General features: G+C 37.2%; 8 protein-coding genes across 24 annotated transcripts in view; 5 read left to right on the top strand and 3 right to left on the bottom strand.

Annotated features, from left to right (window-relative positions):
- Positions 1 to 16,365, bottom strand: part of LOC112047609 (juvenile hormone esterase) — a 41,665-nt gene extending 25,300 nt beyond the window's left edge. Inside the window, exon 1 of one of the 2 annotated variants that reach the window (XM_052882838.1) lies at positions 16,221 to 16,365. The gene's annotated coding sequence lies outside the window, so the exon portion shown is untranslated. Of the gene's footprint in view, positions 1 to 16,080; positions 16,153 to 16,220 lie in introns of those variants that run through there. The other variant, XM_052882839.1, reaches the window with a different exon arrangement.
- Positions 16,366 to 16,630: 265 nt separating this feature from the next.
- LOC112050906 (uncharacterized) lies at positions 16,631 to 31,455 on the top strand. The gene is made up of 7 exons (XM_024089318.2): positions 16,631 to 16,792; positions 18,412 to 18,499; positions 21,504 to 22,944; positions 24,032 to 24,210; positions 25,034 to 25,204; positions 26,659 to 26,825; positions 29,280 to 31,455. The coding sequence occupies exons 2-7, from the start codon at positions 18,425 to 18,427 to the stop codon at positions 29,440 to 29,442; spliced, it is 2,196 nt and encodes a 731-aa protein (XP_023945086.1). The 5' UTR covers positions 16,631 to 16,792; positions 18,412 to 18,424; the 3' UTR covers positions 29,443 to 31,455.
- Positions 31,456 to 32,711: 1,256 nt separating this feature from the next.
- On the top strand, positions 32,712 to 94,092 carry LOC112050905 (probable multidrug resistance-associated protein lethal(2)03659). The gene is made up of 33 exons (XM_024089317.2): positions 32,712 to 32,931; positions 58,528 to 58,699; positions 59,100 to 59,162; positions 59,782 to 59,858; positions 61,602 to 61,704; positions 63,128 to 63,232; positions 63,545 to 63,647; positions 64,465 to 64,696; positions 65,500 to 65,656; positions 66,083 to 66,445; positions 66,821 to 66,968; positions 67,627 to 67,788; positions 69,065 to 69,194; positions 69,543 to 69,652; positions 70,300 to 70,425; positions 70,986 to 71,120; positions 73,382 to 73,481; positions 74,817 to 74,967; positions 75,530 to 75,603; positions 75,743 to 75,911; positions 76,462 to 76,588; positions 77,305 to 77,455; positions 78,064 to 78,300; positions 78,879 to 78,988; positions 79,064 to 79,178; positions 80,043 to 80,244; positions 80,973 to 81,159; positions 81,760 to 81,932; positions 82,664 to 82,780; positions 83,496 to 83,601; positions 89,123 to 89,235; positions 90,127 to 90,223; positions 90,938 to 94,092. Exons 2-33 carry the CDS (start codon positions 58,620 to 58,622, stop codon positions 90,971 to 90,973), a joined length of 4,359 nt encoding a protein of 1,452 aa, XP_023945085.1. The 5' UTR covers positions 32,712 to 32,931; positions 58,528 to 58,619; the 3' UTR covers positions 90,974 to 94,092.
- A 7,900-nt stretch (positions 94,093 to 101,992) lies between these two features.
- On the bottom strand, positions 101,993 to 133,486 carry LOC112050909 (RNA-binding protein 26). 8 transcript variants are annotated; one of them, XM_024089321.2, is made up of 24 exons: positions 133,259 to 133,486; positions 130,370 to 130,488; positions 129,560 to 129,709; positions 128,858 to 128,991; positions 127,861 to 127,929; positions 127,206 to 127,312; positions 124,232 to 124,324; positions 123,026 to 123,169; positions 122,603 to 122,697; positions 121,353 to 121,466; positions 119,820 to 119,946; positions 118,512 to 118,609; positions 117,530 to 117,663; positions 116,391 to 116,522; positions 115,473 to 115,631; positions 114,598 to 114,757; positions 113,653 to 113,771; positions 112,842 to 112,886; positions 107,537 to 107,620; positions 106,423 to 106,526; positions 104,488 to 104,641; positions 103,956 to 104,084; positions 102,994 to 103,086; positions 101,993 to 102,689 (listed from the first exon to the last, which is right to left on the bottom strand). In XM_024089321.2, the coding sequence occupies exons 1-24, from the start codon at positions 133,315 to 133,317 to the stop codon at positions 102,603 to 102,605; spliced, it is 2,709 nt and encodes a 902-aa protein (XP_023945089.1). In that variant the 5' UTR covers positions 133,318 to 133,486; the 3' UTR covers positions 101,993 to 102,602. The 8 variants fall into 8 exon arrangements, with proteins under 8 accessions (XP_023945089.1, XP_052738791.1, XP_052738794.1 ...); XM_052882831.1 differs by having other exon boundaries at positions 101,993 to 102,686; XM_052882834.1 differs by having other exon boundaries at positions 115,473 to 115,613.
- Positions 133,487 to 137,184: 3,698 nt separating this feature from the next.
- Positions 137,185 to 219,712, top strand: LOC112050375 (acetyl-CoA carboxylase). 9 transcript variants are annotated; one of them, XM_052883201.1, is made up of 54 exons: positions 137,185 to 137,230; positions 144,312 to 144,412; positions 145,142 to 145,317; positions 172,117 to 172,234; positions 173,142 to 173,249; positions 173,923 to 174,063; positions 174,523 to 174,703; positions 175,811 to 175,918; positions 176,690 to 176,784; positions 182,928 to 183,021; positions 184,336 to 184,451; positions 184,915 to 185,088; positions 185,535 to 185,697; positions 185,902 to 186,064; positions 186,702 to 186,846; positions 187,230 to 187,339; positions 187,900 to 188,066; positions 188,668 to 188,879; positions 189,478 to 189,583; positions 189,960 to 190,097; positions 190,952 to 191,058; positions 191,472 to 191,608; positions 192,205 to 192,291; positions 192,838 to 192,920; positions 193,827 to 193,936; positions 194,081 to 194,209; positions 194,559 to 194,741; positions 195,667 to 195,806; positions 196,332 to 196,542; positions 197,045 to 197,137; positions 198,026 to 198,183; positions 198,956 to 199,136; positions 199,502 to 199,617; positions 200,153 to 200,273; positions 202,004 to 202,100; positions 203,426 to 203,532; positions 203,926 to 204,027; positions 204,254 to 204,356; positions 204,988 to 205,088; positions 205,744 to 205,914; positions 206,507 to 206,726; positions 207,115 to 207,253; positions 207,735 to 207,948; positions 208,350 to 208,536; positions 208,863 to 208,990; positions 209,420 to 209,534; positions 211,479 to 211,656; positions 212,131 to 212,246; positions 212,432 to 212,524; positions 212,824 to 212,918; positions 213,073 to 213,138; positions 213,495 to 213,677; positions 215,321 to 215,461; positions 216,574 to 219,712. In XM_052883201.1, the coding sequence occupies exons 2-54, from the start codon at positions 144,317 to 144,319 to the stop codon at positions 216,649 to 216,651; spliced, it is 7,101 nt and encodes a 2,366-aa protein (XP_052739161.1). In that variant the 5' UTR covers positions 137,185 to 137,230; positions 144,312 to 144,316; the 3' UTR covers positions 216,652 to 219,712. The 9 variants fall into 9 exon arrangements, with proteins under 9 accessions (XP_052739161.1, XP_052739156.1, XP_052739162.1 ...); XM_052883196.1 differs by lacking the exon at positions 137,185 to 137,230 and adding an exon at positions 137,311 to 137,602; XM_052883197.1 differs by lacking the exons at positions 137,185 to 137,230; positions 144,312 to 144,412; positions 145,142 to 145,317 and adding exons at positions 146,770 to 146,917; positions 161,036 to 161,438.
- A 156-nt stretch (positions 219,713 to 219,868) lies between these two features.
- LOC112050376 (lysosomal alpha-mannosidase) lies at positions 219,869 to 245,140 on the bottom strand. Its single transcript, XM_052883204.1, has 28 exons — positions 245,031 to 245,140; positions 244,158 to 244,260; positions 243,452 to 243,533; positions 242,684 to 242,869; positions 242,005 to 242,129; positions 241,328 to 241,408; positions 240,750 to 240,886; positions 239,609 to 239,742; positions 238,022 to 238,142; positions 237,688 to 237,795; positions 236,237 to 236,339; positions 235,676 to 235,766; positions 235,073 to 235,163; positions 233,740 to 233,857; positions 232,691 to 232,848; positions 230,801 to 230,875; positions 230,152 to 230,319; positions 229,415 to 229,566; positions 228,672 to 228,793; positions 227,971 to 228,122; positions 225,180 to 225,306; positions 224,595 to 224,722; positions 223,805 to 223,919; positions 223,217 to 223,388; positions 222,495 to 222,604; positions 221,804 to 222,304; positions 221,021 to 221,489; positions 219,869 to 220,466 (listed from the first exon to the last, which is right to left on the bottom strand). The coding sequence occupies exons 2-28, from the start codon at positions 244,201 to 244,203 to the stop codon at positions 220,337 to 220,339; spliced, it is 4,002 nt and encodes a 1,333-aa protein (XP_052739164.1). The 5' UTR covers positions 244,204 to 244,260; positions 245,031 to 245,140; the 3' UTR covers positions 219,869 to 220,336.
- Positions 245,054 to 245,668, top strand: LOC112050377 (uncharacterized). The gene has a single exon (XM_024088630.2). It carries the CDS (start codon positions 245,054 to 245,056, stop codon positions 245,666 to 245,668), a length of 615 nt encoding a protein of 204 aa, XP_023944398.1.
- Positions 245,669 to 259,879: 14,211 nt separating this feature from the next.
- LOC112050365 (organic cation transporter protein) overlaps positions 259,880 to 288,358 on the top strand; it is a 49,540-nt gene continuing 21,061 nt past the window's right edge. The window contains exons 1-2 of the mRNA XM_024088618.2: positions 259,880 to 260,069; positions 281,844 to 282,282. Of these exons, the coding sequence (XP_023944386.1) occupies positions 281,900 to 282,282 (383 nt within the window). The 5' untranslated portion in view covers positions 259,880 to 260,069; positions 281,844 to 281,899. The remainder of the gene's footprint in view (positions 260,070 to 281,843; positions 282,283 to 288,358) is intronic.

Raw genomic sequence — 288,358 nt, 5'->3', positions numbered from 1 at the left:
AAAATAACGTACACCATTTATCTATATATATAAAAATGAATTGCTGTTCGTTAGTCTCGCTAAAACTCGAAAACGGCTTAACGGATTTATCTTATCTTGGTCTTGAAATGTTCGTGGAGGTATAGGGAAGGTTTAAAAGGTGAGAAAAAATCAAATAATTTCCGAGAAAACCCTAAAAACTGCCCTTTTCTATTTCCCACACAAAAGTTTAAGAGTCAAGCGGTAGTATATAAATAAATAACTTTATTATAAAACGCATTATCATTACAGACTTTTTACGGATATTTTTTCTCGGTGACCTTACACGGATTATAAAGGCTTTGAATAACTTATTCGTTGACGCCTCATAATAATTAATTATTATTTTTTATTACGAGTAGGTACATCCATAATCTTACTTATAATAAATCTGTAGAGTAGTCAATTCTGTACATGAAAATATGTATTTCCAAAATAACTATCGATCGATACTGATACCATAAGTGCAATCAGTAAAATTTTTGTTTGTCTATCTCTCCATATGTTCGTAATAGAAACAAAAATCGACGGATTTTAACGAAACTTGGTACAATTATTCTTTATACTCCTGGGCAGGATATAGTATACTTTTCATCACGCTACAATCAATAGGAGCAGAGCAGTGATGGAAAATGTTGGAAAAACGGGAGAAGTTAGGTACTCCAATTTTACAGCGATACTACTGTAAAGACTGGATTAAAGAGGTCTAAGGGCGGACGAAGTTGCGGGCATCCGCTAGTAATGCTATAAATGGGAAAGTACGTACATAAGTAATGTTTGTCTGTTACCTTTTAACGGCTGAAACGATTATGATGATTTTTGATTGAAAGATTAAATAAAAAGTGAATGTTTGTACTAGTTCTTTAACTTACAAGTTTTGAAAATTGATGAATACGAGTAAATCATCAAATTTTAAAAATTGTTTAAAATATACGTGGCTAGTAGTGAGACCGCCCTATCGACAAACTTAGAGGAATTAGATATGGAGATGCATCGGACCCAAATTCTGCAACAAAATTGTCTGTCGTTTCTTAAGGGGAACGAGGTAAACTCTAATCGAAAATATTGAACACCAATAAATACATTCCGTGACCTTACACACAACTATAAATTTCATTCGCTGTGGACTGTACGAGTGGACTGTATCGTTAGTCTGTATAAAAATTACGTGTGTGTATTACACACACGTAATTTTTATACAGACTAACGATACAGTCCACTCGTTACACAGAATATTTGATTACTATCGATATTTTCCTGTTCCGTCAGAAAATCGATTCTTTTTAATTTTTAAATATTGTTTTTATTACAAATTTGATATAATTAAGTTAGAAATACAAATGAAGCGTAACTTCATGTATTTATGCCATTCAAGTACACAAACCGACATTTTTAGGGCATGTTTACACGACGAAAACTATTACAAAAATGAAACATCGATTCTATAGAAACAGTTTTTATAATCGCGTTAGATCATTGATTCTTGACCTTTGACAGAGGGGTATCATCTAGCGAGTCAGGTCCTTTAGTAATTGGTCCGAGACCCCAAAGCGATTAAGCTTAACACCGCGTAGAAACCGACATATGTATGTACCCATACCACAGAAAACATATGTATGGTACATACCTCTTTCAAAATAAGCTCGATTGCGTCTTATGCTACCCACAAACTGCTATGCTAGTCAATTATTCTCACGTTTCTGTAGCACCCACGACTATAATTGATCGTGTGTTGGTCACTGCACACATGAGTTGTATAGTATGCCGCGTGGATACTGCCGTTTGCTTTTCAGAAACGTGAGAATAATTGACCGTCAATGGCGACCTTAATGACTAAATTCCAGAGTAAAAATTTGCTTGGAAGAAAAAGGCCGATAACTTATTTAAGTAAAAGTAAACAAAGTGAACATTTAAATGGTCTTATCACGAGTGTACAATGTACAGTGAGTCAGGAGTCGAGGCGTAGGTAACTTCGATACGAATGATTTGTTATGCACATTATGTTGACTTATCATAATATTATGTACGAGTGGATGGACTAAAAGCAACCGTTTAAACATTTCGTTATAGTATAAATTCTACAAATAATATTAATTATGAACATTTTTTTGACGTGACAATGTCTTATAATTCGATGAATCCAGATGCAAACTCGAAAAAAGATGACGACATGCGTCGTTCCCTCGCTCTAGGGTTGCCAACTTTTATTACAAGAAATAAAGTATATCTCGCTCTTTCTTTTGAAAAATGCTACCATTCCATCAATATTTTCTGACGTTGTCACGTTCAACTATCGTCAGTAAACCGACTTTTCAGACAACCTATTTTTTAATTAAGTGTCGGCAAAAGCTTAAAAAATATCTATCTATACAAATATTATGAAGCTGAAGAGTTCGTTTGCTTGTTTGTTTGAACGAGCTAATCTCCGGAACTACTAGTCCGGAGAAAAATTATTTCAGTGTTAGATAGCCAATTTATCGAGGAAGGCTATAGGCTATTTTATCTTTGTATTCCTACGGGAACGGGAACCACGCGAGTGAAACTGCGCGGCGTCAGCTAGTAAATGATAAAATTTAATTTTCAGTTTATCGCATATTTGCTTCAATAACGTAATACCTAAAGTGACTATTTTAACGTGACATTCTGTGTGCCTAGTGGGAGTTTTCAATATTGTCATACTGTTACTATCGCGCTAACGTAAACGCGAATTTATATGGAATTGAAACAGTGGTGCAGTAGTAGCACTAGATAGATAGATGGCGCTGTTTCAATTCCATAGGAATTTGCGTTTACGTCGACGCGATAGTAACAGTATCAAAATACCACTAGGCCCTCTGTCCACCTACCTTTTGAGCTACAGAAAGCAAAGGCGATTGCTTTGTGATGAATTCGTCATTCAAAGTCATTAAGAGCACGCAACGCGTCGGTACGATATGGATAAAATTCGAAGCGCGAACGAGACGCCGAATTATGACTTTCACGTGAGTGAAAAGCACGGAGCGATTGACGCGCGACGCAAATTTTATGACGTGAGCGCCAAAACCATTTTTACCTAATTGCAAGTAAATTAAACAACATAACGAAAAACAAAATGGCCATGTTCAAGATATATTATACCTAATTTTCTATACAAAACAAAAATTTAAGAAAATAACTCTGCTTTTCCTGAGATTGAAAGCAAAATGTAAGCAAAACATGTATTTTTCAAAAAAATAAACTATCGAGAAAAGTTTTACAAATGTGTATTTTGTATAGTCATAACGAAGCTAACACTTTGAAATATCATTTACCCAAATATCAGGCTCCTAACTTTTCCAGAATCTGAGATCCAGAACCATTTGTAACCACCAAATTACATATTGCACACTCTTGATTTTATTTTGGCCGGTGCTAAACGTGGTGTTAGACCAAAAGTCCATTTTGGAATTATTTAATTAAATAGGTATCAAATATCATCTGAGTCATCACTTACCATCAAACGATATTTCTGTAAACCGCGAACCTGTCATCGATAAATAAATAAATCAGCATAAAGCACATCCGACGCTTGCTGACTAAGAATTTACGCAAGAAATCACTAATATTCATGCGTGTAGTATTTTATGAGTCACGAACTGAATTTTTAGTAGGCGTTTCCTTTTGTCTTAGTATATAGTTAGTTATAGCGTTCGCCCTCGGCTTGGCTTGCATCTTGTGATAAATGATGAATGATCAAATCAATTAATCAATCAATCAATCAAATCATTTATTTATTCTAGAATGTGGTACATGTGATGTTGTATATAGAGATATATAAAGAGGTAAGACTTGATTTTACTTCTGTTTGTTTGTGCCTGATTAAATTCAAAAACTATTCAATCATTAACTGTATTATATAATGGAAGATACCACACAGGTTTACCCGCGTAGTTTTGATTCCTGTGGGAGTAATATATAAATAACAAAAATAAAATTAAAAAAGTTTTTTATTTCCTAAATAAATTTAAGAATATGGTACGTTATTTTAAATAATCAAAAGATTTTTTTGTTAAACAAAGAAAGAAAAATATTTACAATGTACCATTTATAACATACTAGCGGACGCCCGCGACTTCGTCCGCGTGAAACTCGATGTAAACTTTCAACTTCCCCTACCCAACTCTACCCCTACCCTAACCCTACCCTACCCCTACCCTACCCCCTACCCTACCCGACCCAACTCCACCCCTACCCTGCCCCTACCCTGCCCCTACCCTACCCCTACCCTACACCTACCCCTACCCTATCCCTACCATACCCATACCCTACCCCTACCCTACCCTACCCCTTCCCTACCCCTTCCCTACCCCTACCTTTTCCTGATTTTTTTTTGCTCTAAACCTCACGGAGCCCGAGACCTTTCCAACGAATGCAAAACCGTGGAAATCGGTTCGTGCGTTCTGGAGTTATAGCGTCAGGAAGGAAAACCCAACTTATTTTTATATAACAAATATTTATACTATTAGGAACCCCTCTCGTGGGAATACGGGGATAAATTAGGCCTTTGTTCATCAAGGATAAAGTAGGATTCTAATGGTAAAATGGTTAATCGTTGCATTGTTTGTTTTCTTTTAAAATTCCACCACCACCACCTCCCATATATTTTTACCAGCAACTTTGTAACTACAGAGTAGTCACAAGTTTTATATTAATTTAGAAACCTCGATAAGTGTATTAAGTAAATAAAAATTTTAATGAAAAAAATTCAACCGACTTCCAAGTCAAAAAATAACTTTAACTAAAAAGCAAAAAATAACATCCTACCTATGTGCTACCTTCTGATCAGTTTGAAGGCGGTGCCAAGCCAGTGATGTTTTAATTAAACACGTTTTAACTACAAAATTTCTGTGGTTCTTTCAGAAACAGCTTTAATTAAAACACGACACTGGCTTGGCACCGCCTTCAAACTGATCAGAAGGTAGCACATAGGTAGGATGTTATTTTTTGCTTTTTAGTTAAAGTTATTTTTTGACTTGGAAGTCGGTTGAATTTTTTTCATTAAAATTTTTATTTTTTTATTTTTAGTGTTAGCATACCTACTGCGTCTGTACAGTCACAACCTATCTAAGTGGAAAGTTCTTATCAATACAAAATTATCAAGTCCAAACACAAGGTAGCTACTGTGAGCCGTCGAGGAGTTCTCTTCACTGTGCGTCGTCTTCATCACCAGACCCTTAATACAGTCACAATCCATCTAGGTGGAAAGTTCTCATCAATACAAATTTATCAAGTCCAAACACAAGGTAGCTACTGTGAACCGTCGAGGAGTTCTCTTCACTGTCCCTCGTCTTCATCACCAGACTCTTAATACAGTCACAATCCATCTAGGTGGAAAGTTCTCATCAACACAAATTTATCAAGTCCAAACACAAGGTAGCTACTGTGAACCGTCGAGGAGTTCTCTTCACTGTCCCTCGTCTTCATCACCAGACCCTTAATACAGTCACAATCCATCTAGGTGGAAAGTTCTCATCAGTACAAATTTATCAAGTCCAAACACGAGGTAGCTACTGCGAACCGTCGAGGATTTCTCTTCACTGTCCCTCGTCTTCATCACCAGACCCTTAATACAGTCACAACCCATATAGGTGGAAAGTACTCATCAATACAAATTAATCAAGCCCAAACAAAAGGTGACTGCTGTAAATCGTTGACGAGTTCCATCGTCTGTGTTTCGGCTCCATCATCAGACCAACTCCAAACCTTCATAAAGTTGTAGTAGTTTAAAATACCTTATGGAAACACTAACAAACGCACTAGCCGTCTCTATAACTTTCGAAAGTTCCCCTCTATTTCTCCAGGATGCCATCATCAGATCCTGACATGAAAAAAATGGGACCACTCTGGAAGTAAACCCTTCAAAATAAAAAAAGAATTTTCAAAATCGGTCCATAATTGACGGAATTATCGCTGGACATACATAAAAAAAAAAAAAAACATACATACAGCCGAACGTAGAACCTCCTCCTTTTTGGAAGTCGGTTAATTATGGTACACTTCAGCTTGTTTCTTATTTTAACGGTTTAAGGGTAATTCAAGTTAGTATCTTTTAAAAAATCAGAAAAAAAAATAACATGGTCACCCTAAGGATTTTTGGAAAACCATTCAAATTAGTTTTAGATAATTAGGTGGTGTATCCACCATTTGCGTATTATCCATTAATTGCGGGACATCCAGACACTGGAAGACGTTCATGTTCATCACACACATTTTACACTTGTTGTTGTGGGAATCGAACTCACTGACTTGGATGCAGAACACTAGCCACTGCGCTACTCGGTCATCAGAAGAATCCACTGCACGCAACTAATTAGACAATAGGCAACATTTGAATAGACTTTTTTTTTTTTTTTTTTTTTTTTTTTTTTTTTTTTTTTTTTTTTTTTTTTTATCGTGGGGAAATCCTCATGGATACCTTCTCGCCACGGGGAGGCAAGAAGGTTATGTCGGACTTCAACCGACTAAAACCCCACGGTGTTCCGACTCACCGCCTGATGACTGAGCCGCGGGAACATTTCATAAACTACCGCAACTCAGCCAGCGGCACTCGTAATCAAGCTCTCCTGTTGTGTCATTCAAATCGCTTCGGGAACACTAAAAACGTCCACAACTCGAGGATTTATATCCAGCGGGCGACAGATTCCCCGTATCTGTCACCCGGACGTCCTCGTCAAGGAGGCAAATGACGGTCGTGAGCGAGCCGCCTTCATCCTGCTCTTCTACGGCGGATAGGATGACACGCCAAGTCAACCTCTCTTAACCTTTCCGCCGCCTCCTTCTGTGACATTACAATTTCACAGAATGAGGCTACAGCTTCCCAGGATTTGTCATTATTTGTCATGGCTTTTATGACGCCTGACAGAGATAAATCTTGACCGATTACAGCCACGAGTGCCTCGCGTGGCTCTATCCAATTGGGACATTCAGCCAGAGTATGCTGTGCGGTATCAGAGGCACAGCCACACTCATGACACTCCTCGGTAGGCTCTCTACCGGCCACCCTCCACAGGTATCTACCGAAGCAGCCGTGCCCCGAAAGAACCTGTGTAAGGTGGAAGGTGACAATTCCGTGCCTTCTTTGTACCCACTGTTGGAGTACAGGTCGAATAGCGTAATAGCACTTGGCGACATTAACCTTTCTTGCCACTGCTGAATAATTTTGGCGTGCGCTGTGCGCCTCCAATTGGTAACTGTTTGCGGGGAAACGTGTTCACCTCGTGATCGGGCATCCACCCTGAGAAGGTGTATCGACGCCAACGCACCTGCATCCAGATCCCACGGTGGCGTGCCAGCCAAAACGCAGGCAGCCTCGTAAGAAAACATTTGAATAGACTACGCTAACTCTTTACCCACCAATGACCCATCAACTTTTCCCACACTGTCAATGGGATTCTGTTCTTACCTTTTCCCATCATCGTGTGAACTATGGACTGTTAACCTTCGATTATTCATTAATTATTATTTAACGATCGATGAAGCACTCTTAAATTAAGCAGCGACTGTCGCCTTAACATTTTCCAGGGAATGCACTATTTTAACCAACATAGAAAACAGAGTATTTGGAATTTACGAAATGAAGAGAACAAACATGAAATATAATGTTTGTACCCTTCGTTTATTGACCGTATTTTAATTGGTTCAGCAGGAAGATATGTTGGTTTTTTAACTCGAAATAACTGATGGATGTCATCTAAGTAAACGAAATGGGGTATTTTTGCTTTCTATGTTTTTGATAGTGGCATTTTTGGTCAACAGAATAGTCAAACTTTTACCAGCTTCATCATCATCCAAAGCTGGAAGGTATGAGAGAAAAATTTAGATATTTTGTAGAAACTTCTTAGCAGGACAAAACAATTTGGGACAAATTAAAAACAGTAAAATATAAAAAAAAAATTCGACCGAATTCGAGGTTACACTAAAAAGCGAAAAATTACTAAAACAGATGTGACTTTTATCTCGAAATACTTTCCATCAATAAAACACAGATAAGACTCTGCATTCGCAATCAACAAATAACTTTTACTAGTATAATAAAAAAGAAATTATGTCTAATGCTTACAGCTTACCCTATTCAAGTCTTTGTGCACCCCACGGACTATTAATGTAGGTCATTGTGACCTTGAGATCCCAGCAGTGGGCTATTGGGCTACCTCAACAATTAATTAAACGTAATGAGTCTACCTTTCAGTGAGGAAGTAAAAGTAGTTGGTATCTAAAAAACACCTATCGCTAAAGGAAAGTCGACAGAGCGACGAAAAACTCCCAAGGTTTCACGAACACTTACATTGTAATTGTATTAATGATTAATTTACCGCCTGCGAATTCGTACGCTCACAACGTCGAACACAGTGGCGTGCACAAGGATTTTAATAGGGTATGCATTAGGTATACATACAATTTCTTTTTTCGTCCTTTTTTATTCTTTACAAGTTAGCCCTTGAGTAGAATCTCACCTGATGGTAAAAGTTGATGCAATCTAAGATGGAAGCGGGCCAACTTGTTAGGAGGAGGATGAAAATCCACACCCCTTTCGGTTTCTACACGACATTGTGCCAGAACGCTAAATCAGTTGGCGGTACGTCTTTGCCGGTAGGGTGGTAACGTAACCACGGCCGAAGCCTCCCACCAGCCAGACCTGGACTAATTCAGAAAATCTCAATCGGCCCAGCCGGGGATCGAACGCAGGACCTCCGTCTTGTAAATCCACCGCATTCCACTGCGCCACGGAGGCCGTCATACAAATTATACAAAATAAAAATTTTCTTCTGCAATTCTGTAAGCCCAGCAAGCGACCAATGACGTATCTCATAAAGAGAAATAGACAAATGTTAACCAATAGCGGCGCAACCAGAAATCTACAGGTTTATAATATAATCTTTAGGATTAGCAGTGCATTTCGGCTCTATGAAGTGCACGCGAATTTAATCGAATTTATCTTGTCGAACTTCGAAAACTATTTTGTCGACTGTCGGCTCCTTTAGTTTATATTTGAAAATATCTATTTTTACAAGCATCTGAAATAACCAAATACCCGATTAATAAATCTAGATTATTTATTGTTACTCTTAAAATATTTAATTGAAATTTTTAAGTACGCAAATAATATGCTAGATTGCCTCAAGGATACTTCTTGCACCAAAAAAATCCTCACTTTGGAGACAGGGGTTGATATTACCCCACCCCTCTTCCCAGATTGAGCCCTGAGTTCTCCAATTCCGTGTAAGGTAGTATAGGAGAGAAACAGGACAAGTTTTAAGCGCAAATACCTGTACTATAGCCTTTCTTGATGAGTACGGTTTACCAACAAAGAAATTAGAAATGAAGGTAGAAAACACATGTCATTTCATAACTTATTTATTTTAAATTATGTATGGTTTGTTTATAAAAGGTTATATAAAATATGTAAACCACATCTAATTGTTTTAAGCTTATTAGTCAAATTTATTTTCATTAATTTAAGGACAAGTTAGTTATAATTATTATTAGGTGTGAAACGACCAGTGATTTATACCCTCATTTTTAAATTGTTTGTTTATAAACAGTACTTATCAAGAAAGGCTGTAGTATAGCCAAAAATGTCTACCAGCTCTCGGATAATTACGCAAGCAATATTATAAGCTCACGTCTTTATCATATACTGCATGACTACTGCAGTGTTCCAGACTTCCAGTGTGTGCCAAAGTCGGGATATTGCTCGCATATACCTATATAGAGCTTGCATCTCGAGAGTAATAGTTGAAATTGTTGTGACCACAGACTTGATTTTAAATTTTTGCCCTGTGCTATATTTTATCGGGTGAACCGTGGATCGTCGGCTAGTGTTTACTATTTGTAAAACACTTTTTTTGATTGATTGTAGTTTGTTTTGTTTAATTAATTTACCTGGGTAGGTACGTTAATAAATTAAAAATCCATTAACGTACCCAGAAAACAAAAGGGAAAAATAACATTATAATATTTTCCATCTATTGATCATTTTGAAAGAGGTGCTTAATTATTTTCCAATCAAAATCAGACTACTCAGTAAAAAGAACACGTGTTCATACATAAAAAAATATATACGTCCAATTGTTAACCTTCTTGTTGTTTTTCGTCGGTTGAAAATACGGTCCAGCCCTTTTAAAGATTAGTCCGAACAAAATGACAGACTCAAAAACAATTTGCATCTTGTAAATGATTATTGAGAAAACACAATTATTTTGAAATTACAGATGATTTCAATATTTATATTTATTTATGGGTATGTATAGTTTTAACGATAACTGTGTTGTTGTAGATTAGTAATGGTAATGAGAACAGCTAACAAGAACAGAGTCCAAAATGTGTTTTGACATTAACTAATTGATGTTTGCATTGTCGTAACTTATATACACCCGAATGAAGGCAATTCTTTTTGAGTTCCTGTTCTTAGTATTTTCCCGTTGGAATGCATGTACAGAGCCGTGATAGCCCAGTGGAAATGACCTCTGCCTCAGATTCGTGTCTCAAACGGTGAAGGAAAAACATTGTGAGGAAACCTGCATCCCTGAGAATTTTCTTAATTCTCTACGTGTGTGAAGTCTGCCAATCCACATTGGGCCAGCGTGGTGGACTATTGGCCTAACCCCTCTAATTCTGAGAGGAGCCTTGTGCTCAGCAATGAGATGATTATGGGTTGATAATAATGATGATGATGATACATGTACAGAATAGCCTATGTCACTCCCTGATAATGTAGCTTTCCATTGGTGAAGGAATTGAAAACAGAGCATATCAGACTACAAGCCCTTGAACAAAAATTACATGTGAAATGAACCAACATGAATAACGCTTAGAAGGCTGTTACTATATCAGAAAATAGCTCTGAGCACTATGCCGTCATTTCTGAGCGGTACAGGTGAGTACGCGAGTGTAATGTAGTAATTTTTGTTCAAGGGATTGTAGTATATATTGAATGCAAACAAACAAATAATCAAATCGCTCAAGTTTTAGGGTGACTACAACGCGAACAGCACTGAACCGATTATAATCCTATAAGAAAGATGCAGACAAAAATGACCTTATTTATTTACCAATATCCTTATAGACGCGCTCACGATAAACAAGCGAAATTATGGACAAAAACTAGTGCAAGTGCACGCACAAACAACTTGTACCAATTATCAGCTATATTAAGCAATGTCGTATTAAAGTAAGTTTTTGTGCAGTACGATATTCTACCTATTTATTAATTCTTTATGTGTACTATAGTCAAAGAGTCAATGACTATTTTTATGAAAGAAATAGGTATTTAAATTCAATACTATGCATGCAGCATGCACTTAATGCTTATTTTTACATATTTTTATGACCTTATTACTTACACGCGGTTTTACTCACAAACTTCCCATTCCCGTTAATAATTTTTATTCGTAGTTCAATACATAAGCCTGCGACCACTTATTGGAGAAGTGCAGAATTGGATTTGCGACCATTTATTAGAGTAGTGCAGACTTGGATTTGCGACCATTTATTGGAGTAGTAAAGACTTAGATTTGCGATCACTTATTGGAGTAGTGCACACTTGGATTTGCGACCACTTATTGGAGTAGTGCAGACTTGGTTTGATCAAACTCCTGAGATTGACGTTTTAAATTTAGGAGGACATCGTTTAATCAGATGCTGGTGATGACTGAGTACCAGGTCGGTTTTAGACAGAGACGGCTAATCAAATAGAGCATAGCGTGTATAGTATGCAAACATAACATTTTTCTGGCCATGTTACTCGTAGGATAAAATTACTTGTGTCAATTCTTCTGTTGTAAGATAAAAACAAATTTAGTATATTTTATACAGTTCTAAAAAAATATATTTTTATACTACTTATCCCACATTTTTTTTTAAAGGAACCTAGGTACAAATGCTGTGAACAAATCGTGCATCATACTCCGAGACTATATTCTTTATAAATGAGTTTTTAAGCTGCAAGGTCGACCGCATGAACGTAATTTATTGGACGGTTAAAATGTGTGATAAGTTTCAAGTATACCTAGTTGTACAGTTTTACAAGTCGCAAACGAAGAAACTCAAAGGTTACTCGCCATGTCATATTTATTTCTGCTGCGAAACAGCATAGCTGTTTCTGCCATATTAATTTCATTCATTCAAAATCCTAAAATCGCGATTAACAATATGTGTGTGGGTTCGTTCTGACGACCTTTGGCTTTTAATAAAAACTTCTTTTTTTTTGGACCCGGTCAAATTGCGCTTTGACTTAAGTGTACTTCTTTTGTAGCCCTATCCTACCCTTAATCCCACCCTACACCTACCCTACTGCTACTCTATTCTTATCTCTACCTCATCCTACCACTACCCTACCTTGAAGTCACTCAATTGGTTTGCCTTCCCGGAACCTTTCCACTAACAGTAAGTATTATTACGAATCGTTTGTACGGGGGTATAAAAAAGTTTTTGTTTATTCGAAGATTTTTTTTAAATTTTCTCTCTGTAATTCGAATATTCTAAAAAAAGAATTAGCAAAATCGGTTCAGCCGTTTTCAGATTTGCGCTTAGGAACACATTCAACATTATAGATTAGATGCTAATATTATTAGTCCTGATTAGTACACTACCAGCAGGATACAGCAGCTAACCGGGATGAAACGTATGCCCGGTAACCAACTGTATTAAAATCCGTTGAATACGAATAGTTTACGAAGATCTGATCGAACATAAAGCGGGAGCAAATTCATTTTATACCATGTAATGATTATAAGTAATGACGAAGGTATTAAGGACATCACAGGCTTAATTCAAAGATTTCGTGTCACAGAGAAACGTTACATTTTGCCTGTTTGAAATAACGATCGGGGAAAGTAGGCCGATTTGGGTTGGTACTCGTATGTACTTACATATTTTATGAATGTTTTGTTTTAAGTCAACTGATTATAAAGGGTCCACTTGTAAATAGGGGCCAAGGGTCGGCGTCGAGAGTGGGCTTTTCGCATGTTTGATGGAAGGTTTTGTTATAAATATTATATTAGTGGACGAAAATAGAGGGTTGGTCACTGGTGCGTAAGGGTCAAATTAGCCGCATCGTTTATAATAAGTTAAAGTCGAAAGTTTTTTTTTTTTTCGAGAATGATATTTTAGATATTATATTCAATATTCCCTTTTCCTTTCGTCGTTATCCACCCATATTCGGCTGCTGAGCTCGAGTCTCCTCTCAAAATGAGAGGGGTTAGATCAATAGTCCACCACGCTGGCCCAATGCGGATTGGCAGACTTCACACACGCAGAGAATTGAGAAGATTCTCTGGTATACAGGCTTCCTCACGATGTTTTCTTTCACCGTTTGAGACATGTGATATTTAATTTCTTAAAATGCACATAACTGAAAAGTTGGAGGTGCATGCCACGGACTGGATTAGAACCCACACCCTCTGGAATCGGAGGCAGAGGTCATATCCACTGGGCTATCACGCCTTCCCTTTCAATTAGTCGGGAAACTGAAAAGATTGTTAGAATTGGGAACGAGTCCAGCGGAAAGGAACCCACGACCTCTCGGTATTGGTTGGTATGATCGGATTTCGTCTTCAAATTTCCATAAAATTTTCAGATCGCAAGTTTTCAGTAAAAAATGTGCAGATACATACAAACTCACTTTCACATTCATAAGTATGTGTTTATGTAGTTATCTTTCAATCCAAAGATATTTAACACTAGCTGACGTCACGCGGTTTCGCCCGCGTGGTTCCAGTTTCTGTAGGAATACAGGGATATACCTAATATAGCCTTCCTCGATAAATGGGCTACCTAACACTCAAAGAATTTTTCAAATCGGACCAGTAATTCCTGAGATTAGCGCGTTCAAACAAACAAACTCTTCAGCTTTAAAATATTACTATAGATACAATGTAGTTTATGGTAGTGATAAATTAATTATTAAACATTGTGAATGTCACAGCAGAGGGACGAAAGTTTAGGCAATGAGATGTTCAATAATTCACTTAAGTCCTGGGTACCAACTACCAAACAAGCTTCAAGCTTGTTATAAATATCTCAATTATGATAAGTGAATGTGCTTGCGTGGGTACATTAAACTTAATTGGCGCAGAATGACGCTATTAATTTATATTATAGTATAACTTATATTGACAGCGAGTGAAAGTATTATGTTTTAATTATGTAAGGTGTTAAGCATGAGAAATTGAGTGCATATTTCATTTCATGCAGTTTTTGTTCATGTGGAATTGGCAAGGTTTAACATAAACATGATATTAAAATAAAAGAATTCAAACCTGGGAGTTTTCATTGAAAACACAATGCATCATGGGCTATTCCACTTTCATAGTCCAATTGGACAAAGTTGCAGGTGTTTGCTAGGTGGATTATAAATTGAATATGTTATACCTGAAAATCTACACTAATATTATAAAGAGGCAAAGTTTGTAATGGGTAATTTCTGTACTGGTTCAGTACACCCAGATATTACCTTATCACTAAGCCCTTATTTGGGATTGGATTGATTCTGGAAATAATTTTAACACTAAGCCCTTATTTGGGAGTGCCTTAGGCTACATTTTATCCCAGTAATCTCACAGGAATAGCCCAGCGGATGTGATCTCTGACTTCGATTTTAGAGTGTAGATCCGAATCCAATCCAGAGCATGCACCTCCAACTTTTCAGTTATGTGTATGTTAAGAAATAAATATCACTTGTCTCATACGGTGCAGGAAAAACATTGTGAAGAAACCTGCATACCTGAAAATTTACTTAATTCTCTATGTGTGTGAAATCTACCAATCTGCATTGGGCCAGTGTGGTGGACCAAGGCATGGAAAACATAATGTACAAGGCCTAACTCCTCTCATTCTGATAGGAGACTTGAGCTCAATCGTAAGCCGAATATGGGTTGTTTAGTATATATTATATAAATTTAATTTGTATGTATTTAATAACAATATTATTAAGTTCATACAGACATTAAGGATATTTGCACGTAACAAAGCTATAAATAACAAAATAAATGTTTGCATTGAGAGATAATTTTGAAACTATTTAACATCATGTTATATAAACTGGTTTTGTGGTTTACATTAATAATATTATATTACATATATTATTTTTGAGTTAATTTATCATGCAATGGTTATATATAACATTATCCTTCCTGTTCTAAATACTTAAGTAATTAAGTTTTATTTATCCACATTAAATTAATTCTATAATTTAAATACTATTGAAGTATATTCTTCCTAACTTACTGAAACTGGAGGATTTGTTTCTCAGATTTAGATTGGTTACATACAATGATGATATTTTTAAAAAACACATTTCAATTATATTTATTATATAGAAGAAGGTAGGTCCTCACTTCCTATGAGCATATCATTAAGCAAAATTTATGGAGATTTCTTTACAATAATTTTGCACATTTAGGAAATTAAATGAAGGGTTTTAGGATATACTTGGCGCCTATGGGGCACATATTTGCTAAGAATAAGTATAAAATTTCCAAGTTTCTAAGAGAATATCTACTTGATCAGAATTTAAAGATGAATCACGCAAACTGCAAAGATAAGTAGCTGAAAACAGGGTTTCAGCTACTTTAGCAATTTTTTCAGTATGATAATTAATTATAATAACAGTCTGGCCACTAAATATGAGATCCTTTGAATTAATCAAAATTGAATCTATTTTTCTCATGTACATAATTGAAGAAAATTGATTTTTGCAGCAACTTTTGTCTTTTTTTCACACTGCAAATAAAACGCGCAAGTTTAATTTGGATGAATAAATAAATATGATTAAAGGAGTGGCTTAATTATTATATTTATTTACTTTACATTACACGGTGTTGCTGTTAAATGTGATATACTCTAGAATTTATTAAATCATTTATTTATTGAAATTTTATTTTTATTAAAAACATCGACACGAAAAATAATACGGGTAGATTTTTTAATCGAAGGTAATGATAATTTAGGCTGAACGACCGTCTGTTGTAGGTAAAATAGGATAATATGACTAAATAATGCGGACGGAGTGCATTAAAAAGTCGAAAAACAAAACCCATAGCAAACCTGTTTGCAAAAATATTGCGAATCCTCGAGACCGGGCCGGCCAAAGCGACTTTTTTTTACACAAAACACTTAGAACAGCACACGTAACGCCTTCCGACACGTAAATTATGTATAAAAGAATAATACAATGTGACACTCACCTGGTGGTTTCAATGACACAATTATTTATCCGTAATTTATTTCACTTGGGCACGAAAATAAAAATTCGCAGCACACTCGTGACCAGCGGGCATTAACACTCGCAAGTCGCAATGCCGCCAACATGACACAATGACGTAATCATTAATCGTGTATGTTGGAAGCAATGCTTTAGGTGTTGCTTGTTAATAAAAGTAGTTTTCTACCATTTTGTTTTAATATTTTTAATTTTTAATTAATTTTCAATAAAGAGATAATTCATCATTGGGTTCTTTTCATCAACATTATTATGATTATAACCAAAGAAATTATTTGAAAGTAGCTTGAAAAACTTTGCTTTACTTTTCATTCTAGCCTTCTATTCTTGAACGCTAACAAAAGTGACAGCGGTTTGGAAAACCAACCGTCAAAGATTTGAACTGTGTTTGAAAATTGAAATTCAAATAAAACTGACTTGAACAGCGGTCAGCGTCCTTGTTTTATTGAATTTTGCACATCGTACTGCGTACAACTAGACACAAGTAATAAAACTTTAACTGCTAATCTGTAACTCATGTGGTGTACATTGTTAATCGTGAGTATTCCGCCCTTTTATTAAAATTTATCATCAGCCCAAGCGATATTGAGATTGTAATGTTTGACTATGGTTTATAATTGTAACTTTTCTTTAAAAGGTAATGTTTTCATACATTTATCCATAATTTTAAAAACATTTATTAGTGTTTTTTCACATCTGCAATTTCACAACAACTGAAGCGAAGAAAGTAGATATATGTAACAAATTCTTATTTGAAATTTAACTTTACAAACAGCTTAATTGGTTTGCATAATGTACATTGTAATATCAAACATTTCTGGCAATCAAATGATTGTAGTTAAGTACCTACTAACTTGTAATGATTAAAAAAAATTCAACTAAAATTCTCTTGACCAGCTTTTCACAAAGAGATCAACGGCTCCTACAGCCTATAAGCTACCAGTGTTTTATTCAGATTTTAGTGATGGCAGGAATTTAAGTTACATTATGCTGTTTCAGACACATTTCTCAAATGATTTATTTAATTTCATAGTGTAATAAGCTTCAGACTTACAAAAGTAATGTTCTACAGTTTGTTTTGTATAGCATGGTCTTCCTTTTTTCTCGGCCTTTTCCGCACTTGGCCACTAGTGTATAGCATGGTGAGGATGACAGTTTGTTTCACTCTTGAAACTTGAAAGTAGAATGATATATGACTTCTTACTTAACAAAATCAGTAGGCCTGGTAGAGTAGGATGTGAATTACAAAATTTGTGTTTTGCAGTGATAGAAGTCTAGTTTTGAAATGAAATAAATTTGTGCTTTCTGAGACTTGAAACAAACTTCTTCTGATTTCTCTTTTGACGCAATGAAGTTTTATCATAAGCCAATTTTGAAAAGGCCATCGCGACCTTTCTCCTATCTCCTTATAAGATTGGCGATTTAAAGCTCTGGCACACCATACTGTTTCCATTCCCCTCAAACTAGCTGGGAAAGACTGTGCTTGGAGTGGGTATGACAATAGACCTACGGGGCGGGGATCGAACGACCACCCCTTGGTGAGGAGTCTGACTGCAATCAATCAATTTATTTCTTTATTTATTTCTTTCTTATTTCATTTCTGCTCTTACTGTTGAGCTATTGAGGCTTCTAAATATAGTATAATGATAGTAAAGTTTAACTAAACATTCATCATCACCATCATATCAACCAATGGGTGTCACTGTTACACAAAGGCCCTTTTGTAGGGACTTCTACAAGCAACTCTGTGAAACATCTTTAATGTGTGTGTCCACTTGCTGGTCTATTCACTTTTTTGGTCTTTGTTATCAACCTATTAAAAAAAACATCAAATCAATTGAGAAATGTTGGCACCGGATGACATTTGTTACATGGAATCTCAATTTTATATATGTCAACTACCATACATCAAACTGAATTAGCCTGCATGCAGGTCTGACAAACACAATAATTACTATCAAGTTATAATGAAAATTACCACTTCTACCTCAATGAACTTTCCCACTCAGTGCTGCTACAGAGAAATTATGGAAAAATAAAACCTGCATATTTCATAACCTAATCAAGACCCTTAATAGCTGGCACACCCTATCTTATAGACCAACAAGACGGTTCCAATGGGTTACAAATTTATATAAATTTTGGTATTCTTTTAGAAAACTACATAAAATGGCTTCCATGGCCGACCATATCCAGAAGATGAGGGAGGAGAGGATTGCCAGAGAGAAGGCCAGACTTGATAAGGTAAGGTGAAATGTTTTGTTTTTGCCTATTTAGATACTAGCAGACATAGTTAAGCATCATTTTGACTTATTCAACTTGATGATATCATCCCATTGGCTTGTACAGTTAAGCAAGTAATCTTTAGCCGCTTTTAATAGGATGTTTCATAAATATGTAACTAATTAAAAAAACACATTAAATATGATGCAGGGTTAAGTAAGGTTAAGTTCAAAGGTACAGAAATAAAAGACTAAAAAAACTGTTTAATTAGAGTTTACAATTAACATTTAGCCTATCATGACAGAGCTCCCTTGGAGATTTATGAGCTCAGACCTACAACTGCTCCTATACTGGTTGAAAGGCTTTAGTATGATAATTAAACATTAGAGTATATGCATATGCATATATTATCTGAATACTATACTTAAATATTACTATATTATAATTAAATAACAAGAACTGAGCTTGATGCTCAGTTCTTGTTATTTAATTATAGTTAAGTTATACAGCGTCTTTCTTCCATAGTCCAATGTTGCATACTGACTTTCTTTGGTCATATTACGCGAAGAGATGACACGTCCATAGAGAGACTTGTGGTGCAAGCAAAGGTGGAGGGCACAAGGGCATGTAGCAGGTCACCAATGCGCTTTACTGACCAAGTAAAAACCACTCTCCATGAATCTCTCCATGAATGTGCTAGGAGAGCCACACTACGGGAGGAATGGCGATGGATAGTGATGCTTGCCACCGCACCCAAATGACGACCACAACCACTCTGTCAAGAGTGTAACGCCAAAGAAGAAGAATAATTAAATATTATACTTATTATTTATTTTAATTGTCAAAGCAAAGACAAGGGTTTAAATAAATTTTCCTTGTTTAGTCACTTTTAGAAGGTTCTTTAATTCTGATTGATATTTAGCTGTGGCATTAACAATCTGCCTTTTAAAAAGAAGACTTCTCTCTAAAGATGGATCAATTTTCACAAAGAAATCGCATAGCTTATTTGCCATTTGTAAGCCTTTAGTTAAGTTTTTCAAATTGAAGGACACCTTTTCAATGTTTATTGAAGTTTGTTCTTCATTGCAATGTGAATCTGACATTTCCTCCATGTCTGATTCCATAAAATCTTCTTGATATTCAAATAATTCTTGAATGTCACTTATTTCTATTTCTTCAAAGCCATCTTTTCCTATTTTGTTTGCAGTCTGAACAATGTCTACACTTAAAATTTGGATTTCCATGCATTCTTCCTCATTTTCTACCATTAGAACAGGCCAGAGATTTTTCCAGCATGATTTTAATGTGTGTGGTTTCAGTTCTTCCAATGATTCTACAACTGTAACAATAGCCTTTGCTATGTCAAAATTTTTCCAACATTGCATAATATCTATTTCAGGGTCACATTCTATGGAATCCAGTATCATTTGAAAGGTTTGTTTAATGTAATAGAGCTTAAAGATTTGTATAATTCCTTGGTCCATGGGTTGCAGGAAAGCTGTTGTTTTAGAGGGTAAAAATATCACCTTTATATTTGGATGCATACTTTGAAGCTCATGAGGGTGACTTGGTGCATCATCCAAGACTAGAAGGGCCTTAAAGTCTAGACTTTTCTTTTTCAAATAAGTTTCTAGTTCAGGTATAAAACAATTCCGAAACCAGTCACAGAATATAGCACTCGTAACCCACAAATTCTTGTTTGCTCGCCAAAGTACTGGCAGGTTGTCTTTGCTTTGATTTTTCAAAGCGTGTGGATTTAAAGATTTGTATACCATTACTGGTTTCATAACACAGTCGCCAGATGCGTTTGAACAGAGTAGCAACGTGACTCTATCTTTTGCGGGTTTGAAACCAGGAGCAGAGTTTTCGCATTTGGAAATTAGAGTTTTGCTTGGCATTCTCTTCCAATAGAGGACAGTTTCGTCTGCGTTAAACACTTGTTCGGGCTTGTAACCACCATCAGCGATTATGTTTGCAAAATCTTCAGTAACTGATTTTGCTGCAGCTTCTGCCGATGCAGATTCTTCAGCAAATTTAATGCAATGCAATGATTGCCGTACCTTGAATTTGTTGAACCAACCCTCCGATGCTTGGAATCCTCCACCAGGCCGTTCGTCACCAGGTTCTTTAAAGTGTGCGTAAAGACTCCTCGCCTTCTCACGAATCAATGGACCGCTGAGGGGCTCTTTCGGATTCCTGTCCTCAATCCACAATGATAGCGCAACTTCCATTTTCTCAATCGCTGGATCGCGAACAATCTTTGCTGATAGCGAATTTGAAGCTATGGAGTTCCTTATTTTGCTTTCGCATTTCTTAATGTATCGCACAGTTGATTCGTTAACATTGAAAGAGCGTGATATTGATGCGAACGATTCGCCAACACGTAAACGGTCAAGAATATCTATTTTAACTTTAAGAGGCAACACTACTTTATTTCGCGTAGGAATGAACTTTACTTTCTTTTTACTGGACATTATAATTAACGAACTACCTAATTACTAAACAAACAGAAGAGACACAATCCCCATATATAATTTACTCTTTGGATACAATCCATCTCATTTCTCATTTAATCATATAAAAACCAAAACTGACATTTGACAATGAAAATCGAAAACAATAACACACATAGTGTTGCCCGTTCAATACAGAGAGATAGTACACTTTCAGTGTAAATATTAAAAAAATATGGTTTTTTAATAAAAAACTGAAAGGCAAAAACCAATAGACAGAACTTGCTTGACAAAATAGCACAGATAACCTATAGTACCTATACACCATCACAGCGGGCAGCGTTGTCGCCTGTTTATTCAAAAGTAAAAATAAAATTCGGAAGTATTCAAGCCTTTAAAAAATGACGATTATTTTTTTAGGATCTAATATACAAAAAGAGCTTTTAAAAAAGTTGTCAACTAGCACAGTAAAAGTAAAATCGTAAGCAAATTTAAAATGGTTGACAAGTTTTTGTACCTATTCTTAAAAATTCAGGCTTAAAAGGTCATAAGCATTATTTTTTTGTTTGCAGTTGCGAGAACTTAATCTAAAGAAATATAGCAACAATGAATTGCAACAGCTGAAAAAAGTTCCTTCAGCTGTGTCTGTCTCTGCCAAAATCAAACCAAATGTTGCTACAGTAGAGACCACCACAACCACGTCTGACACAAAATATAGCAACAATGGAGTCCAACATCTGAAAAAAGTTCCTTCAGCTGTGTCTGTCTCTGCCAAAACCAAAGTAGATCTTGCTCCAGGACAGGCTACCACATCCAGATCCGACACTATCACAGTTGTCAAAAAACCAACTGTACCAAATACAAGTAATAATAAAAAATCTACAGCACCTAAAACCCTTTTAAACAAAGATGGAAAAAATAAGTCACATAATGATAAGAAGTTAAAGCCTGCACTTGAAGCTCCTAGAAGCGCTGTTGTTAAAATAACTAAGGAAAGCGATTTGGTAGAAAAACCAAAATTTGTGAAGAATGTTGAAAATGAAACTAATCATGAAGAAGAATCTAATATAAACTTAAACGTCCACGAATCTAAAACAGTAGATGATGCAAATGATGAAACTTTGACACAAAATAGTAATGGTACAAATAATCAAGTAATTGCAAGTAGTTCAAAAAACACTAACCCTCGATCAGAAAATGAAGTCAAGAAAAGTAGTTTAAAACCTACTGTAATAACACACAATGTGAATCAGGCAAAACTTGTGAAAAGTGCAATTCACAAAATCGATTCTCGAAAAAGTATTGCTGTAATACCAAAAGTTAACAGTAAACCTAAAACAGTTGATAGAAGAAAGACTATGATTCCTGAGCCAACAGCAAAAAGTGCTTCTACAATAAATACTAAAGAGTCTGTTTTTGATAGACTATATAAACCAAGAGTTGTGCATAAACAGCCACCAGTGGATAATGTTTCGAGATTGAAATGTGACCCAGAATTCTTTAAAAAAGTTGTGAAACAATCTGAATTTATCACAGGTAGAGTCAAAATGAACGTAGAACCCAAAGTTAGACGATCTATATCTGCTGTACATTTAAAAAGAGTTCCCAAAAGTGAGTTGAACAATTGCATGCACAAATGGGCATCAATTGGTAACAATATGAACAAGGAAGACGTTCAAAACATTCATGAAGGTGAAAATTTGAAGGAAGAAACAATTGTTTCCGCTGTGAGAAGTGAGAAGAAGCGAGTCGAATTTAAAACACCTCTTCCATTGAACTTTAATGCTTCTAAACAGGAAGAACTCCATGCAAAGTTGCAGAACTGGTGTAAAGCAAAAGGAAAATCCATAGACTCCTACCACCATTTGCAATGTTTTGGACTTCATCATTTATCAAATGGCTTAAAGCCACTGGACGCGCCACTGTTTGATGATGCTGATGAAAATAAAGAAAACATTGCATTAGAACATGACAGCGACAATGAGTCGTTCAATGAAAATAACAATAAAAATGGTATGTTCTTTGTTTTATTCTTCATTTTAAGTACCTATTAGATCGCGTATAACTAAACTTAGGCCGCCCACAACTTTTTATATTTGTTAATTAATTTTAGCCCAAAATTAATACGTTTATTGTAGGTTGGTATAATTATTAAATTTTTCATGATAATCGTTAGTAAACAATATATAAATATCTCATTGACATTGACAGGTGTCAGAAACGCAATCTCTGAGCGGCCGACCTTAAATATCGAATTGAAACAGCGCCACCTACTGATGGAATAGAGATTGTGTTACGTCTTGGACGAAATAGATGGCGCAGTTTATTTACCATAAAAATTCACCTAACCTAACCTAACCTGTTCAATAAGATAAAATATGTTTTGGAGGGAATTTTATAGTCTGGCATATTCGTTGATGACACTCCCATGATATGCGAGCAACGGGGGGAATGACTGCGTGGGTGTGAAATCGTGCGTGCGGGGAAGTGGTTTGCATCAGTCATGGGATTTTCATTCGTACACGCACCCCGGTCCGCGCGGACCATGGGGTGGAACGAAGTTGCCAAGCTATAGTGAATAATACTCAAATAATAGGGATGATGACAGTTTTTTAAATTGTATATAAATTAAGAGTATACTAATAGCAAAGCAATTTTGTAAAGGTAACAGGGTATCTGCGATCATTACTTTCGGAGCTACAGGGATTTAAAGGATCAGATTTGCGGCGCTGCCGCGGAACTCTGAAAAACGCTCCATACAAAATGGCACGATTTAGTGACGTCGTTGGCTCGCTGATCGTTAGATTTGTATGGGCGTTCAAACAAAATTACTAATATCTTTGTTATTTGTGCGTTTATGTTTATAGTTCATTTATAGAAAAATGTCACATTTAATGTAAGGAAGCTAAAACTGTATGAATTTTCATCTAATTACGATAAAAAATGTTAAATAGATTTTGAAATTTTATAATCTTATTTATTTTGCAAATATCCAGACAATCTTTGCTTTTTATAAATCAGTTAACATTGACCTTATTTATCCGAATGTATCATAAAATTCAATATATTCAAACCTAGTCATCATCCCCATTGTTTTCAGGTAACCTGGATGATGAGAAGGCTCGGGTCTCTGAGCATGAGTGGCGTATGGGCGCCAGCATGTTAGACTCCAGCGACTACAACGACAGCTGCGCGTCAGTGATGACGTGCAGCGAGAACGCTCAGAATGACGAGTTGTTTCTAGGAGCTTTGAATGATTTGACAAATCTTGTGCGTGAGGTAAATTCAAAATCATTTTATTTAATGTACCTACTTTGAATGTTTTTTTTTTTTAATCTATACAAGTTAGCCATGGACTACAATCTCACCTGATGGTAAGTGATGGTGGAAGCGGGCTGACTTGTTAAGAGGAGAATGAAAATCTACACCCCTTTCAGTTTCTACACGATATCGTATCGGGACACTTAATTTCGTGGCGGTACGTCTTTGCCGATAGGGTGGTAACTAGCCACTAGCTAAATTATCACATATGTACGATGATAACACACATTCAAAAGTACCCAGTCAATAATTCCAATAAAAGAAAATTTATAGAATTGAATAGAATATCTTTATTTGTCCACACACAAGTAATAAAATAAAATAAACAAACAGAACATAGAAAAATCTTTGTCTATTTCTATTCTACGAGTACACTTACAAAGAGGTAAAATCTGTGGTGGGAAATCTCTGGGTTTAATGAACCGATTTTGAATTATTTTACCAATACAAAGCAACATTATTTGTGAGTGTCATAAGCATTGTTTTATCCCCGTATTACAATGGGAACGGGAACTACGCGGGATATCTGAATCGGTTCAAAAGTTTATTTATCAATAGAAAGCCGTATTATTTAATAATAATAATAATAAAGGTTTTATTTAGCTGAGTACACAAAAAACAAAAATTCAGGATAAATAAAATAAATACTTAAATTTACAAGTGAGTATATTAAAATTTGTTATATGTACTCGTATTCCCACAGGAGGAGGAGCTACGCGGGCATAACCGCGGGGCATCTGTTATAATTTTTTTTTTTTAATTTTGATAATTGGTTTTTCAGGGTTACGATTGGGAGCAGTGCGATTACTGGCGGCGGGCGATACGCCAGAAGTTCAAAGAGGCGGCCAACTCGGCGCAGTACTGGGAGTGCCGCGCGGCGCTGGAGGAGATGCGCGAGGACCTGCACGCCACCGTGGAGTGTCTGGAAAAGGCCCTCGCTATGGGCACTAAGGTGTGAATTTAATATTTTTTTTTTACTCCCATTTTGTAATCTACTCAATATAAAACTCTATCTATAAAACTGTCTTTTGTCGTAAAAATGACTCGTGCTACAATGACCCCACCAAGACATGAATAGAAAATGATTTTGATCCTTGTGACCTGTTTTGACATCGGGAATTGGGTTTATTAACCATTCCAGTTAGACGTAAGTTCTTAGAACAATGTTTTTAAGTCAGTATATATTAATAAGTTTAGAAAAATGTGCATATTTTTCTATTTGGGTTTTTTGCCTGTCAATAAAATATTATTATTATTAATAATAATAATAACTATTTTCTACTCCCATTTCGAAATGTACTCAATATAAAACTATCTATAAAACTTGTACTGTCTATTGTCGTAAAATTGACTAGTGCTACAATAGTATTCTGCTAGTCTATATATATATATATATATATATATATATATATATATATATATATATATACATAGCTGGGCACCGTTAATCAAATAGTTAACTTCGTTAATCGTTAATCCGCTACAAAAAAAGTTAGCTTCGTTAAATGTTAAAGAGTTACATTCCGGAAGAATTAACGCAAGTTAACGTTAATCGTTAATCCGTTAATATGACTGGTTAATATTGCATTTCTATATCATTGTGTGAGATCCCCATTGGAAAAATAAAGGTGAGCACTGGGGAAAAGTGCCATAATTTGCTTTAACTTGATTTTATCTATAAATTTAACATAAATATACAATTTGTTGATTTCTTTGAAAAAAAAATCTTTCATAATTTCTTACTTGTCTAAACCATCAAACGTGTTAATCACGTGTTAATAACGTCGCACGGTAAATAGTAGGCATTAGATTAACGATTAACGGACTTATGCATATTAACGGAAGTTAACGGGTCCGTTAACATTTTTAAAAGTTAACTTAAAAGTTAATCCGTTAATCAAAATGTTAACTTCGTTAATTAACGATTAACGGATTAACGAGTTAATGCCCAGCTATGTATATATATATATATATATGAATTGCTTTTCTTTAGTCTCGCTAAAACTTGAGAATGGCTGAACGGATTTATCTTATCTTGGTCTTGAAATGTTCGTAGAGGTCTAAAGTCTATTTTAATTTTTCTCACCTTTTAGAGGTGAGAAAAATTAAAATAATTGCCGGAAAACCATAAAAACTACCCTTTTCTATTTCCCATACTAACATTTAAGAGGCCAGGGGTAGTAGGGTCCTAAAGAAACTCTTCTATACTCCCGTATAAACGATTTGTAATAATACTTACTGTTAGTGATGAGGTTCAGAGAAGTCAAACCAATTGAGTGACTTTAGGGTAGGGTAGCAGTAGGGTAGGTATAAGGTGGGAGTAGGGTAGGGGTAGGGAAGAAGTGCACATAAGTCAAAGTGAAGCTTGACCGGGTCCGCTAGTAATTTATAATTTCCTTATTCCAGCAATCTGTTGTGGAGGCAAACCTGGACAGCTTGCTCAATAAATTTATAAAGCTGAAAATAAGTCCCAGCAATGGAAAGAAACAGGCTGAGATTGAACCCAAGCTGGTTGATATCAAGAATGTCTTCAAGAGCACCATCATACGCTTTGCCGTTAAGCAGGCTAAGTTGTGAGTAATTGTTCCTATTATGTTACAACCCTTAGTCGGCTCACTGTTGAGCACGAGTGTCCTCTCAGAATGAGAGGGGTTAGGCACACAGAGAATTGAGAAAATTCTCAGTTATGGAGGTTTTCTCAGTTTGTTTTCTTCACCATTTGAGACGATGTTTAATTTCTTAAAATATACAATAACTGAAAAGTTTGAGATGCATGCCCCGGACAGGAATCGAACCTACGCCCTCCGAATCGAAGGCAGAGGTCATATCCACTGGGCTATCACGTCTCTTGCTATGTTAGCAGTATATAATGTGTACATATTTGCAAGAAACATTGCATTTTGTCATACATAGGCATTGATCTCCTATTAAAAAGTGGATGTACAATCAGCGACCAAAAAATTCAAGTAGTCGCATTTGCAAATTCAACTTTAAATTTAACTTAAACAATCCTTAAGGTTAACTTGCTCTGAATTTGGGATTTTATTGAATATTAGACTATATTTGAAGGCCTTAAGGCATAGTTTTCTTTACTTAATTAAAAACATTAATACTAAAACTGTTAAAGCAAAATTGGCCAGTTTTTAAGTGACATTTTGTAAATGATTGTGCGTCCTATTTTAATAAGAGTCAATGTAAATATGGAAGAATATTTGTCTCAGCATTAGCGTTAGCATTCCATGGATTCTATTCGCGTGGTAGAAAGAAAACCTTCGAGCAGATCCCCGGACTAGTGACCAATGGGCGTAGGGTTAAGGAATTCCGTGAAAATCGATTAGCACTCCCCTTCTCCGCTCGTGTTGTTCTTCCTGCCTAGTCAAATTTGGTAAGATCCTACTGGAGCAGCTTTTGATACTCTAACATGCGACCAACGAGACAATCTCGTGAAGAGAAATAGACAAAATTCTCGGAGGCAGAGGGAAGGAAGGGAAGGACTGCGCGGGTATGAAGTCGTGCGCGCGGGGCAATGCTACCCCCCTTCCGGCCCACGCGGACCATCGGGATTGTTACGAACGAATTTGCAAAGCTATAGATTTTATCAAATAAACATTTAAAAAATTCTCTAATCCTTTTTTGCAGATGTGTCAAAATATTTTTCAAAATATCTCTGAAAATAATTATTCAATTAATTCAGTGCCTTGGATATCTTATTAGAAGGCTTACCCAATCAAGTGAGAGTGTCGAATTATTAGTTTTTAGCTAATATACTCAATGAATAAAGGCTGCTCTACATTCTCGTCCGAATTTACGATACTAATCATGCCACGTATCTCGACGCGACTCATGACTGAAATTGTCATTTGTTATAGTGCGACAAAAAAGTAGAAGTTAATAAAAATGGAACTAATAAACTCGCTGTGTGGCAAAACCACATTTACTGTCATTATCACAAAGATCTATCAATACAGAGAAACCAATAATTGGTAGTTTTATTAGATTATAAAATTCATAGTGGTAATTTGAATATTTACCAGACGAATTTAATACATCATTTATTTAGATGACATTTATTTTCTTTAAAATTTAATAAATGTAAATCATGAATAAGCTATCTTAGAGCATAACATGATGCTTGGAGATAAATAGTGGTGTAAGTGTTTTCCAAATATATTTATTAATTAATATATTTATTAAATAGAAATATAGTTTTCAACAGATCATCTTATTTAAAATAGGTACATAATATTACCTACATATAGAACTAAACATCAATTATAATATCAAGTAACTCTTTTTTGTCGCACTGTACTTGTAACTTTTCTCGTCTGTTCCACACACTATTCGCGAAAGCTTTGTCGCAAAAAAAACCGACAAAGTTAGGGAAAAAAAATGAGTTTAAACAAAGGATACTTGATGGAGGTCTACAATTTTTTTTGTGGCGTGTTTATGGATTAGCACACAATTCATCGCGAGAATGTAGAAGCACCTTAATAATATACGTTCTGGTATACCACGTAAACTTTCTTCCTCATTGTAATTTTTTTGAAGGCCTGCGTAACGCAGTGGTATGCACAGTGGATTTAGACGGAGGTCATGGATTCGATCCCCGGCTGGGCCGTATGAGGTTTTCTTGATTGCTCCTGATTTGGCTGGTGCCAGGTGAGTGGAGCGGAGTTCCCAGAGACCCTCCCATAACTTCTTAGGGGAGGGTAACTCCGTGTACCAAAATGTACGACAGAAAAAATGTCTTAATCAAAGTCTGCAGTAATGTTGGGCATTTTTTCTTAGATGCTTACTCCTTCGAAAGCAGTGGTAGTTTATCTTATATTTAGATACTTTAGTTGTCAGGTTGTTTTATAGGATTAGGCTACGAAACTACTAGATCGATTTTAAAATGGGCGCTCGGCTAGTGAATCATCGTCATGTCTTTGACCTTTGTAGGGACATCACTTTATTTGTATGTATTTTACGGCCCTGGATACCAGTCCTTAAAGGTCATCGCAAATAATGATATTGTTTCTCCACAGACACCAATCAAATGGCACTCCAAAGTACACAGTGACGCCGGTCCGTCGCAGCCACCGGCTCAGCCGCGCGCACACTCCCCTCCGCGTGTGCGCCACGATTCAGCAGGCGAAGGAGTTTGGTGCTGAGTTCAGGCCCAATAGAGCACTTCACGACAGCCCTTAGAATATATATCCAAATGTTTCCCCCCGCTCATACCCTTATAGTCTGGCAAGTTCGTTGATGACACTCCCATGATATGCGGGCGACGGGGGGGAAAGACTGCGCGGGTGTGAAATCGTGCGTGCGAGGAAGTGCGGTGCATCAGTCGAGAGTTTTTCAGTGTTACGAACGAAGTTGCCAAGCTATACGCACATATCAGAACGTTGCCAGACCCTGTTTTAGGGAGAGGGACAATATATAGACATAAAATATAACATTCAAGGTACACGAAATCTATTTTGCTGCTACCTTTTGCGAACTGAGTTCATTTCGACGCACTGTTAAATTGTCGCTTTTTCATTTCTGTATACAGGGTGCTCGGGAGTATTTCCCATAACTCCAGGGTTATATTCTTTTACAAAAATTGATTCGAATTGTTCAAGGAACAAGACTTGTTCTAAAATGAATATTTTCGGAGTAAATAATATTTCTTTTGTAAATAGATTTTAAAATGAATCCCTTAAACGCATCCTTATAATAATGACGTTTTATTGTTTTACGTATTTTAAAATGCAAGGATACATTAAGGCGCGTGTTACATGGATCGTTGGAATTATTTGAATTACTTTGTATGATAACATAAAAAGATTTTATTTTTTTGTTACTGCATAACTAGTAAAAAAGTACTAGTTATGCAGTTCGGCTCCTATAAGTGGACTCGTCAACACCTTGAAGTTGTGGGAAATACTCCCGAGCACCCTGTATAAAACGTCAGAAGCGCGGGAACGCTTTTGACATTTGTGTGTTTGGACTGTCCTTTTGAATTTACCTTTTTGATTGAATTGTCCCAAGGCACACTCGTCCTAATTGTAACTTAGTTCGCAAAAGCGATTCTAAAATGTCTTAAGTTTTGTTTTTTTTAATTTATATCTATTATCGTTAATACACAAAAAAAAATTAATACTTTATCTATAGTTTTTTTACTGTGTAAATGACTGGCTTCATCTAACAGGGGCATACCTAATTTTGCCCTATTTACTTTCAAATGCAGTCTATTTTATAGGTTTATGTAAGTGTTTCTTATTGCATATTTCTATATGTTGACTTCTTTGTTGTCTGACATGTAAAAACCCTGTAATATTTTATTTTTAGAAGTTTTGCATTGCAGGTTTGTTTGTATTAATGTCCATTGACCTTGGAGGTTGAGTTTTACCCACTAGTGTGGCCATAATGACGTTTTTAAAAGCTACTTTTTTCCATTACCTTCTACTAAGATATTTCTTTATGTTCACTTAATACTTAATCTGATAAATTATTACTATTTATTTAATAATAACTTCTACTCGTTACTGTGACTTGTAATGAATGATATAGATATTTTTTTATCAGGTGCATATTCAAGTTAATCATGTGGAACAAATCATTTCTATTATTATTATACGAGTGCCTTTAAAGGAGCAAGTCTTGTATGCATTCATTGTATGTATATAATATTTAATCATCTCTAAAACGGCTCCAACGACTTTCAATAAATTTTGGTATGCAGAGGGTTTCGGAGGCAATAAATCTATTTTGCTAAGTTTAATTTTTATAAAACATACAAAAAAAAAACTGAACAAAGGTCATGCAGGTATTTATTATTAGCTATATGCATTAGGGACTTTTTTTAATCAAATTGATGACTCGTTCTACGTGATAATGGACCCTCGGGAAGCCTACTTGGAACGTGACAACAATTAACATTCTCGCATTCGCACACGATTCTCGCATTTCAATATCAAAGTCGTTTTTCATGTAAGCTTAATTTACAATTTGTATCGCTACAAATGCGCATATGTAGCGATTTTAACGATTAATAAAAATGCGCGTCGTCATCTCCTTTCAATAACGTCGTGTGCCTTTCAATAACGTCGTGTGCGAAAGCTCTAACCTCCGAATGCTCTCTTAAAAAGAAGGAGGCCTGGACCTGTTGTGTGCCTTCAAATAAGCAAATACATTAATTGCTGTTTTCTGTCTAATATATTAATTATAAAAATATTGTTTCGTTTCATTTCCTATTTTCTTCAATTTATTGTTTACTAGTGAACCCGGTGAAGCTTCGCTTTGACTTATGTACATTTCTTCCCTACCCCTACACTACTCCTACCCTACCCTAAAATATCGTACTGGTTATGACAATTTTTTTAATTTTTAAAAATAGATTACTGTAGGTACATGTGGACGTTTAGGACTTGTGTAAATTTAGATTTTAGAAGTTAAACTGGATGAGAGATATCTGTAATAGTTTATTGTATACCTACTAGCCGACGCCCCGCGGTTTCACCCGCGTAGTACCGTTCTCGTGAGAATACAGGGATAAAATATAGCCTATGACGCTCACAAACAACGTGACTTGTGGTAAAAGACTTTTCAAAATCGCTTTAGTAGATTCAGGGATTACCCCTACAATACCACAAACTATACCTACTTCTGTAAGATTAGTATAGATTCTACTGTAGTACGTACTTACAAAAACGGTACCCTTATTTCAATATAATATGATATACAACAAATTGAACTCTTTATTCCGCCAATAATATTTAATTAAAAAGTTAGTTAATCTCTAATACACATTCTTTACAATAGAATACCAAGTTATGTTGTGTAAGATATTCAGACATATCTAAAGACTTATTCGTAACGTAGTACGTTATGTGTAGCGGTCAACTTTTTGCTGTCAACGCTCCCCAGCCAGCACCCGCAGTGGTTCAGGAAATCAGGAGTGTTACGAACGAACTTGCCAAGCAATAATAGAATTGACATGAAATATAGCAAAACTCATTCAACAAAAATCACAATGTTATCTACGTCTCAATCATCATCTCAATTTAAGATATTCACGATAGTTTTTCAGTAGACATCACATTTATTTTGCCAACAATCTCCATTTTGATTAGTCAGCATTAAATAAAATAGTGAATACGAAATCATTTAATTACTAGCAATAGCTAGTTGGTTTTCTTATATATCTACTAAAAAATTCACAGTTAGTTAACTGACTTGCAGTTAGGTTTGATAGAGTTGAAAATCGCTTACAAACAGAGTTAGGTACTTTGTTTATCAAGGACCACGAGAAAATCATTCGCATTCATTTATTCGTAGGTAAATTATAATGGATTGCAATTACATATTATTATATTTAACGTGACATTTGTTACTAAAATGGTAGTTTTAGTATAATACTGGCAACCCTACAACAAAGTTCAATTTCAATGACAATTGACGTTTGCTCCCAAAGTTCGCAAATCATAGAGTACATTGAATATTCGCAAATTTTCATTTGACGTCTGCGGACTGCGATATCCTTTTAGAAAATTGACACATTTGTCAAGTTGAATTTTCATGGTGTAAACGAAATTGGTAAATAAATTTTCCGCGAGTTTTAAACTAAAATAAAACTTGTTGTTGAAAAGTGTTTATCGTAAGAACATTATATATAGACAATCAGTGTGGAAACAGCTGATTTTGATTATGGTAAGTTTATCTTTACAAAGATTTACTTTCACTATCGGGATAAGGTTTTCTAAACTTTGTTGGTAAGAACTAAGAAATACAAAGATTTACGAACTTTTTAGATAAAACCGTCTTGTAGAGTGTATGTAGTACCCATTGATAAAAGTGTAAATCGCTTTGTATTTATAAATCTCTGTTCGTTTTGTTTGCATAAAGGTTATTCAATAATTACCATTCAATTACATGATATACTATAACTATACTTAACCGGTTTTCATAAAACCTTCAAGTTGAATGCTTTTTTTTACATTTTTTGTTACCAGTCCTTTTCTTTCTCTGTTAATTCAATTTGATTTTTGTTGCACAATGTTTTAAAAATACCTTGTGCAACCTTAGGTTGGTGAAAAGCTTATTTGAGAATGATCCTTAAATAATTTTTAGACTAACTATAATCTATAAAAATATTCTAAGTAGATAAATTGTTTAATTACTTATTAATTTTGTTTGTTTCTATATTCTTGTCATTGTGAAGTTATTTCAACAAGTTTTGTTTTGTTTCAAGTGGTTAAAAGTTCATCAACCAGAATTTAAATTTAGCTTTTATAGAATTGGGGCCCAGTAACAAAATATATAAATGAAAAAAATATATATTTAAAACGATTTTAAAAATTAAATTTGAATCACACTACCTATAGTTTTTCATTAACTAAACTTAATTAATTATTTAAATATTGTAGTTATTATTATTTACTTTTTATTAATTTCACTGTAGATTAGTAGAATTATGTAACAAAACACTTAATCAAAAACTTAAAAGTTATAAGGCTTATAGGACATTACTTTCATATAATTTGATAATTATTAATATATATACAACATCACTGAACAGTGTTTTAATTTCTCTAATACTTTTTAGGATTCTGTAGTCAACAAGGAATCCTTGTACTTTCGCCATGACTATCTTTTTTTTTTTTTTTTTTTTTTTTTTTTTTTCGTAGGGGGGAAAATCCTCATGGACACCCGTTTGGGTAGTGCCGGACTCCTACCGGCTAAAAACCCTCCTACCTCCAAAAACGCTAGTGTACCTGCCATTAAGCCTACCACCAGCGTCACTGCCTCTCACTTTCCCAGTTCCCTTTCATCCTTCTCCTTTGTTTTCATTACGCTTTCTAAATACATCTTAATTGCGTCCCATTTGTCACTCGCTTGCAACATTATATTTATTAGGTTTTCAACCGTGATTTCCTGTCCTACCTCCTTTGTCACCTCCTCTCTTTCGGTTTTAAACCGGGGACAATAAAACATGGTGTGTTCGGCATCGTCGTTTGGGTGTATGCAGTAGATACATTTAGCGCAGTTCCTTTTTTTAATGCGTGTTATATAGTCCATAAAAACACCGTGCCCCGAGAAACACTGAGTCATCCGGAACGTGATAGTGCCATGTTTCCTCTCTATCCAGGTCTTAATATTTTTAATCAGTCTATGGGTCCAGCGTCCTTTCCCAGATTGGTCCCATTCCTGTTGCCATGCCTCCAGAGTCCTCTCTCTGACTGAACTTCTTTCCCCAGGCATTTTTAGCTCATAAGTGTTAGATCTTTCTTGTGCCAGAAGATGGGCTGGAATGAGACTTGCCAGTACGAGAGCTGCGTCAGTGGATGTAGTTCTGTATGCGCAACATGTCCTTAAGGCCATTGTTCTTTGTGCGCTCAGTACTGTTCTTTTATATATATCTTTATCCAAGGCTGTAACCCATACCGGCGCCGCATACATTACTACAGACTCCATAGCCAGAGCTAGTGTTCTCCGTTTTCTAGAGCTCGGTCCACGCGTATTGGGTAGCATTGTGCACAATGCCCTAACAGTTGTTTTGTTGTTGGCTTTTTTACATGCCGAGTTTATATGCTTGCCAAAGTTCAGGCTTGAATCCAGGGTCATACCTAGGTAAGTCACAGAGGAAGAGGGTATTACCGGTGTATTCCCGCAAGTGAATATAATATCGGAATAGAGCCGCCTATTAAATATAATGGCCACAGTTTTTTCCGGGGCGATTTCTAGATGATTATGCCCCATCCACAGCATTATATTATGTAAGGTCTCGTTACCTTTCCTCACTAGGTCTTCTTTATCCTTAGCCGACACCGATACTGCAAGATCATCTGCATAGCAGACCAACTTGACCCCTACTGGTAGTTCTATTGACATGACATCGTCATATAAGACGTTCCAAAGAGTTGGTCCGAGGACGGATCCTTGTGGTACACCACCTTGGATTTCTACTCTGACTCCCTTGTTGACCTGAATAGCCCTGCCCTCAAGATAACCAATCACACTGTTTATGATGTATTTATTAACTTTCCTTAGTTTGAGTTTACTGATTATTTTTGCCCATGATGCATTATTGAATGCATTGCGCACATCTATCAGGATAAGACCATTCCATTTTTTCTCTTCTTTAGCGAGTCTTGCAGATGTTATCACTTCCTTAATAGCGTCTATAGTCGTTCTACCCTTTCTAAAACCAAACTGGTTGTTATGAAAACCACCGTTTCTGTCAATCTCTTGTAAAAGTCTATTATTGAGAAGAGTTTCATAAACCTTGGCCAAAACATTGATGAGGCAGATCGGTCGGTATTTAGTTGGTTCTGTGGGATTCTTTTTCGGCTTGTCGATTAATATAAGCTTAGCGAGCTTCCAGGACTCTGGAAACTGCCCGCTACTTAGGAGCCCATTAAATAATGCTACAAAGTACATGGGATATTCAAGAATCACTTGTCTTACAACTTCTGGTGGCAAAGAGTCAGGGCCGGGGGCTTTTCGCGTCTTAATTTTACTAGCAGCATTTCTAATATCCTCTTCTGAAAAACTCATTTCTTTTAGATCTTCTTCCCTATGGTCTATTTCCTCTCTTACCAACCTCTTGTCCTTTGATACTATAAAGAGATCATGAAATACTTTGATTTTTTCCTCAAGAGGAAGAGTTCTTTTAGGATTAGGTAGCTGAAGTTGATTTTTAACTATTTTATAAGCCCCCCCAAAAATGTCTTCCTCTAGGTTATCACATAGCTTGACCCACATCCGTACCTTTGCATTAATAATTGTCATTTTTAAATCATTTTTATAGCTCTTATACTCAAGCTTTAGCTCTTCCCTCTTCTGTTCATCCTTGCATTTCTGGAACTTTCTTCTTATCTTACATCCTTTATTTTTCCCTGTATAGTTTCTGTCCACCAGTAAGGTAACTTATAGTTAACATCGCATCTGATCAGTGGAGTGCTGGCCCTGAAAGCTGTTTTAAGTGCAAAATCACAGTCTATATGGTTTACTTCTTTGTCCTTAATTATGTTTTCAAAAATTGCGTTAAAAGTATCCATGTTAGTCTTTCCAAAGACATACCTAGGCGCATCGTTTACCTTGTCATCTATGTTAGTGATAACTATTCTGTGATCGCTCATGGATACCTCCCGTTCTAAGACTGTCCATGTCGTTTTATTTGTGGGTACATTATCACTGACAAATGTCATGTCGATGTACGATACTCCGTTTGGACGCACGCAGGTTGGAATAATTCCATCGTTAAGAATGTTAAATTCCAGGGAGTGGACCCATTCAAGTAGTTCTATTCCCCTTCTAGTTGTAGTATTTCCTCCCTAGCAAGCGTGTTTGGCATTGAAGTCACCAGTTATAATAACTTTGTTCGAAGGTTTTGCGAGTGTTTTAACATCATATTGAACTTTTTCCAAGTATTCTAAGAATCCTTCCGGTGTACATTTATTAGGGCTAATATATAAACTATATAATGAAAAATCTTTAGTTTCCACGCAGATAAAACAGCCAGATGAGCGGTACTTTATTACACTATGCCTGTTGCTGAAATTAAAGATCATGGCGTTTAGGTCTTCACTGATGTATTGATGCCTGTTGTTGGTTTTGCATTTACCAACATTGGGCTCGCTAAAAGCAATGAAGTCGCATTTCTGTTCTGACGCCACTATCAGGGCCATATCATGGGCGCTAATACTTCTATTCGCATTTAATTGAAGAACCTTGAATTTCATTGCTTGAATATTTCCGGCAAACTTTCTCTCTTGTCCTTCCTCTCTCTATTTAGAGCTTGTTTGAAGAACTTGCATCTACCGCTGCCCGAAGGGTGGCCACTTGTATTACAGAGTGGACAGAACGCTTCATTTGTGCAGTTATTGGCCTTATGCCCATCTTGAGCACAATAATGACATTTTTGGCTTCTATCCACGCCTGTGCATTTTGCTGCTAAGTGGTCGTAGGCCCAGCATCGATAGCATTTAGTGACATCAACTCTTTTCTGGGCTCTGCAAATACTCAGTCCTATCCTGATTTTATCGACTTCTAAGATTTTTTCAGCATCTTTTTCATCAAGCACTACTGTAGCTATCTGATTTCCGTTTTTCATTGGTCTTAGTGATCTGACTTCTAATTGTTCTACTGACTGAACTACATTTGCATCTCGTATTGCTGCTTTAACTTCTTCTATATCTGCAATACTGTCAATATCTCTTATGTGCAATGTGGTTTTTTGATTTTTGGTTAGCATCTTTACTTTTTTGTTTTGTACTATGTCTTTGATGACTTTGGATATCTCCTCTGCATTTTCTTTAACTTTTACTAAAACATCTCCTTTGTTTGTTTTCCTCACGCCTTTAATCTGTTCTAGAGCATCGCTTTCTTTTAGACCAAGTTTAAGTTTCTTTAAAACATGCGCATAAGATTCTGTATCTCCTTTTATTACTATTATTTCTTCTGCCTTCTTATCAATATGCTTACCTCTGTCTCTTTTCATTTTATTCTTCTGCGTTCTCATGAATACCGCGATTTCTGAATTTTTGAATACTGTTTCAAGGATCTTCCGCATGATATGTATTTCTACACCTTGCGGAGCAACAATCGAAATTTCAGTCATGCTTAAGTTTTTCGCAACTTCTTTTATTTCTTCGCATAATTTATAAACGTCCCGTTGGCTTCTACCATCTTGCTTAAATGGGTCATAAAAAGCAACAATTACCTTGTTTGTCTTGGTCCGGCTATGTTCTTTAGATAGGAATGTTACAGATTGTTCTATAATATTATAGCTTCCCCCTTCACAGACTGTTCTTTCTCCTTCTAGTATTTCTGGATATCTGTTGAATACTCTTCTTCCAATTCTTGATTGTGACTTTGTCTTCTCTTCACAAAAGTATACAACGTTGCTGCGAACATCTTTAAAAATATCTCCGTGGTCTATATTTACGTTTTTAAAACTATCTATGGTCCACTCTAGGTTAAGTTTCGGAAGTAGTTCGTCATAATCCTTTATTTCCTCACCATTTAAGTTGAATTTATTGTCTGGTATTTTCTGATTATCCACTTCTTTATTTCTTAGCTCTTCAAATCTTTGTTCATAGCTCTCTTTGATATTTTTCATTTGTATTTCGAGTTCTGACACACGTTGTTCTTGAGTACTCGTATACGTATTAAAATCATGTTGCAGTTCGTAGAACTTTGCCATGTCATATTTATATTTGGTTACCGTTTGTCTGACTAGGCTTGTAAGGTCCAGTGCAAATTTTTTAACTTCATGATGGACTTTCTTATTATCTCTTGTAAACTTAGCTAATTCTTCTACTTTTGTCTTCATTTGCTTCAGTTCTTCTGAGAGTTCTATTTGATTTGGTTGTAGCATTGTTGGACTAGACACCTTCTTTCGTTTCTTTGGACGTCTTTCTTCTTCAGTCTTTCTGTCTTTAGTGGGTGTATTTTCTACTGATTTTTCAGAATCATCACTATCTATGTTCGTAATGCATTCAGGCGCGTTTGTACTTCCTGGCGGTGTACCCTGTCTACCCTGCATGCTCCCTTCATGTCCCTTCGATACTCCATCTTCTACTTCAGTCCGTGACCATGATTGTGTCGTTGTCTTAGGTGGCGTGCGTTGCAGCAGACCAGACCTAGCAAATATCTTGTCACACTTTGGCAAAACGTTGCCCCCCCCAGAATACGAGGGGCAGCCCCTATCAGCCGAAGCCTCCAGGGGACGGGATTCTCCGACGCGAGAATTCTCAGCGCCGGTACCCGCCTGGGGTATATGTTTTTTTTGTTGTGCTTCCATGTTAAGAAAAGACTACTCCTCTACATCATCTGAAGTAAACAGCCGCCCAATGTGGGACAGACGCTGACCAGGCAGCCGCTCGCTCCGAGTACAGACGCTGCCTGGATTTGTGTTGCGTGCTTTTGGTCCGCGCCGGGTATTTTATTTCCCCGGTACCCGCCAGATAAAATCTGGTGAGGGAATACCCCTATCCGCCACCCGGGGACGCGCTCAATAGGAGAGCAGCCAACTCCACAAGAGTCGCCATGACTATCTGTCTGTGGTTTTGATATCCATACATGCCAAGTGAGAATAATTTTTTGTGCATTATAAGGGTTTAAAGTGCTAATTTAATTTATGGAACCCTATACTGTGTGTCGCCTGACACTCACTTGGCCGGTTTTTTAAAAAATAATATTTATTAATTATGTTATAAAACTCATACAACACAGGAAAACCCAATGTAATTAGTGAAGTGATTGCCAAGTGTTAAAGAAAACAGCTGACTCATTGAGTATTTTTCACACATACATATTAGGCATACAAGACTTTACACACACATCCATACATTAATAAAATTGTAAACTAAAGACCTTTACATTGAATTATTTTTTAAGTATGTAATTTCTATTGTAGGTTGCTAAGTCCAATAAATACCTATTATTCGAAGATCAATGGAAAACTTACATACTTAATTAATTTTCTCAATAAATCCCAATGTATTTATGGAAAAAAAAAATATTTATCGTAAACATTACTATGCCATAAAATTAATTCTGTGGTGATGTGGTATCCAAGAGAATTTCCACACTACAAAAAGGCTTGGAAAATTCAGACACAAATACACATACAATAAGTCAGATAATGAACCCAAAAAAGCTTATAACTCATGCAAATTACCTACCTACTGTAAACAGTTTGCACTTTGCGTTTTGTTTTCTTATACTGTATATCACTTCATCATATTGTGAATGATAAACATTTTCCTGCAACTCGGTAAATGTGAATGAATGATCAATTAACTTAGTACCAACTGGTAGACATTGTTGTATGCGCCAAGGTCTTACACATTTTTATCTTGTCTTATCTTTACGTCATTTGGAAAATATTAAAAACAATGAATGAAAACGTAGGTAACGTGAGGTAATCCATCAAAATCATTCTAGCCGTTTCACGTCAAAAATATCTTCACTGATTATTTACGTTGGGCTGACTATATCTAGGACATTATTAGGTACTATATCTACCTACGTGAGTCGCGACAGTCATTAGCATTAATATACGATAAAGGTCCTTAATTTAACATTATTAGTTATTACCCTAAAGCCGCAGCGTGGTGGTATAAGCTCTATATACCCTCTCCCATAAAAATGGAGGGAAACGTTCAAAAAAACAATATGATATCAGTTGTCAGTGATATCAAAGATGACATCAATTTGATTTTTTTATTTTTTTTTTATTCTTTACCTTGACTACAATCTCACCTGATGGTAAGTGATTATGCAATCTAAGATGGAAGCGGGCTAACTTGTTAGGAGGAGGATGAAAATCCACACTCCTTTCGGTTTCTACACGGCATCTTTTTGCATCGAATAGATGCCAGCCACCTTCCGGAGATCGTCGTTCTACTTAGTGGGGGGGCACCCCAAACTCCGCTTACCGAGACGCGGTCTTCACTCAAGAATGTTACGATTCCAACCATTGCTCGTCCGACAGACATGATCCAGCCCACTTCCAATTCAATTCGAATCGATTTCGAATCACTTCGTTTTGCATTTTATACCTCAAAGAGATTGCAAGCATAGCGCTCTTCATAACACGCTGAGCGACTTGCTCACTGTCTGTGTCCACTTTTCGGCAACGTTAGGACAGGAAGAACGCTCTGGTCAAAAATTTACGTCTTTAAACATTGTGGTAGAGGCGACGAGACGGAAGCCTCAAATGAGACTTCAATTTATCAAACCCAAGTTTATTTTCGTCAATACATGTCGTAACGGACCTCATATCTTGTCTCAGTCGCGACAATTAAAATAAATTGTTTCCAATTAGGTACGACTGTCTATCGTTTATGTATATATGACGAGTGTAATAATAACTGGCTTTTGCTGTTGGTCTCGCTTGTCCCGTCTGTCTGTCAAGATCAAGACCCTTTATTTCGGGAATATTGAAAACCGTATACTCAAGTCTATAGTCTCAGGAAGTTGTGAAAAATCTATCTTCCAAGTTTCCGTAAAACATCGTTTATTCAGCAAAAAGCACATATTTCGACACTTAAGGAAACCAAAACTCATAGGAGACTTCCCGTTAACCTAGAACTATAAAATTAGGCGAGTACCTATGGGAAATCGAGACCACAAACCGTCAAAATGCTCAGGTCAAAAGTCACAGGAAGTTGTAAAAATCAAACTTCCAAGTTTACGTAAAACCTGAAATGTTGTTTATTCAGCAAAAGCACATATTTCGACACTTAAGGAAACCAAAACTCATAGGAGACTTCCCGTTAACCTAGAACTATGAAATTAGGCGAGTACCTATGGGAAATCGAGACCACAAGTACCTACAAGAAAAAAAAAACCGGTTGTCTGTAAAGTCGGTTTACTGACGATAGTTGAACGTGACAACATCATAAGAAAGGTTGCATTTTTCAAAAGAAAATGTATTTTTTCTAAAATGCTGTTTATTAATCTTCATAGACTTCCAGAATGTACTTTATTTATTGTAAAAAAAAGTTGGCAACCCTAGAGCGAAGGAACGACGCATGACGTCATCTTTTTTCGAGTGTGCAGCCGGCTCCATCGAATTATAAGACCTTGTCACGTCAAAAACATTTTGTAATTTAAATCTTAAAAAAGGGGGTCTAAAATTCGGGAATAGATCGGCAAAAACTGCGCAATTTGATACTTGAACTATAATGATTCGTGCGTGGGTACAGAACCCTCGGTGGGCGAGTCCGACTCGAACTTGTCCGTTGTTTTAAACACAAAGTTTGATTAAGACAAGCAAGACATAAGCAAGTCAGTAGTAAAAAAAAATTCCTAGTGTTTAAGTAATTTTCTACATAATCGTGACAAATGCTGATTATAATTGACAATGGGCAATCAACACTAACTACTTCGCCGAAGTAACATAAATAAACAAGCGACTCAAGCGAGTATCCCGCGACATCGCTTGTGTATAATTCTCAACTCCATGATGATTACATAAGGAATTCATAAACATGAAATGGGACCAATCTGGAATACCTACTCTTTCAAACAAAAAAAGAATTTCCTAAATTGTTTAATAACTGAGGTACTTAACAAACCTCCCTAACCTCCTCCTTATTCGGTTGAAGTCGGTTGAAAATATTTTTCTCTCGGCAACAAATATTTTTTCTGCATAAAATTACTCTTCTTCGTAACCTTGACAACGAGTACTACAATATTTTATTATGAAATTTTCAATTGCCGACTAAAGGCTCAGATCTCCTTGTTGGCTTGGGGATTTGGATCTTACCCACCACGCTGCTGCGGCATTGGTTGGTGGGCGGGGATTTTTGATGAAAGGTGTGAATACGAGTAGTAATAAACAAACAAACAGGCGATCTTATAATATTAGTTAGGATGTAGGTCAACGTGTCTGTGCGGACCATTAGCCCGTCCCTCGGCAGATATCGATCATTTGCCATTTGTTTGGCTACCTGTGATAGTTGAAGGCTGTTTTTAGATACTTACCTTCATTCTGTACGCTATAGACCCTCAAAGTTTGATCTTTATCGATGTTTTCCAAAGGATTGCCGCAAAGTTAAGTGACTGGAGGCATCGATATAAATCTTTAGATGGACCCCTCCATATTAAAGAACGCACAATGTTATGTCATTACTCAAAGACGTGCACGCACATCTTAACTTAGTATGTAACAAGCGCATGCTGCGACTTAAATAATATTTTACTGTTTTTTTTCTTGTTGAATCCCTAAATTATGCCTTCGTGATCATTTTGGAAGTGTAAAAACACAAGCCGCAACACGAAAATAATGAGAAAGTTGTTACTTTTCATTTGTAAGTATTTGCGAAACCTATGACATCTTCGGGGCCCATCTAACGATAATGATCGATGACTGGAGATATGATGCATCGCACTAATACTACTATAATGACGTAATAAAAAATTCGCTTATTTACTTGGACGGTGTGAACCCTTGAAACCTGCAGTCAGCCGTCTGCCGTACAAAACACTGTATCTAAAAATATTCACAGAAATATTTTCTTGTTTCGTCTTTTTTAGACCACTTTTTTACGTAGTCGGGTTACAGTTTTATATTTTTTTTACTATCGATTGTCACGTAAACGTAATTTCAACTCAAATAAAAAGATTCAAAAATGTTTGATTATAATTTTTTTTTACGCTTCAACAAGTTCCTAAATCCCGACTTGGCAAAAAGAAAATCAGGTACGCTGGTAGGAGCATTAGCTGACAAACAGTTTTCATAAAATGTGGTATGTGTGGCTATTGCAGGCTCTTAACCCATTATGAGTAAGTACCAAATCTAAACATTGGTATTTATAGACGCGCCAAGCGGTCGGCGGTTCTTCTGACTCCGAGGCATACGTAGTATTGCGCAACTGTACACAACACTCATTACTCAATACTGAGTATTTCGCTACTAGCTGCCGCCGCGCAGTTTTACTCGCGTGATTCCCGTTCCCTTAGGAATACTGGGATAATATATAGCCTATAGCGTTATTTGATAAATGGGCTATCTAACACTGAAAGAATTTTTCAAATCGGACCAGTAGTTCCTGAGATTAGCGCGTTCAATCAAACAAACACACTCTTCAGCTTTATAATATTAGTATAGATACCTACTATGCATGTATACAGTGATAGCTAAGTGGATATTACCTCCGCCTTCCATTCGGAGGGTGTAGATTCGAATCCGGTCATAATCAGCTCCAACTTTTCAGTTATGTGCATTGTAAGAAATTATACTGGTGTCTCAAAAGGCGAAGGAATAAACATCGCGAGGAAACCTGCATTTTCTTTATTCTCTACGTATGTGAAGTCTGCCAATCCGCATTGGGCCAGCGTTATGGACTATTGGCCTAACCCCTCTCATTTTTGAGAGGAGACTCGTGCTCAACAGTGAGCCGAACATGGGTTGCTAATGATGACGATGACGTAATAAACATCCCTTGAACGCGTATTAAGTGATTTGGTTTCTCATTTCTAAAGCAAAGATATGGAATGTCTTCCAGCTTCCGTTTTATCTACCACATACAACGTGGGTAATTTTATGTCGAGAGTGAATAGGCATCTTCTAGACAAGCGCATTTTACCATAGGCTGCTTACCACCAGGTGTCTTTGCTGTCAAACGCTTGTTTTTATTATTTAGCCCGTATTCGCACGAGAGTTTTTTAACGGGCGTTAAAAAGCTCGCTTACCAAATCTGCGCTAAAAACTTTTACTGAAAAGCTCAGTACTTAATATCCCGAGTCAGGAGTCGAATCCATAGGCTTACGGTTTTCGTGGCGCAGTGGTATGCGCGGTGGATTTACTAGACGGAGGTCCTGGGTTCGATCCCCGGCTGGGCACATTGAGGTTTTCTTAATTGGTCCTGGTCTGGCTGGTGGGAGGCTTCATCCGTGGCTTGTAACCACCATACCGACAAAGACGTACCGCCAAGCGATTGAGCGTTCCGGTACAATGTCATATAGAAAACGAAAGGGGTGTAGATTTTCATCCTCCTCCTAAACAGTTAACCCGCTTCCATCTTAGATTGCATCAATCACTTACCATCAGGTGAGATTGTCATCTAGGTCAAACTTGTAAAGAATAAAAAAAAGAACCACTGGACGTACGAGGCAGTTGTTAAACCGATGGATCCGATGGCGCGGTTAGCACCCTCGTAACTTTAATTTTAAGTTTTCGACTTTAATAATCACCATTGAATCATGCCTTGTTAACTAAGCTTAAATGAAATAAATTTGACTTTGACTTTGACTTTTGATTCGCCATAAAACACTTCACGGTATACCAGTCCTTGCCTTGTATCGATCTGATGCCGCGGCCAAAACTGGACGCGAGGCCGTGACGTCAAACTATTACGATTTACGAGTATAGTATTAATGAAACTATTGGAGGGTTGTTACCGACTTCAAAAAAGGAGGAGGTTTTCAATTTGACGCGTGTTTTTTTTTCTGTTTGTTACCTCATACATTCGTCATTTATTAACCAATTTTGAACTCTTTTGGTTGCACTTTTAAAATCGGTTTAATAATTTTGTGTTAAAAATACGTCATTAAAGTTGGTTCCATTTTTATGATGATGGTAAGTGACAACTGAAAATGCAATCTAAGATGAAGAACTCTTTCGGCACTTACACAACATCGTACCGGAACGTTATATCGCTTGGCGGTACGTCTTTGCCGGTAGGGATCTTGTCTCTGTAGGGTAGGTATAACTAAACCTTATAAGCAAAAAATCGCGTCTACGGGACTTGTTTTGTGGCGCGGAGTGTAGAGTGGTATACTTATTTTAGTAAATTCTGTTATGAGGCCCCTGAATTTGATCCTAAACAATAAAATTGAGATGCCTTTCAGATAATAAGGATATAAAAATAATCATTTAAAAGATTTAAATTAATTAATTAAGTATATTTTTTATCATAATTAATAGTTATTAATTATTATGATTTGTGATTCTTAGAATACTTAACGTGTTATATATTTATAATATTGACTCAACCGATTTAGGTAATTATACATGTCATGCTGACATGGCAGTAAGCTTAGGAAACAAACAATGGATACGTACCCAAATCATCCATTTTGGCTGGCTTCGGCCGTTGCTAGTTACCACCCTACCGACAAAGACGTACCGCCAAGCGATTTAGCGTTCCGGTACGATGTCGTGTAGAAACCGAAAAGGGGTGTGGATTTTCATCCTCCTCCTAACAAGTTAGCCCGCTTCCATCTTAGACTTGTGATTGTAGTCAAGGGCTAACTTGTAAAAAATTTAAAAAAAAAATCCAAATCAGTGAAATTTCGGACAAGTACATAAAAAACTCGATAAGCATTCGGATAATGCTTACGCACTATTCCGTTCTTCCAAATTCAAGTTATTCAGAGGACATCTTTGGTATCCGTATCTTCTTCTTCTTCTTCTTTATTCTGGGCCGTTTCCGCACTTAGCCATTTGATTGGCCGTTGTGCGTGGGTCCCTCCGGTGTAGGTTCCCGCTGGATTTATTCCATCCAGCCGAGCTCGCTCCAGAAGCTTAGCAGGCCGCCCAGGTCGCCGATAGCCTCATGGAGTGTCGCTGAGGAGCCAATGTAGGTTGCTCGTTGTTCCGTTACGCCTCTGCAACTGAGCATAACGTGTAGCGGTGTCTCGTCCTCCTCCATGCAGGCTCTGCACAGAGGACTGTCTGTCATACCTAGAATTGAAAGGTGTTTGTTTAGTGGGCAATGACCTGTTACGATCCGTATCTATCATCTATGGAACCGCGCAGACATGTCCTATTTGAATCCGAGGCACATTCGACTCAGGGGAGTAGTTACCACTGTATCAGCCGTATCAATGATACGGGGCCCCCAGACTATAGGGGCCCCTTACATGTGAAAGTGAAAGAAAGAAAGAAATAATAAAATGTTATCCACAATCTCACTGAAAAGAACTGCATATAGAGTTTCATTTTAGAAATGACCAAATAAAAAAAGTTAAAAAAGAACGATCTCTAGTTTTTCCGGGATGAGCGTGCGCCCAAAAGTTGAAAACATCATACATAAGTATATAGTAAGTCACTGTCATAATTTACCTATTTTATGCAAGCATTCTTTTGTACCCTTCATGGACTACAACTAATTGAGACTGAGACTACTTGAGACTCCACGTTTGAGACACGTGATATTTAATTTCTTACACACGCAGAGAATTAAGAGAATTCTCTGGTATGCCGGTTTCCTCACGATGTTTTCCTTTACCGTTCGAGACACGTGATATTTAATTTCCTAAAATGCACACAACTGAAAAGTTGGAGGTGCATGCCCCGGACCTGTTTCGAACCCACACCCTCCGGAATCGGACGCAGAGGTCATATCCACTGGTCTATCACTACCTGTTATTGACTAATGTTATCTTTTCTCGAGTCACTCTGAATGTGCACTAAATAGTGCGATTTCAGAGTGACTTGCGACTTCCAAAATTAAACCTAATTAATTACGTCATAACATATTTATTTTGAAAGGACTTAGGGAAGTAATTTAACGAGTTTGCACAAAATATGATAGGTAAAAAACAAAAATTACTTACAAGGCGTCGTGGTACGACTCCTTTTGCGATCGCCCAAACAGGCTTGGGCAAATACCTTAACAATTAGAAAAAAGCTCTTAATTACTTTATTGAATAAAGTTAAGTAGAATTATTCGCAACTATTCGTCCGAAATTCCTCAGTGCCTGAAGACGAAAGTCTTCGAACAGTATGTGATGACAGTCTTCAGATCTGAAACTTTATGGTCGCTAACTATGGGCCTTATAAGAAGGTTCAGAATCACTCAGCGCACGTTGTAAGGAGCTATGCTCGGAGTATCTCTGCGTGATCCAATCAGAAATGAGAAGATCCGCCAAAGAAACAAACGGACATAGCTCAATGAATAGCATAGCTAAAGTTGCAATATATGGGGCATTTAGTTCAAAAAGCTGATGGACGTTGGGGTCCCAAGGTGCTGGTATAGTGTCCTGCACCGGAACAGAGGATATCAAGCTGGTTGTAGGTAGTCGCTGGATGCTGGCTGCTCAAAATAGTGTTGTTTGGAAGTGCTTATGGCGGAGGTATACGTGAATTCGGCGTCAATATGGGTACATCATTCGCATTTTTCTCTGTAAACTTAATCCAAAAGAATTTGCAAAATATATAATATATGTAGATCTACACAATACGCATGTCCTTGTGGTTTACAACAATGTTTATTTAATTTTTAAATATCCTAAATGAATACGCAAAGTAGCCTCTGTTTTTGTAACTTGTATCAGTTGTACTTCCAAAGTATGACTCTTGAGTATTTTTTTGTTTCTTTTATCATAATTATGTAAGAACACAAACTAATGGATTCGTGCTATTATTAATGTTTTTTAATAATATATAATGATTTTATTTCATTGATAAAACTATCAAAACGCCTGGGTAACCCCGCGCCTTGTGTTGTGAAGTCAGTGCAGGACGAGACACTGTGCAGTGCAGTGACTGCACTCAATGGACGTGTGTGTGAAAGGAGATGCGAGATATTTTACCGTTCTGATCAATCGATCAAGGTCGTTTGCGTATATCTCAACATAGGCCTCTTAAGAGAGGCTTGAGAGGCCTATGTTGAACCGTTTACTCTATTGGCTGGTAATGATGATGATTTCCAGCTGTAAATGAAGCTTTTCCGACCCATTGAGCTAAAATATTGTGATTGCTAGGATGAATTCAACGGTATGACCTTCTGTTATCACAAGTCCATGGTAACTTGAGACGCGTGACGATACTTCACTAGTTTTTGTTATTTTTCTTATTGGATCGAAGTTTTTGTGGCAGCTTTTTATCGTTTTAAAGTAGGTATTTAAATGTTTATTTTTAAACTGGCTTTTTCTCGCGGAGAGTAGGTAGGTAGATACCTACGGCACAGCAAAATTTAGCCATGTGTTAATAACGAGAGTGTAACTCGTTCGCGTAAAGCTGACGCCTGGTTCGAAACTTGACCCTCCTCCCGATTCCTCGCGCTGAGTAGCGTTGGCATCACAGTTATGCTCAATGATGTTAAATACTGTTAGACGTGTTACTAGCGCATGAAAAATTAGCCGCTCAATAGGAAATTTATAGTCAACTCAATGTTAGTTGTGGTCAACAATGAACGTTCTCGTTATCAACCCATATTCGGCTCACTGCTGAGCTCGAGTCTCCTCTCAGAATGAAAGGGGTTAGGCCAATAGTCCACCACGCTGGCCCAATGCGGATTGGCTGACTTCACACACGCAAAGAATTAAAAAAATTCTCTGGTGTGCAGGTTTCCTCACTATGTTTTCCTTCACCGTTTGAGACACGTGATATTTCTTAAAATGCACACAACTGAAAAGTTGGAGGTGCATGCCCCGGACCGGATTCGAACCCACACCCTCCGGAATCGGAGGCAGAGGTCATATCCACTGAGCTATCACGTCAATGAACGTTATAAAACCTAAATATCGTCGTATAATACAATGTCGAGTTGTCTATGCAGGAAGTGTAAAAACTATATATTCATAAATATAATGGAATTAAAGACAAAATTGTGCATGTGTGCGCTCAGTGTTGTAGTCTATTATTCGGATCACTTTTTGCGGTGATTTTGTAGGGACGTAACCGATCTATAGTATAAAATTATCATTGGTTATGCTACATTACCGGTAACATATAAATACGTCTGCACGGCTGAAACCGAAACTTCCACATAATGTGGTATTTTTTTCGTACGAAAGAAATTCACAGAATACAGATAAGTTTAAAAGGACTTAGCTACAAGCTATTAGATAGGTATAATATATTTGGAAATGCAAATATATGGAGACAGCGATTGCGATGAACCAAAAGTAAACACAAAACAAGACAGTGTCCGTTGACTTTAGCAACACATTTGAACTGGGTAATAGGACGCGCTGTTTGGGTTACAGTTCTATGAAGAAAATTGTTTTCATTTTCACCTTCACTTTGTATTCATTTGGTACAGGAAGAATAATTGTTACTCACCATTACTAGTACACCGTTTCCTTGAACATTGATCCTACTCTGGTATTCTGGTGAGTTATTGTTCGAGTCCTGAGTCCATAGAATATTGGGCTTAGAATTCCGGAGTTAGGAAATTCGTGATGTAAAGACAGTCATTCACGATCAAGTTTATCGTCAAATCTCCAGGACGCTTACGGATTTGCAGACTTGACGGTAAACTTGTTCGTGAGTGACTGGCGTAACACCCCCTGCTTATGTGGTGTCGATTTGAAGTAACGATCGTTACAGAGTCGAAACCCGCTCCAATTATGTATTCTGTGTCTAAGGCTGCATTTAAGCGTGGTGGGTCTAAGCTCCAAATCTACCTCTACTGTAGGAGAGTGCAAAATCTATCTAAATCAATATTTATAAAGAGTTTGTGGTGTTGTAGGGGTAATCTCTAGATCAAATGAAATTATTTTACTACTAGAAAGAGTCACGTTTTTTAAATTATTTGTGAGTGTCATAGGCTATATTTTAACCTCTTATTCTCACGGGAATGGGAAATACGCGGGTGAAACCGCGTTGCGTCGGCTAGTACTAAATAAAATAGGCCACTAATGATGAATTATTATTTAACACGAGAAGATAATGGTATTGATATGTAATAATGTGGGCTAGCACACATGTTTGTGAGTCACTTTATTATACCTATTGAACTTTATCTTGTTGCCGATTGCCACATACATAACATCTATTGATTGTGTTATCATTTACCTAGAATGAGGTTTTAGGTGATTCATTGCAGCTGAGTTTTATCTTCGAAAAAATATTATCTTAAGTTGAATTGATCAGTTAAATCTTACTTGTGTTGTGTGGTGTCCCTTAGTTAAGTGTACGGTTTTTCTGATGATTTTGACTGAAATGTCGATCAGTTAAAACTAAACGTCTGTAGCAAGTTTAAACGTCCGTTTATACTATATTACATACTAGCTGACGCCGCGCGGTTTTACCCGTGTGGTTCCCGTTCCCGTAGGAATACGGGGATAATATATTGCCTATAGCCTTCCTCGATGAATGGCCTATCTGACACAGAAAGAATTTTTCAAATCGGACCAGTTGTTCCTGAGATTAACGCGTTCAATCAAACAAACAAACAAACGAACCCTTCAGCATTATAATATTGGTAAAGATACAGTGCGTCACAGACAAGTAGCGTAGCAGACACCGTCTATTCACACTGCCTAGAAGGTACCTAGAGACACAAGTCCTATTCATGAAAGAAGTCCCCCCAGACGCGGCGCTAATGTCTTAATGGCGTTCATTGTCATTTGTTAATGGCGGTCTTATTGTCATTTGTGTAAGGCGCTGTCAATTCTATTTCAGGTTTCATGAAAAGGACTTTACAGACATGAACCGCACAATCAAAATATTCTTTCCGCGAATACTGGCCAGGCGTGGCTCGTGTCTGTCAACGTCTGCGCGGTTTCGATAGATATAAATACGTTAATAAACACTGTTTATAAGAATATTATTTTGTCTGTCCCGGCACGTGTCTGGCACGCTAAATGTCTGTAGATATAAACGGACCTTTGGTGCCAGATTTCATAACATTATTTACGAGAGTTAGATGAGTGTACAATAAATCTTTATCGTGCGTTATCCTTATGGACAGGGAGACTGTGATAGCCTGACCTACCTCATTTTATGATTGTCTAGCGGACGCCCGCGACTTTGTCCTCGTGAAATTTAGTTTTTCACCGATCCCTCGGGAACCTCCGGGATAAAAAACAGTCTATGTGTTAATCCAGGCTATATATCTTATTACCAAATTTCAGCTAATTCGGTTCAGTAGTTGAGGCGTGAAAGAGTAACAAACATTCATATCATCAAAATCATCATTTTTTGCAAATCTCGGGAATCCATGGATTTTTTCGGGATAAAAAGTAGCCTATGTGGTAATCCAGAGTAAAATCTATTTTCATTCCAAATTTCAGCTAAATCGCTTCAGTAGTAGCGGCGTTATAGAGTAACAAACATCCAAACATCCATACAAACTTTCGCGTTTATAATATTAAGTAGGATAGTAGGTAAATATGATAGCCAATTATGGATTTTGGATTGTGGTGGCTTTGGAAGATAGCTAGTTTTAAGGGTTCAGACTCAACCGACCAAGTATATTTTTTAATTTATTTTTTTTTTTAATTTATTCCTCGGCATATCAATGACCTCAGTCGCCAGTCCCTTCCTTCGTCATACCCTCGGCTTCGCGGAAAACCGTATAAAAACACCGTTAAAGAATATTTATGAGAACTTTAAGGGTCTTTAGCGAAGGGTTGCCACGAAGCTAAGGTTGTAGCAACTTCTGACACGATTTGTCATGATATACCGTGCATACTTAATATCACAAAACTTACCTTTTATACTTGGGCAGTTGAAGATCTGGACACTTGGAATATGCAAGTTTCCAACCTCTATAATAGGCTACCGTGCCTACCTACGGTAGTAGCAGAATTATAGGCTGGCATTTTCAGTATTCAGAAAATGAAGTATGTCTGGCCATAGCAGGCTTTCGTTGTATAGTATTACCTAAAATAACTATGAAATCTTTTACATCTATACTAATATTATAAAGCTGAAGAGTTTGTTTGGTTGAACGCGTTAATCTCAGTTTTTTTCAGTGTTAGATAACCCATTTATCGAGGCATACAGGCTATATATTATCTCCGTATTCCTATGGGAACGAGAACCACGCGAGTAAACCGCGCGGCGTCAGCTTGTATACATATAGGTACTTTGCAAAAATCCATCTATTTCGCTTCGTTGTAGATAATGTCTATTAGATAATCCTATACAGACTATAGTATGAATGACAATCTATCTATTTATCCGATCGATAGTGATAGTGCTTATCCGTTTGATAGCTGGGCGAGGTCGACGTTACGAGAGATGACAGGAGTTACATTCACAACGAATCTCATAGTATAAGATTACTATGAGATTCGTGATGTATAAGCTAAGCTTGCGTGGGGAATACGGAGATAAAGACCAGCAACATCGTTATAAACATTTGTAACCAGCGACTTCTTCCGCCCTTAGACCTCCTTAATCCGGCCCTCTCGCAAAATCCGCTCTTAGTGGACCTCAAATACCTATGAACTACCTCCCTGCCAAATTTAAACTTTATACGTCAAGCGGTTTTATAGATATCGTGAGGAATGACCTTTCGCATTTATATTTATTAGATTACATTTTTAAAAACCGGGGGTCTGAAATTCAGGTAAAGCTCGTCAAAACAGCGCAATTTGGTTCCTGAACTGTTTAATAATGATCCTACGTACGGAACCATTGGTCGGTGAGTCTGACTCGCTCTTGCCCAGTTTTTTGTATTGTATTTATTAATGTGTTATTGTCAGTTGTCGGCAAAAATTGCGCCATTCGGTTCTTGAACTATTTATAATGATCCGACGAATAGAACCTTCGATGGGTTCAACCATTGACGGCCTCAGTGGCGCAGTGGTATGCGCGGTGGATTTACATGACGGAGGTCCTGGGTTCGATCACCGGCTGGGCCGATTGAGGTTTTCTTAATTGGTCCAGGTCGGGCTGGTGAGAGGCTTCGGCTGTGTTACCACCCTACCGACAAAAACGTACCGCCAAGCGATTTAACGTTTACGATGTGTAGGAACCGATGGGAGTGTGGATTTTCATCCTCCGCCTAACAAGTTAGCCCGCTTCCATCTTAGACTGCATCATCACTTAGCATAAAAAATAAAAAAGGGCGAGTCTGCTCACACTTGTCCGGTTTTTGTATTATATTTATTAATGTGTCGGTTGGTTGACGTGGGTGCGGTGCTGTTGTCCACTATACCTGTAATTCGAGACAGGCTAAGGGCCGTATTAATTTAGGGTACACGCGGATCTAAAAGATTCTCTACCCTCCCTTTAATAGAGATCACTTTGCTATTTTCACGAATCAAGTTGATTTTATGCTTGAATTTGTAAAAAATCACTTTAGCGTGAAGGTCGTCTATGACGTCTGTCTATGGTAATGACAATATTTATGGGATTCAGTGACTTTACGACTCAGTTATGCTCACTTAGTTGCGCCCCGTTTGATTCATCTGTACTTATCTCTGACTAGCCATGTAACGCGGTTTCACTCGCGTTATTTACGTTGATAAAATAGGTCAAAATCAAAATTATTTGCAAGAAACATTAGGTACGTTTAATTATACAAAGATGTTCTTATGTAATAAGTAACCATGTTTCACTATTAACAGGTCTACAAATATTTAATTACAATAAAATAAAATTACAAAAGTTAATATGTCGAAAAAAATTTAACCGCTTAACAATTTTCACCAAAAACATTTCTCCATTCTATTCAATCCTATTCAGATATAACAAACGATGCATGATAGGATATTCCGCTTTTATAGAGGGTTACACACAGGGGAACTCGTCTATACTGATATTATAAAGAGGTACAGTTTGTGGTATTTTAGGGGGTAATCTCTGGATCTATTGAGCCAATTTTTTTTTTTACCAATAGAAAGCCACTTTATTTGTGAGTGTCATAGGCTTTTTCATTTTATCCCATAATTCCCACAGAAAAGCAAAGTACGCGCGTGAAACCGTGGGGAAATATATACTTTCTTGTCATTTCACTCTCAATAGCTATGAGTATATACCGTTAAGCCGAAAGGTATATGGTTCATAATATTGTCATGTTCCCTCTACTTAATCTAAAGGCAAAGGTAGTTGTATGACGATAAACCAAAGCGCGGGGATCACAGTCAAAGTCAAAGTCAAAATTCATTTATTTCAAATAGGCTTAGTTTGTAAGCTCTTTTGAAACGTCAGGTCAATAATATTAAACTTAAGATAATGGTGATAATAATCATTCGAAATCTTAAAATTAAAGTTACGAGGGTTCCCAACGCACCTTGGTCCGAGAAGAGATCAAACCTAATACCTCTCATAGTCCGGTAACTGAAAGCTATCTAACGAGTAATACGTCTTATAGTCCGGTGCCTGAAGCTATTGATGTTATGACTAAAGATAAATTTACAACATACACAAAGAAAAGTTTCCATCTCGTCTGAAAATAAGTGGCGATAATGACACATGTAGTGTACACTTTTGTCTCGTGTTTACTTTGTCTGGTGGCTAGGGAGATAATATACCTACATAGGGCTAACGAAACTAAGCCACGGGTCGTAACTCTCAAAGAACTTTCGCTCTAATTCACAAGCGTCTTTGTTGAGCGTTTAAGTATTACATACATAATAAAATACATTACATATACATACATATACATAATAAAATAAAATCATTTTATTTCAGGTCAGATACCAATACACAGCAGATTAAAATTAAAATCATAAATCTCAAAAACTATTGAATTAATTTCATGCTGTTTTCATCAATAGATAAATTAATGATGAAGGCTTAGGTTTCTTAAACTTACGCACACTGATTTTCTTACGGGCATTCGCTAGTATTATTATAAAAACATCGCATTTGCACATTGTAGAGACAGCATTTTATCCTTAAAATACGAGATATTTGTGAAAAAATGGTAAAATGGTTTAGTGATAAAGTGTAGTGTGTTTACGCCGGCTTTCCATCACGCTAGACCAGCAGCTTTTCCGGAAGCCAGAAACCGGGCGAAGGTGTTTACATTACACCGGATCCTATAAGAAAATCGGTCGTATAACCCCGTCCTGGTATGTAGAAATGGTACATCTTTTGACTGACAACGGTACGCAGCTCAGAATACAAAAAACACCAGAAGCCACGTTCAGCTGTCATTATAAAGCACGCATTGTGTCCAAAAATTGTACCTGTATAGCACGTCACACAACACGGCAAGCACAGAATCGCTTGTTCGTGAAATTACACCAAAAAAGAGTAGTTTAAAGGGCTTCATTCCTACGCCTTCTGGAGTTTTCTGTTTTCTGAGGCTAACTGTAGTTGTCTATTTAGTTCTCTGTCTACGAGCAAACAAGTAGAGTGGCGCGTGTGTGATATTGTGACTAATGAGCTAATGCCAATGACATGATATTATTCATAGCACGTGTTAAACTGGACGCATTCTCGTATCTATACACGTGTTACTGGATCCGGACACGCTTTTGACCTTTTTACTCGACTGCAAGAAGGGTTATGTTTTTCGCCCGTATCTTGTACGTATGTATGTATGTATGTAATATTCTTTATTACCTCATATCTTCCAAACCGCTGAATGAATTTACGTATTTAAGATATCGTTAGATTCGTCTTGTTTACCCAAGTGTTCTTAGATAGGTGAAATTAAAAAAAAAAACCAACACGACGACTGTGAGATGCTATAGAGTCGAGGCGAAAAAAAAAATTGTTTTTGAATATTGCAATATGGGTATCAAATTCAAGGGCTAATCAAGAGGATTTCAAAATGGTATATCATGGCCATATTTAAAAAAACCTGCAATTAGAAAAACGTTATTTATTAATCGCTATACAATATACGCGAGGCGGATGACTAGATGCGAGCAGGTTAGGTAGTCGGGTTTTTAATTTTTTTAATTATTGACTTGTTGCCGCTGTTGTGTATACGAGAAAGGTTCCAGATTCGATTCCGTTCACGGGTCTATTTGGGAATATACTTATGTATTATCAGTTTGTATACTTGCGAAAGCCTTGTGCCAAAGAGCTGGTCGTTGCGTCAGCGTCTGTCCGCTAAATTGGAGCAGCATATTGGGCCTAAGCGCCATATCCCCTATCTCTAGTCCTGGATTAGGCTATAATCTATTAAAGCGTCGTCTGGTTACTAATCCGGCACTGCCTCTCTTATAAGGAAGAAGGCCTGGTCCTGTGGCAGGCTGTAAAAAGGCTGATAATAACGAATGTCGCCATTTACACATTACATAACGAAAAGTAATTTCCCAAAATTAACTTAGTCCAACAGTTTTCCTGTACCTACATTTTTCCTCATTGCTCGCTATCCGAGCAGTGATGTAGTTTGAATATTTTTAGCATAAATACCTAATGTTGTGCAATACCATATTATCAGATAGCGTTGTACATATTATTTGTAAGGTTTATGACGTAGTGTTTGTATTTTAGGATATATTCGCGTGTTTTCTAATATTATCTTTAATTAGTTTCGGTCTGTACGCAAAGAAAGGTGTGTTATGCTTTGATTGTTACAGTGAAATTCGGGGAAATATATTTAAATATCTCGTATTCTAAGACACTAGTTTTTTTTTTTAACGGATTGCCTATGTTTTCGATGGTATGTACTATGCATGTGCTATGTGTATACATACTGTCGGTGCATTTACACTCAAGGTTCAAAGTAATATGAGGTATCCTTAGATTTACTCAGAAGTGGGATAGACATAGGGACATATATCTCCCGAATAGTCCATTACTTTTACTCATTTTTTTTATATTAATTTAATTTTTACCAACCTATTTTATTATTTTATTCGTAACCTAAAAAATCGACTTGACTTCTCTTTCTTTGACTTGCGTTTTATTATAGAAAAATATTATTAAAAGTAATATAAGTTATCCCTTAACTGCGTAGTCCACAAGGGAAAATAAAGCAGAATTTATTCTACCCAAATTTTACCTGTGATCAGTTTCTACGCGGCATCACACTACGTGTAAATTAAAAGAATAAACATTTGGGTTTAAGTCTTTATTAGAGCTGTTACAACCTCACAAATTTTGTGAAAGTGATCATAATTAGGTCGTTAGGACATTTTTACCACCCGGGGTGATTGCAGAAACTGCTATTAAACGTATAGCTAAAAAGAATAATATAAAAAAACTATATAACAGCTCATTAAATCTGCTTAATACCCAATTACCTAGCGTAACTGCATTAGTTATAATACTATTACAATGGTGTTATAGCATATAAACTATTTTTATTAATTGTGAGTGCTGATAATAAAGTAGTTAATCAATTTTCATGATTATTATGTACTTTATTTTTTTTATGATTTATTATAGGTACTTAATATTTTTAACTACTACACACATGATACCACTAAACGTACGGGGCGGGGATCTTTTTTTTTTAATTTTTTTATTCTTTACAAGTTAGCCCTTGACTACAATCTCACCTGATGGTAAGTGATGATGCAGTCTAAGATGAAAGCAGACTAACTTGTTAGGAGGAGGATGAAAATCCACACCCCTTTTCGGTTTCTACACGACATCGTACCGGAACGTTAAATCGCTTGGCGGTACGTCTTTGCCGGTAGGGTGGTAACTAGCCACGGCCGCAGCCTCCCACCAGCCAGACCTGGACCAATTAAGAAAATCTCAATCGGCCCAGCCGGGGATCGAACCCAGGACCTCAGTCTTGTTAATCCACCGCGCATACCACTGCGCCACGGAGGTCGTCAAAATCGAAACACCATCGATGGTGATGAGTCCTACCGCTCTTACCCTTGAGCTATTGAGACTGGTATATACTTTGAAATAAAAAGATCTATCGACATTTTTTCTCCTCTCAAAACCAATACTTGCCTACTAGAAGTACCTACCAATTAAAACCGGCTATTTACCTTGGATTAGTAACGTGAAAACGCATTTCCTTGAACGATTTCACGTCTCATTGTTTTTCATTTAATTAAATAAAGTAAATTGGTTAATTCTTTATTTATTTTTTCTTAAAACTTAACCCGTTGCCTTCGACCTACAACCATTTTTTTTCTAATTTCTATTCTTTCATACTAGATACAGGCGGTACAAAAATATCGGTTTGCGATTTTATAAATAAAGTTAATTTTTATAAATATTTTTTTTTCTTTTTCCAGATAATAATTACGATGACAAGGACTTCGAAAAAGTGAATTGGTGAAGTGAGTGTTTAAAGTGCAAGTGAAGTGTGAAGTGAACCCAGTGCAATATGGATCCCGGATACTTCGATATCGAGAGGAAACAGAATCCACGTGAGAGGGCAAATTGGATCTCGAAAATATGTTTTTGGTAAGTGTTTAGGTTTTTATTTGGAGCCGTATAGCTCACTATCTGACGCCGCGCGGTTTCACCTGCGTGGTTCTCGTTCCCGTATGAATACGGGGATAACATATACCCTATAGCCTTCCTTGATAAATGGGCTATCTAACACTAAAAGTATTTTTCAAATCGGACCAGTAGTCCCTGAGATTAGCGCGTTTAATCAATCAAACAAAGAAACAAACTCTTCAGCTTTATAATATTAGTAGACCAGACCCATTGCACCCAGGACTTCAATATCCAAAATCAAATAGGCTAACCACTGAGCCCAATGAGCAAATTGAGAAAAAATGTATGTTGTTATTAGCACCTTGATTTTTTTTTCAGTTTCTTATTATAATACTTAATGTATTTTTAATGCTAATTCCAGGTACACACGACCGATTTTTGTGAAAGGGCGGAAAGGACAGCTAAACATATCAGATATGTACAGGTAAATTACTTTGTTATTTTGATTGTCCTTGTAAGCGTTGGCGCGTGACTTTGCATGCGCGTGACGATTTTAAACGGCAGCGTGGTTCCGTAGGTAGTGACGCTGCCTTTCACGACCCTGGGTTCGAATCCCACAACTGGACAATATCACCCATGCTATTACGGAATAATGAATTCTCTGGAATTCGATTTTTTTTAGATTTTTCTTTCACAAGGATTTTAGGGTAGAAACTGAGTTAAAGTTTCACTAAATGGAAAATTTCTTCTCTAATATGCTCGTAATGAGTAAGCAGTTAGTATCAATGAAATGCACGCCATTGGGTGAGACGCCACACAGTCAAAGTATGATATTATTATGTCTTTAATATGTATAAAAAAACTAGCGGACGCTCGCGACTACGTCCGCGTGGAATTTATTTTTTCACAAATCCCGCGGGAACCATGGATTTTTCCGGGATGAAAAGTAGCCTATGTGTTAATCCAGAGTAAAATCTATTTCCATTCCAAATTTCAGCCAAATCGCTTCAGTATTAGCGGCGTTAATGAGTAACATTCAAACATCCATACAAACTTTCGCGTTTATATTATTAGTAGGATATATTTGTCCATATTGATTTCAGATGTACACCGGGTCATCGAGCAGCGCCGCGGGGCGACGTTATGGGCGAACAGTGGAAGAAAGAATTAGGGAAACAAGGTATCATCATTATCAACCTATTTGAATACTTTGGATTTGATGCTTAGCCATGCTACTGCATACGTACATTGGTACATTGGAGCAGCATGGCTATGGTGGCCTAAGACTTTGACACATGGATGAGAGCTCGATAGTAAATCAAATCAAAATTCATTTCTTTCAAGTATTCTTAGTTTATAAGCACTTTTGCAACGTCAAGTTTGACTATTTGTAAAGACTTAACAACTGGTTCGGAAGGCAGGTTCTGTTGACAAGAACCGCCAAGTAATTCAACAGTTGCTCTTTTAAAAACTCGTTCTTAAAAAAAATCATTCATCGTACATTATTGTAATCTATATACAGGATGCTCGGAAGTATTTCATCAACTTTTTATGTTTTCATACAAAGTAATTCAAATAATTTCGACTATCCATGTAACACGCGTCTTTATCTTAAAATACGCCTTGCATTTTAAAATATGTAAAACTTGACTACGTGTTAATTATGGGGATGCGCATTAGGGGCCCTTTTTAAGATCTTTCAAAAGAAATTATTATTTACCCCGAAAATATTAATATTAGAACACATTTTACTTGAACATTTTTAATTACTTTCGGTAAATAATATAGCCCCAGAGTTATGGAAAATTTAGTGTTAGTTACACTATTTATAACTCAAGAACGGCTGTACCGATCTAGCTGAAAATTGGTGGATAGGTAGCTTAGAACCAGGAGACTGACATAGGATACTTAGGGGTAGGGTTTCACGTGGACGAAGTCGCGGGCGTCCGCTAGTTTACAATAGTCAATATCGTTACAATTTCCGCTGGAAGCTGGTCCAACGGCCTCATATTATCTTTATCATTAAGATATTCATCAATTATGTAGTCCTCGAACTCTACCTAATAAATGTAACAAAATTACAGCCTTAATTTAGAGCCATTTATAGCCTCAATAGCTTATCGGTAAGAGCGTTCGGACTCATCACCGAGAGGTGGTGGTTCGATCCACGCCATGTTGGTCTATTAACATAACCTAATACCAGCTAATACAGTCTTTCCCGACTAGTTCGAAGGGGTCAGGTTTAAAATATATGGCAAATATTATTTTATTTAAAAAAACCCTTCAAAAAGGGACCGAGGGGCAGCATTGCTAGACATACCTATGTCTAGCAATGCTGTCCCAATGTTGGTCTAACAAGGAACGTTTTTACTTGCGAAAAGTGCAACTAAACTTTTGCAGGTGCCAAGTTAGTATAAGTTATGTTAACGATTGTTTTAAAAATCAATGCCAACGTATAAAGATTACGTTATCAATATTTCGCGGCTTATCAAAAGTTTATATTTCCTTACTCTTTATTGACATTGTATAGGCTTATCTGTTTCGTGTATTTCACACTTCCTATTTACATAAATATTTATAGTTTTTCTATTGTCGGAACGCGGCTTTGCTTTTGATTATAAAGACTCCGTTTTTGACGGCCTCCGTGGCGCAGTGGTATGCGCGGTGGATTTACAAAACAGAGGTCCTGGGTTCGATCCCCGGCTGGGCCGATTGAGATTTTCTTAATTGGTCCAGGTCTGACTGGTGGGAGGCTTCAGCCGTGGCTAGTTACCACCCTACCGACAAAGACGTACCGCCAAGCGATATAGCGTTCCGGTACGATGTCGTGTAGAAACCGAAAAGAGGTTTTCGAGATTTCGTGATGAGTGTCTTTTCGCTTTTAAATACATATTTAAATTTGTGTTCTTTATTTATGTTTCAGACAAAGACAAGAAGCCTTCATTACTAAGAACAATAATAAATATATACGGATTCAAGTTTTTGACATTTAATTTAGTGTTTTCAATTATTGACTGTGTTATTAGGTAAGTTGTCGCTATTTTTTATGGCAGGCGTCCACTGATACGCATCGTACGTATCGTATGCATCGCATCAAACGGATTTTTGGATTTTTAATTTTACGGTAGATAAAATCTTCCGATTACCTAGATATAGATTTTGACGGCCTCCGTGGCGCAGTGGTATTCGCGGTGGATTTACAAAACAGAGATCCTGAGTTCGATCCCCGACTGGGATGGGTGGGAGGCTTCGGTACCTGTAGAAACCAAAAGTTGTGTGGATTTTTATCCTCCGCCTAACAAGTTAGCCCGCTTCCATCTTAGACTGCATCATCACTTACCATCACGTGAGATAGTCAAGGGCTAACTTGTAAAGAATAAAAAAAAGCCGTACGATGCGGATCAGTGGACGAAACTGTATGATTTTTAATACAAAGAATAGGTACTAAAACCGTTTGATGCGATGCATACGACGCTGACCTGTGAAATTTTATAATCTCATTTATTTTGCAAATATCCAGACAATCTTTGCTTTTTATGTATAAATTTGTTAACATTGACCCTATTTACTCGAATTTATCATAAAAATCAATATATTCAAACCTAGTCATCATCCCCATTACGACACAACAAGTAAGCCCAGCGCCGAATACATAGTATTTTACCTGTGTGATTGTGAACTAACTAGTAGGAGCTCGCTTGTTTTAGTGGACTCAAAAGTGATTACAAATATAAGAAAACTGATTTCTGACAACTTAATTAACAAATCAAACTGTAACCAAAATAAGAGCCTAGAATGGCAGAGAATGACCTTGAGTGGAGTCACGTACTTGTGAACGATGTGTGTAGGGTTAAAAGATCTTTTGACTGATATCAAACACTCCACTTTTGCACTCAAGTCACTCTCCCCACCTATCTCAAGTAACCCATAAAGAATTACACAACAAGAGATGTGGACGAGCACACTGAAGCCGTTCGTACCGCAAGTCATACGGCGATAATACTTGCTTGAGTAAAGCAACCGGGGGATCTAATTCCCCCACGTCTTACTCGGGAGACCAAGCCTCCAGGCCCGTAACCACCCGACTTAAAAAAAAAGTAAAGCAAATCAAGTGATGGTTTACTTCAATCTTTTATGGTGGCTTTTATTGTTTTTCTTTTTTAATAGGATTTTTTACATATATAATGATATTCCAATAACGTTTATTTTAATGATTGTTTGATATTTTGTGTCACTTTGTTCCTGTTATCTTTATGGCAGCACTTAACACTAGTCACTACAATAAACTAAACATAACTTTTTAATAAAAAAACTTTATTACATATTGTCACATTTTAAATTTTAAATCCCTGCTTTCTATGGCTTTTGAGTGTAATAAATGCAAATATTAATTAGTAATTAATATTTTAAATTTATAAATAAAAATATAAGGAAGCAATTTTGTTTTAGGTTATCAATACCATTGTGCCTTGAAGGTTTGATAAATTATTTCTCACCTTCCCACGCGGGTATGGACAAGTACCATGCGTACCTGTACGCTGCAGGAGTCGTAGGGTAAGTGTTACTATACTGACCACATTAATTTTCATTTTGCTTTTGATTATTAGACTTCGTAAACAAAATATTAGAAAGGCAGGAATATTAAGAAGAGTGGAAGATTTTAATAAATTAGCAGAGTATCTTACATTTTACAGAGCACGTAAAACTCTTATAGATTAATTTTGTATATTGCAAATGGTTAAAACTACTCTAGAACTTTAAAATAATCTTTCGTAGTTTTCGGCGATACGAATGGTTTATGCTTATAAATGGTATATTGCGGCGATAGAAAAATATCTAGACATCGTGTTTTTCCATCTATTTCAGACTCATGTTAATCAATGCGGCGATGATGCATCCCATGTTACTGTTTCTGCTGGACATGAGTATGAAGATACGGGTAGCTTGCTGCTCTCTCGTGTACAGGAAGGTATGCTCGACATAATTTACTCTTCTTCCCTGCTAAAATCATGGAGAAATCTGTGATATCTGAAAAAGAAATCGTCTTAAATGTGACGTATAATCTTTATGTCGCCTTGGATATTATGACGGAACTATGGTGAGTGTGTCTTATGTGACATCTTGATAAGTATTTCATATATGGCAGCGACGTTCTAATAACTTTGGCTATAAACAAAATGGCATTATTTCAGCCAGTTTCCCTTACAGTGGTGAAATAGTGGCCAGACTATCATCATTTAAATAGTGTTTATGATTATTTGGAGGCAATCGGGAATATAAGTCATATTTGTCATATTTAAAATGGGGTTGCATATGGATATTATCCGGAACCGAAGAACTTATTAAACGAGACGAAACTAGATGCGGTTACGTCGTTTCATCACAGAGATCCCATGGCCACCTACCAGCTCCATCAGATCCTACAAACCATCTTAAGTCAAAGTACATGTTAAGACAAATCAAACGAGTCCAAACTCGATGTGATTGTGCCGTTTTATTACGGACTTCCTATGGCCACCTTTAGACCCTGGATATCATATAGAAACGATGTTTGACTTGTACGAGTCATACAAATTCAAAATCGGCAAGATTATGTCGTTTTATTATGGATAAAGGAGTTCTTATGGTCATCTCCCAACTCCATTATCAGATCCTGGATACCATATAAAGACATAGTACTCCTCAAGACGAATATAGCTCAAACTCGATTTCTTCAGGAACCTTCCAGGTTCTTGTCAACATAATATTGTATTGGCGTGGGATTTGAAAACGACAGTTTATTCCAGCTGCTCCGACTGGACCTGAATGCGGGCGGCAAAGCCTCCGAGGGGCTGGCGGGGCACGTGGTGAACCTGCTGACGACGGACGCGCAGCGCTTCGACATGGCCAGCCTGTTCATGGTGGACCTGGTGCGCACGCCCATCGAGAGCGTCATCATCGTGTGGCTCATGTACCGCCAGATCGGCGTCGCCACGCTCATCGGCGTCGCCTTCCTGCTCATGTTCATCCCGCTTCAAGGTGAGCGGCCCAGTAATACGTTACATAATAATAATAATAATAATAATATTTATTTCAAGCTTCAATAGGCTCATAGTTATGTTAGTAAAAATAAAAATAGAATGTGTTAGTAACTTATAAACTATAGTAATATAACTTATTTTTTTTTTTTAAATAAGTCATACTAGTAATATGTGTGTCACTGCCGCTCCAATCCATTTGACATGGAACAGCAGTGATTTACATATTTACAGTCCAACCTGCTCGCAATCATTGCAAGAATGCTGTTGGTGCCGCCCCGCACCCTGCGCACCAAGGATCCACAACGTTTGCGCATTGTGGCGTAAAAACAGTCAACACGCGCATCCGCGAACATCCCCGATGCGCTACAAAAGCGGGGAAACCCCATCAGCACCCTGAATGCGTTGTTATATTGTACACGGAGAGCGTTATAAGATTTTTGAGAGTATTTGGCCCACAGGCTGCACGTGTAGAAACTAGTGCAGTATGCTCTGAACAACGTAATTTTAACGGCATAAGAACATTACGCAAACCTGCGAGCCAGCATATTTGCTCTTACTGATAACGCTCTCCGTTCTCTCAAGAAATCAAACAAATCTATTTGACGGCAAGTCTACAGGTATACCATAATTAGTGGACGTCCTCAATCCAGCCCTCTCGCAAAATCCGTTCTTAGCGAACGTCTTAACTGCTCCCAAATTTAACCTTCTACGTCAAGAGGTTTTCTATATACATCATGATTAGTGACCTTTCGCTTGGATTTTTCCAAAAAACAAACTATCCATAACATTTTCGTTTGTCAGGCTATCTGGGCAAAGTGTCAAGCCGATTCCGCCGGCAGACCGCCGTGCGCACCGACAACAGGATACGGCTCATGAATGAGGTCATTCAGAGCATAGAGGCCATCAAGATGTACGCATGGGAGAACGCCTTCGCCGGCATCATCGGCCACGCCAGAAGGTGGGTAAAGAACACTTTAAAAGCCATAAAACATAAAATGATATACATCCATGTTTCTAATTCGCACATCAAAAGTGTGGTATGGAAAAGAATGACAGACGCCAGAAGGGTATTCTACGCTTAAGCTGATTTTTTCGGATTAGAAGCATTGTTCTGAAATGCTTAGTACAGATACACTTAGGGACGCCACTTCGTCTTGCTGTAATGTTGTAGAGAAGGGCAAAGAAGTTTCTGGGTACACTCTTCAAAGTATTTGCAGTATACAAAGGACAAACATACGACGTTGCCACGGTGCTGCATTAAATTTAGACTGTGTCATCGGCTTATCACTAATTTATTCTAGTTAGCTATAATCACATCAATTCAATCCTAGCGCGGTGATCTATTTGGATTGATCTTGATTAAAGTTGGCTTTAATGTTTCCAGAAAAGAAATGAACGTCATCAAGAAAATGTCATGGCTGCGAGCGGTGATGATATCGTGCGTCAAGCTCAACACGAAAGTAGCCATCTTCCTCAGTATTATCTCGTTCATCTCCTTCGGGAACGATCTCACTGCCGCCAAAGTTTTCGTCATCTTCTCGTATTACGACATTTTGAAATATTCCCTGGTGGACTTCTTGCCATTGGCCATAACATTCACACTGGAAGCCTATGTGAGCATACAGAGGATACAAGAGTTCCTGCTACTGAAGGAGGTCAACAACCAGGATGGCGTCGACTTGGTTACAATAGATAAGGTTAAGACCCCCGGCGGGGTGAATGGAGTTTTCGAGAAGATTGGCAACGGGTGAGTTTTCTTGTACATACGTCATGTTTTTTATATACCTAATATGTTTGCAGCTTTTGTCGCCATCCGATGTTGAACGAGAAACCTATATCAGAGCAAAGCTTCAGTCTGAGGCAAACCTCATGTGCCTGTAATATGTCCAGCAACCAATTCCTTCAACCCATATACCAGTGATATCTCAATTTGTTTTGGATGCGACTATTAAACTGGTATCTGCGGATTTTCACAAGCATATCACTTCAATCAATTTCAATATCTTTATTTGGAGCTATGTGTATTATTTTTCTTTCTGTCAGTGATATTAATTCTGAATATTTTAAGAAAATTGTCGGGCGTAATAAATTATATAAACAAACAAGTTAAATTATCTTTCAGTCAACAAGCATACATAAAGTCAGAAACAAATCTGGAGCAGCTAAAGCCGACCGTGCTCGTCAGTTTCAAAGACTACACGGCGCACTGGCCCAGCGCGGACGAGGACTCTAAAGAGAAACTTGTCGCCTTGAGCGATATCAATTTGAACGTGAGTATTGCTTACACTTGACTGCCTCGTTGACTCAGCGGATTACCAGGTCCTGCGTCCTCGTCTACGTTTGTATTTCTTAACCTCTCTGACTTCTTGTCACGAGATATGTCATTGACACGATGCTGGAATGGGCTATGAAAATGAAATTTTTAGGAAGTACTAAAAATGTGTTAAATCGAACTGTAATCACAAAAATAAATGGTCTTTTTTGCAACCACAAAAAGGCCTACTTGATTTCAAATTAAAAAAAATTAAACGAGTATTTTTGACTTGACTTAGAGAGTAAGCTGGTAACGCGTTATCATTATCATCAGGTGCCTTCTTCAAATTAAAGTTTGACGGTCAGACGGAGGAAACTTTTCCGATCACTAGAAATATTTTTCAGCTGGCTGTAATTACTCTTGGTCCGACTCCTCCGACTATCTTTCCTTCTAGAATCATCCTTGGAAACTCGTAGAAGGGTCCCCTTTACAGAGGTCCGAAAATGCAACCTTCTGCCTCATTACATTTGTCATATAAGCTGCAACCTTTAAACCACGTAGATATATTTTGGGAAGTTAAGTTTTAAAACCGCAAGCTTAGCCGTGCTGAACTCTTTTTTAACCGACTCTAAAAAAAGCTGGAGGTTTCTCAATTCGGCCGTATATTTTTACAGATAAAACCGGAATCTCTAACGACCATAGTGGGCACGGTGGGGTCGGGCAAGACGACGCTGCTGCAGGCGATGCTGCGCGAGCTGGTGCCCAGCGCCGGCCAGCTGACGGTGCGCGGGGTGCTGGCCTACGCCGCGCAGGACCCCTGGCTATTTGAGGCTTCAGTGAGTTTCATTTTTCAATCGATGAACGCCGGCTGCACGCACGAAAAAGTGTCCTGTTTCGCCTTAGTAGGGGGAAATTAAAAATACTAAGAGAGCTAGTTATTTAAGTAATTATACTACCTTACAATTATTATTTTGAAATATATTAACAAAAAGCTAGGGTTTTAAAATAATTTTAATTTTTACCTTCTATGTGGGTATTATTTGATATGTGCAATGCAAATGCTTATTCATGTGCAATGCAAATCAATCCAAAGGTGAAAGTTTTGTTCCGTAAAAGACTTTGCTGCAGACACTAACCTGAATCGAGTGGAGTGTCCCGTGGAGCCAGGCCTGGTCCGTCGTCTTCTCGGCAGAAGTAGGTCGCTGATATATTGGTTTTCTTCACAATATGTCACCTCACAATAGATAAGTTGATAGCACAACGAAGATTAGTAATAGTATGTCCTTTTATCGCGATATGGTTATTTTAACGGGAATGCGTTGATAACCGCTCGACTGGTTGCGGGTAACTGAATATATTGTTCAAATGGAACGCTTCCTTTACTAGGTCGTGACCACAGCAATAAGTCATATAAGAATTATAAAAAATAATGACATTTGAAACTTCCTCAAGGTTGGTTATAGATGATACTTTATTTTTATTGTGTTCCAGTACGGAACAAGTTTCATCGTGGCGCATTAACATTTTTTCTGGGGCAAATGATGTATGGAAAGTGGATCATCTCGTATCCATCGATGTTTTCTTATGACGTCTTATCGACGCTAAAAGTCTTCTGGCGTCTGTTTTTCATTTCCATACCACACTTTTGATGTGCGAATTAGAAACATGGTACAACCATTTTATGTTTTATGACTTCTAAAGTGTTGTTTACTCACCTTCTGGCGTAGCCGATGATGTGCGAATTAGAAACATGGATGTTAACCATTTTATGTAAAAGGATTGCAGACAACCAATTTTTATTTTCAATTATTTTTTGATCTTGAATCACATTTCAGCCATGTGAGAACTCGCGATAAATGACCTAACTCCATGAAAAGCAAAACGAAATGTCTTATGGCAAATTCAAAGAAAAAAAGTCCGTAATCTTACTTAATTTTACTTTAGTACACGAATTTGATTCTCGTCTGTCATATTTTTTATAGCAATAGTTGACAAATGCTAAAAAGAATCCCGCCATCAACAGATCAACACTCCACAGGGAATGCAAGAAACACGTCTAACTATTTTGTAACTGTTTAGCGTCCTATAACGTGATTTGTTGTTATTGTTCAGGTCCGACAAAACATCCTGTTCGGCCAAGAGTTGGACCTGCGGAGGTACAAGCAAGTAATCAAGTGCTGCCAGCTCAAGAGCGACCTCGACATCTTGCCCCACGGAGACAAAACTGTTGTTGGGGAGAGAGGTATACCAAGAATTGTTATTGTTACCTATATGCTCTGGTTAATTTCGTAGAGAATGTCAAACCACCCCACATGTGAGAATGTTTAAAGCTGCCCTTACTGCGTTTATGCATGCAGGTTTTTCAGTTAAAATTCTTCTTTAGAAAAAAATTTAATGAAATTAATAAAATCGCATTTATCATTAGCAGGCCTAAGATGCGCATCTCTCATCAATACTCTTTTGTCACATTGGAACGATAAAGAGATATTTCAACTGCGCCGCTATTGGTCGATAGTAAATGTATTTTCACGAGATACTCGTATGACGTTAATGTATGCTGCATAGGCATTTAAGTAAATGTTGTGTGCAGGGACGTCTCTGTCAGGCGGACAGCGCGCGCGCATATCGCTGGCTCGCTGCGTGTACCAACACGCGGACGTGTATCTGTTGGACGACCCGCTGGCGGCCGTCGATGCGAAGGTCAGTGTATACCTTTCTATATCTCTAATAGCTGGAGAGCTAGATGACATTTTTGGGTAGGTATTTCAGACAGGCTGATAATTTATCCTGCACCTCTCCTATATTAATTTTATTTGTTCTAGTTGACAATATGTAAATAATAAAAAAATACAACCGACTTCAAAACCTAAAAACATACCCACTAAACTAAAAAGCGAAAAATAACATCATAATATGTTCTACCTGCTGATCAGTATGAAGGCGGTGCTAAGCCGGTGATGTATTAATTCAAGCCATGTGAGAATATCTTATAGATTTAGATTTTGCAGACAGTGTTGTTTCATGTAGTCCTGTCAGAAATGGCTTAAATTCAAATACTGATAAATACTGATCAGCAGGTAGAACATATTATGATGTTATTTTTCGCTTTTTATTTTTGAAAGTTCTCCTCAATCCCTCCAGGATTCCATCACCAGATCTTGACATAATGGCAATGGGACCAAATGGGGACTATACCGTTTCAAAAAAGTAAAGAATTTTTGAAATCGGTCCAGGCGTCTTTGAGTAATCGGTGTACATACATAAAAAAAAAAAAAAATACCGACCGAATTGAGAACCTCCTCCTTTTTGAAGTCGGTTAAAAATTGTATGCTATATGTTTGTTGCAGGTGGCGCAAGCTATCTACGAGGAGTGCATCCGCGGCTTCCTGCGAGACAAAGCCACCGTGCTGGTGACGCACCACGTGCACTACGCCGCGCACGCGTCCAACGTTTGCGTCATGCGCTCGGGCAAGGTGTGCGAGCTCTCACCCCCTTCGCTATCTCTACTTTCTTTCCCTCCTCTCGATCTCCCTCTCCGTCACTCCCTTTAGAGCGTGAGAGATCCCCCTCTTTCTCTGTCTCCTCCTCTAACTCTTCATCTGTTTTTCCCTCTTTCCCCCTTTGTATCTCTCCATTCAGTATCTTTTTCTTTCCCACTCCCTTCCCTTGTTCTCCCTCTCTTTTTCCGCTTTTGCACTTCTTTTCCTTCATTATCCCTATTATAAAGAAAGGAAGAGGGGGGCTCTTCCTTTTTTTTTCCTCTTGCCTTTTGGCAGTAGGCACTAAAAACAGATAAACTTGACGTTCCAAAAATGCTTATTTGTTTGAAACTAAAATATAAGCCTAAATAGTTGAAACATATTTCATGTTTAATTTTTTTAATACAATACTTATTATTAGTGTATGTGTATGATATGTATATCGGTGGTAATATTAACTTTAAACATATTAAAATAACGGATATATTGTTGCAGTAGGTAGGTAGATAAATTAAAACCTATTTGTTGTTGACACTTTGTATATTTAATTGCAGATAGTTGCCCAAGGCACGTACCACGAACTGAAGAACGGAGTGGCAGAGTTCGAGAAGTTGATAGAGATGGGAGTGAAGGGAGAGGAGGAGAAACAGAAACAGAAAACCGCTTACGAGAAACAGGACAGCCTTGTTGTACGTATTATTTACTGTATTCATGAGTTAATCAAATTATCTATTTAAATAAAAAAGTAGAAACTAAATAACTATTTATTTTTAATAAAAGTACCAAGAGCAGCAGGACTAAGAAGAAACGAATTTGTTTTTGTCTTTCTATTCGTGCTAATCTCTAGAACTACTCGAAAGATTTTCAAGCGGTTTTAGGAGTTACATTTGTTTGAGATCGATATATTTTTAATAAAATGTACCAAAAAATTCGGTGGTTAAAAGAAGGGCTGCAAAAGTAAAAAAAGGCACTGTCTTTTTGGTGCTAATCTCTTGTACTTCTCAATAGATTTAAAACTGTTTTAGAAGTTTTCATGAAATCACTTAGTATATTAGAGAAAAACCTTTAATAATTCCATTCTTTGGTTTTTGAGTTTGTCTCTTTCAGACAGACGTGGTGAAGGGATTTACTAACATGTTGTGGAACTTTGTGGAAAGGTTTTTAACAACTATCATTTGTTATACTAACTCTTGGATTAAAAATTTAATGCCATGCCTACTATACTAATACTACGACAGACTAGAAGCAAAATGTACACAAGTTTATCTTCGGAGGAACTTTTTTATGCTGATTGTCGTTAACCGACTTCGTCGTTACTTTACACAAGTGGCGACCAAGGAGGTCGTATACTCGAGGATGTGACTTCCTTGGTCATCACAACGGAGAAAAAAAAGAGTTTACATAAAAGGCCCCCAAGCCCAAGCCCAAAATATAGCCCATGACAGTCACAAATAACGTCGCTTTCTAGCGGAAAAGAACTTTCAAAATCAGTTCAGTAGATTCAGAGATTACTCGTTACAATATCACCAAATTTTCCTCTTTGTATTTGTAATATTAATATAAATATACATTCATGATTTATTTCCTAACTATTAAAGGTTAAATAGAGGTCAAAGATAAACAATATTACCCAATTTTGCTTTTTTTGAGTATATAGTTAACTTTAAATATATAAATAATAAAGCAACGTCCGTTTGGTTCAGGTGTGTAACGTGAACGTCATAACAGATGGTCTCAGAGCAGACGCCAAGCGAAGTGTTAGTTGCACCTGATTATATGTTGTTGATATCGTGTTGTTTTGTGCTACATTGATATGTTGTTGATATCGTGTTGTTGTGTGCTACATTGATATGTTGTTGATATCGTGTTGTTTTGTGCTACATTGATATGTTGTTGATATCGTGTTATTTTGTGCTACATTGGTGTTCATTCGGTTGTTAATCTCTTACACCCATTCATTCATTCATCCACCCATTTACAAATATTAGCCTAGACTCCGCGCCACAAAACAAGTAGCGTAGACGAGGCGCTTATGACGCGCATTGTCATTTGATAATGGCGGCCTTATTGTTTTTTGTGTAAGGCTTCTTTCGTGGCGTGGAGTTTATTTTAAATGCCCACTACTCATCTGTACTCTTGCTCTGTATTTCTATAGAGCGTAGACACCGCCTCCTCCCCTCCATATTGATGTTGGTGATGTTGGTTAATGTAAAAATCCTTATTAGATGTTAATGGTACTGAAGAGGACCGACGGCTTAACGCACTCTCTGAGGCACCGAGGTTGTACAATACTGACTACCCAACTCTTGAGAATTTTACTGAGAAATTCTTTATTGTTTCTCTTAAACCACTTAAAGGATTTTTGCTTGTAAAACAATACTAAAAGTAAGCATACATTTAATTTAAGTTCATTAAAAAAAGGTGTTTTCGAGCAAGTTCATCAAATGACATTATTGAGATAATTTCAAACGCATCTATCCATTTATGAATTTAGAATTGAAGCTCTCAACTTTTGAATTTGAGTGTAACATGGATGGGCACAGATGTCGATTATTTTTGGTAGCTTTTATTGTTAACAAGTATTATATGCAATTATCAAAATTTCATGTTAAGCTAATTTATAAGTAAAGCTCTGTTCTTCCGAGCAAATATCTCGGTCAACTCAAAAGCTTTGCACACAGAGTGCTGATTAAGATGCATTCGATGTTGTCACCATTTGTCAATGTCAAGTGTAAATGTATAGTTGTTGTCATGTGTAAACATTGTTGTTCATTGTATTTATGTGTGTATTTATTAATAATCTGTTGTAATCGCTAGTATTTTCCAAGTGTTTAGACACTAATGTATGTATGCATACAAATTGCTATAGTAAAGAATCATACACGTGTCATGAAGGTATTTGTAAGTACCCAAATTGAATGAGTTTGTAATTTTTATTATTTTCATATAGGAGCACAGTCATAAGCTTCGCTCGCAACGATCTATGTCGGAAGCCTCCCAACTTTCGTTCAATATGGATTTGGACAACAACAAAGACCCGGCGTACGAAGGTAAGTAATACTAAAATAAATGAAAACTTTAAATAAAAATGCCTTCTTTTTTGTATAGTGAACCCTTCTCCTAAAAAATTGTCCTGAAGTGTTAATTTAAAACAAATATGTAGTTGGATATAGGTATCGGTATAAAAGTATCGATCCATAAATTACAATAAAAATCAGTTTCCTTTATTTTAGCACGAATATGGCTGTAATTTTAAATATATTTGGCACAATATTTTCAGGGGGAGATAAGCCTTTATTGATAACAACATTGATAGTTATTGGAACTTCTTATGTATGCTCACTGTAGTATTTGGCACGTTCTAACACTCAAGTTTGGCCGCTCAGAGATTTCTTTTATGAAGAAAAGTCACTTTTTTATAACTGTTAATTAATTGTTAATATTTTTAGCCCAAAGTTAATACGTTTATTCTAAGTTGGCATAATTATTAAATTTTTAATATTATTACTCGTTTTTAAGGTTAATAAAAGAGATGTTAATGAGATTAACTCATTGACATTGACAGGTGTCAGAAGCGCGATATTTGAGCGGCCCGATTTTATCTGTGACTAGCTGCCGCCGCGCGGTTTCACCCGCATGGTTCCCTTTCCCGTAGGAATATGGGGATAATATATAGCCTATAGCCTTCCTCGATAAATGGGCTATCTAACACTGAAAGAATTTTTCAAATCGGACCAGTAGTTCCAGAGATTAGCGCGTTCAATCAAACAAACAAACAAACAAACAAACTCTTCAGCTTTATAATATTAGTATAGATTGAAATGAAATGAACTTAATTTGCCATAATACACTTAAATATACAAGGTGGTCATACAAATATAAAATCGCAGTGTACTACTATACAAATGACGCGCAAATTTTACATTTTTTTATAATTAGAACATACTAATTTCAAATAGAGGCGCAAATCGATTTGTGCGTCTATTTCGTCTACATATATACGAGTTTGGACACCACGGTGTAGAGCTGCAAGCATCCAACCCTGTTACCAGCTTGATCCATATGACCACCAAATCTGGTATAAATATTTCTTGTGTACGTTAAAGCTTGTTGTTGTGTACGTTGTCGGACGCGTACTAAGCGGTTTAGTTCCTCTTTCCTTATACTGCAAAGATGTGGAATGCTCTCCAAGCTTCAGTTTCCCCCACCACCTACAATATGGGTATTTTCAAGTCAAGAGTGAATAGGCAAGCGCGTTCCACCATAGGCTGCATCATCGCTTACCATTAGGCATGATTGCAGCTAAGCGTTTGCTTATTCAAGAAAAAAAAGCTTTGTCTCTCCTGTGTAAGTTTGTAAGTGTAACACATAGGTTATGTTTGCAGGAGAGAGTCAGAAGGAGGGCTCCGTCGACTTCGGCGTGTACTTGAGCTACATCCGCAGCGGCGGCGGCAAGTTCACCCTGATACTGCTGTGCTCGCTGTTCATGCTGGCGCAGATATTCTACTCCTCCACCGACATTTGGCTGAAGGACTGGTAAGAAACATTGTTGACATATAAATCGTACCCTAGGATGTTTATTGACAGGCAAACTCATACAGAAGTTGTCTCTTCCTACAAATTATTCAATGATATGCCAGCCTTTAACTGCGGTTTCTTCGCGGCATTTCAGTAATTAAGTACTACATCAGAATTTTCGGAATGTCCATTACAATCAGCTTTTTTTTATTTGTTACAAATTAACTTTTGACCACAATCTCAGCTGAGGGTAAGTGATGATGCAATCTAAGATTGTAGCGGATTAAATTGTTAGGAGTAGGATGAAAAACCACACCCCTTTTGGTTGCTACACGGCATCGCACCGGAACGCTAAATCGATTGGCAGTATGTCTTTGTCGGCCACTGCACCAGCCAAAGCATGGTCATTTTCTTTGACAAAAACTTGTGACAACAGTTGAGTCGACTCTGCTTGACGACATAATTGTAGATCTGTAAAGTGTTTTACTTATTGTCCACTCTTCTCGGTCGTAACTAACTCTAATATTGTATCTATAGAAATTTTTGTAACAAAATTAAGAACAATCGTTATGGTTTTTAGGGTTAATCTGGAAGAAGCGAACAGCGCTCATCTGTCCGAGAGACGGAATGCGTCCAGTAACGACACCCCGCCATGTAAGTGTTAACATTAACATTATAAATAAATATTGTGGGATTGCATATTAGTAGTCATTTAGGCTAAACTACACAAACGAGGCTCCCAAAAATTTTAAAAGCCTTTTCTATTGTATTTTCTTTTTAATTTCCATTGTAGTGCTCTTCCAAGAGCTGCCCATGAACCGTTTCCACCTGACGCGCGAGCAATGCGTGTACATCTACGCGGCGCTCATCGTCATCTGCATGTTCTTCACGTGGAACAAGCTGCTGGTGTTCTACAACACCTGCATCAAGGCCTCCACCGTCTTCCACGACACTATGTTCAGGTGACATCTTTGATCTTTTGATTCGTCTGGTGTAGGTACAATCAATCGGTAAAGGTTAATTCTTACTAAACAAAGACTGGCGCCCCCAAAGTGCTCCCAAGTGCTCGCTTAATTTTTTATTGTATAGAAAGTTGGAGAGAAAAACAAACATGAAATGGAATGATTGGCACTACCTCTTCGAGCGTCTGCGTATAACAATTCCTTGTCTTAAACATCTTTTTTTAAATTGGCGATGATTACTTTGCAAAAGGATTTGTCAGTTCATGACCGATTCCGCAAATTACCTACTAGTTAGTTAGAGATATTGGCACAGATATAAGTTAAATTTCAGTGGTTTTACTGTAGGGCGGCTTTAGATTCAAGGTAATTTGTTAATAATTACCTGCTGCTAAGAAACACCTAAAACAAAAGAGATTCTCTCTTCTTTGGAATTTGTTATCGGCAACCAATCTATAAAAAGGGAGACGAGTATATTCGTCTTATACTACGGCAACCAATCTATTGAAAGGGAGACAAGTATTCGTCTTCTGACATTGTTGTTCTTCATCAGAGGGGTGACGAACGCTCCGATGTGGTTCTTCCACCACAACCCGTCAGGGCGGATCCTCAACCGGTTCTCCAAAGATATGGGGCAGTTGGACACGTTACTGCCGGTTGCGCTCGTCGATTGTCTCGGAGTAAGTACTGGAAATACGTCTATGTACTTAGTATGTATTGCCATTGTTTATGATTGTGTAATTTTTATGCTTTCGTCGCATCATTACGGACTTCGAACGTCGTCTGGAATGTTTATATAGGTTTGTCTCATTCCAATAGATATTTTGAATTAGAATTATCGAATAGAATAAGATACGATACGTCGCCGATAGTGAGTTTATTCATGATTCCTGAAAATTTTGTTATATTTCTGGGGATATTCTTTTCTAAAAATTTCAATGTATTACAACTAAAGTTACTTGACAGTTCTATACTTTAAATGTACAGGATAGATTAAATGGAATTGAAGCTTTTGCTTTAAAATGATTTTTCGTTGATATTTTTTGTTTACAACAAATCACACTGAAAAACAATATCAATTTTAAAATTGCTCAATTTTTGATATTTGCATTTTTGATATTTGCATCCTTGATTAATTTTTGAAAGTTGACTGGACATAAAACGTAATCTTTTCTTTTTTACTCTGTAAAGGCCAGCGGCCAGCGCTTGGAAGTTATAATGACTGAACCTTTTTAAACTAAAAAGTGCCTATTCACTGTTGACTTGAAGATATTCATATTGTAGGTAGGGAAAACAGAAGGAAAGGCTTCTCGTAACTTCGCTGTGGATATACCTATACTTGTCCAAGAAATTGTATTCTAAAATGAGGAAAATGTTCAGTATCCTTTGTTTGCAGTTCTTTCTAGAAGTGATAGCGATCCTCGTGGTGGTCTGCCTGGTGAACTGGTGGCTACTGCTGCCCACTGCGGTGGTGGCCTTCATGCTGCATCTGCTGCGGCTGCTCTTCTTGAGCACCAGTCGGGAACTGAAGCGAATTGAGGCGATTGGTAAGATGTATTTATATATAATTAAGAATAATGACAGAATCAAGATCGGGAGACGCAACAGAAAAAGCTAAATGGTGCAAGTATGCCTCTCTGACTGAAAATTATTAAAGGAACAAATATGTTCAATAGAGTTTCTTGTTCCTGTTGCAATATAGACCTTTCGGTCATGGCGTCGCAGCGCGAAAAAAATTTCCGAATTATTTTACCTCGGCTAGTGACAAAAGGGCTGGTTAATTTTTTGCACAAAGCATCAGCCTGGCTGACCAACGTGGAAATGCAGCCTTTATTCTTGCCACCATTCCACATGGACATGATTTGTATAGTTATTAGGATAAGTTAGCTTAAGTTCCCTATTGTAGTCTTTGTTAATAAAAAAAAAACTATTGTGTAATTTTGTGTGCCTGTGTAATATTAACTTGTTGTGGGATTTTAGGCTGAAGTGAGAAAAAAATCATGCATTTTAATCGCCCCTTAGCGCGCCACTTAGGCTCCTGGATTGGCCGCTCCTTTCGCCGTTCAGTGGGGCCGGCTCTATATGACTACGCAAAATGTCGCCACTTGCCTGATAATTCTCGAATGGAAGTTTGATTACATTTAATACCCAACAGCTCGCAGTCAGAGCCTCAACCACGCAGCGGCGACTGTGTCAGGACTGAGCACGATCCGCTCGGCGCGCGAGCAGCAGCGCACGCTGGCGCAGGAGTTCGACAAGCTGCAGGACCTGCACAGCTCGGCGTGGAGCCTCGTGCTGAGCACCAACCGCGCGTTCGGCTTCTGGATGGACATGGTGTGCTGCCTGTACCTCGCCACCGTCACCTTCAGCTTCTTCCTCTTCGTCGGACAAGGTAACTTCATCACGCTCAGCGATATAGGATACTTGCAGTGGGTATTAGCATTTCTGACAGCACTTTAATGTGGATACTGATTGATGATGTTTTAGACTCTCTCTCTTACAGTTTTCCCGATTTTGTATACGTCACGTAGAGGTATATTTCAATCACCAATCAAAGATCAATATGCCATCTATATCGGTTACAACGCTCCCTCACAGGGTTCTATTGTAATAATTATATATTGACATTTAATTTATAACATGTAATTTTTTATATAATGCAAATGTAACTTAAAATAATTAATAAATAAACGAAGTCATCAGGTCTAAATCAGACCACAAACCCTATCGGATTCAACATCCCGCTAAGCTGAGATCCGAAGACATGTGAGACACCCTTAGAAACACGTTCTGCCCCATTAAGTTTCCCTAGTTTTAGAGTTCAACTTTGACAAAGCTTCAGCGCTCGCCTCAATTTTTTAGTAAATACTCTAGCAGAAAAAAATGAATTTGCGCAAACTGAGAAGCAATAATGGTGGGTCCTTAGACTTAGGTGTGCAACAATATTTAAATGTAAGTGTTTTATTTCAGACTCAATGGGTGGCAATGTCGGTCTCGCCATTACACAAGTCATCGGTCTGGTTGGAATGTGCCAATTCGGCATGCGACAAACCGCTGAAGTGGAGAACCAGATGACTTCGGTAAGCTAGACTATACGCATAAAAGAGATGCCTTTTTGGGAAACTCACAAATATTACAATATTTTTCTTGAACAGGTGGAGAGAATTTTGGAATACACAAATCTACCTCCCGAGAAACCCGTTGAGCCGGACATGAAGGCGCTGAAAGCTGCACACCCTAAACTAGATTTTGAAAGCTGGCCCAATCAAGGTACGGGTTACCTTGAATTTTTTGATTTTGTTATTGTTATTGAGTTATTTTGTTTTAAGCACTCAATTCTTTGCAACTTCCCTAAAAATTTGGTCTAATGTGTTCAGTTGCATTCAAAATGTTATATATCTGTATTAATATTAATGATTTGAAACTTATTTCGTGGTTGATCATTACGAATATTATTTAAACGGGTAAATACCACGATAAAACGACGACATTTTTAATGTCGATATTTCGATCCAGTTGCATGGATCGTGGTCACAACGGGACTGAAGTTGCGAGATGCAAAGTTGATAGCAGCTCCTATTGGTCGTAGCTTGATGTTATGTAGAGTAGTATAAAGCCTTACTCGATATATGGGTAAAAAAAAATCAATTTTAACCATTAGTTCGTCAGTACGTAAGGCAGAAGTACGAATTTGCCTATAACAGGTGAACAAATGTGTGATGACGTACAATATCGCGACCGTTAGCGGGAGTCGATATTTATGCGAATTTTGAATGCATGTAAAATCATAATTATTTGGTATTTGGAAATAAAACAAAAACTAGTGTATCTGCATATATAAAAGCTCTAATGTAACATATCAAATGATTTTGCGTACCTAGTAACATTATCCATTCTACCACCGGATTCCACTCATCCCCACTCGTGACCACGATCCATGCAACTGGGTCGAAATATCGACATTAATAATCTCGTCGTTTTATCGTGGTATGTACCCGTTTAAATAATATTTGTATTAATATATAAAAGACATATTGCGTCTTTTAATAAGTGCTCACAATCGAAAATTAAACATGCAAACTTCTCTTAGAGTGTTAGAAATATTGATGTGACAATCATATTTTTCCATTCCAGGTGAAATAATTTTCGAAGATGTATCCTTACAATATGAGAAGCAACCCAAAAAGGAGGAGCTGAAGTCTGAGTCCGGCATCAACCTGGAGGAGCCCGCGTACGCCATCCGCGGCGTGAACCTCGTCATCCGGCCCGGGGAGAAGGTGGCGGTGGTGGGGCGGACCGGGGCGGGGAAGAGCTCGCTCATTGCGGCTCTGTTCAGGTATTATTTGTGTGTAGAAACTCTGTGCAAATTGGGTAATTTGTGCCCCTGTTAAAGTATTTGTACTTAAATTGCTTTTTCCGACCTGATTAAAAAATTTAGGTGTCAGACTGAAGTTTGCACGTCGTCCAGGTGGTGGTTTTTTCCAGTTCCATTTGAGAAGCTATATTAGCATGTCAAATTGGCAGCCCTTCACCTGATTTATCTCCGATCGTTACATGCATTCTCGCGCAAATCGCGCAAGTGTGAAAATTTAGAGTACAAATATCACCTGCGTCAATAGTCACATGATAAGGTTAACCAAATATATGATACTAGCCTACCCTTACCTTACCCCTACCTTACCCTACAAATGCTCTTTACAAACTTCCACCACCATTGTAGGGAAGTGGGGGGTTAAAATGAGACAAAAGTAGTCCATCCTTTCAACTATCTCCACTCAAAAAATCACGTCAATTTGTCGCTCCGTTTTACCGTGAAAGACGGACAAACAAACAGACAGACCCATACTTTCACATCTATAATTCTATACTCTATACTGAAAAGCTGAAAAGTTGTTTGTTTGAACGCGCTAATCTCAGGAACTGCTGGTCCGATTTGAAAAAATCTTTCAGTATTAGATAGCCCATTTATCGAGGAAGGCTTTGGACTATATTATCCCCGTATTCTTACGGGAACAAGAAACCGCGCGGCGTCAGCTAGTGTATGATAAAGTATGGACGTGGCAGGCTCAGCAAGATCTCGGGCAAGGTGACGGTGGACGGCGTGTGCGCGGAGCAGGCGGGGCTGCGGCGCTGGCGCGCGCGGCTGTGCGCGCTGCCGCAGCGGCCCGCGCTGTTCGCCGCCACGCTGCGCGACAACCTCGACCCCGAGCAGAAGTACAGCGACGCGCAGCTGCACGCCGCTCTACACGAGGTTCATCTTCAATTATAGTCTATTTTTTAATATAAAAACTAGCTATAACCACGCCTTTTGGCTTATCTTGTAGTTGTCGCATCCTATGCCTGATGTAAGTGAAGTAAATAAAGCTTATTGCGAATCTTGCTTTGCTTGCGAAAAATTATCTTAACCTGAAGTGTTTGGGGAGGAGAAAACGTCTAACGGTCTTTAGCCGATTGGAAGAGCATGCACACACGCACTAAGCTTAATATAAGCTAACCTTGAAGTTGAAGGTCATCTAACACTACTCTTTGATCAACATGCAACTGCTGGTTTAATTTACATGTTATTTCAAATAATTTTAAAAGTAAAATGGACCGATCCATCGTTTGCCTGTATAAGTCGGCGGGTAAACAAAAGGTTTACTTTAAGAGTTCCAAGAAATCGTTGCAAGCATAATTCATACCTGTAGTGTTTGTGTATATACACACCGGTAGTGGGAAAAAGCAGGCAGTTTGTCTCTGGCATCGAGAGAAGGCGGACGTGTGCCGCTTCCAATACCTAAAATCGATTATTTAATTTTTAACAAGCAATTGTGTACTTTAACGAGCTAGTAATAAGCTTCATCGTGATCAGGTGGAACTGGACGAGCTGGTGAGCTCGCTGCCGGGCGGGCTGTCGTCCAAGGTGGGCGACGGCGGCGGCAACCTGTCCAGCGGCCAGCGCCAGCTGCTGTGCCTGGCGCGCGCGGCGTTGGCACGCAGAGCCGTGCTCATCCTGGACGAGGCCACCGCCAACGTTGACACTGAGTGAGTCAGCTTTACTTTTCAAGTCATATCTATCTGCAGAAAAAGTTTGCCTTCTTGTGGATTGTACTTTTTTTAAACTGTATCTAGGTATTGAAAATGAAGAATCAAGACCGGGAACCGCAGCGGAAAATTCTGAAACCGATAAATGACATAAGTATGCCTCTCTGATCAAGAGTTACTCTTTAGTCGTGGAGACCCTTAGCTCTCATTCGCACGAGAGTTTTTTTAACGGACGTTAAAAAAGCGTTCTAATATACTATGAAGTTAAATGAATGTCCAACACCCAAAATTGAAAATGCAACACTGCTAAAGAAAGCGTCATCTTTTAAAAACGCTGTCGTGTGTGTGTGTGATGCTAGGAAATACTTTTGTTGTATTTGAACGCTTTTTTAACGTCCGTTAAAGCTCTCGTGCGAATGGCTGCTTAGACCATGGAGTCACAGTGCCAAAAAAGTCTCCGAATCATTTCATTGAGGTTAGTTGCCTCGACTGGTAACAAAAGGGCTGGCTTATTTTTTGTGCAAAGGATCAGTCAGCTTGGCCGTTCAATGCGGAAATGCAGCCAGTATTCTTGCCACCATCTCTTGACCATTTGTATAGTTACGAGTATAACGATAAGCTAGTTAGATGTCCTATCTCAATAAAATAAAAGGTTAGTGAAGATTGAGATAGATAATTCAGTCAGCTCTTTAACAGTTGTGTGTTATTGCTCATGTGGCTGAATGTTTCAGGACGGACAAGCACATCCAGACGACGATCCGGACCAAGTTCGCGGAGTCCACCGTGCTCACCATCGCGCACCGACTCAACACCGTCATGGACTACGACAGAGTCATCGTCATGGACAAGTTAGTACAGTATACAGGCAGTGACTTCTAATATTCTTTTCAGGACTCCGTACTTCAAAAGAAATAAAACAGGACAGGACCCTTATAAGTTCCCTTATGCGTAGAGGTATCAAGTTGAAATTTAAACTGTATACTGTTAAAAATCAAACTTCTTAATTTACGCAAACGGCCGTTTATACAGCAAAATCGACGACTCTCTCTCCCTGTCGACACCCAAGAGAATTAAAATCCTATTTCGTTTCTGAGGCGCGTTGATTTGTAAAAGTTAAAGAGCATCAGCGATGTAAAAACATGTTGTCAAATTATCACGATAGATGCTAAATAACGGTTTTTTGTTAAACAGGTTTCGATATCTCCTTTTGTCTCACTCTAAGCCTAAATGATTAGCGCGTTTCTGTGTTGACATTTTTTTACATTACACACACAACGTATTACATTATTACAACGGATTACAACAGTAATCATTCATTATCATCATCATTATGGAGTCCCGAACCGCCAGCATCCAAGGACTCCTTGAAATCCGCTTGATGTCCTCGTTCAACTTGGTGAGGGATCGACCAACCCTGCACTTTCTGGTGTGGGGTCGTCATTCCAGCACCTTGGGACTCCAAGGTCTATAAGCATTTCGAAGTACTGCTGCCCAATGGCACTTCAACTTCGCGGCACTTCAACGTCTTTGACCTATACCTATATCTACTGCATGTTTCCCCAGGGGTCGCGTGGTGGAGACGGGTCACCCATTCGAGCTGCTGACTATGACGGGCCAACAAACGAAGCCGGAGGCGCAGCCTAGGCGACCTATACTTACCAAGACTCAGGTATGACACACGAAGTGTTAACTGCATTGTTAGTCCATTGGTTATGTGGATTCCTGGTTAGGGTTATGTAACCTTCAGCTTTACTGTCTTCCGACAAAACATCAGCCTGTAGGTGGAGAGTTAGCAGCGAACCAACTTCTGTGAGCAAGATAAGCCATTGTACAAGTTGGCTTTACTAATTACTCGTATTTGTGATGGATTTCTACGGCGCTGTGCCAGAGTTGTTAAAGCGATTAAGGAGTTTATAATCTGTAATTTAGGTGCTTATGGTGGCTCCACCGTTTTCTTTTTCGGAGGATGTGGCTCTGTAGTGTAGTTATAATAATAATAATAATAAAGACTTATTACAGATTAAAGGTATTTTATTCAGAGGATTTACAAGATAATTCTCGTAATTTATCAGCCGTCCACGTCTGCGGACACTGCCGACACTGCCGCTAGCGCGGGTTAAAACACTAGTAGCGCCATCTAGTATGCGATGCGGGAACTAGTCTTTGCGTTACAGGCTCCCCCTCTGGCTCCGATGACGACCCGACGAGAGAGCCAGTGCTTATGTGGTTGGTTGCTTGCGTGGTCGACCTCGTTTTCGTATAGGGTTTGCTGGTTCTGGAAGAACTTCATTATCAGAAGCAATATACATTTGGAGTGCCGAAGAGTGATATACACCCTTTGTTTCATTAGTTGCGCTTGGCAACGCTACTTCAAATGAACTAGGCCCATGTCTTCTTTTAATAATATAGGGTCCATCACGACGTGGTGCTAATTTGGTACTGATTCCTTGTTGAGTATTACTGAGGATGTGAGTTTTCACAAGAACCAAATCTCCTGGCTGGTAATTGGGACAGGGTCGACGCTTCCTGTCAACGTATTCTTTACGTTTTTCCTCATTCCATTCTTGAACTTCCTTTGCTCTTTTCATTGTGTCGGCAAGCATCAAAAGTTTAGGTGTGATTTCGGGAATAAAGGTTTCATGTACCACAATGCTTCTGAGATCTTGTTGTACATCATCGGGAGTTCGTAACTCTCGACCGAATGTTAAATATGCTGGGCTAAATCCAGTAGCAGATGTTCGGGCGGTGTTCATCGCGAACCTGATGGTGGGTAATTTTTCAGCCCATGATCTATGATCATCTCCAACTAAGATGGATAGTTGAGTTTTTAGATCACGATTTTTGCGCTCTACGGGGTTGGTTTCGGGGTGATAGAGTGGTGTTAGTCCGTGGTGAATATTCAGACAAAACGTCAACTTTTGCATGATATTACTGACAAATTGGACACCATTATCACTTAGAAAACGGCGAGGAGTTCCGTACCGTAGAATGATTTCTTCAAGCAGTACCCGTGAGCATTCCTCCGCAGTTGCATGTTTTAGCGCAAATAGCTCAACCCATTTTGAGGCTAAATCTTCAATAATAAAAATCCATCGTTCATTATTTGGTGTCTCAGGCAACGGTCCAAATAAGTCGAAGGCTACAATTTCAAATCGTTGTCTAGTAGCAGTGGTTTGTAATAATCCTGCAGGTTTAGAATTCAAAGGCTTATAACGCTGGCATTGCAAACATTTTCGAACATAATCTTCAATCTGAGCTCTCATTCCTTTCCATACGTAACGTTTAGCTATGCGTTCAAATGTTTTCTCAGCTCCATAATGTCCGGCCAAAGGATCATCATGGTATGTGGATATAACCTTTAGCTGTTCGTGTTTGGGAACTACTAATTGACATTCTTCTGTGTTAATATCTTGGTCCATACGATACAACAGGCCTTGGTCCATGATATAGCCTTTACGTGACCAGTAGGTTGCATTTTCAACATTGTCTCCTTCTAAGGCAGTCATAATAGATTCTATATCCCTATCTTTAATTTGTTCCACTCTAATTTCTCCTACACTCTTCCGAGGCATATCAACAATTACACTACAGATTCCGCATTCACTTGTATTTTCGGGATCACAAGCAGGTCTTGATAATGTGTCTGCCACAACATTGGTTCTGCCGGTAATGTATTTTATGTTTATGTCATAAGGCTGTAATAGTAATGCCCATCTGGCTAAGCGACCTGTCGGTGATTTAAGTGAGAGAAGCCATTTTAAGGATTGGTGATCAGTGTAAACAGTTACAGTTGCTCCCTCAATGTAACCACGAAACTTATCTATTGCCCAAATTACAGCAAGGGCTTCGCGCTCTGTGGTTGAGTAGTTCCTTTCCGCGGGCTTTAAGAGGCGGCTAGCATACTCCACAGGATGCTCTTCTTCTTTCTCCCCCTGGACTAAAACAGCTCCTATGGCATAATTGCTTGCATCAGTTTTAATGATGAATGGGCGACTGCCATCTGCTTGAGCCAACACTGGTGCTGTTACCAACGACTGGCGTAATTTATTGAACGCTGTTGTTTGATCATCACACCAGTTCCAGATCTTTCCTTTTCTAGTTAGCCGGGTAAGGGGTTCGGAGATCCCTGCAAAATTGGGAACAAAGCGACGATACCATGAGCACATTTGTAGAAACGATTGTAGATGTTTCAGATTTGTTGGTGTAGCCATATTAGTTATTGCTTGGACCTTTTCTGGATCCATTTTTAAGCCTTCCGCTGTAATCAAATGTCCAAGATATTTAATGCTTTCACGGCAAAATTTACATTTTTTCTTGTTAGCTACCAAGTTGTACTCTCGTAGACGCGCAAACACATCTTTCAAATCTTCGAGGTGCTGTTCAAAGGTCGGCGATCGTACAATCAAATCATCAAGGTAGACCAAGAGTTCGATATGGCTTAGCGATACTCGAAATCCATCCATCAGACGTTGGAATGTAGCAGGCGCATTTTTCAGGCCGAACGGCATACGGAGAAACATGTACATTCCAAATGGGGTGATAAAGCAAGTCTTTGGCTGGTCCTGATCTCGTACTTTGATCTGCCAATAACCTGAACGAAGATCGATTGTACTCATAAATGGCGTTTGCTTAGCGCTATGCAGTAGATCGTCCATCCTTGGAAGAGGATATTTATCAGCGACTGTTATGGAATTCAGTTGTCTGTAGTCGATGCACACTCTTGTTCCTCCATCCTTCTTAGGGACAAGTACTACTGGAGATGACCATGGCGAGGTGCATGGCTCAATAATATTCTCAGCAATCATCTTATTAATTTCCACCTTTAAAATATTTGTCTTTTGAGGCGAGAGTCGGTAAGGCGGAACCGAGACTGGGCTATGGTCTCCGCAGTCTATTCGATGCTCTATCTGAGTTGTTGGTTTACCATTAGGGGTAAATATATCTTGGTTATCTATTAATAAGGCTTGGAGTCGCTCATCGTTACTGACCACATCTATCGAAGCCAACTCTACATCTGGGAACAGAGAAGCAGATTTTGGAGATAGCTCTACTTCAGCTTCTTCTATCGACTTTCTCGCATCCCTGTATAGTGCATCCATTATAGGCGAATATCCGTCAAATAATGTTCTTTTTCTCTTAAAAGTGATGGGTATCAGCGGTCCATATGCTCTGTACTCGGTAGAACTTGATTCAGGTAGACTCGCTTGATTATTAGTCAAAGGTTGTGGAATGCTTGGAAAGTTGACGAAATCTTCCTTATATAGCTCGAAGTTTTGCTCGCTGTCAACGAATTTCCAAGTGTACTGTGGTAAGTTGATTACTATTCCTGCGTCTTGGATGAAGCCTACACCTAAAAGGGTACGGTTTTCCTTTTTATCGGGCATCACAAGGAAGGTTGTTTTAATGGCTTTGTTGCACAGCGTAACCATAGCTTTAGTAGTCAGTACTAGTTCTTGTTTTCTGACTCCATCTGCTAAGACTAAAGTCATAAAATCTGATTTGAATTGATAGCCTTTTCCTTTCAGTAGCATGTATAGACTATAAGAAGCGATGCTAGATTTCGCACAAGTATCTATATAAGCAGTCCCTTGAATACCTTCGACGTTAATATATACTACAGGTCGGGACCTTGCATCAGTATTAACGTTTAAGGAGCAAAATCCAATTTCTGCTGATCCGGAAACTTTATTTTTATGGCAGTTTGGACAGTTACTGCGGACTACGTTAGGAGTTCCACAACCGTAACACGAATACTTTGGTGCTGATGGTGATGGTGCTTGAGTCACTGCCTCCATTTTAACAATTGTGGGTCGTGTATCTCCTTCTTTACGTTTCAGCTTTCGACACTGTTCAGCACTGTGGCCCATAACCCTACAAAAGGAGCACCGTGGCTTTTTGTGTGTTCCGGTCATCGTAGTTGGAGTTATTTGTTCTGTTTTTTCAACAGTTAGTAATTTCTTTTCCGCTAATGTACGTTCAACACCTCTAGCAGCTTTCAAGAGATCTTCAAAGCTTTTAATGGAGTCTCGAGGTATCTTTTCACGGATATTGATGTGAAGAAGTCCAAACAACATGTCGATCTGTTGTGTTTCAGAGTGCTTCGGTTCTGGCAACAGCGCAAAGAGTAAGCGTTTTTTACTTAGGAAAATTTCTGTTGCCATACTTGCTTCTTGTTTGTTATTCATGATTTCTTGGTAAATTAAATAAGCAGGCTTCAACGGCGCAAATGCATGGCGAAGTTGTGCTTCAAAATCTTCCCATGAACGAACGTTGGATTTTATGCCCTGCCACCAAGTGCAAGCTTCGCTTTTCAATAATAACGGTAATCCATCGAGAGCGTGTTCGTCATTTATCTTTTCTATATTTTTGAACACTCTAGCGGATGTCAAAAAGCTTTCAACCGCTTCTGTGCTTCTTGTTCCATCGTACGACGCTGTGCAAGAAGCAAAAGAGCGTCGCTGTTGGTTTGAAAGTGCGCTAATTAATGACGTGAACTGCTCCTCCGTAAATGAAACGGCCATCTTCTTCGCTGGGGGCGTACGTCTTGACGATGTTTTGACTTTATACGAGGGTCCAGAGCTTCGACGTCTAGTTTGGGTATTTTCGTTTTTCACTTCGATGTCGTTGCTTGATAAGGACATTACGCAGAGTCTCGGGCGAAAGGAAATCGGGCCGCGAGTTGGGCGCCAATATTACAGATTAAAGGTATTTTATTCAGAGGATTTACAAGATAATTCTCGTAATTTATCAGCCGTCCACGTCTGCGGACACTGCCGACACTGCCGCTAGCGCGGGTTAAAACACTAGTAGCGCCATCTAGTATGCGATGCGGGAACTAGTCTTTGCGTTACAGACTTTTATTTTTTCTTATACTCTAGTGTTACAATAGTTTTCTTAAATCTAGTGTTAGTACATTTAATGTTTCTTTTATTTAGTTTGTTAGTTTTAGAAATACATTGTTTTATTTATTTATTTTTCTTTGTAGTATTAGATTAAGTTCTTTTAAAATTATATGGATCCCTCATAGGGTATAGGCCTCCCCTTTCTTCCACTTATTTCTGTCCTTTGCCGTGAACCTCCACTGTTTTCCAGCTATATGTATAAGGTCGTCACACCAACGGGATTTTAGACGTTTACACTTCGTTTTCCTCCTGTAGTGAGTTAATACATAATAATCATGTTTCCCACAGGCGCCTCTGGCTATCCCGGAGAACTTCGCATACGAGAGCGCGCCCGAGCGACTCGACGAGCCCGCGGAGACGCTCGTCGTGTCGCGCGACCGGATCAGGACTTACTCTAACAGGTAAGCTTACTACTGGAATAAGTAAAATAATCCTATAAGTGTACGGTTCCTAATTTGTACGTCTCCTTTTGCAGTATGGTGTTTTTTGTTACTATTAATGTGTTTCAAAGAAATTCGTGCGAAATTTTCCTTCTCCGAAAAGATTTCAAAAATTGTCTGACTATCTTTGTATGATCAATTGTATGATCAATTAATTATTCGTTTTATTCTCCGCGAAAAACCACCGACGCAATCAGCCTCTGTAAAGACCCTATTTCGTACTATTAAGTCCGAAACCTAAGGCATTTTCAATGTTTATTATAACAAACGAAACGCAAAACGTCACGAAATGTCAAAAACCTCATAACGTACAAACAATGTTGCCAACCCTACTGTTTTAACAGTAGATTTGCTGTTTTCACATTGATGTCCATGTTTTCTGTTTCATTCCTATTTTTTACTGTTTTTCAACTAGCGTTCAGCACCTATATATATACTATGCAACCATATTTTGATAAACACTACGTAATTAAACGCAATGACACTAGATGGAAGTATCTTCTCTTGTCAGGATTCAACAAAAATATGTAAGATTAAAAAAAAATGTAAATACTGAACTCTGAAGATGAGGCAAAAACTAAAAATATTTCATTTTGATTTTTATTTTTTTTTTGTTATTGTGATAATCAATACATATATCAATGTATGTGAGTTCTAGCGACTAAGAAAATTGTAATTGAAACTTTACCTACTGCTTTGTACTGTTTGTTTATTGGTGAATTAGTGTTTTTTAGTTTTTTGAGGTTGGTAACACTGCGTACATTGGTTATAGTTAGTAGACGTTCGCTAAGAACTTTTGAGAGAGGGCCGGATTAAAGAGGTAGTGAAGTATACACGGTGTTACTGTGACAGGTCGGAGGTGAGCGAGGCGGAGGGCGGCATCTTCAAGTCTTTGGTGGAGCAGACGGGCCCCGGTACTGCGGCCATGCTGCACCAGATGGCGGAGGAGGTAACATACTTTTACTTGTAGTGGAGACTGGAGACTTCGGACCAATTATTGTATGGACCTGCCTCGCTAGACGTTACTTTTCTGTCAACGATCTTATGCGATTATAAAAACTGTCTATAAAGTAATCGATGTTTCATAGTTTTAATCGTGTTCGTCGGTTAAAGAGCTCGCTAAAAATACCTTTTTATGTAGTTGAATAGTGTAAAAAATGGTCAAAATCTTCTAGTTTAGTAAAAAATATATACCAAATCTAAGCTCATTTTCTGAGGAAAATGACAGATAATTTTGTTCGTAAATTTGGGTGCGATACTGGTCCTTCTCTAATTAGTCTGAGCTGGAGACACACTCAACCTGAAACACTTTATGATAATTAAATCAACTGAAATAAACTAAAGAATAAGTGTCTTACATAATTTCGCTCACCCAACCAAAATAAATTTGGGTTTATGCAAGAACCGGGTCAAGGTACAACTGGATTATCTCTTTGCGTGAACTGTGAGAAATACAGGAATGCACAAAAGAACTGCATTGTCCATATGGTGTTTGTTAGACATGGGAGAAAGTGATAGATAGGTAAGTATAAAAGGATATAAGAGGGGTTTGAAATTTTAAACGTGTATTTTACACGTTTAAAATTTCAAACCGACTAGATTCCCCACATCTTTACTGCCTGCCGTGCCCCTAATAAAAATAACTCTTTCATTTCTTTTTCAGAGTTACAAGAAGTGGTTAGCGAAGAAAAATTCCTAAACTGAATTGAAGACATCAAGAAGGGCGATTTTATGAAGTAGCCAATTGTCAATTAACCTACTTGCCTTGCGTACAACAATTATGCTTAAAAAACTTAACAGGTCGTACTTAGAAAATATACTTAATAAAGGATACTTATTGTAGGAGAAAACAATATGTTCAAATATTTGCATTTAATCAATTTTGTGATTAATGGTGAACTTTTTAGGGTGTCGAATCGTATGGCATATTTATTTATATTACTGTTAGCGAGCTATGATTTATCATATAATATGTAACTGTAATAGACTATTTTTACCTCACGTATAGTAACGCAAATTTTCTTAATTCTATTTCAAGGGAAAACGAACCGCCTTAAAATTATAATCTACATTTTTCCCTGAAATGTGCATTTATATAATGAATATGTCATCTAGAATCAGTAGTTACTCATTCATACAGGTTGAATACATGGCTTCCTTTTTTGCTGCAGTCACTTAATAAAATCTATGGTACATTGTACTTAATTATGGTACATGTTACTTGAATATATAAATATATTCAAGTAACGTGTTACATATGGATATAATATAACGATATATAACTTTTATATTTGTTTATAATTTATTACGACGCTTTTTTATCGAGCAGTGTTGCATTTTCAATTTTGTGCTTTGGGAATAGACCTTCATTTAACTTCATACTATATTTGAACGGTTTTTTGTTTCATTTAATATTATACTATCAGTTTGTTATTTTTATATAAATTCAAACTCTTCAGTTAAAGAAAGTGAGATGTTGAAGTATGTATAATACTATCGTTTCATATATAATTTTATTGATGACTAGCGGACCCGGTCAAGCTTCGTTTTGACATAAGTGCACTTATTCTCTATCCCTACTCTACCCTTCTATACCTCTACCCCTACCCTACCCCTTTCTGTATATATAATTATTGATAGTTCCGTTTTATCAACGTGGTGCTAGAAGTGCTGTTTCGACAGCGTCAGTTCCTGCCTGGCCTTTAACTTGTTATACCTCAACAGCTATAACATTTGTAATAGCTTATTGTGTAATATAAGGTGCTTTTTAACCAAATACACTTGAATAATATTTATATAACATTACATTCGAAATTTGAAAACTGTGATCCTGTTGTAAAATTCTGATAACCGTTATCGCGATAACGTCACTACTGCCAGTTTTATATCGGTTATTTTAAAAACCGTTACTAATTATTGTTACATATATTGTAGGTACAGCTTTGTAATGATTTAACAATGTTGAAAATAGTTATTGTGATATTATCTGTTTCGTGTCCGTGATATTCTGATTGAATTTTTGTGTCGATTTATTACACCAGTGAGATTGAATTGGATACATGAACAAATGTTTTAACATTACAAATAAAAAAAGTGATTTTACTTTATTGGTGCTTTTTACATTATAAATAAATCTAAATTGATTCAAGTATTGAAATTAACCAAATTACTTTTTACGTTATAATTAGAATGGTTTCTTAATTTGTCTAACAGACTAAACTTTTTCGAATTTGTGTACATGGCACAGCCAAAGGTCCTTACACAGTTCACTTCAGTCTTCAGTTTATGTATATGTTATATTTGCTAACATACAGTTATACTCAGTCTGTCGTTTCGGTTCAAAATATCTTATTCGCTTTTCATATAACAGATTATTACACCATAATCGATTTGAAAAATCTACAAGTCAATAGAAGTTGATTTTAGTGGCTTAGAAAAGTTGGAACGTGGCCACATGAAGTTCTTAGTAAGATAGAAATCGGATTGTAGACTTATTAAAATTAAATTTCTTTAATTTTGTCATTCGATATTTATTGAGTTGCGGACATTATTCGTTCGTATGGGAACGTATTCCTACCTAATTAAAATATTTTATTAAATACATATATTATGTGTCTAAAAATAATTTAGAATTTAAAAATAGTGCTACGTTAAGAATTTATACCAGTATTGTACTCCAATTAAGATTTTATATCCGAATTTTATTTAGTTATTTATGTCCTAAAATAGGTATTAGTTACCTACATACTTAATCGCAATTCTAGAAGAAAATATTTGCAAATGTATGCCATATCGTTAATTTTTTACAATTTTATTCATTTAGATAATATCTCAAACGTTTGTGATCACATAGCCATAGAAGATTATTTTTATATGCTAAGTACTTACTTTGTTTAATTTAATATCGATGTACTTACTTTTAATTGGCCCAGTGTTATGTACTTGCAGTGGAACTCAAAGACGTTGCAGGGGCACCCCCAGGGGACCATTCACCCGCTGAGTGTCGAATACTCAAACACATGGTTTAAATTCGACACTCAGTGGGTGAACGATCCCCTGAGGAGATCCCCCACATCATCTATGAACTCCATTGTTACAATGCCACAAACTTTTCTGACCCTGTGGTCAAAACTGGAAATGGCGTCGCGATTTTATAAAACATTCTAAAAGCGACAACTTCACCAGGCCAGATAAGTTTGTTGTACTATAAATTATGTGAAAACTAAAACAAGTGATTGATAATTTAATTACAGAAGTTATCTTAGGTATAAACAATACAAACATGATCAAGTCTGAATTTTCTATCAAATTCTTTAGTACCTGTACTTGTAGTGTATCTGCATTATGCTTTTTGCATTTATTTTACAGATGTGTATTATGGTAATTGTATTGTTTAATCTGCAAATGTCATGTCAGATAGCATGGGTACGGTGACAGTCGCATCTATGACGTTCATCATACGTACTATTATCGTGAATCGTGAATATCGGCAATGTTTCAAGAGTGAAAGGAACTATCACCCGCACCATCCTACATTAAGCGGACTGTACTTTTCCATTGTGTTTCGCGTCACAAGCAACGTGTGAAAGTGTCGAAATGCCAACCATAGATATTGATCATCGATAGATTTGAACATTGTAATAAAAAAGGGGATTTCAATAACTGATATATGTCTATTATTATTATGTAGGTACAAAGTACTGTGAAAGTTTGTTATGATTATATTTTTATGACTCGAACAGCCTATTTTAATTTATTCGTGACCTATTGTGATACGTTATGTGAAATATTGAACAGAAATAAATATTTTTTATTCGTCTCCTGCATTTTTAATGTTTGTACATTATGATTAAGTTTAGTGAGGAAAGATTTGATAGTTTGAATTGAGCCGGCTCTGAAACTACTAGACTGATTCGAAAAATTATTTCATCATTAGAATTCTTATTATTTCATTATCCCTGATAAATATAGGCTATAATGTATCCCCGTATTCCCGTGGGAACGGGAATTGTTGTATGAAATATATAATTCTTTGAATCCTTTAGTATATTTTGAAATCCAGTTTTGTACCTATATAAAGGTCGGTCTAGATTTCTTTACATCATTCACTAGATTTTTTAACATCTTGGATGTTATCTTAAAACGGTAAAAATATTGTTGAAAAGTGAAACAATTTTTCATCCTGTATTTTCTGCAGTTCAATCGGTTTTTAAATGAGAGCATTTTTGTTAAAGTATTTTTAAATATGCGTATTTTAAAAATAAACTTCTTTACGCACGCTTGAATTACGAAGTGCGTAAACTGACGAATGCGTAACTAAAAGTAAAAAAAAAAAAGTAAAAGGTCGATAGAGGTGAACGGGGGAGAGCTAAACAATTCGTGTGGTCTAATGAGTTTGGGATAAGTTATACATCAATTCATTCAATAACAACCCATATTCGGCTCACTGTTGAGCACAAGTCTCCTCTCAGGATGAGAGGGGTGAGTCATAGACGAGCTAGAAGTCGATGAGTTTTGAGTTTGGTCCATAAACTAAAAACTTATCAACTCCCTAGCTTGAGGATTAAAAAAATAATTTATAAAAAAAATCACCAGACTTCAAAAACATAAAACTGAAAAGCGAAAAATAACACTATTGTTTTACCTGCTGATGAATTTAAAGGCGCGGTGGTAACACCAGGTGATGTGGTGATTTAAGCCATATTCGAATACTAGCGGACGCCCGCGATTCGTCGTCGTGAAAGTTGATGTAAACTTTCAACTACCCCTATCCTACCCTACTCATTAAGGTTGCACTTCTTTATTTATTCCCCCCCCCCCCGCGAGTCGCGTCGAGCGCGGCAACCGTTACACAAAAATAATCCATATAGTAATTTAATTATTTTCATTTTGTAATTAGTATTCACGCGCGATGGCTTACCGTATTTTTTGTATAACTTTGGTATTTCTTTACCGATTTTTATGATTCTTTTTTTATTGAATAGGTAATAATGTTAACTTTTTTAGGGATGAGTGATGAGTGTTATAAACATAAGAGTAGACAAATATAATTAGAAAGCTCCGAACTGCTACTCTATCGGGAGTTACACGTTTTATTGTGAGTCAACCATAAAAGATAGACATATATATATGCTGTAAAGTATTTATAGATAATTTTAAGGAGAACATTTCCGTCATACATGATTTCTATGTAGCTTTAACCATTAAGGCTGTACACGCGACGGAAGCTTAAAAAATCGAGTAACTTCTTCCGTTTTCTCAACATTTCTCTTCACTGCTCTGCTCCTATTGATCGTAGCGTAATGAAAAGTATACTATAACCTGCCCAGGAGTATGTAGAATAATTGTACCAAGTTTCGTTAATATCCGTCCAGTAGTTTTGGTTTCTATAAAGAACATACAGACAGACAAAAATTTTACTAATTGCATTTTTGGCATCAGTATCGATCACTAATCACCCCCTGATAGTTATTTTGGAAATATATTTCATGTACAGAATTGACCTCTCTACAGATTTATTATAAGTATAGATTATGAAAATTTAGGTTTTTCATTGTTCTTTTGTAGCGTTTTCAAAAACGGCTTATATTATCACAACACCGTCTTAGGATCGTCTTTTTATAATCAAACATGAACCTCTTCCCTATAGCTAGGACAAACTTTGGTACGACCATTTTGTTCCTTAGGTTTGGGGCTGGTAGGGGAAAATAAAATAAGAAAAAGTTTTTATTTTTTCCTCGCAGACCGTTGAATCTTCTGTAAATCTTCTTCGCAAGTCGGTTTTTTTTTTCATTCGTAGTAGCTTTCTTCATTATAATAATAAGTTTGCTGAAAAAAAATAGGCAGCCGAAGCCGCCGGGTAGACGTTTCGCTGAGAAAAACCTTGGACAGATTTATTGTGGCGGTCGCATTTTTTTTTTATCAACAGCCATTTTTTTTACAAAAGAAAACAAAATACCCACAAGCCACTCTTTTCTTGTGTTACAACTATTGTCAAAACAAGCAACCGCCATTAAAAATTACATGTACTGACTTTGTCGAAAAATATTCTTTTGGACGCCATATTGCATTTTTTTGGCGGTTAGGTGTAATTCTTTTTTTTCATCGTGAACATAAAGTTTTACAATAGTTTTTTAACCTAAGTCAGCAACATATGAAGCTAATTACAATCTAATTACGGATATATAAATCTTAACTAGAAAACAAAGAACAAGCAAAACTATATACAATTGGGTACTGAAAACTGCAAAATACAAAAATGAAGGTATTCTTTAAAGTGCTATATTATAATTTGCCAATGTGCCACCATTTCCCACAGATTTGCCTCATAACGGACGTTCTAAACTTATATCCAAAATGTCACCAAAAGTTCAATTATTTTGCATACATAATATATTACTCGTATGAGTATTAATACTAGTATCAGGTCAAGAACCAAACGTCCTTGAACCAAAGGGTTATTCGTTATGCATTCTCACTCAGTAGGCAGTTAACTTTGTGTAAACACACGTTTTACAAATTTTTCAAAAACGAGAATTGTTAAAGTCTTAATTGAATATATTATTATTTCAATTGAATAAATTGGAAATTTTGATAATTGCGTATAACTTTACTCTATAAAAATTATATTGAATAAATCAACAAAACTTTACTACAAACTGAATCAAAGCTAAAAAAAAAGACTACCCCCATTGAATCACAATGTAGCAATGCAAGTAACAATGTTAGCATTCTTGGTGATATAATAATAAAAGTCTTTCATATAATACACCCTTTCCATTATTATTTATCTTGCAAACAATTTACAACCGTATTCAAACACGATAAGCACTTTTTTTTTCTTAATAATCGTGGGATACCATCGCGAGTATCAAGTTCATTAATTTATAATATATGAAAAAATAAATTTAACTAATAAGAAATAATTGAGTATTAAGTTTAATATTACCTCAATTCAAATCAAAACTATAAAATTCGGACAATAAGTAATTAAAAAAATATTTATAAAAAAAAAGAACCTCAAACGCGGGACGGGTCATTTTAATGTCAATTGTAATTGTAAATAATAATAATTATAATAATAACAATAAAACAGTGAACCTACACTTAAGTCATTTTGATTATATAATGATTTATTTATTTTGCTATCATCCGCGAAAATTCGGCGAACCCATGCGACAACGTCACCCAGGTCCGTGCAATTGCACGTTGTAGAGTCAACATCTCCTGAGGATGCTCCGGTTTCGGGGTGAAACGTACGTAGAGAGTATTTTGTCGGACCTGGGTGACGTTGTCGCATGGGTTCGCCGAATTTTCGCGGATGATAGCAAAATAAATAAATCATTATATAATCATGATGAACTTCCGCAAAGTAACGCCTGCTTCTATCCAATATTTAAGTCATTTTGTTTTAGTGCAGTTGTATTTACCCAATGTTTACATTAAAATATCTATAATACAAATCTATATAAAGGAAAAAAATCTAATTACTTAGTATTATTTATTTTATGATAAAAACACACGGCAAAAAAAATAACGAAAATCCTTTTTAGGAAAAAAAACGACGTGTCTGAGAATAAAGTGGATTTATGTTACTTTAAAAATATTTTTTCTACAGTAGGTTTATACAATGGCAAAATCATTGTAACAAGTAACCACGAAAGTGTTTATTTTTCGAAAAATGTTATCTATTATTAAAAAAAAACATCTATTATTAAATAATTATTATCAGTATTAATAATACTAATACTAATATCTAATTATAAAATCTGCATGTGCCATAACATCCACTTTACTGCTCATGTAAAATATACAAATAATTAAAAACTATAAAAACAATATTTAACATACACAAAGTGTACTATAGACAAGTGGCGTTTATATCGTATAACTCATAAAAGCCTTTCCTACCTCATTATTAATGTTGCCATGCTTTGTGATGATATTTTCTCATAATCGGTATAGTTTTATAAAAACACAGATTAAAGAAAAATATTCAGATAGAGCGCACGGAACACGGCAGCGATGCAGCCATTCCAAATACAAACGAAGCGTCGCATCAGTAATTTCCAATTTTATTAAAGAAAAATGTCGTCTTAAATTTTTAAATATTGTGAAAAAGTACACAAAAACATGCATAATAATATTTAAGATCATTCGAAAATTTTCAAACTTCATAAATATTTGTATGTAAATTATGAAAATGTAAATAGCAACATTACGCGAATGTCAAGGAGACGCGCGCGAGACGTTTGCATTGTTTATGGGTTTCACAGGCTTCACCGCGCGGCTTGTAAAGACTCATTCTGAATCATTCTCAATTATGTGTTTAAATATTATAATATTTATAACTGCTTCTGATTTAATTCATGTACTTTTATATATTATTACATGTAAGTTTATTTACTTGAATGTAACTTTTAAATCCCTGAACAGATGTGTATATGTAATCCTACTCCTACTAATATTATAAACGCGAAAGTTTGTTTGGATGTTTGTTCCTCTTTCATGCCGCAACTACTGAACCGATTAAGCTGAAATTTGGAATGGAAATAGATTTTACTCTGGATTAACACATACTCTTCAACCCGGAAAAATGCATGGCTCCCGAGGGATTTGTGAAAAATAAATATCACGCAGACGAAGTCACGGGCGTCTGCTAGTTGTATATATTATGTAAGTTTATTTGTTTCAATGTAACTTCGAAATCCCTAAACAGATTGACCTGGAGACCGGGTTACAAGTTTATTACATACAGGCTTCAAAAAACGAGGAATCATGTCCGGGAGTTTTCAAAAATTACTGTAAAGAGCTGTAAGAGATGCTGTCAAATAATGAGTATCCCATCCAAATAGGATTAATTGGATGGGATACTCATTATTTAACAGCATATTTATATTTATAGTGCAGGTATATCTATTTACTATAAGGCATTTCATTTATACTCGAAAAAAAAACCCTTAATATATTCAAAAACTAAGACGTAGAAAGGAAGCGCCCATTTTCTTCAGACATGAAAAAAATAAGTATTTATCTGATTTTTATTGCATTGCGAGCTGCGTCTGCAAAAAGATTTTTATTATTGAATACTGTACTGATTTTTTTTCATTTTCTCGCAATGGTAGTGAAAAGTATAGTGAACACGCGGGGCTAAACCCACTATAACCTCGGTTTCTATTTGCCAGCCCTCGCCTGCCCTAAAAATACCTCGTATAGGTCTTTTTAGCCCCTAGTATAATAATCTACTATTAATTGCTGTCATCACAATGGATGATATCAGAGATACAGTAGATTAAAAATAATGTTTTTTTTTTTAATTTATCACAACTTTCGGTATAATAAATGAATAAAAAAATAATTAACTAATAAATCTCATATAAGTAATTCTCACGTAGTTTTGGTTTAACAACATTTAACTTTGCTCTAACATTTAAGCACATAAAACATTTGCTACTTATTTTGTAGCCCTATACTCTATGTAATGTAGGAAACGATTATTTTACTACTCGTATGGTCTAAGAGCCGGTATTAGAAATATATACTCTGATCTGTTATTAATTATTGATAAGAAATAAATGACCTAATATTCAGTGGCAAATTGCAAATAGGTTCAAAAGTTAAATTAAGCCCAAACCCATTATTCATACAAAATCTAAGAAACCATGAACTAGATCAAAGGCAACCTAATACAGTTAAATTAAGTTGAAATTAAGCTTTCATTTGACATATTAGACTTGACATATTATTATTAAATAACTAATGAGGGTATATAAATATCATGAGTTTATATCTGGCAACCCCAAAGTTGCAGTGTGAAAGCAACCTTCACTTTTTTCAATCCTTTTGGGTATATTCTATTAACTAGTGCACGCTTTTTTGTAATTAATGAATGAGGCAAAGAGATTAAATAAATAATAATTTAATACTCTGGACGCAATTTAATTAAGGCAACCTATGTGCAATGTGTCAATATGAATGTTTTCTATCATTCATTTCTTATCCCAAATAAATAACAGATGACGGTATATATTTCTTCTGCCGGCTCTTGTACTAATACATATGTGTAGACACTATGCTACGAACGAATGGAGTCGCATCTATCAGGTACATACACACATTTTATAAATGTATTACTTAATTATTGCTTCCTTGAAGTTAATACATTTGATAACTTGAATGTTACTTATACTTGAGTTCACTGATACGAAATTCAAAGATTGCTTATTTTATTATTTTATTTAAAACTTAGTTTAAAATAATCTACTAAAATGTGTGAATTGTCAATTATTGCTTGTTTTTTAAACAAATATCTAGTGGCGTGTTATAACGTCGGTAATATTACTTATAATAATAATGAATTTTGTTACTTATACTTGATTTCACTGATACGAAATTCAAAGATTGCTTATTTTATTATTTTGTTTAAAACTCAGTTTAAAATAATCTACTAAAATGTGTGAATTGTCAATTATTGCTTGATTTAGTGTGTTTTTTTTAACAAATATCTAGTGGCGTGTTGTAACGTCGGTAATATTACTTATAATATTAATGAATTTTGGTATATACTAATTTATTTTGATAGTTTTCTGATTCATTATTTTCGATTTCTGAAAAAAAAATTACGTTATCACTGTACTCACTATGATAATTACTTTGTTAAAAAATGTTAATTCACGTACTCAAATAAGCACCCAATTGTCATAAAACGATCTTTAACATTAATTTATATTTTAATTTTTATATATACCTTATCATTCTTGTCTAGTCATTTGCTTAGTTTATAGCAGCAACATTTATTGCGATACAACTTACGATATTGCAGACGTCGATAAGTCCACTAAAAAGACTTATTTATTTATTATTAAATTGCATTTATGGTAAAAAATAGTAAATGTTAAATGAGACATTGTTGTGAATTAAAATAATTCTTATTCGTTATTTACTATAAAACACCAACTTCGCACAAATATCATACGCATTATATACTTATGTATGTTCATAAAACAGACAATCTTAGGGTTCTTTCTAATTATTATTACTCATCTTTATAACCAGTCTTAATCGGTGTGGTAAGTCAAAGTACGATCCGGTAAGTAGAATGCTTAGCAGTTTATTTAATCAAATAGAATTCAGTATCAAAAGTAACGTGAAGTTTAATTTTTTAGTCACGACAACCGACGATTGAAATTATTTAAATTGATCATTATATTCAGATACAATTATCCGCCCACTTTAATATGACGCGAGTATATTAAAGTGGGCGGACAATTGTGCCTCTGAGTATATTTATCACCAAACATAATTATTTGCAACAGGACTGTAATTGCTATTGTAATTAATCGTGGTGTGAGAATGTAAAAATAATAAAAAAACATTATGAATCAATTATTCATGAGTATGCTACTTACTTAATACACACAGGTATTAGGTAGCTTTATCTAGAACGGCAGAACTTTATAACAAGACGATCAGTAATTGGGCTATTTGACAGTTGCAAAGAAAAAATATGAAATGTGTTAATATTAATTTATACAATATTTTTTGCATTAAAATAATTAACTGTACGTAATTAATTTATTTTTGCAAAATTAATTTCTCAGGATAAGTAACACACATGAGGGTTAGAGCGCTATAACAATTAAGGGTAGTAAATTTAGTTTATTTATTAGAATGTGACGTCATAGCTTACGCATGTCACGTGACCAGCTATTATAGGGCGAACGTTAAAATTAATGGATAAAAATCATTTTACTTTTCAATAAAAAATATTCTTATTCAAAAAAAAGATTATTTGAATATGAAATAGGTGCAAATTTTAAAATATTTTTTTAAACTGTCAAGTAGCCATTTACGTAAGGTATACTCCGCGCCACTAAACAAGTCCCCCAGACGCGGCGCTAATGTCCTAATGGTAATGGCGGTCATAACGCCATTTGTGTAAGCCGCTGTCAATTTTAGTTCAAGTTTTAGCCGCGAGACTTTCGTGGCGCGGTTTCTATACTCAGAGGCACAATTATCCGCCCATTTTTGTGTACACACGCATATTAAAGTGGGTGGATAATAGTGCCTCTGCGTATGGTAGCCAATAATATTAATAGAAGTAGTCAAGGCCCAACGTATCGCTAAGCGTAAGCGTAAATCCGTAATTAACTATCCTTCGCTATCCGAGCTATTAAATATATTAACGATATAATTTTCAAAAGATTTGTAATGGTTATTGCGCAACTAATGTCCACATTAGTAATGTCGAGAGCCACGTTGAAGGTGAGGTAGCTCCCGACACGAGCAGCAAGGATGGTGTCGCCAGCGTCGCCAGCGCTCGCCGAGGGTCAACGTCTCCACGAGCGGTCCTCCTCGTCCTCCTCTTCCTCGTCGAAGCGGAGAAGCGCGTCCTCTGACAACTCCTGCGGCGGCTGCTGGAATAGATAAATAGTAAATTGTTATACAAGGGGCTAAAAAGACCTATTATATACGAGGTATTTTTAGGGCACGAGCCGTAAGACGAGGGCAGCTAAATAGAAACCGAGTTCATAATGGTTTTAGCCCCGCGTGTTACACTATAGTATTCAATACGATTACGAGAAAATAAAGCAATATAAAGGATGTTATGTTCACAATTGGTTAAGAAATGACGAAGTTTTGAGGTAACAAACATTAACAAAAAATTGAGAGCCTCCTTTTTTGAAGTCAGTTAAAAATAAAGTGTGTTGTATAGTGTACCTGCACTTCCTTGTTGTCGGGCGCCGAGTTGTTGGCCGCGCCGTTGAGTACGGGCGCGGCGCTCAGCACCTTGTTGTTGGTCACCCACGTTATCTGTCAACAACAAAATTACATTTGGCAATTGTGTTTGTGGCGGCACCTGTTCAACGGTTCCAACTGAAAACCAGCACTGCATGTTCTTTTTATTTAAAGAGTATGTAGCATTATGCTGAGTTGGGGGCCATTATTGGGTTATGGCTATATTATTATTCCTGTGTTCCTACAGAAACGGGGATATATATAATAATATAGCCTTCTTGATAAATGGGCTATCTAACACTGAAAGAAATTTTCAAATCGGACCAGCAGTTCCTGAGATTAGCGCGTTCAATCAAACAAACAAACAAACTCTTCAGCTTTATAATATTAGTATAGATAATATAGATAACAATATTATATGATAATAAGAGCAAATTGTGTTGTGTGGCATAATGCTGTAATAAAGATTTTTCTTTTTAATTTTTGGAATTTTAATTTTTAATTTTCATTCAAAGGAAAAAGGAAATCAAATTCGCTTTTCTAACACTACATCTTCGGTAAATCTCCGTGTGTGTCCGTGGTCCGTGTGATTATATCAGTAAGCGTGTAGGTAGATGCCTGAGTGTGTATCAGTGCGTGCGCTAGATGCGTGCGCTAGATGCGTGCGTACGTGTGTGTGTATCAGTGCATGCGCGAGATGCGTGCGTGCGTGTGTATCAGTGCGTGCGCGAGATGTGTGCGTGCGTGTGTATCAGTGCGTGCGCGAGATGCGTGCGTGCGTGTGTATCAGTGCGTGCGCGAGATGCGTGCGTGCATATGTGTGTGTATCAATGCGTGCGCGCGCGAGATGCGTTCGTGCGTGCGTGCGTGCGTGTCGTGTGTATCAGTGCGTGCGCGAGATGCGTGCGTGCGTGTGTATCAGTGCGTGCGTGTGCGCGACTCACGGAGAGCGTGCGGTCGTTGTAGTGGCGCGCCCGCAGCAGCGCCTGCTCGGCGTGCGCGCGCGCGCGGTACTGCACCACCAGCTCGGGCACCGAAAGGTTCACCTCCTTGCCGGTGATCTCGCCGAATTGCTGCAACGCACACATTACATTATTACATGTAACGGGCTAATCAGAAATAGAATAGATATTTTTCACAAAATCTGGCATGAAATTACATTGTAACTTTAAATACAGTAACATTCATAACTGAAAAATGGACTGCATTTCCGATTATCTTGTACCTCCAATTATCTATTAGTTTTTGTTCCACAAGTAAATACATAAAATATTTAATATGTATAAATCAGTGATCTCCACACTAAGATTCCATGTACTATAGTTGTTTCCAATTTAATATGATATTTAGTGGCGGACAACAAATGATTGCATATCAAAGTGTAAAAGCACCTAACCGTGCGGTTAGTCACAGCTAGTTCGATATAGCACTTGGCCTATAGAACGCACCAAAGAGGCGGCAATGAAAGGGTCTCACCGCAAAGTGCGCCTGTAAAGCCTCCAGCTCCTCAGGCTCGAAGCCGGAGACCAGCAGCGCCTTGGGCCGGTGGTCCACCGACTGGTTGACGCTGAATCCCTTGGCGGCCACGCCTCCCCGGATGTAGCGCATCGCTGAGTTGAAGCGCCCGCCCCTGGAAGTTATCATATGATAACAAACCATGCAAAATCTAGAAACGTATAGCTTAGTAGTTCGTTGATGACACTCCCATGATATGCGGGCGACGGGGAAAGGACTACGCGGGTGTGAGATCGTGCGCGCGGGGTATCGCTACCCCCCTCCCGTTCCGCGCGGACCATCGGGAGTGTTACGAACGAATTTGCCAAGCTTATAACCTTATCGTAATGTACTAAAGCCAAACTCGATGTAAAATGTTTATCAACAAACAGATTAAAAATGAAAGTAGAAAGCGCATGTCATGCATGCAATTTTTTGACTGATTTATTTAAAATTAAGTATTGTTGTTTTATAAAATGTTATACTTACAAAATATTTTAACTATGATTTAAATGATGATTTTGAACTCGATTTTGTTTTTTAAATAAATTTAGGAACGAGTTAATTAAACTTATTATTAGGTGTAAAATTACTAGCGATTTTACTTTTTTGTTTGATGAAAGACATTCAATGTCGAGTTTTGCTTTAGTATCGACAACTAAAATTGAGTAGCTTTGGCCGAATGACAAATAAACGTATTCTAAGCCCGCATTAGCACGCGAGTTTTTTAACGGACGTTAAAAAAGCGTTCAAATATAGTATGAAGTAAAATAAAGATCTATTTCCAACGCCCAAAATTGAAAATGCAACACCGCTCGATACACTCGATGCACTGTGTTGTGTTTTAAAAACGATGTCGTGTAAACATATAATTGGGAATGCATTTGTTGTACTTGAACGCTTTCAACGTCTTTTAAAAAACTCTCGTCCGAATGGGTGGTTATATATTTTTTATATTTTGGTAACTCTTTTCTCCTATCGCAATATTTTCGATTTCGTCAACAGAGTATCTGTTTCTCGTTAACGAGATAGTTATATCGTGGGTTAGCGTTCTAATTATTAATTTATAGTGCACTTTGATACCAATTTCAAATACGAGTAAGATTAAATCTTAATTAAAATATATGCTTAACTTAAATTAAATTGGAGTCAAAAAGGCATACTTTTGTTGACCTCTCTTTACACCAATTTCGACTTTGTAGTGGATACAAACTTATAATGAATTTCTTACTATCCTTATTAAAGAAAGAGGACATATCACATAACAAGTACAGCGAAAAATGTCTTACCTAAACTTCCTTCTCACTATACGATAGCTTGAAAACAGAAAACTTCAACGGACATTAAACATATTTTTACTCAATTTCATCAATAAATATTACAATATCTGATAACATATTCATATAAAAATCGTTTATTTCATATAGTCATACTAAAAAAATTAACATCTGAAAAGTGATGTATGTCTGTTTGTATTGATTCTACCTGTTGACTATGTTAATATTGGGTTTAATTTCTCGAACCCTGAGTGAGAGCCGTGATAGTCCAGTGAATATGACCTCTGCCTCAGATTCCGGAGGGTGTGAGTTTGAATCCGGTCCGGGGTACGCACCTCCTTTCAGTTGTGTGCATTTTAAGAAATTAAATATCACGTGTCTCAAACGGTGGAGGAAAAACATCGTGAGGAAACCAGCATACTAAAGAATTATTTTAATTCTCTGCGTGTGTAAAGTCTGTCGAAGTACGAAGTCAAATGCGCATTGGGCCAGCGTGGTGGATTATTGGCCTAACCCCTCTCAGTCTGAGAGGAGAGTAGTTAAGCAGTGAGAATATGGTGGGTTGATGATGATGATGAAATTAGTTGAAAGTGTCACAAAAATCAAAACATCAAATGTATGTGCACATGGGAGCACGTACCTGGAGTGCACCCTGCGCACGCCGACGTGCGTGGGGAACTGCAGCGCCATCTGCCTCCTCATCTCCACTATCTTCTTGGCCAGCTCGGTCACGTCTTGGCCCTCCTGTTGAGTAACGTATACACATGACAACCGGACCCAATTTTTTTTTGACATGAGATTTTGAATGATCTAATTTTTTTCATTTATTTATTAATAAGATTACAATAATTTACAAAAATTAAATAATGCAGCCTTAAATATATTACATTATTTAAAACCTATCATATAAACACATCTTTTAGGCTGGCACGCCTTTTAAAAATATTTAAGCGATGTATGCAAACTAGATAATTATACAAATAGTCAACTGACGTGTCAAAAGTGCTTGTAAACTGAGCCTACTTGAAATAAATGATTTTTGATTTTGATTTGATTTGATTTTATATTTATGCAATGAATAAGAATAACTATTTATTCTACCACAAGCACAGAATTCATAATAGTACAGGTACACAAGTAAAATACCTAATAAAGATCACTTGAATGACATTTATTGTGAGTGATCTCATTGATGCACCAGAGCTGCTTGAACAGGTTCACAGTACCTCACAGAGAAAGCCATCTACATAACTGTAAAATGCTTTGTTTGTTTGTCTGGAATCCGTAGAACAATTTGTACAACTGATTACTAACTATCAAGTTAATTTTTCGTCAGTAGCTTCATCTCGATGAGACAATCAACTTTTTTATTTACGAAAATTCTTGATTCTGGTAGCTAGCTGAGTTACCAGGAATAAAAAAATTCTGAGAGTCAGAACGAGAGAATGTACCACGCAATTTCCAGGACATTGTGACTATTAAGTTGTATAACTATTAATTAATCAACAGTAAAAAAAAATATCTGGTTAGTAACAACTTTTGATAAACTATCCTCCTCCCAACTTGTATCAATAAGGAGGTTATTAAAAGTTGTTTTTTTACTGTTGCTTGTTATAAAAAAGAACATGCACTTGTTTGTAAGTTAGTTGAAAAAAATCTCCACAACGAATGTGTTACCAGTACCCCTGACAATCAGAACGTCCGACGCAAGACTCCTGGCAACACAAACAAGTGTACATCATAAACAAACTCACCTGTTGTTTCGTTATAATATCCAGCTCTGCGTCCAGTATTTCCTTCTGCGCCTCCTGGGGCGTTTTCGGTTTCTTTGCATTCAGCTACGAACAAAAAATGGAAATTGAGTACTGTATTTTTCTATGTGCGTCGGTTAGTACACAGTTTTGTTAGACATGTACACAACAACCATATGCGAAATGTACAGGCCGGTACCCATATTATATGACAAGATGGATATGTGACATTATTTACCTAGTACCTATTATTTAGCATTCGTTGCATATTATTATTATTTATCGCAGACAAATTATATAGGAACATGCCTTGCTAGACGTTACCCCCTCGTCAAACTATACCAACGATCTTAACGATATCATACAAACGTTAACAACGATCTTTTTGTTTGACGTGACAACGTCCTATAATTCGATGGAGCCGGCTGCACACTCGAAAAAAGATGACGTCGTGCGTCGTTACCTCGCTCTAGGGTTGCCAAATTATTTTACAACAAATAAAGTATGTTCTAGTCTATAAAGATTATTAAACAGTGTTTTAGAAAAACGAACATTTTCTTTTGAAAAATGCAACCATTCCATCAGTATTTTCTTATAACGTTGTCACGTTCAACTATCGTCAGTAAACCGACATACAACCGATTTTTTTATCTGTTTCTATAGAATAGATTTATTATTGTTGGTAAACAGAAAATATTGTTGTTGAATATGGGTGCGATACAAGTCCATATGTATTTGGTCTGAGTTATTTGTACAGTTTCTATGAATATATTATTATAATGGTTATAATAAATTAAACGCAAACCTCATAATTGAGTCCTCGACTGCGCGTTACAAGGGTGCGGGGGTTATAATGACAGAGGAATGCAAGAGGAGCGGGCGACAACAATTATCATCAATCATTTATTTAAATTATGTGTCCACACATATCCCGTACATATGTTGCTCTTCTCTGTCGCTATAGCTCGCATCTGTGAGTCGCGAGGGCGAGGATTTAAGGCGGATTTACATTTGTCTGACGTGTCGTGACGTGACACATCAGAACAGAATCGGTGTCATACATTGTGTGCAACGTTTACACTTCTGTTGTGACATGTGATGACTTCTGAAGCGTCGCATACAATATGTATGAAACCGATTCTGTTCTGATGCGTCACAACACAACACGTCAGACAAATATAAATCCGGCTTCACTTTGCGGTTTGTCTCATTTCCGTTTAGTTTATTCCTAAAAGGATGTGAGTATTATGCATTTTATGATTTACAAACGTAAAAAGTTATTTCATTTTAATGATTTTCGTGATTCATTATATTTCTTGTGTTCCGGAGAGTTCCGAAAAAAATATGCTTAACTTGAACATTTCGTGTTTTATTTTTTCTTAATGCAATATATTATGTACAAACCAGCTTTCATAGAATATTTACATTCAGAGGATTATTTTAGTGTATTAACAGGAACATTTTTAACAGGAACTAAACTTAAAAAAAATATATTAAAATGTAGGACAAATAAAAAATTATATAAATTGTAGGTGTTTCAAGTCACGTTCGATGTCGTAAATTTCAAACTTACTTTGGCTCAAATAATACTGCATCTATTTTTAATCGTACATATTTACAAAAAGCATTTAATCTAGAGTAGTATACAAACTGTGGACCGACTGACGAGACGCGGAGTGCGTTCGTCACTGTATACCTTGGACGTTGTTGAGTACCCCCACGAAGTATGAGCCCTTAATATTGGTGGGTACGTTTATGGCAACCAAAAAAAAACTAACTTCAGGATTAAGATAAGGTAGGTGAGTTGATAGCTAAAAGGTTTGTATTTCGAAAATCTGACGATTTGAGCGTAACGTAAAGAAATGGGAGGGTTACAAAATAAAACCCTTATATTAATTACTGTTATCGAGCCACGAGCGTGGTTAATTTTTCTCTCCTGAATCGCTCATGTTTTCTGATGATTTCTGTAAGCCAAAGTAATAAAAATTGCTCAAACATCCAGATACAGAAAGTAATATTTTGATATTACTTTTGAGGTAGTAAAAAAACACAATAAAACATTAAACTTTACGGCTATCTAGCGAAGGGTTGCCACAAAGATGGCGATTGATCGATGGCGTCGATCAGGGGACTGACAAGTTGACTTTCTTATATTGTATAGAAAATAATTGTTTAATTTTTTATACTGAAACATGATTAAGGGTTTGGAGCTTTGAAACCAGATGCAACATAATTTCTTTTGTTAAAAAAAAAAGAATATTTGCCATATCTTTTAAATGTTACCAATATTCCCATTCCCCTCTAATTAGTCAGGAAAAACTGTATTAGTGGGTATGACAATAAACCAACGGGGCGGGGATCAAACCACCACCCCGCGGAGTTGAGTCCCGACCGTTTTTACCGTTCAGCTATTGAGATCACAGTTGTTTATTTTAGTAACATTTGGTGGGTAAAAGCAAGATCACAACTCCATAGTCATCATAGACTCTTGCATAGTTTCACAAAGACAAATGACAATTCGCCGCACCTCGTCAGTTGATCCCCTGATCGCTAATTCAATTAACTAATTAATTGTTACGCTAATTCAATCTACTCTAGTGATAATACTTTTATTTGGTTAAAGCTAGACGATTACAGTCTACGAGTATGTATACAAATGAAGATGTAGCGATAGCGAAGGTAATAAAGATGAACGTTGCGCTGCGCATGCGTCGTACGATATCGCGATCATTATAGATTACGTCAGTTTTATGCTCGCTTATGTTAAACGGATATGAGATTACAGATTATGTCAGTTCCATACTCTCGAGAGTTGTGTATACATAATTATGAAAATTAAACCATAATTACGTCAGTTTTATGCTCGCTCATGTTATACGAATAATGATATTACAGATTATGTCAGTTCTATGCTCTCGAGAGTTGAGTATTCTTAAATTGAATACGAGATCAGACGTCAGTTTTATGCTCGCTTATGTTATACGAATATGAGATTACAGGATATGTCAGTTATATGCTCTCGAGAGTTGAGTATACATAATTATGAATATGAGATCATAATTACGTCAGTCTTATGGTCGCTTATGTTATACGAATATGAGATTACAGATTGTGTCAGTTCAATGCTTTAGAGAGTTAAGTATACATAATTATGAATATGAGATCATAATTACGTCACTTTTATGCTCGCTTATGTTATACGAATATGAGATTACAAATTTTGTCAGTTCTATGTTCACGAGAGTTAAGTATACATAATTATGAATATGAGATCATAATTACGTCAGTTTTATGCTCGCTTATGTTATACGAATAATGAGATTACAGATTGTGTCAGTTCTATGCTCTTAAGAGTTAAGTATACATAATTATGAATATGAGAATATAATTACGTCCGTTTTATGCTCGCTTAAGTTATGCGAATATGAGATTACAGATTGTGTCAGTTCTACGCTCACGAGAGTTAAGTATACATAATTATGAATATGAGAACATAATTACGTCAGTTTTATGCTCGCTTATGTTATACGAATAATGAGATTACAGATTGTGTCAGTTCTATGCTCTCGAGAGTTATGAATAAATAATTATGAATATGAGATCATAATTACGTTAGTTTTATGGTCGCTTATGTTATATGAATGAGATTACAGATTATGTCAGTTCTATGCTCTCGAGAGTTGAGTATTCATAATTATGAATACGAGATCAGACGTCAGTTTTATGCTCGCTTATGTTATACGAATATGAGATTACAGATTATGTCAGTTCTATGCTCTCGAGAGTTGAGTATTCATAATTATGAATACGAGATCAGACGTCAGTTTTATGCTCGCTTATGTTATACGAATATGAGATTACAGATTATGTCAGTTATATGCTCTCGAGAGTTAAGTATACATAATTATGAATATGAGACCATAATTACGTCAGTTTTATGCTCGATTAAGTTATGCGAATATGAGATTACAGATTGTGTCAGTTCTATGCTCTCGAGAGTTAAGTATACATAATTATGAATATGAGATTATAATTACGTCAGTTTTGTGTTTTCCGTTTTGTCTTCTGCGGAGATTGATTATATTATTGATAAAATTGAAAAATTACGGAGGGTGAAGCACTGAGTTCAGTGTGTGTTTCTGTTGTGAAAGGTGTCTGCGAATACGTGCGTCCAGTGTGCGTTAGATCAGAAAGTAAGATGGTATGCAAAACGAATCTACAAGTAAAAAAATATAAAAAAGTTGTCTTCCATAAAGCGCTCTTAAATTACAATTAAAAGTAAGCGGAAACTATTGGCATTATGCATAATATATGATATTAAGAAAACAAAACAAGATCACATAAATACAAAATAACGTATGACAAGCAAGAATTAATTATAAATAAACAAACACATGCCTTTAAATAGTTTGAATGAAGAGTGAAACACCATGATGGTGTTGTTTGCATATATTTAAACATACATGATTATGGTTTCGCATAGTGAATGTTTATTAAACACCATGATTTTAAAAAAGTGTGCGAAAGAATTACTCGTTCCCATATTTAATTACAATGCGTGTGACGAGTCTTTTTATGTTTTTTATTAATATTTATTATTATAGCAACACCTGAATAGTTAATTTGTGAAAATTACAACTGTCTTATGAAAATGGATTTAAAGTTAATCCTGTAAAAAGAGGATATCAATAAATCCTCCAATAATAACCAATTCTATCACGGTTTATGAGGTACGGCCTGGTGACAGACAGACAGACAGAAGTCTCAGTTATATGGTCCCGTATTATACATGGATATGGAACACTACAAATGAAACGATGTTACTGCCACCGTTTGGCCTGTAGCCATTTGGCACATCGATTCTATCGATCGATGATCGATCTACAAACGCTTCGAAAATCAGAAAAAATCGACAGGTCACGTGATCAAGTTGTCGATCGGATCTGTCATTCTCAAACATTTTGTTCGTTTTCGAAGCGTTAGCGTTTGTAGAAAGAGATTCGACCTGCCACATGGCTAGAGGTCAAAGTGCTTTTGAAGATATATATTTTGGTCCAATTTACGATTTTTTTATTATTTGACTATAACAAATGCCGCTTCATATAAGTTGCCAACCCTTAGTCTGTTTTATGAAATGTGCAAAACGAGTGTACGACACAATGTCACGTGCACCAAAACATGTACATAACATAACATGACACGTGCGCAACGCGTACGTCGCGCACCGAAGTGCACACGCACACGCACACGCACACGCACACGCATGCGCATGCCGCAACGCAACGCAACACAACGCAACGCTCTGTACCTGGCCGAGCTGCAGGCGAGACATCGATCTTGATACGGACTCGTCCTGTCATTTGTAACATCATGTTTTTATTTGTTTCATATTGCTTTTGCAGTGGGAATTACAAAAAAGAAAAAAAATTAATCTTTGTAGGTACTAAAAATAATTGAGATATCTATACTTATGATAAAACTGTAACAGTTATCAAATTTAAGATATTTTTTGTTGGAACTGTTATTTTTACTAAATAAAGTAAATTAAAATTATTATTGGTAGTGAATTGACTAACAATATAATACCTTAATTTTTAATTTGTTTCTTGATAAACGTTGCACATCGACTCACTCTTAATAAAACATTTTCGACTATAGTCCGGCCGCTCAGAGATTGCGTTTGTGACAGGTTGTGATCGAATGGGCGATTTAACACGAGAGAGAGAGAGAGAGAGAAAGTGTGTGTCACCTCCGACGCACGAATGGAATTTACTCTTTCAGATCGACTGTCTAAATAGGTGTATGTTGCCTTGCAGCATACACTATGTACGTCTCAATACTACACCTGAAAAGTGAAAGGTGCGCAACCGAGGAGAAGCAGGCCGTTCATCGAATTTTTCTGCCCATATATTTTTCATACCGGGGGCTATATCTGAAAAATCGATTTTTAAGGAGTAAACTCCAAAAAAGTAGGCAATTGTAATTGAATATGTTTGTTCCATTCGCATGGCCTCTCAGAAACGCAATCTGAGTGTAACAAGGAACAAGAATATAAGTCATATTTATAAGATATGGCAAATATTCTTTAAAAAAAGTGGAAAAAAGAAACCAGTACTGACCTGCATCTGTCTCGCCATGCCGTTATAGGCGACGAGCTCTTTCCTCAGCTTCTCGATGCCTTCCTGTGACGCGTTGATGGCTTCCATCAGCGCAGCTTTCTGTTGCTCTGTGCCGTTGCCTGTGGATCAATATTTTTAAGTATTTACACAATTTTAACAAAACAGCTGTGATAGCTTAGTGGATATCACCTCTGCCTCATATTCCGGATGGCGTATCCGGTCCGGGGGGGTCCGACTTCGTCCGCGTGAAACTCGATGTAAACTTTTAACTACCTCTACCCTACCCCTACTCGTAAAAAAGTATTAAAAAAAAGTAAAAAGTATCCTATGTCCTTCTCCTGGCTCTAAACTACCTCCCTGCCAATTTTCAGCTAAATCGGTTCAGCCGTTCTTGAGTTATAAGTGGAGTAACTAACATGACTTACTTTTATACATATAGAATTTAAACAATAAAGAAAAAACATCGTAAGGAATCTGCATATACCTGTGAATTTTAATAATTCTCTTTATTCTCTAAGTCTGTCCATTCGCAGTGGCCCAGCTTGGTGGCCTAGTCCCTCATTCTGAGAAGAGACTCGTACTCAGCAGTAAGCCGAATATGGGTTGATGATGATGATAGTTGTGAACCAAAGAGATTTTGAAGACCCATGTGAACACTCCAAGTCTGCACACAGCTGTTGTAGTACTTCCCCAGACAAGCTATCACAAAAAGCTCTACAACTTCTTTAACTGTTCTCTACATCAATCTCCATCAGTATTTCATTATAAGCCCGGAGAAGGTATAACTTCTCATCCAATAAACTGCTACTGGCGGCAACCAGTATTGGAAGGAAGCTGTCAAAGTGAACCTCTTGAAGACCTGCAGAGTGAATGTGATCAAGAACCTGTCAAAGTGAACCTCTCGAAGACCTGCAGAGCTGGTACATCAAGATGAAGTGCACTCACCGGTCTCCAGACGCTCGATGAGCAGCTTTTGCTGCCGTAACTGCGTCTGCAGCAGCGCCTGCGCGCGCCGGTGCATCTCTTGCACCTGCTTGCTCGTCGTGTCCACCTTCTTCACTGGCTCCTTCGCCGGCTCCTGCCCGTTGCTGGCCTCTTTGGCTAGCTGCAATTATAAGTGGATGATTAATAGCCGATATACATAAAACTTCATCTAGAAGTCCTCTGTGCCTGTAGAAGACTCTTCGAACAATGCGTGTTACCAGTGATTACTTACCGATTCAAAACTTGCTCGTTAACTTCGGCTTAGAGTCACCCAGAGCTTGAGAAAACTAGCTAAGGTGTTTTTCAGATATCATGGGTACGGTGGCAGTCGCCTGAATGACGTTCGTAATACTTCCTATTATCGTGAATCGCCGCAAACTTTCAAGAGTGAAACGAACTGTCACCGTACCCATGCAATCTTAAACGAACTGTAAGCTCAGTTTCTGCGTGATCGAATCAATAAATTGAAAAATAAAATGAAATGAATAAAATCGATTGTACAGAGCACTTGTACTTCTATTTTTAGATGGTAATTATGTAAAAACTGTAACAGTCACTAGTGGACCAAATAAATAAATAAATATGACGAGATCCGCAGAAGGTAGCATATAGATCAAAGAGCTTATGGATATTGAGGTCGCAAGGTGCTGGCTATGAGTGGACCAAGGACATCGAGCGGGTTGCAGGGAGCCACTGGATGCTGGCTTCTTGAGACTGTGGTGTTTAGAAGACCGTACTAATATATATCAGCCGTGGTTGTTCATCAGCTGTTAACATTGATGAAATTCGTTGACACGGTAAAAGTTATGACAGTGACAAGAAGCCCACAACGTCACCTTGTCGGCGTTCTGCTTGTTGTCGGCGGTGGCCTTGATGTTGTCCCTGTTGATGAGCACCTTGTTGTGCGACAGGTGCGGCGCGCGCTCCGCCGGCTTGCCGCCCGCCTGCCCGCCCGGCGCCGTGTTCTCCTGCTTGTTCTGACCACGACACACAAACTGACACACGTACATTTAAATACAACTATATGTAAAGACAATAAAGTAGTGTACTTTAAGAGATTATTTTTCCAATTGTGTTTGTAGTCCATTGAGAAGTCTATACTGAACCAAAGTTGTAGAGAATTTAATTAGCTAAAAAAAAATTTTTTTTCATCAGATAAATAGTTTACGAGATATATCGTAAAAACTATTTCAACCCTTATTTTCAAGATGGCGGCCGCGGGACAAGGGTGGCGATCCCACAAACTTGGGTTTTAGCTTTATACTGACTCCCCCTGACTTAGGTAAGGCCTACAAAATGTAACATTTCAATGGACTATTGGTTTTATCATGTATTTTTTAAAATTTTCCAAACGTCAAAAACGCTGTCGTCCATTTTGTGATGTCACAATGTTACTTGATTAACGTCACACTAATTATTAACTAAAATTTTTGTCATACGCTAAATTCTGGTAAAGGATTAGTTAACGTGACGTCTCATTTAACAGTTGAAATATATATCATCATGGTCGACAGCGTTTTGGCTTGTATTGTCAAATAATACAAAACAATTTTTAAGACCATTTTTAAAAAAATGTCAGCTAGATAAACGGCTATTTATATATAAATAATGGTTAAAAATTAATATAAGGTGAACCATTAACTTTTAAAAATTTTATAAATTTCATGATTATGAAGAAATGAAATTAACTATAATTTAACTTTATACTAAATAATTTTTCAAATAAAAATATATTAAGATAAAGAGTTGCTCACCTCTGGATTGTGCCAGAAGACCTTGATGAACCGATTGTTGAGCACCGCCTCCGTGCTCTTGTACGCCACGTTCGCTTCCGTCGGGTTGGAGAAAGTAATCAGAGCCGCCTCCGCGTCGCCCTCGTAGCAAACCTTTGGTACAATTAATCAAATTATGTATTACTTTAGAGATTGTCATTACTTAATCATGTAATCTATTAACTTAATTAATTGCAAATTAGTTTGATTAACTAATGACTTGTTCCAATAATTTAACTGATGAATAATTTTTAACAAAAACAATAGGCATGAAAATGATGTTTTAATAATAAAATACTATAATATTGATTATTAATATCAGAATTCGATTGTCTGGACCTCTGTTATATAGGTAAACAACTATTATTCATATGATCAACCATTATCATACGTGAATATTAAACTAATAAATACTATTACAATGGCTTCAAAATAGGAAAAATCTACTTGTATTAATGGTTTTATTAAAGTGATAACTTCCTACGGTAGGGTAAACCGTTTTGTAACGTAACGCGTTACTGCACTCTGTCTGCCTTCCTTTTCTCTCACTCATACAGTATCAGGTTTATGTTTTTAAGTAAGATTTTGGAAAATTTCTACTTCCGTTTGCAGGAGCAGGAAAATTTTAATGACATAATTTTGTTCTTCAAAGGCATATAAATAAAAATCTTATTGAATTTCAGCTAAATAATATGTAAATATACATTGAGCACAAGTACATTTTCTACAAACACTTTTTTACAATAATATATCCTTGATGAGAATGCCTAATGGTAACAATTAGTCAGGCTGAAAGAGTTTCTTATTATTATCATCAGCCGATGGATGTCCAGGACATAAGCCTATTGTAATGGATGAATGTAATCCTAACCCACTTTATGTCATTCGTCAATCTTGGACTATCTGGTGTCACAGCTTATTATTTGGGAAATGATAAAGGATAAACAGAGGTCTGGTCATAGACATATCTTTGCTCAAGAACTTTTACCAGTGGTTAAGATTAATACTCTAGATCACTATTTCGGGTAGCAGTGAACAAACAGAACAAACAGCAGTGAATCATCATCAATTGTTGCTGACCTCTGATGGGAGATGACACTAAGTATGTGAGCGAATGCTACCTGGATGTTGACAATCTTGCCGAACTTGCAGAAGTGGTTGTTGAGGTGCGTGATGTCGTTGAGGCCGGGCGGCACCTTCTTCACCTCCAGTGAGCAGTTCGCCGGGTTGTGGTGGAGCGTCGGCCGAGACGGACCTGTGAATAGTGACCGGTTAGCAATACTTTGACGACAGATCTTACTTTAAACTTTTGATTATTTAGACCTGTTTCGCACCCAAATTCACCAACAAAAAAGTCTGTCGTTTTTTGTGGAGGAAGAGTAGAAGTAAACTCACCGATAATCGAAAATATTTAACATTATCATCATATTAAATATATTCTGTGTCCATACACTACACACAACCATAAATTTGACTCGCAATACACAGACGCGTAATTTTACACAGACTAACAAACACATCGCTTAGACTATTCACAGAATATATACATATAATATTCCATTACTTGATTGATTTTTCGCTGTTCCGTCAAAAGAATCGATTCTTTAGTACAAGTTTGAGGGGTAACGGTTAGCGAGGCAGGTCCTGTTATTAGTGGTTGAAGTCCTCAGACCGACTACAATATAGGACCAGTATCACACACAAATTCACAAAAATGAAAAAGAGCTGAGGAAAAAGAGCTTTGTTCTGGTATATATCTTATACTAAACAAGGTTTTGCCTGTTTATTACACCATTTAACTACACAAAAAGGTATTTTTACAGAGCTCTTTAACCGACGAATATGATAACAACTATAAAACATTGATACTATAGAGACAGTTTTTATAATCGCATTAGATCGTTGATCATATACTTTGACAAAAAAGTAAAGTCTAGCGAGGCAAGTCCTATACAATAATTGGTCTGAATCTTTATCAGTCTCAGAGTTATTTTAAAAACCCTCTACAGGATAATACGTTCTGAAGATCCTGTGACTTTTTGTTATATTTTTTATTTATAAATTATATTATATATATATTTATAATATTGAAAGTCTCATTACCCTTACCCAGCCGATTGTAGTCGAAATTCTTCTTCATGGGCGCGGGGTGTCTGGGCGCGGGCGGCATCACTGCCCCCATCGGCGGCTCGTGGCGCACCCTGTATAAATAAGAAATATTATTATTGAATAGAACCAGAGAAGTAACCGGATAGTAGGCCATAAGAACAGAACAGGCGCGGACTATGAAAGTGGGCGAATCATCATTATCATTATCAACCCATTCGGCTCACTGCTGAGATCAAGTCTCCTCTCAGAATGAGAGAGGTTAGGCCAATAGTCCACCACGCTGGCCCAATGCGGATTGGCAGAATTCACACACGCACGTCAAACAGTCGCAGGACAATGAAAGCGGCCGGATAGGTTAGAACAGGGTAGGCGAACCAATGGCACGCGTGCCATTGATGGCACGCGACACAATATTTCGACGTCGTCGATCATAAAACATGTGTAAAGTAGGTATTTGACATAAATTATTTGTCATCTAACCTGCAGCAACAGAAGTCACACTAATTTTACAATAATTTAATTTATGCGTGTAATAAAAACATTCCAAAATGTACCTCTTTTGTTTACTTTATTTCATAGTTTTGATAGTATTTATTATTGTTATTCTCCAAATAATCAGAAAGTCAAAATTATTTGATGGCACGCCAATGACCCCATTAAACATTTTTTAGAAAAAATGGCACGTTGATGCATAAAGGTTCGCCTACCCTGGGTTAGAAAGTTCGTTGATGACACTCCCATGATATGCGGCGATGGAGAGGAAAGGACTTTTTTTTTTAATCTTTACAAGTTAGCCCTTGACTACAATCTCACCTGATGGTAAGTGATGATGCAGTCTAAGATGGAAGCGGACTAACTTATTAAGACGAGGATGAAAATCCACACCCCTTTCGGTTTCTACACGGCATCGTACCGGAACGCTAAATCGCTTGGCGGTACGTCTTAGCCGGTAGGGTGGTAACTAGCCACGGCCGAAGCCTCCCACCAGCCAGACCTGGACAAATTAAGAAAATCTCAATCTGCTCAGCCGGGGATCGAACCCAGGACCTCCGTCTTGTATATCCACCGTGAATACTACTGCGCCACGGAGGCCGTCACTGCGCGGGTGTGAAGTCGTGCGCGCGGGGAAGAAGCTGGAAGTGGGGTACATCAATTGTGGGTTTATCTGTCATCGGTACCCCCTCCCAGCCTCCGCGGACCATCGGGAGTGTTACGAACAAATTTGCTACGCTACAGTTTCGCTGAACAGTCGCGGACATGACACCTGGTGGTGAAATATCTAGTTAGTTATGTGGTACTTACCTAGGTATTGGGACGAGTTCTCTAGGTGCTAAGTGGTGAGGCATGTGCGGCAGATGCGGGATGGAGGGCGGCGCGAATCCCCCCACCAATCCACCGCCCCAAATGTCAGGCGCGGCCGGGTTGTACTCTGTAAACAATTTACAATATTTGCTACCTCTTAAAGCCAAAATAAACAAAATAATGGGAAAAGCATAATTAATTTTTTTTTTAAATATATTTGTCGGCGCGAGGCCGGTAAGCGGGGAAAATAATTCGATCATTCAAAGTGAAAATTGACGTTTGTCGTAAAGATTACCCTTAAACCTGCACACAGTCACAAAGCTCAGGCACAAATCGAAATTATTTTAAGTGACATAGAATAATTTTGAGAAGTGGCTCAAAATTATTATGCGAAGGATTATTTGGGTACATTCATGGTGCGACTTAATAGGTTTTCATTTAATTGTGTTTTGCACATTAAATCCTACTGTAACTCTAATCTTATAACTTGACAACAAGCCTCAATAGCTCAACGGTAAGAGCGATCAGACTCATCACCGAGAGGTGGTGGTTCGGTATCCGCCCCGTTGGACTATTGTCGCACTCACTCCTAATACAGTCTTTCCCGACTAGTTGGAGGGGAGTGGAAACATTGATCACATTTAAAAATATGGCAAATCTTTCTTTAAAAAAAAACAGTACAAACTTCATTCGAGCCAGGCGTTAAGTTAATCCGCACGAGCTGTACTAAGTATTTATGGTCTTATATAATATAATTGACTCTTCTCCAAAGGGCTAGAGTGTAATATCGCTAATTGTTATAACTCAAGCATGGAAATTTTTACTAAGAAATTCTTAAAAGAATATACAAGTCACCCAAAGCCACATAGGCTAGACCATTGATTTCCAAAGTGGTCCAGGTGGACCCCCAGGGATCTACGGAAGACTCGGCGAGGGTCTACGCTGAGATGACATAAAAATGAGGGTTCACGATTCATAAGCGTCTACGAATACGGGTCTACAAAAATTTGGTTTCATAACGAATGGGGATTTTTTTAAATAAAAACATGTATGAATTGATTGCTAACAAAAATTAAAATTGGCTGAAATAACTTTTCCATGGACAATTTAACTTTTTGTCATCCACTCATAATTTCTTTTTAACTGTTATTTCGTGGTGGCTATTGATTCTGCAATGAAAATTTCTGTAGGCGACAGTCACATTTTTTGTTAAGTTTTGGATAGAAATTTACGAGGGGGTCCACAGGAACCAGTTAAATTAGAAGAATAAGAATAAGAATCATTTATTTGCAAGAAACATTACATTTAGTTATACAAAGATGTTCTTATGTATTAGGTAACAATGTTTCACCATTAATAGGTATACAAATGTTTATTGTTTAATTAATTAAATAAAAATTTAATGACACTAAGTTTAAAAGAAATATAATTAATACTATTTTTTTGAAGCATAAGTGGGCTATAAGAAAAAAAAGTTTGGAAACCTCTGGGCTAGACTGTGCCAAGGAAGCAATGAACCAATGGATACAGTACCTGGCACGGGCGGCGGAATGGCCAGCACCCTGGTGAGCGTGGCGTCCTCCAGCACCACGGGGTCCGCGCCGTGGTCCCACTCGCACAGGTCGCCGCGCATGCAGTAGCCCTTCACTGTTGACAACCACATATAGTTGAAGATTTTTTTTTTATTCTCTACAACTTAGCCCTTGACTACAATCTCACCCTCAGACCAATTATTGTATAGGAACTGCCTCGCTACACGTTACTTTTCTGTCAAAGTATATGATCAACGATCTAATGCGATTATTGAAACTGTCTCTATATAATCGATGTTAAACAGTTGTAATCGTGTTCGTCGGTTAAAGAGCTCCGTAAAAATACCTTTTTGTGTAATTGAATTGTGTAAAAAACGGGCACAAACTTCTAGTTTAGTTTAAGATATATACCTCTTATCTAAGCTTGTTTTCTTCAGAAAATGACAGACTATTTTGTTCGTGACCATGAGTGTGATACAGGTCCTTCTATAATTGGTCTGAGATCTCACCTGGTATTAAGTAATGATGCAATCTAAGATGGAAGCAGGCTGACTTGTTAGGAGTAGTGTGAAACCCACACTCCTTTCGGTTTCTACACGACATCATACCGGAACGCTAAATCGCTTGGCGGTACGTCTTTATCGGTAGGGTGGTAACTAGCCACAGCCGAAGCCTCCCACCAGAAAAAGTTCCGTATCAGACTTTCACCCTTCTGTTTATTGGAAGAAAAATACCAAACTAACCATTATTAACCATGATAACCATTATTAACGAAGGTTTGAGGCAACCTACTGACAATATTAACATACTAAATTTAATATAAAATACTTTTATCCATTAAACAGATGGGTAAAGGTAGTTTCTTATCTACGACAATTAAAAACGGGCTTCACCGGTTCGCTAGTTCGTCGGTGTACCAAAGCGGCGAAGTAACATTTGAAGCTGTATTATTTTTTTCTATTACAACAAGCTTAACAAACTAGAAAACGAACAAACAAACCAATTATAAGTCTTCAAAAAATATTGTGAATCTCAGGTTGAATGATCAACGATCATTGCTTCTCTCCATTGGGGACAAATGATAGATAAATTATTAAAAATGTCGTTAAATGTTGTAGCTAATTTTTTTTATAGAGTAATGATTTCATTATTAAAGTAGAATCATCATCATTAGATATAAGTAAATTACCAGATGGTTAGGGTAGGCCAGGTCCGGAGTAGGGTTCCCTTTCATTAATATAGTACACTTACCATCAAAATCTCTACACCTCCTCTTGTAGGGGTCCGTGTGCAGGCGTGTCTCTTCGTGCGGCGACATGGAGCGGTCGCGCGACCGGTCACGTGACCTGCGACAGAACTACTGTTTGAAGAGCGACCGTGAACACCGTCACGCTGCTAGTTGCGTGTGTGATATTGTGCAATAAAGTTTTGTGTAAAGTTGTAATTATTAATAATGTTTTGTGTTGTAATTATTGATCATAAATTAAGTGAGATCATTGAGAACATATCAGGCAGGGATTGTGAGTGTTAAGGCATTAAAGGAATCCCTTAAACCTACACCCAAGGTCTCGAGTCCTGGAACCTCGAACCTATTTCCTTTTATCACAAAATGATGGTACGTAAGTATGATCACTGTCACTGCCACCATTAGCGCATATTGAGCATAATTCTCACCGATCTCTGTCCCTGGAGCGAGAGATTCTATCTCTATGCTCTCTGTCGCGCGACATTCTGTCCCTCTCTATCTCACGCTGTGGCCGCAGTCTGTCCCTTTCGCGCTCCGGGTCACGGTCGCGGACTAGTCCTGGGGATCTCGATCTGGAAAACAAAGTTCATTTGTATATTTGAAGCAGCATTTTCGTGTACAAAATATCAATTTAGACAGCGGACAAAGATTAGCCTTAGCTTAGAAGATAATGAGTATCATAGGTCATATCATATTAAGAAACATAGGTCTGCTGTAGGCCGAAGATGCGTGCCAAAAGTTATTTCGTCCGCGTCTGCTAATAGGATATATTTCATCCCTGTATTACCACGGGAACTGGAACTAAGCAGTTGATAACGCAGGGCGTTTGCTAGTCCACACTAATATTATAAATGTAAAAGTGTGTAGGTCTGTTTGTTTGTCCGTCTTTCACGGCAAAACGGAGCGACGAAACGACGTGTTTTTTTAAGTGGCGATAGTTAAAAGGATGGAGAGTGACATAGGCTACTTTTGGTCTTTTTCTGACCCCCCACTTTCCTAAAATGGGGGGTAGAAGTTTGTATGGAGCATTTCACAATTTCCAAGGTAGAAAGCTAAAAATTGGTAAGACTATTTGTGACTAACAATAAAACGGTGCATCATTTTTTTTGAAAAATCCCCCCACCCCCTCCAAACATTTAAAAGAGGGAGTGTTTTCCAGTTAGGAACCTAAAAATCTAGGTTAGATGCTATGCAATTCAAAGGAAGAATGGTCAAAATACTCTTAAATAAAGGATATTACACAATAGGAGAGTTCCTTAATGACAAATTATTTTATATCAATAAAATGTAAATGTTTTGACAATATTACTGTGGTTTAATTTTGTTTTATTATGTTTGTTATATGACTTTAATTTATGAAATGACATTATAAATAATTGAAAATTATAATATTAGTAAATAAAAATTATAATAATGTACTCGGCTTGCACGCCTATGAGGCAGATTGTGTATGAACATTAAAATGTAACAATATCTGGCAATAAATGATTTATGATTTATGGTCGTCACACAGAGATAGGGTAGAGGTAGGGTAGGGGCAGGATGGGAGTAGGAATGGATAGAGAAGAAGCGTACATTAGTCAAGCGAACCTTGACGGGGTCCTTTAGTTTACAATATTAGTATTGTTGCGTACCTAGAGCGACTGGGATGTCTGTCTGCGACGAGCGGCGGCGGGCTCCTGTTGCGGTAGCGACCGCGCGGCGACGGCGAGCGCGACGTGGGCCTCCTGTCGCATGCGCCATAATATAATATTTTGAATTACAACAAAATTGTTATTACGTGTTGAAAGAAAAATACACAGCGTCGCAGGAATTTAGATATCCCCGTCATTGCAAGAAACGTAAAACATTTCATATCCCTTTCGCTGGAACACATCTCGGAAACCAAGCCCCCGTTGCTCGTATATGCGCAAGATATAATGAACTATCTCGTTCTATAATAATAATAATAATATTAATTTATTTATTCATGAGAAAGTACAGAAAGTTTACAGAACTTGCTATATCATACATACTTTCTACCTTGACAGGTGTATGAATATTAAAAATAATATTATACTAACTAATAATTCCATAATTCCAATAATTAAATATTCAATCGGTGAACATGGTCTAAATAAAAAAAAAAAACAAGTACAATTAGCATAATTTGACAAAGCATTCTTAACATCAATTAAAAATAATTAATATACCTGGCATCAACATATTTTTCAATTCTTATAGTGTCTTTAAAAAAAAACTCACCGATCATCTGTCGGTGAGTTCTTCCCCATAATAATTAAGTTAAGTTATACCTGTTCTTTTGTTCCTTGTGTGATATTTGACTGTTTACATGTTTTTTAGTTTTTAGTGAATGTTGTGTGCACTTGTCATAGATGTACGTATAAGTCAATGTGAGCTAGTTATATATTATTTGTGTATGTCTCTATATGTATATTGTAAGTGTACGTAAATAAATAAATAAATAAATTTCTTCCTGGTGAAGACTATGACATTAGGAAGGGCTTGCCCACAGATGCAATAAACACCCTCGCAGGTGACAGATAGGTGAAATACCAATTTAGCAGGAAAATTAGGATGAGTACACATAACAATATAAGGTTTGGTACACACCGCACAGAACCATCTTCAAAGCGACTCTGTGTATTTTTAGTAAACACATAATAAAGTCAGTGAAGATACTTAGATAGAGGGAATCAACATAATTAGGATAAATAGGATACTCATTTTTTTTTTTTGAATTTTGAAATTTTAGTTAATAATTTAGTTATTTTAATTTGAACATGATTTTCTATTTACCTATATATATTTATGTACTATAAAATATATATTATGCATTAATAAATACATACACTTCATAATATTATATATGTATATATATAAATTGCATTGTCGTTTTCCATTACATACTAGTATCACATTATATCTGTAGTTTAATTAGTAATTATATATTTTTAAAATGTACCACATATTTGCTGCTTATTTTAATTTAATTTAGTTAATGTCAATTTATTTGTACAATAATAAGCTGTGACGTCACACGGGTATCAGCTGAAAATCAGCGCCGTGTGTTATGCTTGTATGTAGTGCACGGCATAAGCTGAGCTGTACACCCTTTCTTTTTAAGGGTTACAGACAGACATGCTGTCATAAGGATAGGGTACTGACTGTCTGTAACTTTTAGATTTGAATAAATTTATTTTCTTTCTTTCTTTCTTTCTTTACTTTAAATATCTTCATAACAAAGTTGGTTAAATTTTGACGGCCTCCGTGGCGCAGTGGTATGCGCGGTGGATTTACAAAAAGGAGGTCCTGGGTTCGATCCCCGGCTGGGCCGATTGAGTTTTTCTTAATTGGTCCTGGTCTGGCTGGTGGGAGGCTTCGGCCGTGGCTAGTTACCACCCTACCGACAAAGACGTACCGCCAAGCGATTTAGCGTTCCGGTACGATGTCGTGTAGAAACCGAAAAGGGGTGTGGATTTTCTTCCTCCTCCTAACAAGTTAGCCCGCTTCCATGTTAGACTGCATCATCACTTACCATCAGGTGAGATTGTAGTCAAGGGCTAACTTGTAAAGAATAAAAAAAAAACGGTTTAAACAGGAAAACAAAAAAAATCGCAAATGAAAATTATTCATAATAATAATGATGATGAATTAATGAGTTTTCAGTGTTAGTCTGAAGTAATTGTACTGCTGGTTGTATGAAGATTTGCGCACTATTCTAGATATTGGATAATAATACATACATTCCCTTATCCTGTACTTCATGTACAAGACGAGCTAATTTGTATGTCGAGACAAGCAGAGCGTAACCTTCATCACCAAACAGCACTTGTATAGTGGTAGTCAAGGATCCAGACAACATTTTTACAATCAATTACTAGCAAGCAATTTTTTTTGTTTTTGAATATACTCGATTCTGGGTAGCTACCAGCTAGAATAATTTTTATTACTTCATTACTGATACAAATTGGGAGGAGGGGAGGTTATCAAAATTCATAGTAACCAGCTGGTTTTCTTACTATTGCTTAAATAATAATTTTATAATTAACAAAAAAATATATATTTTTACATTGTCATCGTTCGTCGTTATCAACCCATATTCGGCTCACTGCTGAGCTCGAGTCTCCTCTCAGAATGAGAGGGTTTAGGCCTTAGTCCACCACTTCTTCGGAGGACTTCACGCACAGAAAATTGAGAAAATTCTCTGGAATGCAGGTTTCCTCACGACGTTTTCCTTCACCGTTTTTCTTCTTACTACTATTTTTGATAAATTTTTATTTGATTTTCTTACTATCGCTTAATTAATAGTTTTATATTTAACAACAAAAAAAAAGCTACATTGTCCTCGTAATTATTCTGAAAAATTTCTATTCCCCAGTACCACTGTACGGAACGAGTGTAATGGAATCGATAATTTTAGTAAATAAATAAGCTGAGCATCAATATTAAGCTACTCTTCTTCTTTCCTGGGCCTTTTCCACACTTGGCCATTTGTGGTTGGTCGGTGTACGTAATTAAGGTACTCATGGAATATTATCGTGGTAGTAATGAATTGTAAAAACAGTTCGCCGTCTCCTGGACTACCGTGTTAGTGGGACGCGTTACCTGGCGCACCTCCGCTCGTGGTCCAGGTCGCGCGGCGCTCGGCGCGGGCGCGCGCGGCGCTCCCACGAGCGCGAGCGGCGGCGGCGGCGCTCCTCTTTGTCGCGAAGCTGCAACAACACGCATATAATGTGTATTGCTTGGACTACACATGAGTTACGAGTTTCTCGAGTATCGAGGGTATTTGATGACTTCAGTTCAGTTGTTTGTTAGGCAGCGTAGACATCGTAACGCTGTTAGTCGCGTTGGTGATTATTTGTGTTGTAATTATTGATAATGTTTTATGATGTAATTATTGACCATAAATTGTTAATTGATCATAAAGTGTGGGCATGAAGAACATGTGGGCAGGGGAGGTGCGTGTTTATGCATTCTAAAGGGATCCTCAAACCTACCCCAAATGTCACAAGACACAACAAAATGATCTCATAAGAGTTTCTGTTTTTTTCCTATTAAGGTATGGAACCCTAAAGACAAGTGCTTTTTCTTTGTCAAATGTTTATTCATAAAAGTTCTCCCTTCATGTTTTTTATGTTCGTCAAAAGTTTTTTATGTAAAGACTGACATTGAGTTATTTATCGAACTATTGTTTGCATCATAGATTGAAGGTAAACCTAGACTGCAGACTGATGAAGAGGTGTAAACATAAAGGACTTACGGAATCAGTCCTACGTTCTCTTCGTCTAGGAGGTTCCATTGGCTCTTCTAAAAGTTCTGTTGGTAGAAGCTGCAAAAAAGAAATAATTACTAAGCTGAGAATTTTAAACTTCAATAGGCATCTATAAAATCTTGTATCATGATTTTTTTATACTAGTTACTAGTTACGAAGCAGAAGATATAGCAGGGTCAGTTACCCTAACCAAGGTTGGCTTGTGTATGTAGCACGAGCGCGTGGATGTCAATCTGATAGACTACAAGCCCTTGAACAAAAATTACCTGTGAAATGAACCAACTTGAATAATGCTACTATAGAAAATAACTCTGAACACTATGCCGTCATTTCTGAGTGGTACAGTGGTGAGTACGCGAGTGAATGGAATTTCTAAGGTACAAATGATAATTTACGACTAATTATTAATAATATATCTTTGGCTTTGTTATAGTGTTAAAAATTATTAAAAATAAATGTCGAAAATCCTAGTGCCGAACTAAAATGGTGGTGCCGGAAATCAGAACAAACTGTTGTCGACAATTGTAGAAAATAGATCATTTATTACTATACGGCATATATGCAATTCGTTTTGTACACATATAAAGATACTTTATCCGTAAACGCCGTACATTTTTCCAGCGCAGGAGTCAAAAGATAAGAATCGCAAGCCTTACTCTTCACTCGCGTACTCACCTGTACTGCTCAGAAATGAGCACTACAGGTGAATATATCAGTTATTTTCTGATTTAGTAACAGCCTTCTAAGCGTTATTCATGTTGGTTCATTTCACATGTAATTTTTGTTCAAGGGCTTGTAGTCTATGACTATCAGTAAGATGCAGGATCTTGTTCGGATGGGTGGCTTGTTTGCAGGAACTGTACCTAAACTAAGGTCTGCTCGTGGTGAGGGTGTGGTCTCGAGCACGGCACCACCACGCGGTGCGCCATGCTGCCGTTGTCGATACGTGGGCGTGGGATGGGTGGCTTGTCTGCAGATACTGTACCTTAACTAAGGTCTGCTCGTGATGAGGGTGTGGTCTCGAGCGCGGCACCACCACTCGGTGCGCCATGCTGCCGTTGTCGATACGTGGGCGAGGGATGGGTGGCTTGTCTGCAGGTGGCAGTGGTGGTGCTGGAACTGAGGAAGAAACAAGTAAAAAAGCAATCCAACTACAAATAAAAAGTACAATATTAATAATGTTACGATCAAATTTAAATGCTATACATTCATTGTGGGTATTGTAATTCATCTTTCAAGACCAATCAATTATTATTGAATTTAATGGCTTGTAGTCAGTCGGATACAGAAGGAAATTATTCTTGAGACGGCGTGTATTGTGAGGAGGTTCCTAACTCCGAAATCCTGACCACCACTGACGGTTGCTTGGGTACTCAAATGTCCCGCAGCGGTAGGGTTGAAAATAAATTTTTAATAGTGTTTTGTATTTTAGCAACATTAAAAAAAAGGATACATAAATAAATAAGAGAATTAAAAAATCTATACTAATATTATAAAAAGACTGATTAATCGGTTTGTGGAATTTTACGAGGTATAAATCTCACTAAGTCGATTTTCAATGATTTTACATAGGGTATATTTTATCCCTGTACTACAGGAATGGGAACAGTGTGAGGAAACCGCAAGGCTACACATATATGTATAAAAATTTTACCACCAGGGAAAGACAAATAAAAAAAAATGTTACCATGGTTTTCATTTTCAGGCTCTTTCTCGGGCTCCTCCTGTGGAGGCTGATCCGGTGGTGGTGACGGCTGCTTCTTCTCCACAGGAGTGTGCTTCAGGTAGTCATGTGTCTCCAGCGACTTGAACAGCATGTCTACGAAAGGTCTGGTTTCTGAAAAAGTGAATAAAGTTTATATAAACATATATATATTAATAGAGGGGATGTTTGACGAGGCCAGATGGGTGATCAGTCGTAACTGTGTGTGCTTTAGCTCTGTACCACTTTATAAGCTAACCTTTATATTATGTCAGTCAGGCATTTTAATAGTATTCTTTATAACTTAACTGTTTTTAAAAACTCCATGGAACTTGTTTGATATTTAATGATTTTCTATAGAAGATATACATATCATTAATATCTGAGAGGGATTGTCATTATTAATCATTATCAGCCTAACCCCCAACAAGCATGGTCTAAGCTCCATAACTTCTCTTCTGTAAGTAATGAGGCTTGGTCCCATAGGCTAATAATAGTGCAGGATGATCTTGAAAATAGACAATAGACTATTTAGCCTTTGTGATTTTAGATGAAGAGATCCTGCAGTCATATCCTCAGTCAGGCTGTAGGAGATATTTTATGAAATTTGTTTTAAATTTTCAGCCCAGAGTTGGTCTCAGACTGTACCTCAGAGAGTATGTTAAGCAACTGGCCCTGGTCATTATCATTAATATCTGTTCTGTAATTTATTCTATCACTATAATCCTGCCAATTTGCATTGGAGTGTAATAACCATCTAAGGCAATAGAGGCAAGTCAGGCAAAAGCTCAATACCCTGCTGCAGGAACACGTCAAGCTGGTCCAGCATGCCTTCCCGCAGCTCCTCCAAAGGCTTGTCCTTCTTCACCAATGCGTACACATACTTAGCGAGCGCGGCCGGGTCTGCGTCGCAACTGGAACAAACACATTGGATTGCTTGCATCACTTATAAAGCAATGGATGACAAAATAACTTATCATATGCTGTAACAACACAGTGCACAAGATAACACAATATTTATTTAGAAATGGTGATAATGTGAATAAAAGATATAATGAATATCATTTCATAGAGCTGAGTAAAAACTTTAAATAACATTTACCTAATTAATGTCACATCAAGTTTTAATATCAGGATGAAAAGTAGATCATGTGCTTCTCTGAGTAATAATCTATTTGTGTCTCAAATTTTATCATTATCCATCTATCCATCTTGTCATACATTTCCTAATCATATAGGTAACACTGTAGCTAAGTTAATACTGTTTACCCTGGTCTAAAAGTTTGTGCATACCACTTCTAATGACACATATACTTATTTAATTAATGATCATTTACTTATTTTATGTACTCTACACCAACATACTTGTTTCAAATGATTGATGCAATGAACAATGGAAGAAACAAGAGATTGTAGTAAGTGGCAAAATGTGGTATGTGTCTGCCGCGGTAGGAAAGAAGAGTTGATATGTATGTACTAGCTAATTAAAAGGAATCATATGAAATCTCCAAATGAAACCTTTGATTTGTTTTTGTATGAGCTTTGTTAAAAGCTATAAATAACTATTGACTCACAGGTTGACTATTAATGTACAGAATTACAGCATCTATTTCTGGATGAATCTCCACTGTTACCTCACACTTGGAATAAATATAGATCATACACCGAGTTGGTAATTTTTCAAATATAAATCAGTAAACAAACAAGTAGGCAGTGGCTTGCTCAAGGTTATCAACTAAGGTAGGCAGTATTCATAAAAATTTTACAAAACAGAAAATCTCCAATACAAGTTTCTAATGATTTCTCAGGGTAGGCTTTGCAATTTTGAATTTAGGAAGACACCAGATAGGATATATGAGACCCTTTGCAGATTATAAATTTGTTCAGATTGTAGTAAACATTATTTTAATAGAAATAAAATACATATTACGTATTTATACCAACAAAATAATGCTTCAGCATAAAACTAAGGCTACCATTTATCTGTATGCACGTTTAAGTGTCCGCTAATAATATATTTTTAACTAGCGGACGCCCGCGACTTCGTCCGCGTGAAAGTCGATGTAAACTTTCAACTACCTCTATCCTACCTCTACCCTACCCCTACCCTACCCTATCCCTACCCTACCACTACCCTACCCCTACCCTAGAAACCCCCTATAAACATAAGAGTAGACAAATATAATTAGAAAGCATCGAACTGCTAAGCTATCGGGAGCTACACGTGTTATTGTGAGTCAACCATAAAAGATAGACATATATATGCTGTTGTGTTTTTTTTACATAATTTTAAGGAGAACATTTCCGTCATACATAATTTCCATGTAGCCTTAACCATTAAGGATGTACACGCGACAGAAGCTTAAAAAATGGAGTCACTTCTCCCGTTTTCTCAACATTTCTCTTCACTGCTCTGCTCCTATTGATTGTAGCGTGATGAAAAGTATACTATAACCTCCCAAGGAGTATGTAGAATAATTGTACCAAGTTTCGTTAAAATCCGTCCAGTAGTTTTCGTTTCTATAAAGAACATACAGACAGACAGACAGACAAAAATTTTATTGATTGCATTTTTGGCGTCAGTATCGATCACTAATCACCCACTGATAGTTATTTCGGAAATATATTTCATGTACAGAATTGACCTCTCTACAGATTTATTATAAGTATAGATTTTATTTTAGTTTAGATTAGACATTAGTTGTATGGCCCTCAGGAATATCAATATAGGCCCTACTTCTATAGTAAATTAAAGGTGTTTGACAAACTTTTAGTCCACTCTGTAGACAAGAAAATAAGGTTCATCATCATCATTAACATTCCATATTCAGCGGTGGATGAGCACAAGTCTCCTCTCAGAATGAGTGGGGTTAGCCTTATAGTCCACCACGCTGGCCCAATGCAGATTGGAGGACTTCACGCTTGCAGAGAATTAAGAAAATCCTCAGGTATGCAGGATTTTTCACAATGTTTTTTTTCACCGTTTGAGACATGTGATATTTGATTTCTTAAAATGCACATAACTGAAAAGTTGGAGATACATGCCACAGACCAGATTCGAACCTACACCTTCTGAATTGAAGGCAGATGTCTTATCCACTGGGCTATCATGGGTCTGCTAGTAATAAATAAATATAAATATTTATTGATACATTACATACATGTCACAATACCAAAAATTTTACTTACAACTATATTCAAGAAACAATACTTTATGCTAACTATTTAAATTATAATAAACTGAAACTATTTTATTCTACGCCTGAGAATATTATTTAACACAAAAAATATATATGTATATCAAACACATTTATCTCATAACCATAGAAGACTGAAGTACATGAAAAACAGATAAGGTTATGATGGGTAAAACCTAAATAAAAAAAAAAGACTGATTTAACTACCAAATTTTAAAAAAAATGCTAAATTCTCAATAAATAATACTGAAGATGGAGTTACTTTTTCAAATATTTACCAAATGAAAACAAAGTTTCCAAAAACAACTATTACGAAATTTGTAACTTGACACCTGGACACATTATTTTCTGCATGAACAGTTTCAAATTATTATCATCCTATAAAAATTTCGTTGTAAATATCTTCGAATAACGATGACTTATGTGCAATTTTATTCTTGAAACCGTCTTTATTAAGGCCCAAAAATAAATATGGCTGAAAACTTACAGAGGTTCCAATATGGACGTCAACCAAGATTTAAAAGCGTCTGGGTTTTCAATAATCATTTTCCAGACACAAATAACACGCTATACTTGAAATGTATATACAAACACTAAAATCGAACACAAAATAAATTAAACACCACAATATTAAGTTATTTACTCTAATATCACTTGCGAATCACTTTTTAAAACTTTATTATTTTTCTCGCTACGTCGAACATCACATCACTTGTCAAACTCAAAAGATTTTTTATGTGAAGGACATAGGGTTGTCAGTTTTTAACTATTTCGGTTTCAATTTTCTAATATGGCAATATAAAGTAAAAAAAAAATTATTAAAGAACTGAAAATATAAATAAATGTGTTCATATCCGTTCCAGATTAAAATTATCGTAACGAAAAATATAAGTTTGCGTGTTGCGCTTTTTAGTACAATACATTCACAGATTAATAGATACATTATATTCTTTGACTCTACCCTACCGGTCACATTTAGGCTTCATTTTTTTCTCTCATTTATTTATTTATGGTTTTTTTTTATTTCTAACAGTGTTATAAATATATAACACTATTAAAAATTTATAAAAAATTAAGAAAATTCTCAGGTATGCAGGATTCCTCACAATGGTTTTTTTTCACTGTTTGAGACATGATTGGTCCTACGCATTCCGAATCGAAGGCTTCACTATTATTAAGGCGGCAGTGGACGTGGTCAAGCTTCGCTTCAAAGAGTATAATAAGTATATGGGAAAAGAGAGCCCTCTTGAAGATTTTCGGTGGCTTAAATTGAAGCGCCAACTGCGGTTTGGAGTAAACTTGTTGGTACTACTAAAACAGCGGCAATTTTATTTAAATGGAGATTTTTTAATCGAGGTTTAATAAAACACAAAAAATATTTAAAAAAACGAATTGAGAAAAACAAATAAAAAAAAACAAAAAAAATATATATTGTGATGTAAATCCGATCCCCACCCGGGCCCGAACCCATGACTATTCTTAATTTTACGTACCTTTATTATTATACTTCGTTCGATCACGTACACCACTGGACCAGATGACAGTTCATGGCCCCGTTGAAATTAATATACGCTTACTTTCTATACCTAATAACTTACAATCGCAACCACCACAATTTAATTCATGATCATACTGTACAAACTGTTTATGTGATATTCACAGGAAATCGGACAAAACTGAGGAGTCAAAACATTTTTATTTAAAAAAATAATTGCAGAATAAATATAGAAAAGTATATGAAGTCGTAACCAATTTGCAGACATTATTTGCTGTCAAACGCATTAAGGAGTGGAAAATGGCTTGGAAGAAAAACGCCACTGCTCCATGTTTTGCCTCCCCATGAATATCACATACTATAAATATTTTGTTTCCGGACATAATAAAAAGTTTATTACTTCATATCATCTTAGCCATTTAGTTAAATTGTTGCCATTTGTTACTTAAAAACTAACCAAACATACAAACTAAAATATGTGACGCATAAGTTAACATAGTAACTTATGCGTCACATATTTTATTAAATGAAGAAGTTTGATTTGCAAAACAATTTAAATATATATGTCATGTAGTGGTCTATGAGATTATTACAGAGTTATTATTTTTTTCATTATCGTTAAAATTATTAAATATTACGAAATGTTTGCAAATATTGATACTGGGCACACTAAGATTAGCGATGGAATTGCTGCCATCTGTTGAGATATTTTTACCAACTTAGTCGAAAAGTTGTTTCACTACTAGATCTAGATGGCCTGTAAGTCAACAAATTGCTTAGAATGTATGGAACTGTCCCCCCCCTGCTTCGCTTTGACGTATGTGCGCTTCTTTCCTACCCCTACCCTTTTTTATTATTGTAATAATATTCACGTAATTGTTGTTAGTGTTAAATTTTGAAATACAAATTATAAAAAAAGTTTGTTTAAGCGGATGTCAAGGAGATGCGTGAAGATTTTTTTATGGGTTTCACCGGCTTCACCACGCTATTTGTAAAGACATTCTGTGTGATCTTTATTCTGTGCTTGTGACGAATAAGTACTTTGCATAGTTGGGTTAGGATCATTATTGTTGTTTATAAAAACACCTCCGCTTAAAATCCATTATTTCAGAAGAAATTTGTTTCTCTAAAAAAGTTTATAATAAATTATCCATAAAAGATAAGATGTATTAAATGATAAGGCTTTAAAAGTTACGATCACGCAGAGCATCGGAAGCTGTTTAAACATATTTTCTCGTTTCTACCATACTTTTTATTAATGCTCCGCCTCTATTAGTGGTAACGTGATGTTTTATAGCCTATGACACTTACAAATAACGTAGCATTCCGTTGGTAGTTTATTAAAATGATTCCTAATCCGAAATCAGTTCAGTAGATCCTGAGATTACAACGTCGCAAACTGACAAACATTATCTCTTTATAATATTAGTTTTTATTTAGTAAGTTTATCAGAATTTTTAATTCTGGTTTACCAGTAAAATAATTTAATGTTTCTAGACTGCTTCTTTTGTAGAATTTAAGATAAGAATGCCTCAGGATTGCGTAAGAGTTGCGTTACATATCCTACGTCCACGTAAACCCCGAGGGATTTGTCAAACCAACCGGGAACCATGGATTTTTCCGGGATGAAAAGTAGCCTACGTGTGTTATTCCAAATAATAATATATTTCCATCCAGCCAAATCGGTTCACTAGTTGCACAGACCACCTACAAAGTAGTTGAGGTGTTACAGAGTAACAAACATCTATACAAACTTTCGCGTTTCTATTATTAGTAGGATACTCAGACCAAGAATAATATTACGTTTGTGGATAAACGACCTCAGTGGAACGTACCGACTCGTAAATCTATGAGTGGAACGTAGCCTTCATGTCCCGCCCGCTGTGGCTGACCGCTCGCGTACTTCTCACTTCTCACCTAAGCTTCTCACCCAATTGCAGTCATGCAGTGGGAATACGGATTATAATAAAAAAAATTAATAAAAAAATTCAACCGACTTCAAAAACATAAAGCATACTGACTAAACTAAAAAGCGAAAAATAACATCTTATTTAGTTCTATATAACATATAATGTTCTAAACTGATGATCAGTTTGAAGGCGGTGTTAGTCCAATGATGTACTAATTCAAGACATGTAAGAATATCATAAAGATTTAGGTTTTTTAGACAGCGTTCTTTAATGTAATTCTTTCAGAAACGGCTTAATATATTAACACAACACAGGTTTAGCACCGCCTCACATAAGCCTTAATTATGTATTACTTGAGAGATACCTACATATGAGGCATAAACGATTATTTAGTTTAGAATAACATTAGGAAGGTACTTACTAACTTAAGAAGTGATTGTACTTCTCGTATGTAGAAATAAGTAGGAATAAGGATCCATTGTTGAAAAATAAAATTATAGTTAATTGGTATTTATATTTATCACAATATTATAGCGATGGATTATATTCTAGTTTTGTTTATTTTTTTCCAGTAAAGGGTTGAATAAATAAATAGGGATGTAATGATCATAAAAATATTATCGATAAAGGTAGGAATAAGTAGGTAGGTACATATAATTAGATTAAATAAACCTAATGTATGTAGGTTTTTATTTTATTTTGAATTTACATCAATTATGTAAATAAAATAATTATTACGAGTAAGAACAGTAAGGGCAAGTTTCACGAGGCTCTTTTTGTTATTTTTAAATGTACCCATATAATGAGTATAAGAGTTCATTGGGATCGTACGATAAATTACTTAACAAATATAGCATAAAGCGCTTAAAGTATCACTAACTGCTACTGTATGTTTAGACACCCGAATTTAAAAGCAAGGCCAATTTCGCTGCTTGTCATCACGCCACATTTTCGTACTTCGTAGAGCTGAGGCTGACATAATGTAATGTACTCTGTGTCCCGCATTTATTGTATCGTATCGCGTGAATGTAGCGTGTAGCAACGCATGTTCAGTGTAAGTGTATTTTGCATATTTACTAAATAAAATTGACGCGCAGTTACTGTAAACGCATTTAATATAATTAACTTTTATAATTCACCGGGTTATAAATGTGACGTAATTCCGCTACAAACAGCATTTTATGGATGGTTAGAGGAATTCTGGTGCGTATCGGTCGATCAAAATTGACATTCGCTACTTAAATAGTTGGCGGGAAGACGTTTTATTTTAGGTTTTTGTTTTTTTTTTGTTTTGACTGTGAGTGATGTGAAGTGTTATGTTTTTGTTAATTATTAATGTTAATAATTGCGTTTTTTGCTGGAGTTCTTTTTATCTGCTACGTTCTTAGATTAATAAAATATAAAGTTATACAAGAAATTTCACAACGTAAGTTTTTATGTCACAAATTTACCATAATACCCTAAGTATTATCTTAAATTGTTTTGAATTTTAAGTACATAACTTTTAATTACTACAGTACCAGCTAAAATAATTTACATAACTAGAATTAGAAACGTCATAATAAATTAAAATATTAATTAATTCAGAACAAAATCATTTTATAAAATAAGTATATTATTTTGTAACAAATAAAAATGATTCCGATCCCTGACTTTATTGAACTTTTTGACGACGGCAGTACCTACATTAGCATTCAATAACGCATACATTAATAATTTTAAACGACTTAGTTACGTAGAGAACTGACGAACATAACACATTTATATTAAGTCCACAAGTAGCCTCGTCATCCACATGTCAATTTTTATCTAACAGCTACCTAATTAAAAAATAATTTGACATGATCTGTCAAATCACGAAGTTTACCCTTCACCATCGTCCATCACCTCATTTGCCTCTGACCATAAATAATTAGTCTGAGTCCATCACCAATGTTCTAGGACAAGTCGTTATGTCCAAGACTCCCTGCCACTCTAGAAATTGTCCTCGTCATGGATAATTATACAGATACCTACTGTATTTTTCACTTGTATATTTGAACAATAAAGAAATATAATCAATTTACAATTTATAAAGGATAAAAAAATATAAAGTAAATAATCAAGTTAGAAGTGCTCACTATATCTAGACTGTGCTATAGACTAGCAGTCGTTCTTGACTTTATTTGACTGAAAATTATGGGGATAACTTGATTTAAGAGATAACTTATTCCTCTCCATCCGATCTTAATAATGCTTCGATTCATCCACCTACCTTCGGAAACATGAAATTTTTTTACACTGTTTAATTATACTTAAGAATGTAAATTGTAACTGCCCCGATTTGATCGATTTGTTTTTAAAGTCTAAGTACCAGAGAAGGATCAAAAGATGAAAAGCAGAAAACATTTGTATTACCCATACTAACAATGGCCTATATTCGTAACTGATGCCAATCTCTTTAAGAGCCCCGACGTTCAAATGTTTAGAGATCTATTGATAAGTGCGAAATCTTATAGGTTCATTTATATACCGTAAATATAAAACCATATATCTACTTAAAGAATATACCCTGCAGAATATACTTATGAGTGCAAGCTATGGATCTTTCAAGTTCGCGGAATCTCCACAAAATAAAAAAAAATCAAGAAGGATACCATAGAACTTAGCAAAGCAGAAGTGCTAAAGTTGGGAAATGTAGTTCATTTTATTTTTTATGTAGTAATTCATACCTGTATCCAGAGGCGGTTAAATGTCAAAATCGCCGTATATAAGTAAATAGTTTAACAGTTGTAAACAGTTGTACACAGTAGAAGTTGGAATTGACTTTTAATTCTTACTGACACAAATACAATTTTATTAAATACAAGAGGACGCCCGCGACTTCATCCACATGAAAGTCGATGTAAACTTTCAACCCCTATTTCATCCCCTTCTGTTATCGTATATTACATTTTCGTATGTTTTATTTATAATAAATAGTCTACTAATCAGTTTATAAAAATACGTATAGTTTAAAATAAGAACGATTTATATTCAATTCAATTCCTTCAGGGGTAGAATTTTGAATAATTTTGAATTACATTATGTTTATTATTTTTCTGGTACCTAATACACCAGTAGTCGCAAAATAAAGGACGTTCCATAAAAACTTTCAACCCCTATTTCACCTCTTTTTGATTTTATTTTTTCGAAAAAAAAGGATCCTATAACCATCTGCGTATTATAATATCAAATCGTGCCAAGTTTAATTTGAATTCATTCAGGAGTTTCAGCAAACTAAATACCCGGTTAGCAAAATAACGGACAGACGGAAAAAAAATCGAAAAAAATTAGCGGTTGTTCTTACCACTTTCTGAAAATTATCATCTTATACTCAAATATCTCAAATTTCCTGTGTGTACAAACGTTAAAATAGTCGCTTAATTTTCAAGATGACCTTAAACGTTAACAATGAGCATTGATGTTAGAATATTCGGGCGTAAAATATTTTCAAGTAAGATAATACCTACTTATTATCTACCTAGTTTCTATAATTGTATGCAATATTTGTAAATTACTTTGGAAAACAAGAACCTTGAGTTGATCCAAAAGACATAACTTTGTCATAATCAGTTGGAAATGATCATGCGTTTCATCAACCATGTAAATAAAATTTACTTAATCCGCGATTTTTTATCTCTATCGTTAAACGCAACGTAACCTTGAGACTGAACCGTGCGTTTCCAAATATGCGAATTGCTTAAAGCGCTTTATTTCATTTTTCGGGAATACTGAAATTTTCCACATGTCGACTTGTGAATGTGAGTGTCCAGTGTGAGTTGTAAAAATGAGAATTTTACGCGAACGAAGTCGTGAGCGTCCGAAAGTTTCTTAATATAGGTATGAAAATTATAAAATAATGTTCAAATACTTTATTTTATTAGATTTAAAAGAATAAAAAATAAAGTTCGTTGCAATGTGTTCGAATGCCCTCTATTTCACTTCCGTTCCGATATGAGTGTCCTATTTCACCTTCAGATCTCCCATCTTGACATATGAACTCAGCAGCTGATAGCTGAAATGATAATAATATTATAATTAGTAATCGCAATATTATCGACATTACCGGTCTTTCTCCAACACTAGTAACCCTATTATAGGTATCCTAATTTTTCAAAATCGTTGCAGCAGTTTCGCAAAATGCTTTTTTTATGTTAGATAAAATATAATAATATAGACCTTATATTCAAATATATATTACCTTTCGCCATTAATTGTTCATTGTAGGATGAGCATTTCGCGTACCACAGTACGTACCTATAAGTTAATTTTTAGATATCTACCAAAACTCAAAATCAAACAAACAACAATCAAATCTTTCCTATTTATATTTAAGTAATATTAAAATTTAAAAGCTATAAGGTTCAGACCCAGAGTCACTGAGTAGACTATGGATATACGCAGAGTAGGTACCTATCTATATCTGCGATTTTGAATCAGAAGTAATAACATCAATAAACAGACGATGGCCACGTGCAAAATGATCCCAAGTATAAAGGTTTCCAGTTTTTCCGTTTTGAGGTACGGAATCTTAAAAACAAAGTTTACTAGTTCACTTATTACCTTCAAGTCACAAATGGCAGACGGAACACATAAACGTTTAAGGAGCCGATGAGAATTGCGGTCCCAACTAATGGAAAGGCTAAGTCATCATATTGACCATATTTCTGACAGACTAACTACATAGACAGGCGACTGTACCTACTATAAAATAAAAAAAAGCAATAAATAATCTTACAAAGTCTGATAAAAATAATGAGCAAGCAGACCTGAACCTTCGACCCTTGACTCATCAGGCAGGTGGATCGTGTTGCGAGACCCCAGACACGCGAGATAACGGATTCGTAACCAAATTCATTAACACAGACTAAATAAAAAATAGACATTCAACAACAACTAATTAATGCCTCATTAGCTCAACGGTAAAGGGACCGAACTCATCACAGAGAGATCGTCATTCAGTCCAAGCCCGCTGGATTATTGTCGTATCCATTCCTAGCACAGTCTTTTCCTACTTGTTGGAAAAAGGAAGACATTTATATGATATGGGAGCCATGTTAGCCCAGTGGAAATTACCTCTGCCTTCGATTCGGAGAGCATAGGTTTGAATCCGGTCCGGGGTATGAGTCTCTAGCTTTTTAGTTAAATGTGGTATTATGTTCATTTTAAGAAATTAAATATCACGTGTCTCAAACGGTGAAGGAAAAACATCGTGAGCCGAACATGGGTTGTCAATGTCTCAATGATGATGATCCATTCATGAATCTTAAAAAACATAAACTTCGTTTCTAGGTGTGTTCCATCTTATACATAATTGCTTACCAACACACGTGATTGTATTCAAGCGCAAGTCTACCAATAAAAAAATAGGTCTCACAAGACAAACAGACTTTAGTCTAGCGCAAGTCTTTACCATAAAAATCAATAAAAATAAAAAAAATTGACGTGAAAAGACAGACAGTCTTATGCATTTTTTATAATATTAGATAATAGTTATTATAGATATGAATTATTTAGTCTGAACTCCCAGTTATCTAACAGCACGTGGGGTCGTGACCTTGACGTTTATCTAGAAATACACACAATACTTTTGCTTGGTTTTCTATTAATACGATTTCTTATTGCTATAGAGAAACTTACGTAAGAATAAAGTCAGGGTTCCCAACTTAGGGGTTTTCCCCCCAGATTTAGGGGGCAAATAAGTGAAATGGGATTTTTTTAGGGGTCTGAAATTTTTAGGGGTATTTTCAGGGATTTTTTGACTCTTTAATATTTTTAAATTGATGATAATTTTAATATTTCTTTCTTGGCCTAGCGACTTATAACGACATATAATACGTTATTCTACAACCACTCTGAGGCAATTGGAGGCAATTTTCATCGAATAAAAAAAATTGGTAAATTTGTTCATTGTCAACATGTATGATTTCAAAAAATCTGAATCTTCAGATAAAGACGTAGTATTTTGTCTGTATTAAATATAGACTTTTAAAACATATGACAGCATATTATTTCTAAATTATTATGAATTTATATTTTTTAGGGGGACAACTCAATAATTAAGGCGATTTTAGGGGTTTTTGACACCAACTTTAGGGATAAATATTTTGGAGAGTTGGTAACACTGAATAAAGTAATGGATTTTTAAAAGACCTGAAGAAATCTAGAAATTGTATTTTTGCTACTGTTACGTTTTGTCTACTAAAAATAGAAAGTCATTGGATTTTACCGTAAGTACATTATCATTCTTTGAGGGATGCAATATTTGTTAAGATTTTTTAAATCCGTATTAAATATGCAGATAATAAGTTAGTTGTTTTCAGTAATCGGACATTATTTACGGTTTGTGTAAATCTATATTAAAACTTGTATACTTTGATTTAAAGGTAGTTTTTACGAGTTTGATTAACTATTATCGATTTGAAAAGCTATGCCATAATTCAATATTTTATTAATAGGATTTACATAAGTGTTCACTCTTTCAGCATTTTGTTTTGTGACGTCAAGCACGCTGTGTCACGGTTGATGAAATACAAGACAATGCGTTGTTTGAATAAGTTCTAGTTCTATATGTGTAATGTAATAGCCAATAGTTTTTCACTTATTATCTGATGAACTATCTCGTTGTTCGGCAAATTATTAGAATAAAAATAATGTCGCTATATTAAGTGATTTATAAGAAAGATTAATTTGAAATAAATTTGTAAGCCCCTAGCAAAAAAGCAATAGCAATTTCTACTCAAATATGGAATGCTATCGACTTCGAATTTCATTATAGAATTCCTTCAGGCAGACGCCACGGCATTTACCGCGTATTCCCGTAATTGGAATTTTCTTCGATAGAAGATAGGTACATAATATGTAGGTATATTATGTACCAAGTTAAATAGTGGTTAGCATGGTAACAGAAATCCTTACAAATAAGAAAATAAACTTTGTCGAGTTAATATTATTGCTTTGGATATTTTTACAGGAGTAAATAGGCCCGGACTCCGGCGTCCTAATTCGTACGTATCGCGTAACATTTTATATACGAGTACATATTTTTTGAATTCGGTTAATAAAAACTTCCAATAACATTACAAAACCATATTATCTACAGATTATTTGGTATCACAATTCAAATGAAACCTACTACTACCGAAATCTACAAGTATCATAAATGGCTCGAATTATAGATCACCGGACTAGCACCACCTTTAAACTGATCAGCAGTTAGAACATGTTATTTTTCGCTTTTTAACCCCCGACGCAAAAAGAGGGTTGTTATAAGTTTGACGTGTCTGTTTGTCAGTCTGTCTGTGGCACCATAGAACGGATGAAGCGTTTTCAATTTAGCATTTTTTGTATTAAAAGTGACTTACGGGCGAGTGTTCTTAAACATGTTTGATGAAAATCGGTTGAGCCGTTTAAAGTTGTGGGGGGTGAAATTGGGAAGAACAATCGAATGTCTGCAAATATACTCGAGTGCGGTCTCAAATGTAAGCGCACTGACAGAATATTGATGACTTGATTGTGAGTGTGTTCATGACATTCGGGGATTTTTCAAAATTTTTACTTACATTTTTGTTTCTTGGAAGTCGGTAGAATTATTTGAAATTATTGTTTAGATGTTAAATATTGCTATTGAAAAAAAAACAGTTACCCGTTTGAGTTATTGCATACACATTTCGTTTGGATAACAATGATTAGTAGAAGATCCGTATTGGAAACAACTTTCATCCATCTGTATAATTGATGAATAGTTGTAGTAGGTTGCCTAAGAGCCATGATAGCCCAATACGACCTCTGCCTCCGATTCCGGAGGGTATGGGTTCGAATCCTATCAGGGGCATGCACCTCCAACTTTTTAATTGTGTGCATTTTAAGAAATTAAGTATCACGAGTCTCAAACGGTGCAGGAAAACATCGTGAGGAAACCTGCATGGCAGAAATCTTTTTAATTATCGGCGTGTGTGAAGTCTGCGTGCCAGCGTGGTAGACTATTGGCCTAACCCCTCTCAATCTGAGAGGAGACTCAAGCCACAGTAGATATAACAAGCTCAAGCTCAGCAGTGAACCGACTATGGGTTGATAATGATTTGAAGGTACTTACTAAAATGAAATTGTTTTAGAAACCATGGCGGAGTCGGAGCAGGAGGCGGTCCGCTGCTCGTCCAGCGACAGCGATAACTTCGAGAAAATCGACTCTGAAGATGTGCAGCGCGAGTCCCACGTAGGTCCACTCCACTTAGCACCATTATTGGCCTATTTAAAAGGTCCACTACAAGACCAGGGACCTTACTACAGAACAGCATGCAGGCTACGTTTATATTCATGCCGTGGGCCTTAGAGACCCCGCTCACTTACAACTTTTAGTTGGCTGACTAAATATGCCGACTAATTTTATGCACACGTAAATGAAAACATTGCTATGTGTAGGTAAAAATATAGCACACGCGTAAGTAGTGTAGTTAATTTTATTTTCGGGATTTTAGCACAAACGTTCATCTATTGGGGTCTGTTCAACTTTTGGTGCCACTACCCTATACAAACTAAATTGTAAGCGTTTGCAATTTAAATGTCCGATAGTCGGCCAACTAAAAATTGTCAGTGAGCAGCCACCCTTTCCACAAGCTCTTAAATTCGTAAACCGTGGAATCGATTGAAGAGACTGTGGTAAGACCCCAGACCTGCCTTCTTAGGAGATTTCGCTCCTACAATGAAAGTTTACTGGCTTAGGATGTAGTACGTCTACTTGTACATATGTACTGACAATACGTAAAATGAGTATTCTGTGCCTACTCCTGCATAGTTAGATTGTCTTGCGATTGAGACTTTGATAAGTATACTGTGCTTTAGCTGAGTTTCCGCCGGTAGTAGTTACATACTCGTTGTTAAATAACAGATAACGCCTAAAGATTTAAATGCCTATTGTAAATACATGTAGGTATCTAATGTTCAGGAGGAGAATGCTCAGTTCACGCTGGGCGACGAGGTGGTCGACGGCGAAGCGCCGGGGGAGGACGGGCCGGCGCACGAGGGCGGCGACAGCTTCCCGTACACGCCGCCGCCCAACATCAGGCCCAAGCTCACCCCCGTGCAGCAGCTGGCGCTCGCCGAGAAGCGCAGCAGGCTCAGGTGAGCACCGTAGATACCTGCTTGACGAGACGGCCGACGGTGACGCGCCGCCCAACATCAGGCCCAAGCTCACCGCCGTGCAGCAGCTGGCGCTCGCCGAGAAGCGCAGCAGGCTCAGGTGACCACCGTAGATACCTGCGCGACGAGACGGCCGACGGTGACGCGCCGTCCAACATCAGGCCCAAGCTCACCGCCGTGCAGCAGCTGGCGCTCGCCGAGAAGCGCAGCAGGCTCAGGTGACCACCGTAGATACCTGCGCGACGAGACGGCCGACGGTGACGCGCCGTCCAACATCAGGCCCAAGCTCACCGCCGTGCAGCAGCTGACGCTCGCCGAGAAGCGCAGCAGGCTCAGGTGACCACCGTAGATACCTGCGCGACGAGACGGCCGACGGTGACGCGCCGTCCAACATCAGGCCCAAGCTCACCGCCGTGCAGCAGCTGGCGCTCGCCGAGAAGCGCAGCAGGCTTAGGTGACCACCGTAGATACCTGCGCGACGAGACGGCCGATGGTGACACGCCGCCCAACATCAGACCCAAGCTCACCGCCGTGCAGCAGCTGGCGCTCGCCGGGAAGCGCAGCAGACTCAGATGAGCGGACCGTAGATAAAGGCTACATTCCACTTAGAGATTAGAACGTACAAGGTTCTGCAGCTGTTCCACATGACGACCGCGAACGTTTTGGTCGCGACGAGAGCTCACAACTACGCATCTCAAGAGGTGGGTCCAGCATGGTCGTTTATCATAGAATAGGTTATAGGCAACTGCACTGCGTGCGTGTGTATTCTATATTTTTTTTAATTGCCGCTCCCTTCCGACTAGTCTGAAAAGGCTGTGTTGGGAATTGGTACGACAATAAACCAGCGGGCGGGGATCGAACCACCACCCTTGCCAAAAAACCGATTCGTATCAATACATTTTGAGAATTTTCAAAAATACAAATTTCAGGAATTTGTTTTTGAACGGGTTTACCAATCGATTCTAAAAACTAACAACCTCTCAACCTTTGGAATCCAGATCGATTGGTGTCGATTTTATTGATCCCTAATCGCTACAGATTTCATCAAAATCCGAAATCTGTAATGGCTCATTGATTTTCGGCTTCGGTTTCAGCCGTAAAAACCAGTTTCTGCCGAAATCGAAATCAAACAATTTAAAATGTCAGATACTCGATTTAAGTAGGTATAGCTGACCCTGAATCCTGGGTACTTTCATGGTTAAACTGCTAGGAATTTAAGTAAACTCAAACTGTTATTATTCTTTCTCAATGTAAAAAACAAGGTAAACGTAGTACGTAAACATTTTCCTATTGAATTTTCCTATCATTGTCCTGCTATAAACTTAGTTTAGTCGGACAAATGCGGTAATGCTGTAAACAGCACCTGTAGCGCCATAAATTATAGACTTCTTTATTCGTACGGGTTATATTAGTCAAAAAGGCGGGAAGTGTCAAAACTTCGAAACAAGTCAACCAGTGCGCCGCGAACATTGGTGGTGTGAGTGTCTCGGATCATCACTTTCGCGCATTTTACGAAATAAATCATTCATTCATTAAATAATTTACGTGCTCAAAGTTTTTTAAATAGTGTGATTAAATTGAGGTATTTTCTTGTGAATTTTAAACTGATCATATAAATTACTAATTACTTTTAACTTTTTACGTGCTATATTTTTTGTCCGGAATGTTGCCAGTTGCATCAAGAGTACTTTGTAAATTTTTTTTTTTTTTTTTTTTTAATCTCTCAATATTCCTGCAATCTGTCTTGAGACATTCAGCGGGATTTTAAGTATTTATATTAAGGCGTGTTAGGTGCAAAATCCAGTGATTTGCCCATATCTAATAATGTAGTGTCTATTTCATGACATCTTGTGGTGCTCGTCTCTTGAGCCTTTTGAAAGTTGTACCAGGTTTCTTCATCATTAGGTTCCTTGCAAGTTGATTTGGATGTTTACGAATACGCATTTGGTATGTTTTCAGTGAGTGTGCAACTTCTGTCTTTATAGTCTTAATTTTTAGTTCACGATGCAGGCGATCATTTTTGAAGTACCAAGGAGCATTGGTAATCATGCGCAGCATTTTTGACTGGAACCGTTGCAGAATTTCTAAATTCGAGTTTGATGCTGTACCCCAAAGTTGCACTCCGTACGTCCATACCGGTTTAAGTATGACTTTGTATAATAAAAGCTTATTTTCCAGCGATAGTTGGGACTTTCGATTTAAAAGCCAATACATCTTTCTCACTTGTTGGCCAAGGGCTTTTCTTTTCGTGAAGATGTGTTTCGTCCAAGTTAGCCGTCTGTCCAGATATATACCTAAGTATCTCACATTCTCTGACTGAGGGATCTTAACTTGATTGAGTTCCACTTCGGGACATGTATCGCGCCTTAGTGTGAAAGTCACATGTACGGACTTCGATTCGTTTGCTTTTATTCTCCAGTCCTTTAACCATTTCGATAGACAGTTCAAAGTTCCTTGGAGTTTAAGAGAAGCTCCAGATGCAGTTGCATCAGCTGCTAAAATGGCTGTGTCGTCGGCATATGTGCCGGTGACCACATTATCTGCATTCGGAAGATCATAGGTGTAGATCAAATACAGTAAGGGGCCCATAATGCATATGCATAATGCATAATTCGTAATTCTCACTCCAATTAGAACACCCGCGTTCGCGCTCACAGTTAAACTGCTGACACAGCGCTACCGTCCGCGTTTCTTACCGGCCTCGCCGCGCGAGTTACGATGGCCTACATTATTTGTTGCGTAAGGCGTAATAAATAAGTGATATAAACAATAATTTATTTACACTAGTATTATTAAATACTAGTAATATACTGAGAATGCGATGTCTTTTAACCCGGCTAACCCCCGGCGCTCCCCGGTTCCCGGACCAGGCAATGTGACCGACGACTCTCCAGGAGAGAGTTCTCAGGACGCTGCCGAAGTTCATGCTACTGGAAACAGAAAATATGTGCAACAAGTCTTACATTCAAGTTTCTTCCAACGTGTACCTAGTTCGGTGAGTAATGTTGAAGAATCTCGTATCGTTGGCGAAAAAGCTGCACAAAATATAAAAACAGACAAATCAAACTACAAAAAACGTCCTATGACCAGCCCTACCAACAATTTCAATGTACAAAAACAGACCAAGTTTAATAGTAACTGGCTAAGTCAACCAATTCAAACCTCCAACTCTTTTGAAGAGTTGGATTTGGACGCTGAAGACAAAGAATCAGCTGTGCCAGCTGAGAAAATACCAAGGCCCCCTCCAATATTTGTGGATGGAGTAGAAAATATCACACCTTTAAAACAGCTTCTAGACCAATATGCAAGTAAAAATTATGAGCTAAAAATATTAAGCGGTAATAGAGTAAAAATTCTATTCAAAACTCAAGAAGTCTACAGGGAAGTAGAGAAACAGCTGGATACGAGAGGTACAGATTACTACACATATAAACCTAAACAAGAACGATCATTTAGGGTAGTCCTAAAGAAGATGCACCCTTCCACTGACTTGGAAGAAATAAAGGCAGCTCTGCTAGATCTTGGACACAAAACAGTTAATATCTGGAATATAAAACAAAGAATATCTAAGAAACCACTTTACATGTTCATAGTGGAACTATCTCCACAACAAAACAATAAAGAAATATACGACGTCAAAAGCCTTCTAAACTGTCGGATAACATTTGAACCTCCAAGACCAACCCGTCACATTCCACAGTGTGCTAACTGTCAAAACTATGGACATACCAAAGCATATTGTCACCGCAAGCCCAAGTGCATAAAATGTGCTGGGAATCACGCCTCAAAAGACTGCTTACGCAAAGAACGATCAGACTCAGTCAAGTGTGTATTATGTGGTGGAAATCACCCGGCAAATTACAAGGGATGCAGTGTCTATAAAGAACTACAGAAGCAGAAATATCCTCCTCTACGCCCTAAAAAACCTGCTACAGAATCAGGGCAGCCTAAAATACCAATCAATCCAATAACGCTGAGACAACAACAGCAAATGCCTGAAACGAGCTACGCAGATATCCTTAAAAACAAATCACAACCAAAAAATTATTCTAATATCCAAGAATCTTCCGATAATCCAAATGATATTAATAATGTAATAAATATGTTCAATCAAATCATGAATCAATTATGCACCGTGACAAATCTACTCACCAATTTAATGACAGTCATGTGTCAAAATTCGAGCAACTCAAAATAGTCTTATGGAACGCAAATGGCCTGTCACACCATTCTTTAGAAGTTAAACTATTTTTAGAAACAAATGGCGTCGATATACTATTAGTATCGGAAACCCACTTCACACAAAAGAGCTACTTTAAAATCCCGAACTACAAGTTATACCATACAATGCACCCAGATGGCACAGCTCACGGTGGTTCCGCTATTTTAATAAAAGATAAAATCAAACACTACGCTACAAACTCGTACAGTACTGAAGAAATACAGGCGACTAGCATAATAATTAGTGACTCTAAGGATCAGCTCAATATAACAGCAGTATACATACCACCAAAACATAATTTAAAGGAAAGAGATTATTCCAATTTTCTTCAAACACTTGGTCACCGATTTATCGCGGGTGGAGATTATAATGCGAAACACACAGATTGGGGCTCAAGACTTACAACATCAAAGGGTAGGGAATTGCTGAAATCGATCAAGAGACTACAACTCGCCTTTTCGTCTACAGGTGAACCAACTTACTGGCCTGCTGATCCAAAAAAGAAACCTGATTTAGTTGACTTCGTAATCACAAAAGGAGTACCTGGCTCTAATGTAAGATGCTTTTCCTGTTACGATTTAACCTCTGACCACTCTCCTGTGATTGTGCTGTTAAGCTGTAAATTTTTACAAAATATAAGAACTTGTAAGCTGCATACGAAACAAACAAACTGGACAAACTTCAGAGAGATAGTAGAAAATTCACTTGATTGCGGAATACCTCTGACCTCTGATTCTGAAGTTATTCAGGCAGTGGAATTATTCAATAACTGCATTCAACAAGCAGCATGGTCATCTACTCCCGACCTCACAACATACACAGAAGACATGTACTTCTATCCAAAGTCCATTCTCGAACTAATAAAGAAGAAGCGCCAGGCTAGAAAAACATGGCAGTCTACAAAGTACCCACCAGATAAATTCAAATTCAATCAGCTCGCTTCACAATTAAAGGACGCACTCGCGGCTTTTGTTAATCGCGATGTTGGTATGTATCTGCGAAACCTTGATGCTACACAAGCTACAGACTATTCCCTCTGGAAAGCAACAAAAAAATTGAAAAGACCAATTGTTCATCAATCTCCTATAAAAAAAGCTGACGGCAGCTGGGCCCAAAGTGACCAAGATAAAAGCGTAACTTTTGCGAAACATTTATCTGGAGTATTTACAGCTCATGAGGGCTTCTGTTCAACTAAAGAAGCAACAGTAACTGAACTCCTGAACACACCCCACCAATTGGATCTGCCTATTAAGAAATTCAAAAAATCAGAAGTAAAGGCGGCTATCATGAGTCTTAAAATCCATAAAGCCCCAGGTTATGACCTCATCACGGCAAAAGCTTTAAGAGAACTACCAACCAAGGGATTAACTTTCTTAACACAGCTCTACAACTCTATCCTTTATAGAAACTTTGTTCCACCACAATGGAAAGTGGCAGAAATAATTCTAGTTCCGAAACCAGGTAAAGATCCCACAGATGTTAAATCTTATCGTCCTATCAGCCTCTTACCTCTTCTCTCTAAAGTCATGGAAAAACTATTCATAAAGAGGTTAATGGTAAAACTGATTGAAATCAATCTTATCCCAGAGCACCAGTTCGGATTCAGGGAAGGACACGGGACAATAGAGCAAGTACACAGACTAGTAGAGCAAATCAATAATGCTCTAGAACAGAAACTGTATATTTCAGCAGTATTTTTGGACATATCACAGGCGTTCGACAGAGTATGGCATGATGGACTCCTTTACAAAGTACACCTAAATCTACCTATCAACTATTTCAAGTTTGTAAAGTCTTACCTTGAGGAAAGGTATTTCTACGTAAAACTTTGTAAATTAAGTAAAAATTAAAAAATAAACGTATTTGGTAGAACACGACGGCTGAGTGTTGTCCCATGATTTATCGATAAATTTTTATCGACGTTCGTGTCAATTTGGTTGTTTTGCGAAAACACTCTTATCGTATGACGGAGAACGATAAAATCAGTTATGATAACAGGTAGTAGGTACGGCGTTGTGTATTTTTATTGATTATTGATAATACTATCGTGTAAATATAACACCGGCAGATTTGATAAAGTTTGTATTGTAGTGGTTGTTACACGTAAATAAGCATATTTGATTTATTTTTTCGTATTTATTATAACAGTAAACAAATATTTACAATGAATTACCATCTTTTTAGAAAACTGAATATGGAGTGAGTGAATTATTATTTTTTATTTCGGAATACGTAGGTACATTGGTCCAGATTAGTTAATATTATAGTTTCATACAGTAGTTAAGTAAATTATAATGTAGTTTGAGCCTCAACATGTAAAATTAATCTCAATACAAGCAAACGACCTTAAAATTTATAACTTCGAATGCGGATGGAACGCATTATTTGGTTATATTTTAATCTTCTTTTAAACATAGTTTATTTTTATGAATGCACTTCAGTTTCGTTCAATACAAGCTCGTTTTACCGGTTCACTTTTATACAGTGTATGCGTAACCCATTAACCTAAAGATAAAAACTAGTTTCAAAAGCCTACACAACGTTGATTTTTTATTTTATTTTATTAGCACTAGTTACTGCTCGCTTTTAAGTCTCTAGTTAAATTTGTCTAAGGTAACATAGTTATATTTCCTTAGACATGTAATCAATACTTTATAAACCAGGCTTACTAATTCATAATTTAAATAATTTCAAAATAATCCTAATCGAAGGATCAAGTATATTTAAATAAACTAAATATTTTAAACGTATTCAAATTATAAAACAAAGTCTTCCACCAGGTCTGTCTGTCTGCTCACGATAAACTCAAATACTAACGGAAACGGAACGGAAAAAAAAAGTATTTCTTAATCCTGAAACCAAGTCTAACTATTAACCAGGTTTTTTAATTACAATTATTCTCTATCTAATGGCTATAATTTTTACCTTTGAAAGGTAATTTTATAAATAGGTGTTTTGAAAGTACACTTTGTGCTTATATTGAACTGTACAATCAAATTTACCCAAAAAAGTCATTGGTCAAATCAGATGTTACCAGTCATGTAGTAATTAAATTCGTGAAATAAATAAGTACGAGCAGATACAAAAATTGTTTCACTGGATTTGTCATTTGTTTACTGAGCAGAAGCACCTCTAAGTGACTCTACAAAAGTTTAAAAAGAAATTATAATGACGCATTAATATTATTATCTAATACCACAGAATTCTTATCAATATTGTAAATAAAAAAGGCAGTCTGTCTGTTACCTTTTCACAGTCACCGAACCGCTGAACTGATTTTGACTAAATTTTATATAGAGACAAACTAGACCTTGGAGTGAAACATAAGCTACTTTGTATTCGTAAATTTTTTTTTGGGATTCGCGGGTATGTAAAAAGTTCAATTTGACGCAGACTAAATGACGGGCGTCCGCTAGTACATAACACACTGACGACTTTTTCACTTTGAATAATAGTAACAAACTAACAGATTTAATATGTAACGTGGATTATTTACCTGTAAACCTTAACATATCCAAGTAAATATTTTATCGTAATATATGCATATGCTAGTTTAACAAGCTGACTAGGTCACTGAGAATACCTTTTGGTCAAAAACCTTGGTAGGTTGCTGACGGAAGGTCAGTTAACTTGATAGTGGCCGACCATGGTGGGAAAATGCATAAAAATTAAGTAATATGGTTACTTAACATGGATTCCAACAAACTACTTAATTGAATAATCAAACTTGGATATTAAGTGAAGTTTTAAGATTGTTTTTAAAACAGCAAACATGTATTTGACGATTATATTTCATTCTAATTGATATGGTCAGTTCATTATCCCACTTCTAAAACCATGATAGAGGAGTATTTTCCTGAGTAATTGATTGCGAACACCAATTAAATATATCAGACTGACGTAATTATAGCTCATGTTACTTTTTGTATGCAATGACTAAAGAATAAGATGTTTTGTATCTATTCTTATGTCTGCGTAAAATGATATTTACTTAAAGAACTACACCGTTACAAGTTACATAAATATGCGCTATGTTTACAGTGTTGTAGGTATATGTATATGCTACTAGCAGATCCTTGTGACTTCGTTTGCATGGAAACCTGTATAAACCATTCAAAGGAGAACATATCTTGTCATATATTATTTTTGCGTATCTCTGAAACCGATTAAAAACCTTAAATTCACACAACGGAAACTCAAAATGAATATTTTTTTCACACATTATATTGATCCTACTAAACGTATCTAATGTTACGAGTCTCGATAAATAGATTTCTTTTCCGAACGTATTTTTTTCCATTTAAACAAGTAGTTCCTGAGAACAGCGCATCTTGTATAAACAATTTTAATTAGAAGTCTTCTGATGATCACAAGTTAATTTCTACAATAATTTTAAAATAATTACATTTTAATTTTCTTAGCTGACAAGTCTGCCACACAAAGTCTATAAGTGTACATTGTATATACTCATAAATTATAATAAAAACACCATAAATTTACCTTATTACATATAGTATGTAGGCATACGGATATAATATATGATTGTCGGACATGACATAATCAGTTTGTTTTGTAATTTGCTTTACCGTCCATATTATGTTCCTTACAACCGGTTTTCGTAATATATCATCGTTTAAATACAGATAAGTCAATAAAATTGAAGTTCGTCTGTGATTTTTAAACAACACGTTTATTGTACAGTTTCAATGAAGTACATTTGTATATATGTTATATATTTGACAAGTTGTTGTCCTTCATTTATGTTGTTATTTAACGAAAATAGGCATCAAGATCGTAGTGCAGTTGTGCACCAACCCAACTATTCGGTTAGCAACCTATTTACTACTACCAAAATAAAGATTAGGTATTTTTTTTTTATTCGTGCTCAATAGTGAGTCAAATATGGGTTGCTAATGAATGAATGATTTTTTTAATGGTGTACAAATAAGTAAGTAACCAAATGCGTAATGTAGAGTCATGCATATTAAAATGTTATAAAAACAATAATAATAATTTATAACACATTTGCTCGTAAAGTATTTGTTATTTCACCAATTTCAATATCGTAAAGTATCTCACTACGCACATGTGCCGTAATGTAATATAAAACCTTTATCATCCGTCTAAAAATAAAACAGTACTTTTTTAAATCAAAGAGTTTTTATGTCAGAAAAGTGCCCAACATTTTATGAATAAAATTAATTTTGTGAGATAAAATATAATAAATCAATATTTAATTCTTTCATTTTAATAATTTTGACAATAAATGACAACCATTTATAATTAACAGAAATACATAAATATTAATATACTTTATGAGTGATACTGGCTGTTTTTAGTGCATTTGGCTAAAAAAACGTATCAAAATGTCATTATACGGAAAACAGGCAAAGATGCATATTCATTTTCAGAAAGTGTGTTTCCTCGCAAATGTGTTATAAAACGTCGTATTACTTATGTGCGCTAGGATAATTACATCCTCTGCTTGCTTACTACGAGTATAGCTCTCGCCTTCGGCTCGAGCTTGCAATATCTCCTCAGCTGTAATTTTCAAATTACCGCACTTATATCATAATGTACTAATTGAATTAAACTATTTATTTACTGCTTTACTTATACTCGTATACCTATATAGAGGAGCTAACATTCTATTATATTTTGGCTTCATCGTCATTTTTAATCCATTTGAATTTGAATGGCCTATTTGAGTGTCTACATCGCTTGGTCTCTCTCCTTTTATGAGAGTTGATTTGTCGCTTAGGCTTACAACGCCTCTCCAATACGGGTTGGCGGAATGATAAAATGTTTGCCTCTATAACGATATAATGACGGACCGACGTAACGGCCTATACAAAGAACTCGAAATCTGGGTCTGTAGCCATGTGGCATGTCGATTCTCTTTCTACAAAAGTTAACTATTCGAAAATTAAAAAATGTATGAGAATGACATTTGCTTTAGACAGGTCACGTGATCAAGTTGTCTATGCTGTCCCATACATTTTGTTAGTTTTCGAATCGATAGCGTTTGTAGAAAGAGAATTGACGTGCCACATGTCTACAGGCCCAGGATTTCAATTTTCATGATCCAAAGCCATGTACCTACTGGCTTGTAAGTTGTACATAATATGTATTCTGTGCTAACAACCAATATATTGTCGCGGTATTAAACGAAATATAATTAAAAACTATGTATGTATGTATATTAAATGTTTTAACATATTGTTGTTTAAAGTATCCATACTGATGCATATATACTATCGAGTAACATAAATTATATTTTATCCCTATACTCTCACGGGAACCAGAACGTTTCGTTTAAGTATTTCCATCATAAACCGCGCCAGATGATTCAGTTTAAAGTCCATCACTTCATAATCACTTCATCGGAAACTTAATCAGCGTATTTTCCTAAACTTATTGAATCCTGGTAGTGTTTGTTTCTTTAGAATAAGGTATTTTACGTACATTGTGGTATTTGACGTATACGTATATTATAGTAAGTATATTATTTTTGTTTATATTATAATCTTTTCTTCTTTCGTCTTCAACATGTTGGACTATCCTAACAATATCTAACAAAAAAAATATTATAAACTAGCCGACACGCCGCAGTTTCACCCGCTTAGTTCCCGTTGCCGTGAAAATATCGGAATAAAATATATTCTATGACACTCACAAATAACGTGACTTTCTATTGGTAAAAGAATTTTCAAAATCGGTTCAGTAGATCCAGTAAATTACCCCCTACAACACCACAACCTTTTCCTCTTTATAATATTAGAATAGAAGTAAGTATATAAACATATTATTTTTAATTTGTAAATAATATTTTTTATAAATATCTTGTAAAATATCCTACCTATAACAACATAAAAAATATATTTTCATGACTGCGTAAGGAAACGGGCGTAATCTAAAAAACGTCGCGAGCGTCTGCTATATATAATAATTACTTATTTATTGAGATTGTAAGTACCAGAGAAGTTAGCCTGTACATAGCAGCCAACGAACACTTAGCATTAACTATATTTTTTATGTTTGACTGTTAATGATAGGTCAAAGGTACATGGCTAAAAGCATTGTCATCAATGATGCAGCTTAACTAAATCTATTTAAATTTTTTCACGCTATGCCCGCCATTACGTTGCTACTATAATAGTGACGTGAGACCATTGGTATCGATAAAAACGAAAGTAACACATTCTCATTCGAATTTTAAAATCACTTAATTGCATTGCTACATAGTACTTATTTTTTGATTTAAAGTTTTCCGTTTAATCTTTTCACTTGTTTATGCAACGTTAAATGTTTCTCCGTGCAACGTAATTTTGTATAACTTCAATTAAGTACCTGCCGTGTGACTTAACTTATGACATTGACATTAATATCGTATAAAATTAAATATATTATTGTCAACAGCATATTTATTATTAGCTTAAGTTAGCTTTTAATACAGCTAATTTTTCAATTATTCAATGAAAACAAAAAATACTTGATAATTTAGTTCAATTTGAAGTGAAGTAAAGTGTATTTTCCAGCACCATGACATTATGTAATTACTTAATATGATGATAGTGATTGATAATAATTTCTGGTTTGATCTTAGTTAGTATCTTTTGGATTAGAAATGTAATTTTGGATAACTTTTTAATAGAAAACGTTCAGTTAATTTATACAATGTTCACTGAGTCAACTATAAAATAAATCTCCATGTGATTGAATTAATTTACGCATGAATAACACTATGTAATGTACGTCACATAAAATGAAAGCATACATAATAACAATACATAATGTAGTACGTTTTTCTTTGTAGTTTTTTGTGAATAGTTAAAATTTTATTTTAGTAGGTATGTCAATAATAAGAGAGCTAAAAAATTTTTTATTTATATTCTTTTATTTTGCCCACCATAAAAAGTCTAATGGTAAGCTAAGCTATTCTGGTTGCTATATAATTTAAATTGTTTTAAATATGCACTATATTACAAACAGTTAAAGATGAGTACATTTTTATTTAATGCTTGCTCCGTCTGAAAAGTTTCGTAAAACTAACATGATGTACAGCAGGTATATTTGTTTCTATGTATTAATTTTCCCAGACTACACAAAATGCAAATAAACAAAAGTATAATTTATTCTGAATATTATTTACGTAACTGTCGTCCTACCAAAGACGTAACGCTTATCTTTTGTGTGGTCGGCAGTCAAGGATAATTCTACCATATGCATGTAAATAAACCAGCACGGGTTTGAGGAAACAAATAAATTATTATAATTTTCTAATTAACATTTTGAAGTTTAAACCTAGCACCTGGTACTGTTTGTCATGAAAATTTTCTTACAAATTACCAAAATCGGTTGTTTCGATTTTCTCACAGTTTCTATGGGATCCCCTAATTGTTTTTATTTTTAAATATACATATTTGTATTAGAGCAATCAATTACTATTAAAATCAATCAATGCTATAGAAATTAAATTATTAAGGTACATCTTTGCACATATGTATTCTGTGGTTTTTAATTATTTCAATTCATAAAACGAGAGATAAAGTTACTAACTTATTTTAAAAAACTTGTTATTTTATAGATACATATTAAATTTTGGGGTAATTTACTTGTATTAAAATACAAAACTAACAAAAAGAATCGAAAGGTCGTCACTTGATACACAGTAAACATAATATTAGGGATGCATATAATTGATTTCTTATTGTTTTAAAATTCCTTGGTTGAGGCATATTACAGACTAAGCCCGTTGTAAAATAGATAATCCACATAATTACGTTTATTTATAATTACGCGTTAAGGAAATAATGATGTTTTTCAAGGAGCGTGATGTTTCCTTGTGTATTACGTACTTAAAAATACCCATCCCGTTTTGATTAAGGACATAAAAATACGACGATAAATCTCTGTAGAACTTAGGTATTTGGTCTGATTTACAGAATACATAATACTACAAAACGGACTAAGGTGTTAATTTAGTACATAAATCTAACAATTCTAAAAATATTCTCTTGGCAATTGAATAACTTTATTGTGTTTCCAAACACATCGATATATTTTATCAGTAGTATACAATTTTTCACTCCAAGTTAAAAGCTTCTGCTTTTGTATAAGATAATGTGGTAAGCTATATTATGTTTGATAATGTAACAACCACCGTCTGAACTTTCAATAGCTTCACGCTAAAGGGACCGGACTTATCACCGATAGGTCGTGGTTTGATTCCCATCCTCCGGTCTATTTCCGTGCCCACAGACTTTTTCGACTAATTTGAGCGAAACGGTAATATTGGTGGTATTAAAGAAAGATGTTGTGGTCACAGCTGGAATCAAAATCATAAAATAAAGTAAAAATAAAAACAAATAAATGTACAAATTGTAATGTAAATAAATACATAACTGTCACATTTTCGACAATTTTTAATGTTCTAATTATATATTCGTAGGTGTATGTAGCGTAGCCCAAGCTTTAAAAAGAACATTGAATGAAATATATCGACACATTTTTTTCCATCCATCATGAAGGAAAATTCTAGAAAACCTGCATCTGCAAAAAATCTTTCTAGATTTCAATGCAGTAGTGATCTTAGTTTGTATCGATAATAATAATTTAAATAATTCCCACAACACTATCCAAGGTCACGAATGTGTACTTGTTAATGTTTGTTTTTGTATTATTACTAATCTTTTTGTGTGTATCGTATGTAAAGACTTATCCGGATACAAGTCTTCCTATAATATTTGATTGTTAAAATAAGTATATATAATTTGTTCAGTTTTGCATTGATAAGGTTTTTATGTTTAATTAATTTTAAAACATACGAAATCATTAATTTTCGTTTTGTAACGTAAGAAGAAACAAAGTACCTACTGAAACTCCAAATTTGATAAAACCAAGCACCAGGTCTCGTTTAAAAATTACCTTCTAAATAAAGTAAAACAATATATTCAAAAAAGTCTTAATCCTAATGTTTTTGTTGTTTTTTGATGTAGTTTTGTTTGATAAAAATAATACAATTACGAGATTATTTTCACAAATAAAAATGTGATTAGAGTTTCTAGGCATCTAAACTGCCTTTATGCAAAAAATCTTCTTAGTTTCGTACAGCAGGCGAGTAGCCTATTTTCAAAAAAATATACAAACAAAAACATTTTACCCATTGATGTAGACTTGGTCGCTGCTCGAGCGGAGAAAGACCTAATAAACTTAACTTAGATTGGTAGGTTCGGACATCAAGGATCATCGTGATAAATGAAATATGATATTATGTATTATCTTCAATCAAACAAATAAAATAGAATACTCCGACTACGCCAGTTATAGTTACTAATACTACACCGCTAATATGTGGTTGAAAATATTAATAATTTATTTTTATTTAATTTGGATGAAGCTCTAACAAGTTTCGATTTTAAAGTACGAGAATGGCAACATTCCTTAAATAGTGATGTGTTAATTATGAAAATGCGTGACGATGTAATTGCGTAAAATATGTGCTTAAATTGGGCATAAGCTAAACGAAATAACACCATTGTGGGTGTCGGTAGCTTTTAGCCTATTAATATTTATAAACCCATATAAATAATCATTTTATTTTTAGTTTTGAGTTCTGAGTTCTGTAAACCTTCAATACGGTAGTTTTGTTTTTACTATGTATTAGATATTTTATTTTGTTTATTATCTTAAGGCAAATCTATACATTGATAACTTTACTCACGTGTTTGTACTTATGACTAATATAGTTTTAAAATTTTGTAGATTATGATAAAACTAAAGATTTATACGATTGTGTCTAAATTTGACATATTGACACTTAGCATATATTATTTTCATTTATCAAATACTTATCCAATGTTAGGGTTCCTATCTTTGGCTTTGAAAGATATTAAAGTAAAGTACTAAGTTACTGTAAGTACTGTTAAAAATCTGCTCATTCATCAAACTAATAAAATACTTAGCTACGCTACATGTATACCTACTTATTTATGTAACTTGCGCTTTTTAACCGACTTCAAAAAAAGGAGTAGGTTATCAGGCTTGCGCTTGACAGGAATAATTAAGCCTGATTTAAAACATTACATAGAAGATGCCTATTTACACTTGCTTCGAAGGTGTTTAAATTATAAGTGTCAGGAAACACAAACGCCGGATAGGCATTTAAAATTATTGAATGAGAAGTATGGATGTAAATCGTTTTGTACGAGTTCGTGATGATCCGTCAACCAGTTGCGAAACCTAAGAATACCTAGTAGTTGTTGTTGTAGTGACAATGTTCACAATGGATACAATTTTGTGACAAATAAATTTAACTTTCTCTTTATTTTAATTTTTTTATTGCTTATACGGAATCTTTCTTACAAAAATGTTATCGTATACAGATAACTTTCTATCAATAACTCATATAATCCTATTATAAATATCCATTTTTATTGCAATACTTCCTCTTATATTCTTTCGTAACTACGTGTAAAGCAAAAACTAGTGTTACAATTTATTGAATATTACAGTCATTTTCAATAACTGTAAATGGTTACCTCATAAATTCGGAACAGTGACAGTGTAGTGATGTGTGGAAACAAAAGTGTTGTATGAACTTTTCGAATTTGGCCGTTCCGTTTGTAGCAATTACGAATTACGTTAGAGAATTCTTCGCAATGCTTAAAAGGAGGACATCGAAACGTTTTGTTTTGGGTGATACATCCGTAGACGATGAAAAATGGGACGAAGAAGCTACGGAGGTCATGCCGTCCAGTTTAGTACAAAAATTCCAAATGACACTAGATGCGGAATCTGATAGAAACGAGACAGAAAATGAAGATCAAATACAGGAGCAAGATGGTAGACATCTTCGGCTTCCTCATTTGGGAAGTTTGACGTGAGTATTCATAAGTTAAGACCACCTAGGTATATATTACAAATAAAAATACTAGTATAACCGAAGAATAAATAAAAATCTGTTAGTGGTGGACGTTAACGATAGTTGGGTGTGCATGGACATTTGTGATACTGCGGGGCAGGCACACACTTTTCCAATACTTTGATATTACCAGTCAACACCCAAGCCGTTAAAGATAAATTGCCTATATTTAAAAAGTAAATTGAGTGCCTACCTAAAAGCGTAATTTAATTTTTATTTAGGCTTTCTACTAATACTTTTATAAAGAATGTGTATTACGTATTCTGAATCTATTACTAGTACTAGTACTCGTAATGTCAGTGACCAAAATAAAAGAAATTGTTGTTGTTCGATATAAAGTAGGTACAATGTTATTGTAAGATATAAAATGGCTATAGGCCAAAAAGGTTTTACCTTGCGAAGTGAAAGAGGTGTGGACTAAAAAGTGTAATCTAAACGTTTCAGAAACGATTACGTACGATAAAAGTTTTAACTTGTTAAGGATAATTAACAAAATATAAAATAGATACTATGAAACTTGTTTATTTGGGCAGGTCTTACCAGGATGATAAACAAGATAGCGATGAATGGTATTATTTAAAAAATCTATGTATCCATATAGACTAGATGTATCCACCTATCTAGACAGTTTGTGCATGAATAATTATTTGTCCTAATTAATGTCGTAACTTTACGTAAAATAGTCTTTTTTATATGTTATAAGACAATTGCCAATTTTATTTTAATGCTGCAGGATTTATTTATTGGTATAATTAACATAACAGCTAATAACTAAATATTTTTTTTTCCAAATGCCGATTCAATAAATCTGAGAAACTTATAAGATTTTACGAATATACACTAAAATTGCTTAGCTTTCTTTTATTGTTGGTCTGCTTGAATATAAAAAAAAATACAACAAAAATCCACTATGATTTATGCACTACTAGCGGACGTCCGCAACTTCGTCCGCGTGGAATTCAGTTTTTCACAAATCATGCGGGAACCATGGATTTTTCCGGGGTGAAAATTAGCCTAAGTGTCAATCCAGAGTAAAATCTATTTCCATTCCTAATTACAGCCGAATTGGTTAAATAGTAGCGGTCCATATCGCAACATTGTAAAGTCAACACCTCTTTGAGGATTTTTTGTCAGATCTGATTGAAGTTGTCGTTGGTTTTGTCAGTTTTTCGCGGATAGTAGTAAAGTAATTAATATTATATTATATAATAAACTTCCGCAAACTTCTATTATACTTCTTTAAACTTGAACATAAATATTCTAATCTTAAACTGATAAAGCATCTATAGCTGTTTTGAATGGATTTTTAGCTATGAACTCTTTTTCACTATTTCAAATCCTACTCAAAATTATAAACGCGAAAGTTTGTACGGATGTTAGTTTGGATGTTTGATACTCTTTAACACCGCTACTATTAAAGAGATTTGGCTGAAATTAGGAATGAATATAGTTTTTACTCTGGATTAACATATAGGCTACTTTTTATCCCGGAAAAATCCATGGTTCTCTCGGGATTGGTGAAAAACTGATTCTACGCCGACGTACTCGTGGGCGTGCGCTACTTTATAATATGATAAGGTTAGAAATCTCTCACCACCTATTAGACCGTGTAGATTTCTTTGAACTAAACTCCGCTTAGATTGGCTAAAAAGGATTTGTTACTATATTGATGTAAGACGATTATGATAGATTAAATATTAACGATTTTTATGGATCTCACTAACATGATCTATTATAATATATTATCTTCTTAAGGTAGTGTTATTATCAACTAAGTATTTTACTGCTCACGTAAAATACCTACACACAATCAATTAAAATACTTTGAGATAATGGTGCTCATGGGATCTACACAGATCGCCAAATGATTAAATAGAGCTTTTTATTATTATTATACATGCATTCTACTCTCACGCCCGGTACAAAATAAATATATATAAAAGCCAAAGGGAAAATAAATAAACTTACTTAAATACACAAAATAAATAAACTTAAATATATATTACATAAATACATATATGCACCGGGCGGAGGATTCACCCCGGCAGGGAGACCAAACGGCCGGGGGTCAGGGCGACAGGTGGAGAAACCGGCGGACTATCCTAGCCGAGTCCAGCAAGACCGCTTTTTGCATCTTGCCTGCGAGCGAACTGCCACGGAACCCCAGCCGCCTCAGATGGTGAGCGAGGCTGACTGGGATCAAACCGTTGGCAGATATAACGATGGGGATGATTTCAGTGGACTCCACATGCCACATGGCGGTAACCTCGTGAGCCAGATCTAGATATTTACGTTTTTTCTCTGTCTCAGCTCTCACAAGGTTCTCGTCATATGGAATTGTGATGTCCACTAAAAACACCCTCGACTGTGCCCGGTCCAACACCACGATGTCAGGCTTATTCGCAAGAATAGTCCTGTCCGTGATAATGGACCGGTCCCAATAGAGCCGGACTCCGTCGCGTTCAAGCACTGGCACCGGTGTGTACTTGTAATAAGGCAACCTCTGGTCCAGGAGACCGTACGTCAGAGCAAGCTCTTGGTGAAGGATTTTGGCTGCTTGGTTGTGTCTGTGCAGATACTCAGTGTTGGCAAGAGCTGAACAACCCGAAAGGACATGTCTGAGTGACTCGCCGGGATGGCGACAGGCTCGACAGATGTCGTGAGTGCCATCCTTCAGAATGTACTTTCGGTAGTTCCGCGTCTTTACCACCTGATCTTGTATCGCAAAGACAAACCCTTCGGTTTCCCCAAAGAGGTCACCGAAGCGCAGCCACTGCACAGACGCTTTATTAGTGACATGGGGCTCATGAAGAGCCTTAAAAAAGCGTCCGTGCAGCTCCTTCCCCTTCCATACGGTCTCCCGGTCAGAGATGCTCTGTACCACTGGTTTTTGCCATTCGCTGTTGGCCAAGGATAGCGGGGTGAGTCCTTTATCACATGCTATGACTTCTGTATGCATCGGGGACTCCCTTTTCGTCTCGAAGTAGGTCCTGAGGCTGCATATCTCCCGATTGTGCATGGTCTTGGCGCTAAGTAGGCCTCGACCACCACACTTTCGGGGGACATACAATCTCATGACAGACGATTTTGGGTGATGCATACGATAGAGAGTCATAGTCGTGCGGACCCTTCTATCCAGGACGTCTAATTCGGTCTGAGTCCATCTGAGCACGCCAAAGGTGTACATGAGAACAGGCATGACCCAGCCGTTATAAGCTCGAATCTTATTGGCGCCCGACAAATAACTTTTACAGATCTTTGTCAGACGTCGATAAAAACCCTCGCAAACAGACTGTTTCATGTCCGCCTCTTGCACCCCTATAGATTGTGACATGCCCAGATACCGGTAAGATTCAGTTTCAGAAAGGGTCTTGATGTTAAGCAGGTCAGGATTGATCCCGACCGTATGAGTGACCTGACCCCTCTCCACATGCAAGACCGCACACTTGTCTAGTCCCAGCTCCATTCTGATGGAATTACTGAATCCCGTGGTGAGATTCAGTAATTCCTGCAGTCGGGTAGCATTGGGCGCTAGCAGTTTGAGGTCGTCCATGTAGAGAAGGTGAGGCACTTTTGTCCCTCCTCTCCGAAACTGAAAGCCTGTTCCCGAACCCTCTAGTAATGTACTGAGAGGATTCAAGGCCAAGCAAAACCATAGTGGACTCAGACAGTCACCCTGGAAGATACCCCGGCGTATCCTAATCCGGTCATCGGCAGCCGCCAACCGCTCGCCATGGAGACAAAGGATCGTGCTCCATTGCCCCATACATGACCGGAGGAAGTCTTGAACTGTACAATCGATTTTGTACAGCTCAAGGACCCTCAAGAGCCACGAATGAGGCACCGAGTCGAATGCCTTTTTATAGTCAATCCAGGCTGCGGCAAAATTCCGGCGGTTGCGCTTGACCAATTGGCCCGCGACGGAGTCGATGAGAAGGAGCTCCTTGGTACCACGACTACCACCCCGACATCCGTTCTGAGCCCCAGACATGATGTTATTATCGTCTACATGACGAGTTATCTTAGAGCTCAGAACGGATGTCAGTGTCTTATAGATGGTAGTAAGACACGTGATGGGGCGGTATTTTGAGGGATCTACGGTGTCGGTGGTCTTTGGAGCTAAATGAGTGATCCCGGTGGTGAAAAGGTTCGGGAGTGTCCCTTGCTCGAGAGCCTCTTGGAATTGGCGAGCCAAGGTGACATGGCAAGTCGAGAACGCCTTCAGCCAGTAGTGATGCAGTCCGTCGGGCCCCGGACTTTTCCAGTTCGCGGCCCGCCTTACTGCACAAACTACATCCTCCGTAGAGATGGCGACTGGGTTCATCGGCCTGATTGCGGCACATGTCTCCTCTATCGCCGAAATCCAAGGACCCTCATCGTGCTCTACCTCTCTTGACCATATGTTTCGCCAAAAAGCGATAAGGTCAGCCGGATTCGGCTGTGGAGAGGTAGAACAGACTGCAGGACACTCCAATCTGTTGTAGAACCTTTTCTGATCACTCGAGAAAAGACGATTTTGCTGAAATCGCTCAACTCTTTCCGAGTATCGTCGTATGCGGTTCCCCCATGCAGCGATTTTCTGCTTCAGGTCGTCGATGCGCTCCGTCAGTTTTAGGGTTATGTCCGGCTGATCCAGCCTAACCCCGAGCCCGTTAAAGGCTATTCTGACGGAGCGCACAATCCTTGGCCTTCTATTGCCCAACCTGAAGCATAGCAGTCTGCCAATGAGGCCTCTGGCAAGGGTGATACGGCGTTCTATCCTTCTCTTCCAGGCTGGTTCTGCTCTGATGTTATTAACAGAACGCCCCGGGCGTCCAGGTTCCTTGGTTTTGATACCAATGAAACGGTGGACGGTTAGGGCTGCCCCGAAAAGGATAGAAGCCGTATCATCCAGACCAGTGCTGCCCGCCAGATGTTGGGGCAGCATTTTGTTGACAGCCTCAATGACATCCCGCGTCGCTATATTTAGCGCAATACGGGAGAGCCGCGGACGATTCTCTAGAGGAGCATTACGGATTTCAGCAATCGTCTCTTCTAGGATCCTTCTCATCCGCTCTAAATCAAGGGAGACGGTTCCCTCAGTGTCCTCCTCCTCTGCATGCAAATCTTGGGACATAGGTTCAGTCTCTTCGCGGACAGGCGCCGCCGGTGAGACGATTTGCTCTGCAGAAGAGGTTGGCACTTCGGGAACAGCCTCACGTCGTAATCGTTCGAGCTCGGTCGCGTTGAAGATGTTAGAACGCTGAATAAACCGAGCTCGATCTGCTAGGTTCTGTTCCGTGACAGTTAAGTGCGGCTCAAGCAGCAAGAACTCGCGGTACATTGCTGCTCGGTAGCCAGTCCGTCCGGTTTCTCCCCCTGTAGCCCTGTAGTACGCGCGCATGACATTTTTATTCATGTCGCATGTCCATTTCATGCGCCGTACGCCACCAGCGGCGGGCTCCGAAGATTGGGCCCTAGGGGACCCTGTCGAAGCCAAGCCCTCTGATGGGGATGATGGAAGTGTCGACCGGTCAGGTGGTAGTGCCGGTCGACTATGTTGGCTGGCGGCTCGCATGCTGCCACGTCCAGCGCCAGCCCCAGACGCGCCCTGGCGGCCCCCAGGTAGCGGCCCTAATCGCGCTCTCTGTTGTTCCATCATCATATTTTTTAGGGGGGGGTGAGTGGAGGTTACATCACCCGGGGTCCACTCAGGTCCCCGAGGAGGCTGTTTTTTTAAGCCAGCTAGCTTGATTTCGGAGAACCAAAAGATACCAAACGGTTCTCCGATGTCCCTTAGTCGCCTCTTACGACACCCTCGGGAAAGATAGGGGTGGCAACATTCTAATCTGCCGGTGCCACACGGCGATTATTATTATTATTATTATTATTCTTTATAAGTTAGCCCTTGACTTCAATCTCACCTGATGGTAAGTGATGATGCAGTCTAAGATGGAAGCGGGCTAACTTGTTAGGAGGAGGATGAAAATCCACACTCCTTTCGGTTTTTACACGACATCGTACCGGAATGCTATATCGCTTGGCGGTACGTCTTTGCCGGTAGGCCTCCCACCAGCCAGACCTGGACTAATTAATAAATCACAATCTGTCCAGCCAGGGATCGAACCCAGGACCTCCGATTTGTAAATCCTCCGCGCATACCACTGCGCCACGGAGGCCGTCAAAATTTTTAAATCTCCATTAATATAGCCCTTAAAATGTATGGTACTCGGGGATATAGATAGTTCCAGACAGCCTATTCAATGTAAGCAAACAAAAAAATATACAATCAAATCATTTATAATCATCGCTTTAAAATATTACTAACTAAATAACCATTTTTTTTAATTCTAATTCGATCGCCGATCGATTCGCCTTTTATACATTTTACAATCATAGGAAAAATACATAAATTATTTCCACGACTTGTTGTGTTGCAGCAGAAATTATCGATAATTATTATCGGGACCTTTCACATTACTACGCAAGTAGGAAAAACATTTTCATACGCAATTTCGCACCCGCTACAATTATATTAATTACTATAGGCAACTCTAAGCTATTAATTATAATTTATAGGCCATCCTTGTCTTTTAATACGTAAATGAGGCGTGCGAAGAAGACGGAAGTATCGTATGATCCGTCATTCAAACATCATTGGCGAACCTAACGTCACTCGAGAGCACTAATGTTGGGTAGGACATGACTTGAAAAAGAGTTTGTAAGTGTTGCCTCTTTTTTGTACCGAGGCAGTACAATGTCCCACTTCAAATGAGGCGAGGCGTACTGAAGCTTGGCACTACATTTGAATTTTGAAGTAACGAATACAAATGTCATATTTGAACTTTGTTTGAAGCAACGTGTACAAATGTCATGTTTGTACTAGTACAATTATATAGCTTAGTAATAGTTTGTCTTACATACTGATATTAAATGCCAAACCTATTTTTAACCTATAAAATAGATCGATTCACCTTATTTCAGTTTTTAAATTATTAAATAATTTTTATTTTTATAAAATGTCAATTGAATAAATCCAAATTCAAAAAATAATATTTCTAAACGCATCGTATACTATTTCCGTCGCGCTATGGAATATAGTACAAAATTATATGACAGGACCACAGAATGACGTCCCATTCGACTTTTGTACTAGTGTCTCGCTTTCTCTCGCGTACGAGTAAAGCAACTACCGCGACAGAAAATGTGAAGTAGTACATTTTTAAATGTTGAGCCGCTCTTACATTGTGACGTCATGTACGGGACAAATGTCCTGCCTCTTGTATGTCCTACTCAACACTAGAGAGCACGAAAACAAAAGCAAAACGGTGTTTCAATTTCGCGAAGAAATGTTTGATTTTTGTTGTTTTTACAATTTATTAATGGTTGTGAATAATTGTGATTTGTAAAACAGTGTTTTTTGCATCGTTTGCTCTGGGAAAATGTATCCTTCGATGAACGGCCTCTACTCAGAGGGCCCCTACAGGTTAGATTGCAAATTCGTGTGTTTTAAATATCTTTTCGGCGATTTCATTGCTATTTTTTTCATTCGAAATGTATTAGTTTAATAATATAAGAGTATTTTACATGAACTTTACACATTTCTTTCTTTGTTTAAGTTTTAATTGAATGAGAAAACCGTGAAGAACTTTGTTATACAAAGAGTAAATTTCTCCTAAAAATTCGCGATTTGCATTAGTATTTGACCGCTTTCTTACGATTTCTAATTAGGATTTTCAAATATGTACACAATGAAAGCAATTATTAATGAACATGTTTTATTAGTACCATTTTTTTCTATTTAAACATCTTATTAATTAAAAAATCGGTCTAATTAATTACTTTTTAATTAATATAAAAAAAAAATCTTAAATGTACGACTTATAATTAGAATGGTATTAAATTTATACAATTCTATAATATTTAACTTATGATTCAATCGAGCAGTATTTGAAAAAGTACAAATAATGGTGCACAGAAAAAAAATATGAAATATTTAAAACCTAATCATTATGCTAACTTCTAGTCATAGTCTCATACAATAGTACAGTGCCTGTTATTTAACAATTTAGCGTTGGTGGTCAGCCTATGTGGCTTGAGGCCTGCCTACTTCTGCCTACCATGGTCCCACTATATGGGATAACGTGCCTACTTTGGCTGATCATGGGCACCTGGCATCTTGGGATTTATAGAACTGTGTCTGTAAACTATTGTGTTCTGCTTGTAAGAAATTCTCAGTACCAGCCTATTGTTAATGATTTTGGCAGAGAAGAGGGCAGTGGTAAGACACTGGCATGATGTGAACTGTTGTTAGGTACTAGTTTTTTTTTTTATTCTTTACAAATTAGACTACAGTCTCACCTGATGGTAAGTGACGATGCAATCGAAGATGAAAGCAGGCTAACTTGTTAGGAGGAGCATGACAATCCAGACTCCTTTCGGTTTCTACACAGCATCGTATTGGAACGTTAAATCGCTTGGCGGTGCGTCTTTGCCGGTAGGGTGGTAACTAGCCACAGCCGAAGCCTCCCACCAGTCAGACCTTGATTGTTGATATAGAGTATGTCACAGTGCCCCATACAGTTTTCTCAATAGTTGAAAGTTGAATGCGGAGCCTGCCAATCCATATATTCAAGAAATCAAGTGGATCCAAGTACCAAACCCCTTCCTAATAGGAAAGTACCAAACCCCTTTCTAATAGGATGGGGTCGTTGTCATCACCGAGGGGTGGTGGTTCGATCCCCATTGGTCTATTGTCGTACCCACTTCTAATACAGTCTTACCCGAATAGTTGGAAGGGAATTTTAACATCTTCTCCTGTTTTACATTCTAAGGGATGGAGTGTTATTGCAAGAATACTCTATAGGTAATAGTAAAACTACTTAGTATTAGTACTAGATTGGCAATATTTATGCTGTCTTTTTACACGATTGCACTTAAAGGTAAGTGTAAATGTGACTTATAGTGGAATGCACTTGCCTAGATGATGCCTTAAGATGCCCATGTCAACAGACTTTGGGAGAGAGTACCATACCCTAGCCTTGTGTCTGTAATGAAGAAAAAAATGCTTCAAACAAGTTCTAGGAATGTTAATGACATAGGGATGAAAATCCATCTGGTGTCTTACAGCTCTGTGATATATTTCTCTCTATTTCATCTCTCTTTGTCTCAACTTATACTCAACATTTCCATACAAGAGTAATCTTGTAAGCAAGGTATTTTATACTTAAATATTATAAAAATAATATTTAATTATTTGTGTTAATCTCAATTATTATTTTAATCCTATTATAATATTCATCCTTATATAATTCTATCAATGTTGTGTGAAGTTCAATTGGTTATCATAATTATATTTATCACATTATCAGATGATTGGGTCTTGACCTGATTATGCATAGAATGAAATGTGTAAATAGGGACATTTGCATGTGTAACAACTTAGCAATTATAGAATACTAGTTTATGCCTGCAGCTTTGTATGTATGAATTTCGATATTTTTACTATTCCAAGGGAACTCTCTTTAGGGGGTAAATTTTGAAAAATTTTTGCTTAGCGGATGTTTACTATCTGTGACAAATTACTTACTGCATAATTTGTTCAAGTTTTTCTGTAATTTTTTTATTGAATGACAAGTTAACCCTTGACTGCTATTTTACCAGATAATGACGACTATAGTGAGGATGAACTCTAAGATGGAAACTGACTTAATGGGAGAATGTACGAAAATCTACCCATACCTCTGATGTTAAATTGCTTTGCTGTATTTTCTTGCCTGTTGGGTGATAACTGGTTAGGCTGATAGCTTATAACCAGACCATACTTGAGCCAATTTGAAAAATATAATATCTTAAATGGAATCAAACCCAGGACCTCAATTTTGAGAATCACAGCACTACCAACAGCAGCAAAGAGGTTGCTCTGAGAAAAAATATGGCCTGGCATACTTAAAATACATAGCAAACCAGATACTATACTTGTAACCAGCATTGTTGAATACTGCAAAGTCTTCAATGCTGACTTAACGTTGCCTGTCTTTCGGTGTTTTTAGTGTATACAGGAACTTTTCAATCTAGTCCCTCCTGCCACAGAAAAGCGAGACACCGTGAAAATTTGCAACCGTTTGTAGTTAATGTTGACTCAAACAAAATGTTTCATATTAACGTTTCTAATAAGAACAGCGAAGATATGGAATGCGCTTCTGGCTTCTGTGTTTCCTAACGCTTTCTAGGCAAGCGCGCTCCTACCTAAAACTCATCATTGCTTTCCACCAGGCATGATTGTAGTCAAGCGCAAGTCTATACAGAATATAAAAAAAAAATACAATCTCCATAAATATCTTCAATTAAACGGCACAGTAAGCTGCATCATTATTGAGTAAATAGCATCTATTTCATGTATGCTGCACCTGTAGTAAATGACGATTTGCATGCTTCTTATATTAGTAGCTTTTTTATCTGTCAATCTATATATCACGATATATCAAAAACTGCTTAGCCATAAAAAGTTGAATAATTGGTTAGTTTATGGTAAGTAGACTTTTTTTTACATCTACTAACCATAAACTATCTTTTCAAGATTTTGGAAGAGTCGCAGGCGTCCCCTATTATCATATAATAAACTATATGTATCTAAAGAAACTACTTTCTGTTACAGGCCGTCTATGTCCCAGGGCACAGTAATACACAGTCAGCGTTTCCAAGAGAAAGACTTCACTATCGCCACTCCCGAGGAGTTTGTACGACGATTTCAAGGGACTAAACCTATTAACAAGGTAACTTTAGTGGAATAGAGGCAGGTGTTATTATGCGTAAGATCATTATGAATAATGATAGATTTATATTGCTATTCTCTGGTAAAGACTGACAAATATTGAATTTTTTAGGACAAAACACATTTACATAATTTTGAGTATTTATAGAGATTTTTATGACATAGCTCATCTGGTAAAGTATTGCCAGCATGCTTATTTAGGTATGCTGCCAAGAAGCATTGCTATACTCTGGTCCAAAGGGCATGGTTACTGGTGTGAGTTCTAACTCCTATATCTCAGGTTAATAGACACAAGGTGGTGTTCTTAAACCCCCACTCAAAAAGAGAGGTGTTATAAGTTTGACGTGTCTGTTTGTCTGTGGCACCATAGCTCCCGAACGGATGAAGCGATATCAATTTAGTTTGTTTTGTATGATCTAAGATTAACACACATATCCAGTGAAGCGGCTTAAAGTATTACTTTTTTTTTTCGCGGGGGAAATCTCTTTCTGAGATACCCGACTTACTGGGGGACAAGACGGGTTATGTGGAATTTACCACTGAAACCCCCTCGGTGGCCACCCTCAGCGCATTTTGGTAGGCTTCGGGTTAAAGTATTACTTACAACTTAAAATGTATAACAGCAAAAAGCATCTGAATAAGTTTTGTTTATACAAAATCTGAATCCATTGAACCATATTAAAATTTCAATGAAAGTGACATATTATAATTATAATAGACAATACACACATATGGCAATGGGCAGGCAACATAGTTCCCAAGTTCATAGGGGTCCCAAGGTGCTGAAATGGTGACCCCGGCACCAGAGAATGCAGTGTTACCCAGGATATCTGTTGGCTTATGTCCAGCAGTGTATGTCTAACAGCTGATAATGATGATAACTATAATAATTTGCTATGTTGTTGCAGGTTCTGATAGCCAACAATGGTATCGGCGCAGTAAAATGCATGCGATCGATACGAAGATGGTCCTACGAGATGTTCAAGAACGAGCGCGCGGTGCGGTTCGTTGTTATGGTTAGTATCCGTGCTGTGCAGAGCACGTAATGTCATTTGTGTCGCATATAGCAAGTAAACTCATCAGAGTTCCTAACATGCGTCCATACGACGTATTTGGTGAAGAAAAATAGTCAAAAGTGAACCAATTGCGACGCTACTGGAAATTTCGCTTTCTCTTTCACTGCGTTGGGATGAAAGAACGAAATTTTCTGTTTATTTCTCTACACAACATTTATGTCTTCGGTCGCATATTATCAGATGTATCCCACGGAGAGCACGCATTTCACTTATTTGTGCTGTTTATGACGTAGAAACTTTTACGTGTCCTACGGAGAGACATAGTCGTCGCTTTGTATTAAGGAGAGCACTAGAAGCTGTCTATGCGTGCCGCGGAGAGCATGTAAAATCATCTATGCGTTCTTTGGAAAACATCTAAAGCCATCTTAATTGTGTAGCAGAAGACAGGCAAAGCCATCCATACAATAGAGTGCACCAAAGTCGTCCATGCCTTCCACAACAAGCACTCTATCTATGCGTATTGTGAAGTGCATGTGAAATTATTTGTATTCAACGGAGAGCACGTAAAGCTGACTTTGCGTCCAGCACAGAGCACGTATCCTGTATTATGCATCCAAGAAAATAACACGAAAATATCAAAATCAAATAAATGCTTTATTGTTTTATTTCCAAGGTGACTCCGGAAGATCTGAAAGCGAACGCGGAATACATAAAGATGGCCGACCACTACGTGCCGGTGCCGGGCGGCTCCAACAACAACAACTACGCGAACGTTGAGCTCATCGTGGACATCGCTGTGAGGACTCAAGTGCAGGTGAGACTATTCTGTACATAATGGATACTCTTCATCATCAACATCTCAATCTTCAACCTTAATCCACTTAAGTAGGGTCGTCAAAATATGTTAATTTCTTTCATTGATCAATTTATAATATTTCCTTTTACACACATCTTTTTACCCGACTGCAAGAAGGGTTATTCACACTCCAACCATCTCTTCTTTGGCCTTCTCCTTCTCTAGCCTCTAGTGTTCTTCCACTAGAGGCTAGACTCTTGACTTAGTTCAGTTTATTGAACAGCAAAAAATGTTTACGCAAGCACGAGAATAATTTGCTGCAAATTATTCTCGTAAAAAGGTTTTCTCGTAAAACATTGTTTCTTAGTTTTTGCATGCTTAGCATTTAAAACACGCACGTGTTTAAGCCATTAAAATATATGCAATAACTATTATTATTTTTTTAATTTGTTAAAAACAAATGACTGTTGTTGTCAGGCTGTGTGGGCGGGATGGGGTCACGCGTCAGAGAACCCCAAGCTACCGGAGCTGCTGCACCGCGCGGGCGTGGTGTTCATCGGACCCCCGGAGAAGGCCATGTGGGCGCTCGGCGACAAGATCGCGTCGTCCATCGTCGCGCAGACTGCCGACATACCCACCTTGCCCTGGAGTGGGAGCGGTGAGTACATCACAATACACATAGAGGGCATTTTAGAAAGGGGAAAGGCTATAGGCAGTTTAAGCCATCCTATCGTATATAGGATTTCGAATTTCGAACTTTTGATAAACTACCCTCCTCCCAACTGGTATCAATAACTCTATAGTTACTAACCAGCTGTTTTACTGTTGCTATATAACAATTATACAACTTAACAGTCACAATGTACTATTTCGTTTTATTTTATTTTATTCTTTACAAGTTAGCCCTTGACTACAATCTCACCTGATGGTAAGTGATGATGCAGTCTAAGATGGAAGCGAGCTAACTTGTTAGGAGGAGGATGAAAATCCGGAAATTTCGGTTTCTACATGGCATCGCACCGGAACGCTAAATCACTTGGCGGTACGTCTACGCCGGTAGGGTGGTAACTAGCCACGGCCGAAGCCTTCCACCAGCCAGACCTAGACCAATTAAGAAAACCTCAATCGGCCCAGCCGGGGATCGAACCTAGGACCTCCGTCTTGTAAGTCCACCGCGCATAACAGTGCGCCACGGAGGCCGTCAAAAACCCGGCCGTCGTGGTACATTATCTCGGTACCGTCGCTCAGAAAATTTCTATTTCCTGGTAACCCAGTAAGCTACCAGAATCAAGAATTTTCGTAAATAAAAAAGTTGATCGTCTCATCGAGATGAAGCTACACACGAAAAATTAACTTGATAGTAATCAGTTCTAAAAAAATGCATCCATCCTATCCTATATCCTAATTGGAAAAAAAACAAAATATAACTATTCATTATACGTCATAATAATCTTCCGCATAGTACATCTACGTTTGTTTATTATTAGTATTTAATTGATTATGAAACACGGCTAAAACTCACGTGATATTACGTCGGAGTATGCCCGACTAGTTTCGAACCCATACGGGGCCCTTAGTCATGAGCTGGTTCTTGCATCGCGGCACGATCCAAACTATTTTATTATTATTAGTATTTATTGTAAATTAAGCTTAGTAGTAGCAAACCACGCTGGTAGAGTCCACTTGGAACCTTTGCTCGGGGTATTTGAATTTCCACAGGGACACCTGATGATTAAAACAATCTGAAATGAAACTTGTGTTACAGAGTTGAAGGCGGAGTACAACAGCAAGAAGATCAAGATATCTTCGGAGTTGTTCGCGCGCGGCTGCGTCACTTCACCCGAGCAGGGGCTGCAGGCCGCGCACAAGATCGGTGAGACATTGTTGTAATCTTATAACATTATCGTCAATGTAATTATACTCGTGGTCATTGTCTACGTCATCTTAATCGTCATTATTGTCATCATCATTGTGATTGTCATTGTTATCATTATCGTTGTCGTTATCATCATTGTGATCGCCGATATCGTCATTACCGAAGTCGTCATTGTTATCATCATTGTGATCGTCATTGACGTCGTCATCGTGATCGTCATAGTCATCGTCATCATTAACATTGTCGTTATCATCATTGTGATCGTCGATGTCGCAATCATCATGATCTTCATTGTCGTCATTATCATTGTGATCGTCATCGTCGTAATTACCGTAGTTGTCATTGTTATCATCATTGTGATCGTCATTGTCGTCATCATCGTGATCGTCATCATTATCATTATCTTTGTTGTTGGTATCATTGTGATCGTCGATGTCGCCATCATCATGATCGTCATTATCATTGTGATTGTCATCGTAGTCATTAACGTAGTCGTCATTGTTATAGTAATCTAGATCAAAAAATTTTAGTGTTTAAAGATTAGTAAAAAAGAGTATCTTATAAATTTTGAAAACAAAAAAATCATAGGGTTCCCTTTTCCTCTTTTGTGCTATGGGGCCCTAAAAATATATAAACTCTGAACTGTAAACAACATCTTATTTGGAAGTCAGTTATAAAAGGAAAACCTATTTCCTTAACTAATTAGGGTTATGATTTTTTTAATGGTTTCCATTATTATTAGTTAGTTAACAATATTTGTTTCCTCAGGGTTTCCCGTCATGATAAAGGCGTCGGAGGGGGGCGGCGGGAAGGGGATACGGAAAGTGGAAAACCCCGATGACTTCAGCAACATGTTCCGACAAGTTGGTATCTATACTAACATTATAAAAAAATGCCCAAAGTTTGTGAGATCGTAGGGAGTAATCTGCCTTAGGCTTCTTTAAAACGCATTGTTACCTTATTCAGAGCGATACAGTGTGAGAGAGTTTAATAAAAAACTGTTACATATCAAGGACTCACAGACAGATGATACTGTGTGTATTCGATTGATGTTTTGTTGTTCCAGCTGAAGAATTGATTATTTTTATTATAGATATATTTAAGTTAGAAATAGCAGCGTTTTACCTGAAATAAAACGCATATTAAAATACTTACCTCACTGGAAACTTTATATTGAGAGTAGCATTTCCGTTTCCGTCGATTTCATACCAGTTTTCGTACTTTTAATGACGTCACGTCTGGCTATGTGGCGCCACCTGGCGGTGTCGGGCTCGGGAAGTTTCGTAAATCGCTGAGCGCGACTTTAGCTCATTGGCTCAATATATCACCAGGCAGGAATTACTTAAAGTTTCCAGTGAGGTAAGTATTTTAATATGCGTTTTATTTCAGGTAAAACGCTGCTATTAAAATATTGACCGTAACTGGAAACTTTATATTGAGAGCCTGTTTGTTTTCGCCTGGTGACGCCACATGGTATTATTTCGCCAATGTGATTATTAAAATAAAACTTTTTATAACAATATTATCTCTAATTCAATTAGGCATTATTTAGAGAACAAGCTAGTAACGAAGTTTGACTTACTGTGTCTGTGCATAATACAATATTCCATTTTGTTGGAATGTAGCAAAAATACATGTCTACGGTACAATGGTAGCCAGTAATAAGTATCTATTGTCTGTGGATATTATTTATTCAAACTGTCAACTCATTCAAGTGTCATTATATGTCATCAGCCATTTACTATATTTTACAAATATTAATAAATAGAACAGTTAGCAGTGCTTAACGTGTTTTCGTTCATCTCGCGACTCCAACTCTCAGCACATTCAAAAATAAATCAATGAACTAAAAACATACCATACATTTTTTGGATTGGAGTTCAATACTTTTAATTTTAGGGATTTCATCATATAATTGATATTCACACTAAATTATTTAGGAAAAACACTGCTGACCGATATAGTCGTTATGAAGATTTCTTACGTGACGTCTTTACTCATTCTGCTATAACCATATGCGGGGCGGTTTTTTAAAAAATTTATTACAAAGAAATTAATATTAATTCTTGCTGCATTTAGTCGTAGTGGATAGTTATTTTATTTAATAATGAAATAGACTTATTATTTCCTAAAGAAAAATTATGATAGTGATTATTTTATTTACAAATAATTTCCAGCCAGAGTAAATACTTCTATCGGTTTTTGAGCCAAATTGCGGCCAAAATTGAATAAAATAATCAGATTTTATACTATGTTATCCCTATAATAAGTAATGTTAGGTCATATACACGCCTTTCAGAGTGTACCCACAAAAATATAACTATTGAAAAAATAACTTATTAAGAAGTTACTGACATTCCAAACTGGTGGCATGGAATTTTTAGGCTTTCTTAACAATTTGGTATGAATTTAAGGATATACTTTACAAAGTTATTGATCTCTTAAGTAGGTTACTTGAAGATTCTAGAAACTAAAACTGAGTCAGTTCTTAGACATTAGGTCATATAATGTACTAAAACTTTTACTTTTAGACAAACACTACACAAGCCGATTTTTAAATTTTGACAGGAAATTAAAAATAATTTCAGGTTTTCCCATATTTCTTGAAGACTCCCTCTAACAGTTTTGTAACTGCTAAGTCCGTTGTCGTGATTATAATAAATTTGTCTTCATTCTATAGAATTATCGGTACTGCTAGCACTCGGAATCTGAGAGAGATCCAAATGACATAAGACTTACTCTTATCAAGGCTATTAAATATATTCCTGTCAACTGATTCTGATGATTCTCTGAGAATCAGTGTAAGTGGTGGCGATACCATAAAGCAAGTGGGAAATTCCTTATACACACTGTACACATCGTATAAAACAACTTGAGCGTAAGTTACATCTCGGGATACGTACAAGTAATCATGGACTACGTGTACCTTATTTAATGAGTCAGATCAGAATAGATCAGTCACCGACATACCCTATTTCACAATCACTTCTTCTATGCTACAGTAATGAAAGCGCCAAGTATGGAAGATGGCGATGTTGTATAACAAGTGATTTGCATGCTTGTTGTTCCTGCCGCGTATACTATTGTGTACTGTTGTGAACTTAGTGATAGTCTAATTAAGGTTACTAGACAAAGATCTTGCAATTTTAACTGTTATATTCTATATTTAAACTCATTTCTCTTTTCCTCCGTAATATGTAACGGCAGTCATTTTGTCCAATTGAATGTTGCTTAGGAGGTGAGTTTGATTCTAGGGACATATACGAGTAGTATGACATACATTTCCTTTTTATTGGAATGCAGTACCTATTCCTCTCGTGACCATGAATACCTCAGAGGGTGAATGTTTAGTAACGCTGCCCAAGCGTGGTCAAAGGCATCTGCTACTAACAAAAACACTGGCTGAGGGTGTCAGTGAAGTAGGTAGCTAGCAGTCTGATTATATTAAACAAGGTCATTCATTCATTCAATGGTAACGGGCAAGTTTTCGATATAGTCTACATCTACGCTTCGTATTATTTTCTTAGTAAATGATAAAATTGTCTATTCTTAATTCTACATATCTCTTACAAAACATGCTGCGAATTCGATAGCATTGAGAAAGAGACATGCATAGTTCAAATGACAAGGAAGTAATGTCCAACAATTCCCTGTATACAAAACGTAGGAAGCACCTTTGGGATTTTATTACATACACATGCAAGTAGGCTTGTGTCTATTCTTCAAACTGAGTTTTTGATGCTGTGCGTATTTAGCAAGTGGAAATGAGGTTAAATATTGGTCCGGCTTCAGTATTAGCAACAAAGCATGGTGCTTTTATGATCCTTTGTATTTCATTAAGTAGACAATTGTTGATATTTCTTCCAAAACAGGAGTGTGGAACGATATTCCATATAGATTAAGAAAAACACGAGGTTATTCGAGAGAACGGTAGGAGATAACCTCAGATTAACCTCTGTACGTTTCTGGTGCCACCATTTTCTCCCAGTGAAAAAGGTGGTGAAAAAGGTGGCTAAAAAGACCGCTTGAAATGAAGTCTATCTCAAAATACTTTATGTTTTCTGGATGCATCAAACTTTAAAGCATACATAATACCCTTGATGGGCCTCGAGCCCCTGAAAAAGGATTCATTTAGAATCCTTTGTTTTAATAGAAATTTATATGTTACCGCTTATGCGTTTTTCTACATTTGCTAGGTGACGGAGGGTATCATAATATGTTTTACCTTTTCGTTTGTTTCTAAGTTTTATGAAACCTGGAGTATGGTTATAAATTTTGCAAATAATAAACTGTATACATCCAGTAATACCTTTAGAAAACTTTGATGTATTCGGAAAAATAAGTTTCCTGCCTTTAACCTCTATACCAAAATGTACATGATGTTTTAATCTGACGATTTCATTCATCAGATTTTTACGCCATTGTTACAAAGTAATTAATTCACCCATTGATTACAAATCTAGTTGGCCTATTCACTATTTTGGTCTTTATTATCAACCTATATCAATTGGAAAAATGTCATTTACCTACTGTGGGATATTCACGAGTAAGCAATAAATGACATTTTTACATAGAAACTCAATTTTGTATATGTCAACTAGCAAACGTAAAAGATAGTGAGTCAGCCTGCAAGGGCTTTAGGACATTAGTTTCTTGTACATTGCTGATAAACACCCTGCGAGAGTGGATTATAATGATCATACAAGCAAGGCTGCGCAAGCGTTCCAAGCGATGGAATCTTAACATTTTTCATGCATTACCCTCGCGAGGGGTGGCGATCACACACACACGACATCGACAAGGGTATTTGAATAATTTATATAGATAGATAAGATATTCGTATCCATACATCGTTGATAAACACCCCGCGAGGGTGGATTGTATTGATCATGCAAGCAAGGCTGTGCATGAACGTGTGCGCATTACAGATATGTATATTCCGTGTTGTATGTTCCACGCGATGGAACATTACTCTTCATGCATACGCCCGCGACGGTGGCGATCAAGGACACCGGTATTTGAATAATTTATATAAAGAGATAAACACCCCGCGAGGGTGGGTTGTAATTATCATGCAAGCATGGCTGTGCATGAGCGTTTGCGCATTGTATGTATATTCCGTGTTGTGTGTTCTACGTGATGAAATTTCAACACTATTCGTGCCTTGCCCATGCGAGAGGCGGCGATCCTCAGTATTTGACTGGAAATACGTCTAGGAATGTTAACACTTTCTATAACCTCGTCCCCATGAGGGGCGGTAATCTATTAGTCCGGTATTTGACTGTGCAAATACGTCTAGGAATATTTAAACTTTCTATACCTTACTCAGTAAGTTGGTTTTGCAAATACGCCCAGGAACGTTAAAAAACTGTGTATACCTTGCCCCCGCGAGGGGCGGTAATCTATTAGACCTATATTTGACTGCAAATGTGTCCAGCGACGTTAACTGTGTCTACGCCTTGCCCCTGCGTGGGGTGGCGATTTATAAGGCCAGTAATTTACATCCAATTAAAATTCCTGTGCTAAATTCTGGCGGGATTTGTGAACCTTTTTTCAATGCCGGTTTGAATTGGAGTAACAATATGTTTGAGTAACTTCAAAAACTCTTTGTCTAACTTGTCTTCGAGCATTCGTAATTTATGTACTCCTCTGAAACGAAAGCCATTGGCCACGCGTTCGTTTTGCAGTATATATGTTAGACAACAGTCTATTGCTAGAACGTTCACTTTGGTTTCTGAGTTCACATTTTTAGGAAGCCCGCTGGGCCCCGCCACTTTTAATACTATTTTAACTGTTGAAAAATAACTACAAAGAAAATATTATTACATGCAAGTACGAAAACATTTGCAAAAAAGCAAGACTTTCAAACACATGAAGTAGTGATTCGAACGGAAAAACCGTTAAAATAATGATCACGTACTATTTTCAAATGAAATTTGAAATTTTTACATAATTTAACGTTAATTACATTAACGTTGTATGTTACAACGTAATAATTACAACGTAATAAAATATAAAGTACTCACAGCGAATTCACTTCACTTATTACACTTTATCTTGCAATGTCGGGTACCAACTGATTGCAAGATGTTGCTTCGACGGTAAACAAAACGCCAATGAGCTAAAGTCGCGCTCAGCGATTTACGAAACTTCCCGAGCCCGACACCGCCAGGTGGCGCCACATAGCCAGACGTGACGTCATTAAAAGTACGAAAACTGGTATGAAATCGACGGAAACGGAAATGCTACTCTCAATATAAAGTTTCCAGTTACGGTCAATATTTTAATACGTACAAATTAAACATAACTTCATCTTTTAGTAGACTAGAAGTTGTTGACCGTTTTTTATGCCATTCAACTACACAAACCGTCATTTTTAGGGAGCTCTTTAGACATTGAAAACGATTACAAAAATGAAACATCAAATCTATAGAAGATTGCTGATCTTATACTTTGACAGAGGGGTAATGTCTAGCGAGGTAGTACCCTATATAGTTCGTCTGAGGTGGATGCTAATCCAACTTCTTGGCCAATATTTTCACCACAATATTCGCCACAATGTTGGCCTAACGTGAAGAGCAAACATTACACATAAACTACACTAGCATCAAAGCTAAACCATGTTCTGAAAATAGAATATTTTGTACCCACATGTTTTTGATTAGTTGGAATGTTTCTTTTCTTTACAAGTTAGCTCTTAACTACATTCTCATCTGGCAAGTTATGATGCAATCTAAGATGGAAGCGGACTAAGTTGTTAGGAGCAGAATCAAAATCAATACCCCTTTCGGTTTCTACACGACATCGTATCGGAACGCTAAATCGCTTGGCGGTATGTCTTTGTCGTAAGGTGGTAACTAGCGACAGCAGAAGCCTCACACAGCCAGACCTTAATAAGCCCAGGACCTCCATCTTGTTAATCCACTGCGCATACCACTTCGTCACGGAGGCTGTCAAAAATGAGGTGTTTCAAGGGATGTTCTTTCAAAATTTCTTTATTTCACAGGTCCAAGCAGAAGTGCCCGGTTCCCCAATATTTGTGATGAGGTTGGCTCGCTCGGCCAGACATTTGGAGGTACAACTTTTAGCTGATCAGTATGGTAAGTGATATATTTAAATAAAAAAAGATTCGTTATCAACCCACATTCAGCTCACTGCTGAGCTCGAGTCTCGAGAATGAGAGGAGTTAAGCCAATAGTCCACCACGCTGGCTTAATGCGAATTGGCAGACTTAAAGTAAAGATTTAACAAAATTCTCTGAAGTGCAGGTTTCCTCACGATGTTTTACTTCAACATTAGAGACGCGTGATATTTATTTTTTAAAATGCACACAACTGAAAAGTTGGAGGTGCATACCCCGGACCGGATTCGAACCCACACCCTCCGGAATCGGAGGCAGAGGTCATTTCCACTGGGGCTATCACGGTTCTAAAAAAAAGATTGCATTAATAATTTAGCTAAATTTCTATTTCATTTCTTTCGTGTCTAATTGTTTACATCATGGACAACTTGGAATTGGTCTTATCGGATCTTTACCATACCAAGATGCAAATTATTGCCCGTAATCAAACTTTAATTTGAAAAAAAGTTATTCCAAGTCAGTATGTCTGTTTTGGAGTTATGATGTTATACTTGAACTGACAGACATAGATACACATGGTCAACTTACAACTTTGCTCTTTTTTAACGTTTTTATCATAAAGATTTTTACATATAACTGCATAGTTCAAGATCCCATGGGCATTCGTGGGTAATTTTTTTGAACTCAATATATTTGTGAAAATTTTTCAAGCGTAACACACAAACATTAACATTCGCATATAATATAATATCCAAAAGTTACGATTATGTTTACTCTCAACTAAATGATGCAACTTCTAGTGCTGAATTGCATTCGACTGCCATCCACGTAGAAAGAAATGAAATAATAGATATTCTACGCAGACGATCAGTGAGTCACTTCATCATCAACATCACTAACAGACGATGTCAACTCAACTCAACTGTCTCGAGTCGCCAGTATTGCCAATCCGCTTGAGTTGGTTGGGTTTGGGTTAATTATAGATATTTAACTAAAGAAACGACCCTACCGCCCTTTTTTGCAATATCCTATCAATATCCTACCTATCTTTCCGCAATTTCGCTTACTAAAGTTAAGTAAATCTATATTTCTTTTCTTAGCTGCTTTTCAATAAATTACTGACAGATAGTTTGAGGGTATCTATCTATCTATAACGGCAAAACATGTTCGGATCGAAATGTATGTTTAATTTTATTAACCATAATAACCATATGTATAACCCATGTTTAAAGCAAATAAATAAATTATTATTATTATTATTATCCGTAATCTTGGGTAGGTTATTGAAAACGGCCGTTAGAGTATAAAAATACATGTTGTTGTAATGTGTCAGGTAACGCGATATCGCTGTTCGGGCGCGACTGCTCGATCCAGCGCCGGCATCAGAAGATCATAGAAGAGGCGCCCGCCGCCATCTCCAAACCGGACGTGTTCATTGAAATGGAGAAGGTATTGATGATAACATACGGGATGGTTCTTCATGCTGGCCAATATGTTGGCTATCATTTAGTGAGGGTGTTTTCAAACAATAACCATATTCGCTACAATGTTGGCCAACATGAGCGGGCACTACATTACAGCTAACTTATTGACCAAGGAATTGGCTTATATAATGGCCAACATCAATGAATGCCATCATCATCTCTTCACATCTTGCCAATGTGAAGAGCGGGCATTAGTTGTTATAAGCTTGTTTCATCAACCATTAGTAAAATTTCTTTACAAAGTTTGAATTGGAGTTAGTTTGTGAATGTGTTACAAAAAATGTAACTTGGTGAGGCTTTTAAGATGCGTGCTGCCATCTATAGGCACAGTGAAACTGTTTGTGTTTACCAAAAAATATGGATTACTTTTTCCCTAATATTGAATTGGTATAATGAATTTTAAATATATTTTAATGTGTTCGTTGCAGGCCGCGGTACGCCTGGCCAAGATGGTGGGCTACGTGAGCGCGGGCACGGTGGAGTACCTGTACGAGCCGCTCACCGGCGCCTACTACTTCCTGGAGCTCAACCCGCGCCTGCAGGTGGAGCACCCCTGCACCGAGATGGTGGCCGACGTCAACCTGCCCGCGGCGCAGTTGCAGGTACGAGTGTGTCAGTGCGTGCGTGCGTGCGGGCGTGCGCGTGAGTACATGCGTCCAAGCGTGCGCGTGTGCCGTGTGTGCGTGCGTGCGTGCGTGCGAGTACATGCGTCCAAGCGTGCGCGTGTGTCGTGTGTGCGTGCGTGCGTGCGTGCGTGCGTGCGTGCGTGTGCGTGTTGTTGTGCGTACGTGCCTATTCTAGGTGACCTTATAGTCTTACAACTAAAATGATATAACCGTTAGTGCATTGTGTGCATCCAATTGTGCACTCCAAATAATTATTTCATCATCAAAATCGTCAATCAACCATTACATCTGTGATAGATATACTTCAATGCTAAAAGTATAATGAACGTGTTATTTACTGAACGCAAAACAAAATTATTACAGAGAAGAGAATGAAATAAGTTAGAATAAATAATAATTACAAATAATTATCTCACTACTAGATTGCCATGGGTCTCCCGCTGTACCACATCAAGGACATCCGGTTACTTTACGGGGAGTCCCCGTGGGGCATGAGCAACATCAACTTCGACGAGCCCAAGCAGCGCCCCTCGCCCTGGGGACACGTCATCGCCGCTAGGATCACTTCTGAAAACCCTGACGAAGGTAAGTCTTATCATCATCAGAAATAGTAGTCCATGGATATAATTAGGTATCTTGTACCATTCTTGTTCTATACGCCCTCCAGTTGTCACTTGAGCTTTTCAACTCATTCATGTATTCAACTTTGATAATATATTATCCAGACTAAATTAATTATGTGATTTTTCACCATAGCCTATGTATTGAAACCTTATTATTCGTGTTCAGGTTTCAAGCCCTCTTCGGGCACAGTGCAAGAGCTCAACTTCCGTTCATCGAAGAACGTGTGGGGCTACTTCAGTGTGGCGGCGTCGGGTGGTCTTCACGAGTTTGCCGACTCGCAGTTCGGACACTGCTTCTCCTGGGGGGAGACCAGGGAACAGGCGAGAGAGTGAGTAGAGTCATCAACATCATTAATAACTGATGAACCTCCACTGTCGGACATAGGACTCTTGCATGCATTTTACAAACGCCTCGGTCTCGAGAACCTAGCGTCCAGCGATTCGCTGCTACCCACTTGATGTCTGTGATCCACCCAGTGGTTGGTCGACCAATACTGCGCATTCTGGTAGGAGATGTTAAGTAAATCTCCTAATTCATGATGAGCATGTGAATCAGCTCTAGTGGTAACAAGTAAAGGTGACTTCTAGGCAAAATTACTTTCTATAGACAAACTACAAAACAGCGCTAAGGTTTCCTTGTACAACTCAATAATTCAAAGGTGTTAACCTTAATCTTTATCTAGAAATATTATCTAGTAAGTTACAAGCACTTTTGGAAACATCAAGTTTTAATATTTGCTTGCATTACTCTATTTTCTGGTTTCGAAGACTGAGAACAGCTGGCAAGAAACTCAACAGTTGCTCTTTTAAAGTTAACAGTTACCTTCATAAATCATAGTTACTCGTATTTAACTCAAGTAAGATTTTTGCTTGTACTGTCACCTAGTAATATTATACAAAAATGTGGTAGCAGGTAACTTCGACATAAAATAAGCAATCGTGTGTTGAATAGAATTTGGCTTCTAGGAACTTGGTGATTGCTCTAAAAGAGCTGTGCATCCGCGGTGACTTCCGCACCACCGTGGAGTACCTCATCACACTGCTGGAGACGCCCGCTTTCCAGGAGAACAACATCGACACTAGCTGGCTCGACGCGCTCATCGCTGAGAGGGTGAGTCTGTACCGCCACACTATTCTTGGTGCAGGTTTACTGGGGTAGGTGAAACAAACCTGCATATTTGAGAGTTTTCTGAATTATCTTGTGTGTGAAGTCTGCCAATCCACATTAGGCCAGCGTGATGAAATATTAGCCTAACCCCTCCCATTCATGCTGATCCGTGAGCCGTATATGGGTTGTCAGTGATTATAATGATTCCATTGTCTTACATGATGATCTATCATCTACTCCCTTTTCTCAAATTCCAATCATCTTATACCTAATCCTCTTATGGTCATCTTCAATTTAGCAGACTTCTGCCTACAGGTATCTGTGTATACATTATGTAAAATCTGTGTCAATTTCATAGGTTTACAATAAATATACAAATCCACCAGGTGCAATCAGAGAAACCAGACATAATGCTGGGAGTGCTGTGCGGCTCCATCCTCATTGCTGACAACATCATCACGGCTAACTTCCAAGAGTTTAAGAGCGCTTTGGAGAAGTGAGTGGTAAACATTATTAGCTGATTGGCTTGTGCAACCTATAATGTAACAAATTAACTAATAAGTTAATTCTGAAATTATTAAAACTGAAGTAATAATGATTTAAAATGGACAGAGTCTGAAGTAGTTGATAAAGAAATTGCAATTAACCTAAACAACACTAGGGGCTGGTTTCACCACCTTCTGATAAGTGCTGGATAGACTTAGCTTGTGAAATGGCAAACATAAAATTTGGGAATAAGTTATCTGACACTTATCACAATAGCCGTAGTATACCTAAATGGAATATTGTCAATAACTTCCAAGTTGCTTTTTTACTTATATAATCATTACAATCCAAAATGTATGAAATAAATATTTTCCACTTTGCATCATTGGTCTGAAACTGCACAAAATTGGAGAAGTATCACATTAATGCCTGAAGGCATCTCATATTATGTTGGTACAAATGATAACTCAGTGCATAATTAAAAAGTGCATAATTAAGAACATGATTGTTAGACTCCCTAATTACAATCCAAGATAGTCTTGCGTACAATTGACCCCAGTGTTTCTCCAGGGGTCAAATCCAGGGTTCAGCGCAACTGTCCAACTGCGTGGAGGTGGAGCTCATTCACAGCGGACACAAGTACAAGGTCAGCGCGATCAAGTCCGGCCCCACGTCATACTTTATTGCGATGAACGGCAGCTTCAAGGAGTTGGAAGTGCACAAATTGACTGATGGAGGTGAGTGACCTTGGAAATATGTATCATACTTTTTTTTATAATGCATGATTGGAAAATATGTTAAATGTGGTGTTGAATTCCGAATAAGCAAAACTGTTATAATTAAGAATCCTGAATGGATTTGAAATTAATGGTTTATATTATTGCGACAATTTAAGGTTAGTTATCTATTATTATCGTTGTCTCTTTCAATATTATGGAATCTACTTGCGTTTACTGTAATTTGTTAAATATCTGAGAATCCTAAGATTAATCCACGGGGAAGGTAATTCTTAATTAGAATCAGGGCTATAAATCAAGATGCAAACCAGTCCTAATAATGTTTTTTTTTCGCTTGATCTTGTAATTTTGGGATCAGATTCTTTACATGCTATTCGAATAAATAATGGTAAGCTACAACTTGCGTTGTTGATCAAGAGCTAGGAATAGGTAAAACATCTCAGTCTAGAAACAGCTTCTTTGGTAACTAGCTTCGATGGTGATATTTAGTAAATGTTCATGATTGATTAGAACCGGTAAAAGTGATACAAGGATTGAAGGTCTACAGAGCCATTATATCAAGAAGAAGAAGAACAGTTCCTTATAATTTTATAACTCCTAGGAACCCTGTTATCGGTGGATGGGGCCTCGTACACGACGTACCTCAGGGACGAGGTGGACAAGTATCGCATCGTGATCGGCAACCAGACGGTGGTGTTCGAGAAGGAGAAGGACCCGTCCAAGCTGCGCGCGCCGTCGGCCGGCAAGCTCATCAACACGCTGGTGGAGGACGGCGGACACGTGGACAAGGGGCAGCCTTATGCAGAGATTGAGGTCAGTAAGCCGTAGGAACCCAGTGGATATGACCTCTGCCTTCGATTCGGAGAGCGTAAATTTGAACCCAGTCCTCCAACTTTTCAGTTATGCGCATTTTAAGAAATTAAATATCATTAACATAGCATGCATCCACGACGTATCCAAGACATATTGTCGACCAATAGCAGCGGAGATTAAATTTATCTCTTTCCTAAGTCGCAATGCAATCAGAATTATGTCGTGGTTCGTATCTTAGAACACTCATGCCTTATTTCGACAGAGGGGGTACCATACCCTCTCTCGAAATAAAGTCAGGAATCTTAAATCCCCATGGATTAGAGGTTTCTGAGAAGAACAGGCCCAATATTTCATAACCCATTCTTAGTCCTAACTAAGATGTGCATTATAACATCTCGAGACCAGAGAAAGACAATTTAGCACTATTGAAAATATCGCTGTCTCTTTCATTGGGATGAGACGAAAGCAATATTTTCGGTTGCACCAGAATTGGTCGACATTTTGTTTATTTTCTTCAGGAGATATGTCGTTGGTCGCTTGCCAGGCCTACTTAAGACAACTTAAATGTTGATGATAAAATTCTGTGTCTGTTCACCAGGTGATGAAAATGGTGATGACGCTCTCAGCGCCCGAGTCTGGTAACGTGACGTGGTGCCTGCGCCCCGGTGCGGTGCTGGAGATGGGCTCGCTTATGGGCACTCTCGGTAAATATCTTCACTTGCTAGCTAGAAAAAAGTCCACTATAAGCAATCAAATAACCAATATGATTGCTTATATTGGACTTTTTCAATTCTAAGAAATATTTGATTGATTTAATATCAAACTATTTATTACAAAAAGTTAATTTTTATGAGATTAATCTCTAGATTTCGATTTAGACTCATATCAAACAAAGAAATCACGCTTTAAAAGTTCAAGACCAAATAATTTTGATTAATTTCTTTAAGCCAATTTATAAGGTTGACTTAAACCTAGGTGGACTGTACTTGTACCCATCGTGGAAAATTGAAAAAGGGTGAAAACTGCTAATATTTCTTATACAATTTCAATGTATTTTTATTTTATTGTCTATTCTTGTAGAGCTCGACGACCCATCACTAGTGACCACGGCGCAACCCTACAAAGGCCAGTTCGCGATAGAGGACAACCAGCAGGTCTCCGAGAAACTGAACCACGCGCATAACAAATATAAATACATATTAGAGAACACACTCTCTGGTAAGTGAAAATCGTCTAGTCATGGCTACGGCTTAATTAATCTCTACTTGATGTATCTTTCTACCCTTATTATTATTCTCAATATGTCTTTTAGGTGTATTGATACTACTACTTCTGGAGGCCTAGCTAAAAATGTCGTTGACGCATCAACGACATTTTTCAAGATGTCCCATTGAAACGAAAGAGAAAGCGATATTTATGATATCTCTTATGTTGCAATGGGATAAAAGAGAGAACTATATGTAGATAATATTACATAAATATTTCTAGGCATGCGTCAACCATATTTCGAGATGTTTCGATTGCGGGTGGTATTAACATTCATTATTTATGTTTTTGTGGCGGGAAGCTATCAGTGTTGGTATGAATAAGAGGGTATTCGATGACTTGAGCACAGTTGTTTATTAGGCAGCGTGTACCCTACGGCAGGGAACTACGTGGATGAAACCGCGGGGTTCTGCTGGTTCACGTTGGTGATTCTGTGCAATAATGTTTAGTTTTGTAATAATTGGTCATAAACTGTTTAATGTGGGCACGGAGAACATGTCGGGCAGGGAAAGTGAGTGTTTATGCATTATAAAGTGATCCCTTAAACCTACTCCTGTCTCAAGTCACAGGTCACAAGTCCTGGGACCTGCTCGACGTGTTTCCTCTACCACAAAATAATGGTACAATCACATTGTAACGAAAGGGAGAGCTATATTTTCGATTTCACAGCTATTGCTTGACAATTTATCCATATCTCTCTTACACAAAGTATGTCGTTGACGTATGGGATGCTGATGAATTGTAGACAAGCGCTTATTTATACTTGAGTAAAAAATTATGCTTTATATACTCGTGTTATGTTCCAGGGTACTGCCTGCCTGACCCGTACAATACGCCGCGGTTGCGCGAAGTGGTCGAGAAGTTTATGCAGAGTCTGCGCGACCCCTCTCTTCCTCTGTTGGAGCTGCAAGAAGTAAGGACGATTACGCACTTGTTGTGATTAACATTACACAAAAAATATTATACGACGGAATTGTTCGACTCAAATAAATTAATTTTAAAGTTGATTTACTGTAATCTTATTTATGGTAATCATATTTATAAGTAAAACACACGAAGATGTTTTTTATAAACACTGTGTTAATGCTTATACAAATAAGTACAATTATTTGACAGTAGTATTTTGAATGAAATTGCCCGTGACATAATTTCCTTTTAAGAGATATCATAGTTTTAAATAAGTCCGGAACAAAATAATACAAACGCGCATTTTTGATGGGAGTGCACTTTCTGTCCGTCGGTTACTCTGTGATGTACCATGCCGCGTGGGGCAGGCTACGCAGAATAAATAAAAATAATGTAGATTTTAAACAATTTGTATGATAGGTGCTGTCGTCGACGTCGGGTCGCATCCCGATCTCGGTGGAGAAGAAGGTGCGCAAGCTGATGGCGCTGTACGAGAGGAACATCACCAGCGTGCTGGCGCAGTTCCCCAGCCAACAGATCGCCAGCGTCATCGACCAGTGAGTACTAATATTATAAAGACGAAAGATTTGATCGGTCGTTTGTTTACATTGAATAGTGGCAGTAATTGTACCATCTATTTGTGGTAGAGGAAACATCTCGAGCAGGTACCAGGACTTGTGACATTTAGAGTAAGTTTAAGGGATCCCTTTAGAATGTATTGACACTCTCCTCCCCTGTCCGACATGTTTTCCATGCCCACACTAAACAATTTATAATCAATAATTACAGCACAAAATCACTAACTCGACTAGCAGCGTGACGGTGTTCATGCTACCGGTTCGGTAGCTACAAAATCGATCGGTTACCTACAAAACCACCGCAAAAAGTGAATAATAGGCTACAAAACACATGCACAATTTTGTCTTTAATTCCATTATTTATTTATTTACACTTCCTGATACCACAAATCGACATTGTAGACGATATTTAGGTATTATTTGTTTAAAAATAACGATCGTTGTTGACCACAACTAACATTGAGATGTGGAAATTTCAATCAAAAAAAAAAGTTTCCTCTTTTAAGTGCCTCATTTTTCATGACCTAGTAACATATCTAACATCATTGGTATTATAAAAAATGTCATTGTTCCAGCCACGCGGCGTCGTTGGCGAAACGCTCCGACAGAGATGTCTTCTTCATGAGCACTCAGGCGCTTGTGGTCTTAGTGCAGAGATACAGGTACTGCGGATTGAATAATAAAGAATAATTTATTATTGGAATGTTCGGGTTGCTTGTAATCGAGTATTTTTTATTCACTATTAAAAATTCATATTTTAAGAAACACTATTTCATTATTACTTAAAAACAAAGCGGTATCGGGTTTGTTTGATAATAATAATAATAGTAATAAATAATCTTTATTACCATACTTATTACTAGGCATACATAAAATCAATTCAATTTTAATTATTGTGCTTAAGCTTTAGTTTGGCTGGTGGGAGGCTTTGGCTGTGGCTAGTTACTCTACCGACAAAGACGTACCGCCAAACGATTTAGCGTTCCGGTACAATGTCGTGTAGAAACCGAAAGGAGAGTGAATTTTCAATCTCCTCCTAACAAGTTAGTCCACTTCTTCTGATCTTAGACTGCATCATCATTTACCATCAGGTGAGATTGTAGTCAAGGGCTAACTTGTAAAGAATAAAAAAAAAATTAGTGAGACTGCTTACTCGCAAATTTTTTTGCCATTGACCTTGGTGTTAGATTAAAAATGTGTGTTTCCAGAAACGGTATACGCGGTAGAATGAAGGCGGCCGTACATGATCTGTTGAAGCAGTACTATCAAGTGGAGAGCAACTTCCAATTGGGTAAGTGACGCAAACTGTAAATCTAATTTTGGATGATTCAAATTGCGCTTAGGTTACACCTAAACACGTTTGAAACGTCAAGTTGAAAGTAAATGTAGAGCCTACCACTGGTTCGGATGGCAAGAGGTTCTGCTGAGAAGCTGGCAAGAAATTTAAAAAATGTAAAATTAACAAAAGCCTTTATTGCTGAGTTTTGTTTACAGTGTACATTTAAAAAAAACTACTTACTACGTGCCAAATTACTTATTAATATACAAATCTTTAAATAAAATATTTTTTTTTTTAGTAAATAATAATAGCAATTACTATCGGCAAACGGTCGTTAGTCTGCAGCTTGTCGTCCGACAAAGGCCTCCTCTAAAGTTTTCCATTGTATTCTATTTCTTGCTATATGAGACCATATTGATGGACGAGGCCAATAGGATGACACATGTCAAATTAAATATAAACAATATTAATTTTATGGTAGTACATGGAATAAGGGTCCGATGTATATCGGTTTTAAATAATATAGGTTAAGGATTTCTTTTTAAAAAAGTGTCTAAGTGTTTTTCAGATAACAAGGTTACAGTGACAGTTATGACGTTCATATTACGTACTATTAACGCGAAACGCGGCCAACTGTCAAGAGCGATACGAACTGTCACCCGCGCCATTCTATCTGAAAAACACTTAAGCCAATACATCTACATAGAATGACGTCAAACGTGGTTACCTTTCGTGATAGGAGCCTGCAACGGTCGTTACTTGATTGATCGCTCGAAAAGTGCTATTATGAATGAACGGTGTTGCCCCATTTATAGAATGTACTTAAAAGTGCTATGAATTTATAATTATCATAATTTGAATTGTCTTCTGTTGTTTTCCGTCAACTAGTACTATAGAAAGCTCTTTTCATCATTGCAGGTTCATACGACAAATGCGTGATGGCGCTACGCGACCGCTACAAGGACGACATGCAGGCCGTCGCCAACATTATATTTTCGCACAATCAAGTCGCCAAGAAGAACCTGCTGGTGAGTTGCGGGTTTACAGAATAGAGATTTTATGATATGTGAAAAAATAGTTCATTAATATTATGTTACAAAAGAAGTGAGAGCATTGAATAAATATATGTTCCGCAATCATTTCAGTTTTTATACCTTTTAACTTTGTTTCAGGTGACAATGCTAATAGACCACCTGTGGTCGAACGAGCCCGGCCTGACCGACGAGCTGGCGGCGACGCTCAACGAACTGACGTCGTTGCATCGCGCCGAGCACAGCCGAGTCGCGCTTAGGGCGAGACAGGTGAATAAACAAACATTACATTAAAAAAAAAACTATGCGAAGTAAGCTATATAATTATTTTTTCCGCAACATGGTGAGGTTTTTTATTTTGAAGCAAACAAACATTACAAGAGCCTCTACAAATCCGGCTCGAAGGACCATTTTTATGGAGGTAGCCCACGCTTACCTTAATACATCTATATATTCCTTTTGCAGCAGCAATTTTAAATGGCGAATCAATAAACTGTTACCCATTATTCAGAAAGGACTTTTTTCTTCATAATCCTTATAAATAAAGCATGTAGCGCTGATTTGATTAGTAGAGACCGCTTTCTAGTTGCCAGTATTTATATGAGCTAAATATTTCCAGGTGTTGATAGCAGCTCACCAGCCCGCGTACGAGCTCCGCCACAACCAGATGGAGTCCATCTTCCTGTCGGCGGTGGACATGTATGGACACGACTTCCATCCGGAGAACTTGCAGAAGCTTATACTGTCGGAGACATCTATATTTGACATTCTACACGATTTCTTCTACCATACTAATGCTGCGGTTAGTTTAATAGAATGCAAGTGTATAAAATCGTCTTTTCAACACTGAAATCAAAGTGAAAATGATATTTTATTTTTAAATAAAACCTATATGAAAGTTAGTTTTTTTAGGCGACCGTTTGAAGTATACGTTCCACTGTGATCTACATAATATATTGAGTATTCTATTGAGTATTTATTGCGCGGTTAAAAAAAGAAAAAGATGGTTTCGGAATGGTGTTTATGCATAGAATGTAACAGCTTATTGTATTCCACAATTCTTTAAAATTTGTAAACTTAGTCTTACATTATTAGACCAAGTTTTGAATGTATTACAATAGTGTTGTAATCTTCGTCCAGGAATAGATCTTCGTCCAGCAATTGCAACAAAAATCTCGAGATTTTAGTCCCATTGCTGGTAACAGGGTTCCCGACTTAGGGGTTTCCCCCCAGATTTAGGGAGCAAATAAGTGAAATGGGATTTTTTAGGGGTCAGAAATTTTTAGGGGTATTTTCAGGGATTTTTTGACTCTTTAATATTTTTAAATTGATGATAATTTTAATATTTCTTTCTTGACCTAGCGACTTAAATGACATATAATACGTTAATTCTACAACCACTCTGAGGCAACTGGCGGCGATTTTCATCGAATAAAAAAAAATGTTAAATTTATTCAGTGTCCACATGTATGATTTCAAAAAATCTGAATCTTCAGATAAAGACGTGATATTTTGTCTGTATTAAGTATAGACTTTTGAAACATATTACAGCATATTATTTCTAAATTATTATGAATTTATATTTTTTAGGCGGACAACTCAATAATTAAGGCGATTTTAGGGGTTTTTGACACAAACTTTAGGGATAAATATGTTGGAGAGTTGGTAACACTGTGCTTTTTCCACTTATTTTTTTAATTAGAACATTTTTTGCGAATTTCCTGCAGGTGTGCAACGCGGCGCTGGAGGTGTACGTGCGCCGCGCGTACACGTCGTACGACATCACGTGTCTGCAGCACTTGGCGCTCTCCGGGGAGCTGGGCGTCGTGCACTTCCAGTTCATCCTGCCCACCGGACATCCCAACAGGTACACCAACGCTTTGATCTACGAATTGTCGTGATCATCATGATATCAATAGATGGACGCCCATTGTTGGACTTGGGTCTTTCGAAGGGTCTTCTAAATACATTACACACATACAGCATGTCCCGCTGTTCGAAGTGTCGCCTGACATAGGCCTCCTTCAACTGCTTCCATTGTACCCAGTTGCCGGAAATCTTGTTCAGCAAGGCGCCAGAGTTAGATGGATGTCATCTTCACACCTTTTTGTTGTACGTCCTCGTTGTCTGGTACCATCTCTTGGGTACCAGATTGATGGGACCATTGTTCGGTCTTGCAGAGTAATATGTGACCCGTCAAACGCCATCCCAAGTGGTCGATTCCTTTAAGAATCAAATCTCAGTAAATAAGAAATTTAAATGTTTGAAATGTATTAAAAAGTATGGTCGTTAGGATCGCTTAGTAAAACATAGCCAGTGTAACGCTGCTTTAGTTTATATAGCGGAAATACCCTGAGTAGATTAAATATAACAATCAACGTTTGTATTATAGGATTCCAATCAGCCAATCTGAGATCGAGCTCGCTTCAGCGCAAGACCAAGAAGGCGTCCCAGCTGAACTTTCCACAGCCGCTATGAGAAAGTGCCACCACCGCACTGGAGCCCTGGCGGCTTTCAACTCTTTCGAGCAGTTTAAGGAGTATTCAGACGAGTTGCTCGACTTGGTGCATGACTTCGCCAGTTCTGCTACTGTGAGGCGTGAGGTATGTTGTGAAGATGAATATCTTAGCATAGTGCCGGGACCATCGTGTGGCAGAGAGAAAAACTCCGAGCAGAGCCCCGGACTTGTAACCGATGGGTGTAGGGTTAAAGACGTCCTTGACAGTTAAAGTTCGTGTTGGATACGAATTTATATCGAAGTTGATTGAAAATGTTAACATAGAAATACACTGTCACCCCGCATCAACCAATCGACAATTCAGGGTGATCTCACTTGATGTTAGAAGACATCTAGAGGAGAGGTGAGAATGGGTAAGAGTTTTAAGGGGTTAAACTAATTTAACAGTGTTCGGGATGAACCAGTCAGGGTTAATAAACCTTTGGCATTGCATCGAAACGCTAAATAAGTTTACTGTACTTTTCTGACTATGGTCAGGTCAAATTTAGCAGTATCCTAAGTTGTTAGAAATCATTAATCGCTTTTCCTAAATAGCCCTGAGCATGTTTTCTATTTCAGTATATTGAGTAGTATTGTGTCTTCGGCAGGACCTGCAAGCTTTACAAGAGGGCAGCGAGAACCGGGACAGTACAAGCATCAACGTGGGTCTCGATCTTAAGCCGAACATCGAGGAAGATGTGGTAAGTAAACTGTGCCAGCATATTATTTATTACAACAACATTAACAAAACGGTGAATTCTACAATAACATCGCCAACAAGCTACCCTTGTATCAATATACCCTTCATTCGGCAGATGGTTAAAAAATCCAATTTAAATCAAACCACATAATTTAGTATTTGGCTGCATTATACAGAAGTAAGGAGATATGACGAGAAAGGAGTAAACACATTTGCTTGAGAATGAATAAATTGATATTTTGCTTGCCGTCTCTTTGTTATTGACTTAGTCCCTTCTGTTATGTTCTGCGCAGACGAGTACTCAGTCATCCTACTAATATTATAAACACAAAAGTTTGTATGGATGTTTGGATGTATGTATGTTTGGATGTTTTTGTTACTCTTTAACGCCGCTACTACTGAAGCGATTTGGCTAAAATTCTCTGGACTCTGAATTAACACATAGGCTACTTTTTATCCCGAATAAATCTATGGTTTCCCGAGATTTGCGAAAACTGATGATTTTAATGATATGAATGTTTGTTACTCTTTCACGCCTCGACTACAGAAACGAATTAGTTGAAATTTGGTATTAAGCCCTATAGCCCGGATTAATACATAGGCTACTTTTTATCCCGGAAAATCCATGGTTTCTGCGGGATTTGTGAAAAACTGAATTCCACGCGAACGGAGTCACAGCGTTCGCTAGTTGGTCAATCAATCAATCAATCTATCATCAATCAATTAATATATCATCGTTTGTTTGCTCAAAACATGTGGTTGCAAAAGATGGCAAACAAATTTATATTTACAATGTTTTCGCTTTGACGGGCGTGCAAATTTCACAAAACATTAGAATCTCATTAATGGTCAAATGTACGAGTGTTTGAACAAGTCTCCTCGGTTACAGCCATTGGAGCCGATCCACATCCTCATGATCGGCATCCGGGACAGCGGCGAGAGCGACGACGTGGCGGTGGCGCGGCGCTTCGGCCAGTTCTGCCGCGTGCACGCGCGCGAGCTGCACCAGAAGCGCGTGCGCCGGATCACCTTCATGCTGCTCATCAAGTGAGCGCTACTGTATACTACTCTTCTGTGTCATTTTTTTTTCTTTTTTTTATATTCTTTACAAGTTAGCCCTTGACTACAATCTCACCTGATGATAAGTGATGATGCAATCTAAGATGGAAGCGGGCTAACTTGTTAGGAGGAGGATGAAAATCCACACACCTTTCAGTTTCACCAGCCAGACCTGGACCGATTCAGAAAATCTCAATCGGCCCAGCCGGGGATCGAATCCAGGACCTCCGTCTTGTAAATCCACCGCACATACCACTGCCCCACGGAGGTCGTCAAATATTCTTCATCATATCAGCCGATGGACGTCCACTGCAGGTCATAGGCCGTATGTAGAGACTTCCAAACATCACGATACTGAGCCGCTTGCGTCTAGTGAATTCCTGCGAATCGCTTGTTGTCATTAGTCCACCTGGTAGGGAGTCGAACTACACTGCGATATCAAGTGAGGTGTTGCCACTTTGGGACCCCAACGTTCATCGTTTTTTCGTATTGCCTTACTTAATTCATTCATATGCAAACAGCAATCAATCGAATCGATCTTCATGTGAACCTAACACGAGATTTAATTAAAATTAGCAGACGATCAATCATTGTAGAAACACAAAATATTCTCTTAAAAGGAAAAGCTAAGCCTTCGATTGAAGATATTTAAGAAAGATATTTATGTCAGTCATTTACCCCTTGGAAAGAGATATGGTTATTATAAATTTCTTCATAATATCTAGGAAAGATATAGATAAACAAGTATTGTTCCCACCAGGCGGCAGTTCCCCAAGTTCTTCACGTACCGCGCGCGCAACGACTTCACGGAGGACACGATCTACCGCCACCTGGAGCCCGCGTCCGCCTTCCAGCTGGAGCTGTACCGCATGCGCAGCTACGACCTGGAGGCGCTGCCCACCAGCAACCAGAAGATGCACCTGTATCTGGGCAAAGCCAAGGTTTCTGTCTTATCATCATCATATTCGACTCAATGCCGAGCTCGAGTCTCCTTTCAGAATGAGAGGTTAGGCCAATAGTCCACCACGCTGACCCTATGCTAGTTGGCTGACTTTACACACGCAGAGAATTAAGAAAATTCTCAGGTAGAGACACGCGATACGTAATTTCTTAAAGTGCACACAACTGAAAAGTTGGAGGTGCATGCTTCGGATCGAATTTGAACCCACACCCTCCGGAATCTGTGGCAGAGGTCATATCCACTGGGCTATCACGGCTCTTATCTTATCGCCAAGTCGAAACTGTACTAAAGCTACCAAGCTGATACATTGTTTTATTAAAGTCACTCAAAAAATGTTGTTTGCAGGTGAAAAAGGGCCAAGAAGTGACGGACTATCGCTTCTTCATCAGATCGATCATCAGACACCAGGACCTCATCACCAAGGAAGCGTCGTTCGAGTATCTACAAAATGAAGGGGAGAGGTTGGTATAACTTAAAGATAAGGGTTAGTAATAGACAAAACTAGATTTAGGTCTGATGACATTAGGAAGGTAGTGAGGAGTGGCTGGATGAGGAAGGCGGAGGATCGTATGTGGTGGCGCGCTCTCGGAAAGGCTTATGTCCAGCAGTGCACGGATACAGGCCGATGATCATGAATAAATAAAGAAGAATTCTAACATTACTACAAAGTATAAAAACAAAACAAGACCTTAGAATGGGCAGAGAATGATCTTGAGTGAAGTCACGCACTTGTGAACGTTGTGTGCAGGGTTAGACTATTAACAAACACTCCCCTTTTCCACTCAAGTCACTCTCCCCGTCTCTCCCAAGTAACCCACAAATAATTACACAACAAGAGATGTGGACGGCTCGAACGCCACGAGCACGACGACTGAAGCCGTCCGTTGCAACGCGGCGATAACAATACTTGCTCGCTGTCGCATGTAATTTAGCTACGGTCAGGGTGTTTGCCTTATCTTCGTTCGTTAAACGTACTATAAAGTTTTTGTTCTGCAGGGTGTTGCTGGAAGCGATGGACGAGCTGGAGGTGGCGTTCTCCCACCAGCTGGCGAAGCGGACCGACTGCAACCACATCTTCCTTAACTTCGGGCCCACCGTCATCATGGACACTGCTAAGGTAATCGTCATTTCATTGTTTCACTGATACTGATTTAGAAATAAAAAGTCTATGGGAGACAGTGACAGAAAAAAAGTAAACAAGTTATACTACAGCCTTTCTTGGTGAGTACTGTTTACCAACAAACAAATTAAGAATGAGGGTATAAATCACTAGTCATTTCACACCTAATTATAATTATAATTGACTTGTTCTTTAATTAATGAAAATAAATTTGATCAATAAGCTTAGAACAATTAGATATGGTTAAAATATTTTATAAACAAACCATACATAATGTATAATAAATAAGTTATGAAATGACATGCATTTTCTACCTTCATTTCTAATTTCTTTGTTGGTAAACAGTACTTACTCATCAAGACAGGCTGTAGTATAGTAGGCATTGTTCGAGAGAGGAATAATAAATTATGATGACATGTTTTTATTTCATTACTATAGCAAATTCGTTCTTAACACTCCGGTTGGCTCGCGCGGGTGGGGTGTAGCGATGCCCCGCGCGCACGACTTCATACCCGCGCAGTTTTTTTCCCTCCCGTCGCCCGCATATCATGGAAATGTGATCAACGAACTTGCCAAGCTATAGCGGACTCTGTCAAGCTTCGTTTTGACTGATGTGCACGTCTTCCCTACACCTACTCCTACCCTTCCTCTACCCTACCCTCTACCCTACCTCTATCCTACTCCTACCGTACTCTACCCTGCCCCTATCCTATTGTTTTGCCTTCCCGAAAATACTTCTCTAAATCTTGAACTGTATAGATAGTATGGCATTAAAAGTTTAAATTGACTTACGTATTATTACGAATCGTTTGTATGGGACTATAGAAATTTTTTTGGTAAAAATAGAATTGGCTAAAATATCAGTTCAGCCGTTCTCAAGATTTGCGTTTAAGAACATATTCAAGATTAAAGGTCCGTTTATATCTACAGACATAGTGCGTCACAGACAAATAGCGTCGCATACACCTACAAATGTCGTCTATTCACACTGCCCAGCTGGTAGCTAGAGACACGTAAAGTCCTTTCATGAAAAAAGTCCCCCAGACGCTAATGTCTTAATGGCGCTCTTTGTCATTTGGTAATGACGGTGTTACTGTCATTTGCGTAAGGCGCTGTTAATTTTAGTTCAGGTTCCATGAAAAGGATTCTACAGACATGAACCGCACAGACAAAATATTCTTCCCGCGAATACTGGACGGTCGCGGCCGCGTTACGATAGTTATAAATACGTCAGTAAACACTGTATCGAAAAATATTATCTTGTCTGCCACGGCACGTGTCTGGCTCGCTAAATGTCTGTAGATATAAACGGACCTTGATACATATTTATATTATTACTAGCTGACCCGCTCAAGCTTCGCTTTGACTTATTAATATATTTATTTGCACTTCTTCCCTATCCCTACCATACACTACCCTACTCCTACCCCTACCCCTACTCTACCCCTACCCTACCCTACCCTACCCTACCCTACCCTACCCTACCCTACCCTACCCTACCCCTACCCTATCCCTATACCATACCCCTACCCTGCCACTACCCTACCCTAGGATTTAGGGGTTTGAAAAATAGATGTTGGCCGATTCTCAGACCTACTGAATATGCACAAAAAATTTCATCGACAGTATGACGTAAGCAACGAACACTGTGTCACGAGAATTTTATATATTATATAGATTATAAATGTTCGTTGTAGAGTATAAGTGTCTGTTGTTGATCGTATCAGATAGAAGAGTCGGTGCTCGGCATGGTGATGCGCTACGGGCCGCGGCTGTGGAAGCTGCGCGTGCTGCAGGCCGAGATACGGTTCACGCTTCGCATCGGTCAGTGACTATGCCTTGTTTAACTTGTGAAACATCTCACTATTTATTAATTTACATTACTTTAGTCGTTATCAACCCATATTCGGCTCACTGCTGAGCTCGAGTCTCCTCTCAGAATGAGAGGGGTTAGGCCGATAGTCCACCACGCTGGCCCTATGCGAATTGGCAGACTGCACACACGCAGAGAATTAAGAAATTCTCTGGTATGCAGGTGTCCTCACCGTCATACCGTAAGCCGTGATAGCCCAGTGGATATGACCTCTACCTCCGATTCCGGAGGGTGTGGGTTCGAATCCGGTCCGGGGTATGCACCTCCAACTTTTCCATTGTGTGCATTTTAAGAAATTAAATATCACGTGTCTCAAACGGTGAAGGAAAACATCGTGAGGAAACCTTACATTACTTCAATAAATCCCAAATTCAGAGCAAATACAACCTTGAGAATTGAGTTTAAAGTTAAATTTGCAAATGTGACTACTTGAATTGATTGCCAAGAAGTTGTGTTTGGCACTCACTGAGTGGGGATGTTTTTTGGTCGCTGATTGTGCAATCACTTTTTAATAGGCAATCATTGGTTTAACAGGGTAATTATGTATATCAGCGCACGATTCATAACATATACTAGTGCATCATGGATTTTTCTTCTATGCGATTATCTAAGGGTGATGCCTCATTAGTGCGTTGCTTTGCGTCACAACGGATCAACGCATTGTATCCTACACCTACGTTGCGATGACTAATGACGTCACGGCGCACGCGCCCAGTCATATCACAACAACAAATGCATACAAAACAAAGAAAAACATACTTAAAAACTGTCCTTTGTCAAAAACATATTTAAAAACTAAAATTTTCATGTAATCGCGTCTCGAAAATTTCACACCTAATAATAATTATAATTAACTTCTTCTTCAATTAATTAAAATAAATTTGATTAATAAGCTAAGAACAATTTGATATGGTTAATATATTTTATATTACATTTGTGTAATATAAAATATATTTATAAACAAACCATACATAATTTAAAATAACTAAGTTATGAAATGAAATGCGTTTTCTACCTTCATTTCTAATTTCTTTGTTGGTAAACAGTACTCATCAAGAAAGGCTGTAGTATAGTAGAACGATAATCAACTATTTAAGACCATTTAAAAAAAGTGTCAACTAGCCTGTTGACACTTAGTTTTTAGACTTAGTTAGACACGAAATAACCACACTACGCCACTAGCGTAGTGTGGTTATTTCAATGAAACGACCAGCTTTTGTTTCATTGAAATAACTGTAAATAATTTACGGTCCTTAAATAATGTACAATCCCCCAGGCCCCGGGCAGCCCACCAAGAACGTGCGCCTGTGCCTGTCCAACGGCTCCGGGTACTCGCTGGACGTGTACACCTACGAGGAGGTGGTGGACCCCCGGACCGGTGTGGTGAGTTGCTGTTTTTAACGTCCAATCTATCTATAGGTAGTACATAAACTGATGACTTGACTTATTTTGCCACATCACCATTTTGTGGACCCAGTCCAGCTGGCTAATTCACTAATGTTGATTTGTTAGTTCACATATAAGAAAACTGAGATTCTATGTAACAAATGTTATCTAGTGCCTATTGGCAGATACAGCAGGTAAATGACATTTTTAGTTGATTTTACGTTTATTGTAATAAGTTGTTAATAAAGACCATATTAATAAGCTAGTAGCCATAAGCTATATCCAGACACTGGAAAACATCCATGCTCATCACTCTAAAGCTTGGCTATCGACCAACTTGATTTTTGACATCATTTGGGAATCCAAAATTGTATCTACAAATCTTTGCAGATAATCTTCCAATCGTTCGGCACGAGACAAGGCCCGATGCACGGCCTGCCCATCTCTACGCCATACGTCACCAAAGACTACCTGCAGCAGAAGAGATTTTTGGTAAGATATATCTAATGTCATTGACATAACAACAGTACGCCCAGCATGAGACAACAATATCTCGAGAAGAGAAAGATATACTGTCGATTAATATCGGCGAAATCGAAAATATTGATTGGACGAAGGCCTACAGATCGATTTTTAAATAATTCCGAAACACTGTAGTATAAACAATCTTTTTTTACAAAAAGCGTTGTAGTTTTCATGTTTTTTTGTAATATTTCAGGCAACGTCGCAAGGCACGACATACGTGTACGATATTCCGGACATGTTCCGTCAAGTCGTGGAGAAGCGATGGAAGGAATGCATCGACGAAGGCACCGTAGATGGTATGTAACGTTTGAATAGGAGTTACTTTGCGGAAGATCGTTATGGACGATGAGTACTTTGAAGTTCTTCGCAAACTTATCAAGAGTATGATTGCTTATAAGACTACGTGAGAAGCCAAGAGATAACGATATAATTATTATAGAATATTCTATCTATTTTGTCTTATTGCAATTGAAGAGGTAGCATAAATGTCGCTTTCTCTTTCTTTGCAATGGGATGGAAGAAATAGCAATATAAAGGTAAAATTATTTTTTTTGTGCACATCTTAGGTCTACTCATGTTCAAAATCGTACCTAAACCTTCGTTGTTTAATATAGCAATTGTTTTCTAAATGTATTTTTATGGGTATCTTTAATTTTATTTATAAAGATATAAGGATATATTAATAAATTGTGATTACCTAACCTCTGTGCTACGATTAACCAGAAGATTTAACCGATTCTTAGCAACCATTCACAGGAAGATAATAATTTAAAAATGTATTTTGCACTGCTGATGCTTCTTCAGATTTACAAACCAATGCGGTTGTCAAACGCTTGTATCTACAACTACATTCAAGGCCACACCATCTTCCGAATGTATTACACATATACAGTCTGTGAGCTTATGTCGGTCGTGTTGTCCCGCCAGGTCCACCGCCGGACACCGTGATGAGTTCTGTGGAGCTGGTCGTTGAAGCGGACGCTGAGAAGAGGATCGTGGAGGTGACTAGGTTGCCGGGACAGAACACTGTAAGTGTTGTTATAACTAGAATCGTATGATTGCACATATGCACGCACGTAAACACGCACGGACGTACACTCGCATGCACGGACGTACACACGCATACACGTACATACGCACGCACTGACGTAAACACGAACGTACACACGTATGCACGCATCACCGATTGTATATACATAAATGAGCATGTACAATAGGCTAGTTGATTCATTTCAACTAGCCTATTGCATATTTCATTTAATATAAACAATATTAATTTCGCATACTACGTGGAATAACGATATGAAATATACCTGTTTCTGTTAAATTGTAAAATACGTTAGTTTATAATCTCACTCGTGATATTATAATCTACTGTCATATTTTGAACTGAAAATACTGATTACAATTTAACGTCTTATTTTTCGGTATATTATAATCTATCGGAAGTGAAAACGTTAAATTGTCAATCGCGCTTGTCGGGCTCGTAAACTATAATAAAACGAGTCGCCAACTAACGCGACTCCAATTTGATGAAAACATAAAATATTTGGTTCCTACTTTTCTGGATCCACGATTCAAAACAAGTGTAAATAATAATGAGCACGACATAAATCTGAAATATTACTTATATTTTTCAATTGTTGATAATGATTTTCTAATTAATTTTGTAACTTTTCTCAGGTGGGTATGGTAGCGTGGCGGTTAACCCTCTTCACGCCGGAGTACCCCGAGGGCCGGGACATAGTGTTGATAGCTAACGACCTCACACACTACATGGGGTCTTTCGGACCGCAAGAGGACTGGGTGTACTACAGAGCTTCTCAGTATGCGCGCGAAAGGAAAATACCCAGGGTAAGTTGCATTGGGTACATATACTTATATTTTCTGCCAGCAGTTACAAGTTATGTAAAAATATTAAAAGGTTGAAATAGCATAAATTTTTGAATGACATTATATTAATCTTCCGTTCCAATTTTCAAAATATATAAAAATTACAAATGAAGAACTTTTTCACGAACTTTCAACCCTCGTCCATTGTTCTGCTCCAAAGTCCAATTTATACTAAAATTCATCAAAAACTGAGCAGTTTAGCCATGAAAAAATATCAGACATACCTACTCGTACATTTATAATACTAACCTACGTAATTTCGAGGAGTTAAGTTTTAAAGAAACAAAGAAAGAAAAAACATTTATTTAAAAAAATGTGCCATACACCACAATGCCTAAGTAAGCACTAACTTCTGTTAAATTTTATTCCCTTGTTGTTGGACCTAAAGCCAATGTACCAATTACCGTGAATATAACTTGAAACATTACAGAGTTTAATAAAGAAAATAAACCCCAATGGGGTGAAATTTAAAAATTCTCAATATATCATCCAATAACCATTTTTCAAAAATTTTCGAGGAGTGATATTTCAAAATATCTTTTAATATGAACAGATATACATCAGCGTGAACTCGGGCGCACGCATCGGTGTGGCGGAGGAAGTGAAGGCGGAGTTCAACGTGGCGTGGCTGGACGCCGAGAGGCCCGAGCGAGGCTTCAAGTACCTGTACCTGAGCCCCGAGGCCTACTCCAGGCTCGGCCCTCTCAACTCGGTGAAGGCCCAACTGATCGATGACGAGGGAGAGTCCAGATACAAGATCACTGATATTATTGGTGAGTTTGATATAATATCTTGTATCAAATAGAAAATGATTGTAATGTTATTGAGCGTAGTGGACATTCAAAGAACTTTGTTTTGTCCTGTACAGCCATTTTTATTAAAATTTAATTAAAAAGCGGTTATGGAGTAAATGAGTTTTTTAATCGCCATGAAAAATATCCAATACTTCCTAAAGGCATTCTTTGTGATCCAAATAGCATAACTACTTCAGACGCTAGCTTATTAATCATTTGATTTTAAACATTTAGCATTTTTATATAAAAAGATACATTTGTGCATATTGTACAATTGGACATGCATCTCATGCCTAGAGATACGGCACTTTCATCAAACAATATTGCCCGATTAGTGAAATTCGGAAAATATTGATATCTTTTTCAGGCAAAGAAGAAGGTTTAGGCGTGGAGTGTTTGCGCGACGCGGGTCTGATAGCGGGCGAGACGTCGCAAGCGTACGAGGACGTGGTCACCATCTCCGTGGTCACGTGCAGGGCCATCGGCATTGGCTCCTACGTGGTCAGGTAAGTTGTCGCGTCTAATTGTCTAGTCCTGTCGGTGAGCTCATAGTTAACTGTTATGAAGTGGCAGTTGAATATATTTTGTAAATAAGATTCAACTCAATTGACGTGATAATATCTCATAAATCGATGAATACCGGCTGCACGCAAGAAAAAGCATGAATCATGGTCACGTTCTGCGCGCTCTCGCTTGGTATAAAAGAATATAAAGAAAGATTCTTAAGTAATGCCACATATTACATTATTAAATTCCAAATTATATTATGGCTTAACTGTCCACTCAAACAGTAAAGCAATAAAAAAAAACTATCGTATCGAGTATATAGTCTAAGCGTTCAGTTTGTGGCGTAGACGTTACACGTGAAGTCATCATCCGTAAACCACAGACAACCAACTTTATTTTACTTGTCTTTCACACCTGGACCCTGTGAATCGGGACTTACCGTTAGTCAACCCCGACTGATGCGTGTCTTCTTTTCTTCAGGCTCGGCCACCGTGTGATCCAAGTGGAGTCATCGTACATCATCCTCACGGGCTACGCGGCGCTCAACAAGGTGCTGGGGCGCGCCGTGTACGCCAGCAACAACCAGCTGGGCGGCATCCAGATCATGCACAACAACGGCGTCACGCACGCAGTGGCGCCCACCGACCTGGAGGCCATCCGCACCACCGTCACCTGGCTGTCTTACGTGCCCAAGGTCAGTGTCGCATCCTACGCCTACTGGTGTTGTTGCTACTTATTTTTTTTTATAGGTTCATGTAATATCTGGCTCGAAGGACCAGTAATCTATGGCGTCAAAGCTTACAACATAACAAGAGAAAAGTAAAATTTCTTAAATATAATCACTATTGCTTTAATAGAGGTTACGCTATGCTATGAAAAGTGTAGAAAAAGTGTAGATTTAAGTAGGTCGTTAAACCTGCAAATGTACGGAATGAACTATATAAAAGTAGACTAGAGACTTCATAGCTCCAATATTCCATAAACTGAGCATAGTGTCCATTCTACAACTTCTCAGTGTGTGAAGTCTGCTAATCTGCACTGGGGTAGCATGGGTGGACTACTAGCTACATCAACTCAACTCAACTTTTTCTCCAGGATAAACTCAGCATAGTGCCCATAATGCGGTGCGCAGACCCGGTGGACCGGCCCGTAGAGTGGGTCCCGCCGCGCGCCGCGCACGACCCGCGCCTCATGCTGACGGGCGACCACGCGCGGCACGGCTTCTTCGACCACGGCTCCTTCGACGAGATCATGAAGCCGTGGGCGCAGACTGTTGTCACTGGTATGTACCTATACTTCTTGCTCTGGAATCATCATCAGCAGCCCATTTTTAGGGCGTACTACTACAGGGTCTTCATCTTTATACGAGAGGGAATTTGAGATTGGAATAATATGCGCCTCTTCTATATGGAGTCTTGGCTCAGAAGTGGGATGTTGGAATAGGTTAATAATAATGATGATCGATGAACTAAGCATGTAGATGGCAGGACGCATCTCCCGATTACACTTTTAGTAACGCATTCATCAATTTACTTCCCAAATGAAGCATGCGTAAAGTTTTTAGTTGTATTGATTTCTAAGTAATTGTCCATTGTCCATTGTCTCCAGGGCGCGCTCGCCTGGGCGGCATACCCGTGGGCGTGGTGGCGGTGGAGACGCGCACGGTGGAGTTCACCCTGCCCGCCGACCCCGCCAACTGGGACTCGGAGGCCAAGACCGTGCAGCAGGCTGGCCAGGTAACTACTTGGTGGCACCATCTTATGGTCAATTTGACATCATGAGTAGATGGAAAGTAATAGTCTCACTTTGCAGAAAGTGCTTGCTAGGAACTCGTCACGTATTTACTCTATGTTGCACAAATTAGATTAATGGAAATGAGGTATATATTCTTTTATAGTAATTATTGACAAAGCGGCAGGTGATACATTTGCTGGTAAGTTGAAATCCATCGCCTATAAACAGCAAAATTTCGCAGGACATGCAAGGAACGCGTTCTACAAAACTGCTGTCCTGCGTCTGTCAACCTCGGAGATGTAGGTGTTATGCCTCGTGTGCCTGTAATGACACCAATAATCAAGCAATTGAGACCGAAAAACAGCAATGCTGTTTGGCGGAAGAAAATAAAAAAAAAAATGTGTGGTTAATTATATAACATTATTCCTCAGGTTTGGTTCCCAGACTCTGCGTACAAGACATCGCAGGCCATCAACGACTTCTCGCGAGAAAACCTGCCTATCATCATATTTGCTAACTGGAGAGGGTTCAGCGGCGGACAGAAAGGTTAGTATTTATAGTCGAATAATGAATTCAGCGATCCCATCTGACGTTTCCTGTGATACCATTTTTTATTGAATCAAAAAATAGTGATGTGACAACGTGAACAAACATGACTCACTCATTATGTTCTAAAGAAAAATAACAAATAATTTCAATAAATAACATTTACATCTGTTATTTATTAAGAAATTAGTCTATGGCTTAATAATAAACGTAAAACATATTTTGAGTCAGTCAGTAATGAAAATAAAATTATTCTAAGACCTTAATTAATTTGACTAATAACTGAGACAAATACAATTAAATTAATGCTTTTAATTTATAGATCAGATTTTTCATGATAAGTTATTAATGACTAGCAACGCCTGTGACTTCGTTCGCGGAAGTAAGTCACCTAGTTCGGTATTATTGTATTCCGGAATTATTAAAGAACGAATGAAAAAAAATACACAATAGCAAAGATTTTTTACTATCTCTATAAAATTTACTTTTTCTTTAAGTTTCTCTATTAATAAAAATAGGGTAGTTGACTCATATCAAATTTAATATAAATTATATATCAATTTTAAAATATTTAAAGTAGATATTTTAAAATGAAGTTTTATCTTCCATTTTAAATATTTAATGAAAGATTAAACGTAAAGAAATATTAAAGGAGTTCCAATTTCAACACATTGGTCCCTGCTCAGTATAGCACCGTATGCACCCTCATTGATCTTCGGGGCTCCGATATTAGAGTCATAAATTTATCGTTATTTTTTTCTGACTCTACTTTTTCTTCATCTTTATGTTCATCATCAGACGACTCTAAACTTAGTGTTTGCGTTGTTTTTGGCGCTAGATATTTGTTTGAAATTGTAGTTTTTCGACCATCACAGAGTCGAACATTAGAATAGTCATTGACTATTCAGTGCAAACAAAAAATATTAGTATCTATATAATTAAGAAAGTCGGGTTTGTTACATATACATAATTACAACTCAAGAACGGCTGGACCGATTTGGCTGACAATTGGTGGAGAGGTAGTTTAGAACCAGGAGAAGGACATAGAATAGGGTAGGGGTAAGGTTGAGTAGGGTATGCTAGGGTAGGTGTTGGGTGAGAGTATGGTAGGGTAGATGTAGGGTAGGGGTAGGGTAATAGTAGGGTAGGAGTAGGGTAAGAGTAGGGTAGGAGTAGGGTAGGCGTAGGGTGGGAGTAGAATAGGGTAGGGGTTGGGAATGAGTCAAAGCGAAGCTTGACAGGATCCTCTACTAGATAATAATTAGCATACTAGTGAACCCGCCATCCTCCCAAAAACGCCAAGTGTATGAGGATGGAGGAGGATTTTGTAACTAAATTACAACTGTAACACTTTTTTTGTACAATAAATATTTTATTCTTAGAATTTTATTATAAATTTCATTAGATACTCTAAATTTTCAAGTCGGAAGTAGTCGTACCCTCAGAGATCAGGGCAAATAGGTAAAAAATTGGTCAATTACATAATTTACACAATTTTTCTTTCAACCGTCTGTCACTAAGCGTTATGATAGAAATTTCTGTCCAAAATTCCTCTTTGAGAGTGAATGATCTGAGGCACTATTTTTTACCTATACAGAACAAGACATCACTATGACAATAAATATGGTATCATTATTTTACAAAGTGACATTAGCATCTGTCAGAAAATTCGCACGATTATTGATTATACTATATGTAAAAAATAATTATCGCTGTCTTTCTCAGTCTTGCCTTTTTAGCAAGGAATCGTCTCTCGAGAAATGGTAGCAGTTTTTTGGCGTTAGATCGATCTTTCGTAAAAGTAATATTTAGAAAAGAATGGCACATTTAACTCACAATCTACCGTCCGTAACAGCAGTAGAGTAGCTGCAAATACTAACTTGAAATAAAGGATTTTCATTTGAATCAAGTATCGAATACTCTAAAGCTGTTGTTTCCCTCCAGACATGTACGAGCAGATCCTGAAGTTCGGCGCCGAGATAGTGTGCGCGCTGCGCCGCGCCACCGCGCCCGTGCTCGTGTACATCCCGCCGGGCGCCGAGCTGCGGGGCGGCGCCTGGGCCGTGGTGGACCCCAGCGTCAACAGCCTGCGCATGGAGATGTACGCCGACAACGAGGCCAGGTATGCACCGTGGAACTGTTGCTCAGTAGGCGTCATCTCGTGAAGAGTAAGACATATTTTCGACCAATAGCGCAAGAGTTGAAATATCGATCTGTCTTTTGTCCCAACGCAACGATAAAGAAAGCTATATTTTGACTCAGCCGCTATTGGTAGTCATGTACACTCCATCGGAACTTGGAATGTCCGCGGTCTAATTCAAGATGGTAAACTGAGCATTGTAGAAGGAGATATGAAACGCTAAAGGAAGCAGGAGCCCGAACCTTTTACAGTGCCGTCCAAATGGCCAGCGACCGTACTCGATGGAGGAGCATTGTAAACCAAACGATGACTCGCCAAGGTGGTCACGATCCTCAGTCATGAGGGACCGACTAGAGAGAGAAAGAGCTATTGGTAGGTCATTTTGTCTTTGTTTCGTCTCGCTTCATAAGCAGAACGTTAACGTTTGTCTGCAATTTTCGGACGTAATTTCCGCAGAGGAGGAGTGCTGGAAGCGGAAGGTATCGTGGAGGTGAAGTACAGACAGCGGGACATACTCAAGACCATGCACAGACTCGACCCGGAACTTCTCAGGCTGAGCGCGCGCACCACTGGTAAGTACAACGACCTTGGGCGACTCTTTGAAGAGAAATTGATAAAACAAGATATTTCTTGTCGTAGTGAGATCAAACTCCATGTTGCATACGTGTAAATCTTAATTGCGTCTCATTATTATTATCATCACAACAAAATTCAAAGTTCATGTAAAAAAATAACTAGTGATTTTTATTTATTTTAGAAATCAAAGAACAAATAAAGGAGATCTCGAAGAATCTTGACCGTCGCGGCTCCATCGACGACGTGCTGGTAAAGACCGATGCCGGCAGACAAGGTAAGTGAAAGTTGAGCGACCCTTAAACACTTAAACCGTTTAAAGGTTATTATGTATTTAATAACTGTTTTATGCCCTGAATGAAACGCTGAGTCATCAAAATAATTATAGGTTTTTCTATTGAATGCATAAAACAAATTCTTCCTTTTGTGTTCAAGGATTTTCTGATTAATTTGCTGCTGTAGGTGTCAGACCATCTGTCTATTTATCAAAACTCATTTTCTCGGGAAGCTTAGATTGAGCCATTATTAATAGCAAATATGTCAACAAATTCAAAAGATGTCGCATTTTATTTGTAGCCGAGACTCGAGTGCGCGAGCTGGACACGGAGCTGACTGCCGCGGAGAAAACCATGAAGGAGAGAGAAAAGGAACTGGCCCCTATTTACCACGAGGTAACTTATTTAGGCGATTTTCTGATAGTCGACAATGTGTGGATATATGGATATAAAACTTTTATTAGTTTTAATGTTGTTTCATCCATTTAGTTTTATATGGAGAATTTTATTAAAGGTTTGGTTTTTTAAATAATATATTTTAATAACGCAGATTGCGGTCCAGTTTGCCGAATTACACGACACCGCCGAGAGAATGCTTGAGAAGGGCTGTATATTTGTAAGTATAACACGCAAAGTTTCACATACGCATACAGTCAAAATATTTCTGGAAACCTTACGATGAATCGCCTTTATTCGAACATGCATATGAGTGCATTCAAAAACAGTTGAGATGTGGTAGAAAGTGTGCTTTGTGAGACTTAGGCAATGCTTCGTAAGATGATGGACTTGTGAAAAGAAAATTTTTGTATTTTGCACCATAGTAACGGCAAAAGGTTATCATTGTGATTCTAAAAACCGCCATATTCACCGGGTATGGCTATTTTGTATTTCTCAGAATACCATTCGGATTGTTTTTAATGATTTTTACTTTCCGTTTAGTAAATGGTTATAAGCGTTATGTGGTACCCCCAGGACATAATACCGTGGCGCGACTCCCGGCGCCTGCTGTACTGGCGGCTCAAGCGGCTCCTGCGACAGAACGCGCAGGAACTGCGTGTGCAAGCGGCCACCGCCACCGGACCCGAGCACATGGACCAGCGGGCCGCCGCCGCCACGCTGCGACGCTGGTTCACAGAGGACAAGGGGGAGACGCAGGTGAGAGCGGGCATTGCGGTTACCAAGACTGGCCGCGATTTGTCGACATTTTGTCTTATTACTCTCCACTAGATCGTTGGCCGTATGCTCTACCGTAAGCTCAGCAAAGACTCCGGCCAAGTCAGATACTGGCTTAGACTACATCGGACGCATGAGTCCGACGTAGTCTGCGTCGGTAGCTATAAATCGTACTCCGCCGAAGATCGTGATTCTGCCGTACCGTTGAGGTACCGCTTCTAGTTGCAGGTGCCGTTGACATCAGACACAGAGAGGGGTCAACGCCCTAACCCTGCTGCCAACCCGCGAATTGTGAGGTTTGCCGAGGATGTTCCAGGAGAGGTCATGAACACTCATTCTTATGTATGAGACAGATGCTATGCATAGGGCAGGGGCTGCCCACCCCATGAGTGATGTTCTGTGACCATGAAGGATGCTCCTCCGTGGCCTACATTTTCCACCAGAAAAAGCCACATCACCGTCTTTCTCCCCTCTTAATTAAGAATAAGACCACCAGAGATGTGATTTATTTGAAATACTTCTATTTAAAATGCAAATATAAAAATACCTATTTTGTATTTTGCATTTAAATACCTTTTAGTAAAAAGCATTTTGTATTTTATTTGAAATACCTTTCGAGATGTATTTTGTATTTTTAATATTCATTTCAAAATGCAAAATACTTTGTGATTAAGTTTAGCCAACATTAACAGTCAAACAAAACGAAATGAACGAATGACGCTTGTAATGCCGAATTTGACCAATAGAGGCGCCTGCTAGCCATGCGCGCCCTTTTTAGGGTTCCGTAGTCCACAAGGAACCCTTATAGTTTCGCTATGTCCGTCTGTGTGTCCGTCCGTCCGTCCGTCCGTCCGCGGCTTAGCGCAGTAACTATAATTACTAGAAATCTGTAAATTAGCATGAGTGTGAATATTAAAATGTAAACAAAGTCAAAGTTTTTTTAGGTTAAAATTATTAATTAAAAATAAATTATGAGTTAATTAAAAAGGTAAAGTTGTAAATAAAATAAGATGTCTCGGAGTCTGTTAAAACTAAAAAGCTAAAATTTGGTATAAATATGCATGCATATTAATTACGTCTATAAAGTAGTAAAAAGAAAATTTGAAAAAAAGTTGTTTTTGGGGTTCTTTCCTACATGCAAAGTGAGGATGAATTTTTTTATCTTCTATCACATGGTGTGGGGCACCGTTATCGGTATTTTTGTGCATTACATAAGGAATTAAACTGCTCATTTAATCTATGGAACTCACTCTCTCTATTTTTTTCTTCGTTGGTCAAAGTGCGCGCCTTTAGTCTTGACGAGTGACAATGTCACACGTAAACGACGATCGACGAACATTATGACGAACGTTTTTACTCGGCTCGGCATTGTGTCTCTATTTCTCATGATAAATACAAATTATCTGTGATTTGGTCAAAAGGTATTTTATTTTGAAAAAGTATTTTGAAAATACCTATTTTGCATTTAGCATTTAAAATACCAAACGCAAACCTATTTGGTATTTTGCATTTGAAATAGTAAATCTCAAAAGTATTTTGCATTTTGTATTTAAATGCTTTTTTGAAACCATTTTGTACATCTCTGAAGACCACCATAGTGACATATACATTATCCACGTTTGCAGTCTCACCAGTGGGAGCACGACAACGAGGCGGTGTGCCGCTGGCTGGAGGCGCAGGCGGCGGACCACGACTCCGTGCTGGAGCGGAACCTGCGCGCCATCAAGCAGGACGCCGTGCTGCAGGCCGTCAACCACTTGGTCATGGTGAGTGCCACGAGCAACAACCACTAGGTGGCGGTTGTTGATAATATTTTTTTATGTTAACATCCAACCTAAAACCCATAGAGGAATAGGAAGCAAGGAATATTAATGCAGATTTCGAGACCTCAGGGGTCTCTCAGGAAGCCCTTATATCATCAACATTCGATTCGAGTCAATCAACAAGCGACTAAGTCAGCTATGCACGGAGTGTATCTGAATCTGAAGTGAGACAACTATAGCCTCAATAGCTCAACGGTATGAGCGGTCAGCCTCATTACCAAGGGGTGGTGGTTCAATTCCCGCCCCGTTGGTCTATTGTCGTACCCACTCCTAACACAGTCTTTCCCGACTAGTTGGAGGGGAATGGGAATAATGGTCATATTTAAAAAGACATGGCAAATATTCATTTAAAAAATAAAAAAAAAATTATCTGATGATCATATAGGCCGTAATCGTGTGTGGGCGGTACTGCTGGTACTGGCCATTAGCGTGTGTCCCATAATACTCGATCAGGAGTGAGGACATCCGCAGAAGCTCCCGACATAGTCCAATGTAACAGTCGCATAGGGCGAGGCCCATAGCGCACATAGCCCAATGGATTCCAAGAAACCGCACCAGAAAGGGGCGGGCTGGTCGACCCATCAATAGGTACATCCAAGACAGAGGCCCCAGGCAGCATAAGGTCTTGGAAGCACTCTGAGGTCTATGATATTCAACAGCGAACACTTGTTAATGTTCTTTTAATCTACACTATAGTTTGGCAACTTCGTTCGTAACTCTCCCGAAGGTCAGCGCAAGCAGGGGGTTGTGTAGCGATGAATGAAAACCCCACGACTGATGCACCCCACACGCACGATTTCACACCCGCGCAGTCTTTCCCCCAGTCGCCCGCATATCATGAGAGTGTCATCACCGAACTTGCCAGACTATAATATAATAAAGAGGTAAAGTTGGTGGCATTGTAGGAGGTAATCACTGAACCAATTGTGAAAATTCTTTTACCACATTATTTGTGAGAGACATAGGCTATATTTTATCCCCGCATTCACGGGAACGGGAACTACGCGTGTGAAACCGCAATGCCACAATACACATGTCATTTGTATTGTTTTCAGGAACTAACCCCATCGCAACGCGCTGAATTTGTAAGAAAACTCACTGCCTTAGAAATGGAACCAGATTTTAATAATTAGCTATAATAAATTATAAATAGTTGTTAATAGATTTTTTTATATTACAATCAAAGTGATAACAGATAAACTGGGTGAATTTTGTTCTTTGAGGAGTAGAGTTCAAAATTGTTTGGCAATAATTGCGATTTCTTTTTTTATACAGATTATTATTGTTAGTTACATTTTGATTCTGTGTTAGAGGTGAAGTTAGACAGTTATTTTCAGTTTATTATGTTTTGTTATTCATTAAAACTTAATGCCATGGATAACTGATTATAAAATTATTATTTATAAATAAATTAAATATTATAAATTCATCATGATTTCTTGAAGGCATAAAAACATTGACTGATTTGTCTGTTTTTGTAGTTTGTCTGTATTGCTTATTAAAAAATTTAAATGACTGCCTAATACCGCCCCTTGGATTTCTAAATTTTTCACTATAAATCATGTAATGAGTAATTTTGGAATTTATAAATTCTAAATTGGCCATGCGAGAGGCTATGGCGTACCGCCCAGTGGTTTAGCGTTCCAGTACGATTTTTTATTGCTGCGATAGGTGCCATGGCCCTTGGGTTAGAATAATTTTCAACACTGCAATATTAGCTCTTATTTAGTCGTATTAAGGTGTATATTGCAAAAAAATACTCTAATTAGGAAAAATGTACGATGAAAGTCGCTTGCTATGTGATCATGACAAGATAGGTTTTATAAGTAGACAATATCCGAATGCGCTGCCTATTTTTATGTAGAAGTTACATCAAATATAGGTCCGTCCTTGAAAAAAAAAAATCAAATTGTTGATTTATTTATTCACCAGAGTAAATATTATTTATTATTGCTAATTATCACAAATTATGATTAACATTAGATGTATAATTGAAACAAAGACTACTTGCAAAGTCAGTTTTCTTTAGGAAATAAGGGATGTATTTTAATTAAATTAATTTTATTAATAACATCTTTCGTTAATTTTAGTAGTTTAGTCTGCTACGGGTTCGATTCCCAGTTAGAGTCAATTTAGGAATTTTCGTTTTCTATATTAGCTTAGATCTGGTGGTCGGTTTCAGTCGTACCTTACTGGTGGAGATACGTTCCGGTACGATATCACCGAGAAACCGGTCAGAAATATAGGTCGATAAACTACTGTTACTAAATTAGCATGCCACTGTCATAGACAATATAGATAGTTTAACTTAATTATTGCTTATTTGGCATTAATGAAAAAAAATGGCGCTTCGTACGCCACCAAAAACTAAGTTTAGTAATAAATATGTGACCAAAGGCGTTCAGTTGATTAAATTACATGTAGTGTAAAACTTGGTTGTAAACCAGGTCCAATTTATTTAGTTACTTTTGCACTCGTCGACATTTTAAGCATTACTAATATTTTGATACACGAAAACAGACTTAATGATTCTTGCATTAACGTTCAAAATCGTTTACAATTCAACTGTAGACTTTGAAGCTATCTGCATTAAGTTGATTATATTCTGAGGGTATAGAAAACGCGACTGTCGCAATTCTATCAACGACAAAAATGTCGCCGTCTGCAAAAGCTGTTAAAAAATTAATTATTTTTATTTATTACCAATAACAGTGTGATATATTATTTTCTTTTATATTTTGGGGTTTTATAATTTTATATTTATATATGATTAAAAGAAATAGACATTAAGTTTTTACGTACGTACGATACTCGGTTCCTATATTGAAAAAAATGTTATTTACAATTTTTATACAATCTTTAAAAATGTTAGGATACTTTTCACAGGAATCGGGAATTGGTGTGACTGTTGTAAACTAAATTGGAAATACATGGTGTTTTTGTATATAAATATACTATTATCTGATTTATTCTAAATTCTTATTTACAATCAAATAAGGATAAAAAGCAATCTAATATATAATATTTTTTGTTTTATTTTTTCAAATTGATGCGCATGTTGCGTTTTAGTGCGTTAGTCGCGTTGTTGAATACATAAATTATATTTTAAACTTTCCAATTTAGTTTGCTATGTAAAATAACTATATAGAATGTATGTTTTAATTTTGTATGGGAAAGTAGGTAGATACAAAACGCAACATATCATTTATCGTAATATGTTATTGTGCAAAATGGTTTTCTTTCTGGTACCGAATGAGAATGGAATCTGACTTCTTCAGCACATACGTTATTTTTGTATATTAATCTAGATAATTTGTGACGATAGGTTGCGAAATTACTGCTTGCTCGTAACAAATATACATAATGCAAAGCAGCAAAGGATTGAATCTTAGAATCCTGATCGAAGTGAGGGATTTAAGGATAATAACACAACCTAAATCTCATTGCAGGGAGGATTGGCAGAAATGCCATTTGTGTGGATCTATTTTGAATTACAAAATAGTGTCGTGATTTTTTTTTTAATTTAACTTTGATTTTTTTTTTGTACAATTGTTACTACTTACTACTACTCTACAATACTAATAATAAAAATATAGTTTAATATAATTTTAAATTTATTTGGAAATGAAATTTGCATTACATACAGCACAACGATACATTCCTATCATATTTGTATTTATTTTAATTTATATCATTCAATCGATAGTTTCAAATAAACTATGTTGATATAGAGTAAGCTCTTCATTATTGTTACAATGGATTTATAATTTATTTATTTTTCTATTCGAGAATATAAATTTGGGCCAAAATATATAATAAAGTGAAAGCTACATTAATTTATCACTTAATAGATTTTTATAATATTATAGGAATATTCTTATTCCTATATTTTATATAGGAATAAAAAATATATACAGTATCTATCATTTTAAAGGAACTGTATAAAATACAAAGTTATTAAATCGATTCAAAAAATTATATTTCCAAGTAAAAAGTTTTTTTATCAACTTCGCCATATTAAGTTTACGATGACGTCACAAGCCTCAGTTATCGGGTGTAAATGTATAGGATTTCCTTTTAATGTATATTTTGGTTCAGTGTTGGTTGCGCTGCCGATTGATTCGTTGTATAGAGCTAGTGGGTTCGGTTGTAGTACTCATTGTTTGTAAAAAATAAATAAATATTTTAATAATATTGTGGTTTTATTCCTTGGAATCACAATCAACCATCATCGATCAATCAACATCATTAATCACATAAATACTAAACTAATTACGAGAAGATATTCCAGTTTTCGTTGCCTTAGCTTATAGTAGTAAAGATCTATAGGTACAAAAAACGAAACTCAAATTGTATTTTATAATATTTTTAATAATAATGGATATAAAACTTAAACGTATCCCTAAACCTAAGAACCTAAACCTAAAGTAAGAAGGTATAATTAAATAGGCAATATGAATTACTAGCGGACGCCCGTGACTTCGTCCGCGTGGAATTAAGTTTTTCATAAATCCCGCGATAACTATGGATTTTTCCGGGATGAAAAGTATATAAGCCTATGTGTTAATCCAGAGTAAAGTCTATTTCCATTCCAAATTTTAGCCAAATCGGTTCAGTAGCCGCAGCGAAAAGGAGGAACAAACATGCACGCACTTTAACCCTATTTTAACAATTGGTTGAAGTTGTTAAATATAAAATCCCAGCTGGGAATCAAACCCATGGCTATCAGAGGTGGAGGGGAATTCAGTTTTGGTGTTGAGAGTCATGACCAAGTCTAACCACTTGGTATATCTAATAGGTAGGTATAATTTGGACTACCTACAAATTATAAGGTTTTTTATCATAGAACCATATGACGAAAGTTCTTATCTGCGTTGGCCTGAGCGTGATCACATGCTCAGGATCAGGCTCTGAGCTTTGCTCAGTTCGCTCGTCGTTCATGATAGACCTGAAAAATACAATACGATACTAAGGACTTTGATTTCAATGTGACGTCCTTCGAAAGCAGTGGCTAGTCACCCTGGTTTATGCGTCCAGGGATGTGGATTTCCGATTTACGATTTACTCTGCTTGTGTGATAAGCATTGGGGTGTCTTTGATAGCGAAGTACGTAGGTAACTATAGTACGCGGCCTGTAAGTTGAACTATTAGGAAACACATTTTAGGGTGTTAGCGACGTACCTACCATATAGTCAAGTAATAAGTAACCATAAAAACATTATCTAATGTAAAATAAAAAATCCGTTTAATGCGATGCGTCCGATACGTACGATGCGGATCAGTGGACGCCTGCCATTAATGTACGGCCAACTGCAGGGGACGTTTAACACACTTTAGTTCTAATACAATATAGAAGGCACAATAATAATTTTCCTTATCCTTCGCTGACAACTTTCAATTTAGTTTAACTTTATTGCCGGGATCTATATCTATCTATTCGTAGTTTCTAATTCAAGTTATAAGTATTTAGCTAGTAACATTGAATATGATAAGTAACCATACCGTTTACGTCGCTGACTAGGACTACGTTCTTCGTTCTCCATTTCTTCTTCTAGCAAATCTTCTTCTTGCGCATCGTCTTCGTAATCTTTACGTATTTTATCACGCCCCTTAACTGATTCTCGTTTTAGTAATGTAGCCAGTAAATATCTGCTCTTTCCTGGTTCACTTTCCCTATCAATATTTCTAACTTCTGCACCTTCTGCATCAAATGCGCTATCCACCATAAAGAACGGCATTCCTATAGTTCCCTTTCTTCTTTTATGTTTACTCCTTTTACGAGTAGAAGTAGTTTCACAGCTATCTTCTTGAACCCTTCTGTTATTTTCTAGTACGTAACGCTCTACAGTCTCTTCTGTACTTCTTAGATGTGGTTTGAATGCAGTTTGTTTGGGACTACTTTGAAAACTTTTATAGTACATGTCGTACATTGATTTTGTTATTCCATCATCTTTGTCGTCTAGGAAAAGATCTACAAAATATTAACAATTCATTATCGACCGTCGGAAAAGCTAAATGAAACTTTAAAGCTAAAGGGAGAAGTTTAATCTTATAAATTACTTTTACTATTTTCTATATACCCTTTATTAAACGGCGTAAATAAGCTTATAGTAAGAAGTTAGTATAGTACAAGTACTTTATGATGTACATTTTACAAAAATCTATAACCAATACACAGATCCCGTATATTATGTGCCAGAGCTAACTTATCGAATTATAGTTTCTTTAATTTATCTTGAATATTTTATTGAACATTAATATAATTTAATGATTTTATAAATATACCAGTGCCATCGTAGTCTTTGAAAGCTTTCGTCATGTTACTTTTCTTTTTCGACAAACGCCTTTTTGTGGTCGATGGAAAATATTCGTCTGATGAAATGAACTCCTCACTTTTGGCTGAATCCGTATTGAATAATTTCGACGGTTTTATTTTAGCAGTCAAAAAACTTAGTTTCGGCGTTTTTCTTGTCGTTATTTGCTGTTGGAAGAACTTAGTAGTACTTTCGATTATTTTTGGCTTTAACGTGCTATTTTGGAAATTAACTGTGTGGTTCTCATTTGAAATTTCATTATTTGTTTGTTCTGCTTTTATATTACTGGTTGTTACTTTTTTAGTTTCATTCGTTCCATTTTGGTCTATTACATTTTCTGTAATATTTGCAGACCTTTTATTCCTATTTTCAAATATTTGTGTGTTTTTAATCTTGTGTTGTGATTTGTTATTAAAATCAGTATGCCTGTATACTTTATTTTTGGTATAGTCATCTTCTTCTGAATAATGTGCTGTAAAAATAAATAATTGTAATTTCAGATTCTTCAAAATTCTGTAAAATTTAACTTGAAACACTTCAATGATAATTTGTTCCTGAAGCCAAAATTTATATAAATGATCCTACACCATCTAGATAATCTGATACTAGGATAGGAAGTTGATTACGCAATTAAGTGGGTAGGTACTTATTATAAATTTTACCAGATTCTCTAATATCCATTGACTTAGTGACTTGGGAATGCGACATTTCTTCGAGATAGTCTGGGTTGTCTTCGGGAAAAATGCCATCATCGCCTCCAGAATAAACATATCTAAAATACATAAATACATGTTTTAAAAATACATTTAATACTCAATACTAATTTCAAAAGAGAGATTCGTTTGTTTCTTTGCACTAAATAGGCTCTGAAATAACTGAACCGATTTTTAAAAAAATCTTTCACTGTTGGGAAGGTACAATATCCCCAAGTGCTATAGGCTATATTTTATTCCCGTACTCATATTAGAACACGCATAAAACTACACGGTTTTACTCGTGTGTCTATTTTTTTTCTCTTATGTAGTCTGCAACTTGGCGATCTGTGTTACATAACAATGAGCCATTCTGTACATTGGGTATTTTATTGTGTTTGAGAAGAACGGGTCCCTAGCTAAGAGAGTCCCAGTCCGCTTTGGCGTCAAATCTAAGAGTCAGTGTGGGGACACTGTGCCTCTTCAGTCTCTTGTGAGTGACAGTGCCTATCAGTTCCAATACCAGCTCGTTGACATGATTGAATATTCTTGTTTGACATGCATTGCTACATTTAACAATCTCCTCTTTTACGGTGTTAATGATTTTTTTTAATCCTCATATAGGTGTGTATTTACGTGCCTGTTAGTGATAAATAAAACCAAGTTGTGTCAAACGTCACGAATTCCTATACCTTGTACTCCAGTCCATCTGTCGAGCATCATCTAGCCATTGGTTGGCGGCGAGGGTAGTTTCCCTGATCTTCTTAATTTTGAAGTGAATGAACAGTTTCCGCAAGTCCACAGTGACGTGGGACGATTTGCTCAATTCATCTTGCGATTCAGAATCGAGTTTAACTTGCGGTCCTGTAGGTAAACAGCATAGGAGGTTCCATAAAAATACCTTATATATTTTGGTAAATTAGTGAGATGCCGGTGTTTAAGGCTTAAAAAATAGGTAATACATAATATACAGGGTGTTGCGGAGTGTGTCCCATAACTTCAAGGTCGACAAGTCGACTTAGGAGCCGAACTGCATAACAATTATTTTTAACTAAAAAAAACTTCTTATGTTTTCATTGAAAGTAACTCCGAAAGTTGAGTTGAGTTGAGTTGAGTGATCGATTGATTGATTAATTGATTCATTTTAGAACTCATGTTCCTTAGAAATTTTCAAGTAATTTTCTTTAAAGAATATAACTCTAGAGTTATGGGTAATACTCCCGAGCATTCTGTTTAGAAGAAGTGAAATGCGTGGAAGATTTGACGTAGATAATTGTTACCATGCGTTGTCTCCAACGTGTTCTCTATCCTCAGCAGCACTGAGCCAGCCTTCCACGGCTCCAGCGTCAGGATGTGGATGTGACGCGGCAGTCCGTGCAGACGGAGGGCGGAATACTGAAATATAATTTAACATTTGTAACTTTATCTATACTCTATACTAATATATAAAGCTGAAGAGTTTGTTTGTTTGGTTGAACGCGCTAATATCAAGAACTACGGGGTCCGACACTTTCAGTGTTAGATAGCCCATTTATCGAGGAAGGCTATGGACTAATTATTAACCCCGTATTCTTACGGAAACCGGAACCACGCGGGTGAAACCACGCGGCGTCAGCTAGTTCGTTTATACAATAATGCAGTATGTTTTGTAGTTCGAATCCATTACAATCTATTTACTTGCCGTGGTATGGTTCAAGCTGAGAAGCTAAAACGTAACCTGCCTCTATCCTTATCGTGTCTATGTTTACCTATAGCCTCATCAGAAAGCTGGATTAGAAGCGCCGCGACATATAAGGTCAGCCTCTACCTACAACAAATTGCCAATTCCGTGCGTACGATTTGCCTGATTACAGAATAAAATTTAGCTTGTCCATGATTCTAGTTTGGGAAGAATAGTGTAGTGTGGTTTTATAGGTATGTGTATACTGAATTTCCATCGACAATATCGGATTTAAGTGCTCCGCCCAACAGTCCAAAACATACTTTTGACAATTGGTCTGTTTCGACCAAGAGGATGCATAAGCATTTTATTGTCTGGCCTAATCCTAAGGAATGTACTCTCAAACTTACCCTCTTGTTCCGAACATTCTGCCACTTTCTCCGACTGATCTTCTCCCCGGAGGTCATGAAGAGCCACGGCTCAAACGTCCACTTGCGCGACATTTGTGTCGCCCTCTCCGAAAACGTTAGTTCTTCAACTGGATGAGAAACTAGTGTTAATGTTTAAGTATAAATCAAAGGATTCTTTAGGTGTGATTGTGATCATGCACAGCTAAGTTATGGAATGCTCTTCTAACTTCCGTTTTCCCTACCAAATCATAGACACTTTCTAGGTTAGCGTGTAATTCATCATAGGCTGCATCATCGCTTTCCCTCAGGCATAATTGCAGCCAAGCGTTGACCTTTATAATGTGAAAAAAACCACACGACTGAAGTAAAATTTCTTAAACTCTTCCTCTCAACGTCCGTTCGCCTCGGATTACAACTTTCGTGACGCATACTCCCAAGTCATGAGTCCCAGCTTACTCCCAAGTCAAGAGTGCTTAAAGACGTTTTACTTCAAACAGTATGCGTACTAGCAGTGAATTTTCGTGAAACCCATTTTGGGCATAAAAATACTTAATAAAGGTTCCTAAATTGTTTAAAGAGGCTTACCATCATGTTTGACATTCCCGAAGAAGATCCTGTGCTTGCCCTTGACAACCAAACCCAGTCCAAACGCCTCTTCGTTTAACGATTCTTCTAAGCCAAAGCCATCGTCTGTCAGCAATCTTCGGTGAACCTAAAATAATATTAGAGCGATTTAAAAGCATAATTTCTTCAAAAATTCCAAGTCTTTCATTTGAAAATAGTCACCCAGACAGGCTATTTGGTACGCTGTTCAAGACAATAGACAAAGAGTTTTGTAAAATTTTTAACTTTAAACGTATTAATGTTACTCAAAAATTAAAGTTTAGCGAATGGGCTACTGTAGGCATTTACAAAAGTAGAGACAGATTGTACGAGTTGTACGAGGAGAAACAGTATAATCAAACGCGAACATATTTAGAACATGTAAAAACTATTCAAAAATTTTCAAACGTGTTTGTATTCTTGCAAAATCATTACACATCAAAGATAGAATAATAAAATCTGAAAACAAGGTACAAACAACCTGGAACATAATTAATAAAGAATCAGGCAAAATTAGACCACGTGATATGAGTTTTGAATTAATTGTCAATGATAAAAAGATAAACACCGATAACGAGGTTGTTAATGCCTTTGAAGACTTTTTCCAGAATGTTCCTATCTTGTTAACAGATTCACTGGACTCTTCTGCTACGGAAGCCCAGAGGATATTAAGAGGCCATGTTAAAGAGTGCAACGTTCTTTTTGAATTTCATCATATAACTGTATCAGACATTAAAAAAACTTTTAAACTGTTAAAATTAAAAAGAACTGGAGACATGTGGGGCATGTCAGTGAAAGTAATATCTAACATCATTGATGTCATTGCTCCCCACTTAGCTATTATTTTTAATGAATGCGTGGATTTGGGTATCTTTCCGAACCTAATGAAACATGGCAAACTGTTACCACTTTTTAAATCAGGTGACAAAACTGATGTTAATAATTATAGACCAATTACAATACTGCCAACACTTAGTAAGGTTTTTGAAAAAATCATTTTAAATCAACTTTTAAGTCATTTTAATTTAAATAATTTATTTCACCCTGAACAGTATGGTTTTACTAAAGGTCGCAGTACAACTGATGCAGGTGCTAAACTTTTAAAACATATATATGATGCATGGGAAAATGCTAAGAATGCTATTGGTGTATTTTGTGATTTGTCCAAAGCATTCGATTGTGTTGACCATAACATTCTTTTACTTAAGTTAAGCCACTATGGCATAAAAAGTGTTGCACTCGATCTCATCGCCTCTTATCTTAGTGATAGAACACAAAAGGTATGCATAAATGATTCAAAGTCTCGCGGTTTTTCTAACACAATGGGCGTCCCACAGGGTTCAATTCTGGGTCCTTTTCTATTCCTAGTGTACATAAACGATTTACCACACCATGTTAGCGGCATCTGTGAGATAGTACTGTTTGCTGACGACACATCCCTAATTTTTAAGAGTGACAGAAGTAAAGATAATTCCGACGATGTAAACCGTGCCATATCGCATGTGTCGCATTGGTTCACTGTTAACAACTTACTTTTAAATGCAAAGAAAACTAAATGTATTGAGTTTTCATTACCAAATGTTATAAAATTAGATAAGTCTATAATGATCAATGGTGAAACACTAGAAATAGAGAATTCCACAGTTTTCCTGGGAGTGACCTTGGATTCTAAACTTCAGTGGGGTGCTCATATAGAAAAACTGTCAGGTAAACTCAGCTCAGCTGCTTTTGCAGTGAGAAAAATAAGACAGTTTACTGATGTTGATACAGCTAGACTTGTTTATTTTGCGTACTTTCACAGCGTAATGTCTTACGGTATTTTGTTGTGGGGCAAGGCTGCTGATATACATTCTATATTTGTACTTCAAAAAAGAGCAATTCGAGCAATATATCAACTAAAATCACGCGAGTCCCTTCGTCAAAAGTTTAAAGAAATAGGCATTTTAACAGTAGCCTGTCAGTATATATATAACAGTATAGTTTATGTGAGACAAAATATTAATTTGTACAAACGAAAAGGAGATCTAAACCCACGTCGTCCACGAAGAGTTAAAAAATCTTTTGTGGGTTTGGGTGTACTCTTCTATAACAAGATCCCCAAGACTGTGATGGACTTGCCAATGCACAACTTTAAGCAATGTGTTAAAAAACATTTACTTAGTCAAGGTTACTACACTATTGATGAGTTCCTTAACGACAAAGGTGCATGGAGGCCATTGGATCAGCTTCCACCTTCACACAGGAAATAAAACTATAAGAAATTGTAATTTAATTGTTATCAAATGTAAATTGTAATACTGTATGACTTTTTCAAAAGAGCAACTGTTGAGTTTCTTGCCGGTATCTTCTCAGCAGAACCTGCCTTCCGAACCGGTGGTAGAATCTTTACAAATAGTCAACTGACGTGTCAAAAGTGCTTGTAAACTGAGCCTACTTGAAATAAATGAATTTTGAATTTTTGAATTTTTTTGAATTTTGAATATGAGCTGGATTTTATCTACATTGTCCGAGTGCATGTCCAGGAATATGAAATGTGAAATATTTGATATTTCTCGAAGGAAGAATTTGTTATTTAGTCAATCAAAATGTATTTTAAATATAGAGGATTTATTGTACTCGAGGGTCCTAAAGATGAAACTCGTGGATTATAGGAATTTATTACAACACCTACTAAATTTTCGTTAACTTTCGATTTCGGAAAAATTGTCATATTAAAGGACATGGGTAGTTTTTTTAAAGACACTGGTGAATGATTTTGATGATGATGACTCACCATCAGCTCGATCTCGCCCTCGTCGTAGGACGTGCCCCCCTGCGCACGGTCGGTGAGCACGCACACGTGCACGCTCGCGTTGCGTGCGCGCAGGCAGGCACGTGACGTCACCGGGTAGTAGCACGCCGACACTGGCTTCTTCTGTTGCTGACCTTTGGCACACACAGTCCTACTTACTCTGGTTAGACTATTGGTCGGCTCAGTAAAAATACGGTGTGACCTAAATATTTATTTTATGGTGAATACAGAACAGGGTAGGACTGGACGCGGTGTCATGTAAACAATAACCGACCGTTTAATGTATGTGCACTGTTGTTTTCATCGTCCATTTTATTTAGTATACTCGTAGAAAAGTTCTTCACTAGTCACTACTTTGTTCTACGCACCGTAAGAAATTGTGCACAAGCAGCGAAACCTTGAACGGGACGTGGCGCGCGCGGTAGAGGATGCCAAACCTCATCGTGAACGATATTATTCCCGTCCCGCGCACGCTTCGTAGCAGTCTCTTCCGTGCACCCTTAACAAGAGTTTCGTGTGTTTTTTGTATCCAACGACGTTCCGAAATTGTCTTCCCATTCCGTATTAGTTAAATGACGTTAAGTAGGTATACGAAGGCCATAAAAGCGTCATACTCATACGTGCGATGGATTTTAAAGCAACTAGAGGTAAAATAATCGTGACAAGGAGGGAGTGCTTGTTACCGTTAGATTCGTTCCAGCAAGTTCTCTTCATCATCTGCCGCGAGTTGGAGTCCGTGTAGAACACGCCGTGGTTGCTCACATTCGTCTTGAATATCGACACCACCTCCTTGCCCAGGTCCGTCCTGAACAAACAGCATGTACTCGAGTAACTTATCATCATCCTCATAGTCAGCCAATGTTTACTACTGGACATAAGTCTCTTAGAGGAAGGCCTCTCCTAAATTTCCCGGTTTTAAGCCGCCAACATTGATTGATGCAGTTAGTCCATTTAATGGAGGGTCGACCAATACAACTTTTCTCAATGCGTATAAGTAGCGTATAAGTCGCCGTTCCAGCATCTTGGAACCCAACGTCAATATCGACTCTCAGAACTACCTTGAGTTGAACCAGCAAGGTCTCAGCTCTATGTCGTCATCATACAATAAAATCATGCTTATCCAAGTTCATTCATTCAGCTTCTACTTATTTAAAACAATAACAGCAGAAAAAGGTCAATATTAAAAAGAGTTTTGTCATGTAGATTTAGGATATTGGGAGAACAGTTTCCTTCTATTCTCCATGTTTCCTACTTATTCTTCTCTCTTCTTGCATATTCTCGATATTTAGGGTCTGCTTCCCCAGTCAATCGGCGTCAATTGGTTCTTTCCTTCATAGCTTTGCGTCATGTTTGGTATGTTTAAATTGGCTTTAGTTTTATGATGAATGCTTGCGGGTTTCCTTCACGATTGCAACAACGTCCTCACCCAATAGGCACGGGTCCAATGATCCACTCCAGCTCCACGAACTCCTCGCCACGATAGAGGCGGATGACCTGCGTCACCCAGTCGCTGAACCGCTGGCGGATCTCCTTCACGAGTGGCCCACGGATACTGTGGTAGGAAGCTTTGTCGCTCACCTGAGAACATAAGTTTCTAGAGAATACAGGATACGGATACATTTTAAGGCAGAGCATTGTCCTTGACCTTTAAGTTCAGACAAAATTCAGACAAAAAAAACATAACGGTTAAATTAAGAACCTCCTCCTTTTTTAAGTCGGTTAAAAATATAACAATAGTCAATATCGCCGACAATTATTTTTTTCTTTGGTGCATGTTTTCCGGATCGTCTTACGAGGTAACAAGTACCCTAAACGAACTGGTGCGAAAGGATTGCTAAGAATTATGTTGAAGAAGCAATGGCGATAATATGCATAGACTATCGCAAGAAGAAGAAGAACTTAGTCTCCCTAACCATAGTGCCTAACCCTACGAGAAAGAGGCGTGAATACTCGGCTTTGTGGCATAGTTCTTTTGCCAATTTAAAGTGCCGGATTAAGGTAACTTGATTCAGCATTTGATTGCCGCATTGATCACCCTCTGTAGTTCCCCCTATACTTAAATCTTAACCTTGTTTCGTGTGTTCGTTTTTGGTCTCGGTCGTCTCTGGTGCATAGACGGGATGCCCTTGCTCATAGTTTAATCCAGGAATGTGTAAAACTCACGGGCGTAGGTCTGCTCCGCTCAGGTCTGAAGCTGTAGGCGCCGGAGTGCGCGCCCTGCTGCCCCTGGCTGTAGTAGTAGTAGTTCTGAGATATCATGATCTTGGCGCCGTCCACGTGTTGCACTGACTCCAGTAGACCAGTTGTTCTGTCCACTGACACTTTTATATACTAGGAAAACATTAATAAAGGAAAATTAATACTCTCTTCATCATTATCATATCAACCGATGGACGTATACTGCAGAACCAGGTCGACAGCTTTCTGCCATTGAGACATAGAGACGAATTAGGTTTCACTATCTACTTAAAGAGCCGCGATAGCCTAGTGTATTTAACCTCTGTCTTCGATTCGGAGACACACTGTTCAACTGATAAGTTGGAGGTGTTTCCAATGTTATGTGCAATTTTAAGAAATTAAATATAACGTGTCTCAATCGGTGAAGGAAAAACAACCTGAAGGAAACCTGAATATCTGAGAATCGTATGTGAAGTCTGCCAATCAGCATTGGGCAAGCATCATTAACAACCCACATTTAGCTCACAACCAGAGGGGTCAGGTTAAGTTAGTCCTCCTGCTAATAGCTAATACATCTCCTGTGAATCAGCTGTTAACAAGTAGGTAAGGCTGTGCGGCGTGACAAAGTCCTCACCTCGTTCGAGATGTGGGGCAACTCTTGTTCCGCTTCTGGATTCTGTTTAAACTTTTTCACAAATTGACCTTCCGCCTGCACAAAAGGAAAAATAACAGTTGACACACAATGCGGTTCACAAAAAACGATGCGTGGAGAAAAAAGAACTTTTTATACATCAAACCTTGAAGAGTTCTATGTGACACGCCGAATTATTGAGCTGCAAAAGTTTTACAAAAATTTGTTCCCCTAATTATTTGGTCGGTATAACATCAATAGCTCTAACGGTTTAGGAGGTCACACCTGTCAGAAGGTCATACCTACTTCTAACACGAAGTTTGTCGCTTAGAAGTATCAGATAAATATTTTCATACAAATTTTATAAATCGGTAAGATTTGATGATTTGTTTGTTTGTTACTCTTAATAATTCTTTCACCAAAAGGTAAATTACGAGCGTAAGCTATATTTTATCTCCCTACCCTCATGAGGAGTCAACTCTCAGTCAGCAACGGGGAGTCTGAGAGCTCCTACATATTTTGCGTCCTTACAAAACTATGGCTACCCTCCAACATTTTTGTAAAGATATTTGGATATGTTTTCTTAATCTTGTTATTTTAATTGAACTAACTAACGGTAACTTTTAATTAAATACAATAATCTTTTTAACGCAAAAATGGAACCGACTTCAAAGACATATTTCAGCAATTTTGATTTGAATACAAAATTACTAAACCGATGAGACCAATCTGGAAGTATAATCTTTCAAACAAAAAAAAAAAATCGAAATTGGTTATTAAATAACGAAGTTAAAAACAAACATTAAAAAAAAACACACGAAAACCTCATCTTTTTGTAAGCCGTTTAAAAATTTCTTATAACCTTTCAACAATAATTAATAATCTTCATTTTGATGTTGAAAAGAATTCTCTTCAAAAGAATTTTAATAGGTTTTTTTTTATTATTTACAAGTTAGCCCTTGAATACAATCTCACCTGATGGTAAGTGATGATGTAATTTAAGGTGGAAGCGGACTAAATTGTTAGGATTTGGATGAAAATCCACACTCTATTCGGTTTCTACACGACATCGTACCGGAACGCTAAATTGCTTGGCTTGCTTTGTCGGTAAGGTAACTAGCCAAAGCTGAAGCCTCCCACCAGCTAAAATTTTGGCATTGCTAAGCGGGGTATTGGAGTGGGATCCGGGTTTAGATTTGTTTTTCTCCTCGCCTCACACAACTTTTAGCAGATACGCTCAAGTAATTCAGGAATAGGGATGATGACAGTTTTTTAAATGGAATATAAATTAAGAGTATACTAATAGTAAAGCAATTTTATAAAAGAAACAGGGTATCTGCGATCATTACTTTCGGAGCTACGGGGATTTAAAGAGTCAGATTTGCGGCGCAGCCGCGGATCCCTGAAACACGCCCCATACAAAATGGCTCGAACTAATGACGTCATAGGCAATTTAATGATCGTTAGATTTGTATGCGCATTCAAACAAAATTACCAATATCTTTGTTATTTGTGCGTTTATGCTTATAGTTCATGTATTAAAAAATGTCACATTTAATGTAAGGAAGCTAAAACTGTATGAATTTTTATCTAATTACGATATAATATTTTTAATAGATTTTGAAATTTTATAATCTCATTTATTTTGCAAATAACCAGACAATCTTTGCTTTTTATGTATAAATTAACATTGACCCTATTGACCCGAATGTATCATAAAAATCAATATATTCAAACCTAGTCATCATCCCCATTATATGATAGATAGTTTATATAAGCACATTAGGTTAAGCCTGTAATGTTTATATATATGTATATGTATTTATGTATATGTATGTGTATAAAATAAATAAATAAAACCAGTTTTCGCTGTATGTTCAAAGTATCAGTCACCGTCTGGTCTCGGACAGGTGCTATGTAGTAGGAGGTGAAGCCCAGCGGCGGGATGCTCTCGGCCTCGAAGCACAGCTCCTGAATGGCGCTGGAGCTGCGGCCCGGCAGGTTGATCACCGGCGTCGGCAGCGGCACCAGCTGGTGCACCACTTCTTCATCTGCAACCATCACTTTTATTTGATAACCATCACTTTGATTTGGTTTCACAAAATGGAGAAAGGGTTTGAAGATTGATGCATGAGGATTTACAAGTCTATTTAACATCTATCTATAATCTAAATTTTAGATTACTTATAATATGTAAGCTACATACCGTCGGTCTAGATGTGATAGCTCGTACGTGGAAACTGACGAACTTTATAGGAGAGACAAGAAACATCTTGTAGGTCGTTTTATGCGACTAAAAACGTTTTTAATGTAGGTACGTACCTACGTACAAGATATTTACGGGCTACCACCGGAATTGTATTTGCGAAAAATTTATAGGTATCACATCTAGACCTGTATGAACTACATGAAAGAGTACTGTCTGAAAATCCTAAATCTTTATGATATTTTTAGATGGCTTGAATTAATACACCGGGTTAGCCGCTTCTAATTGCTGACTAGTTGATCAGCAGTTAGAACATAATATGATGTTATTTTTCGCTTTTTAGTTTAGTCGGTGTAAAACCAAGAACTCAGTGCTTAAATTTTTCGGGTTCGAAACTGAAAGTCAGAGTTTAATACAGCTGGTAAAGATATATTTATTTGGTCCACTACAGTTCATGCGCTGTAGCATGGTGCGGGTGACAGTTCGTTTACTCTTGAAAGTTTGCCGCGATTCATGATAGTATTACCTACGTATTGTAAACGCCATAGAGGCAACTGTCACCCGCACCATGCGACTAACTAGTGATTAGCAGATTTTACAAACACAAGGCTCTGTACAATCTTAAAAGCAGACACTGCATGCTTATTTCCTTAAGATTTTAATATTAAATTCAATAAATTAGTAGTTCAAAAATCAATTTTCATAAAATCAAACCAGATCTTGTTGATGGACTGACCGTTAAAGTCTCTAATGGTGTATTGCAGTGCGACGGCCGGGAGCCGCACGTGATGGTAGGTCATCACGCTGAGCGGGTTGTACACCACCAGCAGCATCGAATCTTGTGCCTCCGCGAACTAGACATTATAACTATAAGTACATAATTACAGGAGACGTGAAAGCCCAGTGACCTCTGCCTACGGTTCCGGAGGGTGTGGGTTCGAATACGATCCGGAGCATACACCACCTTTTAAAAAAATAAATATCACGTGTCTCAAACGGTGAAGGAAAAACATCGTGAGGAAACCTGCATACCAGAGAATGCGGGTGTGAAGTCTGCCAATTGGGCCAGCATGGTACCTACTATTGGCCTAACCCCTCTCATTCTGAGAGGAGACTCGAGCTCAGCAGTGAGCCGAATATGGGTTGATAATCAAAATGATGACATAATTATCATATTTTCTTAGAGGTGTGGCGTTTTTTAGTATTAGGATGAAAATTTCCCCTTTGGTTTCTACACGACATCGTACCAGCGTTCCGTCTTTGCCGGTAGGGTGGTAACTAGCCACGGTCAAAGCCTTCCACCACCCAGATTTGGACCAATGAAGAAAACTTCAATCCCAGCCGGGGATCGAAACCAGGACCTTCGTCTTGTAAATCCACCGCGCATACCACTGCACCACGGAGGCCGACAAAATCGTGTTAGACCCGTGGCTATTATGATCAGTAGGTACAATAAAGAGTTCGTCGTCGTCGTCGTGTTCAACCCATATTCGGCTCACTGCTGAGCTCGAGTCTCCTCTCAGAATGAGAGGGATAAGGCCAATAGTACACCACTCTGGCCCAATGCGGATTGGCAGACTTCACACACGCAGAGAATTAAGATAATTCTCTAGTATGCAGGTTTCCTCACGATGTTTTCCTTCACCGATTGAGACACGTGATATTCAATTTCTTAAAATGCACACAACTGAAAAGTTGGAGGTGCATGCCCCGGGCCGGATTCGAACCCACACCCTCCGGAATCGGAGGCAGAAGTTATATCCACTGGGCTATCACGGCTCTTAAGAGCTAAAGAGATAAAGAGTTCAAATACTCATAATTGACTTTCGTAATGGTTTCAATGTTTTATGATTTCGCGGCACCTTTTACCGTGTGTTCCTAACACCCGAAAGTGACTGCATTTTTAATCAACTTATAGGCCGCTACAAAAATAGCTTGGTCCCTTCCGTGCTCGCAAATTTTCCCACCCCCGCATACGTCCCTCGTCGCCCGCATACCATGGGAGTGTCATCAACGAATTACCAAACTATATATAATAACACATACGTTACATAATAAAAAATACTTACCCGACACTGGCTCATGTTAAGCTGGTGACAAACGACAAATTGCTGACTGTTTTTTGAACGTCTGCTTCCACCCCAAGTCGGAGTTAAATTTCTACAAAACACGTAAAAGTGTTACATACATACATTAAAATATAGCACAGCACATAGATAACGCTAAAGTTAACACTCTAGCACAGGGTTTCTCAAACTTTCGGCTCCACGAACCCCTGTTGAACAGAGGTTCGTGGAGCCGCCCTTACTAACTATTAAACCCCCCCCCCCCCCCCCGCACCCCCTACAAATAGCAAGTATAGGGATGCAAGGCGATATATCGATATCGATATATATCGACTTGAGTTGATATCGATATTTCGATATATCGGTTTAGTAGACCAATAGGTATTTGGATTTTTCTAAATTTTTAATAGTTTATTTATACATCAAAAACACCGTGAGGAAACCCATACCTGAGATTTTTCTCAATTCTCTGCGTGTGTGTAGTCTGCTAATCCGCATAGGGCCAGTGTGCAGGTAGACTATTAGTCTAACCCTTCTCATTCTGAGAGGAGATTCGTGCTCAACAGAATACGAATTGTTAGGAGATCACTTATTGTCAATACTTACAGCAAAAACTGTGACACTTTCTTTGAACAAGCATTAATAGCCTCCGATATTGTTTTCACAAAGTCATTCACTACATACTGTTGACTGGTGCCTAAATGAAAAAAAAAACATGTATAGATATTAAACACCACGTTTAATACGTACCACCTACGTACCACCAAAATGTTTGCCTATTCAAATAAGACGAAAAAATATGAATTTGCGAATTTAGCACCAAAATGTTTGCCTTTTTATATGAGTCGAAACCAGGTAAGTATATCAATTTACGAGTTTAGCTTTTGACTCCTCTACCTAAGCTAAACTCCTAAGTTTGCCTAAGTTAAACTCCCAAGTTTAGTTAAGTTTGCCTAAATTAAACTCCTAAGTTTAGCTAAGTTTGCCTAAGCTAGGCCTAACAAGGCCTAAGAGCTAAGCTGATTTCACTCGCCAACACGCACACAAGCGTACATATCGTAGCGTAGCGATGCGTCAAGGGCTCCTATTTCGGGGCACATAAAGCGGCTTACGAATCCTGCGACTACACACTATCTATGTGTTATAAATCTATGTATGGAGGATTACCTGTCAGCGCATCGTGATGGAAGGCCAAGCTGACGGCGTGACGGAATAAGTGCAGTTCATACGAGTCGCCCGCACGGGACAGTACTGACAGCTGTTTTACTATCTGAAAAAGTTTTCATACAAAGAGACAAGGCCTAGCCAAGAAACTGGCTAACGATTAGAAAGCTAAAAAATGTATCATCATCATCATTATTATCAGCCGATGGACGTCCACTGCTGGACATAGGCATCTTCCATGGACTTCTAAACAAAACGGTCTCTAGCATCCAACGGCTTCCTGCAACCCACTTGATGTCTTCGGTCCACCTAGTGGGATTTTGAGCCTTCTAATAAGGCCCATAGTTAGCGATCAAGTCTCGGATCCGTAGGTCATCACTGGCAACACGCACTGATCGAAGACTTGGCACTGGCACTGAGGAATTTCGGACGAAAAGATGTATAAGAATGGCATATATCCGATTGATCACATGACATAATGATAACGAATGTCATCCCATACATTAATTAGTTTTTGAAGCGTTAGCGTTTGTTTAATGAGAATTGGTGGGTGTCCTGTCAATGAACGGTTGACACTTTCATATATATTTTATATGGTTACGATATTATCAAAACTGGTCGTCCCGTCCGAGATAAAACGCGTTACGTATACGACCTTTAAATAAAACGCCTGCAACTTGATTATTATAATAGCAATTTCAATACATTGTTTAATTCACTTTTAAACAGGCACTTCTTACAATTCTTAAATGCTTAAAGCCACAACCAAAAAGTCCAACTTTCAATTCTGAACCCTCCCTCACACGTTGCTGTGCATTGAAATTCCCCATCACAATATTGCAGTAGTTTATTAAGTTATTATTATGAAATTACGTCGCGAAGCTCAAGTCAGTTTAAAGGTCCGATGGACGTTAGGGTCCCAAGGTGCTGGAATGACGACCTCACACAGGAAAGTGCTGGTCGACCCCCCACTAGGTGGACCGAGGACATCAAACGTGTTGCAGGGAGCCGCTGGACGCTGGCGGCTCGAGGAGGTCCATGCAAGAGGCCTATGTCCAGCAGTGGACGTCCATCGGTTGATAATGATTTGATTGGTCTAGTCCAGTAATTACCCTATGTAGCTTTAGATAATGAGGTCCGAGGTTAAGCTGTGAATACTGAGCTTTTTGAGCGTTGGCAATTTGGCACCCCCATTGACCCCGGGTTTTTTTTTTGACATCTGACAGTGCATTATCACCCTAAGCTCGCCAATCCGCATCATAGCAGCATGGTGCGTCTCAGCACCATATCCCCTTTCCTACAAGGAGGGAGGCTTGGCTCTGTAGTAGACTGTTGAAATTCTAAAAAAAAACCGGTTTGATTCCCATCGGTTTTCCAATTTTCGGTATAAAGGTTTAGCTAAAATTTGAAAATTGTTGTAGTAAATAAAAAAAAAACATTATCCAATTGTTTACCTGCAAAAAAACGTGTGCTCTTTTGACAAAATATTTGAGGCTTGGCCTCGACGTGTAGAACCCTGTCCAGTAAGTGTTGGCATCGCTCCCGTATGGTAGGTGGTCACCCTGAAATACAATATAACCCTCAATTGCTCTACTTAAGGCAAGTGAGCATTAAACGGATTTGTAACTAGGACTACAAAAAAAGAAGGATGTGCTCCAATGGACAATTTTTTTATATGTATGAATTTGTTTTTGTATGTATGTTACACGATTACTCGTAGACGCCTGATCCGATTTTTTTTAAATAATATAATATAAAATAAGGCTAATAAATATGACACGTGCAAACCTTCTCTGTGTAAACAGCTTTATCCCTCCTCCCGTACAAGTAGATAGCTTTCAAATAACAAGATGGCGTCGAGTAGAATATGTTGATGTCGGATATGTTGGCGGGGTGCGTGTTCACGTGGCTGGAACATGTTGTACTTAATAAGTTAAATGTAAATAAACAGCGAACAGTCGATACGAAATCTCAATAACTACGTATATACTTTACGTACAAAGTTCAAAGTTCCTCACGATGGTTTTCCTTCACCTGATATTAAATTTCTTAAAATGCACATAACATAACTGAAAACTTGGCGGTTCATGTCCCGGACCGGATACGAACCTACGCCCTCCGAATCAAAGGTATAGGTTATATCCACTAGGCTATCACGGTCTTTATTCAGCGTTGAGAATTATTGAGAAAATTCTCAGGTATGCAGGTTTCATCACGATGATTTTCCTTCACCGTTTGAGACACGTGATGATTAATTTCTTAAAATGCACACAACTGAAAGTTGGAGGTGCATGCCCCTGACCGGATTTGAACCTACGCCCTCCGAATCGAAGACAGAGGTCATATCCACTGGGCTATCACGTCTCTCAATTTATAAGCTAACAAAAAGTCGGTAAACAGGATCTGTAATCTGCTCGTATAATTAATTATTGAAAAAGAGCTAGAATGATCAATAATTTATTATTACTGAGGTGTAAATACCAGGAAGGAAGTCTCAAATTCCTAAGAAGTACAAATGCACAGCCACCCGGAAACTGTCACGCTTAGTGGACAGGCTACACTAATTTAGACTATTCGATAAAATTGCTGAAGACGAAATACAAAAACTTTGTGACTCATTTTTAGAATAAATCTATTTTCGATCCTATAAATACAATTTGAAATAAATAATAATGCAACTGTGAACATTTCCCATGTTTAGAATTATTTTTTACTTAGATAAGGTTTACATTTACGCAAATAATCTAACAAATAACAATAACAAATTCCAAGTAAGATATGGAAGGCCTCAAACCAGCTAAGATTTCAATATCTGCAGACTAAGAAACAGGTGTTACTTTAGAGAACTTAGATAAGAAGTACGAGTTTATTTATTTATTTTGCTATTGTCCGCGAACACTAAAACGAATCCTTCAAAATCCAAGCAGCAATGGCGCCTAGACTATTGACTCGTACAATGTTGTACTCGTCGGTGTATAACAAAATTATCCAACAATTTGTGAGGGAAATTTATAGAAAACCAGCAGAACCTCACGGTGTCGGCCGCGAAATTCCGATTCCCGTGAGAATACGGATATAAAATATAGACTACATTACTCCCTGATAATAATACAACTTTCTATTAGTGCAAGAATTTTTCAAACCGGCCCAGTAGTTCGAGTTTATTCGTTACATTCAAAAATACTAATTTTTCCCCTTCATAATATTAGTATACTCGTATAGAAGTTCGTGGAAAAAATATACCTGTCAAATGAAGGCATAGTGCTCATATTTTCTGATAAAGTAACAGCCTTCTAAGCGTTATTTACGTTGGTTCATTTCAAAGGTTTATTTTGTCCATGAGCTTGTAGTCTAGTAGAAAGGTATAGGTTTTACTTGATTAGCTTGTCAATGTTCATGAACCAGTGTGCAGCGCTCTGGTACGTGAAGTCCCCGCCCATCGTCACCAGGATGTTGTCGTGGTCGTAGTACTTCGCCTGTCGCTCTATCTGGGTTACGAAGTCGTTGACCTGGATAAAGAAGAGGAATAAGTTATTTATGTACCAAGATCCAACAATATGCAGGTAACTCATTTCATGACAGCCGAAAGTCTGATAGAGACCCTTAAAGTTTTCTTAAATAAATCTTTATTTAAATGATTTTCGAAGGGTTGCCGCCAAGCTAAGTGACTGATAACTTGGAGCATGATTTCTCATATCATGCTGAAGAAAGTATTAATAAAAATATTACGTTAGTTGAGGATCTGGACCCTTGAAATCTGAGTAGTGAAGTCACAGAATAAATATCAAATCAAAATTATTTTTTTTCCATTAGTCTTAGTTACTGCACGCACTGTCAAAACGTCGGGGTATTATTAGATAATGGTAATAATAGGTCAATAACTTAACAAAAAACAAGTCAGGTTTTTTTAATCTTGACTTGCGCTTGACTACAATCATGAAGTCCAAAATGAAGCGCGGTTGCCTAGAAGATGCCTATTCACTCTAGCCTTAAAGATTTTTCCATAATAGTACAATGTAAAGGTATATGTTGATGTGTCACGATGGAGCAACCGTATCGTGAATCCATAGAATGTTAAAGATATTGGTTTCTCTTTTTTATACATTAAAATTAAATCGTGATTTAATGCGATTCGTCGATGACGAAATTAACGATTCGTGCGCAACCATTTGATACCATAATCAGTCAAGCCCTTTTTGAGTTATTACGAGAACCGCGAAAGCTATACTGAATACATAAATATGAATAGCTAGATCGTATAGTTATAGACTCTAGAGGACTTTTGACGCACCGGAAAGCGCAGTGTTGGGTCGACCAACACTAGGTGGACCGAAGATATAAAGCGGGTTGCAGGGAGCCGCTGGATGCTGGCGGTTCGAGACCGTTGTGCTTGGAGGTCCATGCAAGAGGCCTATGTCCAGCAGCGGACGTCTATCAGCTGATAAGGTAAGGTACTTATAGACTGTATTATTTCTAGTGGTATGGATTGTGAACATAATAATTGTTGTTAACTGACCCTTTTGTCCGCGTTGTAGACCTTAGAGTCCGGGTCGTCGACGATCGGCTCGTCGCTGCACAGGAAGTCGAAGCAGAATCCGTCGGGCGCGTTGTACAAGTTGAACAGCGTGTGACTCATTATGTCGGACATCTTACCTAATAGTAAACACTTTATTAAGAAGAAAAGTAATTGAGTAGCTAAATAACTGTAGACTTTATAAAGGTCAATCAGAGTTGCTCAGCAGTCGATGATATGATGATGATCATATGCTCGCAGAATCTCTGCGTGTTTGAAACATAAATGAGGAGATTCGCAGAAGAATCAGCTTTACCGATATAGCTCAACGACTGGCATAGTTGTAGTAATGGGCAGGGCATACAGTTCGAAGAGTCGATGGATGTCGAGTTACTATTGTGCTGGGTAAGTGACCTCGCAGCCTAGACTAGCGCAGTGTTGGTCGAATCCCTACTAGGTGGATATTAATGCAAAGCATTATATGGTGCATTGCATATAGACATGTCGATGAACTTACAAGTTTTTATTTATTATTTTTTATTAAAAAAAACAATCTAGTTAAATTAAAAAAAAAACATTACCAAGAACGTCGCTTCCCCTCCACATGAACTCCATTCTGTCTTCTTCTATCATTGCTTCTCTCTCTTTGTGGTCTACTCTTCCTATAATACATTAAATATTGAGATGATGTAAATATTTTGATCAATCCAAAAGACGATCATAAAGGAACTAATTCAGAATTAATGTATAATCAAGTTATGTATATTAAAAATAGAATTGGCCCCAAAATTTTACCCCAGGAGACGCCTAAAATGGGATTTGTCTTTCGTAGTTTATTTTAAAATAAGATTATGAGCAAAGATTTAAATTTTTAAATATTGGATAGAAGCAGGCGTTACTTTGCGGAAGTTCATCATGATTATATAATGATTTATTTATTTTGCTATCATCCACGAAGAGTCGACGAACCCATGCGACAACGTCACCCAGGTCCGACAAAACTTTGCAATTGCACGTTGTAGAGTCAACATCTCCTGAGGATGCTCCGGTTTCGGGGTAAAACGTACGTAGAGAGTATTTTGTCGGACCTGGGTGACGTTGTCGCATGGGTTCGTCGACTTTTCACGGATGATAGCAAAATAAATAAATCATTGTATAATTTAAATTTTTGCCAATTGTACGGAATGCAGTTTTTGTTATTATCCCTTGATTATAGAGATTATTGAACTTAATAATCCATTAAATATCAGTGACGTACCAATAAACAATCCATCAAAGCCCATCTGAGCGAGCAGCGAGGTGTGCTCCCTGCTGTGGCCGTAAGTGTCGATCTGCCACGCAGCTTTAGGCTTGCCACACGGGCCGAGGGTGTCGTTCAGTTTTCTGTACAACACAATCAGAGAATTAGGTATTTAGGGAAGGCAAACTTTGGTTAGATTCTCCAGAGGATCATTTTAATGAAGGGTTCCTTTGTCGTGCTATATTTCCTAGGTTCAATACGACTTCTTATGTTTTCTACGAGTATCAAGGATCACTATGGGAACCCAACGATCCGCCATTAGGTGGCTTTGAAATCATGAATAGTCATGAATACCCTGGATGCCCTTTTGCGTTCAAGGTTGCAAGACTAATTTTACAGGATTTAATTTTAAGATGTTGAAGCAGAAAGAACCTGAACGGCCTGCTAGTAGTCTACGCACAACAGCCATGATCTTGCACGAAAAGAGGACGAACAAGTAATAAGAAATTCGTTTTCATTCTTGTTCTTTTTCTTTAGCAATATTTTATTTCAAGCAAAATGTAATTTCTGATTTCAGTTTATGACCAAAGTTATATTGTAAGACATACGTCAGAGATTTCTACACATGACCGCCAATCTTCAGCTGGAAGAACGCACCTAATGATGATGATGAATACGTCAGTACTAGAGATCTCACCGGTGTCCCCAAGTGTACAGGTCCAAGAGTTGGAGGTAGTCAGACGTGGCCTCATCTGCCTGCACCCAGCCGCCGCCAGCGAACTGGATGCGGCCTTCCGCCACCAGCGCTCGGAAGGTACTGCGAGTGGGTCCGCGCTGCTCCTTCCACCAGCGCCAGAAGTAAGCTGTTTCTGAGAAGGTGAATCTGAAAATTTGCTTTAGTGTGAGATAATATTTTCGAAATTGATTAGTTACTGGTAGTTCTTTAATTGGCTGTATCTTAACAATGATTTAAGCTCGTGATAGTCCAGTGGATAAATGACCTCTGATGATTAAAAATCAAGTGTCTCAAACGGTGAAGGAGAATCATCGTGAGGAAACCTGCCAATCCGCATTGGGCCAGTGTGGTGGACTATTGGCCTAACCCCTTTCATTATGAGAGGAGACTCGAGCTCAGTATTGAGCCGAATATGGGTTGATAACGATGAATCTATGAATGATGAATTAAGCTGTACATTTCTCAACAAAACATAGGTAAGTTTTTCGATTTGGATTTGTTTCGTTAATTGATTATGAACTTGCTTTAAATGTTATTTATTATTGATTGAACTTAACCAATTTCTAAGATTGCTTCGAGTATTTCTTTATGAACATAAACCAATTTTTGTTTCACTATTGGTTTTTGTTGTAATGTGATTTATATTGATTTTTGATACACGTTCATGATACACGTTTACAAGCACCGACGAATGTTTTTCAATAGGATATAGGGTTGATGTATACTTACGTTCGTCTTTTATCGTGCAGCAGTTCGGAGAGCACGGAGTGGTATATGAGCTGTACATTGGCTGTGCTGACGGACGTTTTAGCTGCAACCAAAAACTGGCTTTACGTAAATATCCAATGATTTCTTAATCTGGGTCATCATCATCATCATTATCAGCCGATCGCCAGCATCCAGCGGCTCCCTGCAACCCGTTTGATGTCCTCGGTCCATCTAGATAGGGTTTGACCAACACTGTGTTTTCCAGTGCAGAGTCGCCATTTCAGCACCTTGGGATCCACGTCCATCGGCACTTCGAACTATGTGCCATGCCCTTGGCCACTTCAACTTCTTGACTCGTTGAGCTATGTCAGTGACTTTGGTTTGTCTGCGGATATCCTCATTTCTGATTCTATCACGCAGAGAAACTCCAAGCTGAGTGACTCTGAGACTACTTATGAAGCCCGTAGTTAGTAACCTAGTCTCATCTGGGTTCCCTCAAATTGGTGGTTGGTTGTAACCTATTACTTATTTACAAGAAATAATTGATATTCTACAGAGAAGACGAAGACGAAGCCGATTGACGTCCACTGCTAGACATAGACCTATTGCATGGACTTCCAAAAACCACCGTCTCGAACCGACAACATCCAGCGGCAACCTCCAACAGTTCACCTATTCCAGCACCTTGGGACCTCAACGTCCATCGGCTCTTCGAGCAAGGACTTACTGCCGTAATAATATTCGTCGAAGGTCTTCACCCAGCCGGCGTCCATGTGCGAGTGTGGGATGATGTGAACGTTGAGCGCGCCTTCTCTCGTCACTGGACATTGCTGGAGATCAGAAATACACTACATTTATGTCCGGAAGACGGTCTCATTGAATGTAGTACAAATACCGATGCCTCATCAGTGCATTGCGTTGCTTTTCATACATTTCGAATTGGAGCACGTCTGAAGTTTTGTTTTTCGCGAATACCGCGGGAACCATGGATTTTATTGAAAGCCTTCAAGTTGCTCTCTGTATCTGTTGAAATCCGTTCAGCCATTCCAAAGATTACCCCGGACAAACAGAAAGACAGACAGACTTTCTTTTCTTCAGAAATAAAAGAAGCTTGTTTATGTTTTAGTATCGTGTATTAATAGCTATATTCAATTAAAATAACAGACAAACACTTTAATTTAATTTTATGTAAATTGACTGATCTGACTGACTGATAACATGCCACTTTCAAGCGTTGCATCGTTTCTCGCGATATTTCAACGCTCCTTTGAACGATGTTTCACTTGTTTTGTTCCATTGTTGAGGCTGACTGGGTACATGCGTCGTGCGTCGTCGCAACGCAGGTGTGGCCTGCGTCGACGACGAAACAGATCGACGCATACAATGCGTCGATCTGTTTCGAGGACGTAAAGCAAAGCACTAATGAGGCATCTCCGCAAGTTGATAGCATTAAGACATTTGTGTTAGTCAGGGAACGTCAACACAACAGAAACGCGTTGTTATATAGGGTAAATGTGGTCCCTATTATATAGAACAAGATTACACAAATACTAAATTAAATATAATTTGTCGCCGACTGCGGCAGAGCGTAGGTACTTACTGGTGACCCCTAAAAGGACAGAAATGAGTGATAGCAGCGCAGATTCGACGAACACAAAGCGACCCGACGGCCACGTTACAAAGCGGGCGAAGAAAAAAGTGGGCGTTTCATCGGATGACGTCGGCAAACGTATCAAAGTGCCGATGTTTTCATCGGAGGATCCAGAGTTATGGTTCGCCTTACTAGAAGGGCAACTGGACAGCGCCGGTATCACCGATGATCAAACAAGGTTTGCACACGTAACAAATAATTTAGATATCACTTTCGCTAAAATTGTGAAAGATATTATTATAAATCCGCCCTCTCTTAACCGATACGAAAAAGTCAAGACCGAATTAATAAAAAGACTATCCGCCTCACACGAAGTAAGAGTCAGGCAACTCCTAATGCACGAAGAGTTAGGAGACAGAAAACCATCACAGTTTGCACGGCACCTCCAAGACCTGGCTGGTTCGAACATTCCGGAGGAGTTTTTGAAAACAATTTGGTGTAGCCGGCTTCCGAAACACGTGCAGACAGTTCTGGCTACGCAGCCATCACAGTCGTTGGACCAACTTTTGGACCTTGCGGACCGCGTGCACGAGATAACCGCAGCGAAAGACGTAGCAGCTACTATCACGTCGGGGTCACCAGTATAGGGTAAATGTGGTCCCTATTATATAGAACAAGATTACACAAATACTAAATTAAATATAATTTGTCGCCGACTGCGGCAGAGCGTAGGTACTCGTGCGGAGTGTCAGCCGGGCGGCGGGCGATCGGCCGCGCGTACCGCTCGCGGCTTGCGCGTGTGTGTGTCGCCTCGTACATGACTACGCACACTAATGCCGCGCGCTAATATTTTAAATATTACATAATATAATATGATATGGGCGAGAGTAGCCCACAGTTAAATTATTTAGAGTGAAAACTTTTTCTAAATAATGCAACTCAATTCACACAAGTTGGTAAGTGGCACTATATGCCTCTGACCTATGAGTTACATATTTGTTCCTTTTGCTGTGGAGACCCTGGGGTCATGGAGTCACAGTATGTCTGATCCTTTGGTTTTCTAAATCCAACGCATGTGGCTCTGCTGGGGTTTGAGTGGGTATACTGACAGCTTCATAAAAATAGAACTTGTATGTAATAATGTATCTCCATTATTACATACAAGTTCTATAGCCTCAATAGCTCAACAGTAAGAGAGGTTGGATTCATCACCGAGGGGTGGTGGTTCGATCCCCGCCCCGTTGGTCTATTGTCGTATCCACTCCTAGCAGTCTTTCGCGACTAGTTGGAGGGAAATCGAAATATTGGTCATATTATAAAATATATGTAAAATATTCTTTAAAAAAAATGTAACCTATCTTTAATAATTGATTTTATACTTACTTTGTATCCACATTCGACTTTGGGTTTCGAGATTAGTTCACTGTTATTTATTACAATTAAAATAATTAATAAATTATAGACTTGGTTTACGAGCATTTTGTTTGTTTACATTATTTTATTATTGACCTAATTCTAATAACTCCTTGAAATTTTTAATTAACAACTCAATAAAGTACTAAATTAATATTGTTTGATTTTTTTTACAAAATTGATATTTTATTTACTAGTAAATTAAGCGCCGTATTATTTTGGCTTTTTGGAATTTGAGAAAATTATTAAAGACTTTAATTAATTGATTAAGGAAATACAAATATTGATTTTTAATTAAAAATCGAACTGCTCTTGGGTGAGCCAACCGAATACATACTAAACATAACGAAATGTTACGAATAGTTTCAGAAGTCGATGCCGATATAAAGGTATTTCCATACTGAATCAGGCCTTTATTCAGTTCAAGTTTTCTCATTCATTCAGTTCGAGTTTTCCCATTAAGAGGCTTAATAAAGGCCTGATTGGTAGTTTTTAATTAACTAAAGACCGTTCTTACTCTGCATGAAATACTTTAAAATCTTATGTTTAACTGGTCAATTTTGTATGTCTTACTCGTATTATATGGTAGGTATTAGGTACTAATATTGTAAAGAGGTAAAGTATGTGGTACTGTAAGGGTAATCTTTAAAATCTAGAGTCCAGATCATCTGAAAATCATTTTGAAAATTCTTTTACCCGAAAACCGGGAAGTGGGTTAAATTAAGATTCCAAGATTTGTCTTTTCTACATAGTTACAGTGATTGGGGAGGCATATTGGATTTGTAATGACGCTTCTTAGCTAGTATTGTATTCAGAACTCAGAGCGTGTGCAAAATTTCATCCTAATCAAAAACCTAAGTGGGTCAAATTAAGATTTCAAGATTTTCTTACATACATAGTTACAAGTGAAGCTAATATAAAGCGTGTAATGAAAATGTGAATTTGTTTATTACACTTTCAAGACTAAATCCAATAAGGGATAATAAGGGAGCCAATAGACGAGCGACAAATCCCAAAAAATCTCTTTAGTTTTTATTTACTCTACCCTAACTCTTTTATCACAAAGTATTGCTTTTTTACTTTCGTACTTTTTGCAGTTTTTTTCCCCGGGAAGCACCACCAGATTATTGTAAATTATTTTTTACAAATTTTTGGGGCCCGTAGAACATCTTGTCTCATGAAAAATTAACTTGTTAGTAATCAGTTGTAGAAAATGTTCTACAGATCCCTGACAATTATTTTTGAGTGTCTTAGGCTATGTTTTTTTTTAATTTCTAATAAAGATTATTTGGTTTTTCTCAAACGAATATTGATCATGGTTACACCTTTACATCAAGAGAAGTACGTTTCACATTCACGGGAAAAACAAGCAGTGGTCGGTTTTCGTAAACATTCAACACGTAATCCGATAAACCGTATTACGTATACGTCTACTGGGAAACATATAAAGGTCAACGCACATTTGCCGAGACGCAGCCTTTATCCAATCAAAGTACCTATTATAATTGTATTGCTGGATTTTACATAAACATAGAAATTACTCCCTTAATTAAAAATAGTTTTTTTTTATCTTATTTTCTTTTAATTTTATTATTATATACTTCTCTATATGTTATTTTTAGCAGACTTAGAAGTGGTTTACAAAAATAAGAAAACCAATGTCGAACAGAGGGTATGATTCACAACATTTGTCAGGATAACTTAATTAACAAATCAAACTGTAACCAAAATAAGACCCTAGAATGGTAGAGAATGTGCTTGAGTGGAGTCACGAGTCACGCACTTGTAAACGATGTGTGTAAGGTTAAACACGTCTTTGACAGTTAACAAACACTGCCTTTTGCCACTCAAGCCACTCACCCCGCCTATTTCAAGTAACCCATAAAAAATTTACACAACAAGAGATGTGGACGGCTTGAACGCCACGAGCATACTGAAGCCGACCGACCGACGAGCATATATCGCAAGTCGTTCTCTCTAACTGATCACTACCCCTCTCTAAATCCCCACTCTTTACGAACGAAGTTGCACCACCTAGCGTCGGCATGTACCAACATGAGATCGAGCGACGTCATATCCGCCCCAGACTACTATTTCCAACATTATATATTTGTATATATAATTATGTACCTGTCTCTTTTTATTAGGATTCCGTAGTCCACAAGGAACCCTTATATGTTACCCATTTCGTCATGTCCATCTGTCCGTCCGTCCGCGGTTTAGCGCAGATACTATTATTAGTAGAAAACTGTAAATTTTCATGAATATGTAGACTAAAAATTTGAACAAAGTAAGCTTTTAACAGCTAATTTTATAAAGATATTTAGAGAATGATCTCAATAATATGTGAGCCCAACCCAGGACCTCGTGATTCGAAGCCACATGTTAACCACTGTACCAACGAGACATTCAGTACGATAAGTATTCGCAATTTCGCACAAGAGCACGGCCTTTGCCTTTCTACCCTCCAGCGTTTGTGTTATTGTACAGATCGAATGTATTTCAATTAAAAGGAAGGACGTTCTTATCCAATGCTTTATGGACCAAGCAATAGACCTTTAATCAATACATCATCGATAGTCGATACATATAAACAAAATTGAAATGTCTGTCTGTGATGTCAAGATAACTGTTTTCATTATATAGTTATATTTATTTACAAGATTACCACAAACAAGTTTTTTTTACAGCTTAACCATAGATTTAAGAGTCGGTACGGAGTACCATTTTAACTGAAACTGAACTATTTTTTCCATTGGAAGTTAGAGAAGGTCATGGAGCAACATCATATGCTACTTTTTATCCCGGAAAAATACATGGTTCCCGCAGGATGTGTGGAAAAGTGAATTTCATGTGTAGTCTACCTATAAAAATCACTTTAATGTCTTTAATACATATTTAAGACAATATTGTTATGGTCTATTGCAGGCAATTTTGCAGTTGTATGCGCGGTGAATTTACGAAACGGAGCTCCTGGGTTCGATCCCCGGCTGGGCCGATAGAGATTTTTTTAATTGGTCCAGGTCTGGTTGGTGGCTTCGGCCGTGGCTAGTTACCATCCTACTGCTTAGCATTCCGATGCGATGTCGTGTAGAAATCGAAAGGGGTGTGGATTGTCGTCCTACTCCTAACAAATTAGCTCGCTTCCATCTTAGATTGCATCATCACTTAGAGAATAAAAAAAAACTCTTAGACGTTAATGATAATGCTTTCAATGGGGTTGTAATACCACTAACTTATCAACTGTACCACTAATTTGTATAAAATTTTATTGCCTGCCCAGGACTCGAACCCACACTCATGGCACATAGCAGCAGTACTACTAAACGAACCATAGCTGATAACTAGACCAACGAAACACATATAAACATCCTGTTAATAAGAACAGGAATTAGGTGAGTGAATATAAACAAAGTATCAAGTTAATGTTAACAACAATTTGCTCGCTACGTGAGACACTAGATTGTGTCTGATTGTGCTTTTGCGTACGTTTTCCTGCGGTGTCACTAACAGCGGGAAGTCATAAGCGCTCGGGATAAAACGCTCTGCTTATGCACTTGTGGAAACATAACATATGATTTTTAATCAATCCCTATCTCCCTTGGTCACAATATAATTTTAAAAAAGAGCGTTTACACTCATCTTTTTTGTAATGGTTTGTACGAAATGAAGAGGTTAGAAAATTGCAAGATTTCAAAGAACTTTAACATTATTTTAGGCATATTACTCATTTATGGTTCTAGGAATCAACTTAGGTATCTGAATGAAATTATGCATAGCTATAGATTATAGTCTTTTATAACAGTTAAGCTATTTTAATCCTGATATTATCTCAGGAATGAGATCTACGCGTGTAAAGCTGTGGCGGTTAAAGTATGCTTGTCCGTACCACTAAGTCGATTTGTTAAAAATCGGCGGATTTCTGCCAAGCTACTATTCTGAACTTTGGTTTTAACTTTAGAATTGATTCATTCTCATATACATAATTTAATAACATGAGTGTTAATTTCGCTAAAATCTAATTTTACCATAATCTTTAACATTTTTAGGACCCTTTGCCTATATTTTCTTTTTATGTTTTTGATAAGTTTCATACTTTAAATATAGTTCCGCTTGCAGTGGCGCCGCGCGTGTGATTGTCGAAGTAATATGCTATTATCGAGGTCCTTGTATGCCTCTGTTTTATGGCTTTCCAGTATATGGACAAGTTGCAGATAAAACTGTCGACGTCTAACTGACTGACTGTAATATTCAACATCCTTTTTAAAGAACATACTTATTAGGCATATTTTTTACTTATAACCTTTCCCTTCGTCGCCGGCGCTTACGTTATCAACCCATATTCGTCTCAGTGCTGAGCTCGAGCCAATAGTCAACCACGACCAGACTTCACACACGCAGAGAATGAAGATAATTCTCTGGTATGCAGGTTTCCTCTCGATGTTTTCCTTCACCGTTTGAGACACGTGGTATTTAATTTCTTAAAATGCACAGTAACAGAAAGGTTGGAGGTGCATTCCCTTAACGGCCTTATCGGCTCTTAAGCCGTTACTATTTATTATTAAGTGGACAAATAGTGAGCGCTGCAGCAACAATAGTCGCTGCATCTGCGCATCGTGCATGCACTATCGAATTCGACAGTACTGCGCCGACCTTGCCCCACATAATCCTTCGGCCGTACGCTCTACACAGTGAAAAAGTATGCCTATACCGGCGTCTCGTCTAGCAACAAGAGAAAGTTTATAAGCACTCAAAAACATGAGGATTTGTATTCGATCCAAAAACAAAGGAGATGGTCCAAAATTAAATGGCGGAAAAAAAAGAAAATATTTTTTTTTTAACTATTTTCGATTATACAAATCTACTATTACAACTGCCAGATCTCTTCACGAAAGAAGTTTACGCGTACAAACGTAAGCTTTATAGGAGATGTAAGAAAAGTAATCAGTCCACCTGGTGGGGGGTCGGCCAACACTGCGCTCCCCCCACCAGGTGGACTGACGACACACGACGACGACGACGAAGCGAGTCGCAGGAGTTCGCTGGATGCAGGTGGCTCAGTGTCGTGATGTCTGGAAGTCCCTACAAAAGGCCATTCGAACTAATATTCATTCTCTTCCAAGAAATGCAACAATAATATGTGTAACCTTTGATTGTGAGTAACAATGGCGGATTGATGACGTTTTCAACGCAATAGTCGTTTTGACGTTTGCTGTCAAATGCTGCTTTATTGGCTATCTTGATATAATTCAAAAACTTGGGTTTTAATTTTATATATTTCTTTTTATTTAGTTACATTTATTCACTTATTTTAACAAATACCCTGTATTTTTTAAATTTTAATGATACAGGAGTGGATCTAAAATGGACCATGTCCTTTGTATATTTGTATGCTAGCGATTTTCTTATACTGGTCCGATTTGAATAGGATTTTCGTAATTTTAATACATATTTTTCATAGCAAGTAGTAATACTTAGTATTTGGTACCTCAAAGACATGGAGTGTTTACGAAGTTAGAGGCTTTGCAATTTCTGGCTGCAACTTGAATTTGTATAGATGGAAAACCGTACTGATTCTGCTAGTGCAAGACATTTAATACTAGGCAATAAGTATAGTATTACCTGGGTCGCCTTGTAAAAAATTTGATTCTTGGACAATTTGATACGCACTCATTTATAAAAATTTAATTTGTTTTTTCTTGACCAAAAACTGTGTCTGGTGATATTGGAGCAAGGGCTCTTGTTTGGGATACATATAGACTTAATAACGTATGTATGGCTACTTATTATGAACTTACACATTAGAGAATTACACATTCCACAAAATAAGCATTTTTATAAATTCTCTAAAAGGTGCATCAAATGTGCTTGTTCAGATAAATGAGTTAAAACTCGATTTTCTCTGGTTTACTTCCTAGTGCCGTGATAGCCCAGTGGATGTGACCTTTGCCTTCGATTCGAAGGGCTTAGGATCGAATCCTATCCGGGGCATACGCCTCGAACTTTTCAGTTATGTGAGTTTTAAGAAATTAAATATCATGCAGATATTTGTACGTATGCTGGTTTCCTCACGATGTTTTCCTTCATCGATTGAGACTCGTGATATTTAATTTTTTAAAACGCACACAACTGAAAAGTTGGAGGTGCATACCCCGGATAGGATTCGACCCTAGGCCCTCCGAATCGAAGGCAGAGGTCATATCCACTGGGCTATCACGGAATTAGGAAGTAAACCAGAGAAAATCGAGTTTTAGCTCAATTATCTGAATAAGCACATTGGAGGCATTCTTTACAGAATTTATATAAATGCTTCTTTTGTGCTGTCACCTACTACCTTGAAAGCCAAAGAACCTCCTGAAGTAGAATAACTATGCGCGTAAAAAACCAAAAAAAAAAAATCATATAGCAACATAGACAACTGTTCCAAAGAGGTCGAAAGTAATTAATATTCAAATCTACTTGTTCAACAAACCGTCATTGATATATCAAAGCTAACCTTTACGTTACTCGTAATTTAAGGTTACAGTAAATGTAGTCAATGGCATTGCATAATCAACATAGTTTATCATTTCGATGAAAACCACTTTCCTATAACTGACTAACTGCTTGCATAATAAGGAATTATAATCGGCCATTGTTTGGGTGGCATTGTCGAGATAAGCGACGCTGCGATAATTGCATTTAAATGGGGTCTCCTTCTCCCTGACATTGGGGCTGTACTGTATTACTGATAATTTTCAAAATGTATAATATTTTAGCTAGTACTTCTTCGCTAAAAAATATATATATACTAATAATATAAAGAGGAAAGATTTGAATGTTTGTTTGTATGTTTTGAATAGGCACTGGAACTATACTGAACCGATTTGAAAAATTCTTTTACTGTTAGAAAGCTACACTGTCCCTGAGTGGTATAGGCTATATTTTATCCCCGTATCTATTCCTACGGGAACAGGAACCACGCGGGTGAAACAGCACGGCGTCTGCTAGTTTAGTCAAAAACCTTGTGTATTAAGATAAGACCAATAGGCAGGTAAGCCTGAGTATTTCGGGTTCTGTTTCTAAAATTGTACAAGTTACAAAAACTAATTTTTGTCAGCCGAAAACGAGCTAAATTTTTGTCAATTTTGGTTATTGCGTGAAACAAACTTCTTTAAAAAAAAAGTTAAACCGGTCCTTTTATTCATTTTTGGAAAAGACAATGAGAAATTGAAATAAAGTTTCAGATAAAAAACAGACATTACCATTAGCATTACATACAACCGAACATAGAATCTCCTCGTTTTTGTAAGTCGGTTACCCAAACAGAATTATTGTTACAGGTAAGTACCTACCTACTTTTGTCATCTAAGAGTAAATTAACTTTGCGGAAACTAATTAAGCTTTTGAATTTTCTAAATTGTCGGAGCAGGCAGTGTGAAGGTTCAAAAAAGGCTGTTTTTCTTGTTATTTGATAAAGTTTTGCTAATTGCAACAAAAAGTATTAGACCGGATGGATACGCACAGAAAGATACGGTTCAATACTTATTATTGGCTTTAATTTATGCAGAAAACTTGTTTAGGAAAATATATACTTATTAATGGCATTAGGTATGCACGTGAATAAAATTATATAAGTTATTATAAAGATTTTTTTTTGGGATTTTATGATACGTAGATATGGATGTAGGTTTATAAAGATGTTTAAAATAAAGGCCTACTTTTGAGCTTAGGATTAATCAATTTAACAGGCTGTTTAACATAGGTATTAGTTATACCTATGTATATTTCTAGATTATGTATGGGCATTTCAATAATTTTAAGATCAAAACCTACAACATTAATTATTAAACACTAAATAATAAAATTTTGCTCAATCTGAATTTCGCTTGGCAAAAAATATTTTAATCGATCGGCTATTTTTAGAAGTTACGATATTTTTTTATAGAGCAAAAAATATTTCGAATGCTTTCATAAAATTTATTCCCACGGCCTTGCATTCGTGCTTTGTGCAATATGCCTACAGCGAGTACCTAGGTACTTGCGTGGGACTTTTTTTAATCCATTTCATTAATATAAAATATTGCAACGAAATACTTATTTATCTAAAGAATCTGCCCCCGATATAGGCACTAAGTCCTATCAATAAGTACCTACTATTAAAATAGTAGAAAAGTCAAAGTCAAATTATTTCAGGCTTAGTTTTTCGAAACTTTAAGCAATAATATAATTATTAGATAATGGTGATAATAATTGGTCGAAAACTTAAAATTAAAGTAACGAGGTTTCCAAAGCGCCTTGGTCCGAGAATACACACTATGTACACTCAGCATACACAGTGATGAATCTAAAATAATTATAAAAAAGAAAAAAAAAGATATTTAAAAAAATAATTCAAAGTCAAAGTCAAGAGTAGGCTTGACTTTGACTTTCAATTGGTTTGAAACGTTCGGATATGTTTTATGAATTAGGTACGAATGTACTGAATAGACTGCATGATCTCTGATCTTTACTTGGGGACAATTTTAAAATCTAACATGAAACGTAAACACTAATTAGGTAGCTACACATAAAATTAGATTTTTTTACATTGAATGCACTGCAATTGTACAATATATTGTAAATTGTAATGTAGGTAGATACGGCCGTTAAGAGTGTGCAATATGTAATTTGGTGGTTACAAATGGTTCTGGATCTCAAATTCTGGAAAAGTTAGGAACCTTATATTTGGGTAAATGATATTTCAAAGTGTTAGCTTCGTTATGACTATACAAAATACACAGTTTGTAAAACTTTTCTCGATAGTTTATTTTTTTGAAAATTACATGTTTTGCTCACATTATGCTTTCAATCTCAGGAAAAGCAAACTTATTTTCTTAAATTTTTGTTTTGTATAGAAAATTAGGTATATATCTTGAACATGGCCATTTTGTTTTTCGTTATGTTGTTTAATTTACTTGCAATTAGGTAAAAATGGTTTTGGCGCTCACGTCATAAAATTTTCGTCGCGCGTCAATCGCTCCGTGCTTTTCACTCACGTGAAAGTCATAATTCGGCGTCTCGTTTGCGCTTCGAATTTTATCCATATCGTACCGACGCGCTGCGCGCTCTTAAAAAGCGATCTGTCTTTACTATCCACAATTACAGTCCAATCTGGACATGCCGTAAAAAATATGACCTGGAGCAATAATAGATCTTAATGACAAATAATAGGCTAATGAATAAAATTTGATAAATTAAAAAAAATGGTCTTACACAAAATCTATTTTAATCGGTAGCAGATAATTAAAAAAATAACAGTTTCAAAGCCGACGAAGTCGAAAGCATACGCTAGTTTTATATTTATTTGTAGATATTATTAAATCTCGTCAGGAATGACATCAGATATCTTTTTGTCAAAATAATTAAAATTTGAAAGCTCACCCACTCGGTAAAAACAGGAAGTATTGTCTTTTTGTATTCGTAAAATATGTCCTACACACATCTACGGATTTCCGGGATTAAGTAGAATATTTTGTGGTCGGTATGCAGTCATAACCAAGGTGAACCAAATAAACATGATAGAGAAAGCTTATATAGTTTAACGCAGGGCGAAGTTAAATAGGTCCAAAGTACGTTCTTTTCCTTTATCTGAACCGTAATAACCCAATGGATAAGATCTCTGTCTTCGATTCGAAGGGTGTAGGTTCGAATCTGGACCGGGGCATGCACCTCCAACTTTTCAATTATGTGTATTATTAGAAATTAAACATCACGTGTCACAAACGGTTTAAAAATTATCGTGAAGAAACCTGCATACCAATTAAAGAAATTAAGAAATTTGCCAATCCGCACTGGGCCAGCGTGGTGGACTATTGGCCTAACCCCTCTCATTCTGAGGAGACTCGAACTCACCAGTGAGCCGAATAAGGGTGATGATGGATATGGTATTTATTAAAATCTTGAGATGGAAAAACAAAATAGTTATTAATAAAAATAAGTATAAAATACATAACCCTTTTTGAGGTCGAGGAATGAAAAATCGACAGTTGATAAACAAAGTCAAAATACGTTTTATTTTTAAAAATATCGTATCAAAAATGTTGAAAACCTATTTTGAGAATTGTTGGAACCAAAAATAAAATCGAAACGGACAAGGGCAAGGTTTTGCCCTTTACATTCATTTTCGAGATCCAATTATAAACTAAGAGATTATTTTTATCGGAAAAATTCGAAAAATGTCGTTTTAAAATTCTCGAAGCTTTTTTGTTTTTGATGAATGGTAAGTTATATATTTTTTGTTGGTCTACATTATACACTTTTTAAAAATTAGCCATATCTTTTTAACACGACTAATATAATTTTTTTCTCGCTTGGTGTGTGTGTTTGATTATGTTTTATGTGAATACCCCCCCCCCCCCATTCGGGTCTCGGGTTGGAATCCATTCCTTGACCAGCTACCGAGGTCCCATGTTAAGTACATGTGTAAGTTTTGACGGGCTCCGTGGCGCAGTGGTGGATCATATGCGCGATGGATTTACAAAACGGAGGTCGTGGGTTCGAACCCTGGCTGGGCCGATTGAAGTTTTCTTAATTGGTCCAGGTCTGGCAGTTGGGAGGCTCCGGCCGTGGCTTAGCCTACCGGTAAAGACGAACCGCCAAGCGATTTAGCGTTTCGCCACGATGTCGTGAAGAAACCGAAAGGGGTGTGGATTTTCATCCTCCTTCTCCTCCTCCTAACAAGTTAACCCACTTACATATTCGATTGCATCATCACTTATCATCAGGTGAGATTGTAGTCAAGGGCTATAAGTATATATAAAGACTAAAAAAAACATGAAATAATAAAAATATTAAAAGGATTGAACCGGAAAACTAAATCACTTTGCCGGTAATAAATAGTAGCAATGCACTAGATATTACTCTAGACCTAGGTCATAATTTTTTTCTGTTTTATAGAGTACAGATGCCCGCAGTTTTTTCCGTGTATTTCCAGTTCCCATGGGAATACGGATAAAATGTTACTCGCTTAAGATGCAGCTTTCGAATGGTGAAAGAACTTTTAAAACCGGTCTAGTTGTTTTTTAAGGCAAATCTAATTTTTTGCAAATAAACAAATGTCTTATATATGATTACTATATCTCTTAGTTAAAGGTGGTTATATTTAAGGGTATCATGGACATTGACTTTGCTGATGGAAGTTGGAGTCTCAAGGTGCTGGAATAGACCCCGCACTAGAAAGCGCAATGTTGGTCGACCCCCCACCAGGTGGACTGACGACAAACATTCACAGGGATTCGCTGAATGCAAGTGACAGGATCGTGGTGTATGGAAGTCCTTACAAAAGGCATATGTGAGCGATGACCAGTGGCGTGTACAAGTTTTTTACCTAGGGTATGCACTATAGGTACAAATTGTATAAAATGGAAAATTCCTCCTCCAATACAGGTACTTAATGAATCCTCAAGGTATGCATTGCATTTATGCAACTATGAAGTGTACGCCACTGGCGATGACGTCCATCGGCTGATATGATGATGATGAAGAGTATTCTCCCATCATTATTGCAATCACCTCTTCCAGACTGCAGACAGGCTTATCATATTCAGCTCCTATTATATTAATTTACTATATACTTACTTACATACCCTGTTTAACAACCCTGTGCAGGCCACTGATTATAGACAATGATTTTTACTTACCATCAGGTAAACCGTCTGGTTTTTTTTTCAACTATAGGTAACTACATAGAGAATAATGTTCCGCGAAGTATAGATACACATAATATTAACATTATTTACTCATTAAAAAAAAAAACTAGCGACCTTGCAGATAAGAAAACAACAAACTAATATTAAAAATTTAGAACTACTGAATTTTTAATTAGCAACATTTATCTTGAGTCGACATTTTTCTAAAAAAAATCATTTCCTGTTTAAAAATACAGGAAGTGTTATGAATTGATTAAAAATTCACTATCACTATGTAGAAAATCGAACGCGTTTGTTTGAAGTTCCAAATTCAAATTCAAAGTTCTTTTTTTTTATTCTTTACAAGTTAGCCCTTGACTACAATCTCACCTGATGGTAAGTGAGATCGTACCGGAACGCTAAATTGCTTGGCGGTACGTCTTTGTCGGTAGGGTGGTAACTAGCCACGGCCGAAGCCTCCCACCTGCCAGACCTGGACCAATTATGAAAATCTCAATCTGCCCAGCCGGGGATCGAACCCAGGACCTCCGTTTTGTAAATCCACCGCGCATACCAGTACGCCACGGAGGCCGTCTAAACATAATAAACTAGACTTTCATACAAAATTCCCCTAACATTTTCCTCCTATATAGGGAATTTCATGTTAGTTAACCTACAATGACACAAGTTCAATAACTTTTTTTTTTAAGTTTTGAGCTTGCTATCAAAATTTTAAGGATTTTTTTAGTATTTTTTTTTATTTAAGGAATGAATGGTAGATAGAGGTCTAAATCTTAATAGGCTGTAGACCATACAGCTTGTCATGCAACCATGTCTGTCTGTTCGTAGGCGACTAATTGGAAAACAATCGGCATTACAACACCTGTTGATAAAATTGCCGGACTTAAGCAAAAGTCTATAATCGACCAATAACTACAACATTGTCTTGTAAAACATTTTAATTGAACGTTTATTAAACAATATTCGAGTAATAAATAATATTTTTCTGACTATAGCAAGTTATTTACTTTTAGATAAATATAAAACGGTCAGCGCGTTATGTAACAATGTTTAAGCAAAACAATTCCATTATTAGTGCATTTATTGTATAGTATTTTAATTTACGTAATTGTTTACGAAGTGTTAAATTTAGAAGTACAAATTAAGAAAAAAGTTTGTATAGAAGACGCGCGGCGTTTGTTTTTTTTATGGTTTTCACCGGCTTCACCACGCTGCTTGAAAAGACTTGTACATTCTTTATTCTGTGATTTTAACTGGAAATATCACTCCTTCATTGCGATAGGATGAAAGAGACAGGGATCATTTTCTCTTTACGAGACGATGTCATCGGCAACAATATGTTAGGCCCACTGGTTGCTCATCTCCTCGTCCCGTCTATTAATACATATAAAAACCTTTCTTTTGTGCATACTTCACATGCCTCTCACTCTTCATAGAAACTTCACTCATAATACAAATCAACAGTCTCTAACTGCTTCATTTGCAAATATAGATTGATTTCTCAAGTGTTCTAAAAATCAAAAGGTTATCTGAGCATGTACCGGTAGCAGATGTTGGTTTTATAAAATATCTGTATTTTCTTAATAATAATTTAACAATCTAAAATTCAATTAGTCATCTTTAATTTTCTATGCAAACACCTGTTTGTATACGTGAATAGACTATGTATTCGAAGGTGCTATGAACGACTCGCGCAGACCGTGCTATACCGGCATGATTTCAATGATATAACTCTATGCGATTATTTAAAAGGAGGTTGTTTAACTCAAGTTCAGTCCTGCAGTAGGCGCGGTCGTTGCCGCGTTTTCTTTAAAAAAAGAAAAACAAGTAAATTTTACGCGCCAAAGTATAGTTACTTGTGTGTGGGATTAGATTTCGAATTTCAAATTTCGAATTTCGAATTGGGTCCAGTGCTGTGCTTTTTTGTTTGGAGTGTATCGTTCGAAAACTTACGCAAAAGGGAACAGTAAGTTTACTTAAAATTACGTTTTGAAAACTAAAATAAAATGAACTACTGTGTATTTTTCATTTTATAATCGCATTTTCAGTAGCCATGACCTTGTTAACAAAATATTTTATGTCAATAATTTACCTATTTGAATCAATTTATATTTAAAAAAAAGTCAAAATCTTATGTACAATACATTTTAAAACGTAAGCTATCTAACTACTCGTTTAAAACTGTTTTTAAATTTTTTACTGACGGACAACTGAATTTATATTTTTTATTACACTAAGTACGTAACTACAACTAATACTAATATTTGAATAATATGAAAATCAAAATTCTATTGTTTAATCAAAGAACAGAACAGAAAAACTTATTATGTTTTTTTTTCAATTTTACTATGTCTAGGTCACAGATCATACAGAGTGAGTCTTTACAAGCAGCGTGGTGAAGCCGCTGAAACCCATAAAAAAACATATGTCACGCACGTCCTTGACATCCACATATACAAACTTTTTTCATAATTTGTATTTCAAAATACATAACAAAAACTACGTAAATTAAAATAATTAGCAATAAAAAATACTGCATCTTAATTCTTTAGTTTTTCTGAACAGTTTTTAAAATATTCAAAATCCCCATTTTTCTTGAATAACATTGAAAGTTACTGATGCGGCGCTTCGTGTCGTACTGACTCGAGAATGTATTAGTTTTTGAATTTTGTATTTGTAACGGATACGACACCGTCGTGTTCCGTACACTCCATCTGCCTATTATTGATTAATCTGTGATCTAGATATCTAGGTATATGTACTATACCTATAGAGGTAAATTTTGTGGTATCGTAGGGGTATTTTGGGTATTACTAATTCGATTTTGAATTCGTTTACCACTAGAAAGCCGTATTGTTTGTAAGTGTTATAGGCTATATTTTATCCCCATATTCTCATGGGTACAGTAATTACGCGGGGCGACGACTAGTTTGAAATAAGTTTAATGTTTATATTTATAAACTTCTTCCAATAATAACTTCAGCCTTGGCAATGTGGCAAATTAATCGACAAAAGATTTTTCAATAATAAAAATAACATTTCAGTTATTTATATCAAGTATTTGTTATTGTTTTTTTTATTGCAGAATTGCAATAATACAAAGCTGTACATAAAATGTCGTAGCTATGACCTACTCTATTTGCAGATAAAGATATTCGTTTCTTGACCAGGCAACTTCCGCGTTTTTAAAAAAAAAATCCGATGTTCTTATTTAAAATGAATGAATAAAACCGGTCTATTTACAAAAGAAATATTATTTACACCGAAAATATCTATTTTATAACACATGTTCCTTGAACATTTTGAATTTTCGGCTAACTGCTGAGCACCAGTCTCCTCTCAGAATGAGAGGGGTTAGGCCAATAGTCCACCACGCTGGCCCAATGCGTATTGGCAGACTTTACACACGCAGATAATTAAGAACTCTGGTGTGCCGGTTTCCTCACGATGTTGTCGTTCACCATCGTTAAGTTTTCGACTAATTATTATCACCATTATCTAATAATATTACATATTAAACTAACCCTAATTGAAATAAACGAATTTTGACTTTGACTTTGATTTTTGACACCATCAGCTGAGCTCAAGCTCTAAAGCCGGTTGGCGAGCTTATGGTAATAAATACTAGTGCTTGATTTTGTAATCATTTCATATACATTACATTGCATATACAGGGCCGTGATAGCCCAATGGATATGAGCTTTGCCTCCGATTCCGGAGGGTGTGGGTTCGAATCCGGTCCAGGGCATGCACCTATAACTTTTCAGTTGTGTGCATTTTAGGAAATTAAATATCACGTGTCTCAAACGGTGAAGGAAAAACATCGCAGGAAACCTGCGGAGAATTTTCTTAATTCTCTACGTGTGAGAATTCTGCTAATCCGCATTGGGCCAGCGTAGTGGACTATTGGCCTAACCCCTCTCATTCTGAGAGGAGACTCGAGCTCAGCAGTTAACCGAAAATGGGTTGATAATGGTAATGATGAATATAAACCTTCGCAATCTAATATTATAAAAGTGAAAGTGTGTGACTCTGTCTCTTTGTTTTTCCGCCTTTCACGGTAAAGCGGAGCGACGAATTGACATGGATTTTCTAAGTGGAGATACCCCACTTCCCTAAAATGGGGGGTGGAAATTTGTATGGAGCAATTTTCAAGATAGAAAGCTAAAAATTGGTATGCATACTATTTGTGACTAAAAAAACCATGCATATATATTTTTTTTTAATCCACCCTCACCCCTTACAAGAGGGGGGAAATTTTATATGGGACCTTTCGGAGTTTTCCGGGTAGGAAGCTAAACATCGGTACATAGAGGGGTAGTGGTAGGGTAGGGGTAGGGAAGAAGCCGCACATTAGTCAAAGCGGTGCTTGATCACTTCGCTAGTCGTAATATAAAATTGAGAATTGAGTCTTGAGAATATTAAGACTCAATTCTCAATACACTACGTACGTATCGTATCTCAAGTAGAACTAGAAGACTTCTACTAACTAACTACTTGAGATCGATACGTTATATTAAGATATTGTGGATTCGAAATTTCGAAATTTGATTTGGTATGATTCGATTACTGACTCGAACGTATATTTAAAAAAATTAAATACGCTCGAATTGCAAAAATTCCGGATAAATAATTATGTAATATACAATTAACAAGCATGTATCTCATGTCTAAGCCTCCCGTGAAAAACAAACGCAAGCGCGACTCAATATAATGCAGCGCCATCTGTTGAGTGCTCATCAGATCATCCTTATGCTGTAGTATTAAGGATTGGATACAGAGCAGGTTGTTCAAGTGCCGCGCAACAGGATTTTTTTTGTACTAATAATAATAACTGAAGAGTTTGTTTGTTTCTTTGGTTGAACGCTAATCTCAGGAACTATTGGTCCGATTTGAAAAATTTTTTTAGTGTTAGATAGCCCATTTAGGAAGGAATTTTTAGAATATTCCTAATAATTTATATTAATCATATTAAATATAAGGATGGTTCTTATGGAGAAAAAAATAAAAAACGAATAGAGTTAGGGTAAGGTAGAGTTAGAATAGGGGTAGGGTAGGGATAGGGAAGAATAAGTGCACATAAGTAAAAGCGACGGTTGACCGGGTCCTCTATTGAATATATTTTGAAAATTTTTGTTGGAGGGCATTATAACATGATCGATCATCATCATCATGTCAGCCGATGGACTTCAGGACTGCAGGACATAGGCCTTTTGTAGGGACTTCCAAACATCACGATACTGAGCCATCTGCATCCAGCGAATACCTGCGACTCGCTTAATGTCGTCAGACCACCTGGTGGGGGGTCGACCAACACTGCGCTTTCTAGTGCGGGGTCGCCATTCTAGCACTTTGAGACCCTAACGTCCATCGGCTCTTCGAGCTTTGTGCCCCGCCCATTGCCACCTCAGCTTCGCAATTCGTTGAGCATATCTTGAACTACACTGTTGGCGAAACTAAAATAGTGCCCAGGTTTAAGGTTCGTGTATTTGATGAATTGAGAAAAAAGTTTGTATACTTAAGCGGATGGATGACGCGTGACATTTGTTTTATTTATGAGTTTCATCGGCTTCATCTCGCGGCTTGTAAAGAGTCATTCTGTATCATTCTCTATTCTGTAGCTGATAATGATGATGACTTGAGTGGTAAATTCGTAAGGAATAAAGTCTAAAATATATATGTAGGTATTTATTACTTTTAGCAATCGTTTTATTTATATAATTGAGATTTTGTTATAATGTTTAACCTTGTACCGATTCTTAAATCTATATACTAATTAAGTACTTAATATATAATAACTTTAATTATTTACACATTTTTATCTATATTCATAAAAACATAAAATAAAATTTCCCATTTTTCGAATGTAAATTTAGACGATGACATAATTATTGTATCACCACGAAAAAGCGATACAATTACAAACCACAATATTTATTTAACTGATAGTAGGCATAACTTTGTTTTGAACCCGTCGGTCAATCAAAGGATCGGGTTCCGGTTCGGGTCTTACGGGTGTTCAGTTCAAATACCTACCTACTTCAAGCCGCGTCGCAACGATACACAAAACCCGAACAACCCGTGACCCGAATGATCGAAATGATCGAATCATTGTGACCCGATCACCATGAGTATGGGTCGCGATCGACCCGGGTCTTACGAAACGATCGAATTACACAGGTCTAATCGATACGTTATATGAGATATTGTGGATTCGAAATTTCGAAATTTGGTATGATTCGGTCACTGATTCGAGCGTATATTTAGAAAACTTAATACGCTCGAATTGCAAAAATTCCGGTAAAATAATTATGTAATGTATAATTTACAAGCATGTTAATCTCATGTTTAAGCCTCCCGTGAAAAACAAACGCAAGCGCGACTCAATATAATGCAGCGCCATCTGTTGAGTGCTCATCAGATCATCCTTATGCTGTAGTATTAAGGATTGGATACAGAGCACCGGTTGTTCAAGTGCCGCGCAACAGGATTTTTTTTGTACTAATAATAATAACTGAAGAGTTTGTTTGTTTCTTTGGTTGAACGCTAATCTCAGGAACTATTGGTCCGATTTGAAAAATTTTTTTAGTGTTAGATAGCCCATTTAGGAAGGAATTTTTAGAATATTCCTAATAATTTATATTAATCATATTAAATATAAGGATGGTTCTTATGGAGAAAAAAATAAAAAACGAATAGAGTTAGGGTAAGGTAGAGTTAGAATAGGGGTAGGGTAGGGATAGGGAAGAATAAGTGCACATAAGTAAAAGCGACGGTTGACCGGGTCCTCTATTGAATATATTTTGAAAATTTTTGTTGGAGGGCATTATAACATGATCGATCATCATCATCATGTCAGCCGATGGACTTCAGGACTGCAGGACATAGGCCTTTTGTAGGGACTTCCAAACATCACGATACTGAGCCATCTGCATCCAGCGAATACCTGCGACTCGCTTAATGTCGTCAGACCACCTGGTGGGGGGTCGACCAACACTGCGCTTTCTAGTGCGGGGTCGCCATTCTAGCACTTTGAGACCCTAACGTCCATCGGCTCTTCGAGCTTTGTGCCCCGCCCATTGCCACCTCAGCTTCGCAATTCGTTGAGCATATCTTGAACTACACTGTTGGCGAAACTAAAATAGTGCCCAGGTTTAAGGTTCGTGTATTTGATGAATTGAGAAAAAAGTTTGTATACTTAAGCGGATGGATGACGCGTGACATTTGTTTTATTTATGAGTTTCATCGGCTTCATCTCGCGGCTTGTAAAGAGTCATTCTGTATCATTCTCTATTCTGTAGCTGATAATGATGATGACTTGAGTGGTAAATTCGTAAGGAATAAAGTCTAAAATATATATGTAGGTATTTATTACTTTTAGCAATCGTTTTATTTATATAATTGAGATTTTGTTATAATGTTTAACCTTGTACCGATTCTTAAATCTATATACTAATTAAGTACTTAATATATAATAACTTTAATTATTTACACATTTTTATCTATATTCATAAAAACATAAAATAAAATTTCCCATTTTTCGAATGTAAATTTAGACGATGACATAATTATTGTATCACCACGAAAAAGCGATACAATTACAAACCACAATATTTATTTAACTGATAGTAGGCATAACTTTGTTTTGAACCCGTCGGTCAATCAAAGGATCGGGTTCCGGTTCGGGTCTTACGGGTGTTCAGTTCAAATACCTACCTACTTCAAGCCGCGTCGCAACGATACACAAAACCCGAACAACCCGTGACCCGAATGATCGAAATGATCGAATCATTGTGACCCGATCACCATGAGTATGGGTCGCGATCGACCCGGGTCTTACGAAACGATCGAATTACACAGGTCTAATCGATACGTTATATGAGATATTGTGGATTCGAAATTTCGAAATTTGGTATGATTCGGTCACTGATTCGAGCGTATATTTAGAAAACTTAATACGCTCGAATTGCAAAAATTCCGGTAAAATAATTATGTAATGTATAATTTACAAGCATGTTAATCTCATGTTTAAGCCTCCCGTGAAAAACAAACGCAAGCGCGACTCAATATAATGCAGCGCCATCTGTTGAGTGCTCATCAGATCATCCTTATGCTGTAGTATTAAGGATTGGATACAGAGCAGGTTGTTCAAGTGCCGCGCAACAGGATTTTTTTTGTACTAATAATAATAACTGAAGAGTTTGTTCGTTTCTTTGGTTGAACGCTAATCTCAGGAACTATTGGTCCGACTTGAAAAATTTTTTTAGTGTTAGATAGCCCATTTAGGAAGGAATTTTTAGAATATTCCTAATAATTTATATTAATCATATTAAGTATAAGGATGGTTCTTATGGAGAAAAAAAATAAAAAACGAATAGAGTTAGGGTAAGGTAGAGGTAGAATAGGGGTAGGGTAGGGATAGGGAAGAATAAGTGCTCATAAGTAAAAGCGACGGTTGACCGGGTCCTCTATTGAATATATTTTGAAAATTTTTGTTGGAGGGCATTATAACATGATCGATCATCATCATCATGTCAGCCGATGGACTTCAGGACTGCAGGACATAGGCCTTTTGTAGGGACTTCCAAACATCACGATACTGAGCCATCTGCATCCAGCGAATACCTGCGACTCGCTTAATGTCGTCAGACCACCTGGTGGGGGGTCGACCAACACTGCGCTTTCTAGTGCGGGGTCGCCATTCTAGCACTTTGAGACCCTAACGTCCATCGGCTCTTCGAGCTTTGTGCCCCGCCCATTGCCACCTCAGCTTCGCAACTCGTTGAGCTATGTCAGTGACTTTGGTTCTTCTGCGGATCTCCTCATTTCTGATTCGATCACGCAGAGATACTCTTTAAATATTTAAGAAGCTTTAAATATTTTTTTATTTTATTTTGTCTGTCTGCCTGTCCGTCTTTTTTTGGACGGGCATCACGCTGAAACTACTGAACGAATTCAAATGAAACAAATGAAACCGGACAAGTGCGAGTTGAACTCGCGTGACGAGGGAGAAACTCGCGAGTTTCTCTTCATAGATTATGTTTTTGAAAACTGGCCATGTATATGTCCAAGGAAAATGTGTCCTAAAATGAATATTTTTGGAGTTAAAAATATTTATTTTGTAAATAGATCTTCAATTGTGTCCCTTATAACGCATCCTTATATTTATTACCTAGCCAAACTTATTCACTGATAAATATTATGAAGTAGCTTACTAGTGAAGTGCACAGTGCCAGTTGCAATATCTCGTCGATATCGACAGTCTAACCACTACGATTACGTATTTTAAAATGCAAGGATAGATAAAGGCGTGTGTTATATGGTTAGTTCGATTTATTTGGATGACTATGAAAACATAAAAAGTTTTTTTTTAGATACTAAAAAATTAGTTATGAAGTTCGCCTCCTATAAGTAAACTTGTCAACACCTTCAAGATATGGTAAATACTCCCGAGCACCCTGTATACGTCAAACAGGAAAGAGGAATGATTTTATTTTATATGCATCGTAATTAGTACAGTCATTGTAGGCCAAAATTAGCCCCAACCTCCGATTTCGTTGATCCTCCAAAAATTTGGATGAAAATTTGGGATATAGTATGTTTTACTCTGTACTTCAAAAGTGACATATGCTCGTCTTGCGCTTTTTGTATTTTAGGGATGAAATCCACCCCTTTTGTTAAAAATGGGAAAAAATGCAGATATAACCATTCTGGCTTAAGTAATTGTGTTTAATTAGATAAAATAAATGTTATTTAATATTTATATGTGATGGAGATTCAACAAAAACAGAGGTGAAAAACGACATTCACTGTACTAAATCTCAGATGAATATTTCTACAATTTGCAATTTTTTTATTATTTTTTTATTGTTTACAAGTTAGCCCTTGACTACAATCTCACCTGATGGTAAGTGATGATGTAGTCTTAGATGGAAGCTCGCTAACTTGTAAGGAGGAGGATCAAAATCCACACTCCTTTCGGTTTCTACACGGCAGCGTACCGGAACGCTAAATCTCTTGGCGGCACGTCTTTGCCGGTAGGGTGGTAACTAGCCACGGCCGAAGCCTTCCACCAGCCAGACCTGGACCAATTAAGAAAATCAATTAGAGCAAACATGACATTTGTCCTCTATACCTGCGTATTTATAGTGTTTTGTTAGCAAGTTTCACGGTTAACAAGTCAAGTAAATTATAATAATTTTATCAAGCGGGAAATGCAATCTTAATTATGTTTTTCTTCCGGAATCATTTGCATAAGAACTAATACAAACGTACTCGTAATGTGCTTTGTTTTGATTTTTTAGATTTTTTGACGCGTTTTTTTTTACTTTTCAACTTTAGTGCTTGATTTGAATTTTCAAGCTACGTTCAATTCTATTGAGGTTATAGAATACGTGCCTCGTTGGTCCCGTGGTTAGTCTATTGGTACAAGACGGCCTCCGTGGCGCAGTGGTATGCGCGGTGGATTTACAAGACGTAGGTCCTGGGTTCGATCCCCGGCTGGACTGATTGAGGTTTTCTTAATTGGTGCAGGTCTGGCTGGTGGGAGGCCTCGGCCGTGGCTAGTCCACCCTACCGACAAAGACGTACCGCCAAGCGATGTAGCGTTCCGGTACGAAATCGTGTAGAAACCGAAAGGGATATGCATTTTCATACTCCTCCTAACAAGTTAGTCCGCTTTCATCTCAGATTGCATCATCACTTACCATCAGGTGAGACTGAAAAAAAAAACACAACTGAAAAGTTGGAGATGCATGCCCCGGACCGGAGTCGAACCCACACCCTCCGGAATCGGAGGCAGAGGTCATATCCACTGGGCTATCACGGCTAAGTAGCATTAAGTATTACGTAAGTTCGAACGTTTACTTTAAAGAGAAAAAATACTTAAAATCATAAATTCCGAACTGAAACGAGGTTATCAAAGCGATATACTTAAAATGTAGGTAATGTAAGTGTTGTGTACTCAGACCAATTATTGTATAGGACCTGCCTCGCTAGACGTTACTTTTCTGTCAAAGTATATGAACTAATGTGATTATAAAAAACTCTAGTCTCTTTAGAGTCGATGTTAAATAGTTGTAATCGTGTTCGTCGGTTAAAGAGCTCCGAAAAAATACCTTTTTGTATAATTTAATTGCGTAAAAAACGGGCAAAAACTTCTAGTTTAGTATAAGATATATACAGAATCTAAGCTCGTTTTCCTCAGAAAATGACAGACAATTTTGTTCGTGACTATGAGTGCGATACAGGTCCTTCTATAATTGGTCTGAGGTTGTGTAATGTAATACTCGTATGTTTGTATGTTTATTGTAATTGTAACATGTTTTGTAACAAAGTTGCATGGATTAACAATTTTTCTGGCGCCATGGTCTGTAGAAAGTCTCGGGTTCGATTGCTAAAGTAGAGCTTTTTTTTATTTTGTACAAGTTAGCCCTTGACCACAATCTCACCTGATGGTAAGTGGTGATGCAATCTAAGATGGAAGCGGGCTAACTAGTTAGAAGTAGGGTGAAAATCCACAAAACAAACCAGAAAGACAAAACCATTAAAAATATGTCAAAACAAAATATTGGCATATTTTTCCGACCCCACTTAAGGGATAATGGAAAGGAGATGGTGATGACATAATTTCCTTAACTTTTATTATACATTTCGGACCTTTATTTTATGTACTACTAGCGGACGCCCGCGATTTCGTCCGCGTATCGATTATATAGTATGCGCATTATCATCTGAGTCGTCCGGTCATAAAAGTCAAAAAAGATAGGAATGTGCAGCGCGCCTACCTGCGCACCCTAATTATCGATAAACGGCTACCTGCGCACGTGCTAATGATGAGTCAATAATGATTTGGACGATTCTGATTGGTCGGTTTCTAATGTAATTGCATTGCGTATTTTTTTTGCTATAAATGTGTTTACTGCAATTAAATAAATACATTCATGTGTTACTCGTTGCGCACTATGGATACTAATATATAATAAATTTGGCAGAAGACGAAGATTCTGATGATGAAGACTCAGATGAAGATTAATTTTATTTAGTTAATAATTATATAATATGAAATATGTATTATATTAAATCAAATATTGTTAATTTTTTTAATTTTGTGAACAAGATACGATAATAAACTTTACTTATCGATAATATGTCTTTCATTGTTACACCCTTCACTAGACGGCTCCATAAGACCCATAAGTGCAAGCGAGATAGATATAGAGAAATGATTTATGGCCCTAAGACTCAGTTGTTAATGCTATTAGTATAGTAAATGGTATTAGTATAATCTCAAATTGCGAATTAATGTGTAGAATAGGGATGATGAGAGTTTTAAAATTGTATACAAATTAAGGGTATGCTAATAGTAAAGCAATTTTGTACAAGTAACAGGGTATCTGCGATCATTACTTTCGGAGCTACAGGGATTTAAAGGGTCAGATTTGCGTCGCTGACGCGGATCCTTGAAAAACGCCCCATACAAAATGGCACGAACTAATGACGTCGTAGGTAATATAATGATCGTTAGATTTGTATGTGAGTTCAAACAAAACTACTAATATCTTTGTTATTTGTGCTTTTATGTTTATAGTTCGTATTCTAAAAAATGTCACATTTAATGTAAGGAAGCTAAAACTGAATTTTCATCTAATTACGATAAAAAATTTTTAATAGATTTTGAAATTTTATAATCTCACTTATTTTGCAAATATCCAGTCAATCTTTGCTTTTTATGTATAAATTAGTTAACATTGACCCTATTTACCCGAATGTATCATAAAAATCAATATATTCAAACCTAGTCATCATCCCCATTTGACCAGTGTTATTATAAGTATAGATAAAATTTGATATGAATAAACTACCCTATTAATTCAATTAATTTAACATAACAACTGTTGTTAGCTACAAAATTACAAATGCTCTACATGTGCAAATGATTCGTTATATTGTTGCATGCTAACTCAATTGTTGATTACTTCCGTAAATTTATCAATTGCTGGATTACCTACTCGGTGGTGAATCCAAATAATAGAATAATTAGCTATTGTTATTTCTTGGTTAGCGTTAAATAAACGGTTTGTTTTTCGACTAAAGGAATTTGAGAGCCGTTATAGCTCAGTGGGTATGATCTCAGCCTTCGATTCGGAGGGCGTAGGTTCGAATCCGTTCTGGAGCGTCCAACTTTTCAGTTGTGTGCATTTTAAGAAATTAAAAACCACGTGTCTCAAACGGTGCAGGAAAAACATCATGAGGGCACCTGCATACTAGAGAATTTTGTATGTGTGAAGTCTGCCAATCCGCATTGGCTCAGCGTGGTGGATTATTAGCTTAACACCTTTCATTCTGAAAGGAGACTCGTGCTCAACAGTGAGCCGAATATGGATTGTTGGTGATTAGACGAATTGGCTCGAACCGAATTCTATTTTCCTATTTTTCATGAGACAAAGCCAGTTATTTTTAAACTTAGCTTACCGACGGGAATCAAACCCCAACTACGATAGTGCAATCGTGGCCTCATGGCATAGAGCTCAGGTCGCGATAACTAAAAAGAAGAAGAAGAAGAAATACTTCTAAAACTAATTAACACGGAATCATGAGAGATGGAAATTCGCAAGAAAATTGGGATAAAAAACGCCATGTTACAACTGCATCAAATTTGGAAAGACAGGAACATCTGTTTAAACACCAAAATGCGTCTTGTCCGAACTTTAATCTTTTAAATATTTACGTACGCAGCTGAGACTTGCCCCTGTAGCCAAGTGGCAACGATTCTCTCTGGGATTCTCGATTGTCTCTGATTCTCTATGGGAATGACATTTGCTATCGACAGGTCACGTGATCAAGATCTGTCATTCGAATACATTTTTCTAGTTTTCGAAAAGTTTGCGATCGTAGAAAGAGAATCATATGCCACTTGGCTAAAGGGGCTGGACTATCGGCTGATTGGCATCGCATCGTCTTCGAGATGCTGTGGTGGCGAATAATGCTCCATATTCCGTGGACAGCGCATAAGGCTGATGCATCGGTGTTGAAACATCTTAACATCTCGAAATGACTATCCACCAACTTCAGAGAATCCTCGAGTATTTCGTTCACATTGCCAGGAGAAGGTATAACTTAGAGAAACATTTATAATTGGCAAAGTGGAAGGATTCTCTTATTGATTCTCGAGGTCGTAGCCCGATGCGTTGGTCAGATCAAATCCGCACCTTTGGCGATTGAAAAGTACACGAAGCTTTACAAGTCACGACCCTCAGTAATGATGAACACGACGCGAGGAGTTCCATGACGGTCTCTGTGGTGCAGTGGTATACGCGGTGGATTTACAAGAAGGAGGTCCTGGGTTCGACCCCCGGCTGGGCCGATTTAGGTTTTCTTAATTGATCCAGGTCTGGCTGGTGGGAGGCTTCGGCCGCGGCGTACCGCCATGCGATTTAGCGTTTCGGTACGATGTCGTGTAGAAACCGAAAGGGGTGTGGATTTTCATCCTCCTCCTACCAAGTTAGTCCGCTTCCATCTTAGCATCATCACTTACCATCAGATGAGATTGTAATCAATGGGTCAAGTCTTGGTAGCTATAACCGGATTGCCCTGGAATGAGCTTAGTCTACTAAGAAATTAAAAAAAATCATTTGACAATAAGATTTTTAATAGACTTATTGTCCAAGTATCTTAATTAGACATCATAAAACCTTAATTCAGTAAATAATGATAAAATAGCTCAATTAGAAGTTTTTACGAAAAAATGGTCATCAAAATTGACACGTCCATTTATTATTTTTTTTTTACAATCAACGTAAAACTTCGTGTTCACTTGCCAACGGGGTCAAAGTCGGTAACGTAGGTAAAATAATTAAAAACCCATTTTGAATCCTATCACCAGTACATAAGTACTAGTATTGATTGATTTGATTTGATTTGAGGATGAGAATCCAGATCTAGGTTAGCACTAGAAACAGGGTTGCCAACTTTGAGTTATGAATCATGAACACTGCCTTTTAAAAGTAAACAAATGACGTGATGTTGTTTGTTGAATGATTCAAACCGCTTAATTATTATTATTTTCATTATTTAATTTTTTTTTTTTTTTTAGGCTTAGGCTTTCCGTGAACTAGAAAAAAAATAAGAAAAAGACCTTTTTGGTAGTGGTCAATACCTTAGCTGACATTAGAACAGTCCTAGGTTTTTTCCTAGCTATGAAATTATTAAGATTTCAAGAAATTTTCAGCATCAATCCACAGTCATCAGCACTATAATAGACATCTGCTAGCGATAATTACAAAGCCAAACATTATCACCCTAAGCCGAAGCGCCAAATTTCCCCTTCGATTAAGCTTGACCCAATAAAAATGGGCTAATAATTCTGATAATAAAATTTTAATTTTTTGGTAGTGACAACCCTAGAAAAGAATGCAAGGACCTCGTGCTATGTCTGATTCATTGATTGAACTGTTAGGTATTTTTCAGGGTAATTAAAAATAATATTTAATCAATGAGTGCCTTTTTTTTGTTGTCTATTAATTTATTAATTTATTCGAATTATTGTCAATTACTAACGTTTGCACAGGACAGCAAAAAACAAACGATAAATTTTATGTTGCATTTAAATTAATTGCTGTAATAATTCTCGGTAGCGAGTTATAATGTCGTTTCATGTCAACTTTCCTCATAAGCGCATTATAGACACCTTTTATCATTTGCATTTGATTTAATTGCCTCAATAAAGATAATTTCAGAGCCTCAATAGCTCAACGGTCAGAGCGGTTGGACTTACCGAGGGGTGGTGGTTCGATCCCCGCCCGTTGGTTTATTGTCGTGCCCACTCCTAATACAGTCTTTCCCGTCTAATTGGGAGGGGATGGGAATATTGGTTGTATTTAAAAGATATGGCAAATATTCATTTAAAAAAATATGTTAACTAAATACATGCTTTTGTGAGTGCCTTTGAGTGGATTTCTGTATGGTGCACAATATTGTAAAGATGACATATTTGATGATTTTTGTGAATTAAACAAGCTTTGAATTCATTGAACTGATTTTTAACCGACTTCCAAAAAGGAGGAGGTTCTACGTTCGGCTGTATGTATGTTTTTTTTTTTTTTTTTTTTTTTATGTATGTCCAGCGATAATTCCGTCAATTATGGACCGATTTTGAAAATTCTTTTTTTGTTTTGTAGGGTTTACTTCCAGGGTGGTCCCATTTTTTTCATGTCAGGATCTGATGATGGCATCCTGGAGAAATTGAGGGGAACTTTCGAAAGTTGTAGAGACGGCTAGTACGTTTGTTAGTGTTTCCATAAGGTATTTTAAACCACTACAACTTTATGAAGGTTTGGAGTTGGTCTGATGATGGAGCCGAAACACAGACGATGGAACTCATCAAGGATTTACAGCAGTCACCTTTTGTTTGGGCTTGATTAATTTGTATTGATGAGTACTTTCCACCTATATGGGTTGTGACTGTATTAAGGGTCTGGTGATGAAGACGAGGGACAGTAAAGAGAACTCCTCGACGGTTCACAGTAGCTACCTTGTGTTTGGACTTGATAAATTTGTATTGATGCGAACTTACCACCTAGATGGATTGTGACTGTATTAAGGGTCTGATGATGAAGACGAGGGACAGTGAAGAGAACTCCTCGACGGTTCACAGTAGCTACCTTGTGTTTGGACTTGATAAATTTGTATTGATGAGAACTTACCACCTAGATGGATTGTGACTGTATTAAGGGTCTGGTGATGAAGACGAGGGACAGTGAAGAGAACTCCTCGACGGTTCACAGTAGCTACCCTGTGTTTGGACTTGATAAATTTGTATTGATGAGAACTTTCCACCTAGATGGATTGTGACTGTATTAAGGGTCTGATGATGAAGACGAGGGACAGTGAAGGAACTCCTTGACGGTTCACAGTAGCTACCTTGTGTTTGGACTTGATAAATTTGTATTGATGAGAACTTTCCACTTAGATAGGTTGTGACTGTACACACGCAGTGGGTATGCTAACACTAAAAATAAAAAAATAAAAATTTTAATAAAAAAAATTCAACCGACTTCCAACTCAAAAAATAACTTTAACTAAAAAGCAAAAAATAACATCCTACCTATGTGCTACCTTCTGATCAGTTTGAAGGCGGTGCCAAGCCAGTGTCGTGTTTTAATTAAAGCTGTTACTGGAATAACCACAGAAATTTTGTAGTTTAAACGTATTTAATTAAAACATCACTGGCTTGGCACCGCCTTCAAACTGATCAGAAGGTAGCACATAGGTAGGATGTTATTTTTTGCTTTTTAGTTAAAGTTATTTTTTGAGTTGGAAGTCGGTTGAATTTTTTTTATTAAAATTTTTTAAAAATTCTTGTACCAATGGATAGATATATTGTCAGCGAGTGACTTAAGTTATATTTTATTATACATGTTTTTGTGAGTGCCTTAAAGCGGATCTCGGCATGGTTCATAATATTGTAAAGAGGAAATATTTGATGGATTGTGTGAATTAAATAAGCTTTGAACCTATTGAACCGATTTTAAAAATTCTTGTACCAATGGAAAGCTACATTGTCAGCGAGTGACTTAATTTGTATTTTATCCCCGTATTCACACGGGAATTGGAACTACGCGGATGAAACCACGCGGCATCTGCTATAATTAATAAATTCACTAACTTTGTTATTTGACATTACTCGTACGATTGAGATTCTACAAGACAACGCTTCGTGGATATCATACAGTGGTTAGATAACATTTCTCAGTTGATTTGATGTTTATTTTAATACTAAATTAGTGAATAGGCTACTTGCTTTCTTAGTGTTAGTGGGTACACCCCAGTGAATTGCAACTGAGACTGTGTTTACTTCCTATATAACAGGATTTATTGTTATTCAATACTACATTCACGGCCAAGCGATAGTAATACGTAGATAATAACATCACAGTGAAGTTCATACAATTCCTAATCCTTGAGCCCTATTCGATGTACTGTGACCATATCCCAATAGCACATTTGGGACAATTCTCTTTTTGCAGCACGGATGTATCTGTTTCTAGATACATTCGGTCCGATAATTCTTATTAAATAAGGCGAATGAAGTAGATTTTTTGCCGACCTCACTTAACTGAGATAAGAGAAGAGAAGATGATGAATTTTTCATTAAATAAATATAAATAGTAAAGATATTTTGATTGTTTGTTTGCATTGAACATTCTCTGGAAGTACTTAATCAATTTGACAAATTCTTTCAAAATCTGGGAGTATGATATGATGAACTACGTGATATAGCATGGTGAGCGTGACAGTTCGTTTCACTCTTGAAAGTTTGCCGCGATTCACGTTAACCGTATACGTATTATGAACGTCATAAGGCGACTGACACTCGCACATAGTATATAAGGCATAAATTTTACTAATAAAATAATAAAACTTATTTTCCAATGAAAAACGATCCATTTACTTACACCTATACCTTCCCCGAAAATATGTATTTGAATTACATCAACCCCATCAAATTATAAGTTCTTAAAGGAAGCTATAGCTCGGGCATAAAAACGATCGATATTCGTAAATGATGGTCGAATCCAGTCTTACCTTAATAATGCATAATATGTTTTTTATTAGTAATATTTATTTGTATTTTTTTTATTAGTTCCTTTTTAGTCGATAAAAGCCTACAATCCTTGAATATTCAGATCGGTCAGATGAAGCCTGGCCAATCGCCATATTTAGTGAACACATATAAGGCTTGTGCAATTGATACACGGATTGCATAAAGAAGTGTACTTAATTTATTCAAAGTTTCAATTAAATAGTTAATACATCATAGCACCATTTATATTAGTTTTCCTTGTTGATTGAAAATGTAACAGGTTTTTTGTGAGTAATATTTTCATTACCTAGTCCTATTGGACTATTAATATTGTAATCATAGGAATGTGTAGAAAACCTAGCAGCTTTTATCCTCTTGCAATATGCAAAGACATAATTATTGCAGGAGGATAAAAAACTGATTTTTTATCTAACTTAAAATATTTAGAAGCAAACACGGAAAACATTTTCAAATTGATTTTTTTTACTCCAAATTCGTAATCCAACTGAATACACATTCCGGCGTAACTTGATTCTGATCTATACACATTTTATTTAAGTAATATTAATCCATACCTCCATATCCAAACCAATATTATAAATGAAAGTCTGTTAGTCTGTCTGTTAGTTTACATTACCGCTAAACCGTTGAACCTTTTAGGACGGGTATAGAGATGAATTGTACTTTAAAAGAGCATATTGTAGTTTTTGTCAGATTATTTTAATAGGACTCATCCTACATGTTACATTAATTATGGTCACATTACTCATACGTACGCTTACTGAAGCGCACTGGCGATCCTAATTAGGAACTTATGTTGTGTTTGTTTTAATTAACTTAAAACATATTATACCATCGTGTTACATATAAACAGTATCGGACTCCCGTGACTTCGTTCGCAGGATTCGATTTTTCCGGGTTAGATAAGTAGCCTTTGTTTTGCTCCAAGATCCAATATAACTCTGTACTAAATATCATCCAAATCAGTTTAGCGGATACCCGTGATAAAGTAACAAACTGATAGACACATTTTCTTTCGACAATGAATCACATTGTCCAGTCAAACTGTCAGTATCATTGTCCCATGATCTCATGATGGAAAATTTGTTTTATTTTTTACGTTTGATTTGATTAATAATTAAAAAAGACAACCACAATCTTGCGGATTCGTATCAAGAGGTCCTGGGTTCGAATCCAGTGCCGATAACATGCGACCAACGTGAAAATCCGCATTGGACTATTGACCTTACCCCTCTCATTCTTAGAGGAGACTCGAGCTCAGCAGTGAGCCGAATATGTTGATAATGATGATACGGAGCTTAGACCTATCACTCTGCTCCAGTGGTGCTAACATGCAACTGGCGTCGGAGTTGTCCAGTCCCATCCATTACCAACGCAATGGAAGAGAAAGCTGTATTTATGGAAGCGCCGCAATTGGTTGAAATTAAAATCGCCACAATCTACGATGGGAGCGGGCTAACTTGTTAGGAGGAGGATGAAAATCCCACACCCCTTTCGGTTGCTACACGACATTGTACCGGAACGCTAAATCGCTTGGCGGTCTACGTTTTCTTCCGTCCGTTTAAAAAATCTATTTCTCTTCACGAGATTATCATATTGGTCGCATGTTATCATGCGACAGGACAGGAAGTGACTTTTGTATTTTGTAGAAAAATAACTTCTATAAAACTTCAATAAAATTTGGATAACGTACAATAATTATTTCAGGCCTTGATTTCAATTATCACCCTGTAGAGTTTGTCCTGCTATTTGCGAGACACCTGTATATTCTGTTCCATAGTTTTGATTCAAGACGAAGATTCTCATATTAATTAGAATGGTAGATGAGTACAGATACGAGATCGATCGGCATCAGTTAACGGCATATACCTTTTGCATGTAAGGGAGATTGTCATCTAGCCTTCGGTTGCTATTTAAGTGAACGTGAAGAATGCTCTATTTATTTATATATACTAGCGGACGCCCGCGAATCCGTCCGCGTGGAAGTCGTTGTAATCTTTCCATCCCTATTACACCCCCTGGTATTTATATTTCGCATGTTCAATACATAATATGTACAGTCAACTAATCATTTTACAAAACTATAACTTAAAACATGAACAATTTTTATAATAAAATCTTCAACCCCTTTTTAACCCTTTAGGGGTGGAATTTTGAAAAATCTTGAATGACATTATTTTTAGAATTTTTACAAATATAACTGAAAAATAAGTTTACAATTTTTAGTTTTCGACTTCACTTATCACCATAACAACATAACCTGATGTTTCAAAATTGCTTGTAAATTAAAGCCATTTTCAATAAACGAATAAAAAAAGTTACCATTATCTTGTAAAGGAAGGCACTCCCGTAGGAAAATAACGCATATTTTGACCACAACATAATCTATACTAATATTATAAAGTTTGTGGTATTGTAGGGGGATATCTCTGGATCTAGTGAACCGATTTTGAAAATTCTTTCACTACTAGAAAAACCAATTTATTTGTAAGTCTCATAAGCTATATTTTATCTCCATATTTTTAAGGGAACGGGAACTACGCGGGTGAAACTGCGGGGCGTTGACTAGTGTAATTTAAAGTTCCAGAACCGGAGTTCACGAGTGCTAATGAATTACTACTCGATATGTATCAATTACGATTTACACTTAACTGATGGCAATCAGCTGAAATTATTTGCATATTAATTATGTCACGCTTCTATATTTGCTGTATCATATAGATTTAATGATGTACTCCTGTATAGACCACAATCCCAGAGTGATCTGTCACATCTTATTTTCGTCGTTATCAACCCATATACGGCTTACTGCTGAGCTCGTGTCTCCTCTCAGAATGAGAGGGGTTAGGCCAATAGTCCACCACGCTTTTCACCAGACTTTTCTCTAATTTCTTTTTCTAATAATTTTCTTTTCTTTAATTAAGAAATTCTCTGGTGTGCAGGTTTCCTCACGATGTTTTCCTTCACCGTTTCATTGTCGCTTAGAGTCGCCGGTTTTTCGCGGATAATAGAAAAATAAATAAATTAGTGACTTTTTTGCTATTATTGTCTCTACAGTTCTAGAAAGTGCACACATCTTCCACTCTCTTACCACATACGACTTACGAGTAAAGTTTATCTATACTTCATACTATTATTATAAAGAGGAAAGTTTGTAGGGGATAATCTCTACCACAAAAAACCACATTATTTATGAGTTTCATAGGCTATATTTAATCACTGTATTCTCATGGGAACGGAAACTAAGCGGGTGAAATCGCGGTGCGTCGGCTAGTTATCGAATAATCTACATTCGATATTAAATCATGTGGGCATACAATTTATATACTCATTATATGCGCCTGTCAACCTTGTACGAAATCAAAGACATACGCGTATGTTACGAGAAATAATAGTTGTTTTAAGAATTCTAACCACACTTGTTTCACGAAGTTACTAACATTGACCTGATGGTTACATATTTCGCAACACTTGGTATTAACCTAGACCAACGGTTTAGTTCCACTTTAGCAAAACCAAATATAGATAGATAATTTACTTTGCACTTGAAACTATTACAAACTGAACATGTGTGACAACGTCTAGCGAAGTTGGTAAGGTGCTTTTTATTTTAATTATCAAATTAATCCTTGGCCACAGAAAACATATGTACCTTGGCAGCGATCTCGCTAGTGAGTGTGAATTGAGTGACTGAGACTTAATTACAATAGTAGATTGTTATACAAGAGGCTAAAAAGACCCATATACGAGGTATACGAGGTATTTTTAGGGCCCGAGACGTAAGGCGAGGACCGCTAAATAGAAACCGAGTTTATAATTGGTTTAGCCACACGTGTTACACTCTGCTTTTTACTAAGATTGCGAGAAAATAAAATAGCTTAGTACAATATTCAATGATTTATTTTAATTGAAAATTAAATGTACAAAGTCTACAATTTTGGATATTAAGGGAGATGCTTTTACCCAGTAACATAATTTCCGACTACTGTGAAGATGAATAATGAGTATCTGAGGTAAACGTGGGAGATGATAGTTTAAAAAACTCCTTTCGTAAGTGAATCCCTTCGTCGTTGTTTTCTCCACTTTACCTAGATAGTTATTTAAGTAAATGCGTCTCGACTTTGATGGTAACAGATTGAAAATTTCATCCATCTCCAAATTAGGATCACCATTCTCACTAGATAAAGAGAACAACAACAATTAATGTTGAAAAATATATAAGTTACGGTCATAAATTTACAATGAATTTCTTGAAAAAAATCAAGTGTGTATTATTCACGCCAATTGTCTTTTTAAATTCTCGCTTTTTAATTTTATTTTTCTTTCACATGAGAAAAAGGCAAAGGTATTACACCGTGATATCCCATGTCTTCAAATCTCATGACATGAAATTTATTGTACAGGAAATGTCTCAAATAATTCAAAATTTTAGTACCTCTGAAGAATGATAGTCCCTCCACCATGTCTATACGTGATACTATCCTATTGGAAAGTTGAATCGCTTGGCCTACCACCAAAATCCATATTAGAATGCTTGTTTTACTACCACCTATTCGAGGTCCAAGGTGAACCGCGAACTAACAAAAACAATAACTACCCATAGTATCTGCATATTTGTAACAAAAAAAAATTAACTTAATCGTGCTTAATGCGGAAGCAAGTCAATTAACAGTTTTATATAATAAAAACGTTAAGATATGAAATGGTAATATTTTTTGTTATTCTACTTCTGTTTTTGTTGTCAATTTTTTGTTTTTGTTTTTAGTAATATTTTAACTGATTTTATCTTCCAGGTAATAAATATTTTATTGTTATGTACTTAGGTAATAAAAATTAAAGTATTTGTTAAGATCATATAAAGATTACGATAATTTTAGCACGAGCTTTATAAATATTTAACTTAATAATTGCAGTAGATGTTTTTGATTTTTTCTATTTTGACAAATAGATAATAAATGATAATTTTTTTCAATTGAAATATTTTTGATAATATTGACAGTTATTATTAATGCGATTGAATACTATAAATAAAGATTGTAATAAATAATAATGTCGAAATAGATTATATTATATTTATTCTTATTATTGTTTGCAAATGATTTATTTCTACTGATTGTTACTTTGATTTTGTTCCAGATACAGCCAAAATCAAACAGAGCATGAGTATAGAAGAATAGTCTAAAGCAAACAAGATGGCGCCACAAGAGCGAACTCCTTGTTGTGAAGAAGATTCCCGCCAAAGTGCACCCATAGACAACAATCTTTCAAACATAGATTTAAGCGGTAGTTTTGTTAACAAAGCATACACAAATGACACTAGTGATAGCACGGGTAGTGTTGCCAGCACAAAAAAAATCACAGATGATGGGGAGAAGAGGAAAAAAGTCACGGATTTCGACGATTTGTTGCCATATGTGGGAGAGTTTGGAATGTACCAGAAGATATTGTTTTTGTTAATGATACCGTTTGCTTTTTTTGTGTCGTTTGTGTATTTCTCGCAAATCTTTATGACGATTGTGCCGGAGCAGCACTGGTGTTGGATACCAGAATTGGCGAATTTGACAGTTGAAGAGAGGTAAGGACGTGTTTTTTTACTCCTTATATTTTTATAGTCCAGTCAACAAGTGCTTTTTAGGTCAACATTTTTCAGTAGTCACGGAAAAATATGAAATGGTATTTGAATCCGAACAACATGTCAAATGATTAACAAACAAGTTCCACTCGCGAAACTGGCAAAAGTCACAATATATGTACCTACTAAAAACATTTTTTAGATTTTTAATTTAATTTAACCATAGAATCGAAATGACGAGAAATAGAAGGCTTTGCTGTAAAAATATACGTTTATTTAAAACTTAAAAGTAATAATACAATAAATTTATTTCATCACATGGCTATAAAATATGCACTCTTATTAGTCTAGACTGCTACAATCTTAGTAGGTACTAGTTATTTAGCTTTTGAGCAATAATTTCCTGACGTGGATTGATCGACTTCCCAAGAAGTCGATTGTGACAGTGACTTAATCCAAGGTTTATTCATGAATAAAAAAACTCTATGATCGTACCTATAAGCATGCCAATAATGCACCATAAGCTTCCGCATTTTTTGTGGAATTGAATTCATTTACAGAAGTACCTGTTGTCAAAGATTTTATACTATTAGATATACTAAAATCACTACAGCGCGTCAAAACTGAGGCGAACAATGGTTTTGTTTTAATTTCATTTGGTCGCAACTCGTATGGTAAATAACGAAAGCGATTTAAACAAATCTATACTTATAATAAATCTGTAGAGAGGTCAATTCTGTACATGAAATATATTTCTAAAATAACTATCAGGGGGTGATTTGTGATCGATACTGATGCCAAAAATGCAATCAGTAAAATTTTTGTCTGTCTGTCTGTCTGTCTGTCTGTCTGTCTGTATGTTCTTTATAGAAACAAAAACTACTGGACGGATTTTAACGAAACTTGGTACAATTATTCTACATACTCCTGGGCAGGTTATAGTATACTTTTCATTACGCTACAATCAATAGGAGCAGAGCAGTGAAGAGAAATGTTGAGAAAACGGGAGAAGTTACTCAATTTTTTAAGCTTCCGTCGCATGTACAGCCTTAATAGTTAAAGCTACATAGAAATCATGTATGACGGAAATGTTCTCCTTAAAATTATCTATAAAAACACAACAGCATATATATGTCTATCTTTTATGGTTGACTCACAATAACACGTGTAACTCCCGATAGCTTAGCAGTTCGGAGCTTTCTAATTATATTTGTCTACTCTTATGTTTATAATACTCATCACTCATCCCTAACTAAAAAAGTTAACATTATTACCTATTCAATAAAAAAAGAATCATAAAAATCGGTAAAGAAACACCAAAGTTATATAAGAAATACGCTAAACCATCGCGCGTGAATATTAATTCATGCTATGTGGATTATTTTTGTGTAAAGGTTGCCGCGCTCGACGCGACTCGCGGGGGGGGGGGGAATAAATAAGGAAGTGCAGCCTTAATGAGTAGGGTAGGGGTAGGGTAAGGTTGGGGTAGGGTAGGGTTAGTGTAGGGTAGGGGTAGGGCAGGGGTAGGGTAGGGTAGGGGTAGGGTAGTGGTAGGATAGGGGTAGTTGAAAGTTTACAACGACTTTCACGCGGACGAAGTCGCAGGCGTCCGCTAGTAATACCTAAATATTGTCTACACTGTCGAGTGGTGTGTTCATGAAAGTGTAAAACCTCAATAAACATAAATATGTAAATAAATACAAAATCGTGATCACTTTGGAGGTAATTTTGTAAGGACGTAACATATCTAGTGTAAAATCGTTTGAAGAATTTTCACAGGTCTTGACGAAAAATTTAATCTTTTTTAAATTGCTTAGGCTTGCGCTTTATATCGCGAAAAACTTATCGAATTCGAATAAAAAAAATTCCTTACAAGGGAACTTTCAAATTTTATTTTTTATCACATTTTAAACAATCTTACTGATTTTCAGCTTGTTGGGAATTTATGTAACTTCGAATGTCTAAAATGACCGGACTATTACTACAAAAATGACTGATGAAAAGCGATGATCTGAGATGAAGCGAGCTTGCCCAGAAGATGCTTGCCTTTTGTGCAAGGAGTGGGTACGACAACCGTGGCCTAATCCGTTAACTGCACGGGCAACGACAGTATAACTAGCATTCGACCAACGTCACATCTCGTAAAGATAAATAGACTAATTTCAACCAATAGCGGCGCAGCTGGATATACCGACACCGATATTTCCGGTTGCGCAGCTATTGGTTGTTATTTGTTTTTTTCTTGTCAATGGTCGCATGTTAGACCTACTGGTAGTAATTTGCACGCACCAGTGACTCTTTGTCATCAACAAAGGAATGCGCTGCGCTGTCGCACTCTGAATTGCATTGAACCTTCAACGAACACTGCACTGGTGTCAATAGTTGCGCCTTGTTCTTATTGTTAGTCGTCGTAATCAAGCCATATTCGGCTCACTGCTGAGCTCGAGTCTCCTCTCAGAATGAGAGAGGTTAGGCCAATAGCCCACCACGCTGGCCCAATGCGGATTGACAGACTCCACACACGCAGATAATTTAGAACATTCTCAGGTATGTAGGTTCCCTCACGATGTTTTCCCTCACCGTTTGCGACACGTGATGGTTAATTTCTTAAAATGCACTATAACTGAAAAGTTGGAGGTGCATGTCCCGGACCGGATTCGAACCCACACCCTTCGAAGTCGGAGACAGAGGTCATATCCACTGGGCTATCACGGCTTCGAAGTCGGAGACAGAGGTCATATCCACTGGGCTATCACGGCTCTTTTTCTTTTTCTCACTATTTCATTATGATGTACCTATTTTATTAAAAAAAATATGTACTAGCAAATCCCAAGAATTAAGGTCATGTAGGATCTTCGTGCATTCTTAGGAAGGCATACCGACACGAAGATGTGTTTAACAATAAGTTTGCGGTTTCATCTCTATACAATGTACAATAACTACACGATAGATAATGATTGTTTAACTCGCTAATGTTTTTGTCTCTCGAGTTACGAAACGGACCCGCATTATGAATTATGGAGGTGATTCTTTACTCTTCATAATACACATCGTAATTATAATAAAAACCTTTGCTACCTAAAAAGTTTTAGCTGGTGGGAGATTTCGGCCGTGGCTAGTTACCACCCTACCGACTAAGACGTACTTTCAAGCTTTCCGGTTCGATGTCGTGTAGAAACCGAAAGGTTTTCATCCTCCTCCTAACAAGTTAGCCCGCTTCCATATTAGACTGCATCATCACTTACCATCAGATGAGATTGTAGTCAAGGGCTAACTTGTAAAGAAAAAAAATATATAAATCTTAGAAATTATTTACTAGCGGAGCCCGCGACTTCGTCCGCCCTTAGACCTTCGTTCTTAGCGGACTAAATGTCTACTAAGTATAGATTACTTCCCAGCCTAATTTCATTTTTGTAAGTTTAATATATTTAGAGATTTTCTTTGTCTTTCTTAATTTGCTAAACTAAACCATACGAAACCGGCGCATGCACCTCCAACTTTTCAGCTGTGTGCATTTTAAAATATCACGTGTCTCAAACGGTGAAGGAAAAACATCGTAAGGAAACCTGCATACCTGCATGCCAATCCGCATTGGGCCAGCGTGGTGGACTATTGGCCTAACCCCTCTCATTCCGAGAGACTCGAGTTTTACAGTGAGCCGAATATGGGTTGACAATAATGATGATGAAACCATACGTAAGACGCGGTTTATAATGTACCTATACTTAAAATGTTTTTTTGTTAACCCTCCTAAAAGATTAAGATCGCATATCAAAAATGTTCTCTGCGGTTTCGTGGTTTCCACGCTATTTATCACTTAATGAATAATGCAAAAAAAACTTTTGTTAGCCACGAAGTGCTTTTATATGAATTCTTCGCTTTTTATATGTATATTAAATACCTACCTACCTTCAGAGTATTGTTAAAGCCTATGATAGTCACGAATTACTTTTATAAATGACGTCGGGATGACCTTTGTTTACATCGCTCACTGCGTCATTAGAGGAGTGAATTCAGAGAATCATCTAATGTATGGACTGGTTACGTAGATACTTTTTTTGAAGCATTTTGAGTTTTTGCACATTTTTTTAATGGAGCAAACGACCTATGTTTGTTGAGGATACACTTGATTTTGATGACCGACTTAAACGGACATACCTGAAGTACCTCCTTCTCTCACGTCATGCCTATACATTCAGCATTTTTGGTAAAATCTTTACAAATAGTCAACTGGCGTAAACAAAAGTGCTTGTAAACTGAGCCTACTTGAAGTAAATGAATTTTGAATTTTTTGTTCTGGTTTGCAAAATATTTATCAGCCTATTTTAATGGGCGGGCAACAAGGCCAGGCCTTCCTTAAAGGCGAGGATATGGAGCTGAGACCCATCACTCTGCTTCAATGAGGTTCCACGAGCTTAGATTGACAATGTTCAACTGTTTAACAGTAATTACTAGATGTTAATGATTATGATGGAATGAAGGCTTAATGTGATATACTTGAAGATAGGGTAGTTGACTTATATCAAATTTAATATTGTATAAACAACATTAATTTCGCATAGTACCTACACGGAATAAGGGTTCGACATATATCGATATCTACACTTTAATTTAAAGCTAAAAAGTTTGTTTGTTTGTTTGGTTGAACGCGCTAACCTCAGGAACTACTGATCCGATTTGAAAAAATATTTTAGTGTTAGATAGCCAATTTATCAAGGAAGGCTATAGGCTATATATTATCCCTGTATTACTACGGGAACGGGAACCACGCAGGTGAAACCGCGCGGCGTCAGCCAGTTAATTAATAAAAGTTAAGGATTTCTTATAAAACTAAATTGTTTACTAATATTTTTGTCAAACGCTCCGTTTGTTTGTATGTCATGAAACAGTCGAAATATGGACCTTAATGGCTGACAGGCGTTTTGGCTCGTATTGTCAAAACAATATTTAAAAAATAAAATAGTAGAACTATAATGAACTATTTAAGACCATTTTAAAAAAAGTGTCAACTAGCCTATTGTAATACCACAAACTTCCCAACTTCAGGCTAAGAATTTTTACTCATTCCAAGATAAAATAAGATTTAAAAAAGAAAGTTTTATACTACACAGGCTAACTACTGGGCCAAAGACGGACGTGGCGCAGTGGGTAGTGAACTTGCTTCCTGCATCCACGGCCGTGGGTTCGATTCCCACAACTGGAAAATATTTGTGTGATGAACATGGGTGTTTTCCAGTGTCTGTGTGTATTTATACATTATATAAGTATTTATATGTAGTATATAATGTATATGAATATTCTAATTATTATATCAACTATCTTAGCACCCATAACACAAGCTACTCTGTATGCTTTCTTTGGGGCTTGATAGTGATGTGTATTGTTTAAGTATATTTATTTATTTAAAAAAAAGAGGAGACTTGAGGGCTGTGCAAAATAGGTATATAAGTAAAAATATAAATAAAACATTTAATAATAACTTGTGTCAACATTACTCAAACGCTGTCTACGATTATACGCCTTGTCATGTTAAGGTCACACTTGGAAGGTCTATCTCAAGTTCTAAAGGTCCCAGCCGTGCTCGTAATGAGAAGCATACGATGTTATCCTCCCGCCTAGGTCAAGCATGAGTCTCAATGAAATATGCACAGTGGATCAATTAAGCAATTAAACTAAACGCCGCATCCGCTCCGGCTCACCTCGCGCTCGCTGCGGATGTCCGCAACATTGTATGAGATTCTATTCAAATAGAACGAAAGCCTGCGATTGTCTGACTTACCTCATTTCTTAAAATCTCTAAGAAATAACAGAAAAGAAATATATCATGCCAAAAGCCAATAACTGCTATGGTGAAAGAACTACCGGCTACATGGTACCTAAAATATATAATAAAATTGAGTGGCTCAAAAAAGAAAGGGAGATCAGTGAAGGAGTCCTCAAGAAGAAATTAAAGAAAGTTTTCCTTGGGGACCCCATCACTGACGGTTTTACTTTATAGAAATTGTTTTGCACCTTTTGTAATTTTTTTTTATTATTTCATTTTATAATATTAAATTCTTAGGTTACCTTAGTTTTAATT

Source organism: Bicyclus anynana, chromosome 8 (assembly GCF_947172395.1).
Source record: "Bicyclus anynana chromosome 8, ilBicAnyn1.1, whole genome shotgun sequence".
Taxonomy (NCBI): Eukaryota; Metazoa; Arthropoda; class Insecta; order Lepidoptera; family Nymphalidae; genus Bicyclus; species Bicyclus anynana.
The sequence above is the reverse complement of the archived record's forward strand: the minus strand, read 5'-3'. Positions and strand labels throughout refer to the sequence as shown.

Excerpts from the sequence above, each read along its gene's own strand:
- LOC112050909 (XM_024089321.2), bottom strand. The coding sequence starts at position 133,317 with ATGATTATTGAAAACCCAGACGCTTTTAAATCTTGGTTGACGTCCATA. Across the intron at positions 106,527-107,536 it reads ATATTATAACGAAACAACAG|GAGGGCCAAGACGTGACCGA; the intron begins GTGAGTTTGTTT and ends GTTACTCAACAG. Across the intron at positions 102,690-102,993 it reads CCGACAACAAGGAAGTGCAG|CAGCCGCCGCAGGAGTTGTC; the intron begins GTACACTATACA and ends TATCTATTCCAG.
- LOC112050906 (XM_024089318.2), top strand. The coding sequence starts at position 18,425 with ATGGCTTCCATGGCCGACCATATCCAGAAGATGAGGGAGGAGAGGATT. Across the intron at positions 18,500-21,503 it reads AGAAGGCCAGACTTGATAAG|TTGCGAGAACTTAATCTAAA; the intron begins GTAAGGTGAAAT and ends TTTTGTTTGCAG. Across the intron at positions 22,945-24,031 it reads TGAAAATAACAATAAAAATG|GTAACCTGGATGATGAGAAG; the intron begins GTATGTTCTTTG and ends CATTGTTTTCAG.
- LOC112050376 (XM_052883204.1), bottom strand. The coding sequence starts at position 244,203 with ATGGACGCCGGCTGGGTGAAGACCTTCGACGAATATTATTACGGCA. Across the intron at positions 242,870-243,451 it reads CTGCACGATAAAAGACGAAC|ATTCACCTTCTCAGAAACAG; the intron begins GTAAGTATACAT and ends GCAAATTTTCAG. Across the intron at positions 242,130-242,683 it reads CTGTACACTTGGGGACACCG|AAAACTGAACGACACCCTCG; the intron begins GTGAGATCTCTA and ends TGTGTTGTACAG.
- LOC112050377 (XM_024088630.2), top strand. The coding sequence starts at position 245,054 with ATGAGTGATAGCAGCGCAGATTCGACGAACACAAAGCGACCCGACGGC.
- LOC112050375 (XM_052883196.1), top strand. The coding sequence starts at position 137,512 with ATGTTAATAATTGCGTTTTTTGCTGGAGTTCTTTTTATCTGCTACGTT. Across the intron at positions 189,584-189,959 it reads CTCGCTTATGGGCACTCTCG|AGCTCGACGACCCATCACTA; the intron begins GTAAATATCTTC and ends CTATTCTTGTAG. Across the intron at positions 199,618-200,152 it reads CTACAAAATGAAGGGGAGAG|GGTGTTGCTGGAAGCGATGG; the intron begins GTTGGTATAACT and ends TTTGTTCTGCAG.
- LOC112050905 (XM_024089317.2), top strand. The coding sequence starts at position 58,620 with ATGGATCCCGGATACTTCGATATCGAGAGGAAACAGAATCCACGTGAG. Across the intron at positions 69,653-70,299 it reads TGGCGGCCGTCGATGCGAAG|GTGGCGCAAGCTATCTACGA; the intron begins GTCAGTGTATAC and ends TGTTTGTTGCAG. Across the intron at positions 73,482-74,816 it reads CAAAGACCCGGCGTACGAAG|GAGAGAGTCAGAAGGAGGGC; the intron begins GTAAGTAATACT and ends TTATGTTTGCAG.